General features: G+C 47.5%; 18 protein-coding genes across 49 annotated transcripts; 8 read left to right on the top strand and 10 right to left on the bottom strand.

Moving 5' to 3' along the window:
- The first annotated feature begins 6,613 nt into the window (after positions 1–6,613).
- On the top strand, positions 6,614–17,850 carry LOC308227704 (general transcription factor 3C polypeptide 5-like). 7 transcript variants are annotated; one of them, XR_013958119.1, is made up of 4 exons: positions 6,614–7,121; positions 13,763–13,835; positions 14,609–14,804; positions 15,801–17,850. XR_013958119.1 is itself a non-coding variant. In XM_080630507.1 (3 exons), the coding sequence occupies exons 1-3, from the start codon at positions 6,964–6,966 to the stop codon at positions 15,825–15,827; spliced, it is 381 nt and encodes a 126-aa protein (XP_080486633.1). In that variant the 5' UTR covers positions 6,614–6,963; the 3' UTR covers positions 15,828–17,850. The 7 variants fall into 7 exon arrangements, 2 of the variants coding, with proteins under 2 accessions (XP_080486633.1, XP_080486632.1); XR_013958121.1 differs by having other exon boundaries at positions 13,766–13,835; XR_013958118.1 differs by having other exon boundaries at positions 13,763–14,804.
- Positions 17,851–20,330: 2,480 nt separating this feature from the next.
- Positions 20,331–37,050, top strand: CEL (carboxyl ester lipase). 7 transcript variants are annotated; one of them, XM_080630910.1, is made up of 14 exons: positions 20,331–20,860; positions 27,557–28,598; positions 29,595–30,265; positions 30,770–31,045; positions 31,558–31,708; positions 32,138–32,260; positions 32,529–32,726; positions 32,823–32,953; positions 33,390–33,497; positions 33,725–33,842; positions 34,763–34,949; positions 35,461–35,664; positions 36,151–36,348; positions 36,850–37,050. In XM_080630910.1, the coding sequence occupies exons 4-14, from the start codon at positions 30,980–30,982 to the stop codon at positions 37,034–37,036; spliced, it is 1,671 nt and encodes a 556-aa protein (XP_080487036.1). In that variant the 5' UTR covers positions 20,331–20,860; positions 27,557–28,598; positions 29,595–30,265; positions 30,770–30,979; the 3' UTR covers positions 37,037–37,050. The 7 variants fall into 7 exon arrangements, with proteins under 7 accessions (XP_080487036.1, XP_080487037.1, XP_080487035.1 ...); XM_080630911.1 differs by having other exon boundaries at positions 29,595–30,261; XM_080630909.1 differs by having other exon boundaries at positions 27,557–27,629; positions 28,403–28,598; positions 29,595–31,045.
- Positions 37,051–37,752: 702 nt separating this feature from the next.
- Positions 37,753–46,503, top strand: GTF3C5 (general transcription factor IIIC subunit 5). Of its 2 annotated transcripts, XM_080630915.1 has the most exons (11): positions 37,753–37,903; positions 38,310–38,532; positions 38,768–38,966; positions 40,061–40,256; positions 40,614–40,718; positions 41,270–41,384; positions 42,035–42,115; positions 42,673–42,770; positions 43,439–43,521; positions 44,545–44,687; positions 45,192–46,483. In XM_080630915.1, the coding sequence occupies exons 1-11, from the start codon at positions 37,754–37,756 to the stop codon at positions 45,344–45,346; spliced, it is 1,548 nt and encodes a 515-aa protein (XP_080487041.1). In that variant the 5' UTR covers position 37,753; the 3' UTR covers positions 45,347–46,483. The 2 variants fall into 2 exon arrangements, with proteins under 2 accessions (XP_080487041.1, XP_080487042.1); XM_080630916.1 differs by lacking the exons at positions 37,753–37,903; positions 38,310–38,532; positions 38,768–38,966 and adding an exon at positions 39,313–39,507 and having other exon boundaries at positions 45,192–46,503.
- A 1,846-nt stretch (positions 46,504–48,349) lies between these two features.
- Positions 48,350–103,031, bottom strand: RALGDS (ral guanine nucleotide dissociation stimulator). Of its 4 annotated transcripts, none has more exons than XM_080630905.1 (18): positions 102,869–103,031; positions 55,852–55,962; positions 55,141–55,334; positions 54,685–54,759; positions 54,289–54,482; positions 53,758–53,879; positions 53,387–53,602; positions 53,166–53,269; positions 52,760–52,844; positions 51,983–52,060; positions 51,799–51,885; positions 51,482–51,514; positions 51,120–51,241; positions 50,861–50,956; positions 50,496–50,697; positions 49,917–50,276; positions 49,658–49,772; positions 48,350–49,475 (listed from the first exon to the last, which is right to left on the bottom strand). In XM_080630905.1, the coding sequence occupies exons 1-18, from the start codon at positions 102,884–102,886 to the stop codon at positions 49,300–49,302; spliced, it is 2,388 nt and encodes a 795-aa protein (XP_080487031.1). In that variant the 5' UTR covers positions 102,887–103,031; the 3' UTR covers positions 48,350–49,299. The 4 variants fall into 4 exon arrangements, with proteins under 4 accessions (XP_080487031.1, XP_080487029.1, XP_080487030.1 ...); XM_080630903.1 differs by lacking the exon at positions 102,869–103,031 and adding an exon at positions 91,244–91,375; XM_080630904.1 differs by lacking the exons at positions 51,799–51,885; positions 102,869–103,031 and adding an exon at positions 91,244–91,375.
- Positions 103,032–106,980: 3,949 nt separating this feature from the next.
- Positions 106,981–108,490, bottom strand: LOC308227959 (globoside alpha-1,3-N-acetylgalactosaminyltransferase 1-like). The gene is given in 2 exon segments (XM_080630973.1): positions 106,981–108,247; positions 108,251–108,490. Coding segments are annotated over 2 exon segments (474 nt in total). The 5' UTR covers positions 108,431–108,490; the 3' UTR covers positions 106,981–107,953.
- A 130-nt stretch (positions 108,491–108,620) lies between these two features.
- Positions 108,621–141,711, bottom strand: CCDC180 (coiled-coil domain containing 180). Of its 3 annotated transcripts, XM_080630965.1 has the most exons (33): positions 141,698–141,711; positions 140,103–140,212; positions 139,872–140,000; positions 139,603–139,713; positions 138,519–138,614; positions 138,095–138,258; positions 137,878–137,997; positions 137,143–137,222; positions 136,390–136,478; positions 135,707–135,829; positions 134,912–135,085; positions 133,089–133,128; positions 132,761–132,990; positions 131,953–132,170; positions 131,299–131,474; positions 130,032–130,212; positions 129,347–129,493; positions 128,930–129,074; positions 128,605–128,721; positions 127,631–127,744; positions 126,777–126,976; positions 125,984–126,045; positions 125,352–125,484; positions 124,191–124,265; positions 123,207–123,273; positions 122,718–122,868; positions 122,136–122,296; positions 121,234–121,371; positions 120,098–120,209; positions 119,750–119,855; positions 113,824–114,835; positions 111,159–111,235; positions 108,621–109,212 (listed from the first exon to the last, which is right to left on the bottom strand). In XM_080630965.1, the coding sequence occupies exons 2-31, from the start codon at positions 140,199–140,201 to the stop codon at positions 114,550–114,552; spliced, it is 4,044 nt and encodes a 1,347-aa protein (XP_080487091.1). In that variant the 5' UTR covers positions 140,202–140,212; positions 141,698–141,711; the 3' UTR covers positions 108,621–109,212; positions 111,159–111,235; positions 113,824–114,549. The 3 variants fall into 3 exon arrangements, with proteins under 3 accessions (XP_080487091.1, XP_080487092.1, XP_080487093.1); XM_080630966.1 differs by lacking the exons at positions 137,878–137,997; positions 138,095–138,258; positions 139,872–140,000; positions 140,103–140,212; positions 141,698–141,711 and having other exon boundaries at positions 139,603–139,635; XM_080630967.1 differs by lacking the exons at positions 137,878–137,997; positions 138,095–138,258; positions 139,603–139,713; ... (1 more) ...; positions 140,103–140,212; positions 141,698–141,711 and having other exon boundaries at positions 138,519–138,829.
- On the bottom strand, positions 140,793–146,306 carry SURF6 (surfeit 6). 4 transcript variants are annotated; one of them, XM_080630971.1, is made up of 5 exons: positions 146,176–146,306; positions 144,306–144,521; positions 143,642–143,733; positions 141,651–143,200; positions 140,793–140,858 (listed from the first exon to the last, which is right to left on the bottom strand). In XM_080630971.1, the coding sequence occupies exons 2-4, from the start codon at positions 144,481–144,483 to the stop codon at positions 142,532–142,534; spliced, it is 939 nt and encodes a 312-aa protein (XP_080487097.1). In that variant the 5' UTR covers positions 144,484–144,521; positions 146,176–146,306; the 3' UTR covers positions 140,793–140,858; positions 141,651–142,531. The 4 variants fall into 4 exon arrangements, with proteins under 4 accessions (XP_080487097.1, XP_080487096.1, XP_080487094.1 ...); XM_080630970.1 differs by lacking the exon at positions 146,176–146,306 and adding an exon at positions 144,943–145,195; XM_080630968.1 differs by lacking the exon at positions 146,176–146,306 and adding an exon at positions 144,844–145,195.
- MED22 (mediator complex subunit 22) lies at positions 145,321–151,507 on the bottom strand. Its single transcript, XM_080630972.1, has 4 exons — positions 151,356–151,507; positions 151,026–151,106; positions 150,515–150,723; positions 145,321–146,495 (listed from the first exon to the last, which is right to left on the bottom strand). The coding sequence occupies exons 1-4, from the start codon at positions 151,476–151,478 to the stop codon at positions 146,297–146,299; spliced, it is 612 nt and encodes a 203-aa protein (XP_080487098.1). The 5' UTR covers positions 151,479–151,507; the 3' UTR covers positions 145,321–146,296.
- Positions 151,508–151,559: 52 nt separating this feature from the next.
- Positions 151,560–155,855, top strand: RPL7A (ribosomal protein L7a). Of its 2 annotated transcripts, none has more exons than XM_080630721.1 (8): positions 151,560–151,604; positions 152,142–152,262; positions 152,707–152,856; positions 153,691–153,831; positions 154,140–154,219; positions 154,564–154,694; positions 155,119–155,188; positions 155,692–155,855. In XM_080630721.1, the coding sequence occupies exons 1-8, from the start codon at positions 151,602–151,604 to the stop codon at positions 155,794–155,796; spliced, it is 801 nt and encodes a 266-aa protein (XP_080486847.1). In that variant the 5' UTR covers positions 151,560–151,601; the 3' UTR covers positions 155,797–155,855. The 2 variants fall into 2 exon arrangements, with proteins under 2 accessions (XP_080486847.1, XP_080486846.1); XM_080630720.1 differs by having other exon boundaries at positions 151,598–151,625.
- Positions 155,856–156,567: 712 nt separating this feature from the next.
- SURF1 (SURF1 cytochrome c oxidase assembly factor) lies at positions 156,568–161,916 on the bottom strand. Of its 2 annotated transcripts, XM_080630756.1 has the most exons (9): positions 161,617–161,916; positions 160,683–160,764; positions 160,441–160,568; positions 160,000–160,082; positions 159,050–159,241; positions 158,686–158,758; positions 158,136–158,298; positions 157,296–157,377; positions 156,568–157,053 (listed from the first exon to the last, which is right to left on the bottom strand). In XM_080630756.1, the coding sequence occupies exons 1-9, from the start codon at positions 161,884–161,886 to the stop codon at positions 156,987–156,989; spliced, it is 1,140 nt and encodes a 379-aa protein (XP_080486882.1). In that variant the 5' UTR covers positions 161,887–161,916; the 3' UTR covers positions 156,568–156,986. The 2 variants fall into 2 exon arrangements, with proteins under 2 accessions (XP_080486882.1, XP_080486883.1); XM_080630757.1 differs by lacking the exon at positions 160,683–160,764 and having other exon boundaries at positions 161,617–161,872.
- On the top strand, positions 161,915–164,779 carry SURF2 (surfeit 2). Its single transcript, XM_080630758.1, has 6 exons — positions 161,915–162,032; positions 162,162–162,316; positions 162,538–162,641; positions 163,056–163,247; positions 163,826–163,986; positions 164,679–164,779. The coding sequence occupies exons 2-6, from the start codon at positions 162,189–162,191 to the stop codon at positions 164,760–164,762; spliced, it is 669 nt and encodes a 222-aa protein (XP_080486884.1). The 5' UTR covers positions 161,915–162,032; positions 162,162–162,188; the 3' UTR covers positions 164,763–164,779.
- A 316-nt stretch (positions 164,780–165,095) lies between these two features.
- SURF4 (surfeit 4) lies at positions 165,096–178,320 on the bottom strand. Of its 5 annotated transcripts, none has more exons than XM_080630492.1 (6): positions 178,171–178,320; positions 171,099–171,285; positions 169,886–169,962; positions 169,250–169,293; positions 168,102–168,288; positions 165,096–167,853 (listed from the first exon to the last, which is right to left on the bottom strand). In XM_080630492.1, the coding sequence occupies exons 1-6, from the start codon at positions 178,216–178,218 to the stop codon at positions 167,587–167,589; spliced, it is 810 nt and encodes a 269-aa protein (XP_080486618.1). In that variant the 5' UTR covers positions 178,219–178,320; the 3' UTR covers positions 165,096–167,586. The 5 variants fall into 5 exon arrangements, with proteins under 5 accessions (XP_080486618.1, XP_080486620.1, XP_080486619.1 ...); XM_080630494.1 differs by having other exon boundaries at positions 171,099–171,473; positions 178,171–178,296; XM_080630493.1 differs by having other exon boundaries at positions 171,099–171,407; positions 178,171–178,278.
- Positions 178,321–178,461: 141 nt separating this feature from the next.
- Positions 178,462–192,058, top strand: STKLD1 (serine/threonine kinase like domain containing 1). Its single transcript, XM_080630386.1, has 19 exons — positions 178,462–178,621; positions 178,952–179,047; positions 179,519–179,563; positions 180,854–180,928; positions 181,616–181,720; positions 181,923–181,993; positions 182,237–182,352; positions 182,821–182,933; positions 183,031–183,191; positions 183,706–183,836; positions 184,471–184,554; positions 185,726–185,842; positions 186,388–186,522; positions 187,458–187,586; positions 189,269–189,397; positions 190,299–190,427; positions 190,957–191,094; positions 191,416–191,495; positions 191,909–192,058. Exons 1-19 carry the CDS (start codon positions 178,607–178,609, stop codon positions 192,053–192,055), a joined length of 2,016 nt encoding a protein of 671 aa, XP_080486512.1. The 5' UTR covers positions 178,462–178,606; the 3' UTR covers positions 192,056–192,058.
- A 6-nt stretch (positions 192,059–192,064) lies between these two features.
- On the bottom strand, positions 192,065–197,866 carry REXO4 (REX4 homolog, 3'-5' exonuclease; the record flags this gene model as incomplete). Of its 4 annotated transcripts, XR_013958100.1 has the most annotated exons (9): positions 192,065–192,867; positions 193,302–193,534; positions 194,079–194,153; positions 194,872–194,952; positions 195,546–195,634; positions 196,217–196,410; positions 196,603–196,758; positions 197,047–197,405; positions 197,687–197,866. XR_013958100.1 is itself a non-coding variant. In XM_080630383.1 (8 exons), the coding sequence occupies 8 exons, from the start codon at positions 197,864–197,866 to the stop codon at positions 193,433–193,435; spliced, it is 1,236 nt and encodes a 411-aa protein (XP_080486509.1). In that variant the 3' UTR covers positions 192,065–193,432. The 4 variants fall into 4 exon arrangements, 1 of the variants encoding a protein (XP_080486509.1); XM_080630383.1 differs by having other exon boundaries at positions 192,065–193,534; XR_013958101.1 differs by lacking the exon at positions 192,065–192,867 and having other exon boundaries at positions 193,460–193,534; positions 194,079–195,102.
- Positions 197,867–198,012: 146 nt separating this feature from the next.
- Positions 198,013–217,669, top strand: ADAMTS13 (ADAM metallopeptidase with thrombospondin type 1 motif 13). The gene is made up of 29 exons (XM_080630382.1): positions 198,013–198,399; positions 198,700–198,766; positions 199,602–199,885; positions 200,081–200,222; positions 200,581–200,720; positions 201,486–201,569; positions 201,649–201,773; positions 202,308–202,454; positions 202,781–202,915; positions 203,462–203,612; positions 204,250–204,354; positions 204,800–204,951; positions 205,064–205,127; positions 205,661–205,787; positions 206,000–206,148; positions 207,426–207,546; positions 208,182–208,262; positions 208,534–208,715; positions 209,146–209,281; positions 210,915–211,044; positions 211,701–211,890; positions 212,596–212,713; positions 213,045–213,174; positions 214,550–214,754; positions 215,225–215,525; positions 215,876–216,022; positions 216,483–216,659; positions 216,995–217,179; positions 217,463–217,669. Exons 1-29 carry the CDS (start codon positions 198,325–198,327, stop codon positions 217,619–217,621), a joined length of 4,209 nt encoding a protein of 1,402 aa, XP_080486508.1. The 5' UTR covers positions 198,013–198,324; the 3' UTR covers positions 217,622–217,669.
- Positions 217,670–219,865: 2,196 nt separating this feature from the next.
- CACFD1 (calcium channel flower domain containing 1) lies at positions 219,866–230,098 on the top strand. 2 transcript variants are annotated; one of them, XM_080630385.1, is made up of 5 exons: positions 219,866–220,042; positions 223,943–224,015; positions 224,333–224,458; positions 224,602–224,709; positions 225,156–230,098. In XM_080630385.1, the coding sequence occupies exons 1-5, from the start codon at positions 219,919–219,921 to the stop codon at positions 225,247–225,249; spliced, it is 525 nt and encodes a 174-aa protein (XP_080486511.1). In that variant the 5' UTR covers positions 219,866–219,918; the 3' UTR covers positions 225,250–230,098. The 2 variants fall into 2 exon arrangements, with proteins under 2 accessions (XP_080486511.1, XP_080486510.1); XM_080630384.1 differs by lacking the exon at positions 224,333–224,458.
- A 277-nt stretch (positions 230,099–230,375) lies between these two features.
- SLC2A6 (solute carrier family 2 member 6) lies at positions 230,376–236,024 on the bottom strand. Its single transcript, XM_080630388.1, has 10 exons — positions 235,044–236,024; positions 234,292–234,454; positions 233,999–234,205; positions 233,331–233,442; positions 232,577–232,791; positions 232,276–232,428; positions 231,834–231,942; positions 231,415–231,588; positions 230,965–231,110; positions 230,376–230,882 (listed from the first exon to the last, which is right to left on the bottom strand). Exons 1-10 carry the CDS (start codon positions 235,142–235,144, stop codon positions 230,727–230,729), a joined length of 1,536 nt encoding a protein of 511 aa, XP_080486514.1. The 5' UTR covers positions 235,145–236,024; the 3' UTR covers positions 230,376–230,726.
- A 21,446-nt stretch (positions 236,025–257,470) lies between these two features.
- On the bottom strand, positions 257,471–265,139 carry MYMK (myomaker, myoblast fusion factor; the record flags this gene model as incomplete). The annotated part of the gene is made up of 5 exons (XM_080630759.1): positions 257,471–257,614; positions 258,622–258,738; positions 259,631–259,779; positions 262,189–262,303; positions 265,005–265,139. The coding sequence occupies 5 exons, from the start codon at positions 265,137–265,139 to the stop codon at positions 257,471–257,473; spliced, it is 660 nt and encodes a 219-aa protein (XP_080486885.1).
- Positions 265,140–270,977: the final 5,838 nt, after the last annotated feature.

Here is a 270,977-nt window from a genome sequence, read left to right on the forward strand (position 1 = left end):
GCTGTTTTGGTCTATCAGGCAAGATTCATCATTAGTCAGTAGTAAAGTCACTTCTGAGTTATTTACACAAAACCGCACAGCTGTATTTGACTGCAGAGACTGCCTAGAAGGGTTGAACGATTTTAACTGCAAGAGACCTTTTCTAAATAAAGTTTTCCTTACAGATGTGCTAGAAGGACATGAGGTGTGAACTGTGACAGCGGCGACTGCACCGCCTTGCTCACCACATGGCTGCTGCCCGAAGCAGAGGAGGACCTGGCCGATGGGTTTTTTCCTGCTGTTAAATAAAAAGTGTCGGTGTTTTTTTCCCCAACACACTGGAAGCTCTGCAGATTCACCGAGCAATACTGAAGGCAATTCCGTACCATTTCCAACACACATCTTAGCAGATTTAAAGCCTTAGCAGATTGGCAGAATAGGGCTATTAGGTCTACTCTGGCTAGGCTTATCAGGTCTACTTTATCTAGGTTACCCCCCATTGCCCCCCATTACTGCCTATTAACCCCCATTCCCCCACCATTGCCCCCCTTTCCCCTCTATTAACTTCCTATAAACCCCCCATTGCCTCCCATTACCCCCCGATCCCCCCAAGGCCACCCCATTGCCCCAAGTGCCCTCCCAGGGCAGAAGCTGCTGGGGGGCAGTGGCTCCGAGCGCTCCCAAAGGTGCTGGCAGGGAAAGTAGTGGCAGTGACAGCAGCCACCAATGTGTGAGTGTCCCATAGAGACCCATAGATACTCCATAGCGACTCCTAGACAACCCATAGAGACCTCAGAAGGACCCATAGAGACCCATATGGACCCACAGGCATCTGTAGAGACCCATACGGACCCATACAGCCCCATAGGGACCCACAGAGCACCACAGGGAACCCATAAGGAACCATATGAACCCATAGAAACCTATAGACACTCGTAGCGCCCCATAGCCCCCATAGGCCCACCATCGAGACACACAGAGCCCCCATTTCCAACCCTATAATACTCCTATCACCCCATATCCTCCATAGATGCCACATAGCCACCCATAACTTTCCCGTAGACACCCCATATACCCCCATGACACCCCACAGCCTCCAATAGCCCCCCATAGAGCCTCATATCTTCCATTGACACCCCAGAGACACACCAATTCCATGCCTATAACCCCATAGCCCCCAAAGATACCTCATAGAGCCCCCCCATAGACCAGAGGGGAGGTGCAGTTGGCTGACCCTGTGGCACTATACTGCCCCCTCCTGGACACACAGCAACCCGCTGCCACTACCCCCAATTTTACTCATTTCTAATGCATTTCAAGCCATTTTTGACCTTTTTTAACACATTTTCCCGATTTCTAACACATTTAAAGCCTTCTCTTTTTTTTTTACTTTTAACCCAGTTTTGCCCACTTCAAACCCATTTTAAGACATTTTTGCCAGTTCCTAGCCATTTTTGCCTATTTCTAACATCATTGCAGCCATTTTGGACTTTTCTAACCAATTTTTCCCCATTTCTAAGCTAACCCTAATCCGTAACCCTAACCCTAATAGATGTAATGGAGCAACAGGGGTTACTAGATGTAATAGATGTAATGGAGCCCTAACCTTAACCCTAACCATAATAGTTGGATTGGAGCAACAGGGGTTAATAGATGTCATAGATGTAATGGAGCCCTAACCCTAATCACTAACCCTAACAGTTGCAATGGAGCAACAGGGGTTAATAGACGTCATAGATGTAACGGAGCCCTAACCCTAATCCCTAACCCTAACAGATGTAATGGAGCCCTAATCCTAAACCCTAACGCTAACAGTTGTAATGGAGCAACAGGGGTTAATAGACGTCATAGATGTAATGGAGCCCTAACCCTAATCCCTAACCCTAATAGATGTAATGGAGCCCTAACCCTAATAGATGTAATGGAGCCCTAACCCTAACCGTAAACCCTAATAGTTGTAATGGAGCAACAGGTGTTAATACATGTCATAGATGTAATGGAGCCCTAATGCTAATCCCTAACCCTAACAGATGTAATGGAGCCCTAACCTTAACCCTATCCCCCTTTACACTAACCCTAACCCATGAGTGTACCCAGCAGGACTCGAACCAGTGGCCTTACCTTTACTGGTATAGTGCTTTATCTATGTGAACTATACGGCCAGTGCTGCTCCATGGAACTCTTTCGGTGATCTTGAACCTAATCTCTGCCCTTCCAAATTTGGGTGGGATTTGCAGCTAAACCACATCCCCAAGCAAGGACCCCTCCCCCTCATGCTAACACCACCCCCTAGCCCTAACTCCACTCCCTAGTCCTGGCCCTGCCCCCAACTCTAACCCCACCCACTAGCCTAACTCCCAGCCTTAACCCTAGCCATGCCCCCAAACCTGGCCACGCCCCCCCCGGGTTACTCAGGCCCCCTAGCTTGACTCCACCCCATAGGACTGGCCACGCCCCCAAGCCTAACTTTACCCCTCCGAGGGTTAGTCACGCCCCCTGGCTTGACTCCGACCTCTAGGGTTACCCACGCCCCCAAGACTGACTCCACCCCTCCCGGGGTTGGACACGCCCCCAAGCTTGACTGATCCCCCTAGGGTTAGCCACGCTCTTTAGGCTGACTCCGCCCCCTATTGTTAGACACATCTCTAGGGTTGGACATACCCTAGGGTTGGACATGCCCCTAGGTTTGTCTCCACACTGTAGGGTTGGACAGGCCCTCAACACCAACTCTGCCCATTAATCCTAAACATGCCCCCCCGAAATTATCTGTGCCCCCCTAACCCTTACCCTATGCCCAAACCTTAATCCCAAATCCTAATCCAAATCCCAAATCAAAATCCAAATCCCAATCCCATTCCTAATCCCAATCTCAATCCTAATCCAAATCTTAATCCTAATCGTAATCTCGATCCCAATCTCAATCCCAATCCTAATCCTAATCCCAATCCTAATCCTAATCCCATTCCTAATCCCAAAACTGACACAATCATTCTACAATCAATCCAATTCACATTGACCTTGCATTTAGTTTAGAAATTACTCACATTCTACCCTTCAGTTATACATAATTACATACATAAATGACATTTGGCACAATGGACAATTCATCTTTATAAATCCCACAACTCTTTATGGCTCACACAAAACGCCGTACACCTACCGTGTTTGGTCACGTATGAATCGTCACACGTGCCTTGTCCAGCATCAAAACCCTGGCTTGGTTTTTTTTTTTTCTTCTTTTTTTTCTTTTTTTGTCTAAATATCTGAAAAGGAAAAAAAGTTTTAGTCTACAACACATAATGCACTAAGCTTACACACTGTCGTGGTTTAAGCCCCGGCTGTAAATTAGAACCACGCAGTCAGCTCTTCCCAGGCCAAAAGTCAAAAACACAGTGCTGCAACAGCTACTAAGAAGGAGAAAAACTGACTGCTACTGCTGAACCCAGGACACACACATTCACACACGCATCCCAAAAGCATCCCCTTGCCGTCTACAGTGCAGGCCAAATTTATTCGCAAATCATCTGTGCCTATAGTGAGCCCTCGCTTGCTCTGAGAAACTCCTCGGGAACAACGGTCCCGGGATCATTGAAAATGCCCTGCTGGAGAAAAACCCGTCCCTGCGCCCAAACTTAGATGATGAACGTCGCCTCACGGGCCTGCTGGGACCAGCGGAAAAAAAAAAAAGTGGGGAGAGAAAAAATTTTGTACTCACCCTGATGAGAGCTGAACCCCAAATGAGCTCCCTGAGGAAAGGCTGGGCCTCATATACCACAGGCCCCACCCACAACCCCTCCCTCGATGGGCTGGGGCAGGGGAGGCCCAAACCACCAGCTGGGATTAAAACACCCTGATAAACCACAGCTGGGACTTTGTATTACCTGGCTCTGCCTCTATGGCTGCTCCCTGCCTGCTCAGTGAGTGCCTTGGCTGTTCCATATTTGCTCGCTGTTTGCTCTGTGGGTGCTCCATGGGTTTAATTTTCTGCTTCACTTTCTCTGGCTCAGATGGGTGAGAGTCTGAGATTCACACTTTGGGACTCAGACTGCAGCTGTGGCTCAGACTCCATGTCTAAGGCTCCAGGGTTCACACTCTGAGCTGAGGCTGTGGTTGATACTCTGCAGCTGAGACTCTGGTGCTGAGGCTCAATGGCTAAGACTCTGGGATTCAGACTTTGGGGCTGAGACTCTGTGGCCCAGACTCTGGGCCTCAGACTTTGTAACTCAGACTTGGAGACCAAGACTGCAATAAAGAACACCTGATTGCCAACTGGAAACCCTTGCTGGCAAGTTTGTTCCTGGAGTTTTCTCCGAGTCACCAGAGACCCCCGGATGTCCCCTAATCCCCCCATAGACCCCCACAGACCCCATTATGGGTCTCCAGACCCCCAAATCCCCCTATAAGCCCCCCATATTCCCCTGTGAACACCTGATATCCACCCCGTAGACCTCATAGAATCCCATTTAGGGACTATAGACATCCATATCCCCACATAGACACCCTATCTACCCCCATATCCCCCTATAGAACGCCAGGTAGGCATGCTGGTCCCCCATATCCCCCCCTTAATCTCCCATATTTCCCTCTAGAACCCCTTGTCATGGACTCCAGACCCTCATATCCCCCCACAGAACCCCATAATTGGACTGCAGAACTCCATATACCCATAAACCCCCATAAAACCCCATATCCCACCCCATGTTCCCCCGTAGAACCCCATGTAGGGACTCCAGATCCCCATATCTCCCAATATTCCCCCATAGACCCCCTAATGGGAATCCAGACCCCCAAATCCCCCCATATGCCCCCCATATCCTCCCATATTCCCCCATGGAACCCCATGAACGGTCTCCAGACCGCTATAGACCCCCATGTAGGGACTCCAGATGCCCGTATCCCCCTTAATCCCCCTACAGACATCCCATAGACCCCCATAAAGAGTCTCCAGACCACCACAGAACCCCATGTAGGGACTCCAGACCGCCATATGCCCCATAATCCCACCCACAGAACCCCATGTAGGGACTCCAGACCCCCATATGCCCCCTAATCCCACCCATAGACCCCCAGATAGAGACTCCAGACCACCATATGACCCCTAATCCCACTCATAGAACCCCAGGTAGGGACTCCAGACCCCCATATACCCCCTAATCCCACCCATAGACCCACATGTAGGGACTCCAGACCACCATATGCCCCCTAATCCCACCCATAGACCCCCGTAATGGGACTCCAGACCCCCAAATCTCCCCACAGAATCCCCTGTAGGGCAATGGGGGTGGGCCTTAGAGGGGACCGGGGATAATGGGGGATAATAGGGAGTTAATAGAGGGTAATGGGGGGCAATGGTGGGGGAATGGGGGGGTGACGGGAGTTAATAGGGGGGAATGGGGGGGTAACGGGAGGCATCGGCTCCTCTCGGACCCTGTCGAAGCCCCTCCGGTCCCTTCGGGCGGCTCCGCCCTCTTGGGGTGGCTTCGGCTGCGCTCGGCTCCCTTGGGCTGCGCTCGGGTTTCGTCGGTTGGCTCCGCCCCCTTCGGGAGGCTCGGGCTGCGCTCGGCTCCCTTCGGTCGGCTCCATGCCCTTTGGGCGCTCGGCTCCCTTCGGGCAAAAGGCGGTGTTCCCACACTTTTGCCTTAGAAAGCACTGAGAAAGAGGGAATTCCATCACGTTTACCTCACGAAGCAATGGAAAAGAAGGAATTGCATCACTTTGACCTCATAAAGCAATAGAAAAGAGGGAGTCACATCACTTTTACCGCATAAAGCAGTGGGACCGGGGGGGGGAGGGCGACACACACGACACGAGGGCGGCGCCATCTTGGGCTCTTCCTCCTCCCGCCCTCCCGCCCCGCAGGACTGGCGCTTCCAGCCTCGCACGTCCTGCCGCCCTAGGGCTTCCATGGAGGAGGCGAAGAGGGAGGTGCGGGTGAAGGAGATGTGAGGGGAGGTGGCGGGAGGCGTCTTGGTGGGAGTACCCCATGGGCCGCGCCATCTGGAGTGTGGCTCTCCGCCGCCATGTTGAGTGGGAGAAAGGGGGCGTCCATCTTGGTGGCGCCACTGGATAGGCGCCATCTTCTGTACGGAACCTGCGGGCGGCCATATTGGTGAGGCGCCATCTTGTGTACGGCACCCGGGGGCGGCCATATTGTCTTGGCGCCATTTTGTGTACGGCAACTGGGGGCGGCCATATTGCTGAGGCGCCATCTTGAGTACGGCACCCGGCGGCGGCCAAATTAGTTGGGCGCCATCTTGTGTACGGCACCCGGGGGCGGCCATATTGTCGTGGCGCCATTTTGTGTACGGCAACTGGGGGCGGCCATATTGCTGAGGCGCCATCTTGAGTACGGCGCCCGGCGGCGGCCAAATTAGTTGGGCGCCATCTTGTGTACGGCACCCGGGGGCGGCCATATTGTCGTGGCGCCATTTTGTGTACGGCAACTGGGGGCGGCCATATTGCTGAGGCGCCATCTTGAGTACGGCGCCCGGCGGCGGCCAAATTAGTTGGGCGCCATCTTGTGTACGGCACCCGGGGGCGGCCATATTGTCGTGGCGCCATTTTGTGTACGGCAACTGGGGGCGGCCATATTGCTGAGGCGCCATCTTGAGTACGGCGCCCGGCAGCGGCCAAATTAGTTGGGTGCCATCTTGTGTACGGCACCCGGGGGCGGCCATATTGTCGTGGCGCCATTTTGTGTACGGCAACTGGGGGCGGTCATATTGCTGAGGCGCCATCTTGAGTACGGCACCCGGCGGCGGCCAAATTAGTTAGGCGCCATCTTGTGTACGGCACCTGCGGGCGGCCCTATTGGTGAGGTGCCATCGGCGCCATTGTGTACCCGCCATTCCTCCATATGGAGACCAGCCCCTCCCTCTTGGCGGCCGCGTTGCCGTGGTAACGGCCGCACTGCGCCTGCGCCGCCGCCATTTTTCGTTCCAAGATGGCGCTGGCGAGGTTGGTGTGGGCGGAGGCTCCGCTCCCATGCCATTCCCTCCTCCCGAGGCCCGCAGCGGCCCGGAATCCGGCCGGTCCCCCCCCACTCCCCCCAGCATCGCCGCCCCCTCCTCCGGGAGCTCCCACCGCTACTGCCCGAGCCCGGCATCCACCTCCTGCATGGCACCACCACCCTGGCCTTCGAGGTACGGACACGGGGGGGAAAGAGAGGCACATAGGGACCCATAGAGAGACGCTGGGGGTGCTGGGACCCATAGAGACCCCATAGAAACTCCATAGGGACACACTGGGTTGGGGGGGTTATGCACGCAGAGGCGCATAGGGACCCATAGAGAAATGCTGAGGGTCCTGGGACCCATAGAGACCCCATAGAAACTCCATAGGGACACACTGGAGGGGGGCGTTACGCACGTAGAGGCACATAAGGACCCATAGAGAGACGCTGGGGGTGCTGGGACCCATAGAGACTCCATGGAAACTCGATAGGGATGATACGTGGTTTGACTCCACAACTCGTTGAAGTTGTAAAGTAGGTATGCTTTTATTCAGCGCTGAGGTGCATGGGGATAGCTCCTCCAAAGTAGGCACACCTCAGTGTCGTTTCCCGCTACATTTATCCTCTAAAGTTACACGCCTATACGTATTCATGATCTATCCCTGCTTCGTATTATAATGAGCTAAAAGGTCCTGTGCACATGCGCAGTGCCTCCCCGTGGTCATGGGTGAGGGTCTCAGGATGAAGGAAATGAGTCTTCCTCTTGTGAGTAGGGGTCTTAAAGATGAAGTAAACGAGTCTTCCTCTTCTTAAACTTCTCACCTTTGGCACAGTTGGACGCCCCAGTGATTACACAATTAGCTGAAACTAGCCATATCTGTAATTCTTCTGTTAACTAGCAAAGATTTAGAACAGATGTTTGGGAGGCTCTGTCTTTGGATTAACTGATAAGTAGGATGGGCAGGCAAGGAGTCTTTGAACTAACTGATAAGTAGAAGAATGGTGTGTAGAAGGCTAGTGTGAAATAATTAACTCATGTTTAGTGGGGCCCCTAAATTCCACAGACTTATATCATAGTTTTCTTTCTACAACTTAAGTTAAGCAAAAAGTACTTTATATTTTCCAGGCACTAGCGTTTCTTATATCAAGCCCCCTGTATCAGGAACACACTGGGGGGGGGGGGGGCGTTATGCACGCAGAGGCACATAGGGACCTATAGAGAGATGCTGGGGGTGCTGAGACCCATAGAGATCCCATAGAAACTCCATAGGAACACACTGGGGGGGGGGTGGTATGCACGTAAAGGCACATAGGGACCCATAGAGAGATGCTGGGGGTGCTGGGACCCATAGAGATCCCATGGAAACTCCATAGGGACATACTGGGGGGGTGTCATCTTAGGACATTTCTAACCCAGTTTTACCCACTTCTAACCAATTTTAAGCCATCTTAGGACATTTCTAATACAATTTTGCATGCTTCTAACCCATTTTAAGCCATTTTGGCCTATTTCTAACACATTTTAAGCCATTTTGGCCCATTCCTATGCATTTTTGCCCATTTCTAACCCATTTTTCTGATTTCTAATGCATTTTAAGCCATCTTAGTGTTAGAGGAGGGTGAAATTTTCTGTAACCATTCTAGCAGTGATTATATTTGAAAAGTTTGCAAATCAATAGAAAGCCTTTGTACATATGTTAAAATTTTGTAACTTTGCTGTTCTGTATTTTAGATACTGTTCCAGTAGGTGATTGTGTTTAGAAATCATAAATCAATAGAGAAGCTTCATACACTGAATGCTGCAATTGTGTTGGTTTGTATCTTAGCTACTTTATAACTAAATGCTACAATGGTGACTTTAGGAATAGAAACAAATATAACCTTGTATAGTAAAGGGAATGTAGATAAGAATGTACTGTGAAACTCCAACTTAGCAGAACCAAAAATTAAGTAAGCCAGAACCACATACCAAGGGCAACTAAGTGAAGATAAGAGAATGCTGTATCCACATAGTGGTTGGGATTTGTCCAAAGAACAGAAAGGTGAAAAAAGGAGAGGGTGAGGAAGACTCCTTACTTCATCAGGACGACCACCAGAGGGGGCTGCGCAAGCGCAGAAGAGGCTGATGTAAAGGACTTATGAAGCAATCCCTGATACCTATTGCGAAACTTCTAATGTATAAATTGTGAACGCGATGTGACAGGGTTAGAACCAGATTTGGGTGTGTACCCCTGGTTCTCGGCGCCTTAATAAAGCACCTCATATAACCATTCCAATGGTTATGTGTTTGTCCTGACGCTAACATTAGGACATTTCCAACTCAATTTTGCCCATTTCTAACCCATTTTAAGCCATTTTTGTCCATTTCTAGCCTTGTTTTAGCCATTTCTAACCTATTTCAAGCCATTTTGGCCATTTCTAGACCATTTTTGGCCATTTCTAAAACATTTTGCTCACTTCTAAACCATTCTAAGCCATCTTAGGACATTTCTAACCTGATTTTGCCCACTTCTAACCCATGCTAAGCCATTTTTGCTTATTTCTGACTCATTTTATGCTATTTTCCTCAATTCTAACCTGTTTCAAGCCATTTTTCTCAAATTCTGGCCCTGTTTTTGCCATTTCTAACCTGTTTTAAGCCTTTTTAGCTTTTCTAAACCATTTCTGGCCATTTCTAACCCTTTTTAAGCCATTTTGGCCATTTCTAACCCAATGTTTCCCACTTCTAACTATTTTAAGCCAATTTTGGCCATTTCTAGCCCATTTTAAGCCATTTTGGCCCATTCCTAACTGGTTTGCCCATTTCTAACCCAATTTGCCCATTTCTAACATGTTTAAAGCCATTTTTTTCCACTTCTAACCTGGTTTTGCCCAGTTCTAGCCCATTTTAAGCCATTTTTCCCATTTCTAGCCCAATTCAATAAGTTTCGATCCATTTCTAACCCTTTTTTTCCCATTTTAACACATTTTAAGCCATCTTAGGACATTTCTAATTCTATTTTGCCCACTTCTAAACCATTTTAAGTCATCTTAGGACATTTCTAACCCAATTTTGCCCACTTCTAACACATTTTAAGCAATTTTTGACCATTTCTAATGCAATTTAAGCCATTTTGGCCCATTCCTAACCTTTTTTGTCCATTTCTAACCCGTTCTTCCTATTTCTAACATATTTTAAGCCATCTTAGGACATTTTTAACCCAATTTTGCCCACTTCTAACCCGTTTTAAGCCATTTTTGCTTAATTCTAAAACATTTTATGCCTTTTTCCCCAAATTCTAACCTATTTCAAGCCATTTTTCTCAATTCCTAACCCTGTTTTTGCCATTTCCAACCTGTTTTAAGCCCTTTTGGCTTTTCTAAACCGTTTCTGGCCATTTTAATCGCATTTTAAGCCATTTTGGTTGTTTCTAACCAATTTTAAGCCATTTTGGCCATTTCTAACCCATTTTAAGCCATCTTAGGACATTTCTAACCCAATTTTTCCCACTTCTTACCATTTTAAGCCGATTTTGCCCATTTCTAGCCAAATTCAATCCATTTCGGTCCATTTCTAACCCATTTTAACACATTTTATGCCATCTTAGGACATTTCTAACCCAATTTTGCATACTTCTAACCCATTTTAAGCCATTTTAGCCATTTCTAACCCATTTTTCAAATTTCTAAAACATATTAAGCCATCTTAGGACATTTCTAACAATTTTGCACACTTCTAACCAATTTTAAGCCATTTTGGCTTATTTCTAACACGTTTTATGCCTTCTTTTCCCAATTCTAACCCATCTTCAGCCATTTTTGGCCATTTCAAACCCATTTTTCCCATTTCTAACATATTTTAAGCCATCTTAGGACATTTCTAACCCAATTTTGCCCACTTCTAACACATTTTAAGCAAATTTTGGCCATTTCTAAAGCAATTTAAGCCATTTTAGCCCATTCCTAACAATTTTTGCCCATTTCTAACCCATTCTTCTAATTTCTAACATATTATAAGCCATCTTAGGACATTTCTTACCCGATTTTGCACACTTCTAACATATTTTAAGCCATTTTGACTTATTTCTAACACATTTTATGCCTTTTTTCCCCAATTCTAACCTGTTTCAAGCCTGTTTTCTCTGTTTCTAGCCCTGTTTTTGCAATTTAGTAACCTGTTTTAAGCCATTTTGTCATTTCTAACACATTTTAAGCCATCTTAGGACATTTCTGACCCAATTTTGCCCACTTCTTACACATTTTAAGCCATTTTGGCCATTTCTAACCCATTTTTTCCCATTTCTAACACAGTTTAAGCCATCTTAGGACATTTCTAACCCAATTTTTCCCACTTCTATCCCAGTTTAAGCCAATTTTTCCCATTTCCAACCCATTTTAAGTCTTTTTTACCCATTTCTAACACATTTAAAGCCATTTTGGCCATTTCTAAACCCATTTTGACCTTTTCAAACCCATTTTTTCCCATTTCTAACCTATTTTAAACTATCTTAGGTCATTTCTGACCCAATTTTGTAAACTTCTATCCCAATTTAAGACATTTTTGCTTATTTCTAGTCATGTTTTGGCCATTTCTAACCTGTTTTAAGCTGGTTTGGCCATTTCTAAGCCATTCTTGGCCATTTCTAACCCATTTTTCCCATTTCTAGCACATATTAAGCCATCTTAGGACATTTCTAACCCAATTTTTCATACTTCTAACCCATTTTAAGCAATTTTGGCCCATTCCTAACCATTTTTGCCCATTTCTAATCTATTTTTCATATTTCTAACACATTTAAAGCAATTTTTATATCTAAACCTGTTCTGGCCATTTCTGTCCTGTTTTAAGCCCTTTTTTGCTTATTTCTATCATGTTTCATGCCTTCTTTTCCAATTTCTAACACATTTTAAGCCATTTTTTGGCCATTTCTATGCCATTTTTCCAGTTTCGGACTAAACTGGCCTGAACAGGAATAAACCAGTTTAAACCGGCCTAAACCGGATTAAGATGGCCTGAACCAGCCTAAACCGGATTAAACCAGCCTGAACCAGATTAAACTGGCCTAAACCGGATTAAACCGGCCTGAACAGGATTAAACCGTCCTAAACCGGATTCAACAGGCCTAAACCGGAGTAAACCGGCCTGAACTGGCCTAAACCGGATTAAACCAGCCTGAACAGGCCTAAACCGGATTAAACCGGCCTGAACCAGCCTAAACCGGCCTGAACCCACCCCTCAGTGTGTCTCTGTGGAGTTTCTATGAGCTCTCCATGGGTAGCAGCCACCCCCCCAATGTGTCTCTATGGGTCCCTATGTGTCTCTCATGTGGCCACAACCCCCCATAGCCCCGCCCCCAATGCAGACCCCGCCCTGGCCACACCCCCAGTCCCACACTAGCCACACCCACATGTTTTGCCCAGAAGACGCCAGTAAGCGTGGCTGTGCCCTCTTGGGGCCATGCACCCATCCTGGACACACCCATGGTCCTTTAGTAACCCCGCCCAGAGCCCTGACCCTATCCAAGCCACACCCCCTGTCACACCCTGCACCCCAGGACAACCTGGAGCCTTCGCCTGGCTGAGACCACACACCCCTCAGTTAGTAACCCCACCCACAGCCCTGGACACGCCCCCAGCCCTAGCTGCAGCCTACACCCTGTGCACAGCACAGTCACCGCCCATCCCGGCCTCATGATCACATTAGGCCTGCCCCTTGCCTAGACCACACCTTCAGCCCTCACTAGCCCTGCCCTCAGACCGGACCACGCCCCATCTGCGCACTGGCCCCACCCACAGCCTAGATCACACCCTCGCCCGAGTCTACACCCCCTGTCCGTCACTGCATCACCAAGCAGGATTTTTTTTCTACCCTGAAGTTGAGTGGGTATCCCCTCCCCTTCCTCCTTCCAGACCCAGAATCGGAGGGATTGGAATATTTTTGTGCCATGGCAGCAGCTCCACAGGCATGGCCTGCCATGGAAAGTCCTTGGTTAGGGGAATTGTCCATTAATCAGCATGGGAAAAAGGAGGAAAGGATAAGGGAGAAAGGGGCAGCTTCTCAAGGTAGTTTTACAGTTTCACCAGTTAGAGAATGAGGGTGAGTTTTTAAGTCTATAAATAGGGTTTCTTTGCATTTAAAAAACCTTATATGGCATAGATGTTTACACATCTATATATTTAGGGTATATATATTTTTTATATATTATCTATTTACACTTATAAATTTTCAGTCATTCTTGGGCTGTTACCAGGCCTTTCTTCAGAGGACCCCCCCCATCCTCTACTCACCTGCTCCTCCACAAAATCATTACCACATCCCAGAAATACTGGGGCACCCCAAATGACACCATAACTGCTCAGATTCTTCCCCTGCCTTTTTAATCAAAAAAAAAAAAAGGGGGCAAAAAATGAGCAAAACTGCCCCAAACAGCAGCTCATTACTTTAATAATTGCCATTTACAACCTTAAAAAAAGGGGGGCTTGGCTAGAAATAGAAAGGCGGGACAGCACTGCAAACAGTTATAGCACCCGCAGCCCTTATCCCTTAACAGACGCTCCCATTAATGATTTTTATTGGTCAGATATACAACACTGGTTAGTGCCTTTTCTCACAATGTAGCATATAGCTGTGTTGGTTCTAGAATGGACAGGTAGTGAAATGATTTGCTGGTTTGATATATACTTCTACTTGAGGTATAGCCACTTGAAGATGCCTCCAATCCATTCTGACTTCACTGTTACTATAGGATCTCTGCTCTCAAAGCATCAGAGCAGAACTAAATACATAATTCATGTATTTCTCCTGTTTAAGCTGATGCCTTAATCTGTTTTACCCCTCTTGATTTGGCACAGCAGAAGGAGGCACTCTTCAGAAACTGCCTGGACAGCAGAAACCCCAGCAAAAGTCCATTTGAGGACTTGCCAGGTGAGGGGAGCTGGTGATCTGGGGAAGATGACGGCCTCCCCCAGCATGCTCCTGGAAGTACGGCATGCAGTGAGCCCGGCTTTTTGCCTGCTTCCAGCGTGCTGGAGCCAAGGGGGAGTGTGCAGGAGTCAATGCCATGTGTTCCTGTGACCGTGCTCACTGGACCTGTTCCCTCTTGGTCACCAGTTGGTTTTGCCAGAAGAACAATCTGTGAGCTCTCCCACAAGAAACATCTTTTGGTTTCTCACCGGGGTCCTTCACTGGCACTTAAAAAAAAAAAAAAAAATATGTATCTTAACTGTGTTTCCATTTTGCCTGGTCTATGTACCTACCAAGCTGCAGTAGCTACAGAGGAGCAAATGCAGAGTTGTTGCCTTTTCTTCAGAGTTGAAGCCTTTTGTGCTGCCAGTGCATTTCATACAGAGCAGTGGGGTAACTCCCCAAGAGTATTCTGCCAGGTAGTGCAGAGACCTCTGTCATTGTGCAAGTATATGTAGTTTTCATGTTGTTTTGCAGGTTTTTTCTTTCCTTCTCTTTTTTTTTTTTTTTTTAATTTAAGCTTTCCTCAGTGGTGTCACAAGATTCTTTTATGGCACCAGTATGTGATAGGGAGGTGGGGTGAAAGACAAACTGACCCATTGCTCACTCAACTGAGTCCCTTCTCTTCCAAAATCTTGAGCACAAGCTTCCATTTTCGCATGTTTGCTGTGAAGGCCCTAGGTCTGTGTGTGCCGCAGGCAAAAAGCAGACCTGATCCTTTCCCTGTTTCTTAGGGAAGGATACAACAATCCCCAGGTGTCTGGTGAGAACCTGATTGGCCTCAGCAGGGCCCGTCGCCCACACAGTGCTATCTTTGTGAACTTTGATGACAAAGAGGTCCCCGCTAAACCACTGGATGCTGCTGTACAGACCTGGAAGAAAGTGTGCACAAATCCTGTAGATAAAAAGGTGGAGGAAGAGCTGAGAAAGGTACGTACGTGCCTTACTCCTGGGCTGAGTACTGTACTGCAGCATGCAGACCTCACTGAAAATTCTTGTGGTTGTAATTACTGCTGCTTCTTTGAAGGTTTTGTTTTGTGCTTGTTTAGCCTTGTTATTGAGTGAGATATGAGCCTGTGTAATTAGGCCAGGGATCCAAATACAGGCTTTTGGGTTCCACTCCTGTTCGATATCAGTTGTCCTTTGTGCCCTAAGCTAAATACACATTTATTTTTTCTGTAATCTGTCAAATGAGGAGGGCTGTACTGGCATATTCTGTCACAGATACGGGAATATTTGGTGTCCTGAACAGCTGCAGCTCCACTTGAAATGATGGATGAGATAATAATTTGTCAAGGCAATGACAATGTCACATCAGGAATATGAGTGAGTGGCATGTGTTTGAAATGTTGGCCAGGGCTCTGAAATAGTATTCCTTAGACTTGGCCATATGCGGAAAATGAATTTTGCAATGTGCTTTCTGTACAGCTCTCCAGCCCTTTTGAAGAGTAGACTGGCTGCTGGATGGACATTGTCTGTTTATCTGGGGATAAAAATGGCCAAATCCATAGTCTGACTGATATAAAAAGTCTCATTATATGCCACCAAGACTGCTGTGTTCAGTTCCACAGTTATACCTGTATTATTTTGGATCTTTGAAATCTGTCCTGTCTGGTCTTGGAATGCAATAAAAGCCAGTATCAGTGTCCTACCCAGACAAGCCTAAACTTCTTTCACTGCATTTGGCCTATTACATGGTAAATCCATACATCTGCCCTTCTGCCTATCTGAAACTGCTAGAAGGCAGAGCAAGGGAGCAACAGCTGGGTGTTGGTGGTCCTCCTATCCCCACCTTCCTAAAATCACAGTAGCCCAAGGATCACCCTGCCTTTCGCACACCAGCCCACCACTTCTGTTACTGAGCTAGGGATAATATGCAGCGTGCTTACCCTCTGTTCATTATTGGCTTTCTCTTTTCGCCTCTAGGTTATGCCCCTACTGACATGCCCGTGAAAGCAAAACGCAATTCATGTAACTACAGTCTGCCCATCACAGTCAAGAAGCCTGATATGTTGTGCCTACAGAAGGGCTTCCTTTGGTTAAACAGCACTGAAGATGGTGAAGAGCAGCTAGCGTATGAGTGCAGAGTGAGGATGACGAAAAGGAGGAGGAAGAGGACTTCAAGCCTTCTGATAGGAGTGAAAATGAAATGGAGATAGAAATTCTGGACATGTGAACTCAGTGAGCAGTCTGGCTGCTGCTGGACTAACATTGTCTCTGCTGTTGGTCCCTGAGAGCTGAGGGTTCAGCAACCATGCCCAGGATGTGGGAAAGCAGAACTTGTACTAAGAGGATGATGAGCTCTCTGCACTAACTGCGGTGCTTGCTGATGGCTGTCATTCATTCTTGATGTGAGGGAGCATTACCTGTATTTTCATAACTGATGGCTAATAAGTCCTCAAGTAAAGCTCAACAAACTCCTAAGACAGAGGCCAGAATCCAAACCAGCTGGTAATATACCGGAAGAGAGGAGAAGTCGCATACCTAAATGTTTCCACGTGTAGGAAGTGCACTTTAACTGGCTTGGTGTCCACGTGGAAAACAGGAAACGTACACGAGGAAGGAGCACTCTGGTCTTACTGGAGTCCCCAAGGCAGGTACTGCCCTTCTGCTTGTCTAAGGGGAATGAAAATCCTGGGCCATGACTTGAGCATCAGACCTCACTGGTAATCTTGGAAATAAAGCCAGCAGGAAAGAACACTTTCCGGCAGTAACTCCTTTGTACAATATGTAGTGTATATTGTCCTCACAAGCCAGCGTGCTTCTAAAGCCAGTTTTGACTTCTCCAGTAGTTAGCAGAGACAGAAGGAAGCAGGCAATGGAGCAGAGCTTCAGGTCCACGGAGGCTGGCCACTTGTTAGTCTGCCACTGCCAGCTGGATTGGTACCACCCTATCACAGAAATTAAGGATCTGCTGGCATTTTTGGAGTCTTGTGTGTTACGAGCACAAGGTTTCTCATTAGTTGCCAATAACACACTCTACTGCATGTTCAGTGTGTTTTGAGACTCTTGTGCTTGTGTGAGGCTTCTCAACGCTGCAGCTTTTTTATGTGCTCTGGAGTTTTGTTGGACTGAGCTATTTCCTTATGTTTGGCTTCCAGCCCACAAAAGCAACATCTGCAGGGCTCTCACACTGTGACGCCAGTTTACCTCATCCATGGTTTGGCTTCAGCCTACTGAAGGACAAGTGTGTAGAGGCTTCTCTGGTTTAATTTAGAGCCAAGACTGGGTCATGGCATTGACACACAGTGGCACTGCTAGATATATATGAGTCTCCACTTGGGAACTGGCTCGGGATCATTGAAAATGCCCTGCTGGAGAAAAACCCGTCCCTGCGCCCAAACTTAGATGATGAACGTCGCCTCACGGGCCTGCTGGGACCAGCGGAAAAAAAAAAAAGTGGGGAGAGAAAAAATTTTGTACTCACCCTGATGAGAGCTGAACCCCAAATGAGCTCCCTGAGGAAAGGCTGGGCCTCATATACCACAGGCCCCACCCACAACCCCTCCCTCGATGGGCTGGGGCAGGGGAGGCCCAAACCACCAGCTGGGATTAAAACACCCTGATAAACCACAGCTGGGACTTTGTATTACCTGGCTCTGCCTCTATGGCTGCTCCCTGCCTGCTCAGTGAGTGCCTTGGCTGTTCCATATTTGCTCGCTGTTTGCTCTGTGGGTGCTCCATGGGTTTAATTTTCTGCTTCACTTTCTCTGGCTCAGATGGGTGAGAGTCTGAGATTCACACTTTGGGACTCAGACTGCAGCTGTGGCTCAGACTCCATGTCTAAGGCTCCAGGGTTCACACTCTGAGCTGAGGCTGTGGTTGATACTCTGCAGCTGAGACTCTGGTGCTGAGGCTCAATGGCTAAGACTCTGGGATTCAGACTTTGGGGCTGAGACTCTGTGGCCCAGACTCTGGGCCTCAGACTTTGTAACTCAGACTTGGAGACCAAGACTGCAATAAAGAACACCTGATTGCCAACTGGAAACCCTTGCTGGCAAGTTTGTTCCTGGAGTTTTCTCCGAGTCACCAGAGACCCCCGGATGTCCCCTAATCCCCCCATAGACCCCCACAGACCCCATTATGGGTCTCCAGACCCCCAAATCCCCCTATAAGCCCCCCATATTCCCCTGTGAACACCTGATATCCACCCCGTAGACCTCATAGAATCCCATTTAGGGACTATAGACATCCATATCCCCACATAGACACCCTATCTACCCCCATATCCCCCTATAGAACGCCAGGTAGGCACGCTGGTCCCCCATATCCCCCCCTTAATCTCCCATATTTCCCTCTAGAACCCCTTGTCATGGACTCCAGACCCTCATATCCCCCCACAGAACCCCATAATTGGACTGCAGAACTCCATATACCCATAAACCCCCATAAAACCCCATATCCCACCCCATGTTCCCCCGTAGAACCCCATGTAGGGACTCCAGATCCCCATATCTCCCAATATTCCCCCATAGACCCCCTAATGGGAATCCAGACCCCCAAATCCCCCCATATGCCCCCCATATCCTCCCATATTCCCCCATGGAACCCCATGAACGGTCTCCAGACCGCTATAGACCCCCATGTAGGGACTCCAGATGCCCGTATCCCCCTTAATCCCCCTACAGACATCCCATAGACCCCCATAAAGAGTCTCCAGACCACCACAGAACCCCATGTAGGGACTCCAGACCGCCATATGCCCCATAATCCCACCCACAGAACCCCATGTAGGGACTCCAGACCCCCATATGCCCCCTAATCCCACCCATAGACCCCCAGATAGAGACTCCAGACCACCATATGACCCCTAATCCCACTCATAGAACCCCAGGTAGGGACTCCAGACCCCCATATACCCCCTAATCCCACCCATAGACCCACATGTAGGGACTCCAGACCACCATATGCCCCCTAATCCCACCCATAGACCCCCGTAATGGGACTCCAGACCCCCAAATCTCCCCACAGAATCCCCTGTAGGGCAATGGGGGTGGGCCTTAGAGGGGACCGGGGATAATGGGGGATAATAGGGAGTTAATAGAGGGTAATGGGGGGCAATGGTGGGGGAATGGGGGGGTGACGGGAGTTAATAGGGGGGAATGGGGGGGTAACGGGAGGCATCGGCTCCTCTCGGACCCTGTCGAAGCCCCTCCGGTCCCTTCGGGCGGCTCCGCCCTCTTGGGGTGGCTTCGGCTGCGCTCGGCTCCCTTGGGCTGCGCTCGGGTTTCGTCGGTTGGCTCCGCCCCCTTCGGGAGGCTCGGGCTGCGCTCGGCTCCCTTCGGTCGGCTCCATGCCCTTTGGGCGCTCGGCTCCCTTCGGGCAAAAGGCGGTGTTCCCACACTTTTGCCTTAGAAAGCACTGAGAAAGAGGGAATTCCATCACGTTTACCTCACGAAGCAATGGAAAAGAAGGAATTGCATCACTTTGACCTCATAAAGCAATAGAAAAGAGGGAGTCACATCACTTTTACCGCATAAAGCAGTGGGACCGGGGGGGGGAGGGCGACACACACGACACGAGGGCGGCGCCATCTTGGGCTCTTCCTCCTCCCGCCCTCCCGCCCCGCAGGACTGGCGCTTCCAGCCTCGCACGTCCCGCCGCCCTAGGGCTTCCATGGAGGAGGCGAAGAGGGAGGTGCGGGTGAAGGAGATGTGAGGGGAGGTGGCGGGAGGCGTCTTGGTGGGAGTACCCCATGGGCCGCGCCATCTGGAGTGTGGCTCTCCGCCGCCATGTTGAGTGGGAGAAAGGGGGCGTCCATCTTGGTGGCGCCACTGGATAGGCGCCATCTTCTGTACGGAACCTGCGGGCGGCCATATTGGTGAGGCGCCATCTTGTGTACGGCACCCGGGGGCGGCCATATTGTCTTGGCGCCATTTTGTGTACGGCAACTGGGGGCGGCCATATTGCTGAGGCGCCATCTTGAGTACGGCACCCGGCGGCGGCCAAATTAGTTGGGCGCCATCTTGTGTACGGCAACTGGGGGCGGCCATATTGTCGTGGCGCCATTTTGTGTACGGCAACTGGGGGCGGCCATATTGCTGAGGCGCCATCTTGAGTACGGCGCCCGGCGGCGGCCAAATTAGTTGGGCGCCATCTTGTGTACGGCACCCGGGGGCGGCCATATTGTCGTGGCGCCATTTTGTGTACGGCAACTGGGGGCGGCCATATTGCTAAGGCGCCATCTTGAGTACGGCGCCCGGCGGCGGCCAAATTAGTTAGGCGCCATCTTGTGTACGGCAACTGGGGGCGGCCATATTGTCGTGGCGCCATTTTGTGTACGGCAACTGGGGGCGGCCATATTGCTGAGGCGCCATCTTGAGTACGGCGCCCGGCGGCGGCCAAATTAGTTGGGCGCCATCTTGTGTACGGCACCCGGGGGCGGCCATATTGTCGTGGCGCCATTTTGTGTACGGCAACTGGGGGCGGCCATATTGCTGAGGCGCCATCTTGAGTACGGCGCCCGGCAGCGGCCAAATTAGTTGGGTGCCATCTTGTGTACGGCACCCGGGGGCGGCCATATTGTCGTGGCGCCATTTTGTGTACGGCAACTGGGGGCGGTCATATTGCTGAGGCGCCATCTTGAGTACGGCACCCGGCGGCGGCCAAATTAGTTAGGCGCCATCTTGTGTACGGCACCTGCGGGCGGCCCTATTGGTGAGGTGCCATCGGCGCCATTGTGTACCCGCCATTCCTCCATATGGAGACCAGCCCCTCCCTCTTGGCGGCCGCGTTGCCGTGGTAACGGCCGCACTGCGCCTGCGCCGCCGCCATTTTTCGTTCCAAGATGGCGCTGGCGAGGTTGGTGTGGGCGGAGGCTCCGCTCCCATGCCATTCCCTCCTCCCGAGGCCCGCAGCGGCCCGGAATCCGGCCGGTCCCCCCCCACTCCCCCCAGCATCGCCGCCCCCTCCTCCGGGAGCTCCCACCGCTACTGCCCGAGCCCGGCATCCACCTCCTGCATGGCACCACCACCCTGGCCTTCGAGGTACGGACACGGGGGGGAAAGAGAGGCACATAGGGACCCATAGAGAGACGCTGGGGGTGCTGGGACCCATAGAGACCCCATAGAAACTCCATAGGGACACACTGGGTTGGGGGGGTTATGCACGCAGAGGCGCATAGGGACCCATAGAGAAATGCTGAGGGTCCTGGGACCCATAGAGACCCCATAGAAACTCCATAGGGACACACTGGAGGGGGGCGTTACGCACGTAGAGGCACATAAGGACCCATAGAGAGACGCTGGGGGTGCTGGGACCCATAGAGACTCCATGGAAACTCGATAGGGATGATACGTGGTTTGACTCCACAACTCGTTGAAGTTGTAAAGTAGGTATGCTTTTATTCAGCGCTGAGGTGCATGGGGATAGCTCCTCCAAAGTAGGCACACCTCAGTGTCGTTTCCCGCTACATTTATCCTCTAAAGTTACACGCCTATACGTATTCATGATCTATCCCTGCTTCGTATTATAATGAGCTAAAAGGTCCTGTGCACATGCGCAGTGCCTCCCCGTGGTCATGGGTGAGGGTCTCAGGATGAAGGAAATGAGTCTTCCTCTTGTGAGTAGGGGTCTTAAAGATGAAGTAAACGAGTCTTCCTCTTCTTAAACTTCTCACCTTTGGCACAGTTGGACGCCCCAGTGATTACACAATTAGCTGAAACTAGCCATATCTGTAATTCTTCTGTTAACTAGCAAAGATTTAGAACAGATGTTTGGGAGGCTCTGTCTTTGGATTAACTGATAAGTAGGATGGGCAGGCAAGGAGTCTTTGAACTAACTGATAAGTAGAAGAATGGTGTGTAGAAGGCTAGTGTGAAATAATTAACTCATGTTTAGTGGGGCCCCTAAATTCCACAGACTTATATCATAGTTTTCTTTCTACAACTTAAGTTAAGCAAAAAGTACTTTATATTTTCCAGGCACTAGCGTTTCTTATATCAAGCCCCCTGTATCAGGAACACACTGGGGGGGGGGGGGGCGTTATGCACGCAGAGGCACATAGGGACCTATAGAGAGATGCTGGGGGTGCTGAGACCCATAGAGATCCCATAGAAACTCCATAGGAACACACTGGGGGGGGGGTGGTATGCACGTAAAGGCACATAGGGACCCATAGAGAGATGCTGGGGGTGCTGGGACCCATAGAGATCCCATGGAAACTCCATAGGGACATACTGGGGGGGTGTCATCTTAGGACATTTCTAACCCAGTTTTACCCACTTCTAACCAATTTTAAGCCATCTTAGGACATTTCTAATACAATTTTGCATGCTTCTAACCCATTTTAAGCCATTTTGGCCTATTTCTAACACATTTTAAGCCATTTTGGCCCATTCCTATGCATTTTTGCCCATTTCTAACCCATTTTTCTGATTTCTAATGCATTTTAAGCCATCTTAGTGTTAGAGGAGGGTGAAATTTTCTGTAACCATTCTAGCAGTGATTATATTTGAAAAGTTTGCAAATCAATAGAAAGCCTTTGTACATATGTTAAAATTTTGTAACTTTGCTGTTCTGTATTTTAGATACTGTTCCAGTAGGTGATTGTGTTTAGAAATCATAAATCAATAGAGAAGCTTCATACACTGAATGCTGCAATTGTGTTGGTTTGTATCTTAGCTACTTTATAACTAAATGCTACAATGGTGACTTTAGGAATAGAAACAAATATAACCTTGTATAGTAAAGGGAATGTAGATAAGAATGTACTGTGAAACTCCAACTTAGCAGAACCAAAAATTAAGTAAGCCAGAACCACATACCAAGGGCAACTAAGTGAAGATAAGAGAATGCTGTATCCACATAGTGGTTGGGATTTGTCCAAAGAACAGAAAGGTGAAAAAAGGAGAGGGTGAGGAAGACTCCTTACTTCATCAGGACGACCACCAGAGGGGGCTGCGCAAGCGCAGAAGAGGCTGATGTAAAGGACTTATGAAGCAATCCCTGATACCTATTGCGAAACTTCTAATGTATAAATTGTGAACGCGATGTGACAGGGTTAGAACCAGATTTGGGTGTGTACCCCTGGTTCTCGGCGCCTTAATAAAGCACCTCATATAACCATTCCAATGGTTATGTGTTTGTCCTGACGCTAACATTAGGACATTTCCAACTCAATTTTGCCCATTTCTAACCCATTTTAAGCCATTTTTGTCCATTTCTAGCCTTGTTTTAGCCATTTCTAACCTATTTCAAGCCATTTTGGCCATTTCTAGACCATTTTTGGCCATTTCTAAAACATTTTGCTCACTTCTAAACCATTCTAAGCCATCTTAGGACATTTCTAACCTGATTTTGCCCACTTCTAACCCATGCTAAGCCATTTTTGCTTATTTCTGACTCATTTTATGCTATTTTCCTCAATTCTAACCTGTTTCAAGCCATTTTTCTCAAATTCTGGCCCTGTTTTTGCCATTTCTAACCTGTTTTAAGCCTTTTTAGCTTTTCTAAACCATTTCTGGCCATTTCTAACCCTTTTTAAGCCATTTTGGCCATTTCTAACCCATTTATTCCCATTTCTAACATGTTTTAAGCCATCTTAGGACATTTCTAACCCAATGTTTCCCACTTCTAACTATTTTAAGCCAATTTTGGCCATTTCTAGCCCATTTTAAGCCATTTTGGCCCATTCCTAACTGGTTTGCCCATTTCTAACCCAATTTGCCCATTTCTAACATGTTTAAAGCCATTTTTTTCCACTTCTAACCTGGTTTTGCCCAGTTCTAGCCCATTTTAAGCCATTTTTCCCATTTCTAGCCCAATTCAATAAGTTTCGATCCATTTCTAACCCTTTTTTTCCCATTTTAACACATTTTAAGCCATCTTAGGACATTTCTAATTCTATTTTGCCCACTTCTAAACCATTTTAAGTCATCTTAGGACATTTCTAACCCAATTTTGCCCACTTCTAACACATTTTAAGCAATTTTTGACCATTTCTAATGCAATTTAAGCCATTTTGGCCCATTCCTAACCTTTTTTGTCCATTTCTAACCCGTTCTTCCTATTTCTAACATATTTTAAGCCATCTTAGGACATTTTTAACCCAATTTTGCCCACTTCTAACCCGTTTTAAGCCATTTTTGCTTAATTCTAAAACATTTTATGCCTTTTTCCCCAAATTCTAACCTATTTCAAGCCATTTTTCTCAATTCCTAACCCTGTTTTTGCCATTTCCAACCTGTTTTAAGCCCTTTTGGCTTTTCTAAACCGTTTCTGGCCATTTTAATCGCATTTTAAGCCATTTTGGTTGTTTCTAACCAATTTTAAGCCATTTTGGCCATTTCTAACCCATTTTAAGCCATCTTAGGACATTTCTAACCCAATTTTTCCCACTTCTTACCATTTTAAGCCGATTTTGCCCATTTCTAGCCAAATTCAATCCATTTCGGTCCATTTCTAACCCATTTTAACACATTTTATGCCATCTTAGGACATTTCTAACCCAATTTTGCATACTTCTAACCCATTTTAAGCCATTTTAGCCATTTCTAACCCATTTTTCAAATTTCTAAAACATATTAAGCCATCTTAGGACATTTCTAACAATTTTGCACACTTCTAACCAATTTTAAGCCATTTTGGCTTATTTCTAACACGTTTTATGCCTTCTTTTCCCAATTCTAACCCATCTTCAGCCATTTTTGGCCATTTCAAACCCATTTTTCCCATTTCTAACATATTTTAAGCCATCTTAGGATATTTCTAACCCAATTTTGCCCACTTCTAACACATTTTAAGCAAATTTTGGCCATTTCTAAAGCAATTTAAGCCATTTTAGCCCATTCCTAACAATTTTTGCCCATTTCTAACCCATTCTTCTAATTTCTAACATATTATAAGCCATCTTAGGACATTTCTTACCCGATTTTGCACACTTCTAACATATTTTAAGCCATTTTGACTTATTTCTAACACATTTTATGCCTTTTTTCCCCAATTCTAACCTGTTTCAAGCCTGTTTTCTCTGTTTCTAGCCCTGTTTTTGCAATTTAGTAACCTGTTTTAAGCCATTTTGTCATTTCTAACACATTTTAAGCCATCTTAGGACATTTCTGACCCAATTTTGCCCACTTCTTACACATTTTAAGCCATTTTGGCCATTTCTAACCCATTTTTTCCCATTTCTAACACAGTTTAAGCCATCTTAGGACATTTCTAACCCAATTTTTCCCACTTCTATCCCAGTTTAAGCCAATTTTTCCCATTTCCAACCCATTTTAAGTCTTTTTTACCCATTTCTAACACATTTAAAGCCATTTTGGCCATTTCTAAACCCATTTTGACCTTTTCAAACCCATTTTTTCCCATTTCTAACCTATTTTAAACTATCTTAGGTCATTTCTGACCCAATTTTGTAAACTTCTATCCCAATTTAAGACATTTTTGCTTATTTCTAGTCATGTTTTGGCCATTTCTAACCTGTTTTAAGCTGGTTTGGCCATTTCTAAGCCATTCTTGGCCATTTCTAACCCATTTTTCCCATTTCTAGCACATATTAAGCCATCTTAGGACATTTCTAACCCAATTTTTCATACTTCTAACCCATTTTAAGCAATTTTGGCCCATTCCTAACCATTTTTGCCCATTTCTAATCTATTTTTCATATTTCTAACACATTTAAAGCAATTTTTATATCTAAACCTGTTCTGGCCATTTCTGTCCTGTTTTAAGCCCTTTTTTGCTTATTTCTATCATGTTTCATGCCTTCTTTTCCAATTTCTAACACATTTTAAGCCATTTTTTGGCCATTTCTATGCCATTTTTCCAGTTTCGGACTAAACTGGCCTGAACAGGAATAAACCAGTTTAAACCGGCCTAAACCGGATTAAGATGGCCTGAACCAGCCTAAACCGGATTAAACCAGCCTGAACCAGATTAAACTGGCCTAAACCGGATTAAACCGGCCTGAACAGGATTAAACCGTCCTAAACCGGATTCAACAGGCCTAAACCGGAGTAAACCGGCCTGAACTGGCCTAAACCGGATTAAACCAGCCTGAACAGGCCTAAACCGGATTAAACCGGCCTGAACCAGCCTAAACCGGCCTGAACCCACCCCTCAGTGTGTGTGTGTGGAGTTTCTATGAGCTCTCCATGGGTAGCAGCCACCCCCCCAATGTGTCTCTATGGGTCCCTATGTGTCTCTCATGTGGCCACAACCCCCCATAGCCCCGCCCCCAATGCAGACCCCGCCCTGGCCACACCCCCAGTCCCACACTAGCCACACCCACATGTTTTGCCCAGAAGACGCCAGTAAGCGTGGCTGTGCCCTCTTGGGGCCATGCACCCATCCTGGACACACCCATGGTCCTTTAGTAACCCCGCCCAGAGCCCTGACCCTATCCAAGCCACACCCCCTGTCACACCCTGCACCCCAGGACAACCTGGAGCCTTCGCCTGGCTGAGACCACACACCCCTCAGTTAGTAACCCCACCCACAGCCCTGGACACGCCCCCAGCCCTAGCTGCAGCCTACACCCTGTGCACAGCACAGTCACCGCCCATCCCGGCCTCATGATCACATTAGGCCTGCCCCTTGCCTAGACCACACCTTCAGCCCTCACTAGCCCTGCCCTCAGACCGGACCACGCCCCATCTGCGCACTGGCCCCACCCACAGCCTAGATCACACCCTCGCCCGAGTCTACACCCCCTGTCCGTCACTGCATCACCAAGCAGGATTTTTTTTCTACCCTGAAGTTGAGTGGGTATCCCCTCCCCTTCCTCCTTCCAGACCCAGAATCGGAGGGATTGGAATATTTTTGTGCCATGGCAGCAGCTCCACAGGCATGGCCTGCCATGGAAAGTCCTTGGTTAGGGGAATTGTCCATTAATCAGCATGGGAAAAAGGAGGAAAGGATAAGGGAGAAAGGGGCAGCTTCTCAAGGTAGTTTTACAGTTTCACCAGTTAGAGAATGAGGGTGAGTTTTTAAGTCTATAAATAGGGTTTCTTTGCATTTAAAAAACCTTATATGGCATAGATGTTTACACATCTATATATTTAGGGTATATATATTTTATATATATTATCTATTTACACTTATAAATTTTCAGTCATTCTTGGGCTGTTACCAGGCCTTTCTTCAGAGGACCCCCCCCATCCTCTACTCACCTGCTCCTCCACAAAATCATTACCACATCCCAGAAATACTGGGGCACCCCAAATGACACCATAACTGCTCAGATTCTTCCCCTGCCTTTTTAATCAAAAAAAAAAAAAAAAGGGGGCAAAAAATGAGCAAAACTGCCCCAAACAGCAGCTCATTACTTTAATAATTGCCATTTACAACCTTAAAAAAAGGGGGGCTTGGCTAGAAAAAGAAAGGCGGGACAGCACTGCAAACAGTTATAGCACCCGCAGCCCTTATCCCTTAACAGACGCTCCCATTAATGATTTTTATTGGTCAGATATACAACACTGGTTAGTGCCTTTTCTCACAATGTAGCATATAGCTGTGTTGGTTCTAGAATGGACAGGTAGTGAAATGATTTGCTGGTTTGATATATACTTCTACTTGAGGTATAGCCACTTGAAGATGCCTCCAATCCATTCTGACTTCACTGTTACTATAGGATCTCTGCTCTCAAAGCATCAGAGCAGAACTAAATACATAATTCATGTATTTCTCCTGTTTAAGCTGATGCCTTAATCTGTTTTACCCCTCTTGATTTGGCACAGCAGAAGGAGGCACTCTTCAGAAACTGCCTGGACAGCAGAAACCCCAGCAAAAGTCCATTTGAGGACTTGCCAGGTGAGGGGAGCTGGTGATCTGGGGAAGATGACGGCCTCCCCCAGCATGCTCCTGGAAGTACGGCATGCAGTGAGCCCGGCTTTTTGCCTGCTTCCAGCGTGCTGGAGCCAAGGGGGAGTGTGCAGGAGTCAATGCCATGTGTTCCTGTGACCGTGCTCACTGGACCTGCTCCCTCTTGGTCACCAGTTGGTTTTGCCAGAAGAACAATCTGTGAGCTCTCCCACAAGAAACATCTTTTGGTTTCTCACCGGGGTCCTTCACTGGCACTTAAAAAAAAAAAAAAAAATATGTATCTTAACTGTGTTTCCATTTTGCCTGGTCTATGTACCTACCAAGCTGCAGTAGCTACAGAGGAGCAAATGCAGAGTTGTTGCCTTTTCTTCAGAGTTGAAGCCTTTTGTGCTGCCAGTGCATTTCATATAGAGCAGTGGGGTAACTCCCCAAGAGTATTCTGCCAGGTAGTGCAGAGACCTCTGTCATTGTGCAAGTATATGTAGTTTTCATGTTGTTTTGCAGGTTTTTTCTTTCCTTCTCTTTTTTTTTTTTTTTTTAATTTAAGCTTTCCTCAGTGGTGTCACAAGATTCTTTTATGGCACCAGTATGTGATAGGGAGGTGGGGTGAAAGACAAACTGACCCATTGCTCACTCAACTGAGTCCCTTCTCTTCCAAAATCTTGAGCACAAGCTTCCATTTTCGCATGTTTGCTGTGAAGGCCCTAGGTCTGTGTGTGCCGCAGGCAAAAAGCAGACCTGATCCTTTCCGTGTTTCTTAGGGAAGGGTACAACAATCCCCAGGTGTCTGGTGAGAACCTGATTGGCCTCAGCAGGGCCCGTCGCCCACACAGTGCTATCTTTGTGAACTTTGATGACAAAGAGGTCCCCGCTAAACCACTGGATGCTGCTGTACAGACCTGGAAGAAAGTGTGCACAAATCCTGTAGATAAAAAGGTGGAGGAAGAGCTGAGAAAGGTACGTACGTGCCTTACTCCTGGGCTGAGTACTGTACTGCAGCATGCAGACCTCACTGAAAATTCTTGTGGTTGTAATTACTGCTGCTTCTTTGAAGGTTTTGTTTTGTGCTTGTTTAGCCTTGTTATTGAGTGAGATATGAGCCTGTGTAATTAGGCCAGGGATCCAAATACAGGCTTTTGGGTTCCACTCCTGTTCGATATCAGTTGTCCTTTGTGCCCTAAGCTAAATACACATTTATTTTTTCTGTAATCTGTCAAATGAGGAGGGCTGTACTGGCATATTCTGTCACAGATACGGGAATATTTGGTGTCCTGAACAGCTGCAGCTCCACTTGAAATGATGGATGAGATAATAATTTGTCAAGGCAATGACAATGTCACATCAGGAATATGAGTGAGTGGCATGTGTTTGAAATGTTGGCCAGGGCTCTGAAATAGTATTCCTTAGACTTGGCCATATGCGGAAAATGAATTTTGCAATGTGCTTTCTGTACAGCTCTCCAGCCCTTTTGAAGAGTAGACTGGCTGCTGGATGGACATTGTCTGTTTATCTGGGGATAAAAATGGCCAAATCCATAGTCTGACTGATATAAAAAGTCTCATTATATGCCACCAAGACTGCTGTGTTCAGTTCCACAGTTATACCTGTATTATTTTGGATCTTTGAAATCTGTCCTGTCTGGTCTTGGAATGCAATAAAAGCCAGTATCAGTGTCCTACCCAGACAAGCCTAAACTTCTTTCACTGCATTTGGCCTATTACATGGTAAATCCATACATCTGCCCTTCTGCCTATCTGAAACTGCTAGAAGGCAGAGCAAGGGAGCAACAGCTGGGTGTTGGTGGTCCTCCTATCCCCACCTTCCTAAAATCACAGTAGCCCAAGGATCACCCTGCCTTTCGCACACCAGCCCACCACTTCTGTTACTGAGCTAGGGATAATATGCAGCGTGCTTACCCTCTGTTCATTATTGGCTTTCTCTTTTCGCCTCTAGGTTATGCCCCTACTGACATGCCCGTGAAAGCAAAACGCAATTCATGTAACTACAGTCTGCCCATCACAGTCAAGAAGCCTGATATGTTGTGCCTACAGAAGGGCTTCCTTTGGTTAAACAGCACTGAAGATGGTGAAGAGCAGCTAGCGTATGAGTGCAGAGTGAGGATGACGAAAAGGAGGAGGAAGAGGACTTCAAGCCTTCTGATAGGAGTGAAAATGAAATGGAGATAGAAATTCTGGACATGTGAACTCAGTGAGCAGTCTGGCTGCTGCTGGACTAACATTGTCTCTGCTGTTGGTCCCTGAGAGCTGAGGGTTCAGCAACCATGCCCAGGATGTGGGAAAGCAGAACTTGTACTAAGAGGATGATGAGCTCTCTGCACTAACTGCGGTGCTTGCTGATGGCTGTCATTCATTCTTGATGTGAGGGAGCATTACCTGTATTTTCATAACTGATGGCTAATAAGTCCTCAAGTAAAGCTCAACAAACTCCTAAGACAGAGGCCAGAATCCAAACCAGCTGGTAATATACCGGAAGAGAGGAGAAGTCGCATACCTAAATGTTTCCACGTGTAGGAAGTGCACTTTAACTGGCTTGGTGTCCACGTGGAAAACAGGAAACGTACACGAGGAAGGAGCACTCTGGTCTTACTGGAGTCCCCAAGGCAGGTACTGCCCTTCTGCTTGTCTAAGGGGAATGAAAATCCTGGGCCATGACTTGAGCATCAGACCTCACTGGTAATCTTGGAAATAAAGCCAGCAGGAAAGAACACTTTCCGGCAGTAACTCCTTTGTACAATATGTAGTGTATATTGTCCTCACAAGCCAGCGTGCTTCTAAAGCCAGTTTTGACTTCTCCAGTAGTTAGCAGAGACAGAAGGAAGCAGGCAATGGAGCAGAGCTTCAGGTCCACGGAGGCTGGCCACTTGTTAGTCTGCCACTGCCAGCTGGATTGGTACCACCCTATCACAGAAATTAAGGATCTGCTGGCATTTTTGGAGTCTTGTGTGTTACGAGCACAAGGTTTCTCATTAGTTGCCAATAACACACTCTACTGCATGTTCAGTGTGTTTTGAGACTCTTGTGCTTGTGTGAGGCTTCTCAACGCTGCAGCTTTTTTATGTGCTCTGGAGTTTTGTTGGACTGAGCTATTTCCTTATGTTTGGCTTCCAGCCCACAAAAGCAACATCTGCAGGGCTCTCACACTGTGACGCCAGTTTACCTCATCCATGGTTTGGCTTCAGCCTACTGAAGGACAAGTGTGTAGAGGCTTCTCTGGTTTAATTTAGAGCCAAGACTGGGTCATGGCATTGACACACAGTGGCACTGCTAGATATATATGAGTCTCCACTTGGGAACTGGCTCCTTGGGTGTGTGCTCACCATGGCTCGCTGGGAGATCCTGTGCTTCGCCTTGTGCACCTTCCTTGTGGTAGCACAAGCTGCAACTGTAAGTACGAAAGCACCTTTTACGGCTTTGCAAGACAATTTGCCTGTTCCTGCCTGAATGAGTAAACTCCTTCTACACCTGGTCTGGAGCCCATGAAAGAGAGCCTGCAGACTGTGTCAGCCAAAGCAGAGTATTTTCCTGCCCTAAAAATTGCAAGGCTCTCAACAACATTTTCCCAGAAGTTCCTGCACAGTTCTGTGTCAGGTCTGGCCTGGTTTACACCTTCACCCTGAAGGTCCTCAGATTCTGCTATTCTCTTTGGGAGAGCAGGTGAATTGCTGCTTCCTGTCTGCTCCAAAGGGCATCCTGTAGGACATCTGCATGGGCATGTCTCCAGTGGCAGCTACTTGTCATTTCCCCAAGGTTCCAAGGGGACAGCTGGGGAAGGCAGGCTGTGAGAGGGTCTGCCTGGGGGACTGGCCAGGGCAAGGTGTGGGTACTGGCAACATGGGAAGCCAGAGGCATGAAGAACTGTGCAATGGATTTTCTCTTCTCCATGGTACCACATGTAGCTGGGTGTGGTGCTCACCGAGGGAGGTTTTGTGGAAGGCGAGAATAAAAGACTGGGACTCTTTGGGGACTACGTTGACATCTTCAGAGGGATCCCCTTTGCTGCCCCACCAAAGACTCTGGAAGACCCCAAACCTCATCCTGGCTGGGATGGTGAGATCCAGATTTTGAATGCCTTTGGTTTGGGGTTTTATTTTTGCTTCTCTCTCTTTAGTCTGTTTTGACAAGGCAAAGATACTGTCGCTTGCTTCCATCTACTAAGCACTGCTAAGGAAAAACTCTTAGTCTCATGTTGGGTCTGAAAGTCTGTGTCTTAAGTGTTCCCAAGCAACTGAAGTAACCACATGACAAGACTGAAGCATGGAACCTCCATCTCCCCCTCCATGCCTTGGCTGTCCAGAGCTAGTTAACATGGGAAAGGGTCCCACTTTGTCATTCTCACAGACTGATCACAATGGCTGAGGAGGTTTTGCTGCCTCTGCCCTGGACTCACAGAGGAGAGCATGGATGGATGGAAGCTTGGAACCAAAAGATGGAGTTGATGCCTCTGACTAGGACCTGCTGTCTTCCCTCTCTTCTCAGGAACACTGCAGACAAAAAAATTCAAAAATCGCTGCATGCAGGTGACACTTACACAAACTGATGTCCGTGGGAGTGAGGACTGTCTCTATCTGAACATCTGGATCCCTCAGGGAAAGAGACAGGGTATGTGTTTGGCGGAGACCTGGGGAGGAGATTCTCAGTTGACTTTTGTGAACAAATTGCTCTGGAGCATCTGTCAGCAGCTACTTTCCCATAGTGGGCATCTGCAGGAGCACTAATTTTCAGGGGGAAAGGTGGGAACCATGTCAACCAATGTCCCTCAGCTGCAGCCTGTTGGGAGTTTCAGCCTCTTTAGAGAATGTGGGCTTTCTTGGCCACATTCTGTAAAGACATGTTGCAGCTCACACTGCTTTTCTTCCTCATCTCCCAGTCTCTACCAACATGCCAGTGATGATCTGGATCTATGGCGGCGCCTTCCTTCTAGGAGGAAGCCAGGGAGCCAACTTCCTCAATAACTACCTTTATGATGGTGAGGAGATAGCTGTGCGGGGCAACGTGATCGTGGTGACCATCAACTATCGCTTGGGGCCCCTGGGCTTCCTGAGCACTGGAGATGCAAACTTGCCAGGTATGCTTGCTGCTCCCTCTTCAGGGGACTGTCATGGGTCCCCAGCTTATCAGCTTTGCTTTGTCCTTACTCAGTGGCGGGTGCTCTCTTGCTCAGGAAACTACGGGCTGAAAGACCAGCACATGGCTATTGCCTGGGTGAAGAGGAATATCAAGGCTTTTGGGGGTGACCCAGAAAACATCACCATCTTTGGGGAATCAGCTGGTGCTGTCAGTGTCTCCCTGCAGGTGTGTTGTCCTTATCAGAATCCTCTGGAGCCACTTCTTTTCTTTGCAGAGAAGAGAAATGATCCCCTTGGCATTCTGCTGCTTTCCTCCACACGCACCACCCGATTAACATCCTCTCCTGCTGGGGGTCAGCAATGCTCAACCTCTTTGCTTTGTGGCTTCTCCTCCCTCTTCAGTTTAATCTATCCCACTGCTGCAGGGATGTGTACTTGCTTTTGGGACCTCTGGTAAAATAGCATTTATTTGCCATAAGGCCCAATCTGCTCTTCTTGTCACCATATCACCTTTTAACTGTTGAGACTGTTAAATAGGATGAGATCTGGGAGCTTTCCAGTGCCTGGTGCACAAGCTGTGAAGGGATCAGCCGAGTCTGCAGGATGATGATCTCTTCAGCAGTTTGCACCTGAAACCCTCCTGTTTCTATTTTGTACCACAGATGTTGACCCCAAAGAACAAGGGCCTGTTCAGGAGAGCCATCAGCCAGAGCGGTGTTGGTCTCTGCAGCTGGGCCATTCAGAAGAACCCACTCACCTGGGCTAAGAAGGTAACATGGAAGTCTTGCCTGTGGGAATGGAATAAAACAGAAAACTGATTCTCCAGAGAAGGGCATAACTAGCCAGGGATTCAGCAGGAGCCATGGTGCCAAACTGAGCTTTGGAAACATGCTGGTTTGAGATTAAAACCAATCATTCCTCTGCCTCTGTGAAGCTGGTAATGAAACGTTGCTTCAGAAGGTAGTGCTAGGAGGTTTCTCTCTCTCCCCTGCTGCAGCTTGGACAAAGTGTGGGATGCCCCATAGACAACACCACCGCCTTAGCCAACTGCCTGCGCATATCCAACCCCAAATCTTTGACGCTGGCCTACCATATGCAGCTGATCAACCTGTCCTGTAAGTCCTCCAGCCCATGCTATGGTGACTTCTCCACTCATAGAGACCCAGGTCTCTCTATGCTTTTGGTGCGACATGGACAATTGCCAGAAGTGTTGAAGCAGTGCTTGTGTCCTATAGAAGGAGACAATAATGACAGATCTTGCAGTGACCTTCCACAGGCAGGTGCCCATTGGGCTGTATGAACACTGTCATCATGCAATGGCAGCAGAGGCAGAGGCATTATTAAAGGGCCATGTCTTAGCTCCAGAGCAACCATATGGGCTTCCTGTTCTGTCAAAGCAGCAAGAGCAATTCCAGAACGCAGCTTACAAAGAAAAAAAAAAATAATTGACCACAATCCTGCATTTCTGAGTCACTGGGTGGAGTGTAGGACTCTTACACCAAGTAGGGAATGCTTCTGGTTTTGTGCCTGTGGGGATTTCTTTCCCAAGAACACTGTCCTTCTCTTGCTCTCCTCATGCTCTTAGCAAATAGCTCCAGTGTTTAGGCTTGCTTGAGTCAGAGAACGGCCAAACAGTAGCATAGTGCAGCCACACTGGCTGGAATCAGCTGTCCTTGGCAATGAGTGAGCACAGCCAGGTGAGATGAGGAGGAGAAATTCTGCTCTTTCCTGCCTTTGGCTGGGCTTTTTGGGAAGTGACTGCATGGAAGAGAGAAATTTTTGATGTTACCTGCTGGTACTTGGCTGGCAGATCTCTTGCTCCTCCTCCCCACCTACAGGCATGAAGTTTACTGAATGCAGTCCTGTGGTCACCCTGCTTCTGGGTGACATCCTGCCCATGCTGAAGTCAGTGCCCAAGCTGTCATTCACCTCAGCCTATTCCTTCTATAGTTCTTTGAGTCATGGGATATGCCATGACTCACACATCTGTCTTTTCTCAGCTCCTAATTGACTCTCTTTTTGTCTTGTGCTGCAGCTCCTGTGGTTCACACACTTGCCCTCACTCCTGTCATCGATGGAGACTTCCTCCCAGACATGCCAGAGAACCTTTTTGCCAATGCTGCTGACATTGACTATATCGCTGGAGTTAATAACATGGATGGACACATGTTTGCTGGCATTGATTTACCTGTTATCAATCGCCCACTTGTGAAAATCACTGTGTAAGTGAAGGATGCACTACCTTCAAAACAGGATGTCACTCCAGGTTAGGGTACCTAGGGCATATGGTGCCAAGTCCAGAGCCTTCAAAAGCAAGGGTCAGTTAGTGGAGAAGCTTCTCTGTATACCTTTAAGGTCCCCCTGAACTCAGCACCAGTGACAGGCTTAGCAGCCCTGATGCTCTCTGTCCAAAGCAGATACATGCCAGACATGCTAGCTGCTCACCCCATAAGACTCCTCTTTGGGGATGAAAGGAACCTGTGGCCAATTTGGCCTCAGGCTGTGCTGCTAAGAAAGCTTGAAGCACATGCCCTCCATCTAAGACCTGGAATGAAATAACTGGCTTTTATTCCACCAAACCATCACTAACTGCAGGATTGGATCTGAATGTCAGTGGGGGCTGGGATCCATTTCCATGAGCCCTGCCCCACTTGAAGCTGCTGGTCTGTAAGAAGCTGTTGGTCTGCAAGAAGCTGCTGGTCTGCAATTAATTGATGCTACTTGTCTTTTCAGGGGTGAGATCTATAATTTGGTCAAAGGACTTACTGTGGACAGGGGTGAGCGTGGAGCCAATGAGACCTACAGTGTCTACACGCAAGCATGGGGCGAAAACCCAGAGCAGGAGGTCATGAAGAAGACAGTGGTGGACCTGATTACTGACTACATCTTCCTGATTCCCACACAGTGGGCACTGAATCTGCATCTGCAGAATGCCCGGTGAGCAGCTCAGCCCTGGCAGGAGCCCAAAGCCCACCTGGGAGCCAAAACACTGAGCTCCCAGCATAGGTTAAGAGCACTGAACTTGTAGGAGGCAGGCTTTTTGGTACTGAGTACACACTCACACATAGCTCGTATAAACACTATTTCTCTAATGCTGCAAGGCAGTCATGCTAGAAATTTGTTTAAAATTCCAATTAAAACAAGTTTTTGCATCCTAAAAACTTCACAATTCATCCTAGCAATGTTTAATGCTATGAGACTTGGCAGTTGGATGATATGAGGGTTAGGGTGAGAATCAGAAATGGAAGCTAAAACTTACCAGATAGAGGGATGTTTTCTCCTGAGACCACCTCTTAGATGCATGTGAGCATCTTCCAAGGCTATATCTCTGGCTCTGCTGGTATTTGGCGCATGGTTATGAATCTGCACAGCTTTCTCTGCTCCCTACTTGCAGCTGCTTAGCAAGTCCATTTATTTCCCCAGGAGTGCCAAGACATACAGCTACTTGTTCTCCCAGCCATCCCGAATGCCCATCTACCCAAGCTGGGTAGGTGCAGACCATGCTGATGACCTGCAGTATGTGTTTGGGAAACCCTTTGCCACACCTCTGGGCTACCTGCCCAAGCACAGGACTGTCTCAAAGGCCATGATTGCTTACTGGACCAATTTTGCCAGGACAGGGTGAGTTATTCTGGTTCCACATTTGCTGCAGCACTTCAACCTGCTCCCTTTGCCTATTAACTTCTTAGGAGCAATTCCCGAAAGCTAGTTGTCCTCTGTAATTCCGACGTGAGCCTGGCTCTGTTTTGCGGTGGTGGAGTTTGCTCTGGGTCCTCCTGACCCAAAGAACACCTGGGGACAGCAGAAGCATTTTCAGGATTTGTGAATTCTACTTCAGACTTAATGATGAGGATTGTTTCCAAGTCCTGGTGTTCAGACAGGAGTTAAGCCCCTGCATGCTGCCACGGATGATGCTAGTGGGGACCAAGGGAGCAGACTGCAGGTCACCAGGTTGCTCCTAGCAGGCAGAATTGTTATTGCTTGTCCCAGTGTCCAACATGTTCTTTGCACTTACTTAAAGCCTCACTTGAGCAGATAGTGTCCCTGCCAAACAACTCACACCTTGCTGTATCCACAAGCTGCCCTAATATAAACGAATTTCTATGTCTCCTTTTCCCCCAGTGATCCTAACAAAGGGAATTCAAAGGTGCCCATTACCTGGCCACCCTACGCCAGCGAGGGCAGTTACTACCTGGAAATCAACAACAAGATGAACCAAAACTCCGTGAAGCAGAATCTGAAATCCCAGTATGTGAACTTCTGGAACTCTGTCTATCAGAATCTGCCACTGGCTGCAACATCACCCTGACTGAGGAACTGCTCAGGAACTAAGAAAAAAAAACAAACAAAACCAACTTTTTAAAGAGAGACCCCATTCATTAAAAGCCTGCCTTTAACTGAGCAATTCTGTTTTCTCCATGTCTTTGCTGTGACAGGATTTTCTCCCCAGTGTTAAGGCAAGTGACATCCAGCCTTTGGGCAACGCACGTTCCCCTGACGCCGTTATACTGCAATGTGCCAGGGAAGCTGCTGACACAAGAGCCATGGCTACCTCTGGACCACGCAAGCACTTGACAGGGTTTGCTTTACTTCGTCACCTGTGTGACTGCTGGCTAGACAGGATTAATCCAGTCCTGTCCTCTCAATATCCCTAAGTCACCATCAACATCCATGCTAATTACAAACAGCTCTTAGATAATTACAGTGGTAATATATATGAACGCAAACCAATTGGTGAACTATCACCATACGTGCACACCAATCAGCTCAGAAGCCCAAAGGGGGCTAAAAAAAAGCCAACGCAGGATGTTGTGACGCAGAGGTTTATGGGCAGAGGCCAGACTGGGGAACTCCGGCTCTGAGCGCGAGCAGAGGAGGAGCCTGAATCCGGCAGCGTTCGCTCCCGCACCAACCACTCCCGTCGGGACCGCCCCGGCCCCGCGCCGCCGCTGTAGGAACCGTCCTGCGGCGGAACTTTTGTTCTGGGGTCAGGAACGACTGCCGGGAGCAACTCGGGCGGGGAACGATGGCGGAGTGGGGATGGTTGGGAGAGTCGGGCTCGCCCGTGCTGGAGCTGCCCCGCACGCCGCGGCTGGTGTGCGTGGAATACCCGGGGCTGGTGCGGGACGTCGGCGCCATGCTGCGGACGCTGGGAGGAGAGCAGGGGGTGTCGCGGGTGAGGGGACCCCGGGGAGGGTGGAGGTGATCCGGGTGGACGGTCTGTGGGGTAGGGAGGCCAGCCCGGGGCTGGGGAGGGGCTGGGAGTGGGGGACGGCAGGGAGCCGCCCCTTGCTGGATCGCTCTGTCCGACTGTCCGGGCGCTGCATATGCCCGCGCAGGCTTCACGCGTGGCTCTGGGGTGACGCCGCTCGTCTGCACGGCTGCTGCCCGCGAGAGAGGAGGCGGGAGGTGCCAGCCAGCGCAGGAGCGGCTGCGCGTCCACCCGGAGCGCTGCCGGTCCTAGTGTGGCGGCGATTCCTGCCCCTGAGGCGGTGTGAGGGGCGGGGCTGGTGCCAGAGGCCCGAGGAGATGGGCTGTGCAGGTGCGATGCTGACAGAGAGTGTGCCTGGCCTTGCTGACAGATCTATGCGGACCCCGCCAAAAGGCTGGAGCTGTATTTCCGCCCCAAGGACCCCTACTGCCATCCCGTATGTGCCAATCGCTTCCCCACCTCCACCCTGCTGCTGAAGGTGAAGAGGAGGACCAAGAAGAAGCAGCAGTTGGATACCAAAGAACAAATCCAGCCTGAAGTCCAGTTTGAAATGGAAATTCTTGGGACTGTTGTGACTGTTTACAAATTTCAAGGTAGTACTAGGGTTTGTGTCCACGTGGCTTAAAGTATGTCTGATGGGAAAGAGAAGTATTTCCCTTTAAACAATTCAGGACTGAAAGGAAAATCAAGTGTCCTGTTGTTATAGCCTACTTGCTGTGTAAACCTTTGCATAAACTTATGAGACTCCTGCTTATGTAAGTTGAGTGTTGTGAGAAATACTGTCATTCACAATTAACTTTACAATGTTTTAACTTCTGTTTCTCACAGGAATGTCTGATTTCCAGTACCTGGCAATGCACTCTGACTCTAATGGAAAACAAACTTCCATGTACAACAAAGTCCTAATGCTCAAACCAGAGAAGGAAGAATTTTTCAATAGAGAGTTACCACTCTACATCCCACCACCAATTTTCTCACGTCTGGACACTCCCATTGACTATTTTTATCGGCCAGATATACAACACCGGTTAGTGCCTTTTCTCACAATGTAGCATATAGCTGTGTTGGTTCTAGAATGGACAGGTAGTGAAATGATTTGCTGGTTTGATATATACTTCTACTTGAGGTATAGCCACTTGAAGATGCCTCCAATCCATTCTGACTTCACTGTTACTATAGGATCTCTGCTCTCAAAGCATCAGAGCAGAACTAAATACATAATTCATGTATTTCTCCTGTTTAAGCTGATGCCTTAATCTGTTTTACCCCTCTTGATTTGGCACAGCAGAAGGAGGCACTCTTCAGAAACTGCCTGGACAGCAGAAACCCCAGCAAAAGTCCATTTGAGGACTTGCCAGGTGAGGGGAGCTGGTGATCTGGGGAAGATGACGGCCTCCCCCAGCATGCTCCTGGAAGTACAGCATGCAGTGAGCCCGGCTTTTTGCCTGCTTCCAGCGTGCTGGAGCCAAGGGGGAGTGTGCAGGAGTCAATGCCATGTGTTCCTGTGACCGTGCTCACTGGACCTGTTCCCTCTTGGTCACCAGTTGGTTTTGCCAGAAGAACAATCTGTGAGCTCTCCCACAAGAAACGTCTTTTGGTTTCTCACCGGGGTCCTTCACTGGCACTTAAAAAAAAAAAAAAATATATATATATATATCTCTTAACTGCGTTTCCATTTTGCCTGGTCTATGTACCTACCAAGCTGCAGTAGCTACAGAGGAGCAAATGCAGAGTGTGAAGCCTTTTGTGCTGCCAGTGCATTTCATACAGAGCAGTGGGGTAACTCCCCAAGAGTATTCTGCCAGGTAGTGCAGAGACCTCTGTCATTGTGCAAGTATATGTAGTTTTCGTGTTGTTTTGCAGGTGTTTTCTTTCCTTCTCTTTTTTTTTTTTTTTTTTAATTTAAGCTTTCCTCAGTGGTGTCACAAGATTCTTTTATGGCACCAGTATGTGATAGGGAGGTGGGGTGAAAGACAAACTGACCCATTGCTCACTCAACTGAGTCCCTTCTCTTCCAAAATCTTGAGCACAAGCTTCCATTTTCGCATGTTTGCTGTGAGGGCCCTAGGTCTGTGTGTGCCGCAGGCAAAAAGCAGACCTGATCCTTTCCCTGTTTCTTAGGGAAGGATACAACAATCCCCAGGTGTCTGGTGAGAACCTGATTGGCCTCAGCAGGGCCCGTCGCCCACACAATGCTATCTTTGTGAACTTTGATGACAAAGAGGTCCCCGCTAAACCACTGGATGCTGCTGTACAGACCTGGAAGAAAGTGTGCACAAATCCTGTAGATAAAAAGGTGGAGGAAGAGCTGAGAAAGGTACGTACTTGCCTTACTCCTGGGCTGAGCGCTGTACTGCAGCATACTGTGAAGGAAGAAACTGCATGCAGCCATTTTTTCTGACTTCCCTAAAAATTCTTGGTGATTGTAACTGACTGATACAGCAAGTTTCAGTAGACACCACTGATACTGCTGTGTTCAGTTCAGTTGTGCAGGTCAAGATTTAAATATGTTTTTTCAGCCAGCTCACATGAAGTTCCCTTTCTTGCCACTAGTTCTTGCATTACGATTTTGGTAGCCAAAGACCCCAGCACAGAAAAAAGTCCACTTGGAAAGCTGAACTGCCATTGGTAACTCACTTCCCACTGTTCCATGATTGTTTTTGTATTATTTTAGCTCTTTGAAGTCCGCCCTGTCTGGTCTCGGAATGCAGTGAAAGCCAATATCAGTGTCCACCCAGACAAGCTGAAACTTCTTTTGCCATATTTGGCCTATTACATGGTAAGTCTGTATATTTGCCCTTGTGCCTGTCTGAGGCTGCTAGGAGGCAGAGCAGGGAAGCATCAGCTGGGTGTTCCTGGCTCTTTAGCATTTTTTGAGGCCCTACCACCAAAGTACCTGTGCTTAATCTTATGTGAAGAGAATGCTGGAAGGAAAGCCTAGCTTCTGAACAGAAGTTAAAGCCATGGAGGATTCAGAAACTGTTCGCGCTATTGGTTCTAATCAGCTCTGCAGTTCAGTCAGGCACTCAAATCGACTTCATCTGGCATAGATAGCAGATTTTTTCCAAGCGAACACTTTATTGTGACCTTGCAAGTCAGTTTATAAAAGCACACAAATATTTGTGCTTCGATGCATTGATTGACTGAGTTTCAGTAGATAAATATATATTGTTGTGGCAAGTGAGGAAAGATCTGGTAAAAGAAATAACCTTTGGAAAATGAGGGGAAATACCAAAATTTTTTAAGATCCTCTGCAACACTATACTGAAGAAATTATGCAACACTGTCCTGGTTTTTTGTAACCATCTTCCCCTATGTGTGTTTATGCAGTTAACAGGTCCTTGGAGAAGCCTATGGGTTAGGTTTGGGTATGACCCCAGAAAACACCCTGAAGCAAAGATTTATCAAGTACTGGACTTCCGAATTCGCTGTGGAATGAAATACGGTAAAAAGTCCCAACCCACAGAGATGCTCTCTCTGCTTTCTGATTAATCCTGATAGTACTTTTCTTTTTACTTGTTTTTCACACTCTTTTGCCATATTTCTGCTCTGGTGAAGGTGATTCCTTTTAAGCTTATTGCTCACTGTAGTGATTCCATATATTCTTTAATACATTTATTTTATAGTCGGCAATAGTCTTTCCTCATTTGACACATTCCAAACTCAGTGGACTGACTGTATAGTCAGCTGGCTGACTTTCCTCCTCCATGTACTCAAATCCCAAGTGGATGTAGCAGACCATCTTCCCTCTCACTCAGGGGAGGCACTGAGCAATACGTTCTGTTACTTACCTAGTAGCTTTTCCTCGAGGAACTCAGGAAGGACCTCATCTTGTGTGGGATGCTCAGTCTCAGACCTTTCTGAGGTCAGTCCATGGCAGAGCTAGCATTCAGTCATTGCCATCACATCACATCTCCCAATCTAAATGGTTTTATAGATGTGATGGCTCTCCTATCCCCACCTTCCTAAAATCACGGTAGCCCAAGGACCACCCTGCCTTTCGCACACCAGCCCACCACTTCTGTTACTGAGCTAGGGATATTCTGCAGCGTGCTTACCGTCTGTTCATTATTGGCTTTCTCTTTTCTCTTCTAGGTTATGCCTCTAATGACATGCCTGTGAAAGCAAAACGCAGTACATATAACTACAATTTGCCCATCACAGTCAAGAAGCCTGGTATGCTGTGCCTGCAGAAGGGCTTTCTGACTGTTTTGTTTGTTTAGTCCATCCTAGTGCCAGGTGGTGAAGGGTCTTGCTGTGTTCTACCTGAGCCAAAACTGGAGCTTTATTTCTGGTTATAATGTGGTGTTGCTGTTAAGCCAGTAGAAGAATCTCCTTCTGGGAAGTGTTGTGAGAGTCTTGGGTGCATGTCTGGCTGAGCCACAGTATCTGGTAGCAGACAAGGGAGTTCTGCCAGCAATACTGAGGGAATTCAGCATTCACTTCTGTTCAGTGATAGTGCAGAGTGAGGGGAGAGGTTTCTGTTTTCTTTGTCAAGGAACAGTAGAAGAGGTTAAAATTCTGAACAAGTGTGCTATGGAAAAAGCCATCAAACTTGCCGCCTTTCCTGCACCTGTCTAGAAATGTCTTTGAAGACTGAGTAACACGTGCTCAGTTGCTGCCTTGGTCTGGTTTTTGCTGACCAGCAAAGTTGAGTCAGCATAGAGAAATGATAATACAATGTCACAGGATGAAGATGTCCCTAATTAGGACTCTCTTTTTTCGTCTTTCAGTAAGTCACACAGTCAGTGTACATGATCTGAAACAGGGGCTTGGTGCATCCAGTGCCCCTGGTGCAAAAAAGACTGCCACCAGCAGGTATAAACTGAAGGCAAGTATTACTCTCTTTAACAAGAATCTTGCAATAACTTAGTGAAAAAGTGTTGTTTACCATTTTGTCAGTCAGTGAGGGAATAGTTGTGGGTGAATTGATGTCCTCAGATTTCCTGGGGAGCTGCTAGTTATACACATCACTACAGAATTTCACCTGCTGTGCACTGAATGTATTTCTGCAAGATGGCATTGGTACTCTCAGCCCTAGTCTTAGATGATGCCATGAGCATTTTGTTTCAATTGATAAAACTGGTACTTTGTGAGCAGCGAAATGCAAAAAATGGCCATGTATTTATCAGGTTGTCCTACAAAATACAGAACTGCAAAATAAATATTTAACCAGTAGTCTTTTATTCTTTGCTTTTTGTTAGAGTGAAACCTGTGACCCACTGTTAAACAGTAACAGGCTGCATAGCTGCAGTTTGAGATGAAATGTGTTCTCTGCAGAACTGTGCTGTTGTGACTATTGCTGCAGTGAAATTTTGTTGCATTCCTCATTCAGCTTTATCTTTTCTCATATGCAGCCCTGTGCCTTGGAACTGATTTGCATTGGAAGTGCCTTGTTCTTGATTAAGCCCACTGGAAGTACTGATCAGTTATGCCAAAGTTGTCCTGTTGCACCATAAAAATGCACATTAATCTTTTCTCCTTCTTTCCTTCTCTTAGGAATCCATTTATATTTTCCAAGAAGGAGCCTTACCCCCTTATCGGCAGATGTTCTACCAGCTCTGTGATTTGAATGTGGAAAGGTATTGTACACTGGCAGCTGAGTCTTCTGTTAGAGCTGGATTTCAAAGCCAGCATACAATCATAAAAGGGTGTGGACTGGAAAGGACCTTAAGATCTAGTTCCTCTAGCTCCAGCCTCCCTGTCATGGGAAGGGACACCTCCCACTAGACCAGGTTGTCCAAGCCCTATCCAACCTGGCCTTAAACACTGCCAGGGATGGAGCATTCACAACCACCTTGGGCAGCCTGTGTCAGCACCTCAGCACTCGCAGTAGAGAAGTTCGTCCTTATATCTAACCTGAACTTCCCCTTTTCAGTTTAAAACCCATCACCCCTTGTCCTATCACTACAGTCCCTGATAGAGAGTCCCTCCCCACCATCCTTGTAGCCCTCTCCGGGTACTGGAAGCTGCTCTGAGGTCTCCACACAGCTGCTCTTCTCCAGGCTGAACAGCCCCGATTTTGTCAACCTGTCTTTAAACAGGAGGTGCTCCAGCCCCTGATCATCCCTGTGGCCTCCTCTGGACTTGCTCCAACAGCTCCATGTCTTTCTTATGGGAGGACACCAGAACTGCACCCAGTGCTGCAAGTGGGGTCTTACGAGAGCAGAGCAGAGGGGGCAGGATCACCTCCTCCACCCTGCTGGTCACACTCCTTTTGATGCTGATCAGGACACGGGTAGTGCTCAAGTGCACACTGAAGCGACTCATGTTCACTTTCTCATAAACCAGCATACCCAAGTCCTTCTCCTCAGCCTGCTCTGAATCACTTCTCCACCCAGCCTGTAGCTGTGCCTGGGATTGTCCCTATTGTTCATAGCCAGTCCATTCCCTTCTCTCAACCATCGACTTGAGAGGTGTTTAGCTTCATTAAAATAGAACAGACTTTTCACACATGAGCTTCCTGTCTCATGTGACAATTACCCGAGTAAATATGCTATTCCAGCTCAATGAAATAAAAGGAAAGTAAGCCATAACCTGCCTCATTTGAAGCCTGTATCTGAAAGTAGAAGGCTAACATTTCCTTCTCTTTTGCTGCTTTTTAGGCTACAGAAAATCATCCATCGTAATGATGGCACAGAGTCAGAATGCACAGAGCGGGATGGGTGGTGCATTCCAAAGACTAGCGATGAGCTGCGAGATACCATGTCTCTGATGATAAAGCAGATAATCAGATCCACACGACCTGGTAGGGATGCTTCTGAAAATCAAAGTGTATTACTATCTTACTGCCTACTACTACTACTGGGAATAGCTGGAAGTAAAGGTCTGTTTCATCTTCCCAGTGTCACAGCCTTCAGGTTTTAAATGTCTTTGCACAGTGAAAATCAAGATCCTATGCTTAATGATGTATCTGCTGGTGGCATTTTACTTTTTATTGATGTTATTAATCAAACAACAAGCAAGGAAATTATTTTTGCATGCTGAGCCAAAGCAGTATCCCAGTGAGAGAGATCAGAATCAGCTGGGAGAAGAGGCACAGCACGGCAGATCTGCCGGTGTTCTGCTAGCATTTCTGGAGTATGGAAACAGATTGCTTTGGGCTTAATCAAACTCAATTAAGATGTGAAATAGTAGCTGTGCCCCTCCAGGCTCTGCCTTCCTCTCACGTTTTAAGAACTCTACTGCAGATGCCCGCAAGTTTCGCTCAGAGAGGCATCACGGTGTCTTTCTTCCTTTCTTCCCAATTAAGCTCTTTTCTCAAATAAAAGAAGCAGTGGAGATAGTGAAGAGCAGCTTGCGTATGAGTCTGCAGAGGATGAGGATGATGAAGAGGAGGAAGAGGACTTCAAGCCTTCTGATGGGAGTGAAAATGAAATGGAGACTGAAATTCTGGACTATGTGTGAATTCAGTGAGCAGTCTGGCTGCTGTTGGCCCCTGAGAGCTGAGGGTTCAGCAACCATGCCCAGGATGTGGGAAAGCAGAACTTGTACTAAGAGGATGATGAGCTCTCTGCACTAACTGCAGTGCTTGCTGATGGCTGTCATTCATTCTTGATGTGAGGGAGCATTACCTGTATTTTCATAACTGATGGCTAATAAGTCCTCAAGTAAAGCTCAACAAACTCCTAAGACAGAGGCCAGAATCCAAACCAGCTGGTAATATACCGGAAGAGAGGAGAAGTCGCATACCTAAATGTTTCCACGTGTAGGAAGTGCACTTTAACTGGCTTGGTGTCCACGTGGAAAACAGGAAACATACACGAGGAAGGAGCACTCTGGTCTTACTGGAGTCCCCAAGGCAGGTACTGCCCTTCTGCTTGTCTAAGGGGAATGAAAATCCTGGGCCATGACTTGAGCATCAGACCTCACTGGTAATCTTGGAAATAAAGCCAGCAGGAAAGAACACTTTCCGGCAGTAAGTAACTCCTTTGTACAATATGTAGTGTATGTTGTCCTCACAAGCCAGCGTGCTTCTAAAGCCAGTTTTGACTTCTCCAGTAGTTAGCAGAGACAGAAGGAAGCAGGCAATGGAGCAGAGCTTCAGGTCCACGGAGGCTGGCCACTTGTTAGTGTGCCACTGCCAGCTGGATTGGTACCACCCTATCACAGAAATTAAGGATCTGCTGGCATTTTTGGAGTCTTGTGTGTTACGAGCACAAGGTTTCTCATTAGTTGCCAATAACACACTCTACTGCATGTTCAGTGTGTTTTGAGACTCTTGTGCTTGTGTGAGGCTTCTCAACGCTGCAGCTTTTTTATGTGCTCTGGAGTTTTGTTGGACTGAGCTATTTCCTTATGTTTGGCTTCCAGCCCCCAAAAGCAACATCTGCAGGGCTTTCACACTTAGCTGTGCTGCTGGGTATCCAGCATATGTATTTATGTATGCGTCTGTCCCCATAGAAGCTCCATTTGAGGACTCAGGTGTGTGCTCACCATGGCTCGCTGGGAGATCCTGTGTTTTGCTTTGTGCTTCTACCTCAGGGTAGCACAGGCTGCAGGTGTAGGTACAAAGGCATTGTTATGGCTTTAAGACTTTGGGGGGGGGGGCCTGCACATCTGTTTTTCTGTCTAGGGGTGCCTCCAGCCAAGGTAAGGTGTAGATCCTGCCAATGTGGGAATTCTGAGGCACAAGTAGCTGTGCAATGGACTTACGCTTGTCGGTGCAGTGCATCACAGCACTAAGAAGAAAAGGAGAGATGCAGTGGACGTAGTGCTGCCATGTAAGAATATGTGCTCAGATATTAGCAAGCACCACGAGTAAACATTCTTGGAAACGCTAAGAAAAACACAGGCTTCCTATGAACAGGAGGCCCAAAGCCAAAGGAGCCAGCAGTCACTTGTGCCAGAGTTCATTTAGTTTCCTGACATTTTCAAAATTACCCTGTATTGGAAGGCTGTAGCAGTTTGGATGTTTAATTCTGCCTGAGCAGCTAACAGCATTACCAGCCCTGAATGTACAATACAATCCTTTCATTTCCAAAAGCTTAGGCCTTAAATGGATCTACATAGCCACAGGCACAGCAAAATTCTTGATCATGCTGCTGCATCCTTAATATCCATGCTCTGAATCAACACACTATCCAAGTAATATCCACTGCTGTTTGTGCAGTTATACAAGATAAACATGCTGGCCATGCTAGGAAATGAGCCCTTTGAAATGAGCTCATTGCCTCAAACCAAGGCAGACCACTGTATCTAAACCATAAGGACCAACTGCTGCATTTGCTCTTAAAGGTATTGCTTATATTGAAAGGACATCCAGTAAATTGGACGCAACCAGAAAATGGAAAAGTCCCAACAACTCACAGGTTCAAATGAATAGGTTTCATTTGAAAATCAGGTATTGGTCCCTCAAAAAGCCTGTATCTTACTTCAAAATAAAGCTCAGCTCAGCTGAGTTAATGTAAGGTAGTAACCACCTTCCCCCCAGTTAGGCCTACTCTTCTTTCTCCAGGAACATGCCAGCAATTTAGGGAAGGAAGACAGGACAAGCTCTGCCCTGGGACAGAGATGTTCAAACATCAGTATTTTACTGCAAAGATTAATTACATTGCTGTGTACAAGTCACACTGGGGAGTGTGCTCCTTCACTGAAGTGGTACAAAATACATAAGGTACAGCCAGTCCCTCCAATCACACTGGGCTGCTGGGGGACACTAGTGGTAGGGGGACCAGCATGGCCCCAGGGTGGGCAGGAGCTGGCAGCATAGAGCAGAGGGAGGACCCTGGGTGCTGGTGCCCAAGGGCTGGGTTTTGAGCAGGGTGGGAGGCAGGAGGCTGTCCCTGTGTCAGGGACCCATGGGCTCCCATCATGTGCAGAGATGTGCAATGCCACCCAAGGGGATAGAGGGCTGGGAGAACTCACTGCCAGCAGCCCTGGCCCCTGGAGTGTGGCCATGCAGCCTTGCTGCATCCCCAGGCACTGCCCAGGCCCCTCTCCTACAGAAGAGGTGCTGCAACCCCCAGGAGCATGGACAGAGGGAAATGGGAACAATACACTGGAAGGAAGCACGCTGAAAGGAAAAAAATTAAAAAGACATGGAGGCAGGAGTAAAAAATGGTCCCCTTTTGGTTAGTGTTTCTACAGCGATTAAAACAAGCATCTCTGCTCCTGCTTGGATGGCAGAAAAACAAGGGAGGGGGTGGCCAACAGTGTCTGCACCCCGTGAGCATGATAGAGCGACTCTGCTGCTATCACTGTCCCTCCAGGCATCCCTAAATACCAGGGTGTGGAGAGGGAGTGGACTGCAGGGCAGGGGGAGGCTGGATTAGTAAAATGTACAAGTTTGACTCTTCTATTTACAACCAATAAATATTGGGGGGGGGGAATCAGTAAACTATTCTGTTTTATACAAAAGAAGTCTCAGTGCTGCTTCTCCCATGGTCAGTGTTTGAAAAAGTCTGGTTGGAGCCCAAGGCGAGTGGCACTTTCTGTGGGCAGCAGCCAGGGCACCAGGAGCTCTGGCTCCTCACCTGCCCATCCAGACCCGAGGTCCCTATTTACACAAGTTCAAACAGAATTTTGCTCTCCTCCTTGTGGGCTGGCAGCACTTGGGGCACAGCCCAAAGCTTCCCCCGATGGCAGAAGAGACACTGGCGTTTGATCTTTGGTGCAAGTTTGAACATGGTCTGTGAAAGTCCAGCTGAGGACATGCTGGACTGGGGAGAGAAGAGAGACCATGCAGGCTTTCAGTTGTTGAGAGTATGAGGCACCCAATCCATCATGGCATGGACACAGCCCCCATCCACAGGGCTCCAAGCATCGGTGCATCCTTTCCAGCTCACTTCCCAGACCAGGGCATCCACAGCTTCTCCCAAAGGAATGACAGGCAGAGAAGTGTGGCAATAGTGATGCCAGTTATCCCGGGGAGGAAGGACATGGAGGTAAAACGACGCCAGGAAAGTTGGGAAAAAGAGCACCCCACCATGTGCTTGTGCTCTGCTCCTTGCAAATGGCCCCTCTTGTGAGTCACTACTCCCTGGCTTGCTCGGACACAAGGCACCTATGGCAGAGGCAGCTCCAGCTAAGGGCTGCCCAGTGGCTGGGCTGGACTAGTGTCACACCAGACAGGAGGGGAAGAAAAACAGAGTGAGGGAGAGAGGGAGAGAGAGAGAAAGAGAGAGAAGTCCCCACCCTGCTGTCTTCCTGTGCAGAAACAAGGACCCAACTGAAATGGGCCGAGGTCAACACCGGCTGCCAAAGTGCCCGGCTCTTGGTGCAGGAGGGCGATGCAGCGGGACCCATGGGAAAGGGTCACTGCTCTTGCTGTGCTAGGCAGCACAAGGACCGGCTGCAGCCAAGGCCGGATCAGCATGCCCCCAAGGCCCTGCTGGTGATGGGTGACAGTGGGGCTGAGGCTAGAAGATGCCTTTGGCGATCTTCAGGCCTTTCTGCTTCATCCTGGGCAGGGTGGAGCTGGAGCCATGCTTGATCTTCACTCCCTTGGAGAAGCCCCTCTTCTTGAGCACAAAGTCATAGTTGGCAGCAGAGTTCATGGCATAGAAGACATTGGCATTGTCAGGGATCTTCAGCTCTGGAAATGACCAAGGATGGGGGTCAGTTGGGTACCCTTTCCCTGAAGAGGGAGCAGAGTAGGGCTGAGAGCTGTCCCCGGGTACTGACACTTCCAAGTCCAGCTTCCAAGCCAGGCTGCAGGGCTGCATGGCTGGCTGGGGATACAGACCCCAGGAAAGCGCCCACACCCCAGCAACACACCTCTCTCCTCTGAGATGATCTGGACGAGCTCATAGTCTTCTGGCCGGTCCCCATCCAAGTTGTGTTTCGCCATGGCCTTGCGAATAACAACTGGGGTCTTATCCTGGCTCGTCACCTGTGAGCAGAGAACATTATTAACCTAAGGGTGCAAAACACTGCAAAGCCTGTCACTATGGCCTACCCCCAAAATGGGCCCTGCCCACAACCAAGTGGAGTGAGCCACCCCTTCCTGGCATCACCACACATGCCCCGCACTAACCAGGATGCTCTTGTACATGTTGCCGTTGTCCACAGCCAGGCTGACACGGATGATGCAACAGTCATCGACCTGCTGGTTGTAGAGGGGCAGCGAGAGGGAGGAATAGCTGGAGATGCCAGAGACTGAGCGCTTGTGGGTACGGGAGGCTGTCACTGGCGTGGAGGAGACCGAAGAGGATGAGGCACTGCTGGAGCCTGAGCCAATGCCTGATGTGTCCAGGGAGGAGAGGGACGTGGATTCCCAGAACTGGAGGGCAGGGAGGAGAGGGGATGCGGAGGACACAGCGGGTTTAACTTCTCCATTGGCCACAGACAGGGCGTACCAGCGCTGGGGGAGGGAGGCCAGAGGAATCTCACTGACCTGTGACAATAGGGGACTGACATGACTACAGCCACCAGAGGTGCGAGAGCCTTGCCATTCCACTGGATCAGCAAAGGGGAGGGGCCTCCCTCACCCTAGCAGGTCAGAAACAACCCCTGGGAACCCCCCAGACCCAGTGCCAGCACCAGTGCTGGGGCAGTTCCCACACAATGGCCACACCTGCCTCCAGAGGCCCGGACCCCATGAGCTGCCCCGTACCTTCTTCTCCTGGCAGTCGGGGGACTCGGGGATGAAGCTGATGTTGATCTCCTCCACATCGGAGCTGCTGGAGCCAGCGGAGGTGACGCTCACTGAGTCAGTGGCATCCCCGCTGCACAGGTACTGTCCACACTTGAGCTGATCGAAGGATTTTGAGTGGGAGCTGCTGCTGCCGCAGGGCTCAGTGCTTGGTGGCTGCCGGCTGCCAGGAGAGATGCAAGGCAGGTGAGAATGGGGCAGAGCAGGTGTGCATTTGGCTGGCAGGACAGCAGCCACCCCAGCCTGGCTCCCTGCAATGCTCAGCCAGAGATGCCCCACACTGGCCCGTCTCCACTCTGCATCCTGCTGGGGACAAGCAGACTCACTCGCTCCATCGCTTGATGATGCCTGTGTTTTTCTTTGCTTTCAACGTGTTGCTGGCTGACTCTGACAGTGGCTCAATCTCACATGACAGCCCGTAGCTAGGAGGGGAAAGATGAGGGTTTGAGGTCTCCATGCTGCCATGGCTGTGGAGAGGCAGCGCAGACACTGGAGCATGGGGCAGCTGCTGCTCATTAGCTGGAGGAGACCAGTGGTGGGACCTCCCCATGCACCAGCATGGCCTTAGTCCCCTATCACACTCACCTCTCAGCCTCACTGAGCCGCTCCAAGCTGTGGAACCAGTCCACGAACTGGTCCTCCTGCGTGAAGCTGTAGTTGTTGCAGGCTGACTGAAGCAGCTTGATCTGAGCAATGACTTCGAACTCCTGCAGTAAATAGAGGCCATGAGATCAGATCTGTTTGCCAGCCACAGTCTTCTCCAAAACAGGCCAGCCCCATGTACGGAGGCAGATGTAAAGGACCAGAATCCTTCTCCCCAGAAATGAAGCCATGACAGCAAAACAGGAGAGGGATCGACCCTGAAGAAGACTGGCATAGCCTGGGCTAGCACCAAGTCAGCCTCCTCCTTCCACCCTGCTGTGCTGCAGATCAGGAAAAGCTCTCACCTTCCTTCTCTTCTCAAAGTTGATCAGCCCACCCTGGAAAAGAGTGAGCCAAATGTCAGCGTGCAGCAGGCAGAAAAATACTGCTCTCATCCCTCCCTGCCACTACAGTGCCTGTGTCCCTGCCGAGGGGCAGTGTGAGACTGGCCCATTTCCATGTGCTGACAGAGGTGGATGTGCAGTGTTGAATACAGGATGTGCAGGGTGCAGTGTCAGATGTAGGATGCATAGGGAACAAGCCCTCCTTTCATCAGCCAAGCCTCTGAGGTGGCTGTGTGGAGAAAGGAGAGGAAGGGGAGAACAGAGATGGAGGGACATACATCCAGGAAATCCTTCATGGCAGTGTCAAGCATCACCAGGTCCGTGAGGAAGGTGCCAAGGTAGGGAATGGTGCCCTGCATCACACCCTGTGGGGACAGAAGGGACAGCAAGGTCAGCAGAGAGCTGGGACCAGCCTGAGCAGCCACCAGGGAGGGGGTACAGGGGCACCTGTGTCAGACTCACCATTTCTCTCTGCTGCTGCTGCCGCTTCTGAGCCCTCTTTGGGTTGATCTCCAAGGTGGCAAATTTGGATGTGCCCTCCTGGATGGTGGGGAGAGGTGGGGATCAACACGGGTGGGAAATTGCACTAATAGATGAGCTAAAATTCACACCTGCTTTTATTTGTACAACCTTCCTTGTAGAGGAAAAGAGGGATGAAGGGAAGGGGAAGAAATCAAACCTGAGATTTTTCATGGCTCACAGAGAGGAGCAGCTTAGTGAACAGGAACTGTTGCTCCCATTTCCAGCTCTGTATAAACCTTCTCAATGGAATGGTTTGTTCCTTTTCGCATTTTGTGTCCTCTCAGCCCCCAAACTGTGAAGCTGCAGAGAGGCTCCAATGGGAAGAAGGACAGTTTTGCTGCATCCTTCCACAGACCCTACAACCCCACTGGACATCAAGAGGATTTCACACTGTGCTGTTAAAATGCAGCTGCTTCCAGGGAGAAGCTGTCACCTGATGCACTGGATCCTATCCCACTGCTTATCTCTGCTTGCTGGATATTTCTCTGCAAGCTGCAGACAATGTTGACTTTTTGGTGGAGAAGCAGAAAGCCCAGCCTAGTCCAAAACTCCTGCCTGCTCCCCAGACCCAGCACACCCTGCCTGTACTCCCGCCTGACACCCCAGCAGCGCTGACAAGGCTTTATCCTACTGACTGGAACACTGCAGAAACTTGTGCTGGCACCAGCCTGAGCTCCATGCCAAAGACAGACAGATGTGGATGCCACTTCCCCATACCTTAATGAGAAGCTCCCGGCTCAGCGAGTGGTTGTTCTCATCGGAGAAGATCTCTGAGAGCTCATGGAAAGTGCGGAAGCTCTCCCTGCTCAGGGGAAAAGTCAGCAGTGCTGTCACAATCGGTCTCCTCCTCTGCTCACCCAAATGACCCCAGCTCTGCTCATAGCTCTAGAAGGGCTTTGCTGTTTGTGGGCTACTGCAAGGTGTTTCACATGGAAAGGAGGTCATAACACTTTTATCTCCTCCCTGACCCCTTACACTGGTCCCTGTGTTTTGGGCACACTACAAGAAGCAATGCTGGAGCTGAGATGATCCCATCTACATATTCAAGGACCACAGCAGACACAGCATAACCTGCCCCCTGAAACCTCCCAGCGGCCACATGAACCCAGCAGGTGCTCCTTACCGTAGGACCTCATCCCAGGTCTTCTTCAGCCGGTGAACAGCGTTGCACTGCAGAGCCGAGAGAATGGCTCGGAGGGAGGAGAAGTTCTTCAGGATGCGGCACTCCTGGGGCGGACAAGGAGATGACAGGACTCAGCATTAAAGAAAGCTCAGAGATCTGCTGGGATTCATGCACTGCAAAACCTCAGCCCTTGGGCCGAGAGAGACAGTAAGCTGTCCTACCCGAGCCACTTCGATCCACCGCTCCACCACTTTAGCCCTCTGCTGTGGCTTCAGGGACCGGTCTCCAAGACATGTGGCAATGACACAGTTGGCCACACTATTAAACTGCGAGACCGTGGCACGGATGGTGGGTGCCAGGTGTTCTTTGCCCTTCTTGTCTCGTTGGGACCAGATGCAGCCCAGACAGTGGTAAGGCACCACTTTCTTAAACAGCTCCTGGAAGATAAAGGCATGGAGATGGGTGTCTGCTTTTCCTGGGAAAAGAACAAGCCAGGAGGAAGAGATGGCTGGAAGGAGACAGGCCTGTGCCCAGAGTTGCAGGTATCAGGCAGGCAAAGCACCATTGACCTAGCTGTTGGATGAATACTCACAGCATCCATCAGTGTGAACTGTTCTGCTACCATCTCTGGGGAGAAGGAGAAGAAATCCGGCTTCCCGTCCCTGACCCCGTTCTCTTCCACCAGCTGAAAGGTGCAGCCACTGTGGTCCACAGCTGTGAGAGATGGTGTGAAGCTGAGCACCACAGTGCTGACAGGAGCTGGGGCCCATGCTGAACCACCTCAGCCCCCTGTGGACACCCATATCCCACCACCTGGGCTCTTAATTCCCATCTGGCTTCACACCACGATAAACGAGGCTCAGATAAAAGCATAGTCATTTTAAGCCTGGACACAAGTATCTGCAGAGGCTTAAGGGCAGATAAGCTAATCCATTTAGAAATCCCACTTCTGGTGCAGTTGGATTAGCTTCCCGGTGTACCTTCATGTCAACACAGGCAGGGTTTACGGGGGTTCAGCCATGTGGCAAGACCCGAGGTTTTGGAGACCCTTAATGCCAACCAGTAGCACTATCTCCACCTGCAGCCCCAAACAGCCCCCTGCAAGCAGGAGAAGGACCCCCACCTTCTGCCTCGGACTCGCTCTGCTCTTGCTGCTGGAACTGGGCCAGCAGGATGCAGGCTCGGCGCTCCAGGTCTGAGCCAGGGATGTTGTGGCGCACATAAGAGATGAGCTGCTTGAGGCAGGCAAAGTCCGGAGGCTTGCGGAAGTCCTCCGAGTACTGGTCCAGCCAGGCACCCAGGATGGAGGAGATGGTGCTGCAGGGAGTGGGGGGGAAACACAGGCAAGCCTGTGTGAGAATCAGGTGCCAGGAGACAACCATGTGCACTCCTGTGAGCACCCCCATGAGCCTCAGGAGCACGTCTGGGACAAGAGGAATAACACATGCCTTTGAGCGAGAATCAAAGAGCTGTCACCAGAACTACCCATCTTGTTCACCCACAGTGCAGTCAGACTTACTTCTTCAGCTCCATCCTCTCATCCACAGCATGCCTGGCATGGTCCCCATTCACCTGCGCATGGAGTTTGCCGTACCTGGTGGGGCACAGCGTGGAAGTAGTGAGCATCCTTGAATCAGGTGCCTCTCAGTGCTGCCTCTTCTCCCTCCACATCACCCCCCCAGCTCTGCCAGGGGGTCAGGATGAACTTCCCAGGCACTGTCCTTGTTCCCCCCCTCTCTGCCACAGCCCCCATATTATGGGAATAGGGAAGCAGCCGGCACTGGCCACCTCACAGCAGGGTACCAGTTGGAAGGGCTCCCCCTTTCTGAGAGGTTGTGTTCTCCCTGCCCAGCCCCAAAACCTTCATGTTGATGGAACTGGGAGAAGCCCATCAGCCCTCTGAGGCGTGGCAGCAAAAGAAGCTGGGGCTCTCCTTGTTGAGGGGGCTGTGTTTTGGGGCTCAGGGCAGCCTCACCTGTTAAGCAGCAGATCCAGCACTTGCTTGGTGGTAGCAAAGGCCCGGTAAGTGCACAGGAAGATGGTGACATAGGTGGAGTCATTTCCCTTGAAGGCTGAGACCAGGTATTCTACCAGCTTCTCCAAGGTCCCGGCTTTTATTGTTCGTACCTTGCACGTCTCGTAGAGGTTTAAGGCTGACTCATTCTCAAACTGTGGGGACAGGATCAGAAGCCAGTAGACTGGGTGAAGACAGACACTTTCAGCTTCAAAAGACACTGTTCAGGTCTAGGCAGGGCCCAAGGACACCCTACACAGGGCCTGAGGCTCTCATGATTGGCCTGAGAAAGGGAAACCGAGTCTCTTCAGACACCAAATACCAGCAACACAGCTGAGAAAACTCGAGCATTTGGGAAATGCCAGGAAAGGCCTCAAGGTTGCCAAAATCTAGATGCAAATCAGAGTTGCCCTTTTTGCAAAATGGGCTTTAGATTGTTTCTCCCATGCCCCTTCCTGTAGGGCAGAGGCCAGCAGATGCTCCCATGCTACTGCTCCCAAGTAATTACATGATTCCCAGATAAGGCTTGGAAGGACCCCCCCAAGACAGGAGTGTTTGGGGGAGCAAGAAGAGGGCAAGACGTGTTGGTATCAACCCTGCAAAGCCCTGACTCTGGCAGGAAACATCTTTAAAACACCCTCTGGCAGGAGGCTGGTGAAGCCCCTAGCTTACCCCCAGCCATCGCTGCCCTTTGTTGGCTGTGTGATGGAGCTGCACTTTCCGAAGCGATATGCTGTAGATCACACCATCCTCCAGCTCTTCTCCAATCTCCTGTGTGGAGCTCTGCATGAAAGGATACGATACACCATGAAATAAGGAGAATAAAGTGTGGCAGAAATGCTCTTGCAGGCTCATATGAGGCATCCCAGCAAGCCAAAGGCAACGGCTGGCAGGCAGTGAGAGTCTCCCTCGCTACTCAGAAATGCAAACCAGGTGACAACTTTCTAGCCAGAATAAGCCTGGCCCACCTGAGCCTGCACACAGGCAGAGCCAGGACTTTGGGAAGCTGCTCCATGTCCCCTGATTCAGTGTCTCAACCCTCCCTAACTGCACTAGTGCCAATTACTGGCAGAACAAGGACCTCTCGCCAGGCAGTGAGGGAGCAGGTGGCAGCACATCCCTGCACCCAGCCCCAGCTGTTTCTCCCTCCCCAGGCCTTTGCCTTTCTCATAACATGACATTGCTGCTGGTCTGACCATATTCTCAGTAATCTGCCTTTGTGGAAACTGAGCACCTCAGCACACTTTGGTAATAATAACTGTCAAAGCAAGCTGCCCACAAGCTCTGGCAGTGCTGGCCAAGCATAGAAGGCAAGAAATCCAAAGGGGAACCTCAAAGCTGAGGGGAAACCCCAGGGAACCACATTGAGACGGGCTTGGGCACAGCAGAGACACGTCCCTGTACCTTTGGGGACAGGCACTTCTGGCCCACAGCCCGACCCAGCCACGAGGCTCACAGTTCTGCTCTGTGGAATGGAGAACATCTAAAATTTGGTGAGGAAAGAGGGGATGCTTCTTTGGGCAGGTGTCCAGGCATGCATGTTCCCTAGCCCCACATGTCAGCATGGGGCTTCATGGCAGCTCCAGCCCCACAAGGACTATCTGTTTCCCTCCTTCTCTCTAACCACGCTCTGATGAGTCAATGCCTCTGTTAAGAAGGATTTATCCAGATCCTTTTAAACACTGTGGGATCTCCCCTGCCCTCCATCCCCCATGTCAAATGGTGGGACACAGTGTAACATGCAGCAAAACCCCACTGCTCAAGCAATGCCTGGAAGCAGTAAGAGGTTAGCAGGGGGATGTGACCACATGCTGAGGTGCAGGGGCTCAGGAGCTCAGAGACAAGCCCTCCTGCATATCACAATGCAGCCAAAGGCTAGAGCCAGCCCACAGCTTTCCTTGAAATCTGCCTCTCAGGAGCACAAAAACCTCTGAGCAATGCAACCACACAAGGCTTTCCAGGGGAGATGCTCCCATGGAGCGACCCAGGACAGAGTCTCAAGAGCAGTGCTGTTCCCTGCAAAATATTATTCTCCCAGACTGTTCCCTGTGAACATGGGAACAGCTATACCCAAGGCCCCGGCTTCAGATGGCACTGCCCATCTCAAGAAACACTAAGCAGAAAGCACTGAACATGACTCCGAGCTGATGTATCAAACACGCACCTAACATGCTTTTCAACCACCATCTTATATCACTGCCATTGCAGCAGCGGTCACTGTGCTATTTTCACACCCTGCTCAAATCAAGTGCTTGTTATGAGCAAGGAATCAAGGCAGGGAACCACTGCCAGCTCAAAGACTAAGGGGAAAACTTTAAAAAGCTTGTTCATGGTTCTAATGAATGAGGACAGAGCCCTGGGCAGGGTTACTGGACTTCTCACTTTCTGCTGAACCTGCTCTTCTCATTTCACGCCAGACTATGGAGAGGTTTTGTCTGTTGAAGCTCAAGGGTTTGTAAAGCTCCTAACTCCACCTGTACTGCCATCATCAAATGTCTTTCCCTGGACTCACTGGCTTCCAGACCAACCCTGATAGCACCCGCACAAGGCAGCGGACACAGACGTCCTTGCAGACACCTGCGTTAGTCTCGTTCTATGCTCTGGGATAAATTATGGCATAAGTTTATGTTCAAGTATGAACAGGTCTGAATCTCAAGAATGGAAAAGGCACCCAGCAGCACACATGCCCTGCGCCCTCCTAGACAGCATGACATGAAAATACATCCCCCTCCTGCCTCCATAAATCTTCCAAAGTGATGATGCTGGCTGCTGGGGGTAGTGCAGCTCTAAGTCCAACCTTCCCCCAGCTTAGCTGGCCCAGGCCCAGGCAGGCTGGCAGCCCTGAGCCCCAGTGGCTGGCACCACACAGCCTGGACACCAATAGGGCCATGAACAAGCCCCTGAGCCCACCCTGACTCCCTGCTCCTCTGCAGCCCCATGTCACACCTGCGCTGGGAGCTCCACCAGAGCAGCCATCCAGGACATTGGCCCCAGTGTGGGAAGATGAAGCTGTTTAAAACACATCAGCAAGGGGAAGGTGACCTTGGTACACAGCTAAAGGCACTGGCAGCCAAGAGCACTGGGCTTCTCCTCCATCACCTCTCTTCTCCACCAAAAGCTCACAGGAACAAGGTGCTTCTATACCAGGTGAGTCCTCCTCCAACCCCATAAGGTACCTTAGCTGGGAACTGGAGGGACTGATGAGAAAGCTGCCAGCAATGCTAAAGCCTTGCACCCATTCTAAATCAATGCCCTACAGTGAAGGTACCTAACTTGAGCCCAAGTCAGCCAATTTGTCTTTCTTCCATCTATAGATGCTGTTTCCAGCAAAACTAAAGAAAAGCTGTGGAAACTCTTCCCAGTTTGCCCACAGAGACCACCAGATCCTGGTGTTCACAGCTATGTGCTGTCCTCCGTAAGTAACAGCAGTAGATGCCTCTTGAGCACACAAGCCCATTGCCCATGGGGCAGTGATAGAGAAGAGGGATCACTACCAACGATGCTTTACATCAGCTCTCCTGGGGTCTCTCCCAGGTTTTATCACCCAGCCTGCAGATCAGCCCTACTCTGTGTGTCTTTCAGTTATGCTGACTTCGGTCTGAAGGAAAGCTCTGGGTCCAGCAGGACCAGCAGTCTCTCAGAAAAGAGATTTGGCTGGGCAGTTATAAACTCCAGACACAAACATCCAAGAAAAATCAGATGCTTTAGGGATGCAATTAAATTAATAAAGAAATTAAATCATATAGGAAGATAAAATGTCCTTGGATCAATCCATGAATCACTGGCAGCTGCTACGCAACTACAGTGGAAAGTATTGCCACAACTGCACAGGGGTTTTCACTGTGTTTCATGTCATATGCAGAGGATACACCCAATTTTTACACGTGTAGAAGCAAAATTCATTTCCTTCCCATATTCAAGATTGTCAAATTCATTCATTTTTTGTCTTGCTGACTTACGTGATATCCTTCAAAGTTCCCCCTTTGCAAACCACACATGAAGTACTGCAGTTTCGCAACGGTCTCTAGCCAGGCTTATGCCAAGAGCCAGGCAAGCTGCTACACTGGCAAATTTTAAAATTTGGCTATTTATATCCTATGTGAGCTTCCTTTTTCCTACGGCCGCTTCTCCAAGATGCTGATTGTGCATTCTGCACATGTTGGTTAAAAACCAAGGAAGCAAAAGCCAGCAGCAGGGTGGAGCCAGTGAAGTCCTGCTTAGCACCTGCACTGAATATGCATGCTTCTCCCTTCGGAGATGAGGAGACACTGGGTGGGAGCAGGGCTGGGAGGGAAAAAAAACCTTGACCTGTGTCTTATGTGCATGCCAGCCACCAAGAACACTGCAATCCTAAGTATGGCACTCACACCAGGATTTCCAGCAAGTTAAACAAAGATGAACATCTTCAAAACAGTCTTTAAAGAGCTCTGACAGACAAATGCTGGTAAATATTACTGCAACAGCTGCTGCTCCCCATTGCCTGCTCTACACATCTGCTGGAGTTTTCTGCTCCTCACCAAAGAAGGGAACGTGAGTCAGGGCTCAGCCAGCACAACCACAGCCCAGCATACAGTGGTTCAACTTGAATAACTAAGCACCACACCATAGCAGAGGTCCCTTCTGCTTACTGCATCACGTTGGTAGAAGAGAGACATCCAACAGGCCCAGAGAGCTCTTGGCTCAGCTACAATGAGATTCAGCAAAGCTTTTCTGTGAAAGCACTAGCTTTGAGCACGTTGATGGTTATGGCTGTTGCAGAAGTGACTCAGCACCCCAGAAAGTGTGATCCAATGCATTTCAAGATGGGCACCAAAAAAGGGAAGACATAGGTAATGAACATTTGAGCATGATTTCTCTAGTTCAGTGTGCAATCCTGCTCCTCTCCATAGAGCAGGAAGAAGGCCTCTTAATGGAGGGGCACAAGAAAAAAATGCATGTTTAACACAGGATCAGACACCCAATTCTGCAGAGTGGAAGCTTTTGCAGAAGCAGCTGTAAGTGAACTCTGCAAGAGTTCATCCCTTGAAACATGAAACAGGAGGTCAGCACCTGATGGCTTGCCTGGTTTTAGGCTGCCTCTTCCAACTGCAGATAGCCCTGGGCTGCATGAGCAGCCTCACACAGTTCAAAACCTTTGTGACTACACCAGGGAGGAATTCCTACTCTCTACACTCTGGTGAATGCTCTAGTACATGGTGTGGTATCAAACCATATCTTCATGCTGAGGTTTAATAATGAGCTCTAAGACGTAGACAAGGTTCATGAGCCTGGATAAAGGGCTATGGTGTGAGGGATCCTCGCAGAGGCCAGGCAGAGAGCAGCAGGGAATCTGCCTTTGTCTCTTCTTGCTAGCTGAAGAAAGGGGAAAAATGCAAAAGCCGAACAGCAAAGCAAAATATTGGCTAGGGATCTACATTTTGGAAAGTGCTTTAGGTCAGTCACAAAGATGGCTTTAGTAAGACAGGAACAAAGTACAGGATTAAGCACGAGCATGACAACACCCCTGTGTGTTACACACAGACAATTATCCAACAATTACCAGGTCTTCAGATCTCTGATCTATGTCTTGGGTTAGCACGCTAGCCTTCAAAGACACAAACCAATGAACTGTTATTGGAAAGAGGTATTAATTTCAGCACACACGGAAGAGGGAAAACTGCTTAAAGTGCTTTTACTAATGCTCCCTGGATGACAGCTGGTTTAAAGATCAAGATATTCATGTTACTCTGTTCCCTTTCAGCCGGGCTACACAAAATGCCTCTTCTATAGTCAGGTATAACACAGCACACAGAGTATCTCTGCACTGTGATTTCAAAGAGCCACTATCAGCCACAGAGAGAAGCAGATGCTAACCCTGTCCATGGGAAGCTGGGGACCTGCACTTCCTGGGAATTGACATTGTCGCTGGCTAACAAGACAAGGCAGAGCTGAACCTGGGAGACATCACCAGGAGCTTCTCATTGAAGCTCCGCATTTGCACAAGTTTGAAAGGACTTGAAGAAAGCTGGGAAAGCCGGAAACAGAAAGCGGGGAGTTAGTCTTTACAGCCCTCAGACCCTTCTCATAATAAGCCCTTTCCACTGGCAAGGGGAAAAAAACCACCTCCACCAAGGACCACGCCCTCCATGGCTGACACAAGCCCAAGGTAACTTTCATTACACTCTTGGGAGCAAAATTCGGAACCCAAGCATCACATAGCAGTGACTTTGGGGCCTCTTACATAAACTGTAGCACACAACATTATGTAAAAGGAAATAGGAAAAATATCACCCCCGTCTAGTGAAAGGAAAACAGCTGCAGTTCCGTGAACCAAAGATAAAGACTGCAAAAGCAGAAGTACCCTCCGTCCTACACATCCCAAAATAAGCACACACAGCACAAGATTTCCTCACAGGGACTTTCAGGCAAAAAGCCCCGCGGTGGACGTTCCCCTACAGCTCCACCAGTGGGGATCGTTCATCTGTGCCTCACCCTTGTCAGCAGTTTCCTTCCCCTAGCCACACTCAGAAAAGCTACAGACACTACCCAAAGCTGGCACGGAAACTGCAAAATATCCCCTGTGTTCAGGAAGAAGAAAGGTGCCCCATGCTGGTGCCTGCTTACCCCAGCACTCTTGCTATTCCAAACACCATCCCAGCAATGACCATAGCGACACTGGGGTGCAGTGGTTTTCTCTAGCCAACACTGGCCTCAGGCAAGTTGATCTCCCATTGCCTCCTTTCTCCTTGAGCCATGTTCCCATTGCCGCTGATGGAACTCAAGTTTTCTGCCACAGCTCAGCTGCACCCAGCCCCTCCTGGGCACTGCTCCCTTCACAGAGACGCCAGGCAGATAGACATGGTTCCTTTGGGTTTTCAACACTCTGCCATCCTGCCTGCCTGCTCAGAGCTGCCTCAAACCAGAACTAATTCCAACAGCGCATTAAAACATAGTGACAATGGTGGAAACACAAAAAGAATAGAAAAAGGGCCAGAAGCTAAACTGAAACCCACTGTGAAAAGGGGGTGGTTTTGCTGAGACACCAGGACAGTAGTAATAGCCAAGAGCCTGATCTCACCCCATCAGCTGCTGGGCTCTGCAGCTGGGCTTTCCTGACACCCTGAGCACTCGCTCTCTGCTTCAGCTGTTTCAGCAGGGAAAGCTGCACCTGCGGAGAACAGCCCTGGAACTGAGCATCACCCAGCATCACACACTCACAGGGAGCAGGATGGGACACAGGAATGGAACACATCATCCTGTATCTGCCTGTTGTGGGGATTTTACAGCTTCTCCCTGGGGTCTGGGGCTGCCCCAGAACAACAGCAAGTTCTAACCCAGAGGGGTAAGAAACAATGTTCAAAGGCAGCCTCCTCCATCCTTGTAGCTTGAAGAAGAGAAAACAGCAGTTGGTTACAAAGGCATCTTGTCACCTGCATGCAGTGAGTCAGTGGCTGGAGTGAGGATTAGGAGCTCAGTGACCAGGTCCAGAGACAAGACAGAGGAGATACATAGGATTCCTCACCCATTTGCTTTTCTTTTGCTTTTAAAGAAAACTAAGAGCCTTCCCATATGCAGAAACATTTTTTTCTCTTTTTATGGTCAAGAGTCAAAGATCTGCAAAGATGCTCTGTCCCACTCTGGCCTTCAAGGGGCCTGATCTTGCCCCTTATGCATGAGGTGATGTAGGTGCTAGAGGATTAGCCTTGCTAGGGGGATGCCCCAGAGAAAAGCAAACTTCATCTGTAACTGGCAGTGCCAGAGATAACGGCTTAACTCCAAACCCTGTGCTTCCTACACCCAGGAGTATAGAAGACCACCAACACCTCTACCTAGATGTTTTTTCCCTATGTGAAAACACTACCAAAGCAGGACTTCTCTCACGTTTCCTACCAGGCAACCTGCTGGGATGGGCCCCCCTCAGATGAAAACCGAGTGCAGCAGGTTTTGCTTCCCCTCTAAGTTGATGGAAATAAGATCCTTCTGACACAGCAGTTCTAGCTCTTGCTCCACAGTCCTTAGCTTTGTGTTCGTGATCACCCTGGTGTGTGTTTTGGTGTCATCCATGCTCAGTGCCAACGCCTACAGAGTCAGGCTTGCATACAAGGGACACAGCTAACCTTCGCTTACAGAGCAACAGCCCCACTAAACTTGCCCAGAGCCTGGAGAGTAATTGCTGGAAGTGAAACCAGAATGACATGCCTGATGAAAACCAGTGCATAAAAAAATATAATACATATTGCTCTGTAAGGTTAAATAAAGATTGAGTGTCTCATAGTAAGTCATTTCTGCTCAGAACAAAGGTCCATATTTCACCAAAACAGAACAGAAATATCTGAAAAAACCCACAACAGAAACAAGTACAAAAATGGATTATTTGTGTGTGTGTACAGTAGCACCTATAAGTTACATGCAACATGACAGCTATATAGTGCCTTGCTCAAACACGAAGAAAAGCAGGGTGTGTGTCCCAAAGAGGACGTAGTTCAAGTGTACCTGGTCTAAAGTTACTCTATGGATTCCACTGCTGAAACAGGGCACTTCTGCACCATCTGTGTTATTTCTGCAGCAAAAACTGCCATATGTATTTGGAAAGGGAAGGCAATCAGGTTGGCATTCAGAGCCGATGTACCCTTAAACCGATCGGAATGGTCACTCCTGAGATGTCAGTTACATCTCAACACATTAACCACAATAGAGATTTGCTCCTTTTTGCAACTTCAGGGCAGTGCTTGTCCCGCGCATGTCTTGGCACCTGCAAGCTAGCAAGTTCATCTAGCTCAAAAGTCAACCTCAAACACCTAAAGCCTTGAGTAAATATTCTCCTGCTCTCAGCTCGTAGCCCAGGTGCCAGTCCAGAGAGCCAAAAAAAATTAATTTGAAGAAGTTTCAGCTGCTCTAAACCAGCTTTTTTTGTAAAGCCTTCTCTTTGCCTCAGCACATACATGACCTGCATGACTGAAGCGCACAGTGGCGGCGCAAGAAAGGCTCACAGGATATGCAGAACGGGCAAAGCAGCAAGCATGGCGCCAGCAACTGCCAGGCCCAGCCCCAGCCCCAGGAGGCAGCTTGCAGCCCCCATGCCATGCTGAAGCACCCCAGCGGCCCCACGCTGACATTCCCAGGGAGTTCCACCACACACTGCTCCCAAGCAGCCTGGGTAAGCTGTAAATGGTTGCCTATGCAGTAACTCACCTGCTGCAGCTCCCAGAGGGAAAAAGAAAACAATGTCCTGTCTGCCTGTAATTTTGAAGGTGTGCAGGTTGCAGTGGACAAACTGGAGCCCGTCCAAAAGCCACAGCCCTGCCTTGCTGCAGTCTGCCTTACAGTAACTGTGCCATCACTGTCTGTTTCAATTTGAACAAGGTTAATTTCAATTTAGCTCAGACACATAGATAAACTGAACCAAAATAAGCACTGGTGAAACTTACGTGTCCACCCATGTGTTTACATTACCTTATGTCAACTTAAATTTCCTCCATTAAAGCTGCTGTGACTGAAGCATGGGCAAAGACTTCTTGGGCCTCCCCTCCTTAAAACCCCATCACCCCTGCCTGTCCAGAAGAGGATGCCCAGGGAGTCACGGATGCCCCTGACCCAGAGCAGGGCAGGCTCAGGCATCTCCCAGCCTGTCTCAATGGCACCACTGGAGAGGGGCTCACGGAGCTGGTGGCAGAGGAACAGCCTCGTTGGAAGGCTCGCTCTTTGTGTGCATGTCTGCATCAGGGTGACCCAGTAAACAGCTGAAGCAGAGAAAATGCAGAAACAATCCAGTGCTGGGAGGCAGCAAGGGGTTGTGATGAAAGGAAGGAAGGAATAAATGAGAGCCTTTGTTCTCTGGTCATGCCCCTCATGCCTGACTCCCACCCCAGCCAGGATGACGTAGGACGCCTCCATTTGCTGCCAGCATGCTTCATGGAAGTCTGGGCAGAGCCTGTCTCATCTCAGCCTCCTCTTGACACCTGCAGCCCCAGCATGTCCCACCACATCCCAGTTGCAGGTCTTAGCCCATCCCCTTCGCTCTGGGAAGGGCTGGGAGAGATCCTTCTCCTCCACCATTTGTTTCTCTCCCTGGGGCTGCTGTCAGAAGCTGGAAGTGGGAACAGCAAAGCTTCTTTTGCTTTGCAATCAAGAAAATCCCACCTTCTGAGCATTACTTAAATAGGTGTCAACGAGGCAGGAGGTGCTATACAGGAAGGTACAGGGGCAAGAGTCAATAAACTGACACCTGGGGCACCTGCACTCAGCATGCTCAGTCAACTAAGTCTGATTTCCACAGCTGAAGCAACTGAGAGCTTAAGTTTAATTGGCACCTTTAGGGAGAACAATTGCAAAAAAACAAAACCAAAACCACTCCAGCTGTTGTCAAGTGCCTGAACGCACACCTGAAGAGCCCAAGCAGTGAGGTTTGGGGCTGGGCCTTGCCCTGAGCACTGGGTGTGCCAGATCCTGCATATGGCGAGGGCTGAGAGCGCCTGCAGTATGAGGAACACGGTTGTCCAGGCAGGGTGGTGGGATAAATTTCCTACCTGGACCTTCTGCCTTGTACTTGTAGGTGCGGGTCCTGCCATGGACCATGTCTGAGCATCAGCCAGAGCAAGACCTGCAGGCAGCCAATCTTCCATCAGGTATTAGCCAAACACTGGAGGGTGGCAGGGAGACAGGAGGCAGCTTCCCGCATGGTTGGTCCACTTTCCCACTTACCCTGACTCAGCACAGACTTTGGGGATTGTTTTCTCCCAGCCAGTGATGGCTGATGACAAGGGTGTAGCAGAGCCTGCAGCATACCTGCATCTGTGCAGGGACACCGGGATTCAACCTGGCGCTGCTCACTATAGGCACTTGCAGGCAAGCATACTCTCATGTTAATAGAGTTGTTCCATGGCAGGTAAAACACCACACAAGTAAGCCTATTCCTCGTAGCCATGTCACTTTGGCAAGCCAGTACAGGCACGCTCCAGCCCTGATTCATCTGTTCCTGACGCATTCATCCCCTGGCATTACAAGCCACAGGTGAGCATTCCTGCAGCTTGTACTCCTATTTAAAATTATTTGTGGGGGGACAAACCCTGGGATACCCGAAAAGCTGATGTGCAGAATGACCATGGGGCAGCATCAGTGTGAAGACAGCAGAGGTGCCTACTGTCCTTCCATGGCTCCTTTCCATTTCCATTGCCATTGCCTGGCCTAAGACAGGTCAAGCCTCAAACAGCTCCATACTCCCAGAGCTGAGTTTTGCTGAAATCCACAGGAATGAGCACTGGGACAGATGGAGTTTGCAGGATACCCCCCTCCTCAAGAACTGCCTCAAGGATTGTTTGTTATGACACTGGCATGAGGCATAGCTATGTTCTGAGTCAGCCCAGCATGCTGCAAGAGAGGGACCAGCCAGCCCATCTTAATGCCAGTTCTCACTGTTGCAACTCAGACTGAATCTAGTAAACCACTAGGTTTGTTGGATAGAAACCCAGTAATCATAGTGATGGTCACTGCTGCCACATTGCTCAGCACTGGGATCTGGCCAAAGGGTCCTGACCAGCAGAAGTGCAGCTGGGACCCCTCCGTGTGCTGGGCTGCATGCCCAGAGCATGAGTAGCAGCTCAGGGAGGGGATTCTCCCCCTCTGCTGTGCTCTGGGGAGCCCCCCCCTGCAGTCCTGGTCCAACTCTGGGGCAACAGCACAAGACGGACATGGAGCTGCTGGAGCGAGTCCAGAGGCGGCCACGGAGATGCTGCAAGGGCTGGAGCAGCTCTGCTCTGAAGCCAGGCTGACAGAGCTGGGCTGGTTTAGCCTGGAGAAGAGAAGGCTCCTTAAGGGGAGACCTTAGAGCAGCTCCAGTGCCTAAAGGGGCTACAGGAAACGTGGAGAGGGGCTTTGGATAAGGGCCTGCAGGGACAGGACAAGGGAAATGGCTTTAACCTGCCAGAGGGGAGATTGAGATTCTTAGGCAGAAGCTCTTCCCTGTGAGGGTGCTGAGGCGCTGGCACAGGGTGCCCAGAGAAGCTGTAGCTGCCCCATCCCTGGCAGTGTTCAAGGCCAGGTTGGACACAGGGGCTTGGAGCAACCTGCTCTAGTGGAAGGTGTCCCTGTCCGTGGCAGGGGGTTGGAACTGGCTGAGCTTTAAGGTCCCTTCCAACCCAAACCAGTCTGAGATTCTATGAAAAAGCAATGTTTGTAAAAAAGCTGGGCTGCTTGAAGATGATACACCAAATGGAGCATTTGCCTTACCTTGAAAAATCTGCAGTGATTGTTTGGGTCACAGCATGGGAGGAATGGGGGTGACACCATCAGCCCCACTTCACACCTCCCACACTTCCCAGTTCCCACAGCTCACCAGCTTTGCTGCTGCTCTGATGCACAGAGCCTTTCAGGCAAGTATCTTTGAACAAAAACCCTAGGGTTTTTGCCTAAACTGGAAGGTGAGGTCCCAAGCCCCCCAACCATGTGAAGGTGTGCACTTCATAATCCTTGTTCGCTTCTCACTGCTAAGTTTTCACCCTGCCAGTCTCAGGCAACATGCTTTGCTTTACCCAGCTTGGCTAAATGATGGTTTCCTGAAGTGAGTTCCAACTCTAAGAGGTAAACCCAAACTAAACAAATCATTTCACAAACGAAAACACCAGCTGAAGCAGGAGCCTAGGGCAGGTTCTCAGCTTGCAAGTCTCCATGGAGACCTAACCACTGCAAAGAGCAGGAAAAGGTTGCATGGGTTTACTCCAGCACATGAAAAGAAGTTCTGGTAAGACAGGTAGCAAACCCTTTGAAAAGCAGGTTTCCACACAGGCCCTCAGCTCAGCTGCTGTTTGTTAAAGTGTGGTTAGCTGCAGGAAAAGCTGTTCTAAAAATAATGTTTCAGCATTCCAGATGAAGTCGCCTTCAATGAGTTTCCTCCCCAATTAGCTCTGTTTGCAAGTTAAAAGAACTTTCTCCTCTCCTGTCAGCTACAAGGACTCAGCTGGTGCCTAGCAGCCGGAGCCATCTCTGTCCTGCCTCCACCGAACCCAGGGCTTGCCAGGTAGCTTGGCCCCGCTGCACGGCCACCCAGTACCCCACATGCACAGTGGGAAGACGCCTTCCCCGCTGCAGTGCTTCTGACAGCAGGGCTCATCAAAATATCAACTGTGTTTGGAAACAAACACACTCCTGTCCAGCTGTGCACGCAGACATGGACATGCATGTGCCTCTGCATGTGCTTAATCTCCACTGGCATTTAACTGTCATGTAACTACTGACCCTCAGGTATGTTAGAGAAATTCTCAGCAGTTACCTAATGTAAAAGCTCTGCCCTATAAGAACCTGTACCAACAGGGCTCCAGGAATGTAACCAAAAACCATAGAAATTATTTTACATAACATCATAAAAAACAAAACAAATTCAGGTGGCGAGAGAGAGAAGTTTTAGTTTAGGCAGACCCTCCATTTCACTGCACTGAAGGAGACGGGTGTTTGCTCACTGCAGCCCACATGAGGGTCCATGCAGAGATTTAGGAAAGGACTTTCCTGTCACCTCTGGAAGAGCTGTTCCCAGGTGTTAAGAGAACAAAAGGCCCATCCACAAAAGCCCTTCTGCAAACACCAGTTTACATGTGAGCAAAGCTACCCCTGTGCTAAGCTGAAGCGCCTGCTCAGGAGTGGGCTCACGGTGCAGCACTCTCACACCTCTGTCCTTGCTCCAAACCCCTTCTTGTGTTTCTACTCAGATGGCCAACTCATAAGGCAGAGCCCCCGGGAACAGCTGGGATTACTCCATGCCAGACCTCAGCACCTCCCTAACGACTCAGGAGCAAAGTCCAAATACACCTTTATTGGAGCTCCATTAAGCCAGGTGGGCTGGGGCTGCTGTGGTGTGCGGTGAGTCCCTGCACAGGGACAGGAATGAGACAAACCAAAGACTGAAGTAGCCAAACAGCTCAATCCTTCCCCGCTGCCAGTTTCCTAAGCTCCAGCTATGGACTGTGATGTATTTTCAGTGTGATGGTGAATAAGTCTCCCTGGGCATCATGTCTTTCCTTGCAGAAGCCCCCATGCCAGCCTCACCTCCAGATGCTGCTGCAGAATGAAGGTCCAACAGATCCCTGCAGCAAATGCCACACATTTTGGGGAGGCCACTGTGTCCAACCCACCACCACACCATGGGATGAACAAATTAATCTATGGAGGGTACGAGTCCTACAACTCAACTCTTTCTCCCCAGTGCCCGAGTAACGCTTCAATGCTCACCCAGACCCCACAGATGCCATCCCACAAAGCAATGCACAAACTCTGACCCGCCATGAGCTGTGCTGGAGCCTCCTGTGCCCCCTGCCAGCAGCTTAGCCAGCTTTGTATCCAAATCCTGCTTCTTAGCAACAACATTTCCTCCCCCTCCTTGCTGAGTCCACAGGAAATGGAAGAAATATTTGAGAACTGAAACAGCTCTGCTGCATGTATATATTTAAATAAAAGGCACTCATCTGCTTGAAAGCCAGTCACCAGGCAGCTCTGGAGATAATGGCATTAGAGAAAGTACAAGCAGGGGATATCCAGACATTAAATGTGGTCTAGAGTGACCTAAATAAGTTCATTGCTCCTTCAGTTACACATCCCTTGGGGGCAGAGTGTTTGACAATTAGAAAGCCAGAAACGGTGATGAAGGAACTGCTAGTGGTGAGCCCTTCCTATGGCTGGATGAGCTCAGGTGGCCCCAAAACTAGGCTTGTGCTATGGCCCTAACAGGGGGGTGGTGACAGCCAACCCCTCAGCTCCAGAACAGGGGTGACAGCTCAGCCAGAGCTGTCCTCACAGGCACAGCCAGCCTGATGCCCTTTTTGTAGCCCAAACCCAGGCACAGGGATGTGTGGAAATTCTCCAAGACTATGGAATCATGGCACAGCAGCCTCCAAGTAACACGATTCTTACATAGACATTTAGAAGCCTCTCTCCAACTTCTCTCTAATCATATCAAATAGTAATAAAAAAAAATCCCTCCCACTCCTGTTACTCCCACCCTGCAGCAGCCACCAACAATCAGCATCTCAGCCTGCTCCCAGCCTCATCACCAACTCCAAACCTTTCTGGAAGGCAGCCAGAAGGTAGGTCCCCATCCAAGAGATACCAACAGATGATGTTCATCTGCCAAATAGCAAGGAACATATCAGGTTATGCCTGGGGGAGGAGAACAGACTGGGAGAAAATCTTCTTCCAAAGGCACTACAGGAAGGTAAAAGAAAATGGCTTTTAAGAAATATCTTTGCCACTCCCTCACCTCCTTCCCAGCTGCAAAGAACAAGCAATGACCTCCAAGGCATCAGGGCTGAGCAATTCCAGGTTTTGAGGATGTGTTTGGCAACTAAAAATCTCCTAATTGTTCAGAAGACAAATAAAGCCAGAATACAAGGACACAAGGTTTTTTGAATGAGTCAGCCCAGCCACTTGTCTCAAGGTTCAGCCTCATCAAAAATTTGGTCTCTGTCTTCTGCAGTGATGTTTATGGCATGCTTGTCCAGCAAGGATGAGGACAGCCACCAAATTCCCTTTGTGGCTGCTGCTGGAAAGGAAGGATTAACACTGCTGATTTGGGATGGAGTGAAACTGGAAAGGTCAAAGCAGAAGGTCTGCAAAGCTGCTGTCGATCCTTTGCTTAAGATGGTTTAAATTTTCCACTCCCCATGGTCAAAATCATGGCAAGAACACTTGGAAGCACGCAGCCACTAGACCTTGAGTAGGACCCCAAAGCGATGCCAGGGTTATCAATACTGTTGCTGTGGGACACAGGTAAAGGTCTGCCTGCTGATATTTGCAAGGCTCAGCCACGGAATAGAAAATGAGATCCACATTCCCTGCAAATTGCCCAGCAGCTTTCCAGAGATCCTCTGTTCTCTGTGAGACCAGACTAGCCATCCCACAAGCTGGCACAGCTCTGCCAAAAACAGTTCAGTCCTAGTGCAGGGGCCCTTCCAAGCCTGGGAAGTAGAGCTTTCTCTGGTGGAGGCAGCAGCCGCAGGCTCCCATGGAGCACCCAGCAGTGCTGAGGGGCACCCAGTCGGACTCACCCAAACACTGAGGATCTCAGGAGATTTTCTTATTCAAATAATCTGCCTTCTCCTCCCACCAAGCATCTTGCAGTCTCTCTACCTAAGGATTATAACCACACCAGGCTGCTGCCACGATAGTTGTCACAACACTGACACCTTTTTTCCCCTTCCACAGTCATGCCCTGCAATGCTAACCAGCCCAATGTGCCCAGCGGGGATTAGTGAGCAACATGTAGGCCCTCACATGGGAACACGCTCAAGGAGAGCAGCTCTTCGAGCACCTCAAAGCCGCCCAGGAGGCAGCGGGTCACCATACACCACTCTGGGATACACCTTTTCTTGCCATCACTTGCAAATGGATGGTACAGAGAAGGGAGGAATTTGTCTGCAAGTTGTTCAAGGCTGGGAAGAAAGCCCAAGCGATTAGATGCTGTGCCTCTGCTCCGACCATTACAAGGCACAGACTCATGTACAGCCCAGGACAGGAATCAGGGCAAAGACAACTTCAGAGGAGGTCTGCTGGGCAATCATCTCTCTCTCCTGTGCTCAGAAGAGCAGGAGCTTGCTCAGTACCAGTTGGGACCATGCAAAGCCTCCTTCAGCCTCCATCACCCCAGATGCTGCCAACCCTTCTCCTGAGCTCCAGAGCATCCTTTGGCCAGAGTGCATGGGCGGCTCACATATGCCAGGTACCTCTGGGGTGAGAGGAGCAGCAAGCTGCATCACCCCATCAGCTCCTCCCCACTTCTCTTGCTCTCCTTGCCAAAATTGCGGCCCCTCAGCCTCATGGAGGGCTGTGGGCCAGAGAGGCTGGACTTCCTGCCAGGCATAACACAAACCAGATGATGTACTCTAAACCATGTCAATACACCCCAGGAGAGAGGAGGAGGGAAGGGAAAGGAGGGAAAGGAAGCTGGCTGGAGGTTTGATGAACTCTCAGCAGAGCTGATGAGCCCCTTCCACCCAGCCAGAGGTGAATGATACAGCCAGAGCCTGAGATAATCCCTTCCCATCTATGGCTGACAAGCTTTTCAAGCTTAGGTTATGGGGTAGAGTATTTAGTGCTGGGAGAAGAAGCCGTCACCTCCTGAAATGCTGGCTGCTCTGTGTGGGTATCTACACAGTAACCCAAAAGGTTTTAGTGCAGATCCCCCCCTTCACCGCCCCACTCCAGCAGGAAGTATCCAGAGCAGAGAAGCACATCTGCAGCTGGCTCTAAATCCCAGCAAAGCCAGATTTGCTGACCCTTGCTGATATTAACCCCCGCACCACCAGCAAGCTATGCAGGGCTCAGACTGCGTGAAAGCACCACCTCAAATGCCAAAACCTTTCTCCAGCTGAGTGTCTCTTAACACACCCTTTGCTCACAATCAATGACATTCATGGCATGCCAAAGATGATCATCGATTACTAAGAAAAAAAGCACAGCTCTGACTCAGATTATTTCAGGTCCCTTCACACACACCTGCCGCCAACAAACCGCCCAGGCTGAGACCCCCCAGGGACAGGCTGACTCTGAACCGCTGCAGGTTGAAGCCAACGAAGCACGAATATTTTGCATCCTCCAGCAAAGTTGCTCCAATACCCATAACCTTCCAGAGGACACTTTTGTGTTCTGGACAAGCCTAAGCCTTTCCAAGCAGCTCACACCTGAGCAGTCTCAAATAAAATATTAAAAGCCCCCAGTTTTAGCAATCTGACCCCTTCTCTGCTGTCTTGAGAGAAAGCATCTCAAGCATCTCTTAAGTGAAAGCAGAAAGCCTGGCAGCCTGCCCGCCAGTCAATGGCACAGGGACGCACAGCAAAAAAGAGCCAAGCAGGGGCACCCATTTGTTACACGAAATGAAACAGCGCTATGCGTGCCCACAACCACTGATCAGACTCGGTGCCAGCTTTGCCCATGCTGCCAGTGAGGTGGAGAAAAACAAACTAGAGCGGGCTGTGTGCCGGGTCCTGCTCCGTGTGCTCCCCCTGCTCCCCACACCAACCACCCCACTCTCCACGCTCACCTCTAGCGGCGGCAAGTCGGGGTCGAGCTGGGTAAAGCTGTGCAGCACCACGGGACTGCTCTCGCCGGCCACCTCCAGCTTCACGCCGCCCCAGAGGCTCCGCACTCGCCGGCAGCCTTCGAACATCCTCTCGGGAACAGGCGCCGCGGCATGGTGCGGCGGGGCGCGGCGGCGGCGGCGGCTCACCATGGGCCCCGCCGCATCCCCGGCGCCGCGCTCCGCCGCCGGCCCCGCCAGCGCCCGCGGGCTGCCCGAGGCCACCGGGCAGGGAGAGCTGCAGCGGGCAGTTCGGCGGGGCAGGGGGACAATGGGAGCGCCCGCAGCCGGCCCAAAGCAGCTGTATGTTACCACGAGGCCGGGACGGAGCCGACCAGGCTGCAAACCCAAGCGCTGGATTTCCTCCCGCAGCCTCCGCCCGCCCGGGGGCCGGCCCGACTCGGACCGGCCCCCGCGGGGTGGGGGGAAGGGGGACGGGGGAGGACGGATACGGGGCGGGGGAAGGGGCGCGGGAGGCTAGGGAAAATACCGAGCTCACGAAAACGCGGGCAGCGCCGACGCGCTGCTGCCCGGAGGAGCGAAGCTTGGGGGCGTGCGCGCCTGGGGTTAACTAGGGTGGTAAGGAGCAAACCTATACTGGTGGCAGCGGCTTTGGGAGAGGATCCTGGCATCACCAGATGCTGGTACAGCACCTAGGTCTGGAGTTCACACACACCACCCAAAGAAAAAGTATTAAATTCAAGTGCATGAATATTCATAATGTAGTTTTGTCTGAACAGACAAGCTTTAACTCACCACCTGAGCTGAGCCGCCACGAACAGTGCTGCATGTGTTCAGAGCCCTGCCCAGTCCTTCTCTGTCCACAGCTGCGCTTTATGTGTGCCGCAGTCATTGCCCCACAGGCAGCGTCCCCAGGGAGATGAAGGGATGTGACCAAGGCCCCTGCAGCCCATGCTTGGCCCCAGCGTGTGAAAACGGACCACTGCAGGACCTGGGCCTCTGCACTCAGCCCAGCAGGGACTTGGGAAAAAAGAAATGGGCCCAGGGGACAGCATGACTTCAGATCCCACTGATTTAATGAGGCCCTGAGCCTCCAAAATGATGCTGAAACCCTGCAACATGAATTTGTTTTCAGAGGCAAAGAGAAATGGGCAAAACTATTTGTCATTAATTAGCCCCCTGTGCTGAGTGCAGCACACTCCCATCCTCCCCAGGCTGTTCACCTTCTCTCCTCATATGCTGCTGATAAAATGTGTCACAGGGTCCAGGGCAGTTGCTGCTGACAACACCAAAACCCAAACTTCTGCTCCTTGGCTCTCTGCGCAGCTGAAATAACATCAGCCTCCCAGGACCTTCCTGCCCCTGGCTTTATTTCCAGTGAGAACATGAAGCTGAGGTTTGCCCATCGAGCTCTGCTGAGAGCACCAACAGCTCCTGCTGTGGGTGGAAAGGATTAACAAAGCTGCCAGGGATGCAATACCTTCAAACTCAAAAGTTTACCAGGCAGGATGATGAGTAAAGACAAGGCGAGTTATTGTCCTGCTTATCAGGAGCTGCAGCAGGCAAGAGGACCTTCTGAGACATCCTGGGAAAGGGCATCCAGCCCCGCACCATGGCCTTGCACTGGCCCAGGCAGCCCGGCACTTTCCGGATGCTCTCTTGGGAGCACTGTGGATTTTTAACGCTGCCTGGGCACAGGGATGCAGCCCTAATCCCTGCCCAGGATCACCTGGCCAGGTCACCTCACACAGCCAGTCAGGTCCCCAGAGCTCTCTCTGCTGCAAAAAGGATGTGAGAATGCTCTGCACAGGTGTCCTTCAGCCCACTGGCACATCATGCAGAAACTGCATGACACTGCAAGATGTGCTATGAAATGAGACCAGTGGTGTGCATCATTTCATCCGGTACATGCAGAACCTGGAGGTAGCGCCCGGTTCCCTCACAGAAATCAGTGTTTGTAGGATCTTTGGGAGGGAGACTGTACTTTTCTTCAGTGTTGATCTCTTAGGGCAGTGTAATCATGGCCCACCACTGGAACTGCTTGGCACTGCTCGAGTACACGTAATAAACAACAGTACTACTCATTTTCAGTTGGCAAAACCCTTAAAAAACCTCCAGTTTTATCTGACCTCTATGGAAAAATGCATCTCTGATAGGCAATTTTCACTGGTCCCCTGGTTGACCACTAAAGACGGTTGCAGGGGAGAAACACTTCTGATAATGGATAATAAATAATATAAAGCAGGAAGGCAACTGCAAGTGTTTAAAAATAGCCCACCAGTTTCCTTTCTTCTCTCCTGGGAACCTTCTGGGTCTGAAAAGCAAAACACTCAAAGCAGGGTCAGGAGCCCAAGTTCAGGATGTTTGCTCAGCATAGCTAACCCCAAACTCTCAGCTGTCAGGGGCTAGACTCTTGAAAAGAGTGAGATTCAAAGCAAGTAACTTTTCAGGGCTTCTGATTTGCCTCTAAGCATAGAGCCGAAAGAGACCACACAGGATCACACCCTCAGAACTCTCCCCTACACTCCTGAAGATGTAGAAATTGTTGAAAAATGCAAGTATTTTATAAGCACGTGACTCCAGGAGCAAGGGACCTAAGGAAATGATCAATGATTGAGTGACTCATTAAAGAAAATATCATCATTGATTTATACTTGGCAAACTCAGCAAAACCATTCACAACACACTGAGCTTTTTGCATTGACATCAGCTGTGTATGTCCCATTGACTTCAGCAGGCCCAGGAACTGGGTGCTTCAGGAAACCCCCTACTTTGTTTCTTTCTGCCACTGTAAAATCAGCACTTGGCTGAGTAAATGCAAACCTACACAGCCAACACCGGAGCATCTACAGGCCACTAATCTGTGCTCCTCTGCCACAGTTTTGTGGAGTGGGTAACACAGAGAGGCTTTTGCAAACACAAAGCCAGCCTCCTGGTTTAGCTCAATGCATTTGGATCAGGACCCGCAGATTCAGACCTTTTGTTTCTTAATAACCAGGCTCAATGACCTGGAGTCAATTCTCCCCAGCACATACAAGCTCATACATGTGGCCTGTGAGCATCCCCCTCAGTTCTGCTCTACACCCCTCCCAGCAACTGCTCTCCTTTACCTTAATCTCACTGCTCCACTTCCAGGAAGGGCTTTCCAATGTATTTCCTACAGGACAAAATTGTTACCCAGTTCCCGTGCTCGGTATTGCTGGTTTGGTGTGTCTGATTTTGGTTTTTCTTTTTCCATGAAGTCACAGGCTGAGTGAGCAATACTGCCAGGCCCAAAGCATTGCTCTGAAACACTTTCACAGAGGTTGCTGCCTCCCATATGGCATCAGGCTGCCTGCAAACACCCCCAAAGCCTTGCCACTGTCCCAAGAGAACGCACTGCCACCGCCTTGCAAAACCTGTGTTTCCTTTGAGCCTCAGTGAGCCTACAGCAGGACAGATGTCAGAGGAGAGAACTGAAGAAAGCTTATCTTGGCCCCAACCACAGAAGGCAAGAATCCACCCCAGCCACCCCTAGCAGAGGCCTGCACAAGCATCACGTACCACCAGCTTCTGCTGTGAACCGGGACCCAAACCAGCAGCCTCCAATGGGAGCCAGACTGTTTTATGTGGGAGTTGTGACATCATCCAGTTTCTGTCCCAAGCTCAGGCACCAACTGACAAGCTGTGTCGAGTAAATCCCTGCAGTGGTCTATGTCAGGCCGCTTGCTATGAAGTGGAGACAATAACAGTTCCTTCTACTGTAGGGGCTGGGGAAGCCCTTTCCATGGCTGTTTGTAAAGCACTTTGGAGGAAAAGCGCTACCAATGGAAAAGAATTTTTAACTAAAAGTCAGGCTGTTTGTTTCACTTGCATCGAGTCTTAAATCAAAACCTTTAGACATTCAGATTTTAATTTGGAAAACTTTCATTTCCACTGGACAGGCTCAACTGGAAGATTATTTAATAATAAGTAATAATAAACTAGTACTATCTCTTCTACTTCTGGACAAGGGAAAAGCCTCCAAGCTTGTGCAAGAAGGGAAAACAATGTCTCTGCTTCTTTCAGTACAATCTGCATACAGATGTCAGGTTAGAGCAGTTGCTTCCAAAATCTGTGGAATAACACATCATAGCCAGTCCTCAGTCCCTCGCACACCCAATTCTCACTTGCAAACACAATCAATGCCCCTATTTAACCAGATTTTAGGGTGAGTCACACATATATCACTTGCCCAGGCTTACAGCATCATGGATTTTAGGACATTCTCTGCTCAGTAGTTTGGATCCAGGGCAGTTGGATCATTTGCTCTGCCCGCAGGCTGTGGGTATTTCTCAGGGCCATTTCCCTAACAGATCAGGACTATGAACTCTCTCTGCTGGCAAAGAGGAAGGCTGAGGCTGACTCAGGCTCTCCTGCACTGCTTGTCCCTTTTGCCAGTGACACCGCTTCCTCCCCACAGCCCCCATGGGCAGCTACAGATTAAGCACCAGGTTAATTCAGGAACACAGCTTGCCCCCAGCCTCTCCGAGCACACCAAACGTCTAAAGTTCCTTTAGCAAGCTCCTAAATATTGCCAGTTCCTAGCAGAGGAAGCACACCACATCCCTGGGCAATTAGGATCCAAACCTCTCCATCCAGCTAGTCTGTGTTTCATTTCCTGCAGCCCCTGCAGGACTCCTGAAGTTCTGCAGTGGCAATACAATTATGCCAAAAGCCTTGGAGACTTGAGAGCTTGCAGGAACATTTCTCCTCAATCCTACTTCTTATTCCATCCACTTGGCTGTAAGTATTTGAGCATCTTCCATTAGGGCAGCAAGTGACAACATGAACCTGTTTTTCAAGCTTGCTGACCTCTAATAACTTAGCAGAACAAAGCTAACACAGGGAGGAGAGGGGAACCAAGCCATTTTCTAAGAAACAACTGACTACAGCACACTTTGTGTGGGCATTTCTGGTGAGAAGAGCCTTGATTCCTTTGCAGCGAAGTGCTACACAGCCATTTACAGATAAAAGAAAATAACCAGAAAAATAAGAGACAAAATATGACTACTAAGATTCAAATATGCCCAGGATGCCAAAGACAATACGGTCCATCGCATGAAAAGCACCAAGACACACGAGTATTTTGCAGGGCAGCCATGGCAGGGAGATGCAGGAAAAGAGGCACAAAAGGTTTCTCACAGCTCGCTGTTTCAAAGAGGATCACAAGGTACCCCGGGAGTTTTACTACACGTTGAGAGCGAGCTGGGTCACAGCATTTTCCTTTTCCACATGCTTGTCCGCTGCCAGCCGCAGCACTCCCCCGAGGGCGGGGTTCAGCAGGCATTAAGCTGCTGAAGCCTGACACACTGCAGACACACCAGAGCTCCTCTGGTAAAGAACTATTATTTCGTGGGCTGTTTGTCTTTAGAGGCAGCTTTTATCTCCCTATCACCTTTCTGCCAGAATGCTTCAGTCAGCTTTTTTAACAAATACCACCTCAGGTGCTTGTAACCAAAAGAAAAACATTTTTCTGTGTTGCTTAGGGATCAGCATTTGACAAGTTGAGGTCTCCCAGGTGCTCAGAGTTATTGTAATTTCCATCCTTGCTTGCATGGGCCCTCTGTATAACAGTTGGGTAAGGAAAAATCCCTGGTAGAAAAAGAGGAGAAGGGTTACGAAGCCACAGAAATTGGCAGGGAAAGATGGGAATGTGTGCAGCCCCTGAAAATAGGGAAAACTCATTCCTGAAAACAAACCAGCCCTGACACAGTGAGATTTCATGATCTATTTGAAACACAAGTGATTGCTAGTGTTGGGCAACGTCCAATGGTAGCAGTTTCTTTAGCAAAGCACCCCAAGCCTTGTAGGGTCCCCCAAGAGCTGGAGTCACACTCCCACAGACAGCCCCTCCCTTCCTGAAGGGCACCACAAGTGCTGCCAGTCTCTGTTCTGCTCAGACAAATGGCAGCCATGGGCCACACAGTGGCACAAAGCAAAGTGAATTTGCCTTCCAGCTGCAGCGCTTCCCAGGAGAAATTCAACCTAAACTTATTCCCCTCACTGAACCTTTGGCAAGGGAGGTTATAGTATCACAGAATCATTTAGGTTGAAAAAGACCTTTAAGATCATGAAGTCCAGCTGTTATGTGCTGGATTTTCTGTGCAGGTGATTGTTCCTCCCTCCAGCACATTTGTACCGTGCTACTGTGGCCAGACTGGGAGCAATAGCTCTGTTCAAAACACTGCTCTGTCCAATATAGAATCATAGAATCATAGAATAGTTAGGGTTGGAAAGGACCTTAAGATCATCCAGTTCCAACCCCCTTGCCATGGGCAGGGACACCTCACACTAAACCATGCCACCCAAGGCCTCATCCAACCTGGCCTTGAACACCGCCAAGGATGGAGCATTCACAACCTCCCTGGGCAACCCATTCCAGTGTCTCACCACCCTCTCAGTAAAGAATTTCTTCCTTATATCCAGTCTAAACTTCCCCTGTTTAAGTTTGAGTATATCCAAAATATGTACTGCAACAACCACTGCCTATGAAACTGGGAGCAGCATCACATGCTGCTACAGCTTTGGGATGCTCATGTCTTTGCTTGCATAGGGCTGAGGGGCCCCCTCTCTCCCATCCCAGCTCCCCACCCCACCCCCCCAATCACCGGGATAGCAGCAAGTGCTCCCCATGACCAGGCTCCTGAGCTCAGGTGGAAAAGAAACAGAACAAAGCTCTGGCTCTGCTCACCTTTCAAAAATACATTTAAGAGCAGGCAGTAAATTTTTCCACCACGACTACCAACTAGCCAAAACAACACGTTCACCTGAATTGTGTAAAAGGAGGCTCTCAGAAAGAAGCGGCTCTGGCAACTGATCAACAGAGAAATCCCAGCAGGTAACAAAGCAGCATTATTTGGCAGAGCATCTCTCCTCTGATTCGGAGAAAACTCCAAGAACAAACTCCTTTGTTTCACCTCATCATCAGCTCCTATCCCAGCATATTCTCCAGCCCTGCTCTCACTCACGCCTTCCCTGGTCAACACAGGGGCTGCTGCATCCATGAAGACGACATGAACATTGCTGTGCCAGGCAGACAGACGTGGAACTCAGACTGGCCTTTGGATCCCACTCCCAACCAGGGGAGAGGGAGGGCAGCTTCATTCTGCCATCCTGCTGGCTCTCCTCCTGGTCTAGAGAATGCGGTGAGGAGGTCACCCCCTGTCCTCTGCCTGGGTGACAGCTCCTGCCAGCACATATACATCATCACTGAGTGCCTGCACTTGCATTACATCTGAGGATGTGTTCTGACTGACATTGCTGGTTCTCACTGGGGACAGGGATGCAGGTTTGCATCTGTGTGACTTCCCCAGCATGCTCAGATGCAGTTCCCTGAACCTGATCAACACCAAGCATTCCCCATGTCGCTGGAATGATGCGTCCAAACACACACAGCGGATGGAATGGTGCCACAAAGATGCTAAGAAGTCCGAAGGAAAAGTTGATGCCACAGCACAATCATAGGAAAGAAGCACACAGAGTTGATATGTTGCATGAGGCTAAATTTTGTCCAAAGACCAGCTTAAACATGGGAGCCAAACAGGCTGCAAGATGCTGAGCTGCAGTGCTGAGCTCATGTGAAGAGCTACAGGTAGCAAAATGAAACAGATTTACATGTAGCCTAGGTTTAGTACAGAAAGTTAGCCCAGCATAGGAATAAGGTGGAACAGATTTAAATGTCAGATTCTCAAATAAGTGAAGCAACAGGAAGGTGTACCACACACATAACATTAATACCAAGTATATAACCAAGGTTACTTAAGAAAAATCAGTTGAACAGGAACAAAGCCCCTTAGCAGGGGATATGGAAAAGGATGTTTAAACAATGGTCCTTTATCTCTTTTGGCTGCACAAACGTCAAGGAAAGCATACATCAAAACCCAGACATGTTGGAAAGCTGCTGTGAAAGCGGCAGGAAAGCTGATTTGAGCTGAAGTGAGAAGTGAAACCTGGAGCCAGGCTTCAGCGGAGTGAAACACTGATGTGACTGAAAGTGAGCAGCTGAGAGAAGAGCCACAGGGCCTGGAGCAGCTGTAAGGGATGAGGGAGAGGAGCTGCAGGAGCCCAGCAGGAGACATCCAGCAGCTGAGCAGCAGCCAGAGCACCCAGGAGCTTGCTGACATCATGTGGCCCCTGCCCAGCAGCTTTGGCCAAATTCACCTTAGTCTGTCCCTGGGACACAGTGAGTGGACGTGAAAATATTCTGCTAACAGCCTGAATACACACTTACTGGTGTCAGCCACACAAGAATCAGGAAGAGGCTGGCAAGAGCTGGAAAGTTTCATTGCCCAGGCCTGAACCAGGTACGGCAGAAATGAAACAGTGACATGGCTGAAAAGTCAACTAAGAATTGTAAGAGCCTGTCAGTATTCCCATGTACTGTCAGACCCTCAGACAAAGGAGGTTGTTGTTTGTTTTTTTCTTTTTAAATATATATATTTTTTTCACTTTGGCAATGGCTGCTTTAGAAGGTTTCTGTTCTGCATTGTTCTAGTGGGGGAAGTTATTCCACTGCCTCTTTCAATGGCCAGCAAAACTCTTTTTGTTGTGGGTTCTTGGCATGGAGGAGCAGTGTTCTTCCAAACAATACTGCACGCTGCTGGCCAAGGGCCAAAGTCATCTCCCGGTTACAGTGGCACAAATATCAACAAACTGGGTGAGTGCCACAGAGTCACACCACAATGCTGAATCTGGCCACAGTGCTGCCAACCCTACCCACTTTCTACCTTCAGGTCTATGATTTATGCTGGTTTTCCCTCAAATCTTGGCTCTGAGAATCACACTGAGTGATGAAGAATTTCAGTTTTCATTAAAAAAGGTCATCCATGAGCACTGAAACTGCTTGTGTTGTTTCCTGTAGTTCTGTGTATCAAGACTGTCTTTGGTGCCTAAAAATGTATGAACTGAGAATAAAAATGTTTTTGTGGTTAAAGTGTTTGGAAGCATCTCCCACGTGGATTTTCTGATGTTTAATAATACATGAACTCATGCTACAGATGTTTTGGGGCATTTACAAGATTCTTTTCCTCCTCTCAACCATCTTGTTTCGTCATTTTTGCACAGACTTAATTATCTGCCAGCCCTCAGCCCAATCTGCAAGAAGCAGGGAAAACAGCTAGAAAACACAACCTGAGCTTTTGCAGAAGGGGCAGGGGCCAGAGGGCAAGGCAAACAAGCTGCTCCCTAAGGGTCTCATCCAGCTTCAGCGAGAGTTTCTGTGGCAGCAAGGCAGCATCCTGCCCCCGATGAGCTTCTCCCATCTTTGCCTCTCACGGCACAGAAGGCACGGGCTGATGAATCCATTCCTGAGCAGCCAGCACCATTGCAAGTGAAATTTTTTTACATTGTAGCAGTATATATTAGATACACATCAACAGTTAATTACCCCATTGCTATTTGCACTGTGCTGGTGAAGAGCAGTGTCAGCATTTCCATCACACGTGGCATGCAGGAGCAATGCTAGCTGTGTGCCAAGTCACCTTTCTGCAAAAGCCAAGCCACAGAAGAGTTCCCTTTCCCTTCTTCCTTGCCCCAGGCTCTGGCACAGATTCACCACCTCTTGCAAAGCTCTTTTCCAGAGTGGGCTCACAGGAAGATGGCCAGGGGTCGTGGGTACGTTTAGCAATTGAGGTTTGTTGTAGGTCTGGGAAGGAGACTTGGTGTTATGCTGTGACTGACTGGGGTGTGAGCACCAGCCACTTCTCTGACACTTGGAGAGTTGTGCCTTGTGCTGACCCCAAAATATCTGGGGAGGGATGTGCAGCGCCACTTCTCCCAGGGGCAAGGGCTGGGGGTGTGGAAGCATCGAACCCTGTGCAGTAGGAAAAGGTGGAGCTGCATCCCTGTGGCTCATCCACCTCCTCCCCTGTGTTTCCCCCATCCCTGTGCCAAATAGAAAGGGAAATCCGGGATTTTCAGCTGCTTTTGATCCGCTCTTGCTCTGCACCCAGCAGGGCAGGAAAGGATTAGTCTCCATTTCCTGGCTCCAGCAGCACACAGGGCTGCCCAGGTGGGACCCCCTACACCTCCAATTAGGGGCTCCCCAGCTCGCAACTGCCACAGTGCTGGACCCCAAACCGCTGCAACAGCCATCTCCATCCCACCTCCCCCTATCTTCACACATCTCCCCAGGGCCCCTAGACGTGCCTCCCAGCTGCTCTGCTCAGTCAGCCCAGGGTTTGGCACTGCAAACAAACCACACTTTCCTTCATCACTTGATTGCAGTTTCTAACTTGTACATAGTTTCCAACATGGGAAGCAGGATACTATAATGAAAGAAATCCCTACAGACTCTGATGGCAATACACACAGGAGCCCCTAAAGGGAGAAGAAAAGGGTGATTAGAAATAGGTTATTTTGAAGGTAGTTTTTTTGGGTGCTATTTCCTGGCAGGCAGGAGAGCAAGCCCTCCTGGATCTCAGACCACCAGCATTACCAGGGACGTTGCTCTGCATTCGCTTCACCTGTTACCTGTTACATCACAGCCAGACAAAACCAAGACTGTCAAACAGCTCATCCCAAACTGCTCCTCAATACCTCAAAGTCAAGGGCTTGATCCTGACGGCTATCCTCTGGAACACACAGTGCCTAAACTAAAAAGGCAATGGCCCCTGTCAGTGGTATGGGATCTGAATTCCCCACTCCCAGGCTGCCCAGGGGGAATAAAGACCATGGTGTGCAGCTGCCAAGCGCTGCCACAGCCCCAGAGCACCCGGGGACAACCCAAGCACAAACCCAGAGAAGCCAGGGAAAGCAGAAGGACACAGGGCAGAGGAGATGCCTGCCAGCATCTGTGCAAGGATGACACAAGAAAGCCAAAAAATCAGCCTTTGGATGTAAACAGCCCTTGGGGTTCACAAAATCAAGACTTCACATTAAGACAGAGGAAATTTCTTACCATAGAGGCACAGAGGAAAATGAGCACCTGAGATGCTGCCCACGACCAGCATTTGAATGGAGGTAATGCTTGAAAGCCTCTGCTCCGGACCACAATAGCAGGGTATACACTACTGCGCCAGCACCACACTCCCCTCTCCAGATACTGTGCACGATGCCCCACGCACATGACTCCAGGAGCCAGGATTTAAAAATACCAAGCATCACAAGTTCCACTCAAACCCAACCACCAGCCAGCCTGGCCCATTACATTACAGCATTGTCATATGACAGAGCAAACAGCTCCATCGCTGGGCAGGAGGATCTGGTGAGAGCCATCTCTTCATGGCAAGATGGAGCCAATCCTTTCAGCAATGTAAATACTAAAGCAATGCAATTGAAGCACTCCAGGTTCACAACAGAGCCAGCACAGAGCTGAATCTGGCTGTCCTCTGTTACTTGTGCTGTAGTGTCTTACCACCTTGCAAGTACATCGCTTTTTGCAGCAAAATGGTACTTGATTGATAGCCAGCACAGTCGCCAAACCAAGCTGTTTCAGGACAGGGCTCCTGGCAGCGTAGTGCCTTAGCATTATGTGAATCTCATACGGCTGAATTCAGCCCTATGTGAATGCCACAGCACTGCCCTTCTGTGCTTGATGATGCTTAAACAAAAAAGAAAAAAATACTGTCCTATGCATGGGGACACTGGAGCAGAACGAGGGTCAGCGCATCCACCAAAGCCATGTGTTGGCTTTGGACAGGTGTTGAGAGCTCCAAGGCACGTAGGTACTGGCCAAGGAGCAGCTGCACAGCAACTGCATGCTGATGTGAGGACATTTCAGCAACACCATGGGCTGCAACAGTGGAACGTACGTGAGCAAGCAGTCACCACATCTCATGGCAGGCAGGTCCAGCTCAAGGCATTTAATTGTGTGTCAGGCACATGCAGAGCACACCTCATCCTCAGTATTGCCACTCTCTGCTGTCTCAGCTACCCTGGGGCTTGCTGATTGCTGCCAAAATATGGGGGTAAATAAATACGGCCAGCTCTGATGGAGTCTCTGGATGAGAGATGCCCAGGGCTAAATCCATGCTATGCTGTCACATTTGTGGGTCTGAATGGGGTGAAACTCCTGTTTCCACTGTGTTTCCAGCTGGCATACTCCAAATCAAGCAGCTCTATCAATGATAGCCTCATCCCCAGGCCAGCCCCGCTCTAGGATGCAGCATGGGAATCCACACAGAAGAGCAATAGGGCCACACTGGCAGGCAGTTTTCTCATCTCTGCAGGATAGCCAGGGCTAAAGTACCCCTGTGCTCTTGCAAAGACCCCAAGTGGGCACCAAGCAACCCACCTCTGACTGGTGGGATCAGTCCTCTGACTGGCAGATCAAGCTAAGCACGGGCCAAGCACAGATGCTTGGTGAGAACCACACATGTCAAAATCTGTAAATAGAACACCCCAGAGGCGATCATGTTTGGGCTGCAATGACAAACCCTTGGGCAGAATGAACCCCCAAGGCAGGCTGTGCCCCAGGGAGCTCCACCAGACACTAGGTAAGATTCCAGAGGTCTGCATTCTCATTTCACTTTGGCAACCTTTGGCAACAGTCCTACTAACTGCTTATTTAAAGTAACCTTGATATTCCTGGCCCAGCAGTCCCGTGGCTGCACTTCACCTCTTTATTCAGTCAACACACACACACACAAGTGGTAGTGAAGGCTTCAGACACTTTAGTACCAGTGAACCAAACATAGCATCAATTGGTGACCCTTCTCCCAACCCCTTAAGCCATTGTAAATACTCAGCTACCACACCAACCCTTCCCCTCTCTGAAGCCTCACCAAGGGCTGGAAACAGAATGATGCCACCCCAAAAGCCTGCCAAGGGCTCATGGCCAATCCTGTCCATGTCTGCAGCCCATGGGGGTTTAGCTGGCTTGCAGGACAGTGGTTAAATACCCTGCCACAGGGCTGATGAAACCAGCCCAGAGGTACGGATGTGGCAGGAGGTTACACATGCTGCCCAGGGGTGCTGCAGCGGCACCTTGCAGCACTTATGCAAGAGCCATGGCCAGGCTTGAAGCTGTCCTATCCATGCACACAAGGCGTTGCATTGGCTCAGACCTTAGCCTGGCCAGGGCAATTTCCAGAAATCCAAGACTTTACAGCATGCTCCTAAATTTTTGCCCTTGCAGATGAGAATTCAACCTGGGAGACTTTTTCCATAGTTTCCAGTTTGCTCCAATAAAATGGGTGACGATTCACCCAAGAGAAACACAGAGCTTGGCCAAGAGCAGAGACCAAGGGATTTGTTAGTTTTACTGTGATGTGGTCAGGAAACAGTCCTAGCACTCAGTTTCAGCTCCTCCCTCTTGATAACATCTACCATATGCAGGCAGTGGAAAAGAAACAGCCTTTGATATAAACATGATAGTGTGATTCATTGCAAGGCTGTTTGCAGCTATCACTTCACCCCAGAGCTTCGTGCATGGCTTCAGTCTGTGACAAATGGAAGCACTAGCCCCACTGGCTCTTGGTTAAAGCCTTTCTGCCCGCAACAGCCACAGGCTGGCAGAGCCACACCAAAAGAGCAGAGGGATGCTGCTGGGGTTGCAGGAGATGTCAAGTGTCTTGGCAGGGCTTGGTTGCCAGCAAGCATTCATCAGCAGGACAAGAGGCTTTCACACTGTGCAATCCACACCCTCACCAACTCACCCCATGGCCCAAAGGCACCCGCTGTGTCTGTGCCCCACATGCAGCCCCTGGGAGGGAGCTGAGCCCCATTGACCCAACATCTACCTCCAGCCTTGGGGATTCAGTGTTCTAAGCTTTGTGAGGAAGGTGTGTTTCCAGCTCCTCTACAGTGCTATGAGGACAGCCATCACTGCCACTGTGGGACTCAACCCTTGAGTGCCAGCCTGAATCCGGGGGCTGGCCTTGGTGCCCATAGATCAAGTAGATACTTTCACCCATTAGTGCACACGAAGTAACATCTTTCCCACCCACTCCTGCAAGGATTAATTAGGTGTCATTTATGCGGCACTCCAAGGTGACACCAGTGCTGCAGACAGGAACAACCAAACTGGAAATAGTAGTTCATCACTGCTGATCTGAAAGCTTTTCTTCTATGTGCCAAAGGACAACATTTCACCTGGGTTGCAGTCAGCTAAAACACTTAAAGCTCAACTGAACAAGATCTCAAATGCATCAGGGAATAAGCCTGTGCTACGGTAAACTTGGGAACTAATCATTTGTTCCCATCTTCAAGTCTTCAGAGCGTGACCCTAAGGTCAAACCAAGCTTTTACCTTCTCCTGTATTCCAGTACCTGGGAAAAAATAATATTACAGGAATAAATTAGCATGTGAAATTTATCTAATTAGCCCACTGGAGTGGAAAATACTTGCTAACTACTTTGAAGTTGAACCTACTGTACTTATTAGGACATCACAGAGGGGAAAGCAAGGAAGTGAAGATGGGAAGACCACCAGGACAGGTTCCAGAGGATGCAACTGCCTGAGCAGCACAGAGTTTCACCTGGTCATGTCTCTTTTCTTCTCACTCTGCAGAGCTGCATTAAGTGTCCAACTCAGACATAGTTGTGCTGGAAGAGACCAAAGGCTGTGCTGTATTCCTCTCTAACTTGCCATTTACTGGACACTGCAAGAAGGGAATATTTCCCAGTGATTTTCACTGTGACAAAGGGCTAAGCATTAGCCTGGCATGCACAACCATGAGTGGGCCAACTGACCAGGAAGGAGGGAGGCATTGAGACTGCACATGGCCTGGGCAGCAGCACCCACCTCTGCATGACATCAGCCCACTGTTCTCTCCCAGCCCTGCGGGCTCCAGCGCACAGGGAGCGAGTATTGCTGACAAAAGAACTGCCCGTAAAGCTCCATCGTGTTAGGCAACTGCCTGAGATGCCACAAAAAGCACTTGCAACAGTCCGTTCATTGATTTCCCCATTTCCCAGATATAGAAACTTTTGTTCTTTTATTAGCAAAGCTTTGGAAATCCCTACCCATAATAGCAAGAGAGGAACCCTGGGAAATTTTGCAACTGCTGTGGCTGAATTATGAAAGGGAAGGAATGATGGCCCCACCGAAAGCTAGCAAGAGAGACAGAAACAAAAGACACCTCTGCCTGACACGCACCTCACGTTCCCCGTTCAGCTGACCACCCACTAAACATGAGCACAAGCAGCCCATGTCCCTCCATCCCCTCCAGTGGTCGACTGCCTGCTGTTGAAATGCTCCCCAAAGGAGCCCCACTCCATGCTGGGACAGAGCAGTTTCCCTGAAAAACAGGAGTACGAGATGTTGCTCACCACAGAGGCTGCAAGGCACTTCAGAAAGAGGGGAGCTTGCTGATGGGGCATGATACTCCTTTGGTGAAGTGCAGGGAGGGTTGTAAAGTGCCAACTCAACTTCAGCGATGCACCCACCACCCCAGAATTTCCTTTGCAAAGGACAGCAGGGCTAGGAGCTGGTGAGTGATGGAGCTGAGACCAGCAGTGCTGGGAAAACCTCCAGCTCCCTTCCTTTGAAGCTGATTTGTTTTCCTCTGTCCCACCCCTGCCTCCTTCACACTTGCAACAGGCCAGGAAGGCAGCGCTGGGCCAGCCTGCTGCAAAGAAGGCTTGTTAGGACCACTTGTTAGGACATTCCCTGGATAATCCAGTTTCTGGACCCCCATCTCTTAAGTAAAACTTCCTCTGGGTTCAAGCACCTAAAGGTCCCCATGAAATACAGCTCCTAAACTTTTTCTCAACCTGCTTGTTCCATCTCCAAGAAGAAAGGCCATTAGTGAGTCTGAAAGTCCTGAAATAGAGGGGGAAATGCTAACACAGCTCTCTCCAGGTGCCCATGCAAACTGGCAGAAGTGACGGCAGAGAGATGAGCAGGTACTCGCATGCAGTGTGAGCATGAGACACCAAACCCTGGCTGGCTGGGGGGAATCTTCCAGCTGTGAAAGAAGTCTTCCCATCACTCCACAGACAGAAACACCGCTTAGGACTTCCCCACTGGCTTTTCCCCACTGGCCCAATGCTTTGCAGCAGAGGGAGGTGCCAGCTCCATGGTGCACAGGAGCTGCTATGCCCCGACTTTCCAGGAATGGAATACAGGGCAAGCATCCTCAGCGCTGAAGCAGCAGCACGCAAGCACAAAGAGGCAGAGCAATCCCTAATCCACCTCCCGCTCACAGGTGCTGCCAGCCAATGCTCATCCCCGAGGATCCCATCCTGCTCTGCTAAAGCACGAGAGAGCAAGGGATGAAAGCACCAGTGGAGCCCTGTGCTGGGACAGGTGATCACAGGTGGGAAACACACACAGTGCACATCCAGAGCCTCAATTTAAATGGAAACAAGGATGCTGGAGACCATGCTCCCAGCCTAACCTCATGGCAGTTTCTACAAGCAAAACACTAACCCTTTCAGTCTTGCACAATGGAGCCGACATGCCAGTAATGACCCGAGGGTTGGGGATGCCCCGATGTGCCAGATTACTGACCAGTCCCCACTGTGACACAAACAAAAATCCCACCAATCTTTAAAGCAGCGCACAACCACCTTAAAAATATGTTTCTTTTCTGCAGTAAGCCCAGGAATGTGATCAGCAGCAGAGATCACTTCCAAGCAACCCAGCGTTCAGTCCCAGCCACTGCCCACGTCTCCAGCTTAGGTTTCTTGCTCTGCCGGGAGGGAAGCGAAGCCTCCACCCTTGTCAGGCAAACCCTGAGGATCCCCTGTGCTGCATCACAGGCCACAGAGAAATCCAGCACCAGATCGCACGACTGAGCAGGAATGGGTCTTGCATAGCATAAGCCTTAAGAAAACTGCTGCTTAAAAAATGAAGGTATTATGAGAAGCACGCACCGAGCCGCGGGCTCCCCGGCACCCGCCGCGCGGCCGCGCTCCCGCCCGGCTCCTCACACCGGCTGCTGGAGGCACCCGGCTCCCAGGGCGTGTTTCACGGCACACCCGTCCAGCTCGCAGTGGCTATCGCAGGATCCTCAGCAGAGCAGCAGCACAGGAGGTCCTGGCAAGCCCGTAGGGGGGGGGGAGGAGGCTGTTCTAAATGTAGGAGGCTTCTTGCAAGTGCCCTGATCCTGCAGAGACTGCTGCGCACGGGCTTCCTGCCCCTGCCAAGATGGAACACACTGCCCTGCAAGAAAGTCCTCCGTGCTCCCAGGGAAGCAAGCTCCTTTCTGTACTGTCATTTCACCTCTTCAAACACAGAGATGATGTTGAAGAGAAGGTGACATATCAACCATGATATCAACCGTGACATATCAATTGTTTCCCATCAAGAAAATCCAGATTTAAGGCTGCTGCAGTGACAGTACAAATACTGAACACACAGAGCAAGAACATGGCTTTTCCCTGCTCCAAAATCAAAGGAAGCTCTGCCTTGAATTTTAACAGCACCTCAATCACATCCAAAATCCTTACACAGGACACCAACTACTTACCACCTACCCCTCTGGAAAACAAGGCCCCTATTTTGGGTTCTCCAGTAGCTTTGTCACAGATTGCCTTCTTGTACGTCAGATTTGTGGCGTATTTCTGTGAGGGGCAGAGTTAAGATGGCAAGAGGAGCCCTCAGCAGGAATCCCCTGACCCGAGGCACATCAGGAAACCTCTATCTCACTGCTGCAACCAGCACCATTTTTTGCCTCATGGACCAAGCCCTACTCTACAATGGCTGCACCTGCAGCACAGCAGCAGAGCAAGAGGGCAGGATCGATGCCCACACAGACGGGAGATGAGGCAAGACAAGGCACCAAGGTGTGCCTCCCAGGTTTCACACACATCAGCTACTCCAAGGCAGCAGAGCCAGGACATACATGGCAAACACTCCCTTTTGCACTGAGCTGCAACACAAGGCTTCTTCCATGTAGGAAGACTTCCCCTCCCTCCCAAACTCCTCCTTTCAATTTGGTGCCTTGGATGTGGCAAGTGCAAGACATGGTCAGTCTCAAAATACACTACTTCATAGAGGAAACAGACACATCTGGAGGCAGTGCCAGCTCTTGGCATCTTTAACTTTGCCAGAAGTTCATCACACCTGGATAGCGCTGGGGTAGGGTCACAGCACCTCTCCTTGCACACCCACCCCATCCCTGCAGCTTAAAATGGGCTGGCAGCTCACTTGCCTTCTACTTACATCATCATCCTGCACGCTCAGGGGGATATCCAACATGCACATCTGCACAGGCTGCACCAGAGCCTTCTGCACGTTGAACAAAGGTTTTGCCTCCATCTTCCCAGGGATGGAGGGGCTGCTCATCCTTCTCTCTCTCCTCTGCCACTTCTCTTCCAGGAGCAGGTCCAGCCCAGGCAGCAAAACAGATCTGAGATTTCTCCCTGCTTGATTTTGTCAGCACATCTTGTCAACAGCTGCTGCTTCTGCTGCTCTAAGAGGTCTTATTTCCTTCCTTGCAAATCAAAGAGCAGTGAGGAGCTGCACCAAGAGGCTGTGTGTGCGCGTGTGTGAGCAAGTGCGCCTGTGTGTGTGCGTGTGCATGTAGCCAGCAATGTTCCCGACGCTGGTGAAGCAGCCCCTTTCAAGCATGCCACGGCACACTGCCTTATTCCAGCCTCTCCTTTCTTTCAGGGCAAGCTTAGTGCTGGCTCCATCTGCTGCTTTGCACTGGCGTGAGGTTTTCAGCCTCATCTACATGCACGGCACTTGCAAACCCCATGCATTGTCCCAGAGACACAACAGGTCCTGCCTGCTGTTGATTTCAGATTATGCTCAAACAGTGTCTGCAGCAGCTAAAGCATTTCACTCTGGCTTTTGTGGCAGGCAGACAAGCAGAGCCGGAAGGATGAGAGGCTGTGAGAAAGACAGCATGACCAATGGGAGCTATAGCCTCCCTTTTTCATTCTTTCTCTCTTCCATCCCTGCTTTCCATTGTCCAAGGCAGTTTCAGCTCAACGCCCTCCTGTACTCCAAGGACCACAGTGAGGCTTAAATAATTCACATCCAGAGAGTGCTTGGGAACCTTATGGCAGTGCAGCGTGGCACTAAAAGACAGTGAATATTGATGTGCAGGTCAATCCTGCATGGAAAGTTTTGCCCAGGTGAGTATGGCACTGGCTGACTTTTCCATCGGAGAGAGACAGCAACGCTGAAACAGTTTTGCTAAAAAGAGTATGGCACAAAATGGGGTGGTTTTGCTACAAAGGGCATCTTCCTACAGAATGCACACCAACAGGAGCAGTAGGATGAGAGAGTAGACATGGAGCAATGTGTATCTCACAGGTGTTACAACTCTCACAACAGAGTAAACCTGCGGCCAAGTCTGTGAGCCATTTTCTCACCCTCATCAGCTGCAGAGACCAGGCGTAGTAACAGGGGAAGACATCCCTCGGGCGAAGATAGCAGTAGACAGAAGCAGTTTGGTGGATTCATCCAGCCACACCCAGCAAGGGAACTCACTGGGACCAGTTAAGCACCAACACAGGGGCTGCAAAATGCCAGGGCAAGTCAATACAAAGTTCTCATTGCCCTCAAACAAACAGGAGTTTACGTCCTTCGAGCTGCCCTTCTTGCTAGGCCCAGGAGGGATGATAAGTAGGGTGAACAGACCCTTCTTCAGCAGGCATTTTTAGGTAGTTTCCCATGACTGCAGACAGCAGCGGGTCCCACTCTGGGGCTGCCCTTTGCCAGGCAAAGGTCTGGGACAGGGCAGCTCTGTCACGGCTTTCCCAAAACCAGCTGCTGCCTTGAGGCCACAAGTGCAGTGTGTGGCATGCCCGGGTCTCAGAGTAGAGCGAGGAGCTCTGCTGAGCCTGGCATTCCTGCGGTGTTAGGTAAGCTGGGCTGGGCCAGCCCTGCTCAGCACCCAGCCAGAGCGGGGCTGAGTCATTACCCCAGGAGCCAGAGCTGGCTGAGATGCCAGGGTTCGACAGGTCTCACACACACCTGCAGAGCTGGGCACCTTCCCAGCGCACTGGTGCGGAGTGTGGGACTGCAGCAGGGTCCAGCCCATCGTTCCTGGGAGAAACGCAAGGGTGAAAAAGCCAGTGTTTACATCCTGAGGGAATGGGAATTCATGTACAAGCCTGAAACAAGACCTGATGGGATTAAACCCACCATAAAATATGTTTTAACTGGAAATTAGGCAGATTTTTCAATCACTGTATAGCTGAGATGAGCAGCAGCAATGACACGGAGGGCAGAGCTGCAGCAGCCCTGGGAATGGCTTCGCAGGAGAAGAGAGGGGACATCACAGCTCAGCACATGGACAAAGCAGTATTTCCAGGGCCATCTCCCAACTTCTAGCTGACAGCATTTTGGCAACTGTCTGGCTCTTTTCATTGCAGAGACTTAGTGCCGCAGCCCAAGAAACACCCTGGCATGGCCAGTCAGTATCCCTCTACATGGATGGTGTCTTGGTGACTCAATACAACATGCACTCCCAAGGAGAACAGTCCCACATTTCACAATGCTATCATAAGCAACAAAATCTGTCCCCAGCACGGACAGAACCCATAGCTCTGATTCCAGCAAACATGATTCAAACCTTTGCCTCAGCCCAAGCTCAGGTTACGCGCCTCCCCAGAACAGCAGGTAGGCAGAACATGGCTTTCCAATAACAATCTTCCAGTAACAAGCTGGGCTTGGCCAGATGGGATTTCACATTCCAAAGGGCCTAAGTGACTGCATCAACATCCTCAGAAGGACACAGATTTCACAGTCCGGTGTCAGAGTCTCCAAGGGGTACCATCCCCAGTAACCCACTTATCCCCCTGTTCAGCAGCTATTCTTTACCATGGGAACAGGAGTCTCTGCAAAGGTGCTGTGGAGGTGTAGCAGTCCCATCATCTGCGGCTGCCCGGGTCTGCGGGGGCTCCCCTGGACTTCATGGTAACAGCAAGGGATAGACAGCAGAGTTTGCTGCCCCAGAGCACAGACTTCTGGCAGTAGCTCAGTCTGCTCTGCTGGTCCCCAGAACACAGCACCGTTCCAGCAGGCAGCTGTAGACACCAAAGGGCTGTCCTGAACCTTCTGGAAAAGTCACAAGCCATGCAAGCAGATTGCGAAGGAAAGCAAAACTACAAGTGCAGAGTCTCAGGAGAGACGCCAGGCAGCACTGCAGTGGCTGAACAAATGAACAGCCACACTGGAGAACCACCTCCAGCTAACAGGAACGGGACACAGCAGACAGGGGCTGATGGAACATGAGAGCTGCTGTGTATGGAAAGCTTCAGCCAAAGGTAACCAGTCAGACGTGGGTATTCACACAGTCCCAGAGACAGCACAAAACCTTCTCCTCATGCCAACTCGTACACATCCACCCACCGGTCTCCCCAGACACCTGCATAAGTCACTGGGGAACATAACATTCCTTCAACAGAAACAGGCAAAGTGGTTTTGAATGATTTTGCATCAAGAGTTTTTCTGCAGAATTACAAAGCAAAGATTTCCCCAGCATCAAACCAACCCAGACAGGATGATCCTATGCAGGTTTCTGAATGACAGCCTCATCCTACTGCTCCTCCAGTCTGCCTGGCATGAGTGCTACAATCTCAGATCCTCCAGCAACAGCAGCAGAGTAGCTTAAACACACCACTGCACTGACAGCAGAAGAGCCATTCTTACAGACAAGATGCACCCACTGCTGGAGCCCAGCAGCAGCACATTCAAGCCCAAGGAGTAGGGAAGCCCTGCAAAGGGTGCAGGAGAAATCTGCCCCTGGTATCACCTTGGCACAGTGGCCACTTCTGGCAGGCAGGGAAGCCCTAGCACAGCCACTGATGCTTCCCCATTTCATTTTGCACTAGAGCTCTATTGTTTCCTGGAGATCCAGCTGAGCAGTTAAAGCACATCATGAAACCTAACTGCTTAGCAACCATTACTGGAAAAACACTGTTTTCCAGCAAGTTTTGGCAGGGCAAATAAACTGTGATCCCTATGCTGTATGCATCCTGCTCCCTACTGCTTTACTGCCCCAGGGAGAAATGGACTGCTGCACTGGGAAGTGCACCCATTCCTTAAGGTATGCACAGCCTCTACCACCCTGCAAGCACATCACTTTGGGCACACAGTGATGGACCAGGACTGAATCTTTGCATAGGTGGATACACGTTTCAGTGACAAACTCATGCATAGGAGGATCTTAGTACCCAGCATAGCTGCAATAGCATAAACATCCAGAATGATCCAAGAACCAGTGACCAGCCTCTCCCACCACATTGGTTGTTCCTTACACCAAGTGATTCACGAGGACAAAGGCCCACCTAAGAAGGGCTGACTCCAATGCTTGATGCAGTCAAGCAAAGACTTACACAAAATTAAAGAAATTCCACAGAAATAACAATGGCAAGCTTGTTTTTCAAAGGAAATTGCAATTCCACGTGTTGTCTGCAAGTCCAAATGTCATGGCATCCTACACATGCACCATTTGGTTTTGAAACAACACAAGCCAACTGATTTATTTTCACTGTGCAAGGCGGATAGAAAGGCAAAGAGGAAACAAAGCAGCATGATGGGTGAAAGGCAAATGGAAAATCCCAACAGTTCTTCCTCTTTAGTAGTTCTCGGTAATAGAAAGGGGAAACCTGCTTTCAAAACACAGATATCCCAACCTGAAGCATCCCCCGAAGAAATCTGGCATTTACAGAAAGCCTGTGCATAGATTTAGAGGCAGATACAGGAATCAGACAAGAAGACGGATGCCTGGTGGGACTTGGAGGAGACCAGGAGCCAGTAGGATACCCATTTCTTAGTGAAAATCAAATGCATCTTGATACATAAGTTCATGGGTGCTTCTGTATATCCCATTTGAAATCCATCTGCTTTGTCCCAAATGAGTCGTGAGAAGAAATCCCATTGCAAATCCCACTGCACCCTTGTTCTGATGTATTTATTTGAAAAAGCCACCCTTGTTCCTTCGAAGTTATTCCCAACAGTGGCTGCAGCTCATGCTGCAACTCAGGCCTCTGGAAAGCCCATCTGCCATTCAGCATCCTGAGGCGGATAAATTCCCATGCTCCCCAGAAGAGATACATATGCAAAATTAATTTACAATCAAGCCCGTGCGAAGCATGGGGCGGCCTTTTAATCGTTGCAGAGTAGCAACTATCCATGCCAAGTGAAGCCAACAAGCATTAGAGGGGGAGTGGGGGAAACCAATTAGTTTTCTTGGGATTCCTCCACACAATTGCCACTTGGGGGATTTCAATTTTCACACCCTCCTGAGGGCGGAGAGTGCACCCTGGGAGCCATCATGTCCCAGAGGGGAGGGACAGGGACATTTCCCAGTGGCCACCCCTTACGGTCCTGTGATGCAGCTGTGCTGGACCAGTCTCCATGGAGACTGTCACTGCAGCAACAGAGACCAGAGGTGTAGCTCATGGCACTGCAAGAAGATGCAAACGAGGCCAAAGACCACCTCTCTCCCATAGAAGAGGGACCATCAGGTACCCATGTGGCTCATTTCTGCTTCTGAGACAATTTCCCTGCATTGGCAGGATAAAAGGGCTCTGCTGCTTGTGATCCAGCTGCCTCATCCCATGCTGAAAGCACTTTATCCTGTTGAAATCAGTCCCACAGGAGCTGATAATATTGAGCTGTCACAGTGGGTAGAGCATCAGGAGGGAGCCATGCTCAAAGCTGTCATGGCAACAGTTTATAGAGTTTCCATAACCATCCTCTCTCCAGGTGGGGACAGATCCCAGGCTGGGGACACTGATGCAGTGTCCTCTGCCTTTACAGCAGGCCTCACCAGAGCAGCACACAGCCCAGGAGGTGGAATGTCCTCCCTCCAGCACCATACTGGTCTCTTGCCACATACACAGAACAGCCATCAACTGCCTGTGCTGTAAATAGGATGAAACTCAGCCCTGGAGGCCCACCATTGATTTTCACTGCCTAACAACAGGAAGGCTTTACAATCCTATTAACTAAACGCCCTTTCAAGCAGCACTGGGAAGTGCAGAGGAGAGCTGTGCAGTTAGATCCACTCCATGCAGCGCCCGGCTCCAAGAGGTGCTGGTAAATTCCCCAAAAGCTGGGCTGCGACTCCTGCAGTGGCTGGTGCCATGTCAGTGGTGGCTCCCGCAGAGGCAGGTTGAATCACACCAAGAAACACAAAGTGTTGGCTCTAGGTCACTGGCCAGAGTGCAAAGGAGATAGCAGGCCTTGCCCAGGAAAATGGTGCCCACACGTGAAAACTTGGCAGGACTTGAGCCCTGAAATATTGACAAATATCACCGCATTTCAATCTCTTCCTAATTACCACCTGGTCATATTTGTAGGCATTTCCTTGCAAAAGATAGACTGCTTTGGCAAAATATATAAACAGCAGCCAATCTGACCAGGAAGCTCTCACCTGCCCTGGACCTTGCTGTGCCACCCCAGCTGCCACTGTTGCTTTTCGTGTCAGTGGCATCTCCTCCCCAGGGAGGCGAGGGAAGAGCCATGACCGTATGGGACACGGTGCCGAGAGGGACGGGCAGGAAACACACTGTGGGAAACCTGCTGTGAGATGGAGGCAGCAGGGCCAAAAGAACAGGGCAGGGTGGCTGCCAAAGATTTCAGAGGGACCTACAGGCTGCTCTGTGAAATGACCCCAGTCTCCCCATCTCACACCAATGGCCCGCACAGAGCCAGGCAGGCTCCTCCAGCACTGAACATGGCCTTTGCAGTGTTTGCTTCCTGCCTTCAGGCCAGGCAGGGCGTTTATAGCAAGGAAGTGGGAAACAGATTGGGACCACATGGAGGAGGAAAGATAAAAAGCAACAGCGGATGTCCTGAGAAACCAGCAAGGGCGTAAGCCAGGCACAGTTTGCAGGGTAATATCTGCCAGCATGAGCCTTCAGGGAGGAGGCTCACATGGCCACATTGTGGATCCTGGACAAAGCATTACCTCTAGGCTGTGCCAGCAACCTGAACCCCAGCTGCACATTCCCTCCTCTGATAACGCCAGGACTGCTTCTCCCACCACACAAGTAATCCCTCCAAACAGCAATGGTTAGCCTACAGCAGTCAGGATCTACACACGTGACTCATTTATTCTCCCATTTCTTTGTTTTCGAGGTCCTACAGGGAAGTGTGGAGCCTTATCTGGGATGCCTTTTCATCCCAGGGCTCTCGCACCACATCTAAAGTCTCTCTGATTTTCTTCAGATCCTACACAGAAACATGACAGACCAAGGGTCAGCTTCTCCACCCTCTCAGAGCTGCAGCAGGCGAGTGACCTATCAGGGCACAGCTGAACCTCTTCCCCACCAGACCCATTGCCCTGCCTCTTTTCTTCCTTCCCCCCGTCTTTGACACCTCTCTCCAGGCAGGGTGGTGAAGGACACTGTATTGCAGCTACACCCTCTCAAGGGAACACACGAGGGCAGGAGACCCTGGGGCCATCCCAGAGTTCAGCGAACCCGGGAGGACCGAGGGGCTGTAACTCTGCAGAGGATGAACTCCCACTGCACTCCTGGGCCTCAAGGGAGAGGGAAGTCTGTGATCCCCCAGCACCACCACCAAGCTGCCTTTGACGTCAGCACATGTCTACAAACATTGCCTTTGACCAGCAGCCAAAACTTGCAGTGCAGGCAAATATCAGTGCAGAAAGCAAGTATGAGCAGAGAGCCTTCTCCAAGATCACTGGCTGGTGGTAACAGAGGTGAACACACAGGGGTTCATCCAGGTGACTTGGGAGCCAAAAGGTCCCCAAGAAATCAAATAATTTAAAATTAAAATCCCCAAGGAGAACAGATGGATGAACCCTCACTGCAGGTCACACAGGCTGGGCTTGGACAGTCCCAGCAGGAAAACGTCCTAACGTCTGCAGGCTCTGCCAGTGCCACTGGATCCCACAGCAGCTGGGGCCAGCCTCAGGCACAGCAAACCGCAGCACTGCTCCAGCCACAGGGGCAGCAACACAGCACGTCCACCCACACTGCCCCATTCATGGATTTAAATAAAGCTCTACCAACCCTGACAGCACAGCTAGGGCAGCCTGAAAAGCAGCAAAGGCACCTCTCCCAGTCACTGCTGATGGAAAGGTCATGTATTTGCCTCTTGTCTACCAAGTGCTAGAGAGAGCTGGGGGATGGGTTGACTGGTGGCAGTGGGAACAAGCACAAAAGGGAGCTGTAGATCAGGGCTGGTTTTTTTATAGGAGGGACACAGTGACTGATCTGGCTGAGGTGTCACAGCAGGCCCATGGTGGCTTTGGGATTGGACCTTAGGTCTCCAAGGATGGAGCTGGCTCACATTACTCATCACCAAGAAGCCAAACACAGCTCCTCCTTCGTGAGCAAGACAAGACACAAGCACCAAGCTCCTCTGAGCAGATCTGCTCCCTGCAGCAGAGCTCAGGTCGGTATGCTCGCCGCTTTCCAAGAGAGCCTCTGCCACGCTCCCACTCATTCTCAGCACTGATGAAGGCATACAGCGAGGCAGTGATTGATAGGGAGAACAACAGTGCCACCTGCCGCACAGCCCGCCCGGCCCCGCACCCGGGCCTGCCCCCCCAGCGCATTGCACCGGTCATCACGACCCGCAAAACGCATCCCCGGCCAGCAGCACGCCTCGGGAGCGGCAGCAGCGCTGCTGCAGCAGGAAGGAAGCCTGCGACAGCCCCTACGGGCACTGCCTGGAACTGCCTCTAGCTTGCACAGCAGAGCAAAGGACAACAGGATGGGGGAAAGCAGAGCAGAAAAAGAGCACCCCAGAGCCCATTTAGGGACCATAGTGTGTGAGGGAGATGGAGGAAGAAGCAGACAAGTTCCCTTGGCAAAAGCAGACAAGCAACCCCTCTTCTCCATCAGCACCCTGCAGGTGAAGCACATCTTCCAGCCTCTCTACAGGCAAGGGAATAGGAGAAGAGGCAAACAGTCCCTAACATTCACAAAGCCTTGGTAAGCTAGCTGACACGCTCCCAAGCATCTCCTTTGGAGAGAAATCCCAGATCCTGTCACTACATACCATGCACTCCCATATGTACCATGTCACCCTGTTATCCCAGGGAAACTCCAGGCAGTGGGACAACTGGTAGAGCAGTGTCAATCTGAGGGAGCCAGCTGCAGTTTCTCTGCACCTCCAGCCCCAGAGGCTGTGTGTAGTTGCCAGTTTGCCAGCCCTGCTCCACAAGTGACAGCACTTTGGTGGCAGGTGAAGCAGTTTCTCTGCATACACCACCTGGATAGCAGGCTGGCATCCTCCCCGAGACAGATCCATGGAATGGTTTGGGTTGGAAGGGACCTTAAAGCTCAGCCAGGTCCAACACCTTCCACTAGAGCAGGTTGCTCTGAGCCCCATCCAACCTGGCCGTGAACACTACCAGGGATGGGGCAGCCACAGCTTCCCTGGGCACCCTGTGCCAGCGCCTCAGCACCCTCACAGGGAAGAGCTTCTTCCTTATATCTAATCTAAATCTGCCCTGTTCTGAAAAGCCCCTTCTTTCTTCACATGCAGAGTCATCTCAAAGCAAACTGACCCCAAAGATAATAATAAACTGCACTGAGCTACTGGATAAAATCAATCACTACTGTATCCCAGAGATTTATTCTGGATCCTGCAGCAGTCACTGCATCCTCTGTTCACATCTGATCAGTACTATCTGCAGGCACACATGCATGAGTGGGAGCTCCAGATGGAGCAGCTGAACCACGCTGAGGAGGGACTTTTCATCTCTTTACCTGCTTCCTCACAGGCCTGCTGCCAGCTGGACCCTTGCTTGCTGTCACTTGTTGCCAGCTCACACCCTCCTACACGTGGCAGGGCACCACTGAGAGTTAACTCCTAGCCACTGGAGTCGCTTCAGACCCAGCTCCCTTCCCTGCCTCCGAGCAGATGACAGAGATCGCCTGCACTCGGGCACCCTGAGCCCTGCCCTCAGCCAGCCTCGAGCCTGCTTGTCTGCCATCTGCTCCCTTCTCCAGCCCCAACAGCCAGGAAGGAAGAGAGCTTGGTTTAGGATGGAAGCCACCTTCTGACCCAGCTCTCAGTCAGGCTTTGGTTTGAAAGGCTGAAATTTACCATTGCACACGAACCTTTGCTTTCAGATGTCATGACACCATGAACAACACACCTGCAGCAATTAGATCAGAGATGAAAAAAAGCTTGTTTGCTCCGCTTATTTACTTTGCAGCACTGAGTTTTCCCAGTTCTTTGTGTAGGTCTTTCCCTTAGCAACCAGGGAGAGCAACATTTGAGAGACATGAAAAACGTAGCTGTAGAGTGGTGAGGCAGGGTGCCTGTGGCAGGGTGCGGCTGTGGGTGCAGCTGGAAATTCCTTTTAACTGATAGTCACAAGTGACGTGACTTGGATGAACTGCATCCCTTAAAGCAAAGTGGCCACTCTCTTCAAGCAGGATTCAGGCTTCTAACCTGTGCTCTCCACCATAACACCTGCCATTAAAGATTCCAGCCTTGTAACAAAAACCTCTACATGCCTTAGCTTATCCAGATATAAAACAGGAGCGAGTATAAAAAGTGACGAGAAGGCTAAAGTGGAGACTTTAATACAAAGCTCCCCATAGGAATGCAACATGCATTCCCAACATGGAAGGGAGACTGAGCTCTGGACATTGTTTTTCTGGACACCTTTACACCTGTAGTTTTCTGGATCGCCTAGCAAAATTATTCTCCCAGTGAACAGCCATGCTGACAGAGCACTCTTATTCTTGACCTCTGGCAGGGTCAGGATCCAAACCCCAGTATTTTGGTTTCCAAAGGGACATGCCACAATCTAGCTCACATGCATGCTGGCTCCTGCCTCACACACTCCCAACAGAGCTAATTCAGCTTTTGTTTATAGGGCTGGATCAAGGCAAATGAGTTCCAGACCAAACAGACCCAATGGGTGCAGGAGGTGGCTCTGGTACGCATATTTTCCAGTCCAAAAAATGAATCTCTGCCCACTTTTCCACCACAACATCAGCCGTTCCCTTTACTCATTCTTGGGTTCCCAGGAGCCATCGCTGCCCACTTACCTTCTCACCACCCCCACAAGGGCAGCAGCACAGATTCCCCTTCCCTTCCCAGGGTTGGTGTTGTGAGGGGAACATGAGAAGAGGAATAGGAAGTATAAAGTCAGAAGAGCATCACGACCAAACAGAGCACCCCATTCTGATAAGACCCCATATTTTATACCTTTGCTTCAACCTGCCCCCAAAGCTCCAGTGGATTTGTGAGCATAGAGCTTTTGTCCACCTTAGCTAAGTTGAGCTTCATTTAGCCTCATAAACACACAGGCAGCGACAAGGGACCTTTAGGTGTCACTTGGCTTAGGTGCTGCCTGAAGAGCTGAGGCCCTGGCCTGATGGCATAACATGCAGCTTTGCAGCCTGCCAGCAGCCACACAGCTCAGCAACGGCTGCAGAATCGCACTGCCAGCCAGACCCTGTCCCAGACTGTCTTGCTTTCACTTCCAACCCTTCATCCCCGCTTCTACCGGCAGCACTTATCCACTGTGCAGCCGGAAAGTGAAAGGAGAAAAACCAAAACAAAACAAGAACAGATTCCCTCCTCCAAAAGATTCAGCCTCTCCCCGGCCAAAGCTCTCGCTGTACACCCGGGCCGGGACTGCTGCGCCTACGGTGTCCCCCTCTGCCGCAGCCGGCAGCAACAGACAGGCACCTGCGGCTACCCAGGAGCCCACCGCGCCAGAGCGCCGCACACGCAATTAAGCACCCACCGCGAGCCCCCCCTCGCTGGGCGCTGAAGGGGACCGAGCTCGGCCGCCCACGCCGCTGCGCACCGGAGCCGGGAGCTCGGGGACACCGCGAGAGAGCTCCGGGGGAACGGAGCCGCCGGGGGAAGCGCGCAACTCACCTGAGTGTCAATCATCATGATGCCCCGCGCATAGCCCCGCCGCGGGGGAGAGCCGCCGGGCCCCGCTCCGGGGTCCCGCGGGGCCAGGTCACCGGCTTCCCGCGCTGCTCGGCGATCGGAGCCGCACCGCGCCGGCCATGAAGCTCCACCGCCCCCGGGAGCCTCCACCCCCCGCGCCAGCGCCAGCGCCGAGCTCCCTCCGGAGCGGCGAGGGCAGGGCGGGGCGGGACGGCGAGGCCGGGGGCGGGGCCAGACTCGGGGCCCGCGGGAGCTGCGGGGGGGGGAACGCGTTCCAGTGCGCGAGAAAGGGGCGCGGGGGGATCCCGGGAAGAAGCTGCGGGGGGTTTCGGTGCGGGGTTGCCCTGGGAACAGCGGAGCTGCGAGCAGCGGTCCCGGACTTTCCGCTTTACGAGGTCGACGTTGCGCCGTTGCAGTGATGTCAGGAGAAGCAGGAGCCGAGAGGAGGCCGCGTCACTCTTCGTGGCCGAATGCACGCAGCCGGTGCGATGCTCCCGGTCCGGGGTACCACCCCCCGCGCCGGCACCCACGGGAGCGCCGTAGCATTGGACCTTGCCGAAGAGCAACATCGTGTAGTTATAATAACGGTATCAGTGCTGGACAGTGGGAAAATACATACTTCAAAAGGTCTCGCTGCAGTGAAAGAAAACCAAAACCAAACCAGCAAAACAAAAACCCAGAATGAAGCACTTTTAAAAAGCAATTTCTTATCAGACTTCCTTTAAATTAACTAAAGGTTCAGCAGGGGCAGGGGGGTGAGGAGGGCATGCAAGCAGCAGAGACTTCTGGTTAAATCTGTCTGGCTATTCCTATGACTTTATACTGGTCTTACATGAAACAGAGACATTGGGGGCTTCTGTATTTAATCTAAATCTAGAACAAGACAAGGCAAGTCAGTACAGCATTACTCTTATGCTTAGAGAAAGAAGGGAGATGGGTAGGTAGGCAGACATCTAAAAGTCACCCCTCCCATGTGTTTTGCTGGCAGTGCTTTCCTGGATGATTTGATTTTATGGACCTACATGTGGAGCAGAGCTGCAGGATGGGGGATTTGGTATGAGTAATGTGCAACTGCTCCTGTAAAATCCTTTTCCAGTTCCTGCTGTCCCTGGAAGTGCTGTCACTGTCATGGTCACTCTACCTGCACAGCAGCTGTTGCTCTCTGTGTGGTTCACCTCTGGGGATCCCACATACTTGCTGGGGTAGTGAGGCAAGGCACAGCAGGGGCAATTCAAGTGAGAAAATAGTAACCCAGGTGCTCAGAGCTGCCCTTTGAGATTAAAGCAAATCCCCACTGAGAAAGAAACTCATTCTGTGCATCTCATTCACTAGTGAGCAACCAAGACTAGTCCCTGTGCAGACAAAGAGAGACAGCTCCTTCCTCAGAAAGCCACAGGCTAAACAGGTTAAGACAAAGGGCAGGATAGTAAAACCAGCCATTCTGGCAGGGAGCTCACAGCCTTCCAGCTCCTTTCCACCACCATGGTGCTTTAGCTGTATTAACCCAGCCAGACACATATTCCCCATGCTGGTTTAATTCAGGGAATGTGTAACTGATGTTCTTATCCTTCCTCATCCATGTCTGCTCCAGGACAATCTCATCTCCATGATCCTGGCCACAGTTCTGCCACGGAGGTTTGACAAGGCCAATCCTCTCATAACTACCCTTTTATACCATATCAAAGTGGTTCAGAATAATATTTCTGATCAGTAATGTCAGGCAACACAACCTATTGGAGGGTTAAGGGAAATCTGAATAGGAGCAGAAAAGGGTGCTGGTCTGGCTTAGGGGGAATTATTCTTGTCCTGTCAGTGAGGAGAACAAGAGGATCATGGTCTGTCCTCATCTCAGATCATATTCAGTGCTGGAAGTTTCTGTTTCTGATCCCCTGAGAAGTTTTCCCTTCGGGGATGAATGCACTGTGCAAATCACCAGCCAGGACAAGGAAAGAAAAAGCTTGTCAGAGGGGTTCTTAAACAGACAATGAATGATGAGTCTGTTCCAGCCAAGCAGAAAAGGATGGATGGATGGATGGATGGATGGATGGATGGATGGATGGAACAAGGGGCCCTGGGGGAGGCAACAAGCTACTGATCTGAGGCTTGGATAAGGACAAACAGAGCTTGAGTTGGAAATGCCTTGAAAGCAGTATAAATCAGCCAGTGATATATTTACATGTGGTGACCCCCTTTTCGTGCAGTACTACATAGAATCATAGAATCATAGAACAGTTAGGGTTGGAAAGGACCTTAAGATCATCTAGTTCCAACCCCCCTGCCATGGGCAGGGATACCTCACACTAAACCATGCCACTCAAGGCCTCATCCAATCTGGCCTTGAACACCGCCAAGGATGGAGCATTCACAACCTCCCTGGGCAACCCATTCCAGTGCCTCACCACCCTCACAGTAAATAATTCCTTCTTTATATCCAATCTAAACTTCCCCTGTTTAAGTTTTAACCCGTTACCCCTTGTCCTGTCACTACAGTCCCTGATGACTAGTCCATGTGTGTTTCCAAGTCCAAATCCTTTTGGCACAAGGACATGTAAGACAAACATTGTCCCCTGTGGCAAATGGAGGAAAACCTCACATGCAAGAGTACTAGGCTGTTGCCTTACTACCACATGCCTCAGTTTCCCCACTGAGTTGGATGTCAATGGGGGATTCAGATCAGAAAGTAAGTCCTTGGGAAGCTCCCACCCTTGGGAAGGCTCACAAGCCTCAGGCTGCACAATGCAAATGAGAGAAGAAAAGCTTGCTGCTGGTGTTGGGGGAAGGGGATTAATCATCAGGAGTTGACAACAGAAGGCCAGGTTTTCATTAATTAGAGGAGGATATGAGCTGATTCAGGGAGCATCTCCCACACTGCACTGGGGAGCATGCTTCTGCAGTCACATTCTTCTGCTTCCTAGAGACAGAGAGAGTTTCTAGGTACTGCTTCAAAATGAAGCCCTGTTCGGCAGCACTGTGTCACCTAATATGTGACACAAGACCTTCCCCTGGGGAGAATGGCCCTGCACAAGTAAGGCCATTACCACAATGCCCACAGGGTCCTGGATTTGGCCAAAAGGTGGCTAGGAAACAGAGCTGCAGACCAAGCCTCTCACTAAAGGTTTTCATAGCAGGTACCCCAGAAACATAGACCACCCTCTATCACACATGATTTGTGCTGGAGAACTCCCTCTCATGGTGGATTTAATACAGGAGTTCAATATGACAGCATGAAGCCCAATGCCTGCAAACACAGACCAGTTTAGAGGAGAGTTAAGTCATAAGGGGAGCTAGGCATTGGCAGAGCTGGTCTACGGATGTGTGGCTGCTATATAATTTCATGGTTATACTGGATTTGAATGCTTTTGTAAGACATCTAGCACAGCACAGCCACGTCCATTCCAGCTAATGCAGGACTGAAATGGCTCGTTAAATCATCTGCAACCAGTGGTGGGGCCCTAAAGCTTTGAATACTTGATACACTGCCATATAGCATTTTGCTTATGTGAAGAGAAGCAAGTACAGTCAGGCAGCTCTTCCCCATTTTCTCTCTTTCTGCCGAATGAGCTCTTTTTCCCTTCTCTTTTCTCCATTTTAAAAACCTGTTCCCTTAGAAACAGTCAGCTTAGCCCTTTCACTCTTGCTTCTCCTCTCCATGCCATGCAGCGCTGCCACGCTGCTCCCTGTGGTGTCTCTCCCCACTCCCATTAAATGAGCACAGCACAGAATGTGCACAGCCCTTTGGTAGCACACCTCAGGAGGTAACAGAGATATTTATTGCCTACGGCAGACATGCTGTAGCAAGGGAGGTGGCACATGGACCTCCATGCTGTGACTGTAGCTGGCAGCTACACAGCCGCTGTTGCCCAGCTGTGGCTGTGCCACTGCTTGGACACCCCCAGCCTGTTCCCCTGAGTGAGTGTCAGGCTTTAAAGCCTGGTTTAGGTTCTCATCACATTCCCACAGAGCAAATGTTAAACCCAACCTAATTCCACCTCTATACTGAACTCACAGCTTCACTGGAGCACTTCATTATCAAATGAAATCACCTTGTTTGCTGGAAATGCATCACATAGGTTTTTACTGTAAGTTCCAGCAGCTTCTAGCCAATTTATTTCACAGAGCTTAGAAAAGTTGGAAAAGACTGGAGGAATGGATAGGAAAAGATTACATAGTCCACAGAGACATGTAAACCAGGGAAAGGGTTCAGAGCACATCTGTGATTGCAGTAATCTCAAAGAAGTTCAGTCTGGGTCTGAGCTGTACCAGGTCTGTCTAAACTCAGGTCTCCAAAAGACAGATTGGAAATTGGAATAAAACTGCTATATAAATTGACACTATTTGTCCTGTCAGACCAGGGTTCCTACTGCTGGCAATGGCTGGCACCAGCTCTCTATTGAGGTCCAAGAAATCCTGCTGCACTCGAATCAGGTATAACTTGCTCTGAGCCCAAGTTTCCTCCTGATCCTGACAAAGAGTGTGAGTTTCAATCCCAATGCATGAAACACAAAGCATGGAAATTTATTGCCCTGCAAAGTTGTTTGTTTGGGGTTTTGCGGGTTTTATTGTTTGGTTGGTTTTGGGTTGTTTTTTTTGGGTTGTTTGGGGTTTTTTTAAGTGAAAAGGCCTTTACTAAAACTTTAGGTCTTCTCCATGGGAATGTTAAATATTGTTTTGATTTTGCCAAGTTTCTGCTAGGCCTCAGGAAAACACTCAGGCAAAGGCATCTGCAGCCTTGCTATAAGGACAGTCTTGCATTTGGTAACTGGCCTTTTGGATGCTTTTTTGTGTGCTGCAGCCTTAAGTGGGAGGCTCGTATTGACAAAGATTAGGAACTTGGAAACATTTTCATTCTCACCTCCACTTCATCTGCTGCTTCTAAAATGCATTAAGGCTTCTGCTCTCCAGAGAAACTATGACATCTTTCTTTCTCAGTTTGTTCACACTGGGAATAAAAACTCATGGTGGGGCATGTTCTGTGGGAGCTAATATTTAGTCAGTTTGAGGAAGGAGTGTGTGTGGATGACATCTCTGCAGGGATCAGATGGTCAATCTCGTATCTCATTGTAGTTCTTATCCACTGGAAAAACATATGAGGTGAATTTCAGGGGGCTTTGGCTTCCTGGCATCACATGCGTACTCTGGAGAAAGCACCTTGGAGGGTTTGTGGAAGAGGAAGTGTCTGTTGAGATTACTTTCTTCCTGCCAGGCTGCCATGATCCCATTGGCTTTGTCCATCAGGATGGTCATGTGGCAAATCTTGGTGAACTCACAGACTTTCTTGATGAGCCCTCCAAACACAGCTCCTCCTCTGCAGAAGTCCCCTTCTTCATCAGGGGTGTAGGCTGTTGAAGAGCTCCTCCTCTCCTAAGGGGACTGGCTTCGAGGAACATTGAAATAGGCAGGGTGTATGGCTGCTATTGTATCACCCAGGGTCTCAGGCCCCCAGGCATTGTAGAACACCATGTCAATGTCCAGGCAGAAGAGGCAGTCCACCTCCCGATGGCTTGTCTCTGCAATGTGCTTGTTTATGGCCTCCATCCTGAGCATGGAGATCTCTTGCCAGCTGGGGTATTTCCTGACAGGAACAATGACAAACCTTCATCTAGGTTACAGCCAGACATTGGGAATTGTCTCAGGGTTGTCAGTGAAGATATAATAGTTCACCCAATAGCCTTTCATGAAATGTTTCTCTGCTGACTCCAAGAAGCGGCCAACAAACCTGGTGTACATGTGCAGACACCACTTGTGAATAGCACAGCAGACACCAGGGAATGCATGTTGGCTTACGGAGGGTACTTTAATGAATGGAAGAAGAAAGGGATGAAGAGTATTGTCCAGCTATTGCTGCAAGGATTCATGCACTATATATGCAATAGGTAAAGTATAGAGGAAGACAAGGAACAGGTATATTAACCCTGCTTTGACAAACCAGCCACCTCTCTACAGCTCTGATCACCATGGCACATTGGGCATTAGGAATACTTCAGGAATACTGAACATGCTCCAGAAGCAATAGGTGTTGAGTCTGTTGCGTGTAGGCTTCTATGCTTATGGACACCATATATGGGCATAAAAGTTCATGTCAGAGATTGCGACACATTTCAGTTCTGCTGAGGACAAGAAAAGCTGAAATAATCTTTCCACAGAGGAAGTGCACCAACCCAAGAACTGTGCCCACTGAGTAGCTCAGTTACTTTCCAATGGGAAAGGCAGTCACCCCTATGGTGAGATTCAGTGGCTTGTAGGCATTGTCTAGGATCTCAGAATTGAAGGTCTCTTCTCAGATGATGGGAGCCAGCCATGGTGTGACTGTCAGCACATCCTGATGCCTGAAGGAAAAGAAAGAGAATGTTAGTGAAATGTAGCTGCTCCATTTGGTTTCAAGTCCAGTAAATCGGAAAGAAGCACTAAAAAAGGCAGCTAGGAGAAAAGTGTATGTAGCAGCACTATCTCACTATGGATGGTATTATCTCCAGAGATTTTTTTTCCCCCCTCTTATTTACAATTACTGAGCGCAGACATTTCAGTTACTGAGATGAAGCTAAGCATTGTTGAATGAATTAGCAAAAACCTGAAGATGTACTAAAAGGTCATTTAAGCTCATGGGACTTTTCTGATGTGGAGAGCTTAATGACCACTGAACTCACAGAATGAGAACCTATGCATATTTGTTATCAGTCTGATGTAGATTGCTACACACAGATTAAAACACAAGTGAGAATATGGAATTACTATAAAAATATACCCCATTGCTGTGTTATTAAAATACAGCTTGTGGCATGACAGTTTATTTTTCCAGTATTTATATATAGCTTTATCACATTTAGATATAATTTAGAATTCTGTTACACATTTGAATGCTGGCTCTTGTACAAAGTTACAGAAAATCCTTCATCTCCAGTGTGAGTAGTGGAAATACTGAATATACTATGTCCTGTTACAGCTACGCAATGCCATTTCAACTTTGTTCTCAGGGTTTCTTTCTCACCTTTTTGATTTTAAAATAAGATGTCATTTGTGGTGTGTATTTCACCCTGGCCTGCTCACATCCACCCCAGACCATGATCTGTAGCCCTCTGCTAATGAAATTTGTCATGCACAGCACAGTGCATGACAGTGGGAGGCTGAAGCAGTCTCTCATCTGACACGCTCCCTGAACACAATAATACCACAAGAGCCAAACTAAGGGACCTGTGGGGAGCAGTTTGACAGCTGAAGGAGCACTACACTTTCAACCCAGACCTCATACTTTCAGTCTGCATGGATAAGATAATAACAATTGCTCTCCTTCCTATAGTAATGCATATGATTAAAAGATTAAATTATATAGGAAGAAGAATTTGGTTTGTAGGAGATGTACTAACTCAGCTGTTCGCTTTCTGGGTTAATTATCTGAGAGAGAAAAAGAAAGCCTGCAGGTTGGCTTCTCTAAGCAGGGCTTTTTTAATTTCATTTGAAAGGGCTGCACTGGCTTTCCTGATGACTCATTTCCATGGTATGCATCCTCAGTGCATGCTAGTGAACCCCCTTCAGAAGACACTACACTGAAAGCTACAAGCTTCTCTCCTCATTTAGTCCAGAGTATATGAGTTGATTTCACACATTAATTTATTCCAATATGGAGGAGAGAAATATTCAGGCCTCATGTCCTGTTAAAATAGTGGGGGAAGGTAGGGGAAGGTAAGTACCAACAGGGTATATGCTTACCATGTACCTCAACAGGGTACATGTTTATTAACATGAAAAAGAATGGTGGCTGTTGAAGGTGAACTGCTAGAGATAAGAGTCAGGTTACAGGAGCTGGACCAAAGGAGAGTACTAACAAACACGAGCTGACAAAGGAGTGTTTGTTTGCCTAAGTCACTTCTTAGCTGCTGCTGCCTGAAACCTTCCATGGCTGTATAAACTCATGGGCTTGTCTGCTTCCCATAGAGACTTGTCCACGTGAGTGCCTGCAATTTGTCCCAGAGTAAGATCCAGCAGGTTAGCTGAAACCATTGCTGAAGGTCATACAAGGCACCTGCTTGATTTTGCCCTGAAATAGATTCAAAGCTCTCCCATAGCTGCTTACAGCTACAACAGTTCCAGAAGCTATTTCTTACTGTCTTCCAGCTATTATTTATCTGCCATCTCAATAAGAGCTCCTCTATAGCAGCAACTCTGTGGACAGGCTGAGTGTGTGTGCTAATGTATTCGGGAATTTTTAGTATGTATGTTAACAAGTATACAGGGACTAAACTCAATCTTATAGCAGCACAGACAGCCATAGACATACCATACTGTCAGTCTTCCCATGGAACAAGGTGCTGTTCAGTCTGTACCAGGACTTTGAAACTGACTGCCACAGAGCCCCTGAACCAAAGTCAGACAGAAACACATGTCAAAGCTCAAAGAAACTTACTTTGGAGCCAGCACTCTTGGCTGCTGATAAAATAATCTGTAAAAATGAAGAATTATCCACTGAATAATACATGAATATACCTGGAAGAGAGGAATAGCAGTTTAAAGGTCAGGAAATAAGAAGTCAGTACTTACTGGGGGAAAAGCTGGATTAGCTTCTCTTCTATGTATTGGAGTTTCATAGAGCTGCACGATGGGGTGCGAAAGGAAAGGGATTGTAATGCTTTGCCTAGATTATGAACCAGGTTCAGCTTCAGGACTTGCTGCTGTACTGACTGTCCAACAGCTGTCCAGCTCCTTGCTCCAGTTGCTGTGCACACTGCTTTGTCCCTAGTACAGAGATAGACATTCCCTGTACACACTTTTCAAGGGCTGTCAGACGAGTAGCAGTTTTGAGACAGAGCACAAAACAGGGACAGAGAGATTCTGGCAGCTCTCTGAGTCTGGGTAAATCAGAGTTTATGGGTAAAAATCCAGGGAAGCACATGCTGCTTAGCATCTTGTCAGTACTGCTCATGTATGTGCTCCATTCCCTACCTAATTAGATTACCTTGAGGGCTGAACTACCTGACACACATCACACTTTAAACAGCATTCAGAGAAATAGGCATCTTACTAGACACAATGTTTTTTAATGGCTTGAAATAATCAGAAATGCCTATATAAGAGATCATCTTTTCTATTTGCTTTTTTGTTTTGTTTTGTTTTTATAAGATCAGTAGGTCACGATAAAGGATGGGAAAAGCTGTGGCTTGTCATGACTTGTCATGTCACAGCTATGGTCCAATATGACAGTGAAGTCACTTAGGCCATGTACTGCATGTGAAGCTGACCCCTAAAACTGTAAGCAGCTACCCTTTCATTTGTTCAGAGCAGGTTTCTGGTCCACAACTCATGTACTGCCATCACACAGAGACTTTCATAAAGTAAGGGGAAAGCACAGATCATCATAGGGTGAAAAAGAGGAACATGATTAGGAGACTGAGTGGTTATTCCTTAACTCTGACAGAACTCCTTGTGCGATTGCTTGTTTCATCTTGCTGACATAATTATGTTTCTCCATCTAGCAAGCTGGGATACTTAATCCCTGTCTCAAGGCAGAGCAAGACCTGTGTGTACATGTCCATATGTGCAATTACACCCTGATAGTAAAGCCAATGTTAACCTGTTTGTCGTGGTCTCTGTGACCCACAACAAACAAGGCCTCACTTATGCTGTACAAACAGAGAGCTGTCCTGAAGGGCAAGCAGACTAAAGCAGGAAAGGCTGCATTATTACCATTTTAAGGGAGTGACTAATTATAGATTCATATAATAACTGTTATTGTTGTTATAACTGTTAACTGTTATTGTTAATAACTACTCATGCTGCCAGTGAAGAACACCCCTGTAACAATGATCTGTGTTACTCATTACATATAAAAGAGGATACTTTTAGGGCAAGGAAGGTAGTATGGAAGGCAATGTACTTTTTCATTCCTAGCTGTAATCCTGTGATAGCAAAGAACATTTTAAGAGGTAATGCTGAAAGGGATCTTCCTAGGATTTTCCAAAGATCTTCTGAGAAGTTGGCATGTATTTTGAGAAGTAACTCAAGCTGACTGCATGTCTGCTTTACCAGTGTGTTTATGTTTTAATGTCGTACACTTCTGCTAAGGCATAAATGGAAAGCTCAGGAAAAAATGAGCCCAGAAGCATCCAAGTTGTAACATCAGGTCTAAGTATTAGTATTTACATTGAGTGGTCTGCAAAACATAGGCCTCCACATTTCTGAAAAGTGTACACAAATAAGGACACACAAGGCAATGCCCAAAATGCTCAAATATCATCATGGGTGTGACATAGTGACACCTCGTGGAACTTTAAATACTCTGTGTTTAAATACTCTGGTTGCATAGCAGACCAACAGGCTGCACAGACACCTTTCAGTTTTTATCACAATCTATACACATTTTTATATACAATCACTTGGCTACCAGTGAAATGCAACTACCCACAATGTGACATAAAAGCAAACTGCAATATTAGAAATACAATAGCATTAATAATAATTTACCAGTTAATAGAAATGGCTGATCTCAGATTCCTCTCAAACAATGTTTGAGTTTGCTCAAGAGAATCTGTAAGGCATACTCGTTGGTATACTTGAAGCTACGAACATTCTCAATGTTTGATAGCTACAAAGCTACCCCTAGTTACACTGGAGCAAGTTTGGGCTGTTTGAAGAGACAGATAATCATATCCTTTAAGGCCAGAACTGAAATATGACTGGAATATTTTGTATTTGAACATTTGTTTGTGAGTCAGATATGCTGTTAGAAGCCCAATTTAGACACAATTGGTCTTTTTTTCTCTCCCTTCAGAGGCTTCTCCCTCTACTAGTGCTACTTTATTATATGAATTAATGTTCTTTCTTACAGCTTTAACAGTGACTTTCCATGAAAAGCACTGCCTATATTTTTCTGCTACTATGCTTTTTACCACAGTATAAATATAGACAGGATGGTTTTAATATGGCCAATCTTGACAGCAAATTCTTACCAGATAAATGTGGTAACAACAAACAGACAGGCAAGAGATCCTACACTCTCCTGGAAATCATGTCTTCTAGAGTAGAAGGAAGGGCAACTTCTTACTCCAACACCTTTCAATTCGCAAGAACAAAAAAAAGCAAGGTGAAATGTCTATAAATATCTCACTATGAGACAAATTGATTATTTTATCATAGCACCATGTGGCTCACCAAGCAGTTCCATTTTAATTCAGTCTTTCTGAAATCAGAAACACAGAACGAATGACATCGTAAGAGTCAGGCCCCTTGGTCACCAGGGCAGTTCCTGTAAACCATTTGAAAACCCTCTCAATTTCAGTGAGCTCCAATCATAGTTATAAATGTATGGGGAGCCTTTCTGATTTTATTCTACTTTCTGTAGATTCCATTTATGCACCTAAAGCACGCACCCTTTGCAATTTTATAAACTCACCAAAACCAATCCTGCCAGGTCATCTGTAAAGCTAATACAGTCATCACTTCAGCTGATAAACTCCATCTTTCACAGAAGAGTAACTGCCACAGACAGCTCCCTCCAAAGGTGCATATAGGAAAACAGTAAACTGAGGTCCAACACAAGCAAAGAAACATTACACAACAATAATAATGCATATTGGGTAACGATATTTCTCTGTAAATCAAAGAAATTACTCATGTTTCAGCAGGCATAAAAATCAGCTCCACCTAGCTTAGCTGACTTACCTTGAAAGCTCAAATTAATCCCTTTTCTGTTCACAGGGAAGTAAAGGTTCCCACAGTGTGAAACACAGGCCCTGTGGAAAAAAAACCCACAAAGCCTTTGCAATTGGCCTCCAAAGGGGCTTGTTACAAGCACATTCATTTTTACAGGCTACATTCATTAGTACCTTCAGGGAATACAGAACTACAACACTGCTGAGAAGTTTCCCGTGTGTGCAAGCTCGCTTCTGCCTCCTCACCATCCTCTGTATGTATATAAAGCGTTGCTCTGCAGAGCAGCTTTCCAGGCTGCTGCTGTGGAGACTATAATGCAGCTTCCAGTTAGAGCAAAGCACTTTCTAGCATGTGACTAGAGCCTGGGTAAAAAGAATAAAAGAGCTGTTTGTCAAACTCCTATTTATAGACAGTCAGTAGCATTGATGTTAGTAGGAGGAACCGGTACAGGCTGCTACTCTGGGGAGCCCTCCGCAAGGCAGGCAACAGTGCCAATGGAGCTGAAATGTTAGCGGCCATTTTCCCACTTCAATTTCTTTCCTTTCCCCATAAAAAGATAGGTAGCAAAAAGTTCTTTAATTTGCTTTATGATGCCATACAGAAACCCCCCTTGGTGCTTCTTCCACACTCTCCTGTCAACAAATCTAATCAGTTTTCACCAAGAAGCATCACAAAATCCAACTTAGAAAATAATATTTTCTATATATATAAATATAATGGATTTTCATGGGTTCATGCTGAGCGGTTTGAGATTCTTGCCTAAAAATGCTGCAGATCCACAAACATAGACGGATTTGCAACCAGCCTTGCCCCTCTAGTTGTCATTCTGTCCTTTAGCCAGTTTTAGCTAATTGCCCAGCTCATTCTGTAATGAGAGCTGCTACTGATGCCAGGATTTTGCAGTGCCACATACCTGACCTTGTGCTTGATGCCTCCAGTGCATGCGAAAGGGAAAAGTGTGCAGAGGGGGATTCAACAGGCTCAACCATTCTTTGCGAGCTGGCTAGACATGGGGTGGGCAGCCAATCAGTGCTAGTGACTGCCCTCCTCATCAGGAGGCTTCCTAATTTCCAACCAGACTCTTGCTTGCAGCAGTTCAGGTCTGTATCTTTTTATGACAGTGATCGTGCACCTGGAGCCTCCCTTTACATATTCAAAAGATAAAACTTTTCCTTCCCTCTTCTATCCTATGAGCTCAACCACCACAACTTCTTCAGTCTTTCTTTGTAGATTGTTAACTTCAAGACCCATGATTATTGCCATTTCAATTTTGTTTGGACTGTCTCTAATCAGTCCATTCTCATGAAACCTGGTGCTAGACCAAACCAAATACTCCTGCTGACCCTTCACCAGTATTAAGTTAAGCAGGATTACCCCACAGAACTGAAATACTGTGCAGTTCATCTATTCCAATGTATGCTTTGCCTGCTTTGCAAGAAGACAGTACCGGTGATGACATTCAGCCTGTGGCCAGACCTAACCCACACATTTTCTCTCCTAGCCAGATCTATTGCATATAAAACCTTGTACTTGACTTCATGGAATTCTACTCAATTTTCAGGCTATTTATTTTTCTAAAACATCAAGCCTCAATTTGATGCTGTCTCTGCGGTGCTTGCAGCCCCTCCCAGATTTCCAATTTCATAAACATTCTCTCAGAATTTTCCCCCAAAGCATAAGTGAAAACATAAGACAGAACCACTCTGCAGATGCTCTGCTGGGAAGTCTCATTTTCTGCACCGGCCCATCCTTATGCACTTACCATCATCATGTACAGAGACTGACAGCACAGAACTTGGGTGATGGGGAAGAACAGCGGATAATGAACAGATAGAAGAAAGGAGAATAAAAGTTATCCTCAAATTCAATAGTAAAATTAACACAATTAAAAAAAAATACATTGGCATTCTGGTTATTTTAATGTAGTTTCAGCTATTTTAATAAGCATAGTTTACTTCCAGGTGTCGGTACAGAGTAAATATCTAATCCCTCAGGAAATATAATAGACACATTTTGAAATACTGCATCATTAGGAGCACAGCTGATGCATTCCGCCTTTGCTTCATTTTCTGTGTTACAATCTGAAAGATTTGTAAGGAGCCAGATGTGTTCAGAATGTCTCCTTGCATCTACAACCATCTCACTGACATTTACCATATTTGTCCTCAACTGATTTACAACTCCGAGGTTCACAACAAATGCAAACATACACGAAAGAGATGTGGTTGCAGTTAATGACCAAGTCTCAATAAACTAAATGCTAAGGCATTTTTAATAGTTACTCAAGTTCCTCGAATTTGTTCAGAGAGTTTTCTAAAAGTGATATGGTTGAAGGTAGCTTTGTTACTCCTAAGTAAACTTGCTTTACCTCCTAGAACAAAGCTGTGCTTTATCTTCAAGCCCCACTTTGGAAAGCATTCCAGATTGCAGGTAAATACCTCACTTGTAGACCATTGTATGGAAAATATTCTTCAACTATTTAAAATTTCTAAACCTGTATTTCAGATTTCTAAAACTCAAGCAGTGAGCTGTGTCATTAAGAAGGTGAAGAAAGAGAGGATACTCATGGGAAAGGCTTCACCTGTGCTGAAGAAAATGTTTTCTTGCTGGATTCCATTATTAAAGAGGCTGCCTTTGACTATTATAACCTCAGGCTCCTCCCAACACAGACAGATTCAATCATGCCTGACACTTGAATATGAACTTCAATATAAATCCACTGCTTGGGCTTCTAGCTTTTTAGATTCTCAAATTACAGCTAGCCCCACAATGAGGTAACTTTACTCTGGTTGAGATATGACTGGGAAGAGGTGCAGAGTCTACATTTCATTTACAACACATTTGTCAGATTTCTTTCTTTCAAGAGGCAAGATATAGCTCCTTTCACCACTGTACTGGTTCAGTGCAACAGGAAAACAGATTCTGGTGGACTAAACCTATAACATCATGGACATTAGTACAAACTTGTCAGTTTACAACCAACAATGACCAGAAGGACATCAGTAAGATTTGACTGATCTCATCTATAGAGTTGCTTTATCTTGTGGATGGATTGTTTCCACCAGTCTTCCCAGTGCTGAACTGCCCGGAGCTGAGCTGTACTTTCTTCCTTGATCTGGGCAAACTGCTGCTCAAGTTTACATTTGTATTTCTGTATGAACAACAACAAAGGACAAAATTGTCCTTATGGTGAAGAAATATAATTTTATTTTACCTAAATCTATGTCCTGATTCACTGTGTCAGAAGACTGCATGAAGGCCACTTATTTTCTGCCTTTGGCAGTAGAACTATATGAACAATGAATTATTCACTGCTTTCCTTCTGTGTCCCTTTTAAAGACTTCTGAAACTAAATTAGCAGCAATATCAGCAATTATCAGGAATATTTAAATTGCTGATATCTTCAATCAAGATCAGCAATTTAAACATTCATATATGCAAGATCCTCACCTCACTTCCGTTATCCCCTAGGATTAAAAAGCAGCCTTCTCTAGAGAACGGAGAGCAAAGCATGCATCTCAAACAAAGAACATGCTCTGGCTCTTGCCCAAACTTCCTAAGTCACAGTCCCTTCCCACAGACCAACCTTATATACAGCATCTCTTGCTTCTACTGCTGCTACATGGCCCAGTGTAGTCTTAGCTGTTGTAACTGATGCAGTTTCCCTGCAAAGAACATAATCTGCATTGTCTGCAAGAGTAGTCATGGGTATTCCTGGCCAAGTCCTTTAAAAACCAAAAGAAGCAAACACTGTATGAGACAGAACAAGTTAGAAAAGAGAGCAGATTATACTAATTCATGTTACTTGTATTTAAAGTGCGAAAGATTAATTATTTTTTAATCTCCACAAAAGGTTTATCCTAAAAACTACCTTATTTAGTACAAGCACCTTTTCTTTTAGAACTCCAGGGTCTCTGCAAAGTAAATACAATTCATCTCTTCTGAGTGCAAATACACGGTATGTTCATAGATCTGAAAGTGCTGAATTGATAAATAGTGGCTAGCAGAGGGGTCGGGTTTGGGACCAGTCCTGTTCAACATCTTTGTCAGTGACATGAACAGTGTGATTGAGGTGTCTTCAGCAAGTTTGCTGAGAACACCAAGCTGTGTGTTTCAGTGGATATACTGGAGGGAAGGGACAGGATCCAGAGGGACCTGGACACATTTGAGGCATAGCCCATGCCAACCTCATGAAGTTCAACAAAGCGAAGTGCCAGGTCCTATACCTGGGTGAGGGCAATCCCAGGCACAGCTACAGGTTGGGCAGAGAAGTGATTCAGAGCAGTCTGAGGAGAAGTACTTGGAGGTGTTGGTTGATGAGAAACTGAACATGAACTGCTTCAGTATACGCTTGAGCCCAGAAAAGACCTGTGTGCTGAACTGCATCAAGAGGAGTGTGACCAGCAGGTCGAAGGAGGTGATCCTGCCCCTCTACTCTGCTCTCGTAAGACCTCACTTGCAGCACTGTATGCAGCTCTGGTGTCCTCAACATAAGAAGGACATGGAGCTGTCGGAGCAAGTCCAGAGGAGGCCACTAGGATAATCAAGGGCTGCAGCACCTCCCGTATGAAGACAGGCTGAGGACCTTGGGGCTGTTCAGCCTGGAGAAGAGAAGCTGCGTGGAGACCTCAGAGCAGCTTCCAGTATCTGAAACGGTCTACAAGGGTGCTGAGGAGGGACTCTTTATCAAGGACTGTAGTGATAGGACAAGCAGTGATGGGTTCAAACTGAAAAAGGGCAGATTTAGGTTAGATATAAGGAAGAAATTCTTTACTGTGAGAGTGGTGAGGCACTGGCACAGGGTGCGCAAGATGGTTGTGAATGCTCCATCTCAGGCAGTGTTCAAGGCCAGGTTGGACAGCACTTGGAGCAACCTGGTCTAGTGGGAGGTATCCCAGCCTGTGGCAGGGAATTGGAACTGGATGAGCTTTAAGATCCCTTCCAAACCAAAACATTCTATGATTCTATGATAGTAATAATATTGAAATTGTATTGCTTTACAATACAATACATAATTCACTTTTATTTGGATCCATTGCTATTCCTTCTTTCAAATCACTGCCTACCTAAATTGACCTTAACTAGTTAAATGACATAACCAGTTATGAGCATAGTATTCAGCAGTTTCAACAAGTGCAGAAAAAAAACTATGAGGAGAGTGCCTGATATGAGTTTAGAGAAGAGAAATTACATAGAACAGCATTTAGCAGCTTCAGATGATACCTGCTCCCACGTTCAGTTATCTGTTTAACTTCACAGATTTCTAGAGGAAATCCTTCTTGCTTACGGTGCATTAGAGTGGATGTTTTCTCTCTTGATGCTTCAGTTTCTGGGAGATGACAGGAGATATACTCAGCAGCAACAAAACAACAGCAGTAATACCATTGTTTTGAAGTCAATATATGCAGCTAGTTCTCTTCACTTTCAAGAAATAGCTTTGCATGTTTCATCATGCAAATCTACCCATTCAAAGTACTATAGCACATAAAAGCCTCCTCTTCCCAGGGACAGTCTGTTGCAATCTTTGAGAAGGAGGCAGAAGCCTGATCAAGAAATCTCTTCTTTACTTACTTGGTACTTGTATATCATCAGCAGTGACACTTTCATCTAATTCCAAAAGCAGCTTTTCAGTGAAGGCAGCTAGTGCAGAAACAAAGTTCTGAGCACACTCAGCAGCACAGTCCTGTTGTGACATTGGAGAAAAGTGAGAGGAATTCCTCTGATAATTTGATCTCCTCCTAGTTTATCTCCAAAGGAACTACACAAGCATCCAACCTTAATGTTTTGCAGCAGCTGCAGATTACACACAGAAGGCTCTAAGCTGCACATAAGAGTCTAAAAGTGCCTCGCTGCAGTGTTCTTAACACTACCTGATTACCTAAAGTATAAAAACCTACACAGTTCTGTGTTAGGTGCCCATTAGTTGTATATTTGGGTTGAGAACCTAAACCTGCTAGAACCAGCTGTTTGTAAATGCCCAAAGCAAAGGCCATGCTGGAATTTGGGTACTTTGGGTGCAAATGTTCTGCCAAGGTATTATTCTAAAACAGGGAATGTGTGGTTTTGTGTGTGTTTGCAGAGCTAAGAGGAGAAGGAGACATTACTTCAGAATTAAATATATATATACTCTGCAGACACTATAGTGTTTTAAGTCAGTGGCCTAAACTAAAAGCATTAATGCCAAGGAACTGATATTCAGTAATGCTAGAGTATGGAGCAGGAAAAGTGTTTTGATTCCCAAAACTCTCCTGTAAATATCTTCTTATTCCAGTTCTTACACTTGTGTAGAAAAAAGTCAATTATTTGCACTAATGAAATGCATACAGAAGAAAACCTTCCAGACATATGTTGTCTGCAAGTAATATAACTAACCAGAGGACGTCACTCTTGCTACCAATTTAGACATATATCTTTATTCTTACCATTTAGATCTAAGTCATCTCTTCCTCACTATGTTCAGTGAATGATACAAAAGACCAGTTAGTTCCACAATAAAACATGTGTACATGTGCATATGCATTTATGTATATATTGATCTAATGCTTATAATGCATAACTTTTAAGTTACAAGATATATGAATTGGATTGCCTAAAATTGAAAACATTTTCCAGTTTACTTTTGATGGGAAGGAAAAATGTATTCAAGGTATACTCTCCTTTCCAAATGCAACATCTAAGTTCATGCTGAGCAATGGCTGTACAATTACCTGCAGCATCTGCATGTTGAGGTGAATACCATCAGCTTGCTCTTTTTGCCTTTCTAGTTCCTCTTGACACAAAGTGTCCAGCTGCAGCAAGTTGCCTGGGTGTCCTAGGGAGGGACGTAACTGATTCTTGTGTGCAGCCTTTAAGTAAATACATAAAAAATGCCTTCAGTAAAGAAAGCACAATTGAGTCATAATAACAAAGAAGTAAACCCACACACTCTATATAAAGGTATTCAGAAAGACAAAGAAAATGTAATGTGTTTTGTGGCTGTCTAATGCAGTGTATACCAAATTGCCTGTCTGCTGGAGAACAGCACGCCTTTGATCTCACATTGGGTTTGTTTTCAACTAATAATAATCTCTCCTATCAAGTGGTAAACAGGATAGGTTTATATTTTTATATTTGTATTTTTTTCTGAATTTAAATCTCAGGATGCAGCTCTGTAACATTTCCTGTGTGATCTTCATTATGATTCTATTATCAGCTCTGATATTACTGGACAAATATACGTCTCTTTTGAAAACTTGTAATCAATGATATTTTATTACCCATCTGTACGCCATAGTACTTACACACAAATGCACCCATGCAGTATGAGCTGTGTAGCCATACCACAATCTCACAGCCCTTAAAGAGTTTACAATCTAAGTGTCAAATGATAGGCAGAGCTGCACAAGATTCTAAAGAGCCAGTCCTGCGCTGGAAGCAGTGAGAAAAAGGGAAATCCAAAGCTTCCAGTAGGACTACACAGACTAACTGCAAACACAGAAACCAGATGTGTGGCCAGCTCAGCAGTGAGTCATTAAACAAACAGTGAGATTAATAAAACAGTATTTTCATAATTATGATGCACTTAGCATTGCTTCCACTGGAAGCATTACAGGATGTCCATGACACATACCTTCAGGTTCTCCCAGTCTTCCAGCTGTTTATTGAAGAGGAGACGAACCTGACCAGTAGAATAGCTTAGCTTCCGCTCATGTTCTTTGAAAAGGCTATTAACCGCCAACAGGGAGACGTAAGAGAGCTCCTTCTCAAACAACTTCAGCTGATCCTGAAATTCTTTTTGTAAAAGACAAGATATTTATGTGACACAGAAGTCTTAATTGAAAGGAGAAAAACCACTCAGCCAAGTTCCATGTATGCTGCAAGGGCCAAGCAACCTGGAATTTTCTCTGACAGAGATTCTGTCCCTGCCATTCCTTTTTCTAGGTCCAGTATTTTGAGAAACATGCACTTGTTAAAAGATGTGACCTTATACACATCTTCTAACTCAGTCAAGTGCCCTTCTGGCACACCTTTTGTAGCTAATGGCATAGAAAAGAGAATATCGGCCCAATTTCCAGTAAAATCAACTGGACTTTTTCCACTGAGTGTGATGGATTAAGAAAGCTACGTAAATCTCAACCCCTGCAATTTGCAGTTTTCGTAACTGAAAAATTACATACACAAGAGACTAAAAGTCTTTATTGAATGAATTTACCTATAAGACAGGAACTGTAGTAATCATCTGTCTGACTTTGGTATGACAAAAGATTCTGTCTGAGCACTTCTGCACAATGTTCAAATGTCTCTGGCAGGTCTTTGGGCATTGTGATTTTTGTGACTTGAGGCTTCCCTTTTTGGTAAAATTCCTTCAGGAGGTAAAGATAAACCAGCAAAGTTGTTGATAACACATTCAAACAAGTCACATCTAGGCATATAATAGAAACAGGGATACATAAGGCTATCAACCACCCTCTTATTTGAGACCAGTTTTCTTCCTCTGATTCTGAAATGCTTAGTTAACGCTTATGAAGAAGACTGTGTTTAGAAATACACTGTGCCAAATACTATTTAAAAAATAAATGCACTGAAAGAAGAAGTGCTGGATAGCCATCCAGACATTGCAAAGAGCCAAATGATTCAGCTGACATCTTAGGGAGAAGACCTATGAAAGCACAAGTGATTGAACACCACTGGGTTTTCTTACCTCAGCAAGGCAGAGCAAGCTGTTGTTACCTGTCCAGAGAATATTCATAATAATCCCCTTATAAGTACTGAAAACAAATGAAATAAACAATAATAAATAAATAAATAGATAAACCCAACCAAACATAAAAGACAACCACTCTGTAAAGTGACCACATAGGCAATATTGACTGGTTTTCTAATACATTGTTTTGGTTTATTTTAATACATTTTTCAGAGCATACACAAACAAATGTTCAGAATGCCCCAGAACCTTCACCCCGTCAGTGCAGAATCTCTGTAGAAGCACCAGAGCTGAAGAGCTATTGGAAACACCAGAGAAAACTCCATGTAACAAAGCAGCCATGGGAGCATCCTGTGCTGAAACCTCACCTTCGGAGCTTAGCCATTTGAGATAAACCACAAACATCTGAAGGTGGGTCTAGCTGTTTACTGGCAGTATTTTGAAGCACAATGTGGAATAAAATTCCCAAGCACTTAAACACCTTAGGCATCAATTTTAATAGTTTTGTGTAGTGCATATGAAATATCTCAATTCTATGTATTAAAAAATTAAAATTTTCTTAGAGGAGAATAGAACCATTTAAAAATCACCTTCTAAAAGGTTTGTTCCTTGATAATCCATATAAATGTAATATTGAGCGCAAGAATGTAGTGCATGATATTTATTAATCATCTTAGAGGTGAAAATAACTGAAAGACAGACTGTTCTACATTTTCCAGCCCATTCTTTGTAAATGTACAAAATGAGCTCCAATGAGGCTATCCATTCCAGACACTAAACAGAATAAAATGGATGACTATGGATTCACTATTATTATGTTCCAAAAAGGAACTGTTCTGTAAACACTTCAATCCATAAATATCAAGGTTAAATACCCCAAAATTCAGTGGTGAACTCTACAGTTCACAATTATAAATAAATACATAGGTAGGGGGTTTTTTTGCAGATCAACTTCTATTTCTGAAAATATACATAACTTACTCAGATTCTGGAGGCTTCTCTTCAAATATCTGAAATTCCTTATCACTGAGAACTGGTCTGGTGTACTTTTGTATTCTAGGGAGGCAAAACATTAATTTGAAGCTATCCACAAGTATTTTCCTTCTCTGGCTGGTTATTTGAGCAGGTCAGTCATACAAAGGACATGAAACTGAAGAAAACTTCAGGAAAATGTAACCCTAAAACTAGTGTTATGTGAAAATAAGTTTTTAATGGGAAAAAAGGATTTTCTCTTCAGTGGCTCTTCAGACTCTTCTGTTGCTCCATTTCAACATAAAAAGGACATGGAACTGTTCGAATGATTCCAAAGGAGGCCATGAGGATGATCAGGGGCTGGAGCACCTCCTGTATGAAGACAGGCTGAGAAAGCTGGGACTATTCAGCCTGGAGAAGAGAAGCTGCGTGGAGACCTCAGAGCAGCTTTCAGTATCTGAAGGGGGTCTACAAGGGTGCTGAGGGTGGACTCTGCATTAGGGGCTGTAGTGAAGGGACAAGGAGTAATGGGTTCAAACTTAAAGAGGGGAAGTTTAGGTTAGATATAAGGAAGAAGCTCTTTACTGTGAGAGTGGTGAGGCACTGGAATGGGTTGCGCAAGGAAGTTGTGAATGCTTCATCTCTGGCAGTGTTCAAGGCCAGGTTAAATGGAGTCTTGGGTGACATGGTTTAGTGTGAGATGTCCCTGCCCATGATATTGGGGTTGGAACTAGGTGATCTTAAGGTCCTTTCCAGCCCTAAATATTCTCTGATTCTGTGGTTCTATTCTATTCTATTACAGTAGCTCATTTTATTTACCTATGGACTAAGCTGAAGACATACTATTTAGACACCAGACCTGAAAATTAAGCCATATTGATTTAAGGGGGGAGTTAGTCTGTATTTCAACAACTTCAGAAAAAAACAAAACAGCAGCAGATGCAGGAGAAAAAGAAGAATGTTTTTCCAGCCAAAACCTGAAAAAAAGAATGCAGAGCTGATCATGAGGACATAAACAGGGAAGAGATGCCAAATGATGAGCACAGATGGAAAGAAGGCAAATACAAATAAGCATTAACAATTTTTCAAAGAATAGGCAGCGGACAAAGTTTAGGTGAATTTCTGCATACCAATATTATAAGTGGAATTCCTCCTTTCAGGTGATCTTACCTTCCTGTTCGTATCGGTTTTCTAAGAGACGTCTTCCTGGTAGCCAGAGCTGCAGAGCTGCAAGAGGCAGATTTCCGAGGATCTTCATCAGATACATTAAAGCAAGAACTCTTCTTTGATGTGGGAAGAATTGCTTTATATTTAACAAGGAAAGATTAAGAACATTGCATAAATGCCAGTTGAAGATTGTTTTGTTTTGTTTTATGGTTGTATAGTTTGCGTTCTCATTTCTGTACTGTTTTGTTACAACATTAAGGGGACAGTTATAGGAACAATAATTTCTGGCAGACAGAACTGAAGTAGCCCAGCAGTGGCAACAGCAATAAAGGTTGTGTACTGGGGAGTGGGAACATCATAGAGAATATGTGGTAGATGAGAGGAGGCTTAAAACAGCATTAAGGTAGGGAATAAGGAAAATGAGAGGGCTACGTTCATAGTCTTGGCTGTGATGGGAACTTAGGAATGTGGAAGAGAGTGAGTGTATCTATGGAAGCGGCTGGAGAAATCAAGCTCAAGAGAGGAGAGATGAGGAAATGGAAAACTTCGGTAGGGGAAAGTCGGCATTACCTCAGTGACATGCTAGGAACCCCAATTTAGATTAATGTAATATAGTAAAAGAAATTCTGACACACCTGCTCCTGATGAAAGTGCGTGATCCTGATTTAGGCCCGAAGATCTTCTGTATGGCTGAATTCTGAAACAAAAAAAGAGCTAATGAGCTATTGAATACTGTATTTTATGTTATATACTAAATTATACATCATATAGAGAGCTATGGAAGTTCTCTATCCCCACCATGTGCTAAGTGCAATTAAATTTCTGAGACAATATTTAGCAGATAGGATTACTTTTACAGCTGACAGTGTAAATATAAGTACTTTCATGGGACCAACTAACCGTTGAGCTGGAATTTCATAATTTCTGCAAGCAAAAATGCATTAAAATATTTATTTGCAAATCACACACTTGTCATACTGTTCATTTCACACTTTGTATGTTCTTTCAAGTATGTAGCATGGAATTATTTCTTAATTAAAAATAAGGCTCTGGAATACAAAAATTTAATACCTAAAATTTATCACAGTGCTATAAACTAGATGTTTACTAGATCATTACTCACAATGGGGTATTTTTGGCTATTAGAAATCTTGCTCTTACAAAGAAAGCAGTCTCAGCTACCAGGAAGTATGTAGTAGTATTAACTAAGAATAATATATTCAATAGTTCTTTATATATAAAGGTAAACTACAAAATATGAATTCAGGAAAGCCTTTATATGCTTCTGGAATATGATTTTTAGAAATACTGTAGGGAAACCCCTTGTAGTGTTATGGTGAGCCTCATGAAGATAGGAGGTGTATGCAGCAAAGGAAATATAAATAAAGACAGGCACAGAAAAACACCTTTAAGCAAACAAGTACTTACTCAAGTAAATTTTTGATAACGCTTATTGCTAAATCATCAACTGCAGACTTTCCCATTCTGCTTGGATTTAACAAAGGAAATTTGACAGGATCCAGCCCCATCACCATCACTTTGTTCTCATCTCCGAGATACTCTGTTCGAGTGGCAACAGCAATTGGATCTTGTAATGTAACATCTGTTGCAAGAGGGGTAAAGTCTTCCTGAAATATGAGGAAAAATGAAACCCTGTTGACTGTACCAGGCAGTGAAAGCATTACATGTAGTTACTGATCACTAAAGCAGATCTTCCAAACACATTGTTTTGCTTCACAGGCTGAAAGAAAGATTTTTATAGTTCCAGTAGTAAAGTTATTAGAGCTATGCAACTCTGAGACACTTATAAGTAGTTAAGAGCAGATTCTCACAATTATCATAAGCAGTATTTAAGTATACATCCTTAGAACAATGATCCTTTGTGGACTACAAATTACATACTTTCCAGACAAGGAAGTTAAAACCTAACCAAAGCAAAAAAAAACCCACTTCGTAAAAAAGATCTCTTCAGGACAGATTTTATTTTTATTTTTTTATTTATTTAAAGAAACCCATGAAATACATATCTATGAATAGTGCTACTTTTGAAAATAATTGTGAAGAACTGTACATCTTTAACATTTAGTGAACTCAGTGGCAACTGATTTACTCATCCTCTTAAAGAAGCTGATCTAATGTTACAAAGTCTTGGACAGCTTGCCATAATGCAGCATCTTTCCTCATTTGAAAATTCAAAGCACGGATTCTGAAAAACCTGTGAAACATTCAGATAAAAATTCACTCAATATTAAGTAAAATATAGAACTTAAATTCTATCTTACATTCTCATGCAGGCTCATTGCTTTTACTAGCAAGCAGTCGAGATACTGGCTCCTCTTTTTCAGTTCTTTCAACACTACTTTGGCAAAATCATACAACTCTTCTGAAGTCAAGGCCTGAAAGAGATGATATTACAGATGGTAGTTGCTAAGCTAGCTGTTTCAGACTTTCCAAATATGCTGACTCTTGCATATAAAATCATATGATTTTGTCACCATTTCATTTACACATATATGGAAGCTATGAGGTTGTATAGAGGCCGAGATTTATGTTTGGCAAACAGGAAAACAGGTACAGGACCTTCCTGAGCAAAAATTCAGTGGTAAAGTACACTTTTTGCCCACCCCAAAACGTGTGTAAACATAAGCTTACCTCAAAAATATTAGTTTATAGATTATACAAACATGCACAGTGAATCAAATTAAAACCAAGTCAAATTAAATACTACTTCATGCCGATAAGAACTGACTTCAGTATCTGCAGTAGGATGGGCACAAGCATCTATCTTCTGACGGAGCTTCTCCAGGGAAGAGTTTAATGTCACTGCCTGCAAATTGGAATTTGCTACCTAAAACAGAAGCAGATATTAGTGAAGCAAAATCCCATTCAAGGGATTTTCGAGGCTCCACTTTGAGACTAACTGGTAAAAACACTCAAGCACTGGTACTCAGAGGAGAAGCTGAAAACAATTAGGGAAAGCAACACTTCATGTTCTTTACTGCACCACACAAAAATGCTAGTCTATTCAGATGTACATATTCAACATGCTGCAAGATCACATAGTGTTCCAGTATAGCTACAGCAGCAGTAAAAACATAGTTTTAAGGTTATCATGACCTAGAAAACAGGTTTTGAATTAATATAAAAAGTCACTTAAAGTTTGTCCACTCTCAATTCAGACAAAAATATCTTCAATGTAATATGAGGGAAATTATTGTAATTCATTTAAACCAAGTTCTGACTTTTCTGTTTATACCTCTGACTTGATTTGCACTCGTAGATTCGTCAAAAATTGTTGGATCTTCTCCATAAAGACTCGACTCATAAAGAGATAACGAAATTTCATTTCAGACTGGTTGATAAGTTCGGTAGCCTTTAAGAATGTCAGAAACAAGAGACAGGAGTAATTAATTTTCACTTTTTAAAACTTTGATAACAGAACTCAGCATTTCTATTTATTTTTTCCATCACGTAATTGCCATGCATAACAGTCTTACAGTTCTAATCTAGGGGTGGGATGATTATAAATCACATCAAATATGCCAATCTAATGTATCATTTGAAGGAAGGAAACTGCACACCTGCTCCAGGCAGCTTGATTCCATTTTCTCCATATCTGTTTTGATTAAACCTTCAAAAGCATCAATATGCTCACTCTCCTCCTGAAGACGCTTGCTGAAGGACTTCACCTCCTCAGGAGAAAAGTTACCTCCCTCCAAAAATAATCTGAAAAAAAACAGCAAAGAAAAAAAAATTGGCCAGGAGTCTTCCTTTTCTCAAAGACTGTTCCAGCTAAGTAGCCCTAAAACATAGATATCAATACAAATGTAATGAAAACAGTATGATAATAGTGGCTTACCAAAATACATTTGCTTTTTTAAATAGCAAATTAGACAAATAACAAAATAAACTTGAATCTTGCTGTTCTGCCTATGCAACAAACACAGATGCCTAGAAACAGTAACTATTTATAAACAACAGTAATGAAATCTCTATACCTGCAAGTTTTAAGAAAATCCACATTTGAATTTCTTAATTTTCCAAAAGCTTCATCTAAATAGTTCCGGTAACTCCTCAGGGAAACCTGGATCATTTCCAGATGATTATGTAGCTCTGAGTGCAGATTGTTGCTGAAAGAAACTAACCTAATAGCAAACAATACAAGACAGGGAAAACACATAGAACAAGGAACACACATTATGATTCAGAGGCTGCTGGCTATACAGACATGAACAAATCTCAGAACTCGAGTGTTTTAGTATTCTGAAAGCAACCCACTGAATTGTGACTGTCTGGATGGACATGTCAAAGAGATCAGTAAGCACTTGATGCTGTCGAAAAGTATCCTTCAAAACCAATTAGTTAATTCATATAACCTTGTAGGTTCAATAAACCAGATAAAATGTAAACAGATGAAACATCTTTTCTACTTTAAGACTGCCAGGACTTTGAAAATGCATGAGAATAGTTGCCATCCATTCAGTTCTGGGTTTAATTTCTTCAGGGAGAGAGAAAGGAAAGAAAAATTTTCCTTTTTTTTTTTTTGTATCTCATAAAGCAATCTTCACTGAAGAGTAATAACATGTAAAACAGCCTCAGAGCACAAACCAGGAATGGTGCAGACAGCAATGAGGAGTATTTAACTATGGAAATTCACACCAGCAACACCTGTGGCACACTTACTTCTCAGTCATAGGAGCACTGAGGAAGACAGACTCCATATCACAGAGATGTGATTCGAAGTTTTTGCAGATGTTATCTTGCTGCTCACAAAATCTGAGAAATTCAGCTCTCTCCTTTTCCAGAGCATCCCCCACCCCTGTGCAGTGGCATTCCAGACGCTCTTTGTGAAGCAACAGTTCCACTGACAAGAAAAGAAATGTTACAATACGGTCATTATTCCATGTTTACTGTGACCATCACAACCATCAGCCAACCTATTAGCAGAAGCAGCTGTGAATAGACTGAGACAGATCTCAGAGTGGCTAAAATGTACAAATAAAATACACCCAATTCTGTTTCCTCGATTTTACTCATGGCTTTGACATGTATCCCTGGCAGCTCATAATCCATTCAAATCACAAATGTCTTTTATTTGCTCTAAGCCCTCTTTTTTCTTTTCGTTTTGGTCACTCCTTACATTCCATTATCTCTGTTCTCAGTCTTGTAACCAAAGTAAAGGATTTTCTTTTTAACGAAAAATATACCTCTCTCTATTTTTGTGGGAAAAAAAAACCCAAAAACCAAAAACTTTTTTGGTCTCCATTGTGGACTGATGGGCAGGTAAATCAAATCCAATCACCCTCAAGAAAACTGCCAGAAAGGCACCTATCCTCTTTGCAGGAAAAAGTGGCATTGACAAACTATTTGCTTGTTCTCCTGAAAAAGAAGTTTCCAGTTTAGATGTTCAGGGCCACCAAATCAGTCTTAAATCATTTTTTTCCCCAATAAAAACTTGACACTTCTCATACAGAAAAGAGCTGCGGTTAGTGGCCAGTCTGAAGCTTCTTGAAGCTGTTCACAGAGCTGAGCCGGGCCCTGGCATTTCAGCTCTCTCAACATTTGCCAATTCTTTTTCTGCAATACTCTGAAAATTATTTTTTGCACATTGCAAACTCTTGTTAAATAACTTCCAGGAGAACAAGGCCTCACAGATATTGACAATAGAAACTGAATGTTCATTTCTTACATCTTTTACAATCATGCTATTGATCAAGACACTGCTGGCTGTTTTCCAAGCGCAATACAGCAGCCGAGCCAGCATGAGCTATAGGACAGAAACGACTTTTTTAAAATATGAGTAACATATTATACTAGGAATTAGTAGGCACTGAACTGCTTCCTACTGTCCTCTACTACTGAGTCAACTGATGCCGAAACACATCTTGGTCCACTTATGTTCCTCTCTAAATAAAGACATGGAATGCTCAGAGTAAAAACAAGTGGATACCAGCTCTAACATTGTAGATGTTTGTCTCTATGTTCTCCTGCTTCTGCTGGTGCAAGTGAAGACGCAGCTGAAGTTCTGAATTCAGCTCCTCTTTCTTGGCAGCCACAAAGACACAGGAGTTGGACAAGGACTCTGCAAACCATTTCTCCAAGTGTTCAAAAAAGCAGAGGCGAATACTGTGATTGAAAAAGAAATATTACAGTGAGAAACAGTAAGTAGTAAATAAGAATTTATTAAATATATTAATTCTAAGAATTTAAATTCTGACTATAGGGAGATGTGTTTTCAATACCATTTGCACAATACTGGTAGAGTTTTTAAGCTAGCTGTATGCTACTGAGTACCAAGCATTTTATCTCCATGGCTCTGCAGGGAATTTGGGCAAACTACTTGCTTTTCTGTAGCAAGTCTTCTCACTAAATAATATTCTGTAAAATATGAATGGTCTGTAAAAGGTAAATGCTGATGTGGTACTTTGAGAGTCATGGATGAAAAGCAATACACAAATTTTCTCTTATTTTTATCAATTTAAGAGGAATAACATCAAAATCATTAGATTATTTTTGCATCTTTAATCTAATGTCTCTTCCAAACAGGTGAAATTTGTCTATTACCTAAAGGTAAAGAACAAACAGAAAACTGTTTTCTACTAACCGTTTTTTCAGCTGTACAAACACTGTTTCTTCGACAAGTATGTATTTCAGGTACACAGGAAGTGATCCTTTTTGTTCATATTTTGTAAAATAAGTCTCTGGGATGCCAGTCTTTCCTGCCTCTTCAACTCTAAGAACCGTGTAAGAATTGCCACTAGAAGTGGAAAAAATCTCAGTGGCAATTTCAGAGCTATCTGCCTTGCTGCTGTTGAACATCACCTAGGAAACAACTGGAAATCATAATCTGTTACATTTAAAGGCATAGAATCAACAGTGCACAAGCTAATGTAAGAATTCTAAGGATATTAAGAATAACATTCTCAATTTGGACAACCTTTGTACAGAGAACAGATGTTTGCAAGTGTCTTAGGTAGAGTCACCAAAGTTTTAAAATTATTTTGTTATGGTGATAAATTCACATAACTAAACACCTGAAAAACTAATACTTAGGTACAAATACAGCCTAAATCAGTTTCCCTGGGTTAAGAATACTAAGATGAAAGAAAGAAAGAAAGATATTTCAAAAAAAAAATTCTATGCAAAAGTTTTTTTACAAGGGTAAAAGCAGTGCAAAAGTGCATTGTAAACTGTTTTATACATTCCATTTGCCCATAAAAAGGATCTAAAGCCCTAATACTCCAGAAAGAAATTAAAACAATAAACTAAATCTAATCTACTTTAAGGAATTTAGACTTACACCATTAAAGTAATAATAATAATAAAAAAGACTTCTTATTCATCACTATTTTGTGCAAGATGCATTTCATCTTCAATTTATTCTCTTGTTCATTTAGCCGTGTAAAACTTACCCTCTGCTCTGCATGCTCAGTTTCTTCACTTTCATGAGGAATACTCTCCTCATCTTCATTTTTCCCTTTGTTTTCAGTTTCCTGGGCAAAAATCTCCTCATTCTCAGCTGTGTGTGTTTCTTCATTTTCCTGTTGACAACTGTTAATCTTTTCCTCTCCTTCATTTTCTTGCACACTGCTCTCAGCTTGCTGCTCCACCAGGAATTCAACTTCTGAAGCCTTACCTAGTTCTTTCCAGTTAAAGCAGAGTTTTACTGGTCACAATCCAAAGAAATACAGATTGAAAACAAGCAAGCAAAATTACCTGTTTGCACCATTGAGGTATTACCTTGATCTTGAAGTGTGGAGTCCGTCTTTCCTTGCAAGTTCTAAAAGCAAAACAACAACAAAAACCCACACACAATTTAAAAAAAAACAGTTGCTTAACCCAAACCCACTTCAGTCCTACGGCCAAAAAACGCTTCGGTTTCTATAATCTAAATTTTAAAGTTCAAGTAAATTTTCCCCAAAGTGAAAAATTCATACATCAATAAGACTTTAAACCAGAAGAAGTTTGTTTTCTTTATACCTGTTTGAAGATTTCTTTCACATTAAAATATTGGCTGATGGATATACTGTAAGAAATCAATTCCTGAAAAATAGCTTCTGGGTAAGCCATTACTTTATCCATTAGAACTTGGTTGAAGGTCTCATACCTGCCAAATTTAAGGTCACCGTTTAATAGACTTGAGTATGTATAGAAATAAAATGAAATACGGCTACAATGTCTAACTTTCCGACCAATCTCATAAAACCTTTAGGCTAAACATTGTACTCTATCATTATTTTCACTCACCTAAAAAGGTACGTTACCTTGGGGTTGTAAAATTTTTCCAAAGAATACAAAGAGCATTGAAATAACAACTCTAAACACAGGTGCAGGGGAGGTGTGTGCATGTGAGAGTATCTGCCTCGCAGGTGCACATCACCCTTCTAATATGTCTCTGAACTAACAGATACAAAAGACCTTCTGGGTGTGAAAACATAACTGCTTCCTCTCTGGTTATTTAATCCTCAAACCTTAGGCTAAGATCTTCAGCAAGGAGAGAGGCATGTGCTGTTTTGATGTGATTTTTAAAGTGACTTCTAGTCCTTGTGATTTTGAAAGCGTTCAAATCTGTGAGCACGGGTGAGGGCACTGACTTCCTTTTAATGCATGTGATGCAAGAACGTGAAGCACTACTTTCGTCTTCTGAATAAACCATCATTCCTCTGGCATGGATGACATGGTACCACATAATAATACTGGCCCAGTATATCTTAAAACTTCTATCAGTCTCACTTCTAACATGGGGATATATTTTGCCTTAACTTCATTCAATATAGAAATTATTTTATTTTACATTCTTAGATGAAGTACCAAGCATTGCCTTTCACACTTTCACACTACAGCATAAATAAGACCTAAGTAATACAAGCAACATTTAAACGTGCTTTACTTTTTAAGTTTGCACCTACAAAACTCATACCTAGCTCTAATGTCATCTAAAGAAGAAAATGCATTCTCCAAATATTTTTTCAGATTTTCTTCGGAGCTTTCTCTTCTCATTTTATCCAAAATTATATCCAGATTAGCTTCCAGCATCTAGGGCCACATAAGAAGAAGCCAGTAAAAATGATCTGTAATTACTAAAATGCGTCATCACTATTTAGGATTCAAATAATTTAATTAGGTACATATATTCTACACCAAGAGGGGAAGCTACCTTAGAAAAACTCATATCCTCTGAAGATCTTTCATAGATAATGAACATCTCTGACACTGCCACCCCAAGTTGCATGTTATACCCATAATTCGAGAATTTGACACACAAACAAGACCCCACAACTGTACAAGATCTTATGAGTAATAGAAACTTGTAGCCACTCAATACATAAAATATAATCTTCATCACCTTTGCCATGTCAAGAATAAAATATGACCATACATTAAATGTGAATCAAGCAGCAAAAAATTTACCTGACTCAATTAAACTACTCTGTAGAAATTCCAGTATTATGTCAAAGATAATGTTGTAAATTTTATAGCAGGTATTTTGAATTCCAGAGGGTTCTCTGCATTAAGAAGTCCTCTCTTTACATTATACTGCATCCTTGGGTTTATGTTTATACCTGAGTTAAGTTATCATGTTTCCATCTGCATTCATCTAATTTCTTCTGAAGTTCATCTTCCCGCTGGGACAGTTTGAGCTGATGAACATTCCAGAGACCCATGGCCTCCTGAAAATAGCTGTACAAGTCTTCACAATTCTGCTCATGCTGTTTAGCCAGCTCCTCAAAGTCTCTCTAAAGAAAGACATTAAAGTGAACCAGTTACTACTAAACTGTTTGCTGGAAGGTGAAATGAATGAGTAAGGGGACATATGACATGTTAGAAGGCTGTCTGGCAGTGTGGTATCAATATTCAACATGGTCTCTTCTATTTGGAAAGGAAAAAATAGTCCAAGTAAACCAAGGAAGAATGTGGACTTTTGTTCTAGAAGCTGAGATACTAAAACTCCTATTTATTATTCTGGTACTGTAAAGCATGGAATCACCAAGTTCAGCACATGACCTGAAGTATCTGGCTATCTATCATTTTAGGAACAACTGCCCAGCCATTTTCACGTATGGAATCATAAAAGATAGGATTGAAAGAAATTTGGGATGTCACTTATATCTATTCCCTGAGTCCAGGCAGGATGTGCTATACCTAATTAATCTGTGATAACCTATTATAAATATAAACCAAACAATTAGGAACTCTTCTCTTGAATCATACCAAACTGTTTTTATTTGTGGGGCAGGTGTTGAGTCACATTCTAGACCTCTGTCTGATGTGACAGCAGCAGCCTAAGATGCATGTAGCATTTCAGGCAGTAGCGCAGGGAGAACAGAGAGTAAGAAAACCAAATGTAATAAACATACATGCATATGCTCCAGCTCTTCTTCAAAGTGATTTTCTAGTTTCTCAGTCAACTGAAGAAAGTCAGAATTCACAGTTTCTTCAGCCTCTTCTTTTGTGCAAATGTTTAGATTCAACAAGTTATTCTAAAGAAAAAGAATGCTAAGTTATTGACATATACATAATATAACAAATACTGTGTGGCTTTTCGAGAGCATGGCTAAACTTGGTGTTTCTTCTTTTCTTGTGAATAGATAGAAGAAGATTCAGCACACCCCATTCCACACACCACACACACACACCCCCACCCCCCACCCCGAATCTCATATTCTGCTAGTAAACAGTACAATTCCATTTGGACCCAAAGGTAGAAACTAAGGCAGAGAGGTGGAATTTCTTTCCCAAGAAAAGAGAGGTTCAGCACAATGACTGAGGGTTGTGACCTTGGGTCCTCCACCTAAAAGTGGCTCAGTACTCCTTTCACTACTGGCATTTTTTACTGCTTTTACACATTTAAAGTATAAATACCATATGATACTGTGAAATAAAATGGACAGTAACTTTTCTAACATAAGACAGGTTAGAAAGTAATTTCACTTGTTATCTCATGTTTGGTGGATACTCAAACATATTAATGTAACAACCTGTTGCACACTGTTACTAGCAATCCTTCCTCCTTCCGAGAACTTGCAAAGCTGATACTAACCTTGTGTAGCTGCACTGCTGCCAAACACGTCTGCTGGACTCTCTCGTACTGGATGCGTATTTTCCTCATACACTGCATGTTGTAGGTATCTTAAGGACATGGAAGAACAGGGAAGAAAAGTGTAAAGATTTCTGTATTTCACAATGCAGTGTGAAATGAGGGCCTCTGCTGAGTCTCAGCACAGGTAATATATCCCAGTAGTGTCTTCACACTTATGTGAAGTATCAATCTATTGGTATCAACCAATAAGGTGTTTTAATACAAATATTTTAATTATTATGTTTAAAGGCAGTGAGTTATTTACAATCATTAGCAACTTATTTGCTGCTATAGAGGCTACAAACATTAAGACAGGATGTGTTCAGGAGAAGGTAGACACACAGAAGGAGGGCACACTATAGGACTCAGAGGAAGGAAGCATTCCAAATACTTCCCCTCTCAATCTCCAAGAGGAGTATTTTTGTATTATTGAGAACTGATCTGCATTAAGATTAACCTTCTATTTCCCCCAGATTAATTCTAACCAAGTCAGTTCCTGCTGGATCTCACCATGAAAAAATGTTTGTGCTAGCAAAAGCAACGCGAGGCAATGGACAGTTTATTTGGGTACTATTGCCAGCTCAAAGCAACTTAGAAGATACATGGAAACCCATGGAATAAACATAGCAAACAAATACTTCAAAGCAACTGTCTGACTCAGTATTGACTGGAATTGCTTGAATTCCAGACTGTTTTTATGATTTCCCAACTTACCTATACTTTTGTTTAAATTCACCAAAGATCTGTACCACTCACTTATCTCAGCCTTAGTGTGTGTTGGAGGCAACAAATCACTATTGAAATATGAAACAAGAGTCAGATATCTTCAAATAGAATCTGGTTGGCTCTTAAGGGATACAATTATGGGATTATATGGCATATTTTAAGGGACACAATGAAAATAAAATCACTGCTGTTCACCAAGACCACTGTTCACCAACAAGGAACTAACTGTAATCTATCTTGCTGCTACATACATTGCAAAAGAAAAACTGTAAAATACTGTAATGCATTGCACTCAAACCATCTTCTGGTCAGGATGGACATGCAAATGTAGCAGTGTTAGATTTCCATAAAGACTTCTTTCTTAATTTATTATGCAAATTAAACTCCCCCCAGCAATAATGCCTTGACAAGATCACCAGTTTATACAATCCATCCATACTTGTCTGCCCCTTTCTAACATGTTTCAACGGTTAGGAATATTTACTTTCATGTTCCTGCATTTCTAGCCTTTGATCCCCCCCGTTTAGTGTAACTGGTCCACTCAAAACCAAGAGTGCTTTTTTTTCCATTAAACATAGCTTTACAAATGAATTCCTGGCCCTGCCTTACTGCTACATTGTACAATCACACACTGAAAGAGAGCAAACTGCATTTTGTTATCAAAACCTTCATTAATTCTAGAAAAATTATATTTTCCTTTGTCCCTGTTCTCTTTTGTCATACCCCAGGTGCTGCAAGAACTCCAGTCTCCTTTCACTAAGTAAAATCTGATCTGTTATCATATTTTCCATTTCTACTTTCACAGATGGGGGATTCTGTATTTCTTCATTTGCCATAAATTCTCTGTAGGATTGAAGAATACACTGAAGTAAGTATCTGTTTGGGAAACTTGTCACTGTGTCTTATTCATATGTCAAAACATAACTGTAAAATATCTGACCTGAAACTGTGAACTATACAGTTCTTTTGGATGAGCTTCCAGTCCTTGACTCTGTCTTGCCATTTCAATCGAAGGAATAATTCCTTCTTCAGCTCTGATTTCATTAGATTAAAGAACAGCTTGGCAATTGCCCTCTGGTTAGCCAATAGCGCTCTGTTAATGAGCTGTGCAGTAAAAATTCAAAACAGGAATAAAAGCAGCATAAAATATTAAAAAAAAAAAAAAGAAGAGAATGTCCTGTGTAAAATGAGTGGGAAATATAAATGACACAAATCATAAAGAATATCCTGAAAAATAAAAAGCTTTCCTACAGGCAGGGATTGGTAAGTAGAAATAATGAATTTCAGTTGGAAAAGAAGACACTCTGGGAATACTGATTGCTACTTCTCACAAGTAAACCAGCCTCTCAGGATGAAAGATTTACCATGGCCTCATTGTTTATCAGCCTGTAAACATCAGCTGACAAGAAGAAGGAAATGTTTTCCAGTATCACAGTATACTTCCTCAGTACAGCTGTTATCTGTGCAATAAAAAAATAAAGAACAACAACAAAAAAATCTATGTAACTCCAACGTCACTTTCCAAAGTTAAGCAATGCTATAAACAAAACATTTTTTTCCATTACAATAAAATCAGACAGATTGAGAAGAGAATCTTAAAATACTTAAAATCTTAAATACTGATTTTTTTAAATCACTCATATAAATAGTAACTAAAACATTCCATTTTGTTACTACTCAACCAATTTCTCTTTAATAGCTGTGATGAGTGAGTGCTCTGCAGACAGACTGCAATTTGAATTAAAAAATCAAACCAACTTCCTTTCAAATACCTGCAGTGAATCCACCAGTGCTTGGTGGATTTAAGCAAACATGGTCATCTCTGGTATTTTTTATAACTAATCAAATAGAAAAATTATTGGACCTATTCACAGTGTCTTCATTACAAAGAGAGGACAAACTGACATGGGTATAACAGATAGCTTTTGTTTGCCTGCAAGGACAAAGCAGCAAGGACTTCCTTATGGACTATTTGTTTGTTTATTTATCCTAACATTTCCTGTGATCTCAAATGACTTACAGGTCAGGCTGAAGCCTGCAGAAGCATAGCACATCTATTACTGATACCCCACCTGCCCAAACTCCAACCAGCTCGGGCAGTTCCCAGCAGCGCTGAAGTAGGTACTTCCCAACAAAATAACCTCAGACCTGCCACAGTTTGACCTAAATAACTCTGCAGAAAAATAAAAGCAGCTCACATGTCCCTTGCATCTTTAATACAGGTAATTGTGAATGAAACAAACACTTTGTAACTGCTAAAGAAGTATTTTCTGATTATGTGAGTACGAGAGAATCTACTGGTGAAAAGACAGTAAGTGCCTACGCAACAGAGCCCCTGGCAGATGTCTTTGGCTCCTGTGGAAACAAACTACTGTCTGCACTACACCCAGCACCAGGAGCAAAAAAACATCTTATGCTGAATTAACAGCTATGAAGACCACAGCTCACTTGATCAGCTCGACTTCTTTCAACCTTTTTCAGGGATTCATCCATTTCCTTAATCCACTTCCTTCTGGTTAAGGATTCCTGGTGGATAATACTCCACAGGTCTTCCAAACCCTGCAAGAAGGATTTATTTTCAATCTCACTGAAAATGAAATATCAGAAAAAAAAAAAAAAAGGCATTTATATCTTAAAACTACAGCAAGACATAAGAAGCTGTTACGCAGACAAGGTACAAAGAACTGAGGAGGAGACAATGGCATAAGCTGCCTTACTTCAATTGAGAAACCTCCCAGAGTAGTGGCAAACTCAATCTTTTTAAAGAGATGTTCAATTTTTCTATCGGATTCCATCAGCTTTGTCAGAAGGAATTTTCCAGGCTCCAAAACAAAGGGCTCCATCTCCTAAAAAGGTAAGTAAGTCAGTGCAATCTTTCCAACATTAGGCCTTGACTTTAGCATACCTTATAGACTTAAGACTATCTGAATTACAAAATCCAGTCTTACCCTGGCAATGCAGGCAAGCTCATGATACATTGAGGTTAGTGCTTCATCATGACGGCCTCGCCGGTGTTCTGACAGGCGTTCCAAGATATTACTCCTCATTTCCTCAGGAACTGCCAAGAAGAAATGAGGATGATGTAGCTTGGAACTGTTGCTGCAGAAAACGCAATGCATGCACAATGAATCCCTAAATTCACGCTCTGAGCTCTGTAGTTTCAGCAGCTGTCACAGTGCATGACAGCTTTCCACTAGAAGGAAATCTATGCAAATGTAGGTTAAAAATAGCAAAGGATATATTAAAAATGCCTTTTATTTTATTAATTTGTAATTTTCAGAAGGATAAAAGCGTGGAAACTATGAACTAAGTTCAGGTATTATTGATCAACTGCACCATCGCAGGAGACCTTCAAGGTCAGGCTAGATGTGGCTCTAGGCAACCCTGATCCACATGAAGATGTCAGGTCATTTCCAAGTTCGATTTTATACCTTGTTCAGCTGAAATGATTATATGTAGGGCAGTTCCCAATGAAGGCCAATTAAAATATCTGACATTTTCCTCAGTGACATGGCTTAGTGGTGGTTTTGGCAGTCCTGGGGTAAAGGATTTGATGATCTTAAAGGTCTTTTCCAACTTGGATGATTCTATGATTCTATGATTAAAGGAAATATATTTTACCAATAAAATGAGGAAGGGATCTGACTTCCTCAGCTGCATTTAGACTGACACTTCTCCAAGCCTTTTGAAATATTGTAGCTTCTCTGAAACAGAAAGAGAATAAAGCTTTGATTTGTACTAAATGTAATAAGAGGAGGGACTTGCAGTGGTATAATATTCAATTTAGTTGGCAAAATGTAACATTTAAGTGAACATGAGCATAATTCTAATTTCAAAAAATATGATTCAAAGAGTCAAAGTTCCTTCTTTTGAGATGAGTTGAACTGAGGAATTAGCCTATGTTGCTCAAAAGCTCCAAACTGCTGTGATGGCATAAAAGCAATAAATGCTAGATTTTAAACATGCAAACTACAAGGACATACATACTATCTCTAAAAGGTATAAAAATCTGTGAACTGTTTAGTAAGAAGTAGTGAGAAATGCGGAAGTAGCCTTTATCTGCCCACTGCTCTTCCCATCAGCTGGGGTATTGTGTTTCTCCTCAGAGGAAGTGAGGATAAAGGTGTCATTATTCAGCAGAAGGATTAGGGTGAAAAGGATGGACACACTGATCTATTTTTTTGCTTATTACATAATTATTAATTCATCATCATGTAAACCATTAACATAGTCTAAACCAGAGTTCAAAAATACGTATCAGACCAGGCGTGTTTTAGATTCCTTTGAATAAAAAAGACATACAATTTATTTTTTAAAGAAAAGCCATACAACATGTGTGCCATTGCAAAATTAGCATGTTAATGAGCACTTCAACAGGCAGCAGCTCACTATACTCCATTTACATCTGGCAAGGAGACAGTCCATTAGAAGTTGTTAGTGCTGTGACCAAGAATTCAGGCATGTCTAAGTCCCAGTGCAAATCTTAGTCTCCATACCTGTAATCATCAACATATAATTGGGGTTTTACGCTTCTGTTCTCTACCTGTACAATGGTGGCTCTTGTGTGGAGGCATTGTAGGCTGTTCTTTCAGTACTCTGCTGCTGGTAACGCTGTAGCAACTTGGCATCAGTAGGAATTTCTGAATCCATACCCAAGTGAGCCTTCCTCTCTTCATAGGAAACCTATTCTCGTTGCTTACTTCATCCAAAGAGCATATTAAGTAACTTCCCTGCCTGGAACGCGGCGCACACCTCCCACCGTTGGCACGCAGCCCGCGCAGCCAACTTCCAGGGCTGTTTCCAGAAGAAATGCCGTTTAGAAGCTGCGGGACAAAGGGTTTAAAGGCTCTACTCAGGCCGAAACTACATGGCAACTACGTCGCTTCCACTGAAACTGCCGCAGCGAAGCGTTCCGATGATTCAAAGGTATGCGATGACTCCCGGTGTCCGAGGGCCCTGGACTGAAGGGCAAGACCTCTTGTGCGGCCAGGGGGCACGGTCGCCGCCGCGCCTCAGCACAACAGCCGCGCCGCGCGGCGCCACGGCAACGCGACGGGGCAGTGGCGGCATCCTCGTCGCCATAGCAGCGCGGAGCGCGGAGCCTCGGACGTCCCGCCCCCTCAAGGGCACTAGGGCTCCACGCCCCCTCCAGCAGCCCCCCTGCGCCGGAGCGGCACCACCCGTTGGGACAATGATGATGATAAACCAACCAGAAGGGGACAGGAAATTTAAAGGCCAAGGACACAACGGGCTGGCTTATTACAAAGTTTATTACAAAACCACCGGGGGTTTCCTCGGGCACTACCTGCTTGGGCCGAAGCTGTAGGTAGACAGACAGACTATGTCCCGTCACTCCCCACCTGGCAGAGCCCCGCGCTCAATTCAAGCCAGCTTTTTTCAAGTCCTCTGGCAGAACTCGGCCTTTCTTCCGGGCCCTGGCTTTCTTCTTCTCTATCCTGTCTTTCTTCTTCTTCTGAATGTTCTTGCGACGCTTTTCCTGCTGCTGCTGCATCTTTTCCACCACTTTTTCTGTACGCTTCTCCCACTGCCTCTGGTGCTGCGCCTTACGCTTCTCCTTACGTTTCAGGGCTTCTTTCAGGCGCTCTTCGTTGTCACGAATCTTCACACCCTCTGCCTTGTAGAGAACATTTGTCCATTTCATCTTGTTCTCTAGCTCCTGAGCTTTCTTCTGGTCCTTATCCTTGAGTTTCTCCAGCTTATTCTTCCTGGTCTCCAGCCTGCTCAGCAGCTGCTTGTAGTTTTTGCCTGTCAGAGGAGTGATTTTGCCTTTCACTGCTTTCCTCTTCTCTTTCTTTTTCTGGATTTTGCTCAGCTCATTCTCTTCATGGACTTCAACCCTGTTGAAGACGATTTCAGCATTGCTCTCCTTTTTGCTTTCTGGCTCTGCTGGTACCTCCTCAGTTTCTTTCTTCTCCGTTTTTGCCTTCATCATCAGCTCCTTTCTTCGTCGCTTCTTTCTCTCTCTCTCATATTTCCTTCGCTGCCTCTTCTCCAAGACTGCAGGGGGCAATTCTTTGGCATCATCCTAAGAAGGAGGATGGACATGAATCAGGAGCCTTACAGGGATAAATCAGAATTTAAAGTGGGATGTCCTCAACTTCCCATTTTCAAATCTCTCACAAGAAATGTGTGACTTATGACAAGGAGTCTTGGGCTCAGTGTTTAGAGACACTAAACACAGTAAAGGTGTTTCAAACCTCTTTCTCTCTCAACACCCTATAGCTATGCTCTCTTTCAGGTTCTTAGTGTTCTTACTACGGATCACTGGGGGCAGTGTCCCCTTGGCCAGGCTCTGGGTCTTCTCACACCACAGAACACATGATGGTCTCCCAGCAACACCACCTGGTACTTCCTATGGGATGGACAGAGCCCAAACCCTGAGTTTTGTCCCCACACCCCTGGGAGGCCAGGGAGAATGCCTATTGCATTAACACACGTATGGATACATGTTAAAGAATTCTCATACTTGTCCAGAAGCTTTTTTAATCTTCTCATGTAGTCTCTGACGCAAGAGATTTATTGCAGAAAAGGAAGGGGAATCCAAGTCACTTTTGTTCCCTGAAAACAAGAGGAAGAAAACAGGAATACTTAAAAGACAGCACTAACTAAGCAGAACTTTCTGTGGCTATGGAAAAAGCTCTGAGAACTCTGCAGATGCTGTGAACAGAATGGAAAATCCAAACAAGCCAAAAGTTTCTATTTCATTGGTTTCTTTAGAATTAATTCCCCCTTTTCTACCCATATTGTTGTTTGGACACAGCCTGGCATGCCCTGTGGCTGTCAGAAGACAAGTACCTGGCTGGTGGAAGCTAAGACACTGACGATACATTTTCTTGATGACCAGGCTTTTTAGGCTGTCAATGGAAAGCTGAGCTGGCACAGCAGAGACTGCAGCAGAGATTTACCAGATACACTAAAAGTGCAGCTCAGGTTAAACGCATTTTCCCAAGAGCCACCCTATTTCTGTATGTACACAACAGCTTTGAGGGCACATGGAATAAGCAAAGATGTTTTCAATTCAGATGAACTTTTTAAAGGCTTTCTGAACTACATGTGTGTGAAGCAACTGAAAAGCAGCCACCTCAGCTCAGGACACTTTAACCTGACGATAGCAATGCTGGCTTTCTCACCCGTGACCAAGCTCTCACTTCTGCTCTGTGCAGCACTGTCTGGAGATGCTTTGTTCACCTGAGGGGCTGCCCTCTGTCCTGGAGCAGGTTTGCTTGTATTAGAGACCGTCTGTTTGACTGAAGGCGTGTTCACCTTCTCAGCTTGCTTCCTGGGTTTCTTTCTCTTCTTTTTCGTCATCTGCCTGCCAGCATCCTCAGACTGCCCTGGCTGAGGCACTAGAAGGCAAAACCAAATCACGCAAACCAGCACAACATTCCCACTTCACAACGTCAAGATATTACTGAACACTAAAGTTCCAGTATTTCAATGGCATATCTACACCTTTAAAAATTACATATTATAGGGTTTTTATTTAAATAGCTCAATAACATGCTTGTACGCTTCAATAAAGTCCTAGTTCCCCCTATCCAATCACCACGTGTATAAAGTGAGCAGAGACCACTGCTTCCCCTGGGTAACACCCCAGAGTGCTCAGGAGCCCCGTGTTGCAGCACAAACTATGGGGTCTGTCCCTTACAAACCGGCACAACAGCCTACCCTGAGCCAAGCACCCGCGGAGAGAGGAGAGGCTGTCATGAGCCAGGCCCCAAGCACCGGCCCGGAGCGGCAGGGGATGAACCGCTGCGGTTCCGTTACCGAATTTCCTCTTCCGCGACTCCGGAGCCAGCTGCGCGCGGACCCTCCCGGCCAGGCCCTGCAAGTACGAGTCCTGCGCGGCCATGCTCGGCACCGCGGCCAGGCTGCGCATCGCGGCGCCAGGGCTCCTCGGCACCCCCACCTGCCGCGCCGCCGCCAGGACGTGACCTCAGCCCGCACCGGGCAGGAAGTGACGACAGCGAGCTGGCGGCGGGCCCGAATTGGCCGTGTCTGGGCCGGGGGACAGCGCGCGCAGTCTGCGCGGAGTTGGCGGACAGGGCGGGAGCAGCGCTTCCCGCCGCCCCCGGGAGCCGCGTCCCGGCGCCCGCTCAGCACCGCCGTGTTTTCAGGACGCCGGTTAAAACACACGCCATGGCAGAGGATACAAAAGAGCTTTATTGAGTAATCTAATTACAAAAATAAATGGAATGAAGGAAAACCAAAATGCACATTCTCAGGAACGCGGCCCCGGGCAGAGCGCTGCAGGCGCAAGAAGCTAGGCTCCACACGGCATGGGGGGAGGCTGCCGAGATGGGAGGAAACCACGAGACAAACAGCAGAACCACCCTGCTCTGCACACCCCACTGCCCAGTTAAGACACAACACCGGCAACACAAACACCAGCGTCCGGGTAGCTCACACAGCGCTAATAGAAACTTTCTGTGTTAACACTGAGAAAGGAACCAGAGCAACCAGAGCCTGCCATTGCTTCTGCCAGTGGCCTCGACAGGTGGCATCACCAGAACCCGCCCCATTCCTATGTGCCCTTTGCTCTTCAAAGGGAGTACACTGGTCCTTGGTAAGGGCCTCCTGACAGCCTCTTCCCAAATGGCTGTGAGCAAGTTGGACACTGAAGCCTGCTGTGTAAGAAATACTGCAAGGTCCTTACTGTCCTGTGCAGCAGAACAGAGGTTGATGGATGCCATCCTGAGAGTTTTAAAGCAGCAGGATGTCCATAACCTTGTGAAACGGTGAATACTCCAAAACATTCATTGCCTCCTGGTTTGGCTCAGGTTTATCCCCAAAAAATTCAACTCCCAACGCTCCAGTGTTTACTTGCTGAGATCCACACAGACACAAATGGCATATCAAATGAACACAACACGTAACAACACGTAAAGTAATCATGTAAAAGCAAACCTGACTCTAACTTGTTAGAACAATCTCTTACGAGAGAGGAACACTCTTGGCGCTGGAGAAGGCACCGTGGCTGTCCAGGGAGCAGAAACCTACCTGCAAACACAGCTCCAGTGCCTTCTCCCGGCCATGGGCGGCGCTCCTCAGTTCAGCAGATGGAAGACTTCCAGCAGCACAGCGCCGCTGGAGGAACGCGCTCAGCGGCAGAGGATGCTCCTCAGGAGTGCTCGGCGGGGCCTGCGCCGTGCCCGTGGCCGGAGGGGGGCGCTGGGGCGGAGCTCTGCGCGGCGGCCGCGCTCTGCTCTGCTACAGCGGCCGATAGAGGCATGGAGAGGCTTTCAGGAGACAACGTGGCAAAGTCTTGTCTCCAGTAGGCTTCGCACAGCGGCAGGTCGTTGCTGTCACACAGACTGTAGCTTTACAGAACAAACAACCCAGTAAGGAGAGACAGCAGTGCAGTGGGGGGTGGGGGGGGTGGTGCGGGGCACGGGAGAGCAGGACAGAAGGGAAGCATTAAGAAAATTACAAAACATGGCTCCTAGATGCTAGGCCCATGCTCAGGAATATCATCACAGGCCTTGTGACACCTGCCTTCCCTAGGACTGCTCAGGGCTGGTCTTGAACCTGATGGGTCTGGTGAGATCAGGAGAACTTCAGAGTTTCTACATCATTTCTACAAACTGAAACAGACCTCAACTCCAGTCCAGATGCTCCAAGTCCCTGAAAACATACGGACTGAAGTTCTGGCACCCCATAGGAATCCTGCTACTGATCTGAGTGAGGCAAGGACCTCACCATCATTATTTTACTTGGAATTAGATCACAACCTAAGTAGAGGGAAAAAAATACAAATCTTGCTCTAAATTTCAGTACAGAAAACACCCCTAGCACCATTGGCTTAGGGTCTGTCCCTGTCATGACACAGAAGGAACTGATGCACACCTCTCCAGAAAAACTCTGCAGCAGCTCTGGGTCTTCTCTTGAAGCCCAGCCCACAAGGTACCGAAGGCTCCTATTCAGCAGAACCTGAGCCAACAGCACTGCTAAAAGCAGCTGCTGGGTTTGCCCACTGCAGACTGTGGAGCTGGGTGAGCCAGCACTGTGGGATGTTTTGTACAGAACTGGCTAACTCTGGTCTGTGCTCTAAGAAAAAGACAAGGTGGAAAGGCTAAAACTATGAAGGAAAATTACGGAAAAAATGGCAACAAAACCAAAACAAATTCCTGAGAGGAAGGAGCTGCACACATAGGAGACACCCAAGACAAAATGAGTGCTAGAGCAGAAAGCAGCTTGTGTTCAGAGTAAAACAAACCCAGTGGGTCAAGTGATTTTGTTGTTGCAGCTTTATTTACATTTTTAATGTATGGACTTGAATAGATGCTTCAGAAAATACTTTAAGTGTAGAAATAGGAGACACTTCAAATTGCACAAGCATGAAATATACTGAGATCTAACCCCACACTCAAGATGGATACCATGGTCCCAGAGACGGGAGCAATGGAACATAAATGCAGGTTTGGGGTTGAGGATGAGAGAAGGCAAGCTGGGCTTGGAGCTACCGCTTTGGGGAATAAGCACACAAAGCATGAGTTGCAAGCATTTAACTCAGCTCTTTTCTGGTAGCATCACCCACCAGGTTTGCAGTAGAAGTGAGAAGGCAGTGGATGCAGGTTTTGTATCTGGAGCCTTTGTAAAATCCCTTAGAAGATCACCTTTCCCTACAGCCAACACACAGTGCAGCTGCGTTCAACTAGCAAAGACCTTCAGGACCCAACCAGAACTACAACTCCTCTTCTGTCAGTCTTAGACCTCAGGCCAGGCTTTCCAAGGAGAACCTGGTCACAGCATCCACCCCATATGGGCAGGGGAGTTACTAACATTTTAGCTCTGTCAGAAGCATAACCACTTCTGCTACTTGAGATAGAACAGTTCCAAAAGTCTGAGCTTCACCTCTCACCTTATGCTCCTCAAAAGTTAGGGTCAACAAGCAGCTACTGCTCACTGTAGCCCACTGCTACTCCGTCCTTTGACTGAGGGTTTCTCAGGGCATGGAAGGGACTTCACTACTCCCCTCGAGGCATGCAGCCAGGTCTATGTGCAGGGAAACTGCTGAGAAGCATCTTTAGGAAACTGCCTGAGCACAGGAACTGAAAGCAAAGATTCCTTCAGAACAATCTTTAAGTTTCAAAGACCTGCTTTCAGGTCTCCTCATCAAAACCCTCATGTACGCAATAAAAGCCTAGCAGTGAAACCTGGCTGTACAACTGCAACACATCCTGTTAGTTGCTCACTATGGCAAGGGCCTGCCTCCTAAGCCCCTTTAGAACAATGACAGTGACAGACCTGGACAGGAGACACTCCCACAGGCTTGTCACAGTGGTCAGGAAAAGAGCAGAGAACAAAGCTGTGCAGCCTGGGGCAGCTCTTGGAGGTGTGTGGCTGCAGGGAGCTCGCTTTGCTGCAGCCTCCCCTGGAGGAACAATTTAAAATAAACCAGTGACCTTCAGCAGCACTGGCGCATGGGAGAAAGGCTGGCAGGATACCTGTGTGGAACCCATGGCTGGGCCTCATGGGACTGCATGCCTCTTAAGGCAATCCTGTGGACTCAGGATCCATGAGGAAGTAACAGAAGGTGCAAAGAGGCAATCGCAGCTGGGCTCCCAGGACCGCACAGAATGCGTGTCTGTGGGCAAACCAGCTACTACAGCCATTTGAACATGATTATCACTCTACAACTACGTGACATAACAGAAACCCTTTTTCTCCACATTAGACATTAAAGTTTCATTAAAAATATCTTAATACCCCAATTATAAAAGGACTTTAAATAAATTACTATTTCTACATTTCCACACAATTTCTTTGGTGCAGAAAAAGACAGGAAAGAGCACAGGAAAGGAATAAGTGCTAAAAGCAAATGACTAAGTGCTATATGGTAACAGGTTTCAGATCACAGCTCTGCAGAGCTGCCGAGTTCCCTCACCTCCTGACCACTCTTACAAGAAAGAACACAAAGGCAAATCCATTTGGTGTATGCCAACACTTGTTCTTAGACGACAGTTCTGTTATGAAGGGTCGCTTTACATGGCACCTGGTGCCAGACAGGTGAACAGACCATGGCAGCATGGCCACAACCCCCTAGGCCAAAAGTCAAAGCTACTGACACACAGCAGTGGCAGTCTGGTGACAGCATGGTGACATCTGGCACACGTGAGGCACTATCAGCCACAGCACGTCACACTGTTGTGTGGATGCAGTCTGTGTAGGGGATGCATCCCTGATCCATCAGAGCCTGGGCTGGTGTGTGGGTTTGTGACTGTCACTCTTCATTGCTGTGCTGTTTCCAGGATCTCTTGCTGCCCCTCCACCCAAGAATGACCAAAGTTTGAAAAACAACTGTAAACATCTACCTCTAGTTCTCTTCCAATGTCATAGCAGTTCCTAAGCTATGTCATATCAACATCTTTTTACTCTTAAAATACATACATTACTCAAAACCAATGGCCTAACTTCCAAAAATATTGAGCAATGAAGGTTTAGTTGCCTTAGCTGGGGTTACAGGCATTCAGCATTTTTAGAAAGAAAAGCAAAAACAGAAATCCTGGGCATTAAAATTTTAAGTAAGGTTTTTAAAAGCTAAGTCTTTGTTTAGAAGTCATAGCATTATTGCACTGACTTCGCTTAGCTCAGACAGTACAGCCGAACTAATCAGGTTCTCAGTTGTTTTCTCCCACTTTTCATTTACTGCATCATCAACTAGAAGTGCTGGAGTGCATGACAAAAGATAAAATAAAAAGATAGCGTGTCTAAATCCTCTAAAGCCTGTTTTCTAAGTAAGAGTATTTTTAAAATATTTAAAATCCCACAAATCAGTAACAATTTGTTATTCCACAGAAAATCCTATCACAATGCTTCATTATTCAATGAAACCGAGCAAGTCTCTAATGTTCATTTCAAGCGCTCACCCCCAGAAGGACTCCAGGAGGCCAGGGACTATAGCAGAAAAGGCACACTGTGTGACCAGGTCACTTGTGAAAGCACTCATCATGAGGACATGGTGATCTCATCTAACATTGGGACCCAGCTCAGCAACTCCTCCAGGGATATACCCAGACAGAAGTCTATACTCCCAAGGAAACTCATCTCCTTTTACAATGATTACAAATGAAGCCTAAGCAGATTATCTGTCAAATCTAGCCAAATAAAGCAGGGACCTAGAGTTGGACACTGTGAACTCCTCTATGACATTCATACCATTTAGGGTATCCACAAGGAAAAGGCAGTTTAGTTGCAGAAAAAGAGTTTGACCTAATTAAAAACAAGAGTAAAGTTTTGCTGGGAACATTCTCAAGACCTGTACTTTAAGGACTACTTGTTTGTCTGGACTAACCACTCCATGGAGTCATGAGGCAGAAGTCCACTGCCCTATTTGTACCTGGAAGAGTAATATTCTTCTTCTAGTTCATACAGGTCAATGGAGATCTCATCCCGCAGTGCAATCAATTTCTTGTCACATTCCTCCTGCAAGCTTCTCAGCTGCTGGTTGCGCTGGTTGATAGCTTCATTCACAGAGGGGAAATCATTGAGGATCAAAAATTGCTTCAGGTCAGACACAAGTTTCATCAGGGACTCACCAGCTCGGACCTTGTAGCAGAAAGAAAAAACACAGAGTATCAAAACAGTGCTTTGCTCCAATTCTAAAACAAGATCTCCTAAGCTGCTCGTTCAGCCCAAGCTTCGAATAAAGTAAAAAATCCCACATTACATGAGAATTCTGACAGAAGGTTGCAGCTGACAAGCCAGGCTACCCAGCCTTCCCCAGCCACCCCAACGACCAGGATACTTTGCTAGCAGCAGTCCTTGTGAGCGTTGTAAAAGCTGCCCTAGGTGCAACAATGCACGCAACAGCACCTGTCCACTGCTTTGAACAGCAGAGGGCTACTCACAATGTTGGCAGCTCTGACGTGCATCTCGTAGTTATCTTGTTCACCCTGGGTTGCTCGAGAGACTTGAGTTTCATCTTCAATCTAAAGAAAAACGCGTACATAGCCGCCTTTACATACGAAAAACCTGGAAGATGATCACTGGGTTCCGCTCAATCCCTGGGGCGGCCTCTGCACCTACCGCACTCGCGTGCCTTCACCACCCCCTCTTCTGCGGCTCTTCCCCGCTCGGCAGCGCGGCTCGGCTCTCCTCTAGCAATGCAAGAGGCCCGCAGCAGCCGGGGCCAGCGACCCCGCCTCCCTCGCGGCCACCCCAGCTGAGCCCAGGCGCACCTTGGCCGTCTTGATGATCTCGGTGAAGTTGTCCATGATGGACTTGACGTCATCGCGGAGCCGTTTGTTGTACGACTGCAGCAGCGTCTCCTTGCTCTGCGGCAGCGCGCGCGCCTGCGACATGGCGGAGTGCGCGCCGCGCCAGACCCCGCCCCGCCCCGCGTTCCGCCATCCTCTCGCGAGACGTCGCGCCCCGTAGATATTTCCCGGCAGGCTGTGCTCGTCCTTTCTGCCTCGTAGCCCAAGATGGTGAGGGGCCGCGGGGATAGGGTAGGGTAGGGCTCTTCCGCCGCCATCCGCCGCCATCCGCCGCCATCCCTGCGCCGGGGGCCGGCGGGGAGGACCGCGGGGGTGTTCGGTAGCCTGGCGAGGGGGGTGGAGCGGTGCTCGTGCCCGGCTTGCGGTAAGCGGGGTGGTCCGGGGAAGGCCCAGTCTGGGCCTCCTCGCTCGCAGCGGAGCGCAGGGACTCGGGACTTCTCCCAGCTCGGGCCGCATCGTTTCTCCCCTTGTGTGGCTGATCCCGGGCTCTCTGGCGGGGGCCTTTTTGGGGAGCGCAGGACTGCGGAACGCCAGTGGCTGCCCGACCGAGGGGATCAGCACGCGGGTTTAAACGGTGGCTCTCGCAGGGAACCTCGTAAACCTTCTGAAGCCAAAGGGAGGGGTTTGCGCTCTCTGGAAGAGTAGGGCTGGGCTGGAGGCTGCCAGGCTGGAGTCCGGGGGACTGAAAGCTTTTGAGTACACAAGTATTGGAAGCAAAAGAAGAAAGGGTGTGTTCGTTTCTTGCAGCCGAAAGGAAAGAAGGCAAAGGGCAAGAAGGTGGCACCAGCCCCTGCTGTAGTCAAGAAGCAGGAGGCCAAGAAAGTTGTCAATCCCCTCTTTGAGAAGAGGCCCAAGAACTTTGGCATTGGTGAGTGAATGTTCGGGCAACTCACTCAACCGGGGGTTTTGTTAATAGATGTCGAAATTGTAAACAGGCATGTATTGTAATTAAGCTGTGGAGTGGAGACAATGATAAAGGCACTTACTTTGCTGCTTGCAGTTAAGTGCTGGCCTTCATTGGGGCAGTTATGTGATGGGTAGTTATGGCCAATGTGCTGTTTCCTGTACTGCCTGGATTCATTCCATGGTTCTGTTGGGATTAATCTTTCGTTTTTCCATGTGGTATGGTAACTCAGTTCAAGCTTCGGTAGTGCCATCTTTGTACGGTGTGCAGATGATGTGAAAGAATATTTGCTATCTGAATGATAGTGCTGACATATCACCACCAAGATCTCTGATGCACTCGTGCCTGTCCCATGCTGTTGCTCTATGGCTGTAGAACAGCTGTGCATTAAAGGGTCTGTGTTTCCAGGACAGGATATCCAGCCAAAGCGGGACCTCACGCGTTTTGTGAAATGGCCGCGCTACATCAGGCTGCAGCGCCAGAGGTCCATCCTTTACAAGCGCTTGAAGGTGCCTCCTGCCATTAATCAGTTCACTCAGGCTTTGGACCGCCAGACAGGTAAGGATGTGCCACGTGCAGTTGTCTTGACCTGGGTCGTTGATGGGATTGCTTCAGAGGAGGAAAGAAACTGAAATAAGACGTAACTAAGGTAAGCTGGGGAGAATCTTTGGAAGCATTTTAGGGAGGCTTTAATAGTGACAGGGGTGATGTCCTGGCAAGCTGCTGTCTGAATTCGTTGGCTTAAGTCTTGATGGCTGCTGTGTACCTTGAAAAAGGATATAGAAAATACCAAAGCTCCCACTTAAGGATGCAAACCCAGGCTTATCTCAACTGCATGTTTCCATTGGAGGCCGTTCTTCTAGCTTGCTGCAGAACCACCTGCGGGTCTTCATCTGAATAAACATGTATTTTGAGCCATGTATGGGTGTACAGGCCTTGGGGGAATACAGGCATCCTGCAGGCCAACACTGAAACAGGGCTTCAGTGTCTTGTGTGAGCTACTTAATTCTGAAGTAAATAGTTTTTTCCAGGTGCTAGTGTCTATGCAAGAAATTTTTGACCTATGTAGAGCAATTTCTTCGTAGGTGTAATAGAAGTTGCTTGCTTTAAAGGAGAAAGTGCACCACATTTAACTGTAATTGCTGAGGGGGTGCACAGGCATTTCCTTATCCAAAGGGTGAAGGAAGGAGCTCATTGCCAGCAGAGGTGCATGCAGAGGTAAATAGGTGCTCTGGAGGTGCTCCACTCTTGCACTGTGCAGATGATGCTGACCTTTTGCTGTCTAAATACACTTGATGACAACTACCAAGATCATTGATGCACTTTAGTATTTTAAAAAGTAATGCTTAGCTTTTCGGGCTGTGCAGCTGACCAGTGGATGTTCTCTTCCAGCTACGCAGCTTCTGAAGCTGGCACACAAATACAGGCCAGAAAACAAGCAAGAGAAGAAGCAGAGGCTGCTGGCTCGTGCTGAGCAGAAAGCTGCAGGAAAGGGCGATGCTCCGACTAAGCGGCCACCAGTTCTCCGAGCAGGTAACTTTGTACATGGACTTGAGACTCTGAAAAGAGTCTCTGCTTCAGCCAGGCAGGACTGGACAAGCTATTGCAATGATGTATGAATTTCTTCACCTGATCTCAAAGTGAAGAGCAAAATAGACGAGCTTTTTAACCCTGAGCTTTAGCAGATTGTCCAGGGAATATCTTCTGAGTGGATGTGGAAAGTTTTCATAACTTTCGTAATGCATCTGCTATGGAGTTTGAGCTGGTTCTATGAGGCTGACATGAAAGCTCTGAAAAATGGACTGAGTGAAATCAAAGCTTACCTGTTCCTTGTTTTTCAGGTATTAACAGTGTCACAACTCTGGTGGAGAACAAGAAGGCTCAGCTTGTAGTTATTGCCCATGATGTAGACCCCATTGAGGTATGTGTACTTAGCTAGTATGTCTTACAGGCTACCCATGTAACCCAGGCTGAGGTCAGAACTGGACTTGGGGTGAAAATGCATTTTAGAACAAAATTATTGTGTGGAAAGGGAGTGCATAAAAAATACATTTACCAGCACTAGAATGCGTATGCATGTTTGTAGTTGTCTTGATATTACAATGAGGCTTGGCCCTTGCAGTGATGTGTGAATTTCTTCACCTGAATTAATAGTGAAGAGCAAAACGAGCTTTTTAACCCTGAGCAATTGCCACACCCCAGGCTGATCCAAGGGACAGACAGATGTTCTCCCTCTGTTCTACAGCATGCTCCTTTTCCTTTTAGCTGGTGGTCTTCTTGCCAGCCCTGTGCCGCAAGATGGGAGTGCCATACTGCATCATCAAGGGCAAAGCCAGACTGGGGCGACTGGTCCACAGGAAGACGTGTACCTCTATTGCTTTCACCCAAGTTAACCCGTAAGTGTTCTGTGATCTGAAGTGATTCTCTGTGGTTGAAAGCAGACTGTGGGTAGGCACAGGCTGTAGCGCAAGTGGATAGCAAACCTGTGTCCGTCTAGTATAAAATAGTAAACCTAAGCTGTTACCTCTGTAATGCCTGATACATATGTCCTGTCATCTGAAGAACATTGGACCTTGAAAATACAGATTATTTTGGTTTACCAAAATGAATGGTTACTCTGAAAATGCATAGATGGAACTACTAACCTTAACCTGAGCAGTGCAGATTCCTGAAGTATTGCTACGTGGAGTGGTTAAGCCTTTGCAAATGATGCTTAACTTGAAAAACCACATTGTTATTATGAGCCTTAAATGCTGAGGCAAATGATTTATGGAAAATGCTAAATTGAGGCTCTAAAGGAACTAAAATTGTCACCAACAGGGAGGATAAGGGAGCCCTTGCAAAGCTGGTGGAGGCTGTCAAGACCAATTACAATGACAGATATGATGAGGTAAGATTCTCTGTGCCGCTAGCCTTCTCTTTCATCTTACACTGTTAACATCCCAAAAGCTTTCTAGTGAAATGCAGATTATTTCAGACATAGTGACGTCAACTTAAAGCCTGTTTGGTGTGTTGTACCAAGATTTGCTTATGATGTATGCAGATTCTTTGCCTCAGAGCAGGGTAAACATGAATACTGTCACCAAGTTAGAAGTCAACAGAGCTATCACAGGTCTAGGATTGTAGTAAGGGCAGCAGCTTCTGCTGGGCTTGACTCCATCCCAAATCCGGAAGTTACATGGTGGCTGAATCCAGCACCATTCTTGGGAAAGACTTTTGAACTCTAGTATCTCTGTGCTGCCCAGAAATTTAGTTCACTGCGTGAAATGTGTAAGACTTCCTAGTTGAGGGAGCTCTTCCGTTTGTGCAAAAAGGAGTGGAATTGAGCAGGTTGGTTGAATGGTGCAGTAAGAGGTGGTACAAGGTATCTGACTTGTTCTTGCTTCTTTGCAGATCCGGCGTCACTGGGGTGGTAACGTCTTGGGTCCAAAATCAGTGGCTCGCATTGCTAAGCTTGAAAAAGCAAAGGCTAAAGAACTGGCTACTAAGCTGGGTTAAAGATGTACTGGATGGCTACATGTTTTCTGTACATGAAAAGAATAAACACTCGGATTCAGTTTTGGTGGCCTCTGTTAATGGCAGTGTTCCAGGCAGTGGGTAATAGCACAGTGGCTTTGCCTTACCTCTGTTTGCCTTCATCAAATGATTGAATAGGGCCACAGAAACAGCAGTATGGAGCAGGTATGTGGAACAACTACTCTTAACCACTAGTCCTCTGTAATGATTTGCGTTCTTTAACACACAGTTCATCTACAGCAGCTCAGCTGCATGTACTGTGTGACCATACAGCTGAATGTGCTGGGCTGCTTTTGGCTTTAAGCCTAGCTTGCATATGCAAGTGTGTCTCAATTGAAAATTGCTCCAGTGCATCTCATTATACTTATGACTGGGTTACACTATGGGTGATAAAGGGTGACACTTCATTTTAGCAGACTAACTAGATAGACACCTCATATGGGGAGGTGTCTCATGCCTCTGCCAGGGCAGGAATGGCCAGGGAAGGCAGGTTGAAAGCAAGGGGAAATCTAGACCATCTTGTGTTCTTTCCTTGCTGCTGACTTGATCTCTTGGTATTGTGGGAGGCTGCCATGTTTTACAAGGCTATAGCTGTGGGAGCTGCTGCTTGTTTTCAGTAGCCCTCAGCATGCTTTTGCAAAGCCCCAGGCTGCCTGACTTAACATGAGCATCTGCAATAGCTGTTCTTTTGGTCCCTGTTTGCATGCAAGATGCACAATGGAAATCACAAGGCAAGCACATGAAATCCATCTTTGTTTATTCTGATGCAACTGCTATGAACCACTCCTGACTTCAGGAATGACTACTCAGTGTGAAGAAACCTTTCCATCTTTTGGAAGGTACAGCTGTGGAGAAGTTAAAATGTTGTAGCTTACCACCAGCCACAAAAGAAACACGTATCCTTAAGATGAATGCTGAAGCCAGCTTCCCTGGAAGTCTCAACTGACATGTAAAATTTCAAGTTCAGTGCTTCCAAGCTGCAGCTGAATAATGCTGGTAGGACCTTAGAGTCTGCATCTGTTACTTCAAATGTATTTGCAGCTTGATAGCTGTGCACCTTTACTGCACATGTAGCCCTAAAACTGTGTGCTGCAGTTCTCAGGACTGATTGGCTGCTATCTTCCAGAAAAGTCTGCTCTTGACTGCAGTACAGAAGAGACTTGCTCTTCCCTTCATAGAGGTATCTTCTGTACAAATTTTCTGTACCACAGGAATGCAGTTGCAGCACATAAGCCGTACCTATGAAAGAAAACTGCATTTACACCTTTTCCAGATGAGCTGGACCTTCCTAAGTCTGCTGCAGTGCAAAACCCATAATTATTTCAAATCACCTTGAGGATGTTACTTGGGTTAAACCTTCAGACTATTACAGCTTAAGAGCTCATGCGGTTGCACTGATGCAGGAGCAAGAATGCCAGGCAGAGCTTTACATGCAAGAGAAACTTGTGGAAGGTCAGCCCCATGCTGCCTGGGTAACTTACCAGGTAATGATGTACTGCATGTGCTCATTTCTCAGGCTCACTCGTGTCTGGCCTCCAATGGGCCCTCCGGGAACTGTGCTTCCTGCAAGTACAACAGGAGTTAAACCTATATCTGCACCATGCAGAGCTGTCCTTGCTGTGGGATTGTGAAAGCATTAAGTTAGATTGGATGTGAGTTAGAGGAGCAGTGTCTGCTCCTCTTCCTCAGGTTATGGTATTCCCAAATCAGCAGCAAAGCCAGAGATGTAGGGCAGGCTGCAAGGGGCTAGTTGTGCTGCTCAAGGCATCCACCACCACCAGCACGCTGCTGAGTACGCTGCCATTCACCAGCGCTGGCTGCCCAGCATAGAATGGTTTATGTTGGAAAGGACCTTAAAGCTCATACAGTTCCAACTCCCTGCCATGGACAGGGACACCTTCCATTAGAGCAGTTTGTTCCAAGCCCTGTCCAACCTGGCCTTGAACACTGCCACGGATGAGGCAGCCACAGCTGCTCTGGGCACCCTGTGCCAGAGCCTCAGCACCCTCAAAGGGAAGAGCTTCTGCCTAAGAGCTCATCTCAGTCTCCCCTCTGGCCTTTCCCCTTGTTCTGTCACTACCTGCCCTTGTAAAAAATCTCAAAGTTCCTTGTAGGTCTCTATAATCTTGAAAATAGCAGACCTAGCAGAGTACACGGACAAAAACGCAGTACCTTGCTGGGCTTGATTTTAAAGGTCTTTTCTAACCTAAATCATTCCATGAGTCCACCTTTCCAAGTGCTCAGGGGAAATAACTAACTGAGCAGAAAGGGAGTGAGATTGATGGAAACTGGATGTGTGGTGGGGTTTCTCTGTGACTTACTGAAGTCGGCATCGAGAAAGATGGGCTCAGCACCTGTCACCTCTGCCATAGCCTGCAGGTCCCGGTAGTGCCAGCGGTTTTTCTCAATGTTGTTTTCAGGCACAAAAGGTTTTCGGGTTTCTGATAATCTCACCACCCCAGTGAGATCAATTTCATCTTCAATCTGAAATGCGAAATGCAGGGAAGAAAAAAAAAAAAAAGGAATCTTGCAAGATGTATTTCATTTTCTGGCATACCAAGTCCTGGTAGAAAAAATTCAGCACTCGGGTCTGGTTATAAAGTAGTTGTGCCCTGCAGTGGGGCAGTGCTGTAACACAGCAGAGAAAAAAAGCAGATCAAGCTCCTTTTGTTTGTAAAAATGTTTGTAAAACACATTTACATAACACAAAGGTGGGAAGAAGAGGTCTGCCTTCTTTGAAAAGCACAATGACTACCATAAGTAAACCCCCATGACACTGAACAAGGCTGCTGCCTTTCTTGATTTTTCTGTAGTGCCTCTGTGTAACCAGGGGGCAGAGAGTAACAGGCCTGGTCCCTGTGTCCCTCTTACCTGTCCCTTCAGCCTGGTCTCCGGTTTCAATTTCTTTTTGGGCACAAATCCTCGGTTGACTAAAATTGTGACTCTAGAATTACATAAAGAAATACAGCTTGTGAGTGGAAGGAAATTCATTGCTGCTGCCTAGAACAAAGTATGAAAGAAAGAAGGAACCCATATGTTTAGTGCCACGTTTTTGTCATCTGAGTGCACATTATAGGGGAATTTAAATACAATTTCAAATCAAGCCTCAGTGACCAAACAGACTGAGATGCCTTTTAAGGGAGAAGGAGCCATTTCTATAAACCCAACCACTATGATTCAGCTTTTCACAACAGAAGCTGTTTGCTCACATGAACCAAGACTTTCACTAACTTACCCCAGATCTGTGCAGTAGAAAGGAGTAATGACATTTGCGCCATTCTCCGGGTGGGACACGAGCCGCATGGCTGCTCTGGCTTCTCGCTCAGGTTCCACAAGTGACCGTGGCAAAATATAGAGCTCCTTGGAATGGTCAAAATGGCCCCGGACCTTTACGGGTCTGTACTCCAACTCCTTCAATTCCATAGGGCTGCGTGGAAAAAGATGAAAATAAAATCATGGCTGCGACAGGCAAATCAAATTAGGGGATTTTACTGTGGGATTCTCCTTTTCCCAAATGGTTCACTCTAGATACAGCTGACAAACAGAAACAAAAGATAAACACCTCATGGAATAACCATCTGACTTAACATTTATTACTGTCCCAGTGAATCAAATTGAGATGCTTATGAGCAGGCAGAATGCAGTCCTTTTCCATGGTACCTGTAATCCACATGCAACTGATCAGCAGGTGGATACACTGCACATATGTCCAGCCAACAGGGAGCATTGCTGTCCTATCTGAGATCATGACACAGAACAACTCAACTCTTTCAAAGTTGTGCCATATGCCCAAATGATCTTAAAAATTTCTCTCATATCTGACACAACTGCCCCCTGCAGACTCCCTGGGGCAGGAATAATTCCCTTGGGACATCACAGACACCAACTACCAAGGCCTCCTTCTCCAGGCAGATTACATACGGTATGAAATACATACCATGTTCTCCTGAACAGACATTCATGCGTTTTACTTGCATTTGCAGTATCCCACAGGGAAGCATTCACTTATTCTTTTACTATAAATAAGTAACAGGATATCTTTCTAATTTGCTCACACATCCTGATTCCCATCAGATTCCTTCATTTTAATGCAGTTTAATTTAGAATAAGCTCATTAGTGCAGGGACCACTTCTACTATCCCCAGCACACTGTCAGTGCTCTGCAGAGAGTGACAGCTTCCATACTCTAATGTCAGAGGGATGGGCTCTGATGTAATTCTTGATGCCAGTTGTGCAATCAAATCTAATTTCCACTTCCGTCGCTGAACCTGAAAGTACACAAACAGAAAAGTAACTCCTCAGGGTGGAACAGAAAAATGCAGTAACCCCAGTCTGCCTGAAAACCTTTGCCACAAATTTCTTGTCAGACCTTGCCTAAAGCAGGGGAATTGGAGATATGAAAATAGAGGCTATTGACTTGAATTTGAGGAAATATTTACACTGAAATAAAAGTGTAAAAAATAATAATCTCTCCTTTAAAGACTTTCAAATGAACACTTGGAAAACAGAAATTTAAGTTAACAGCAGATCTTTCCCCTAAGAGATTTGAACTAAACTGCCAGAGATGGAACAAGCTGACAGTCCTCAAGTGCTTATCTCTTGAAAAAACTGAATATTTATTTGTACCTGCCATGTGCCGAGACAGAATGTGGTCAGAGGGACAAGGAGAAGACCCCATTTGAGTAAGGTATCTTCTCCAGGTGCATCAGCAGCTGTTGTAGAACTTTGTGGTCTGCAGAACCTCAAAAAAACACCTGAGGAAAACAGAATGAGGATCAGGATTTGTATAAAAGAAGAGATGCGAAATTTCTGCAAGAAATGTCACCTCTTGGTGTGATGCTGAAACAGAACAGAAACCCATACCTTACCTTTAGTCTGCTGGACCAGACCAGAACCTGCTTTAGTTAGGGGATAGCCAAAAAAAGTTCTTCTGATCAAGCAGTGTGATATCTACATGAAATATGAAAGACAAGAAAGATCCTTTGTTGTGTCTCTGCTTTGTAGAATTTGTATCTAGATGATATCATTTGCTCAATGGGGCATGAAATTTTGTTTACCCGTGGATTGAAGTTTCATCTGAGCAACTGCCTGCCTGTGAAACACTATTGGTGAGATTATAATAAAATATGCTTATTATTATATTTATATATTATTATATTTATATATTATAATATTATATTATTATATAAATCAAATCGCAGTGATAGAGCCGACCATAGCACAACACATGAGCTTTCCCTTCCCATCCACGCTGTCGGCACACATCTGCACCAGCCTAACTTGGTTTTGCAATAACTGTCAGAGGGGTACCTGCCTTCCGACCCCGCTGGAGCGGCACAGGAACACATTTACAGCCTGTCTGCCGCCGGTTCCGCGCACTTGCAGGACCGCTTCGTCCCACGCAGTGAAACCGGTGCCCTCACCCGCCGAGGGCGGACACCACCCTACCGCAGCCAGACCTCGGAACCCGGCAACCTGAAGGGCAGCAGCTGGGAGAGCTCGGCCGTGCGCTTCCGTAGCGCCGAGCACCGCGGGGGACGCGGCACGGACGAGATGCGGGCGTTATTCGGATCAGCCCGGCCCCGCTCCCCTCACCTGGCCCCGCTCCCCTCGGCCCTCGCCAGGTCCAGCTCCGCTTCGCCCAGCCAGGACCCGCTCCCCCCGGCTCGGCCCCACTTCCCCCAGCCCCACTCCCCCCGGTCCCGCTCTCCCCGCCCCAGCGCCACTCCCTCCGGCCCTGGTCCCGCTCCCCTCGGCCCAGGCCCGGGCCCGGGCCCAGGCCCCGCTCCCCTCTGCTCTCACCCGGCCTCGGCGCTGCCGCAGCACATGCGGCCCCGCGCGCAACAGCAGCCTCCCCGTCGCCATGGCAACACCGCCACCGTTCCTCACGACGCTCACGAGCCTCCGGTCCCGAAGGTCCTGGCGTGGGCGGGCTCCTCTCTGGCTGCTCCACTCTATGGTTCCGGCACCGGAAGTCGGGCCTTCTGCTCTGCCATGGCGGAGCGCGCGGCGGGGCCTGCGGGCGGTGGGGCTGAGGTGCCCGAGGCGGAGCGGCTCTTCCTGCGGCAGCATCCGCTGCTCAGCCTCGTGCAGCCGGGCCGGGTGGGGCTGGAGCCTTGTGGGGGACTGCGGCTGCCTCTCGGAGGGGTTTGCAAGGGGAGGCCGGGGCCGCTTCCCTTGACGGGGCTGAGGGAACCGCGGCACATGGGCTCAACCCAGTGAGCTCCGGGCCCAGAGGCTTTTGTCTCAGTTGGGGGCGCGCCGGGAGAGGGGAGCTGGTGGGGGCTCGGGGTGTGCCCCAGCTCTGGGTAACCCCCTGCGCTTCCTTGACCATGTGTTTCCTTCAGGTGCGGTGCAGGCTGACGGGACACGAGATGCTGTGTCGGCTGTCGGACCTGCAGACTTACACTAATGGCAAGAAGTATCAGCGGCTGATAAAGACAGCCAGAGAGTTTGACTACAGCATGTTTGAGCCCCACATAGTGCCCAGCACAAAGAACCTGTACGTATTCTTCCCCCTGTGTGATATGCTTACGCTTTGTTCAATCTCAGACATACAGCGGTAGAGTTTTACAAAGGTTCCTGAGTCTGTGGGGTTTGGGAGACTGGAAAAGTCTTTGTAAAATATTTATCAACTTTGAGCACAGTCCTTGTTAGTGAAAAGTTACTACACAATAGCAAACTTAAACTCTGTTGCTGGCTCTTTGTTTCTGCCTTTGTCAGACACCAGCTGTTTTGCAAGCTGACTCTCAGGCACATCAACAAGTACCCAGAGCAAGTGCTGTCTCATGTCCAGGGGAGGCGCTATCAGAAGGCCCTAAAAACATGTAAGTAGCTTTTCTGAAGATAACAAGCAGAGGAGGTTTTTTCTCTGAACTTTTGAGATTCCACTAGATCTACATGAAGGGAATCGATCAGTTTTCTTTAGATTGACAGTACAGTGCTGCTGTTGCTGTGTGTGCTCCTCAGCTAGGGAGGAAGATCCCAGGTGTAGGGAGCAATTGGCCTCTAGCAAATACCTTGGAACATCCTTACTGGAGAGGGCAGTTCACTCCTCCAGCACAGGCTCAGTGTAAACGTCTTTCCCCTCTTTTACGGTCTATAGCGTCACTGTAGATTACATGAGTGTATATTAGAGTTGGAGGTTGACTTGCTTTTGAGTTGCATTTAGCACAAGCTAGGAGCTGGGAATGAAAAGGCCTCAGGTGGTAGGGTGGCCTTCCTAAGAGCTGCTCTCTTAGATGAGGAGTGCCAGAAGGAAGGAGTGGAGTACATCCCGGCGTGCCTGCGACGGAAGCAGTGGTGGATGCAGCACCCTGATGACCAAATGAACAGTAGCAGGCAGCCTTACAGAAAAGAGGAATTTTGGGAGCCACAGTCCAGCGATGAGGATGGAGAGGAGACAGACGATAGCATGAGTGACCTGTACCCATGTGAGTGAGAACATCACTATCATCTGTGTCCTGAAGGGAGTTTTTTGAAGGGATTTTCTCCCATTTTTTCTATACTGTTCTTTGTTGCTCACATGCCAAAGGCATGGAGTTCTTGGGTTTCAGTAAAGCTTACCACAACCAGATAAGAAATTACAGTTATCACTAAGTAATAACCAGAGCTGGATCACATAAGGTGTTAGGGGTGGGATCCAGAAACCACTGGGATTTACTGCTTTAGGTATCTCTGCTTTCCTCATTTCCTAGCAAATCCTTGAATCTCACAGAAGCTGGTCAGGCCATGCTGCTTACACCTGAGAGTGTTGCCTGGCTATGGGAGGGACAGGGATGACACCCCAGAACGGCCTGTGCTGAGCAGTCCCCAGAGTGGGGTGAGTGAGAGCACCAGCACACTCCTCATAAACCAGCATGTTTATTTCCCAAGTATTCCAGTAGTGACACATATGAGCTCAGCAACTGGAAGCAGCTTTGACAATTGCTTTTAAGATGTCCTCAGAGTAAAGTCGGGGGGAAGCCTGTGTCACAGAGGGCTGATGCTGAGCTAAGTATTTGTATTTTAGCTGCACTCTTCCCAAGAAAAAGCCCAGCGGCTCCACAAACCACAAAGGGCAATGATGACTTTGCAACAGACAGCGAGGATGATGGGACCAAGCAGAACATGAACAGAGAGGATGGTGGAAGAACAGATGTCAGCAGAGCCAGTGGCAACAAACGGGGAAAGGTGAGAGTCACGCTGCATGCAGCAGCAGGGGAGCCTTAAGCTGGGATCCCATCCTGTATGTGTTTGATCTGTTCCTGTCTGAGAACCAGCAGAAGGTGCAGAGCTACTCAGAATGGCTTTTCCCCATGTGCCAGCCCCTGGTTGTGTCCTGAGTTGTGAACTGCCACCAGCAATTCACCTTGTCTGCAGTCACTAGGATTGTTCCTGCCTGCATAAAGAGGCCATTGACAGGATCCTGCTGCACACTGGCCTAAGAAGAAGACTGAAGCGTGTTTCCCCCCACCAAAGACAAACCCTTTGAAGGCACAGGGTCCTTCTAAGCCCTTTTTCTGCCTCTTGAGGAGCTGGCTAGGTCTTGCCTTGCGAGAGTATTCTTTCTCAGATTGGGAAGGAGACAGATGTTCCCTACATAAAGGTGGACAAACCTTTAACTCTCCAAGGCAGACTCCGAGGAAGGGGCTAGATCCTTTATATCAAACCAGAGAGTTGAGGGTGGGTGCAATTTGGGTTCATCGCTACACAGTGTATCTAATGAAACCAGAGTCCTGTCAGAGAAAGGGATGCAAACTTGCAAGGTAGGGACAGGGAAAGATCTCCTGCTCTGTCAGTTGGTGAAGGAAAGCACACTCAGTTTCTCTTTAAGATGTCTTGAGGGTTTGGAAATCAGCTGATTAACTTATTTTCCTCTACAGAAACAGTCAGGCCCTTTAAAGAAGAAATTCAGGAGTCATCATCAAAAACCCAAGAACTTGAAGAAAGCAGCAAATGGCAAATAAACTTTGTGATAACTACAGTGGTCTGAAGCCTGTTGTGTAACAATTCTAGTGGGTGCTGTTACCTGCTAGAGCTGAGGAGGGGAGCAGTGGGGTAGAATCAAGTTGTATTTAAGAGCCTCAAGCTGCCCCCCAGAAGCACTGCCACATACAGGCAGCCCAGAACTGGGGACTCTTCCTCATGAAGAGGATTATCAGTGTGTGGCACAGAAGCAGTAACCAGCAGCCTGCCTGGGGAGTGTCACCACTCACACACGCCAGGTGGATACAAAGATGCCGTTGTTTTATTTTGATTGTTTCCAAAAATCAAAACATTTTCAAACACAACTAAGGTACAAAATACAGCATAAAAATGAGAATTTATACTTTTTTTTTTTTTCCCCACATAGAAAGCAAAAATATATTCAGAATGAATTCCAGAACACTTTGCAGAGCCAATTGACAGCTGATATCCTGCTTGTGAGAGCTTCTCAGCCACGGGGAGAGGTCATGGGATTTTTGGGAGATGCACAAATACAGCAGCATAGGTAGGAAACCAGAATCTTCTGCATCAGGACTCGCAGTAAGTCTGCATATTGTGCTGCCTGGAAATACCTTTAATGCCCTCCTCCTGACCATGCCCCTTTAGTACCGAAATATTTCTGCTGTAAAGGACAGTATCAGTTCCTTTTCTGGGGTCTTCTGCTGGAAAAGGGACTTGATTTTCACAGAGGAAACTGGTCAGTCAGCATTTCAGACTAGGTTGTCATCCAGCTCCTTAGACAGGACACAAGTTGAGAAAGCCAACTTAAGGGCTACTTACAGGAGTAGTTTCTATCATTCCATTTATAAATACTATGAACACCACCAGCAGTTAAAGTATCTGAGATCGGCTACCATTACAAGACCTGCAGTGAAACTGAGCAAAAGCACCTGTACTGCTTATCTGTAACTGGAAAGACTAATTTTGCTATGAAGAGATGGGCACAGTGAACACTTGAGGTAAAAAAACTTCTCTTGCAAAACCTTTTAAAAAGAAAACTTTCTATATGACCCAACAGTAACTGCTGGCTTCCCCTCCCACCTACCCCCCAACTGATTCCTTCAGCAGCAGCACATCTTGCTATTACACTGGCCATTTTCCCTTCAAGATGATGAAATCATTGGTTTAACATTCATCAGTGCTCTTCTATTTGGCATCAGTTCTTTCAGATTAGTTTTCTCCCCTAAAAAGCAACCATTAAGCTCAACTGTCCCGGTTAGTGTCCTTACCAGGAGACCCTGATAAATAGCTCCTGCTGGAGACATTCAGCTGAATTACTCCTTGAACAAACAGTTGAGCAGCTTTCTCAAGGGAGACAACAGTGCAAGGTATCAATGTGATATTAGCAAGTTGGTAGGGCTCATGCTTTCTAGAACTTCCATGATCTAGTGAAACAGGCCTACCCTAGCTGACTGGCAGAAGACAAAATGCCTCCTCTGAGCAGCACTAAGCATGTTCATGGCACAGTGATGGTGGCACTGAAAGGTGGAAATGGGGTCTTCCCCCTCCCATTATACTGAGGAGTTCCTCCCTCTGAACACACAAGTTACGTCCCCAGCTGCTTCTTCGCTGCATGGGCTTGAATTTGCATTCTTCAGCTATAACGGTTGGATTCAGAGCCGAGAACTGGGGCTCTGGCAGCACAGAGCTGACGTGGGGTGTCCTCCCTGCACATCCTGGGATGAGCCACCATGGGGCAGAGAAAGGGCTGCCCTCGACCGGCCCCTTGCGGTCACAGGGACTTTAGCAGCCGGGACCGACAGAAGCGAACCAGAGAAGCAAACCCTACAGATGAGAAGATTGACTGCTCCCATCTCACCTGTACTGAGTGCAGGGAAAGGGGGGAGTTCTGCAGTTTTCAAGACACTTTTACCAATAACCTACAATTCAGATAGAAATTTGGGGCATACATGGATGCAAGCTGGTTAATAGCAGAAAGGAGCTTCTGTTATGGAACCTGCAGCACAACTTGGCTCCCTTCTTGGGAATTCAGGAGGAAACTCTGGGGAAAGAATGCTGAATACAGAGTTCTTTTGGCACAGAATTTTCACAGAATCTGACATGCTGTCTCTTCAGGAGTATCGCCCCCTCTACTTGAAATGTGATTAGCAAAACAGGACTCCTGATTAGCAATAAAAGATTATTCCCTTGTTCCACTTGAGAGGGGAACTGGGACATGTTAGAAGACCCCCTTCCTTTTCTTACCTAGAGGGGGTTCAACTACTTTCAGGGTTTTTCTTTTTACCTTCCATCTGGGGGTAGGAAATACTTCCCCTGTTAAACAAAATGGAATTACAGGCCTCTAAGCAGTAGAATAACAGTGTTTTTTCTTGATGCTGCTTTCAATGTTGATAAGAAATGCTATGATCAGCAAGGGAACTCCTTGTGCACAACACTGTTTTAATGAGGGTGAGAAATGGGAGCCACTTTTTTAGTTATAGCTAGAACCCAACAGTACACAATGATACAGCTGTATCTGCTCACAGTACTTCAAATTTCAAAACACTGCTGACATTAAAGACAGCAAACTACTGTTCTAATGCAACTCACTGAAGCATCAGCAAAATGCAGGTTCCTTGGGTTAGTTCCAAATCTAGGAAGTTAGAATAAGCCTAGGCAACTTTTCTTGAAGAAACAGATTTTGTCTATTACATTACTGGTGCCACTGTAAATAAAATTCAGAATATCTGTGCCTTTAATAGGAAGAGGGCATGTACGTGTAAAATGCTGGCAGTTTTTGTTGAATCCATAAAGAATCAGTTCTGGACTTAATATATTATGTCCCAAGAAGTGTTGCTATTCCTGTTACCACTCTTTTTTCTTTTCATCCATGGAGACTCCACCAGGACCCAGTGCAACCACAAGGAGGAGGCCTCCAATGACAGACATGGTTTGGAAGAAATCGTATTTGAGGAAGTCGTGCATAGGCTTGTAGGCTGGGACGGTCCAGAAGGCATTGAAGTAGATATTGATGCCAAACAGCCAGATGACTAGAGTCAAGGCAGCCAGCTTAGTCTTGAAGCCAACTGCCACCAAGATAATCAGGGCTGTGCCCACAATGTTCTGCAGAATCTGCAAATAAAAAAACCCCACAAGCTTACATATGGCTCTTAAATAGATAGACAAGCATCAGAACAGAGAACAGACAAGTTCAACAGAAAAGGTTGTCGTGGCACAGATGATCTAGTAACTTTCTCTACATATTAATTCTACTAAAAAATAGACTTGAATGGTAAGCACTGAGCATGTGCTGCAGCTGATCAGGGAGTTGGTACTATATTCTAGTTCCTTAACTCATACTTTTATACTCAGATACTTACAGAAAAGAAGTTCATATCAAAATGTAGCAGTGTCATGAACATGAGGACCAGCAGCACACGGCCCCCCAGCTGCATGTACTGCTTTGGGGAGCTTTCTCGCATGGTGGGGACACCAGCAAACATGCTTTTCCCCTCTGAGCGTGACTCGGCCAAAAGCAGCAGCAAACCTCCCCCAAGGGCCAGGTTCCTACAGGAAGACAGGGGAAAAAAAACCCAAAGGCAGTTTACACTTTGCACTACTCTAGTGATTTAATGTTTTATCTGACAATTTAAACTCAGTAAAAATCTGCATGGAGTAGGTCACTCCTCCCCATGCAGTGTGCCTGCATTAGGCTTCACAGCTGACACAGCAGCATTGTGCTCAAGGATTTCCCCAAGCCTGTGCAGACACGTAAAGCCTACCAGGGAAGTCCAGCACCCTCAGCTCAGGCACAGTTGCTTAGCATCTGTCATAGCATGACTTTAATTGCATTGAAGTTATTCTGTACCTCAGGTTTAACCACATATGCCAAAGTAGTTCAGAGGTTGCTTTCAGAAAACAGAACAGCAGTCCTGCTAAAAATTACACAGGTATACAGCTTATGGGGTTGTAGTAAGCCCAGAGTATAGTTCTTGTGCTGCCTCCTACCCCCCTTCTCAAAGGAGAGGGGTCAAAAGGCAACAGGCAGCCATTATTCAGGATTGGCAAGAAAGCTCATGTTTAAAAGCCATGTCTTGTACTTCAAGAAGGTGTTAGAGATTTAAAATCCCAGAAACCATTCTAGTATCTGTATGCTTTAGCTATCCCAGAAAATGGCTTCAGTCATGCATAAGCACAGTTACTAATTTAGCCATTTAGGAAATAACAGCAGTGCACTGATCCAGTCTAGACAGTTGCTTGTGAGTGCTCAGCAAGAAGGTTAGTAGCAGAAGCACTTAGATCCTAGAAGGCTAGGATTAGTCTTTTGCCTTCTACAATACTGGTCTACCGCTTAACACAGACTCTACTGATTTTTTAAGTGCTGACATTTCTTGTTTAATGTAAATGCATAATTTGCAAATACTTCTAGTACATTTCTAGTAAATACTATGTACAGAGATCATTTCCTCTGTCACTGACAGACGACAGTTTTGGTTCTGTTCTGATAAACTCTAAGAAGTAGGCATACCTCATCAAGAACTTCAGGTCCCATAGAATGCTGTATGCAATAGTCTAGGCAAAGGGAAAAAAAGCCAGGTTGAAACATGATATAAACTGCACTGACATTATGAATTTATGTTACAGTCTCAAGCCTGTGCTATCCATAGCAGAAGTCAGTTACAAGTATCTTATACTGAAGGAAACAAGGTAGGTTACATCAGTGTGGTCCAGTCAGCCAGTATAAAACAAGGAACAGAAGCCAGGATTGACTTGTGCTGTAGCCACCCCACCCCCCCATTCATTGGTTTTGAATAGGAAGGATGCTACTAGGTAGGATCTTTTATAACAGCTGTGTGCTGAAGGCCAAAGCAACTGCAAGTTCCACATTTGGCACTTTACTGACATACAGTTAAAGTGCAAGTTATTTCTGCTAAATTGGTCAAGTATTGAATCAATGTCTCCAGCCAACTGAATTACAGCTCAGGATCTATTCGGCACATCAGAAGCAGCAAAATAGTTCAGTGCCATTGAGGACTGGCACTAAGCCAGGGTGGAGAAGAATTCCAGGGCTGCGAGTTGTATTTAACTAGGGTGGTAGTACTGGGGCTAAGTGAGAAGATTTGAAAGATACAATTTATAAGGGCTGAAGACTCAAGCCTCCTACCTGTAATGCTATAATTCCAAACAGTCCAAAGCAGGCATATTGCACAAAGTTCCTACTCAGCACCAGGATGCAGCCACCTGAGTTGGGGAAATTGAGCACAGTTACACTTCTGGCTTGCATAGGAAAAGATGCTGCAGGAATACTAACTTGTTCTGAACTGAGCAGACACTGGTTGCTTTCCACTGAGCCACAAAGAACATCAGGCAGGAAATTTTACTGACACAAATCAGTTTGAGAACCTAGAAGTCTTAGTGCATTTTAAAATGTATTCTAATTCCAGAAACATCTTTTATTTTACAAAAGGTAAGCACATGCTGAATGCAGCCCCCAACACAGCACTGTACAGCAGCCACTGGTGTTGAAGCATTACAAGAAATTAAAAAGGAACTCAACTAACTATGGATTTATTTTATTTTTTGGTGAAAGAGGTGTTAGGGCAAACATGCTGTACTCCTTTTCCTTTAAAGCTTTTGGTTTATAGCCTTCCTCAAGTCTTTATCACAAAGCACTGACAACCTTTGCTACTTTGACATGAGGACTGGTAACTGCATTCATTTAAGCTGATTTGTTACACAGAAATATGAGGTTAAAATAAACTAATTTAAACCCAAACACAAGACAAGAAATTGGCAGAGCAATCAAGGGATACAACACGAACAGCAAAGGATCTGACTTCTCTCCGTTCCTCTAGGCCCCCCCCCCAGCACACTCAGAGGAGCTCTGCTTCTGGGCTTATTTTTAATCCTGGTCTTTGAAAAATCTCCAGCACAAGCCCCCCTCAGGCTTAAGCACACCACCTGCAGGACAAGACTGCCATTGAGATTAATACCTCTTCAATCAGGACACAGGGAAAGTCTTAACACTGCCCTGTTTAAGAAATAAGAGTATTTCATTTAGAAAATTCAGGGGGTGTATGTGTTTAGAGAGGCATGTACAGAATTGAAAACAGATTGTCCTAATGGATTCTTGGCATCTGACTCAGAGGTAGTGTCAGAAGAAATTCTCCAAGATCACTTCCAGGAAAGACTGAAGCAGGTCAATTGAGGTTTTTTCATTCAGCCCATGTGGTACTATCAGTCCTAAGCTTTCAGTGGCTATTAAGAAGTCAGTGAGGCATCCCGTGCTTACATGATTCACAGTGGTTACACAAGCCAGGGTGGCAGACACACTGGAGTGCTCTGACATCCACCTTAACAGCCTTAGAGCCACTTACTTAGCTGTCCAAAGAGATTTATGAACACAAAGATGGAGGCCAGGAAATAGCCACAGTTCCATGTGCCATCAATGTAATCCCTCTGTTCGCTCCACTGGAACCACATGCGGATGCCATCCTCCAGGAAGGTGCTGATCAAGCACAGGCGGGCCACATGAGGCAGGTATTGCTTCGTCACCCTCAGGAACTGCATGGGCAGACAGCATCATTAGCAGGGAACCAAGGCAAGGTGATACTCAAGCCATAACAGATCCATCCACTCTGCAGACTCTGAGGTCGGCGGTTCTCATGCACATAAATCATCAACATCTGGAAAGAAACATATACTTGGGACTCGACTTAATGAAATTCTTCTCCACTTCGGTTTGAGAACAGCTGCGAGCAGCAGGGGGAAACCTGTTGTCACATGCCACCCCAAGAGCATTTGGGACAAGGACCTGGAAAAAAACAGAATCCAGCAACACCTTCCTACATACGTGGAACTGTGTTTGATGAAGCTCTTACTAGCTGAAGGCTGACCCTAGTTTTAGCTTCTGTCTCAGGGTTTCCTGTTACAGCCCAGCTATCTGCCAGCCAGGAGCTGAAAGGACAGTCCTACATGCTCAGGCACTCAACATCCGGTAAAAAACCAACTTGGGGAGTCAGGCTGACAGGAGGCTCATTCTGTACAAATTTAAAAACATTAATAAGCTTTCTGCCAAGCCAGTTCTTCCTAAAGCTCAGAAAAGCAATGGTGCAAAGCACATGCACTTGTGTGCCAGCAGCAGATCAGTGTGGCCTTTCCATGAAACTGCACCCTCTGTCCTCGAAGTATACACAGTTTCTACTTCCATTAAGAAATAGCACTGGGATTTGCATAGTCACTTGGTGCAAGCCAGCACCTGGCTGGCCTCTTCCATGCACAGGTTCAGCTTAGCCACATCTCTCGGAGGATGTATCTGGAGCCAGCATATGCTCCTGTCTGAGCAAATGCAATCTAGTAAGAAACAAATGTGAATTTAATCTAAAACTAGCTACAAGATTAAACAACAGGTTTTTGCCTCCAGATGACAGAAGCAGTTTGAGCAGATTAATACTCGTGAAAGTAAATGCCCATGCCAGGAGGCTTCATGCAGAACTAACTGCCAGGCTCCACAGGGATCCCCACAATAGAACTAGGAGGAACTGCTGTTTAACAAAACCCCATTACCCCACATGAAGTTCCATGTGTTGTAAAGCACATTGAGTCATGTTGTTTATACAATATTGGAATACTTCAAGCGTGAAAAGGGGTGAGGGAACCCATGTGTGTATAGGCATCTTCTAGACAGCATTGAACTGTGCTATGAAAAATGGACTGAGAAGGCACACAAGCCTTTTCTTTTGTAATTCAGTATCTCCATTGACCTCAAGTTAGACAAGAGGGCTGACTGGTTTCTTCCTGGGCAAAATCTTTACATCTCTGGCAGCACTGCATGCTTTCAGTATATATGGGAGCATGGAGCAAGGAGACTAAAGCCATTGCTGAAAGTTTATCCTTGCCAAAGTAACTAGTAATTACTAAAGGCTGCTCTAAAGCTTATGCAAATGTCAAGCTTTGCTTGCTGTTTAACTGAAAATTATCACAAGAAAAAAACCCAGCAATCACACTTAATTAAACAGTGACTATGGGAACAAACTACAGAAGTTGTACTGCATGCAGCCAGAGTCTAAGGGTCAAGAGTCAAGTCAATGGAGTACATTTTAAGTGCAGCTGTACTCTGATTCAGGGCTGCCACTTCAGGCTTTTTTAAGCCATGTCAACAGTTGGATGAATGAGTCAGAAGAAAATTTGTGATCTTTGTCACTGCATGAGATGCACAGCTTGGTTTACAGCTTTCTTCTCTCCTGGATTTCACTGTGCATTTGGGGAAACTTGCTATGGAATACTAAGGACAAAGTTATTTTGGAACTAGTACAAACCCAGAAGTGGTTTGTGCAGTAATTCTGCTGTGTTGAGATCCAGAACAAGCAACTTTGGTATAGGAAAAAAAAAATAAAATGAAAGTGGAAGGCATCTGTAAGGAAAAGGAAGAGACCTGCTGTGGAGAGGCAGAACAAAGCAGAAACCTTAGAGAGGATATCTGCCTCCAGGCTTCATCTTTGTTCTTTTGAAATGGGTCATGTAAGCTGATCTCATCTTCCCCTTTCGTGAAAGGGTAACTGCCAACAGTCCAGGTGAAGGAAGCAAGAAGGCATTTAACATTTACCTGTTCTCTAGGCCTAAAGGAGCAACCTTATCATTGCTGGACACCCATAACCCATGTTGCTGCATTTACTTAGCTACACACAAGTTGATGGCCCCTGTACACAGCAAGCCTGAAGTGAATCAGCTTCAGAAACAGACCGCATGAACAAAAATCAAGGCCAAAAGAACAACTAGCCACGGAGATCCAGAGAGAAAGCAAGAGAACAGTTATGTGATGACTAAAGGAAGAGAACACAACAAACAGCAAGTGATTCTGCAATTAGAGGTTTTGGGTATAAATCACCCAAGTAGTTAACTAAGGACAGGATAACTTCTAAGAAACAGGAGATCTCCAGAAGTGGGACTGAACTAATAGTACCAGACACCCTGTTCTTCTGCTCTGCACATCAATGTGGCTCAAATGCTGTGACCTTAGAACACTTCCTACTTCCTTTAAAATTCACACAGATAAAAGCAGCACGTATGGGAAATGTGATAACTGCCGTTGGTAAACATATCCAGCTAAGATGTGGGACCTGAAACATGCATGCCACTAAGCACAATACCTGTAAACCAAAGAAAAACTGTTGAGATTGATGGAGGTTGCAGCGTTAAACTCATGACATCAAGTAATAGGATAGCTTATTCCACTGCGGGTTTTGCATCACCTGTTCTTAGCACACACTGCCTCCTTCCAAGAGGCAATACACCTTGAGAAGGGAAAACAACATGCTGAAATAGAACTATTTAAGACCAGCTCATTCTATATTGGCAGCCAAGTCACTAGCATACACTAGAGGGGCTCTGCGTTGCCACTTTCACCTCTAACAGCATCAGAGGGGCAGAAAGATAGTTCAACATTCCTCTCAACAAGCAGAGATGCACAAGAGGATCCACGATTTTTCAAAAGGAGGCTTAAAATACTCAAACTTGGACAAGGCCCTGTCCAAACAGAGGTAATAAAATCATTCTGTTTTGACTCTTTATGATGCTTTCTAAACTACATTCTACCTCCAGCAGTATCAAATTTGTTAAAACTCTAGTCTATGCCGTTCAAAGTGCATATACCATAGCATAACTACAGGCACTTTAAGACCAGTACATAGCCAGGAGGTGTGTGTTCTTGCACCAGGGAAGTGCTGATCATGGTGATGAGCAGAGCAGCCTGCTGATGTACCCAGAAAGCCCTCGTGTGCTGCACAGCATTATTAGCTTACAGCTTCCCATAAAGGCATATTGCAAATGTCTAAATGACATTCATTTAAGGGTTTCCTTTGTTCCAGGAGGACAGATACCTCCAGCAGCCTGTGATCTTTCATGGAATAGGATGCTCAATCCTCTGGCAGAGAAAAAAGAACAAATAACTTCTTTCATCAACCTGTATATATCCACTGAAAGAACTCCCATCCAAACACCACAAGGACAACAGCACCCATCACACTGAGTTGATCAATGTATGCGAGTTCCTTGGGAAAGCTGGGAACAGAGGCTTTCCTACTTACTTCAAAAGGCAGGAATGGAGCTGTGACACACTAGAACATTGCCAGCAATCTTGAATTTTTAATTGCAGGAAGATTTCTTGTAATAATGCTTTTCACTCCTAAAAATGTGCCTTATACCAATTCCATTTTTCAAAAAGCTATTTAGTAATCAAATCTTAAAATGGGATTTTTCTGTATGTTGGAATTTGTTACCATTCTTTGTAGGGAGATTATTTTCTAGCCTAACCAGAACAGGGTATGTGGCTTATAATGCTAAAGGATTGATGTACTGACATCACGGAGAACATTTCCAAATTAATTTTTTAATATAAAACACAGAAAAGTTCAAACTAACAATTAAATGTTTTATTCTCCCTTCCATATTCTGCAAAATAGGATACAGAGATGTTGGCATTAGCTGAACAACATGCATCAGCATTTATTTTGGAAAATTAAATGAAACCCCCAGAGTCTGGGTGTCCCTTGCAGCCCTTTCACTGCAGCACAGTGACTCAACAGTCTCCTTGCACTTCTGTCCTAATTTTTTTAGAACAGCAGAAATACCAGGCACCCACATTCCTAAAGATTAGCACAGACACTAGAAAAGTCCATGAGATCTGCTCCCTCTTACGAGGATTACAGAGGAGAGACAACCAGCTCTCAAACCCTAAAGAATCAGCACAGGGCCCAGATACAGATATTTTTCAGTACAATAATGTCAGCAGTATATGGCAACTGCAGTGAAGTGCTTAGCATGCAATATTTTAAACAGGAATCACTAAAAAAGGATTTATTAATAATTTAAATACTCAGAAATTAAGACTGGGATGGTGCTGTAGTGCTTAAAAAAAAATCAGCCCAAGAAGCCTGTAGTTGGGCGTCATTTTGAACCAAGATTGTGATTTCCTTGCACTGTGGATTACCCAGATTTTAAGAGCCTTTAATAGCTTTTCCCACCCTCCCCAGTATCTAACAAGTTGCCTTCCCTGAATTCAACAGGCCCAGTCCCAAGCAAGGCCTCTGCTGCAGGCCTTGGAAACCACCAACAGCTCAGAGCACGGCTCACCAGCCATACTGTGCACCTGCGGGCTATGAACTCATGCTATAGCCAAGCTAAACTCACAGCTAGTTCTCATCACAAGTGATCCCACCACAAGCACTGGTGCTCACTTGACCTAAACAATGATATAATCGAACCAACAGAAAAAATGATCTCTTTTTTTCCCCTGCCAGTTCAGCTCTCCAGTTCAGTGACAGAAAAGTGCTGGTGTGAGAGAGAAGGGGCCCACAGCCACGGGAAAAGCAGGACAGCGCCTTTCCCTGACAGCTAGCTGTCAGAAAAGCTTAGCTGCCTTGTAAGACTGTCTTCAACTGCACTAGCTCACCTTTGGATTACTTGTTACTACTGAATATCTTGGCATCTAGGGCATAATTTGCTAATTCAGATAGAAAATACAGTACCTAAGTTAAGCTTTAGCGTTTCAACTTAAGGAATGGATTATTATTGCACTTGTAAGAGACATTCAGGATGTGCTGATAAACCACGGAAGTAGCTGTAACATTTTACCACAGGGCTTTTATGTTACAGAAATTTAAGACTCATTATTCTTGAACACTAGTACAGGCAATGGAGAAATCCAGGATACACTGAGAATGCACTGAGCTCCCAGAATAGACACTGTCCAGCTCGACTACCTCCGCTTTCATCAAGAGGAGCTTCAACACAATTTCAGTCCAAATGTTCACAGTATTTTTTTTTTTATCTAATATGAACTAACAGTTTCCATAAGCCAAGTGTTAACTTTGCAATATATACCAAAGGTTATCACTTAGTAAATCACTCCTACGCTGGTGGGATACTGAGTTCTAGCAGCATACACATACAGAAAGCGCACGATTAAGCTACTAGGCAGCTATCTGAAAGCAGAATTATCAAAGGAGCTAGTTACTTGGAAAGCATAAAAATTGTTTTATAATTTGATGGGTATATGTAGGCAAACATTCCAAATTCTGCGGCTAAAGACTCATCTTTATATAGGATGTGGCCAAGCACAAATAATGTTGTGCCATTTAAAACTCATTTCAGGAGGAAACAAACAGCATTTTAGCTGGATAAAAAAAGCTTTCATTAGTATGAATAAAGGGGTGTTAAGGACATCTAGAAATAGTCACACAGGAATAAATAGAGAAGTTTTATGAAAAGGTCAGGACAAGTGTCATAAGTTTTGGCAAGCAGTCTGAACACTATAGTGACAGTTTACTTTCTCCTCTAAAGGGAGTGAGAGGAGAAGGTAAACAGGATGACCAAGATGATCCAGACACCCTTTAAAATGGATCCTCCATGCACCATAAGAAGCTCTGTCTCTGAAACTTCCATCTGGGGGTGGGGAGGAAGCATGGAACAGGTTTTCCCAGTGAAACTCAAAGACACAGAGGCAGCATAGCCCCCTCAGAGCTGTGACATGTTATCTTGCACCACACAACTTCAATAGTCAGAATTGTAGAACCAGGCAGAATCAGGTTTTCCAGAGAACCTGTTAAATATGATAAGATGCTGCCTCTTGTTTTCAATTAGATGAATCACAATGCCAGAGAAGAGCTTTCTAAAAGCATCACCAGCAGATCAACTACTTATGCTCAAAATGTTTCTACTCTTACATATAATAGATTAGAAAATTCTATTTAACAGAGAAATCTGTAAGAACCTTCACTGAAATAAATGTAAAGAGAATTACCAGACAGCATCAACTGGCTTGCTCTCGTTTTATCCCTTTTACTCCTTTTATCCAAGCACAGCACCGTAGTGCTGGCAAACATGTTCCAGTTTGGGTTTTCAGGTATCGGTCGCGGCTTAGATTTTCACCTTCCTGTCCCCATCACCTCGCCCCCACTTCCCACACCCCTTCAAGCCCCATTTGCCAGCCTGGACGGCTTGCAGGAAAACAAGAGCAGCTCAGACTCTGCTCTCCTTCCACTCACAGGAAGAAGCCCAGTTCCAAAGGAGAACTTGTCTGCTTCGTTGTACGCAGGCTGAGGAGCAATCGCAAGGCTCGCATGAGGACAGGGGGCCGCCACTCCCACAGGGACCCAGCCGCCAGGCCTGCGCCGACCACTCCCTCTCCAGCGGGAAGCCGGGCCCTAGCCTTCCCTTGGGGCGACACGACCGAGGGAGCTCGCAGGCCCGCCGGAGAAGCAGGCCCCAAGGTGGCGATCCCGCTCCGGGACGCCGCCGTTCCGGCTGCTCTACCGCGGCCCAACTGAGCCCCCAGGCCGGCGCCCTCGCCTCCCCTGCCCTCCCCCCCCCCAGCCAGCCCCAGCGCTCGAGGAAGCGGCCCAGCACACAAAGGCCTCCCGGCCAGAGAAGCAAAGGCAGGCGGGCACGTACCTGGTCCGCGAAATCCTCTGCGGTGCTCATAATGTCGTTCTGGCCCATGGCGGCAGGGGTGCTACGGCTCTGTGCGCCTGGGCCCGGCTCTCAGAGACAGCAGCAGGCGGAGCGTGCCAAAGGAGCGCCGGGCCGCGCACCGATCGCTGTGCTGCCACGTAGGCCAGCCCTTAAAGGAGCCGCGCGGGAGGCAGCGCCGGCGCACGCGGGGAGGAGCGTGGCCCGGGGAGGGTGGGGCGGCCCCGCCCCTCCGCGCAGCGCCTTAAAGGGGCAGCCGCGGGCTGCGGCCAGCGCCGTTGGGCAGCTGAGCGACGCTCGCGGGTGCCTGTGGTGACGCTTTGTCGGCCTGACGGTTTTGTTGCGGGAAGTGAGCGGCACGCCCAGCCCCGGGGGTCCCTCCACACCAGCAGCCTGCTCTGCCTTCCCCTGTCCCGCCATGGAAAAGTATGAGGTGCTGCCTGCAGGACCCGGCCTCGTCCGTCAGGAAGGGGGCGATTGCAGTCTTACTGGGGATGACGCGGGGCCCTGGGGGAGGAGGTGGCCCTGGAGAGCGGCCTGTGGCCTGGGGGCAGGGGTGGGGGTACGCTGGGCTGTTCTGCCCTGCAGAGGGGAAAGGGAAGCTTGTGTGCCTCCCGAGGATGGGATGGGGATGTGGGAGCCTGTCATCCTGCCATGGTGATGCGTGGAGGGTGTCTGCATAGAAAGTGGCTTGAAGGGACTTTTTGCTTTGGTTGTTCTACTGCTTGTAACTAAGTGTATGAGTGTTTCATGTGCTCCGCAGGTGCTAGAGCAGCTCCAGCCTGGGGCACTGGGCGCGATGCTGGTAGCTGAATTGAAAATAGAAAAGGGTGTAGAGAAGAAATATATAATAAAGCAGGTGAGAAGGTGGTTGCTGGGAAAACAAGAGTCCATTGGCACATTTGCTATCCCTGTGGCCCCTTTGATAGTAAGACACACAGGTTGCTTGGCCCCTGGGTAAGAGTCGGCTTACATCTTATTGTGCTGCTGTTTTGGAAATTGACTGATTCAGATCAGTTTACTAGAATATTGAGTTAGAAGTGGGAAAGGGGATCAGGCTATTTAGGTCCATCTGGTGGGTTTTCACATTAGCTTGTTTCTACTTCGGCAGTACAAGAAAGGACTAGGTTAAACTGTTGCGTGCTTATTTGAAACTGTTTCTGGCCATCTCCCAAAGAGGCTGCCCTAAACATTAGAGACTGGAACTATCACTGAAAATTTATGCCAATTCATAAGAAACTTGCAGTTCTAGTATTCTTGACAAGATTGCTCAGGCTTAAAGCGTGCCTGTCTCTGTTATAATCTCATCCTTGTCTTTTGTTTGTTGCAGGTGCAGTGCATTAAAGAAAAGCAAGCAAATGAGGCCTTGAAGGAGGTATCAGTACAATTTTTTTTAGTACTTTATTAGAATGACCGAAGTCTTTAACAGAACAAAGTCTTTTATCCGTAAGGATTAACTAAGTAAATAATCAAGATGTAAATCATGTAGGACTACCTGAGGGGTGTTCTCCCTGCTCTCTGCTTGGGCTTAAGGTCAGTATTTTGTATTAATTGCTCTTCTGTTTGAATATGTAGATTCAAATAGACAGCTGTTCTCAGAGGATAGTCCTTTTTCAAGGTTTGTGTTTGTTTTGTGCTGAAGACAAAGAGCAAAGCTCATTGTTTCGGCCTTTAAGTTTAAGAAGAATCTTGGTCTGTTTATAGTTTTACTAATAACTCAGTTTCTAGTTAATATGCTTCATGACGTGTTCTTTTCTGAGAGCTGGACATTTTTTGATGTGAATGATTTAACTGGTTTTCTTCTTTTGTTATACCTTTTTTTTTTTTATACTTGTTTCAATGTCTTGAGTAAGAAGCAACACTAGAAATACTGTTATTGAAACAAATTTTGGTATTTTAAAACATGTGCAGTAGCAGATGATGAATTAGTCTCAAAATGTCCAGCATACATGACATCTGCAGTTATAAATGAGGGAGAATACAAATCTGTACAGATGATTCATCCTGCTGAAGAGGTGATATCTTTATGTACCAAGGCATTACTGATAGTTTGGTCCAATTTTTCTGCTAATGTATTGAAATAAATGCAGCTATGCCAGCTGGGAGCATGGCTCTTAGAGTTCTTCTGTTGTGTCTGCACAGCCACAAACACAACTTTAGCAGAGTAAGGTGAATTTTTACCTTTCACATTGTCAGCAAACTTGCTGAAATAATTGCTAATTGTTAGAGTCCTTGCAGTGGAAACAGCTTCAAGGAGGTAGATAAGCATCTCACCAGTGTCAATCTTGCGTAGGGGTTACTGGAAATAATGTCTATGCTAGAAAAAGATTCTTGACTTTCATATTCTAATATGTGTTTTCAGGTTTAGGAATTGAAGAAGGGGCGGTGGTTCACATATCATCTCTCTAAGGATCAGTTTATATCCTTGAATCTCACAAGGCTGTTGCAGCATTATATTGAGTAGAATCTTAGTGAAATATTTTCCTTAACTTGGCACTGGCAGATGCAAATAGATAACAGAGCTTGCACACTGAAGGAATTTGAGCAGGCATGTGACACAAACAAGTCAGGAACTGGCTTAGGATACTGTTTAAGGTCCTGTTAATGGGAAGGACTGTGTAGCTATTGAAAGCTCTCTCTGTAATTTTTTTTTTATTCTGTGCAGGCAATGGATTTGCTGAAACTTCATCACTCAAACATCTGTACTTACAAGGAATCGTTTGTGACTTGGGATAATAAGGTGAGAATGAAGAAGGATTGGTTACACTGGAACACAGGGTTAACATTGTAGTCATATATCAGCATTTTTGCAGGTTTAAATCTAGGGTTGTTGGTGCGAGATGCTAAAAAAAAAAAAAAGGAGGTTATTTGTTCTGAAATGAGCCTGCTTTAACTCTTGAACAGACATGCTGAAAAGCTGTGCAGATATGCGGATTGGAGTCGCTCACATGCAGTGCTGCATGCTGACTCAGTTCCTGATATGAACCAGTGTGGAGTACTGATTTTCATGCCTGCATGAAGACCCTTTTATAAGAGACTATGGGAAGCTGAAAGCCCTGACTCATTTACTTGCAGAATTGATTGAGTGCTTGGGCAAACTTTGTATTGATTTTATGGATGTGTATTTGACTTGAATTATCCCACATGGCTTCGGATAAGATGCTTGATGATTTTTTTTTTTCTATTAAAAAGCTAATAAACAAAAACCAAAACACCCCCAAAATCTCCCAAAACAACACACATGGTATATTTTTAATAAAAGAGTAAATATTGTCTCCTCTGCGAGAGATTACTCATCTCAGAACACCCCCTGGTATTGGTGAGCAGCATACCCACCAGTTTGGCCAAGTGCTTGGTTTTATCTTTCTTACTGGATATGGGATTTCATGCAAACAATGGGACAAAATTGGTGTGGTGTTTTTTACAGGTGTCATGTCTGTTCCTTTGTCTGGTAATGCAGCACTCTGGCCAAGGAGATCTTTCATCTGTCATCAAGGAAAAAAGGCAGAAGTCAGAAAAAATAACAGACATGGTAAAAAGTACAGAAAAAGCATCTGGTTGAACTGACAGAGTTTCATTGCTTTTATATTTCTCCCTTTCTATTCCCTCTTTCTCAAAGTCCTCCCTAAAACCTTCAAAGCACTTTTGCTGAAGAGTGCTCTAGAAGCTGTCTTCCAAAAGGTATCTGTAAGTTATTCTATTTGTTATGCTTTCATGTATATTCCCCTCAATAGGTGATTCTGGAGTTCCTGGGACAGATGGTGGATGCTTTGTTTTATATACACAAACAAAATATTTTCCACAGGTGAGTAGAAATCTTGTTCTCTGTGTCTGATAGGTCTCTGCTCTTTGCAGTGACTGTTGGTTCAGCACAGCTGCTCAGAGGCAGTGATTTTGACTATTCTGAAAGGGGGAGTAGAAGCTAGAAATTCTGGTCTTCATATCCAGATGTGTAAAGATACAGGGAACATGTAGTTGTGTATCATTAGACTCCAGTTTCACAGGTTGACAGTAAATCTTTGTGTGACAGTAAATCTTTGTGTTGCAGAAATCTCAAGCCATCAAACATACTTGTGACTGGTGAAGCATCCTTCATGCTTAGCGACTTCAGTACAGAAACACTTATGACAGATGAGATGAAATGGAAAATAAGAGTGGAAGAAAGTAGTTATTTGTTTTATTCTTTTTTTACTTTAAAAGATTTGGTTAGGGTGGATATTCATTAGCCCTCAGAAAAATCAGCCAAAGAAGAAGAACTAATCTTCCCTCCTCCTTTTCTACATTACACTATTTGTCTTCTAAAGTGTGAATAGGATACTCATAGGCAGTTGCCTGCAGTTGCCTGTTCACAACTGAAAGCTATAGGTATGTCTGAGTCTCAGACCTCTGCAACGCATGGTTTGAGTCCTTTTTAGCTTGATACATATGCAGTAACATATTAGAAAATTGCTCAGTAGTTACAGTGTTTTAATCTCTTGTGATGTATCACCAGTAGAAAGTCTCTAATCTCTGCAGAATATACCTGAATTATTTTTTGACATAAAACAATTGTGTGCAGTTCATGCATGTGCAAACAGAAACTGTATGTAGTACAATGTTAGCAACATTACTGTATGACTTGTGTTTCAACAGATAGCAAGTCTTGGATGGCTCCAGAAACATTTGATTTTATTTTTACTGAGAAATCTGACATCTGGTCTCTAGGTTGTATTCTACTTGACATGATGACTTGCTTTATTCTGAATGTATGTAACAATGCTTCATTATAGATTAAAACATGGGCCTACTAGGATACCTGTAAGCAAGTGTGGGAAAGTCTTCTGATAACCACACCTTTCACAGGGAGAAGAGATAACTTTGTTACTGCAGGATATTAGACAGGATACAAGCCGTCTTGAAGGAGTTCAGACAGTAATGCAGAATGGAGATAACAGCTCTTTGACTTTATTTCCAGTTTTATTTATGATGCTACAGATCCAGCCCAGCATGAGACCCACAGCAGAGTGAGTTCTTGATTCTTGCTGTTCATTTTTTTGGTGTGTGTGGGGTTTTTTTTTTTTTTTTTTTTTTTTTTTTTTTGTTTGGTTGGTTTATTTTATTTTGTTTTGTTTTGTTTTGGTCTTAAGCCTCACCTACCTTCACAAAGGTGAGAATGTTAACTGCTGTTTGAAAGAACTCGGGTCAAGGGTGCTGATCATACTGCCATGACAAATTGAGTTATTAGAAAAGTCAATGGCTTGGTGATTGTTCAGAAGTGGGCATTCTGATAGAATTACTTCATAAAATCATGTTGTACACAGTTTTACAAGCCATTAACTGGAAGCCTAAGCGTGGCTTGCTTAGTGTAAATGCTTTCTTTAGCTGTTTTGTAGTAAACTGTTTAAGTTCTGTCAAAAATAATCTAGTCTTGAGAGAAATATTAGGTTTTTATATCAAAATGAAACAAAGCCTACGGCTTTTCTTTGTAACTTACCATTTCTAACTTACTGGTTCCGCTTTTGCCTCTTCTAATTCTAGAGATCTGATTGATGTTCCATTTATTAGGGACTACCTGATTGTTGCTGGTGCACCTTCAGTAAAACTGAAAACGTCTTTGCCTCCCAAAATAGTAGATGTGCTCCTTGAGGGAGGAATTGAAAATGTCCTAGGTAATAAGGAAAATGAAATTAATAGTGATTTTCATAGGACTTAAACCTGTGTGGTTTCCAGTTAGCATGTGTTTTATTTGAAAATTAATTATTGGACATTAATTTTACTTGAAATAAAGCGAAATGCTATTTGGAGGAAGGATTTTACACAGCCTTTATATAACCTTGTAAGATTACCAGCCACACCTACTGCACCAGTAAATGGGGTCAGATCATTCCTCAGAAAACTGGTGAGGCCCACTCTACTTTGTCTGCATTCTAACAATGTTTGCCAAATTATGCCAACAAAGGATCTGCTCCATTAATTCCTTCTAAATAAGGAAGTTATTTTCTTAATCTGAAGAAGCTATTGGAGTAATGCATTTAGATCCCTTATTCCTGCTCTGATTTAATATTCTAAAAGGTCCCCAAAGTATATAATGCCAAATTCACAGATTATGCGGGTGGATCATAACATTTTGCAGTATTTAAATGTTTGATGAATTAGGGGGAAAGCTTTTCTTTTTTTCAACAGTAACAAATTACATTTTTTTCATTTATATGAATTCACATCTTGCACAAAATAGAGAAAATTTGGGTGCTTTCTCTAAGTGTTTGTATCTAATGGTTAAAGGAATTTTCTTGGTTTATGTAGAAATCATGCAGGCTTTCTGGCATATAGAATTAGTACAGGTGAAAGCCATTCAGCACCTCGACAGCTTCATAAGAGATAAAAGTGGTAAGTCACTATTTTATTAATAAACTTGTTTTGTAACTGCTTTTATTGCACAGGAGAGGTCCTTCACCTTGTGAGAAAAACTGGCACTGAAAAAACCTTAGTGATATTTTAATTGGCAACTCACTGGATTGGCAAACTGACATTTAAGGAAGAGAATTCATATCAGTGCTGGGCAACTTGAGGGTAATGCCTAGGGCTAAACGAGTGATAGAGCAAAAGAAAGCTACACATGTCTAATTCCTGTGTGTCTAATAAAGCAGTGTGAGTGAAGACTATACTTTCTTCTGGCATCTGTACATTTTTCAGATTACTCTTTCAGGTCAAGGTTAGTATTTTCAAAGCACCATGTTACCTCAGTTATTGAATGTGCTGTCATTTGATAGCATTTCAATGCTAGCATTAGCTTATCAGGTTTAAACAGAGGTGTTCATATCTAATCGGTAACGAAAAAGTCATTTACTTTTTTTAGTTACCCATGTCTTCAATTCTGTTACTGAAGAAATCTTTACTCAGTAGTACAGCAGGGTTTGGTTATAAATAATCAAACAAATGGATCTTTGTGATTCTCATTCAATCCTATTAACAGCAATACAAGGCTGTGCACACATCTGATTGGCTTGTTTGTCACTTCTGCTCTGTGACTTACCATGACTGCTCACATCTTTGAAGGTGCTCAAAATGTAGTCCAGTTTTAATTCAACACTTTATCATGTATTTGTCGATAGACTGAATAGTTGTATTAGCTATTCCAAAAATTCAGTGTCTTCCTAGAACTAGGAAACCTGGTGAAATACTTTTAGCCACAGATTCTGGAAAGCATGGGTTTGGGCTCATGCACAGTGTTCTACCTCACAACTTGCTACGTGATCGGTGAACCATGCCAGTGTGACTTACCAGCAACGCGCTGGCTGCACGTAGTTTACATAGCCTTGTGGCTGTCTCTGTTAAAAAAACATTTCCCATGGAGACTGCAAAATTCACTCTGTATTCCACCTGTACTAACATTTTGTTCTCTCTGATTTAAAATATTCTTCTGCCATATTACATTGCCTTCGTGTAGAAAAAGGTACCTAAATTTACTTGAAACTGGAACTCTTGTGTTTTGGAATATAAATACCCGCTTAGTGTTTGAAGCTCTGAAGCTGAATGTTGTCTCAACTCTTCTCCACAGCCTTTCCCTATCTGCTACTGGTCACAGAATTGATCACTTTTGCCATGAAGACTCATGTCAATTCTCTCAAGTTACAAGTAGACGGTTGCAGTTTATTGCTTGAAATTCTTAATCCAGGTACAGTTATAAGACTTCCAACTTATGCTGAGTAATACAGCCTATATCTTGTAAGTTAGATGTAGCATATAAGGTTTTAAATGGGTTCAGTAATGATTTTAGAGGATAAATTAAAAGTAATAGAGAAATTAGCTGTAAGACTGGATTCTCATGGACTTGATTCAGGACTAGCATACATGATTTCTGGGTAAATGTTAATTTTAAATACAGGTTACTGATCTTCGGCTACCAAGTTTCTTTTCATGTTATGTAGAGTGTTACTACAGCGTGTAAATAAGAGACTCTCAGTGTCCTCATATTTGAATTTCAAGCCATAAAACTGTGGTTTGGTCTCTTGTGTGGTTCCTGCTATCACTTTCTTGGCAATTTACCTGAATAACACCTGATAATGAAACCAGCTTGAAAACAGTAAGAATTGTGTTTCAGAAAAAGAAAAGTTTAACTTTGGGATATGTTATGTTAGGAAATGCGTTAACTGAATGTTTTACTTGCACTGACAGCAGGGGGCTCAGGCTTTGTTCTGTTCAAATGTTTACTTCTGACAGCGCTAGAACTGGATGTGATGATGGCCCTGGATGAGAAGTTGATCAGCTCTCTGTTAGACACAGTGAGAAAATACTCTGAAAGTGAAGAGTTACTTTCATTGGTCTACACATTATTGATGATGCTTTCAGCCAGTGGTGCGTGACCTGGTTCATTTTTGGGGAATATTTTTGTGTTTCTGCTTTTGTAATCTAAGATATAATACAGAACTTGTGACTTCACTGAGAGGTGTGTGTGTCTGTAGGTATTGGTTTGATAGTGGTAATATTGGTAAGATAACACTCTAGAAAGTATAAAATACACTGCTGAGGCTTCAGGTACTTACAGGACCACTCTAATACATGCAATTCTGTATTTCATCTTGTTTTGGAAACAAGTACAGACTGTGCATATAGTAGTGCTTGGGAGAATGGGGCCATAGAACCTGGATTCTATTTTTGACAGTGCCATGGTGAATTGAAACCTTTCTACCTAATTGTTCCTTGTTTTTCTCCTGAGATTTTAGTTGCTAAATACTTACAGTATTTTTTACCTGTCTTGAGTGTCAGTTCAACAGTCATCAGAAGACTGCTTTTCTAAATGCTTACGGAAGAATTTAGCAGCAAGAGATTAATCTTATTTAAAAAAACAAAAACAAAAACGTAAAAAGTGTCATGTACAAGTAAACTTATCTAAGACCAAACTACTTCTAGAGTGTTCCCTAATTCTAAAGCTGAGGTAACGTGAATTGCTAAATTGCAAACACTTGAAAAATAGCAATTTATACCCTCTGAGTCCTTTTCTGCTCTGTAAATTTCAGATCTGCAAGAAAAAAATGGCCAAACATCCATTTGAAAGGGTCACTTGTGCTGAGCACTGTGCTTAAGTGCATCTTGTTAAAGACCTTTGGTCTGTTCTCTTGCTTTTGTCTGGTTGATGGTATCATGTTGTTGGTTTGTTATCACTGTTTAAATACAGTGAGTATCCTCTGTTGTGAGGACAGTGAGTGGGACAAAAATAACCAGATTCTATAGAAGTTATTTTCCTGGTTTTTTTTTTCTTATTTGTATTTTATTTTTTTTTTTTTCTCCAGAAGTCATTGCAGAGAATCTGTGGGAACTTGGAGTAATTCCAGACCTTCTGTCAATTTTAAGAAATTTTATTCATAATGAAAATATCTGCCTCCCTTGCTGTGGGGTTCTCTGGAGCTTGGCTGTGAGTGGTGAGTAGAACACATCAAGTGTTGTGCCTAGATTGATGAAAGGCAGTAGGTATTGTATCTGAATTCAGACATTCCTGTTGCTGGAATTGGATTTTATTCCTTTCTCCCATTCTAGAGAGATGTCTCCTCAGCAGTACTAGAATAACTTCAAGTGATCCACAGTTAAATGAGAGAAAATTAAATATTAACTCAGACTTTTTAGCAAGCTTTTTTATGATAAGGTGTCAAAGTAAAATTTTTACTGTTTGGGCCAAGATACTGATACGCGGAGAGACTCCACAACTCGTAAAAGTTGTAAAGTAGGTATGCTTTTATTCAGCGCTGAGGTGCATCGGGATCTCTCCTCCAAAGTATGCACACCTCAGTGTCGTTTCCCGCTACATTTATTCTCCAAAGTTACACGCCTATACATAATTCATGATCTATCCCCGCTTCGTATTATAATGAGCTAAAAAGTCCTTTGCACATGCGCAGTGCCTCCCCGTGGTCATGGGTGAGGGTCTCAGGATGAAGTAAATGAGTCTTCCTCTTGTGGGTAGGGGTATTCAAGATGAAGTAAATGAGTCTTCTTCTTAAACTTTTCACCTTTGTCACATCTGGATGCCCCAGTGATTACACAAGTAGCTGAAACCAGCCCTATCTGCCTGTCTTTGGATTAACTGATAAGTAGAGAAGAATGAGAAGGAATGGTAGAATGGGCCAACTGATATGTAGATGTGGTAAGGAGAAGGAGAAGAATGGTAAGGAGGATGGGTCAACTGATAAGGAGGATGGGCAGAAGAATGGTATGTAGAAGGCAATTTATGTTTAGTGGGGCCCCTAAATTCCGCAGCCTTCCAGGCGCTAGTATTTCTTATATCAAGCCCCCTGTATCAATACAGTTTATGAACAGGCTGTCAGAAATGAAAGGGTACACACAGTTTTGCTCTGTGCAGTGCAAACAGCATATCAGGTTAGCTATCAGAATAGCTAGCTATCAGAATAGCTAATAACATCTTACTGCTTTGCATCACACTTATCTTGGCAGCACTGGGCTAAATCTTGAGTTGGACATCTACAGACTTGCTTTTCCAAAAGAAATGTGCTTAGCAAGGTGGCAAGTGTACTCTTCCCATTGCCTCAGAACTAAACCAGCATCACCCCACAGAGTTGAAGAGCCACAAGTCATTGCTTGAACTGACTCCTTCTTATGAGAGCACACTGGGAGTTTTTTTTTAGGGGATTTGTTTCTGTGACATATATTTTTTTATAGGTGTGTGGTGTTCTACTCATCCAGGAAGGCTGAAAGCACAGGATTTCCTCAGTGCAGCAAACCACCCATTTGATTTATGTGACTAGCCAAATATCCATCCTGCAGACCATGTGCTGTCAGAAAGATGGCTATTTTTGGAGGTTTCTTGCTGTGATCCCTGTGTAGAATTTCAATGGCAAAGAAAACTAGTTGCTGGAGAAGTTCAGCTTTCTGCAATAAACATTACTATTTATTAGTCCTCTAAAATTTGATTTGTTTTTTATACACCTTTATATGCCTTCCCTCTGCTGTTGTCCATCCTAAGGTAATGTCTTATTACTCCAATACCATCATGCATTAAGATTTTACTGATATAGTTGGATACAATGTGTGTATGAGATTAGTTGATTAAATAATGCTGATGCTTTTCTTTTTTGTTCTGGTAATTCAGAGACTAACATAGACCGAGCATTGCTGGCAAGTGCTGTCCCTGTTGTCTTTGAGGTCCTTCAAGAGCACATCCAGAATGGAGCCGTTTCAGAGTCTGCTTGCTCGGCTCTATGGGCATTGTCACTCCAAGGTGTGTTTTCCCAGCCTCTTTGTCCCTAGAAAAGGCTGGTGTGCCAATCAAGCCTGTTTGTCGGTGGTGACCTTTGAAATACAGGCTGCTTGACCTCAGCAGGTTCTGCAGGTGGCAGCAGAGTTAGGAACTTGCATCCTCTCTTAACCAGTCTTCTCTGCCCTCACTCTCTGACACTCCCTGATGAAGTTATTTTTGATGAGCTGTAGCAATTGTATAACTGATGCTGCGAATGGTTACTGTAGTGATGGGCAGCTACAACAACCTATATTGTGCCAAGTGCTCTCTGGCCTATCTCTTAAGACCAAGGATCCCATTTGTGTTATGCCTTTGATGACAGCATTAGTGTTGTGCAGCATGGGCTGGGAGGCTTCTTTTTGTGCCATTTGCTTTGTAAATTTGGAATAATGTTTCAGATTAAAAAAAAATGAAATGCATCTTTCATGATCATGTGCACTAAGGAATGCATCCTTCAGTACTACTGTCTTATTTCTTCCTCATGCAGAATATTGCCTTATGTTTACCTACTGCCCTGTGCTTATGCCATTTTTCCATGAGGAAGAGCCAAGTAAAACACCCTAAGTGATCTTTTTTCTGGTACCCACCAGGAGAACAGGTTGACTGTTCAGGACTCTCCATTCCTTTTGGCTTGGATAATGAAAGGGAATCATGACATAGATGGTGTATCAGAAGTTTCTCCTACAACCCTGGATCAACTCATGGAAAGACCACATTTGGCCTTTTTTTTACTGCAATACAGACTATCACATGCTTTTTTTGTAACTTTTATTGCATATTAAAAAAATCACTTCAGAAACAGGAAGCAGAAGTTGAAATGCTGATCAGTGTAAAGGCTTTTGATCCTATTTTGGGGATTTGTGTGTTTGTCTTTGTTCCTCAGGTTGCTTAACTGAAAATGAGTATGAGCCCACAACAGCACTTCTGCTGGATGCGCTCAGGATGAACCCAGGAAGACCAGTGCTGGTGAAGAATGCCTGCCTGGCACTAGCAAGCCTTCTAAGGCTATCTGGTACTGTTCAGCAATTCTTTTATTAATTGCACATTAGCTCAAAGTGGATGTTTCAATATAGATCAAGAGTTCATGGTGGGACTGGAACTGACAGCTGCTCTCCTGAGTTAAACTTTTCTTGCAGGGCTGGAAGAGGAAATAGTGAAACTGGAGGTGGGATTTTTTTTCTTCTCATGGACCCAGCATGCATGCATGAGAAGTATTGGATCAGCACAAGCTGGTCTATTAGTAACTTGAGAGTGTTTTGTTATTTATGATGAAAGTGCTTCAACTGTATAAAAGGGTAGAACTGAATGAATATGAAAACTGTAAATGCTAAAATACCACTTTGCCATTACATGATGGTGTCAGCTGCCTACGTGGTCTGCTGCTTGTTCCCAAATACGCTTCAGAACAGCTTTTAGGAAGACTGAAAATAAAGGGCATGACTTTCTGGAAAAATATCACATATGTGGAACATGGGGACTGGAAAGCAGGCAATGCAGCCTGCAGCTACCGAGTAGCCCAGCGGTGTTTGTCTCCCTTTCAGAAACAGCAGCGTTGAGATTTATAATGGATTCAAAAGGCAGTGGAATAAACCTGATCAAAGATGCCTACTGCCTTCACTTCGATGATCAAGAAGCAGTGGAAAATATCTGTATACTGATTAATGAGATGATTCAGTATGGTGAGATGGGGTGGTGTTTGTCATGTCTCTTCCTGTCCCCTGCCCCCAACAGGTAGTAAAAAAACCCGGAGCAGCAGCTGCTGAAGGACATCTTTGTTGCTCATGGGAAAGACTCGCTCTGTATCGAAGAGACAGGATGAATTCCAACTGGGAGTTCATCCCCCTTGTTCTTGAATAATAGATGCCACTCTGCTGTAATGTTGCAACTTCTCTCACCTTCTCTGTGTAGATCTGTCCTCTCTCGGCTGTTCTTTAGTTCCTGCTGAAACTATTGGCAGCTGTGCTAGCAACCATAAATGACCCTGTTCATCTACATTACAGAGGATATTGTGCTGGATATGCTGTCCCAGAAAATGGAAGAATTACTGTTTGAAATAAAATGCCAGTTTCCATCTAGTATGGTATGTAGAAGTCATGGAGATAGAGTAGATGTTTAGTATGTTATTTCTGGTTATGGATTTTATAATTTTAAAGTAGCTGGAATTGCATAGTGCAGAATTTTAGAGTTAGGTGTAATGGGGCAAAGGGTACATGTTTACTGAAAACAAGTAGTTGGAGGTTTTCTTTATGCTATACTGCATTGATTTACTACCTTCTTCATACTAAATCAGGAAAGTTTACAGGAATAAAGTGTAAGTATATTACAGCCAATTGCTTTTGTTTCGCAAGTAGCATTCTTAAAAACAAACCAACCCCCAAAATACAGAACCAAGCCCTTGTGACCATTTGCCTGAAGATTTAACTTACTTTTTTCAGTATGACTACTTGAAATTTAGTGTAACTGTTGAAACTGCATGTTGTGGTTTAACCACAGCCCACAGCTAAGTACCACACAACTGCTGCCCCCTGGATGGGATGGGAGATGGTGTGGTATGGAATACCCCTTTGGCTAGTTCAGGTTGGGTGTCCTGTCTCTGCTCCCTCCCGGCTTCTTGTGCCCCTCCTCACCGGCAGAGCATGAGACTGAAAAGTCCCTGATCAGGGTAAGTGCTACTGAGCAACAACTAACCCATTGGTGTGTTATCAGCATCATTCTCAGACTAACATAGCACTGCACCAGATACTAGGAAGAACATTAACTCTACCTCAGCTGAAAGCTGAATACACCAGAAGCAGCAAAGTTATTCAAGCTATTTAACGTTACACTGACACTTCCCTTGCTATGGCTTGCTGCCAGGAAAGCAGTAATTGGAAGTTTGTTCATTGAGCCAGTGAAACTGGCTACTCTTACAACTTTGCTCTTTTTGGTTATGCATTTAGCCTGCTTACATGATTTGCCAGTTACACACAAACTGGTTCTCTACTGTCTTCTGCAGGCATTGTCTGCACCACTTTAATGAACACTGCAGCTGTTAGTGTAGGGGGAAAAAAGTCACAGAAGCAAGCAGGCTCCCTCTTCTGCTGTTAACCTCACTTGTCGTTCCTCACGTCCCCTGGTAACAGCAAAGACAGACAAGGCCAGAACACTCTTATTCTGGCAGTACAGTGTGTGAGATGCAACTGCTAAATCTCTGAAGCCCATTCCTTGTTACCTTCCTGTATCCATTTAGAAAATTTAAAGCATAGCATTAGTCTTCACTCTGGTAATTACAGTTGCTTTGGATTTTGTAGAGTTGGACCCCACATGTTTAAAACAGCAGCCACTTACAAGACCTATGTTAGACACTGTTTTTATTAATGAGTATAAAAATAAGTAAAGCAACAAGATAATCTTAGACAACTCTCATTCCTCTCCAGGAGATAATGACCCTTGTGGATGCAACGCTTTTGAGACTGCAGAAGTGAAAGAAAATTTTGCATAAGAACAAGACTTGTACTTCTTCAGCAGAGACGAAAGCTCCCTAGAGCTTTTTAAAGACTTTTCTCACCAGAAGGCTTAATATAAGGCTATTAATAATACATAAACAGTTATAGATCTTGTTGATTTAGGTACCACAGCTATGAGACTAGCAGCAATAATTAAGAATTCAGCCTACTTTGTAGACTGTGAGGTATTTTAAATAAAGACTTTAGTCTTGGGACTTTCAGCAAAGCAATGACAGTTTCTTCTTTCATCTGCTGTAATTTAAAATACTTCAACTTATTCAGAAATTTAACTCATGAAGTACTTTGCAAATGCAGGTATTGGTTACAGCTATTGTTGAAACACAGCGGTAGGCATCAGAAGGGGGTGCCAGCAGTAGTCTTGGGTGGCAGCATTAACATACCAGGTTAGGAAGTACTGTCTCTTGATGTTTTTGAAGTTGCTGCTGTCAGTTCCCAGTTATTTCTAAATTTGCCCTGGAAAGTGACACGAAACCAGCAAATGCTGTAGATAAAAACACAGGGGTAGAATCATTCAAGTTTTACATTTTTTGTTGTTAGACTTGTTCTTAACAGCAGCTTCCCATTTCTTTTTCTCTAGGGTATACAGTCTCATTGCTGCTTGTGCATCCTGAACCTAAAAAGGGACAGAACAAACAGGAGGCTTAATAAAACATAGCTGATATGGGTTAAGAACATTATTATTAATAAGCAGCTAACTCTTTCATAATTTTAATGACAAAACTCCTGTTTCAGTCTATTCTTCTCTTATGCCCTCCTGCCCACTGAAAGAAAAGATGTAATGGCTGCGCTATTTTATCCAAGCTGCCACAGTACGACTGTGCAGAATTCTGCTTTTAAGGGAAGCAAGTCAATACTTGGGAATTGCTTTTTTCCCCTGGGGATCTTAAAATAACAAGAATTTATAACATTTACACAAAATACGGTTGACTTGTGCAAAGGCCGTTTATGAAGATACTAATCCAAGTGGCATGAGACATGTAATGGTAAACAAGCTACATGACAGTCCTGCTGCATGCTGGTGTCTAAGCAGAGCTTGTTAACTTTGACTGAGAGGCTAGAATGAACCCACAGTATTCTGTACTGAACCCAGATCCTAGAGCTAATGTGTAGTACCTTCTTGATCTACCCAAAAATGTATGTTAAGAGGAGTTACGTACCGAGCAGTGCTCTGATGTCTGCACTTGAACATTTAGCAGTTTCTCACAGAGCAGCTTCAGTGATGGCCTTCCATTCTGGAGACAGAAAAGACAGAATCATGTCCTGCACTACTTAAAATGCATATAGAGATGTGTGTGTGTATGTATATAAAAATACTCATTTGCGTAAGCCTCAAAATATGGCACATCTCAGTTTCTACTGGTGATCTGTCAAGAATAATGAATTGAGATTTATGTGTATGCTACTGAGAGGATGTTGTGCACTGCTGTAACCCTCGGATCTATGTTTGGGGCGCTTGGTTGTGAAAAAGGAAACCCGAGCATGTAGTTGTGAAAGTTGAAATATTTCTCCATAACCTGACACTTTACTCCTACAGTTGAAACAGAAACTTGAAGCCTTTTTTTTGTTTTTAATATCCCTATGGAAATGGTACCATTAAGAAGATGGCATAAGCCTTACTTTAAGTAGAACTCTACCATTTTATTTTGCTATCCAGAAAAGCATTATGAAGACCATGCAAGGGCTAAAGAATGGGAAAGTCACTGAGTTTTATGCACAGGTATTACTAGTAATGTTTGTACTGAACCAAAGTTACTTATTGATGTATTGCAAACACTAAGAAAGGATACAACTAGATTAGTATTTCAATTGACAAAAAGCCATCTCTGTTTCAGGTAGGAAAGAAGAAATACGGTCAGGTAGAGGCAAGTGCAGGGGTGAGCTAGCACTGGAAGACAGCAGCTCAGGAGGCAGTTAACTGAGTTGAGGGGAATCTTCCTGTCAGTCTCTTACCTTGATTCCGACTCTCTGTCTGAAACGTTTGTATCTTTGTGTGTCGCGTATCTTCTTCTGAGGATGATCAAGAAATAGGACCTAGAAGAAGTTACATTTACAGTCCAAAGTGTGCTGCTGCATGAAACTTTAATAGAGCTGAACGTACAGCCCCCAGCTGCTTCATTCCATCCGTTATACGAGAGGGTTCAAAACCGTGAATGGACAAGACCCAGATCATCCAGACCCTGGCTGGATTCAAAGAACCACAGTTCTACTTAGTATGAGAAACAGAAATCGATCTGAAGGCACCACCTGTAGAGACGACCTCTGCAGTGCTGGTACAGCATGATGTAAGGTACCTGTCTCTGGTGACCCCAACCAGACTGCTAAGTTTTGCGTACTAAGCAAAGCATGCAGATTTTTCATCATTCTGTTTCTTTCCTGCCTCCTTAGTAGGCAGGGGAGTGCTAGCAGCACCATCAAGCAGTTTGAAAGCTGAAGAACCCTAATGGGCAGGTGACTAAGGCTGTAACTGTTGCAGTATGAAATGGCAAGAAACCAAGATAGCAGTAACAAAGCTGTAGTTTCTAGAAGTTCAGGTGTGTTCATCTGATCCAGAACGTTCTACTAGAAAATTAATCTAAAAATTATTGCAGCCTTTTCCTAAAAATACAAGATGTGCAGCCATGTACCTTTAGATCATTCCGCAAAGCATGGCCAACTAAAATCCTTCCGTTCAAGATGTCAGCGACCTCCTTCTGAACTGTTTTAAAATCTTCACCTAAAAATAGCACAAAAGGAAACACTTTCTATTAGATGCAGGAGACAGATGAGCAAGTTATAAAACTAAAAAGCTGTTTCTTTTCTGTGAAAGCAATTGCATCCTTGGGACTGCAGTTACACAAATTGGCACAGCACACTAAGTCCTCTCCTTGTTAGAACAGCACAGAGAATTCCATAAAGAGCATAGCACTGGAAGTAAATAAACTTCCTATTATTCCCATATCATTATCCACACGTACATTTCTGCCACGGCATTAGTGACCACTCCGTAAAAAGTACTTTTCCCCACATTTTTTCTTGGCATTCAGGCTATATTTTGTATTCCATTTCTCAACATAAGTCTAAAACTTTTCCAAGCTCAATCACCAATGCTTCTGTGATAGCCTGTTAAATTTTCACAGAATCACAGAATCCCAAGGGTTGGAAGGGACCTCAAAAGATCATCTAGTCCAAGCCCCCTGCAAGAGCAGGGTAACCTAGAGTACATCACACAGGAACTTGTCCAGCCGGGCCTTGAATATCTCCAACGTAGGAGACTCCACAACCCCCCTGGGCTTTTCTGGGGAAAATAATATCCTACCTGTATTTATATTCTCTGGGCGGATGCCACTGACAGCAGTTCTGTAATCGGTCACCTCTTCTGTAGGCTTGACATACTTGTCATAAACACACTTTCCAAACTGGTTGACGATGGACACGCGAGCCACGATACTGTCCTCTCCCTTGGGTCCCGCTCCCACCATCTCGCAGTCCATGGCCACAGCTCGCGTCAGCCTAGAAGACAAACGGCAGCTCAGTGATGCCTGTGTCACGGGGCCCACAGAGTGGCGTTCCTGAGGCTCCTGTGTGGACAGGAACATGAAACTCAGCAGTCTGTCAGCTTATGCTGTGCACCCGATAATCAAGCTTATGAGAAGATGCTCTCAATGGCTCTGCTGCTATCCTTCCCTCTGTAATGCCACTCACCCTTCAAATGCATCTTCCTTAACCAGCACTTGCTTCACAGACTGACTGGATTGACCTGTTTCAAGTCCCAAATTTCTTCGTGCAATTTTTGCTGCTTCACATCCTATTGCTGCTTCGATATCTTTTGGATCGACGTCGTCAAACCAGATTTCAGCCCTGGTAAGTACAGATTTAATTGCATTTGGCGGTTTTAAAGCACTCTTGCATCTTTATAGCGTAGAAAAAGCATTTATTTTAAAATCAAGAAATCGGCTCTGTGACAATTAGTTAAGTACTGTCACCTATGCACGTTTCTTGCTATACTTGCAGGGTAAGGAGAAATAAGAGGCATGCTGCCACAAAGCTTAGTCTTTGTGTGCAGCTGGTTTGAGTGTACTCCTCTGCTCCTTATGTACACCTCCAAAATAAATGTTCACGTAAATGTACGATGCCTGAAGTACTCACTCTTTGAGTTGCTGCTCCACATGTTCTTCAGCTTTCCTCCTCTTATATTTTATATCATCTTTCTCCTTTAAAACATCACCATTTTTCGTTTTATCTTTGCAGTCTTTTCGATTGCTTCTGGTTCCATTCATATCCTTAACCATTGCAACCCCCTTGGGTTTTGCCTTAGCCAAAGGAGGCCTGTATTTACCAGAACCACTGTCCATTTTGTTTGTGGATTTGACCTTTACCACATTCCTGTTCCCATTGGTAACCGGGACTTCTTGGCTATTTCCTGCTTTGAGTGGCTGTGTCTTTTTGGTGTATGTCTGACGTGTAGTGAGGGACTTGTTGGAGCTATTTGCCTTTTGCCTCAGTAGCTAAAACAACAAAACAAAACAAAATAAACCCCCAAACAAAAGTATTATCTCCCCCCGTTTCCGACCCCACCATCGTTCCTGGGGGCTCACAGAATTCCAGGCTGGAAGGAACCTCAAGGATCATCTGGTCCAACCTTAGATGGCTCCTGGCATTCCACTTTATTTATTGGCCTCAAGCTCATGCTTTTCTTCACCACCAGGCACGTGGCGGAACTGCGCTCAGGCCCCGGCAGCGTGGCCCAGCCCGCCCCGGGCCTTTCCCCATCCCCGCTGCCCCTCACCTCCTGCAGCGCCTTCCAGTTGGAAGAGAACTCCCGGGGGCCGCGGGGGGGACCCGCCGCCGCCACGTCGGTGCCTTTCGGCGCGTTCGCTTCCCCGCGGCCCCGCCAGGTCTTCCTCCTCCCGCTCCTCCTGCACTTCCTGCGGGCCGCCTCGGGCTCCGCGGGGCTCCGGTTCGCCATGTGGGGCAGGCGGTGCGGCCCCACGGCGCCAGAGCTACCGCACCCCGCCACTACGGCACCGGGGCCGCGCAGTGTCGCACCGGCCCCGCCGGGAACGCGGACCCGCGCTTCGGTTCCGGGCTGCGAGGCCTGCCCTGCGCGTGAGACCGGTGCCTGCAGCCGGTGCGGGCCGGCGCCGCGGAGCTAGCGCGGAGCGGTCGGGCACAGGCCCGGCAGCGCAGGGCCCGTCGCCCGCGGGCGCCCCTTGCGCTCGGTCGCGGCCCCGGACGGAGCTCGGCCCTGGCTCTGGCCGCCGTGAGGTTGCGAACGTTGCGCAAACCGCCCTGAGCTGCCCCCCCACCCCTCGAGGGGACCGTGTTTGCTTGAACCCTGCGCTCTGCCCTCCCACTCCACGTGATGCCTCGGGCACGAGATCAACTCCTCCGCCCCGGGCCGGCGCAGTCCGCGGCTCCTCCAGCATGAGCGGCGGCTTGGCGCTGCGGGTGCTCTTGGTGCTCTCCTGGGGGCTCTGTTGGCCCGTGCCGGTCCGAGAGGTGAGTCCGACCTCCAGAAAACGCCGTTTCCAGGAACGCTTTTGTATTTCTAGGAAAAAACAAAGAGACAACGCGACGTGTTCTGAGCCAGAAGCCATCAGACTCGGTAATGGAGCAGACAGAGCTGCTTCCTCTGCGTGGCTGTTCTGCAGCCCATGCTTAGTGTGAAATAAAGCCACAAGAGCTTGGCATCAGTGCTTGTTGAGTTGCTCACTGTGTGCTTTCCAGGTTGGGTTCAGTTAACGGCAGTCTTGTATCCAGTTGTTTTTTTTAAAAAACGGTAAATTGTTGTTCTTACAGAAATTCCTCGGTGCTTTGGATGCAGAAGATGTTTTCTCGTATTTTGGAGCCAGCTCGGTGTCCAGTGGTATGCGGGGCTACTTCCTTCTTGATTTTAGAACACATCTGTTGGTTCATTTCTAATCCTCTATGTTTGATAATGCTAAGAACACTTATTAAGGAACTGTGATCCCACAAGCATTTGGCGCTTCTGAGCCTTGTTACTCAGGCAATTCCTGTTTCAGTGTGAAGGCGGTTGAAGAGCTGGGTCAGTATTTAAAGTCTACTGGAGGAAATACAGTAAAACTTTGTGCATGTTTCTGCTGCAGTCCTCATTCTCTCTGTTGGTATTTTTCTATGAGATGAACAGATCCAGGTCTTCTGAATGGGAAGACTAAAAATAGCTTTAAATGCACTTGTTTGTTTTAAAAAACCCAACCAACTAGCACAGGGAGAAACTAGTATTCTGGCTTTGGATTTATGATAGTTCAGAATAAAGATACATTTTGAACTCTCAAATCCTTAAAGGAAAGGGGATTGTCTACTTGTGAGTTCACCCAATGCTCATCTCACAGTGTCTCTGTCTGAACTATGATAATTCTCACTCACTGATACTTAACATGTGAGGACGTAAAAGCATCTCAGCCTTTGTTAAATGAGCTGCTCTCCTTATTGAGAGAGCAAGAGCACTGATAAATCAGGAGCCAGTTCCAGAGCTCTTGTCTGTTCCCAATCAGATTAACTTTACTTTTGAATACATGAAAGAGTAGAAGTTCTTTGGCTATTGACACGATGAGCACGAAAGGCCACGGTTGTCATTTCGGGAGTATTTTTTTCTGAAGGAGATAGATCATTACATTTGTTTTGTATTGTTGTTTCTCATAACCTTTCCCTTTGTTCCGGTCTTGTTTCATTTCTTTCAGTACCTGAGTTTGTTGTTGCTGAGCCAACTTGCCCTTGTAAAGAAGAGCAGATTGGGCTGAAGTCCTGCTGCATTCAGCATTGCTCCATTGAGGCCTGGGGAGAGCTCTATGTCTTTGAATTTCTGGAGGACCATGCCCTCCTTTCCTCTTCCTTTGTGAGCAATCAGGTGGTGAACTCTTCCTTTAGCTTACTGAAGCGATTCCCAGGCAACTGCTTTGCAGGTGGAAATCTACTGCAACCCCCTGGGATGAAGTGTAGAGTCACTTACTGTGAAGGGCAGCTGGTAAGTATGCACTGAACTTACTCTTGCAAGCTTTTACAGCCTTTGTAGCTTTGCAGCTTGATGTACCAAACGTCTGAACCATCCATTTAATAAATCTAAGCATTACGAAGGAGAAACAGGAAGGATATGGCACATGATTCTCCACTGATAGTAAATGGCTTTGGAATAACTCAGATGGAATTTCATCTCCTTTAGCAAGGAGTTGTCATTGCAGATGAAGAAAAGATTCATATCAGACCTGTCAGAAGCAAAGATGTGGCCCTGCTGAAGGACCTTGGGTTCTCCAAACCTCACATTGTCTTCAGAAGTGCTGCAAGAGAGGCAAATACAGCAAGAGGTAATGCACAAGGAAAGGAAGCCTTGCTTGTTCTGCTTGGAAAAGCTGTCTCGTAGTAGTGGGGTTGCTTGCAATGAGTTCTGAGGAAAAATTGGTGTCTACAAACAGTATACTTGAATATGTTTCTTACCTCACAGAGGTGTAACTGGTGTGTTTTCATTTAGGTATTTGTTATTCTGATAGTAGAAGGTTGCTAGCAGGTGAAAGAAATCAACAGAAGTGGGAAACCTGAGCAAGCAACTGGAGGAGTGGTCTCCCGGCTCGGTTATTTTAGTTTTTCAGGAAAAGGGAATGGATCTGCAGCACCTTTTATGTTGTCTTGCATTTTAAACTCCCTGTGTCCCTTTGTGTTCTTCAGAACGGTGGTTTCCCTCTCGCCTGCAGAAGAGGGCTGAGGGAACTGTCAAACATCTGGAGCTGATGGTCATAGCAGGTCCAGATGTTTACTTGTACCACAAAGAGGACACGGAGCGGTATATTCTTGCCAACCTGAACATTGTGAGTAGATTTCTGTTTGGATTGCTGTCCCAGTGTGAGAGCTCACAGGGTCACGGACTGTGTCACAAGCAGGCAGACCTCTTTGAGTGCGCTTTCAAAGGTATTGGTGATTATGTGCTCCTAGTACAGAGCACTCCTCAGGTGCAGGGAGTTCCTCTCTGCTCCCCTTGGCACTGCATGGCAAACTTTCCCTTGTACAAGGAGCTGCATGAGTAAAAGTGGATGTTAGAAGCATCGGGGTTGTAGCCTTGAAACCCACATAGAAAACGTAGTTCTTGATTTCATTACTAATATTGTTTTAAGTCAGATAAAACAGCAAGTTTTATCACCAGAGCCTTGATACAGTCCCTGGTGCTTTCACTGAAATTGAACCAGATCCACTGAATTAATCTTGTATTTCACATTTCAGCGTTTTATTTCTATTACAGAATTTCTCTAAATGTCTTTATCATTTATGCATTTTCTTCGTGTGTATTGCAAAAAAGTCGTTAGCATTCACTCTCCTACCCTATGAAACTCTTGTCCATGGAGATTCTTCTCTCTGCTTCAGAGTATCTGACAAATCTAACAACAGTTCCCATCTGTTAACAGATTTATTTACATTTATAGTGCATATTTGAATGCTGTACTTCCTGGTGATTTTATAGTTGCCCCTTATAGTTACCAAGTATGTTACCTTTGTAATGAATGCAGCCTGTCAGTGGGAACAGGTAGTGGGAGTCACCGAGTTGCCCCCTTTATTGAATCCTTTCTGTCTCTTATCAGGGGGCAGAGCTGCTGAGAGATGCCTCACTGGGTGCTCATTTCAGGGTTCATCTTATGCAAATGCTTGTTTTGAGAGAGCCAGAGGTAAGTGGAGAAGACTGTGCTCAAGTGGTTGCTAAAAGCTGCACATAATGAAATGTACAAACATGTGCCTTCACTCTAGGCAGAGGTAAACATCACAACAAATATCACCTCCTCGCTGATCAGCGTTTGTGAGTGGAGCAAGAAGGTCAACCCCCAGAATGACTCTGACCCCCAGCATGCTGACCTCGTCCTCTACGTCACCAGGTAACAAAGCTCTCCTGCCCTGGGAGGGCACTGGAAACAGGGCTGGTGGCATCCAGCCCTTAGCAAGTGACAGTGATTTGCACTGGCTCTTCCAGCAGCTGGGCATCACAGAACCTTTGGAAATGTCCTGTTTGGGATTGATTCTCCCACCCTTAGTGTAATGCAGTTAGTCAGAGATGCTGCTTCTTCAGTTTCTGAAGGAACTGGAATATTCCCCAAGCGCTGACCAGCCAGACTTGAGCAGCAGAGCCAAACCCACTGCAGCTTTTTGAGTGCAGAAAAGTCGAACAGTGACTGGAAGTTTATTTTTTTAATGTAGAATCACCACAAACGTGAACAGTGTGCACTTGTGAGACCATCTGGCACACTGCTACCAGTTTGCCACAGGGAGCTCCATGCATCGAAAGAAATGTTAGCTGGCTGCCAAAGTTAGATCAGGAAAGTCCAAATAAATTCGGCTGAGTGTCTAGACCTGACTTCAGTAGCTGCAGCGGTTCTTTGCTCTTTCCTTTGTATCTGTCTTCCTTACTTTAGGTTTGACTTGGAGTTACCTGATGGGAACAAGATGCTGCGTGGAGTGACTCAGTTAGGTGGAGTCTGCTCCTTCTCCTGGAGTTGTGTTATTACCCAGGACACTGGCTTTGACCTTGGAGTCACTATAGCCCATGAGATTGGGCACAGGTCAGTAGGAAAGCCCCAGAGCAGTGCAGTGTGTTTTATTCAAGTAAAAACATTCCCCAATTTAAGGGATTCTGAAGAAGGAAGAAGATCTCTTGGTGTTACAGGAGACTTCCCATAGAGTATTCAAAACTTCTGGAAAGAATTCCTTGCATTTCTTGCATTCCTGCATGCTCTGTGACAATTGAAAGCTGCAGAGGAGAAAAAACCTTTGTGATGACAGTAGAAGGAAAGGCTGCAGAGGGAGCTCAGCCCTTGCTTAGAGAAGAGAGGCTCTCAGGGAACTCAGCCCTTGGGCTTCTCAGAGCACTGTACTGCTTCTGTTACAGTCTTGGAATCCCCCACGATGGTGAGGGGAATCGGTGCAGCAGCAGCGGTTACATCATGGGTTCAGCAGGAAACCACAACAGCATCGACCTCACCTGGTCTCAGTGCAGTCGAGAAGAGTTCCTGGCCCTTGTCAGGTAAGGGAATGGTGGAGTTCTGTGTGCTTATGTGGGAGCGGTTCCTGGTGCTGGGATCTTGGGAGAGAGCAGGGAGAGTCAAGGGACAAAATAAAACTCTTGGAAAATGAAGAATGTTGAAAAGCTGGGGGTTTGTTTGTTTCTTAGCACTTGTGTCTGTGAGGTTCAACCCGGTTTCTGCTTCAAGTAGATGGAAATTACTTTGGTTAGTCACTAACGTGCCTGGGCTGTGTTGGACTTAGACACTAGCTCAGCCTGGAAGTTTCATTTCAAATGTCAGAGGATCTAGGTTGAAAGAAGCATTGTGGGCTGCTGGCTGGCTGCGTGAAGGGTAGGAATGGGTTTCTGTTATAACTTCAGCAGCAGGGAACTGTGAGCATCTCCAGGCAGCTGCTGCAACTAAATCCATCACAGCCCACAGGAAGCATGTGTTGTCTGGCAAAGCAACAGCCAACTCCCAGAATGAAGCTCAGCACAAGTTTGCAAACATGTCATTGTCCTTACTGCCCACAGCTGGGAAAGTGACATTTTTTATATTTCTATCAGCACAGGCCAAACAAACTGCTTAAATGACCTGCCGGACACGGACGGCAGCATCCCTGGATGGAAGCCTGGCTTGTACTATGGAGCAGATGAGCAATGTAAAATAGCCTTTGGGACTGTTGCCACAGCATGCACCTTTGCTGACAGCAATGTTGTAGGTAGAAAGTTTGTCTGTGTTGCTAGGGGCAGCAGGAAAGTGATCTGGAGCCAAGATTTGGGAAAAGGGAGCTGGGGACAGTTTTGTTATAAAGGATGGAAGGTGCTTTCCTGCCACAGATTTCTTGGCAAAGGACAAACCTTCAAAGGCTTTTTAAATGCTTCCCTTCTCTCCATCACCTCCTTTGTCCACATAAGTCTCCTTTAAAGTTTGCACGGTACCCAGAGCCTTCTGTCCAAAAAGGCGCCTGGTGGTGCTGGTGATCGGTGCACCTACCCAGGGCCCTGTCTTAGGGAGCTCGTGTGTGTTGGATTTCCCCAGCTTCCTTCCTTTGCTCAAGTCTCCATGTCTGGGAGATGCAGCATGGCTATAGCTGCCATCTGGACATGTCTTATTAATGAGGAAGCACTAAGGTGGGTGAAAGTTTGATTGGTTTAACATTACAGCTGGCAGTGATGGTCTTGTCATGCCTGCAACTTTTGCCTAACAGCAGGAGAAATGAGGGAACTTGCTTGCATTGCTGGGTAGCTGTGGGGAAAGCAAACATCCAGGACATGCAGCATTTAAATGAAGCAGCTTTTGGAACTGTTGTGTTGATGTCTTCCTGAACTTGCTGATTTTCTTGTCACATCAGGACATATGTGAAGTTCTGTCATGCCATATCCAACCAGCAGACAAATCCAGCTGTACTCGGCTTCTTGTGCCTCTCTTGGATGGTACGGAGTGCGGAATCAATAAGGTAAGGAGGCTGATGATCAGAAGCGGCTGTGGATGCTATGGAGCTCACTAGACATTGTTGGTGGCTGGAAGGTGCATGGCACTCACTGCCCTTTGGGCAGGGAGCTAAGGCCAGACATGCCAGTCGTAAACTGGTACTGGCTGATGGTGGTGTTTCCATCTGGTAGCTCTGGAGTTGTTTTACAGTTCTATAGCCTGGTAACTGAATTGTCCTCCAAGGCTTTGCTTTCTACTTGAAATGACCTATCAGCTCTTTGTTTTAGCCCCAACCTCATGTTAGACCATAATTAGGAATGGGATTCTTCTAGTGTCTTGTGAGAAGGTGCCTCTTTCATTTTGGGATTCTCTTTTAGTCTGGCTTGCCAGAAGATGTGCCACCCTTGGGATCCCAGCCCTTCTGGGTTTGCTATGGTGCTGCTGCCAGTTTTGTGTATTCTTGGTCTTAGTGGTGCTCCAAGGGACAGTGCAGCTCGCTGGAAGAACTGAACCCTACGGCTGTAGTCCATGGGCAGTGGTCTGGCTGGAGTCCCTTCTCTTCCTGCTCCCGTAGCTGTGGAGGTGGAGTTGTGATAAGGCAACGGTTCTGTAACAACCCGAGGTCAGAGATGGGGAGTTTGCAGTGCCTTTTGGCTAATTCAGGACCCTGGGATCTGAGACTTGTTTTCGCTTGGGACAAACCTGCCTCTGTTGAGGAGTTCTATTATTTCCAGGCCTGCTTTTGGAGGGCAGGAATGCCGTGGTGCCAGCATCCAAGTGGAGATGTGCAATACTCAGGTAATGGAGCTCATCACATCTTCCGAGTGTTTTTCTTAATTCTGTTTAACTGTTTGAGAGCTGCATGGTTTGGGACTACTTCTCACCGCTGGCTGCTCTGGGAAGAGGACTAAAGGTCTGTCATACAGCCATACAGTCTGACAACAGAAGAGGTATTTGTTCCACTGTGTCTGAAGATAGTATTATTTAATAGTGTTGTTCATGTGTAATGAAACATTTTCTCTGTACCCTCATAGCAGGACAGACACTCAGAAAATAGTGACACACGTGACAGTTTTCTTCAGAGGGACATTCTTACATTGTTCCTGTCTTTCTTACCTTTGCTATTTATGAAAAATAAATAGATGCCAGCTTCCAAAGACAGTTCTCTGCATATCCCACGCCCTCCCTTTAAAGCAGTTTTCTTTATTTGCAGTTGTTCTGGTGTTTTACTTACACTTCTTTCCACCTTTAGCGAGTGGGTAAAATGCTGCTTGGGATTCTGTGCTCAGTAACTTTCTCCTGTGACTGGTACCATTCTCTCTGGGATGTAGGCCTGTTTGATGACCCAGCAAGGCTTTATGGCTGAACAGTGTGCGGCAACAAATTTAAAGCCACTGTATCTCGCTGTAGAAGCACCATCCTTTTATACCTGGACTTCTGCTGTTGGCTTTGCCAAAGGTAAGGAAAGACATAAATATGGCTCCTTTGTGAAGAGGAGTGCTCGTGAACCTGTGTGTACTTTGAAGTCAGAAGGCCATTTCACCGATTTAGTTTTCACATGAAAACTGGGTACTCTTCCTGTCAGATGGTTTTGTCTTCTTCCCGTTGCTTGATGGTCAGCCATGTGCCTTTCTGAAAGAGAAACTCCTTCTTCTGTCTGCCTCCTCCAGGGGACATGTTATGCAAACACATGTGCAGGGCTGTTGAAAACGAATTCATGGTAAGCCGTGGAGACAGTTTCATAGATGGAACCAGATGTGAGCAGAATGACTCCAAGGACCACTGGGCTTTCAATCTGTGTGTAATGGGAAGCTGCAGAGTAAGTGCCTGGGGAATCCAGGTGAACCTCTGGCATGTAATCTGCACCAAAGGAGACAGTTTACTAGGAGAATGGGAAAAAACTGTCCCCCAGACAACAAAGAGTTTTGTTCTAAGCTTACTGGATGGAGTCCAGCAAATCATAGAAGAGTTAGGGTTGGAAATCTACTGCTCTGTCTATGCATCCAATGCCAATGACCTCCAGATAAGACATTCTTCTAATTATGCAGTAACTACATAAGGCTGTTCATCCCTAAGCCAAGAGCCAATTGGTTTATGCACTGGTTGGGGAGACAGAATTAGCTGTTCAGTCTGTGTGGTATAAATATCCTTATAAAATGTTGACTCTGTTGGAGGGAAGTTTCATGATTTGAACATACTGTGTCAGAGCCAAAGTGAGGAGTAAAACCTGGGAATCACAAGTTGACAAAGTGATTGTTGCAGTATCACTAATCAAAACTGAAGTAAAGCTTCTTTCTGGATTTGCTGTGAGGAAAGGCATTCTTTTATGATAAACTTGAATATGACTCCCCTGTGCTGGCTGCAGTTTAGTAACTGCTCAGTGCTGACCCAATTACATTTTTTTTGGCATTTGTTTACATTCCCAGAGTACACTTTGAAACTCCTAGGTTTTTCTCATGATCCTTGTGCTCCCAATGTTTTGCAATGCATTTCCACCTAGTGAACAGCAGAGGGTGTAGGCATTACCTGGTCTGATTTCTGCTGTTCTATTTGTGATGGTGCTAAATGCATATGTTATGGCAGCATCCAAAGCCTGTGCCTCTAGCATAAATTCAGCAGCTGCATATATTTTGCTGCTAAGCCTGCTGAGATCTTTCTGTAGGTTTGTGTAAATCAGGCTTGTTCATTGGAATGGGGATAGAATATCTTTTCTGAGCTCCATGGGATTGAAGGCCAGGCTGAAGGATGTGAGCTAGATTTGGATTTGGGTTTCGGGGAGCTAAAGAAGAGAGAGGGAGTGCAGAGTCTTTGTTCTGGGTCACAGGAGAAATCTTTCTGAGCTGCTTCTTATGGGAAAGAAAATGACACACAATTATGAGACTCGATATGCTGTCAGCTAAGACTTTCCAGTCCCTGGCTTTGTGTACTGCTGTCCAGTGATAGATCTAGGTACAAATGCATCTTTCTCTATGTTGTCATCTTAAATTTGAATTACAAATAAAAAAGGCAGTTTCAGGAGTTCAGGCAACGTTGCTTTAATTCACTTGTTTTCTCCTCAGAATAGGCAAGTCTTGACAGACTGTCCTCTTTGCTCAGGCATTCGGGTGTGATGGCCAGATGGACTCTGGAAAGACAATGGACTCTTGCAAGGTCTGTGGGGGTGATAATACCACTTGCACCGAAGTGAGTGGATCTTACACAGAAGGAAAAGCTAAAGGTGTGTAGTCCTCAGGCTCAGCATTATGGTGCTGTTTATATGCTGCATATTTGCATGCATATTCAGTGTGCATAATCTTCTTTGTGACTTCTTGTTCCTGCTTCTGCTTGATGTTATTTTGTGGAGTATATGACGGTGGAGTTTGGGTAGTCAACAGAGAAGGCAGCTAAGATCTGTAGCAGGGAGCTGTTGTGTAGGCAGAGTGACTTTTTCTGGACATGGATCAGAACTGTATCCATTTGGGAAGTCCAGCAAATTACTGGAAGCTGGGGGCTGTGTCAGATGCTTCCTGAGGTGTTAAACTTTCATTTGGGAACTGATCTGGCTCTTGCAATGTGACATATAGATATCAGCAGAGAACATAAAAAGAACAAAATAAAGATGAGAACAGGACACAGAATTTGCTGGATTTGCCATCTTTGTGTTCAAGCCCAGCTGGCAGCACTGTGAGGTCACTGTGAATTTAGCTGCATAACCCCTGTCCGCAATTCAGCTTTGTTGCTGCCTGTAAGGCTTGTTCTCCAATGGATAATGTGCCAGTAAGGTGAAAAGGGGTTGATCTGTAATCCCCAGCCTTGTTAACAGAGGTACAGTAATGGAAGGTGACTGTATCTTCTTTCTCTCCATCCTTCCAGAGTATGTTACATTTCTGTCTCTGCCGTATAATACCACCTTGGTCCATGTTACCAATCGGAGACCACTCTTCACACATTTGGGTGAGTTGAATGAAAAAGAAAAGAGGATCTTCAGGCAGGACTAAAACAAGCTTGAAAACCAAGAAAATTGAATTTGGGAGGAAAGTTCTTGATGATGGAGTTTGTTTGTGGGATGTTCTCCAGTGGGAAATGGTCGAAGCCCTGCTCTTTGGAATGCCCCACTTGCATCCAGCTGGTCTCTAACAAATGGGCAGTCTGTAGCTGCCAGCACGTGAGGATCCTGGTGATCATATCATATCTCTTAACTTCACTGCTGCTTTTGCTATTCTAGCTGTGAAGGTTAAAGGAGAGTATGTGGTTGCTGGAAAAGGCAAAATCTCACTGAATGTCACCTATCCATCAGTTCTGGAGGATAACCAGATCAAATACAAAGTTTTTCTCACTAAGGACAACCTGCCAAGTCTGGAGGAAATCCATGTGGATGGGCCAACGCAGGAAGATATTGAAATACAGGTAAGTTAAAATTGCAGTGTTGGAAAGGGGGCAGTTGGAACTGGGTGGGGTTTCGTAGCTCTGCTGCAGTGTAGAATCCAGATTTAGTAGGTTCCAGGTGTCTTATGGCCAGAGGAGATGCTGTTCACTAGGAGTGATGGTGTTGCTCTTGGGAAAAGTTGAGGGTTGTCTGCCTACTGGCTTTCTGCAGGTCTCAGGGATGGAGGTGTGAGGAAAAGCACACTGAGTTAAACGTCTTGCTTTGTCTAGTCTATGCCCTGTGCAGAGAAATCACAGGGTGAGGCTCTGACTGCATCTGACAAGAATTGAGAGTCATAGCATGGAGGCTCAGGGTTGGATGGAAAAAAGGGGGACTAGCTTCTGTTATCTCCATCTGAAGAAATGAGTCTGAGTTGATTTGTGCATTGACCACGACTTTTTTCTTCACCAGGTCTATCGAAGGTATGGAAAGGAATATGGCAATGCCACCAACCCAGACATCACCTTCAGCTACTTTGTCCCCAGAGAGAATCTGGTGTATATATGGATTCCTCAGCAGGGTCCATGTTCAGTAACCTGTGGGGAAGGTGAGGCAGCAGTACTCTATTTTGTACGGAGATGTAGGCAGGCTGCTTGTTGGGTGCCTACCAGCAAGCCAAGACCTTTACTCCATGGGCTTTGCTGGGCTCTGAAAGAAATGTGTGGCATCAGCAATAGATACTTGGTTAGAACTTATTAAACAACTGAACTGAATTTAAAAGCAAATTGTTGAAAGTGGGCTGTGGTTGCCAGAGTTAAACTGAACCAAAGAAGAGTGGAGCAGCTTTTAAATTGAATTAGCAAATCAGCAAATGAGCTGAATCATCAAAATGATAGTGCAAATGTTTGATCAGGATGAAGAGTTTTAAATAGGTGTTGACCAAACTTTTTGTTTAGAGACTAAATAATTTTCTCAGATTTTTCAAAGCTGTTGAAGACTGTAGTTTGAAGTTGGCTGAACATCAAAAGCTTGAGACCAGAGTGGCATCTAGTGTCTACCTAAAGCCTCAGAGCTAATTATGAAACTTCCTTCTTAGAATTCTGTTCCTGTGCCATGGCTAATCCGTTCTGTCCCCCTGAAGAAATCGTAATGCAGATTGTAACAGATCACTCTGGTAGACGGTCTGACATCTTGTTTATCAGCTAATACGTGTGACACTGGCAAGCCTCTCAGGACTTTTATGATGAGTATTAAGAAAATGTAGTAATGAATACTTCTGGAAGTCAACCTATAGGACTAGTTATATCTGGAGAGCTTTTCTGCAGCACATTTCCCAGTTGAACTGATTGCTGAAACCTTGAAGTAAAGAACTCAAAATGCTTTAGGGCCCCCAAGCTAATGCAGTCACAAACAAAAAAATGAGAAAGCTGGGACTTAAAATAACACAAAGTTGAGAATTCAAGCTGAAATTGCATCCTAGGAGCTGAAAGTGACATTACTTGAAAATGAGGGTAGTGAAAAGATACTGCTGATTGATTTTTGGCATTGCATCTTAGGGTCATGCTTTCTGAGATTCAGGAATGCCTGTCTCTGAGCAGTTAGCTCATTCACTGTAAAGCAGACTCTTTCCAGCTCTGCTTGTAATTTGAATTTGGATTTTCACTTGCTTTACCTGTTGGCTTCAATTTTGTTAGAAATCTTGTCTATACTTGTAGCTTATGAATATTGTTTCTTGCATGCCACAGGCACTGCAAGTTGGCAGCTTTTCTTGCAGTACTTCTAGTCTAGGTTTGGCTATTGATTATTGAAGACATTGGCACAGCTCTGATGATATTACATGATTAGTTCTACAGAATGTCATTTACAGATGGCTGACTGCTAGAGCTTATTGTCAGCAAGCTGCCCCTCATCAGTCAGACTTCAAGATCATTGGGAGTTATTCGGACGAAATTAGGATTGATATTCTTGTACTTGCAAATGGCCAGTTTAGAGCAACATTTACATTTTGGCAGTGGATTATCCATCAAACTTCTCATCTTTTGCGTGTTCATTTTGGAAAGTCTTGCGAAAAAGTTCTATCAGAAAGCAGGGGTTTGTGTGTTTATGGAAAACGTATTCCCAAATACACCATTTTCGTACAGATGATGTGAGTAAAGTGAAATTACTGCATCTCCCTAGCATAAGGAGGTAAACTGTTCAATTTGTTTATAACTTCCTTTCCTTTTCCTTTTGTGTCCGAGGGATGCAACCTGTGGATCATGTGTGCTTTGACCAGACAAAGAATGAAATAACAGAGGAGCAGTGGTGTCTGGAGCTCCTTCGGCCCCTTCCAGAGCACAAGCCCTGTGCCATGGAGCCATGCCTGTACAGGTTGGTGTACTGGAAGTTTAGCTTAATTCCTCCTTAGCTTGTCCTTTCAGTGCCCACTAACACAGTCCCTGCAGTCTCATTTGCATTCTGCAAGGTGTTTAAAAAAAAAAAAAGAAAAGAGAAGTATGAAGTAATTTCTTCCCAGTTATAATGGTGTAGCAGATCCCAAACCATTTTCTGTCTTTCCTGGTCCCATGAGGTAATGGAGATGTCAGCTGAATCAATGGGAGATTTTCCTTCCAATATTTTACAGTAGTCTGCTAATGAAAATGCTGTGATGTCTGCTCAGATCCTTTCCAAGTTCCTGCCAACAAAGATTTGATCTTATCCTGCAGGTGACTTTTGTGTTCTTTAGACTAGAAAGAGGACCGAGAGCCATACCTGCCCAGACACTAATCTCGTACATTTTAGTTTTTAACAAAAAGCGATTACACTGTGAACTCCAGCTCTTCAACTTTTAGGTGCTTTTAGTCCTAGAGAGCTGTTAGTGCAAGGACTTAAATTTCCAGCAGTTGTCTTCTCAGTCACATCTGGACAAGGCTGTTGAAATACAGAAGCTCAATACTCTGTATGGGCCTCTTCTGTAATCAGCGGCGAGAGTAATAAACCTTCATGATCAGAAGAGAAATCAGGTGATACAATTACTTCCCATTTAGGTGGAAGACGTCTCAGATAGATGGATGCTCTGCTGCCTGTGGAACTGGAGTTGCCCAGCAGAATCTGACCTGTGTCCAGTTCCGTGGTGGATTGGAAACTGTTGTGGATGACAGCTTGTGCCCAGCAGAAGAAAAACCCCTCTCCATTGTGCCGTGTATGGTTAATGTCTGCGCTTTAGGCTGGGACAAAGTGAGTTTACTGGCTTGGCTTATTTCAGGAGTCTCACTGGTAGCTTTGCACTTGTGATCCACAGGAGACTGCCATTTAAGAGCCACCACCTTACTACTGGAGTCTGGGAGGGTGGTTTACACGAAGGTTGCTCTGCCTAGTTAAAGGTTCATTCTGTCACTCTAGACAAACCTGTCCCTCTTAATTTATGCTGCTGGATTCATCAGTTCATACTGGTGGTTTGTTTAAGTCAGCTGTTCCTTCTTCATTTTTCCTGTCAGAGTCCAGCAAAACCAGAAACAGAAATAACCCCTGGTCAACTAGGAAATACCTCATTGGCAAACAGGTTCTGACATGGTAGGGAGGATTGCTAGCAGGGAAGAGGTCTTCTCACCATAGGATCACTGGTCCAAATCCATACTGGGGAGCCACTGCCAGGTTTGCATTTACAGATGGGGAAGATATTGCTTTAGGCATCTCCAGTCTCAGGTGTCTCTCTTCAAGTAGTGTGCGTTAGGAGGGGTCATGGCTGCTGGATGTCCTCACCTATTGCTGATCCTTATATGTTCTGCAGAAACTGAGAAAGTGCTTAAATGTTCCTCTTTCTTCAGTGATAGGAAATACATTGTAGGCTTGATCTGGAGGTATCTTCCAGCATCATTAGATCAGGACTGGTGTGGAAAGCAGGTGCCAGTGTCAGTCTGGGTCCTTTTGCTTTGTTTTGAGGAGGAAGATGCACACGTACTGCAGACTTTGGAGTCACTTGGGCATATCCAACTGGAAAATCAGACTGTGTATGTCTGGAGCCCTCGAGCTGGAGAGTGTTCTGTCTCCTGTGGTAGAGGTGAGATCTTTCAGTGCTGCAGGGAAATGTTAGTTACCTGTAGTCCTGAGCTCAGTGCCTAGGAACCTCAGGGACCTGGTCTTTTCTCCTCTACAGTTTTAAGAGCATGTGTAGCTTACAGTTTGTTTTTTTTTTCAGTCTGGAAGAGGCAAGGGGGCCTGGCTCAAACAGGGAATAGTTTGAGGGGGCTGGCTGGCTGGTGCTGTGCCTCAAAGTTGGGGGGGATGAGTGCAGTAAGTGTGCCTAGAGCTTGGGCAGAGTGTGCTTGTTTTGTACACGCAGATGCAACCCTTGCATGCACGCCATGCAGTAAGGTCACTTCCCGTTCTAGGTAAGACTCGGCTACAGTATGTGTGTGTAGTTTTTGACACCAAAGAAGAAACCAAAGAAGAAAACTGTCATCCAGTGCCAAAGCCAGAAAGCAGGATGGAAGTCTGTGATCTCAGTCCCTGCCCACCCAGGTAAAACAGTTACCAGGGGATAACAGACCAGTGAGAGGACATTCTTTCCTCTCTCTATCTCCAGATACACAGTAAAGGAAGGGTTAAACTACTCTGAGGATGTTATCTTCCTCTCCCCCTGCTTTGAAAGCACAGCCAGCCGCAGAAACATAACACTGAACCAAACTCAGCAACTGATAGTCTTTCGTGGGCTGGTACATTCTCAGGCAGAACCAAGTGAAGTCTTTGGAGTTTGAGTCTGGGTTAAAACTGAAAACCTCTTGATCCCTTGTTACCCTAGGGAAGTAGGAACTAATTCATAACTGCAAAAGGTGGTGGTGTGACACATTTGCCAACTGTACAGTTTCCATGTAGCATCAAGGAAAATAGCTAGGATCAGATGTTTGAAGAATCTGGAATAGCTGCTCTGAGAACCAAAGGAAATTGTTTGCACTTTCCTCAGGATGTGTGGTATTGCAGACTGCAGTCAGTGGGGTGACTGCTGATCTCTCAGACATGAGCCAGTGTGTATGTGTGTGTTAACAGAGTTCCAGTTGTACTTCCATAAGCTAGCTGGATTTTAAAACCAGTGAAGATGGGTGGCAGTTGGAGACCTCACTGATGGCTGTGTTATTCCCAGATGGCGTTACAAAATGGGCTTATACTGTGTAAGATCTGATGCACTAAGTCCTCTACCATGCAAGAGAGACTGGGGAGAAGGCAGAAGAGATTTTGGTAGACACCCAGGGTGATGGTTTGCCTTGCCCAGGGGAGCAGGGGCCATGTAGTTTGGAGCTGTGTCCTCCAGAGTCAAAATGGCCACATGAGCCACAGGGGCATAAAACGGAGAGAAGTGGTTGTCTCTGAATATGTATGTTGTGATCTAGGCTATGACTCAGGGTTGATAAATGGGGCAGAGCTTGCTCAGCCCCTCTGCTGTGGAACTGGAAAGCCACTGGCATCTGAGCTTATTTTTATGTGCAATACAGGATGCCACTCCCAGGGTGAAATACCCTGACTGCTGATCTGACTGCTCAGTGGTGTGTGTTTTGGACAGAGATAAGATTGTTTTTGCAGTTAAGCCTGTGTATGTCACCCTGGGGAAGACTGTAATGGACAGAGAATAAGACTCAATGTGTATTTTGAGTCCATGGGCTTCTTGCAAAATGTGAGTGCCCTCCATCTGGGTCCAGCTCCAAACCTGCTCTGGGCTGCCCAGCCATGTTTCAGAGGCTGCCTTCATAGACAGCAAAGTGTCTGGGATGGAGGGATGAAGAAAGCTCCTGAGGAGCAAAAGAGGGGAGGAGGGGGGAGTTGCAGTGCGTTTTCTACAGTGAGAGAGAGTAGAGGATGGGGAATTCATCACTAACTCACCCTCCTCCATGTCTTCTGTCAGATGGAAGGTAACCCCAGCTGGGCCCTGTTCCTCCAGCTGTGGGCTCGGCTTAGCTGTTCAGCTGGTCACCTGTGTGCAGATTCACCAGAACAAGGAGGTTTTGCTGGAGGAGCGTTTGTGTCCCATGGCAGAGAAGCCTCTTGCCAGCGTCCCCTGTGTCATCCGAATGTGCTCGTATGAATGGAGCTTCAGTGAGTGGTCAAAGGTATGGGCTCCTGTTCAGTTCGCTTCCCTAAAGCGTGCAGGGGATAAATACCACTTCTGCCTTGTATATTTACTTCCCAAACAAATGCTAAACTATTTCTAGGGATGTTTTCCATCCTTTCCACTGCCCCATGTTTAGCAGTTGTAGGGTCTGCTTCCCAGCTTTCTCAGATCAGGTTTTGGCTGCAGTTTGAAAACGGTCCTTGGTGTTTTCTTCTGGAACACAGGTATTTTCTGACTTTTTAGGAAGTGGTTCTGCAATTCAAAGATCTAGTTTGGAAAATCCCTTGGGAGGTGGACCGTCTTATAGCTGATGAAACTAGAGCACTGAAAGAGCAAGAGACAAAACAGCATCAGTGATCAGCTTCCTCCTCCACTTCCCCCCCGTTGTGCCTGAGCCAATAAATGAATTCATGTATAAATACCAACTGAAACATATTTATAAAGGCCTGTGGGCTTCTTCCTTTGCAGTGTTCAACTTCATGTGGGAATGGCGTTCAGACACGGCAGGATTTCTGCCTCAACCTGCTAACCCGTAAGCACGTGAAGCCCATCTTCTGCAGGCACTTCCCCAAGGCCATTGTGGTACGTGGCTGTTCCACAGGGCCGTGTCCTGAACCAGTGGTGGAGACTGGGTCCCATGGAGCACACCTACAGGCAGTGACACCAGCCACACATCTGACCACAGCTGTGGCTGCCAAGGAGGCAAGATACGAGGACATGGACTTTCTTCCATCTGCTGTGCCACAGGAACAAACTAAGATTCGTGGAGGTGAGGAGGTAGAGATAGGTGCTTGCTGTGTGCAGCTGGGTTGTGGCGACCCTACTGCTGTACAGGGACAGGAGAGCGGGAGGGAATTCTACTTAGAAGGAACAACATGCTGTTCCTTCCAGCACGGCATAAGCTGTCTGTGTTATCTGGGCTAGGAGCAATGACTTCCTCCCATGGGCTTTCCAAAACTCTTCTGACATAGGACTCCTTGGGGCAGCAGCTGACTCTTCCTGTGCTTTAGCCAGAAGGTGTGCACTTGTCTGTTCATTGCTGCTTGAAGGGAATGATGGCTGTTTTTCAGCAGCTATAGTTTCTTCTGGATGTGTTTCTCATCTGTTTCTGCTGTATAGGTGTCTGTGGAAAGCTCTTTCTTAATGCCAGCGGGATCATCAACATGACGGGTGTAGAGAGCAATGACTGCACTGTGGCCATTGGACGTCCTCTCAGGGAGGAGATAACAGTGCACATCTTGGAGAGCTCCCTCAACTGCAGTGCAGGTACTGCCTGGGCGTGCTGGGGCCTAGCCTGGTCCTTTGGGAAACCTGCACCTCTTCTGCTTATGTGCTTTTTGCTGCCTTGGAGCCTGTGTAATCTCTGAAACCATTTTACAAGTTTTTCTGTCCCACGAAGTCATTGGCAAATGGGACTAAGTGAAGATGTTGCCTGTCCTCCCCATATGTACTGGTTTCTTGTCTGTCGTCTTGATAGATATGAGATGAAAGGAGTTTATGGGGTTAAAGAAGCTACTTGCTTTTGGCCTGTTATAAACTCTCTCTGCAATATACCCTCTTGCTGGAATCAGTACAGTTAACTAATTAACTGGACTGTTTTAATGACAAGTGTTGATAAGATAGGGACAAGATGCAGAAAGTCCTTGGTTCCAGACCTATATAAGACAGGTTGTGACCTTTTTCTTAAAGAAAAAGCATTTATAGTCCCTGTGCTCATCCATTTCAGGTGAGGTAGTGCTGTTCTCTGGGCGAATGATGTGGCGGACGGGCTGCAGGAAGCTTACTTTGTCACTGATAAATTCCAGAACGAATACACTGATCGTGAAACAGCGTGTTTTGCTGCCAGGAAATGGGGTCATTCTTCAGTACAACAGCAGAACTGCAACTAAAAAATATTATCAAGGTACCTTACTGAAAGCTTTGCTATTGCTAAGGCACCCACAACAAAGCCCATAGGGTTCCACAGATCATGGTTGCCTATGGAAATATGTGGAACCCTTGCTTCATTTTTAGCAGCTAATAAGCCTCTTCTTAAGGAGTGTTGGAATTAGTATTACTTGTGGACTACCCCTCCATTTTAAAAGCAAGCTCCCTGCAGGTGTTTGCTGGTGCTTGGAGGTTCCCCGATTAAAATCCATAGAGAAGCTTTTCTGCTTATGTTTAATTTAAATTATTTCTTTCTTGGAGATGCTGGTCACTCCTCTAAATTTTATTCTCTGCTCCCTTTCCCTCTGTCAGACTGTGATAAGCAACTCTTTGGTCCCCACGGTGAAATAGTGAATCCTGTGCAATTGCCTGATCAAAGGCAAGAAGTCGTGTGTCGGACCTTCATTAATATGGCTCCCCGGCATCGCATAGCTATCCGCACCCTATACGTTGACCTGGGCAATGAGAGCAACCAGACACATTTTAATTACATCTTGGTGAGTCAGAAAACTAAAGGGGATGATGTGATGGGAACAGATCCATATCCTCAATAGAGATTTCCATCCAGATGCGAAGTTCAATCATAAATCCTAAAGTGTCAGACTTATCTCTTACACAAACATAGACATGAATGAGTGTTACTGATGTCTGCAGTATTTCTTCTAACCTTTATTTAGGGCAGCTTTTCCTCCTGAGTGACCAATTTGCAAGCTCTCCAGTATTTTTTTGGTACTTCACTTGTAGGCTGTTGCTATAGTGGTTTGGTCTTCATTTATGCAGGTTCGTGATGTTAGCACCATGAAGACGATGGTGTTCCATGGGAAACAACAGTTCTTCTGGCAATCAACAGGAAGCCAAGCTGAAATTGAATTTCATGAAAATGTTAAGGATCATCAAACCAATTTCTGGGCTGAATATTATGCTATTGAGCCAAAATAAAAGGGTCCAGGGCCACTGCACTGAGAAAGGCCATGGTCCAGTTACTCACTGCTGCCTGTTCACTGTTTGAGGTCACATGAATCTTTTCATCTTTTTGCAACTGTTTTCCCATTTATTAAGAACAATAATACCTTCTGACTTCTTTGGGATCTCAGTTAATAATTATAAAGCTTATGCAAAGGACATGTAACTACAAAATATTTAGCAACCAGTCCTCATACGGATTTTCTGTCCATATTTGTTGGTATTAATGCAGTTTACATGTCTGCGGTCAGTGACTTGGACACTGATGTCCTGGGGTGCTGCTTCTGTAACATGCTGTGACCTTTTAGGATAGTAATTTAATTTCATGGTGGCTTAGTGTCCCATTACAAACCTTTATACAAGTAGCTGTGATTATAGTTTAGTCATTAAGTTCACTCTCCTGCAATTTAAATGCCCCTTAAAACTGAGACCTCTTGAAATTCTGGAATGTTATAAAGGCAGAGATGTGCATGAGGATGAACTGCTAGCACAAGAAGACTAGAGCCATGTGAGGGCAAGAGAGTTTCTTTGCCCAGGAGGGGGGAGCACAGCACTAGGACAGGTCACTCTGAAAGCTGAAATGTTTTCAGGAGTTGGCAAGACCTGGTCAGACACTGCTGACCTGGTCAGGCCCTGCTGACAGTTGGCTTTATATGAGAGGACAAAATGACAATCAGAGATCCCTCCCTAGCCACCACTTCTGTGGTTCTACTGCTATATATCTGATAGTGATACCAGTACTTTTCAATGGGAAAATAAAAGAATTCTGTCTCTTAATGATGGGTTTAGTGCCAAAACATTACTCGGGTAAGGACAGTAGCTGCGCTACTGTATACTATACATACAGTATCCAGTATAATATATATATACTATAATCTGCTTGTATTTTCATCTCACAGGAACTGTGCAATGAGAGATGGTTGAGACTGTGTGATACAAGTTGTATCAGGAAGAAATATTTTAGAGTAGTGACAAATACTCATTTGATTTAAATACATTTTTAGGTTGATCTTATCTGATGTTCTTGAACAGTGGACCATGCTTTGGTCCAAATCTCTCACCCTCCTCAAAACCACAGTATACAGCTTAAGGGGTATTTTTTGCACCTCAGGCCTGATGGACACTTCTGCCCTTGTTCTTTGTGCTGGATGCAGTAAATGATTCTGCTTGGGCAGTTCTAACCCTGCTTCTGCTTGCTTTCAGTTGAATTCTCTGACATCTTTTTACAACCGCAAAATCTTTCTTCTATCTTGTTAATAGTTGTATTTTTGCTGGTTACGCCTGGAGTTTTTTGCTTACCAGCCTCCAGATTTTACATTCTGTTCCTGGAACAGCTAGAAAGTAGATTCTTGAAGCGAGATCCTTGAGGAGCTGGATGTATCAGCTATTCTGCTGCTGTGCGTGGGTGATGCAGGCACTGGGCCTTCATTTCCTGCCTAACAGGAGATGTTAATGAAAAGACATCTTTTTCTTAATCCTTTTTTGTAACCTTTTAGCAGATGGGATCTGTCTTCCATCTCTGCTCAGGATCCCAAGTCTCATTGCTATTTATTGTTCCAGATCAGCTCTGCAGAATCCCTGCTCTGCAGAGGTGGGCTCTGGTTACTGGCTGTATGTCCAACATTCATTTGCAAAAAATGCAGCTGTTTTTATAATTTAAGAGAATTCAGGCTGTTTTCGTGTACTATGTTGTTTGGATACCAACAGGTTGCCTACTGGGACATCTCTTTCTTGCAAAGTACTACTTCTACTCCCATTTCCTAGGGAGAAAATCCGACTCCGTTCAGATTAAGGGGAATGTTAACCTGTTGTCTTCAGGGCGGAATGTTTCCCTTCCTCCTGAGCATGTGCTGCCTGCCTGGGTAACAACATCCAGTTGGTACCCCGGAGAAGTGGGGCCCAGGCCCTGCTGTGGCTCCGTGGCGGCGGATGAACACGCACACAACGGGCTCTGCCCCGCGGCCGTTATAATGAAGTGACATCAGGGCCCTGCCTGCTGGAAGGGGGGACCCACAATGCAACACGCGGCAGACGTGGAGGCAGCTCCCCGGCCGCTGGCATCGCTGCTGCAGGGAGAGACCCTCCATTGTCAGCCCTGGGGGGGCGGCGGGGCCAGGCCCTGCATGGGGGTGTGGGAAGAGGCTCAGCGGTGGCGGGGCTGGCGCTAGGGTCTGGCTGGAGGGGGCCCGGGGGGGGGGGTGTCACGGGGGTGGTGTCCTGCGCTGCGGGAGCTCGGGGAGGGCTTCCCCTGACCCGCCGGAAGCAGGGGTGCGATGAGCGCTCAGGAGGAGCAGTTCCAGGCAGCAGCCCCTGAGCCAGGGGCTCCCTGCGCCGATGACGGCATGACCTGGTGGTACAGGTGGCTCTGCAGGATGGCCGGGGTCGCCGGGGGCCTGTGTAAGTATACCCGTCCCCTGGGCCAGACGTGCCCGCGGCCCCGTGCGCGCGTGCGGCCCAGTGCAAGGGTCACGCTTGAGCCATGAGGCGGCCTTTTGGGATCACGGGTTTGTGTCTGCTCCAGACGGGACTTTGCTGTGTTTGGGGCAGAAGAAAGAGCCCTAGGGTGGGTTTCTCCGGCAGCCAGGGGTGTGCTGTGTGCGTGCCAAACCTGCTGAACCTGGGCTCCAGGAGAAGGGACATCCCGGGGGACCTGTGACCCCGCGAGTTTCTGTGTGACACGGCCCTCGGCGGGAGCAGCAGCCGAGCCCTGGTGCTCTGGGCAGATGAACCTGACCAGGCACAGCAGGGGCAGGGCTTGAAGAGGGGCCACTGAATTCGGTTCATCCTATTTGGTTGTTGGGTGTTTGTATGTTACTGCAGCTTTCTTCCCTGTCGTGATTGTCAGAGCATGTTTCTTGCTACTCCTGCTGTAGATTGCTGATGGCTTGTCTGTGTTTGCTTTTCTGAAGGTGAATAATGGACTCGGTTTGTGTTGTGTGTTTTTAAGGGGTTTAATGTTGGACACAGAGAAGAAGGGATACAGCAGTGAAGTGAGTTGGCTGCACTTGGAATTACCTGCTGAAAAAAACTTTCCCAGGGAAAGAGTCTTTGCAACTTTGCCAGAGATCAGCCTGTCCTGTAGTGCTGTTTTGCTACATTCTGTGGAGAGATTAATGGCTCTTAAAAGCAGGAGGGACTGTTATGACCACTTAGTCTGATCTCCTGCAGAGCACAGGACAGAGAATTTCTTCTGCTTCAGGTCTACGACTTTGAGAATGTTTCCCAGCCAGTACAGTCAGCCCTGATCTGTTCCCTTGGCCATAGAGTTTTGCCTGATCCCCCTTTTTCCCTGCCCCTGTCTCTTGCCTCAGGACTTGACTACACAAGCCCCAGGCATTTTTGCAGTGGACCTTGTAGCCTGTGGTGGCGTTGGGCAGGTTTATTCCAGCTCTTGCCGCGAGGCTGGGGAAGGACATGCTGCTCTCGCTGTTTCATGTCTGAGGTGCTGAAATCTCGGAGGTGTGAAAGGATTTGGTAGGGCTGCTCTTGCGGGGTGGAACGTACCGGCCCTGCCATGCCCTGCCTGAGGCCCGCACTCCCGGCCCTGGCTGGTGGCCAAGAGCCCAGCTGGGACATGTCTGGAGTGCAGGGCCCAGGGCAGGTTTAGTGCAAAGGCGTTTTCCCACGGCCTGGGGCTGCAGACACGGCCTCTGTGCTTTCTTGTGTGTCTCTGGTCCATGTAGAGCTCAGGGAACACGTGTGGATGGAGGATGCTGTTGGGTCGCGTTGGTGGTGTTGCCTGCCTTGTGCGAGAGCAGCACACAAGTGGCTTACAAGTGTCTTTGAAGACTTTTTTTTTTTTCTCGGTCTGCATGTTTCAAAGCAGCTGAATTATACTTGAATTATTTTCCCAACCTTTTGTTCACATCTCTGAGAACTCATGACTTGCTTTTAAAGGGAAGCTAAGAGTTCTGCATGGTTAGGTGTCCTGGGTTCAGCTTTAGCAAGACATTGGTAGAGTCAAAGAAGAGCCAGGCTCTCAACAGGATTACTGATGATCTGGGCAGACAGACAGTTTGCACTTTAGCCCTGACAGTCTCCCTTCATGAGGTTTGTCAAGCACAGAACAAGGCAGCATTATTTCCTCTACAAGCAGGTAAATGGGGGACTTTGGAAAGAGGCAACCCTCCAATCCCCTGTGCTAGTAATGGCTCTCTTCAAAACTCTCCTTGTTCAGCCTCACCTCGTTGAAGGTGGACAGTTTGGAAAAAAGGGTGACTAATAAAACAGCAAGGCTGGAGTTTGCTGCTGTTTTCAGAGCTTGTTGTGAAAGAACAGAACCCATTTAGAAGGGTTTTGAGCAACTGGATCATGGTCCTGCTCCAGGGCTGGATTATTTATTACTGAAGGAAAAATTCCCTATAGAAAAGAAGAGAAACTTTGTTAGCAGAGTTGAGGCTGGGAGATGTCTACCAAATGCAAACACCTGCAGCACACAACTTGCTTAAGCCAGAAGGGTCCAAGGGCCAGAGCAGGAGCAAGACAAACAAGGTTCAGGATCTGTTCTTGGCTCTTGCACAGGCTAGCTTGGAGACCTCGGCCAAGTCCCTTGTGTTCCTGTTTGTAATAGGACAAGGAGAGTCTGTGGCTTTTGTGAAATGCTCTAGGAGCAAAAATAGGATTGTGATGAGGACAGTGGCCAGCTGCTTGAAATGAATAGACCCTTTGTGTGTGTGGGGGGTTGCATTCTTCTTTCTCCATTTTAACTTCCAGTTATCTGTGCTTCCTCAGGGATTTGAGATGGGTCAGCAGTTGAACAAATGGCAGAACTGTCTGTCTCCTGTAGCTTATGTGCCATTGAGTGTTATCTGGATTTTAAATACATTGCGAGGGTTTATCTCTGGCTTGGCAGCTCCATCCCCTTTTGGCTACTGAGGCAGGAGCCAGCCCCATCCTGGTGGGACAAGGATGTGCAAGGCTGCTGCGGGACTCACTGCTCTGCAGAAAAGCCCAAAGGTCACCAGACTTAACCAGTGGCTGTTGGCCGCTGTTTAAAAATACCTTTGGTTGCTTCCTAAAACCAGGAGGTCACTTACCTGTGGGGTGACCCTAGATTGCTCCTGTCACAGCCCTGCTGTTCTGTTTTCCAGTTTGATAAATAAGGAATTTATGTTAAGGGAACTTTGAGGATTCAGCAGTGACTGTTAAAAAGAAACCTTGCAAATGTGTGCCAGGCTTTTGAGGAGCAGGACTGCCCGCAGCAGCTCTGCCTGTAGCAGTTCTGCTCAGGGATCCCCTTAGCAAAACAGGAGCAGCTGTCTGAAATACCCAAACCCAGGCTGGTCTCATTCTTTAGATGGCCTCTGCTGCTCTTCATTGTGCTGCTGATGGTCTGCAAGCAGCGTTTAAGGGTTATGGAATGTAGCTGGAGTTGTGCAGGGTGGTCACAGTGGCACCAGCCATGCGCTGCTGCCTCCTGCCCAGACTGGGTTCCCGGTGAGCAGCCGGACCTGCTGTTGTCAGAGCAGGGAACAGGCGTATCGAGTGCTGAGGATGCTCTGCAAGTTTCATGAGGCAGGAAGGAACAAGCAGCCTTGGCACAGGCCCTGCTGCCTCGCTCTTCAACTTACATGACAGAGCTGGGATTGTGGGGGATACTTTGGGCTCTGCTTTATCTGCCTCTATTTACATTAATGGACACAAACTTGGCTCTTTTCTGCCCATCTCTAGTGGAGTTGTGCAGCACTGGCAGCGTGTGGCAGAGGCTGGGTTCACCTCTGCTTTATTTATTGTCTTTGTGCCTTGGTGCTGCAAGTCATGTTTTTGCTGCACTTCCCCTGTGCTGCTTGGAGATGGGTGCCTGCTGGGACCTCTTTTGTTCTTCCCAGGACAAAGCAGTAATTCCTCAGCAAATAAAAACCAGGGTGCCGCATATGTGACTCCATGCAAAAGCAAATGCTCTGTTCTCCACAAGTGAAAAAGTTGTGCAAGTGTCATGCTAAGAGATCCAGCACTTGAAGCAAAAGGATGCCTGGCTGGAGGAGCCAGGATGAAAACCTCTCTGCTGCATCCTGGGGATCCCCTGCATTCAGGCCATCAGACTTTTCCACCCAGCCTTCTGTGCTGGTCTGTACAGTGCCTGGAGGTGCCAGCCAAGGCAAGGGCTCTTCTGAGCAGTGCTTGCTTTGCAAAACATGCTCAGATACAAGAGAACAGCATCATGCTGGTGTGGTTGCAAGATCTGGTGTAGGCAGAACTGGGAGGAGCAGCCAGCGCTGTCTGCTGGGTCTGGCCTCGCTGCCACCATGGGCACACAGGGTTGGTCTTCACAGTTACTGTAACCTCTTTACTTTCCAGCCTGTGCCTTCGCTGGTCTTTGGAACTGTGTCACCATCAACCCCCTGAACATCGCGGCTGGCGTGTGGATGATGTGAGCAGAGTTGCTTTTTTCTTTTCCACCGGGAGGGAGGTTGGTTCGTTAAAGTGGCAGAGCTGTCTGCTGGGGCAGTGGACATGAGTTCTTTTGTTCTTTCTTTACCCCTTTTTAGGTAAACACTGAGATACCCTTATCCAAAGTACGCCTGGGGCTCAAGGGTTTGGGAATTATCAAAGTGTGGGGATAGCACAGAGCAGTCCAGCCCTGCCATTCCTTTCTGCTGGCGGTGGCTGGTCTCCGGGGGTGGGGGCACTGCTGACCCTCCTCTGGGCTATGTGGGCAGGATTAACTCTGCTTTGCTCTGTCTGGAGGCTCAACGCCTTCATCCTGTTCCTGTGTGAAGCCCCCTTCTGCTGCCAGTTTATCGAGTTTGCAAACGCCATCTCTGCAAGGGCAGACAAGCTGCAGCCCTGGCAGAAAGCTGCTTTCTACTGCGGGTGAGGATGCTCCTTGGGTGCGTTGTGGTGCTGAAGTCATCCCAGGAACCGCGTTGGGATGCATATGGGATGCCAGAATGCATGAGCATCCCTACATCCTGGGGGGCGTGGAGCCTGGCTTTGAGGGCTGCTCTGTCTTGCAGGATGGCTGTGTTCCCTGTCATGCTCAGCCTGACGCTCACCACGCTCTTTGGAAATGCCATTGCGTTTGCCACTGGGGTGCTTTATGGCCTGTCGGCGCTCGGCAAAAAGTAAGGGAGAACTGTCTGCTTGTGGAGGGGAAGGTGGACCTCCAGCCCTCACCCCATCTGCCTTGCTAAGGCTATGCTTTCCTCTTGTACTAAGCATGCTTTCAGGTGTAAATGGCACCAAAGAACATTTCCCTGCCATCATCTCCAAGGCCTGGGGAGGAAGGTCCTAGGGTTTGCTGAAACTCTGAGCTTTTCCTTGGAAGCTCAGTCTGGGTTGCCCTGTGGGTCCCAGCTGTCTTTGTGCAGCAGTTGAATGGATGGGCCCAGCTCTGGGGGCAGCGACCCGCTTTGGTGTGGTTGGAGAGGGCCAGCAAGTCTCATTCTACTCCCAGCATCCCTCAGCACAGAGAGATCCAGGCCCCAGTTGTGAGACCTGTCTGCTGGGTGCTGTACTCACCATGGTGGGCACCTGGGGCGTGGAGACCCACTGTTCCTTCTCTTTGCAGGGGAGATGCTATTTCCTACGCTCGGATCCACCAGCAGCAGAAGCAGATGGATGAAGAGAAGCTCACGGGGACCCTGGAGGGACAGGGTCTCTGAAGCATGCGAGCTCAGGATAACCTCTCCTGGACACTGAGATGGTGAAGCTGTGGAAATCCACTGCCCTTCCCTCTGCCCACTTCCCTCTCTGCTACACAACGATTTTCCTGGACACTGCAGCGACTGGAAATCTGAGGGGCTGGGGCGGGCTGTGCCCTCTTCTCACACCAGCATCCAAACCTCAGTGTGTTGGCCCGTTTCTCCTCCTCAGCCAGATATCTCACAGTTCCCAATTCTTTAGGTTTTTGTGGTTTGTCTTTTGGGGTGGTGGTGGAGGTGTTTCTTTTTTTCTGCAGAGGTGTTGGCTCTTGAGTGCTGTTACCAGCCTGAACAGGTAGCCTTTATTTGGAGTGATGCCTACAAGCAAGTGGAATATGCAGAGCTCCTTTTGGAACTGCTCTCTGCATGGGATGAGGAGGGACAGAGCTGACATACCAACTCCTTGCCTGCACTGGTCTCATGGGAGTCAGGGAGCTGCTGGCCTCACGCTGGGGGTGACCTGCCATTGCACGTTACATGTTTATAGTAGCACTCCCTGGTGTGGCCCTTCCCAGGTATAACACATGAACCCAGGGTTTGGCAATGCACAATGATGCTTAAGCTTGGTCTTACATTGAGTGTGTTTTAATCTGGGTCCAGTCAGGGTGGGCATGGGAAAGGGCTTTCAGCACAAAACCATGCAAAGACCAGAACCATCTCTGCAGAGGAGCTGCCAGAGTTGCTGGGGCAGATCCTGGTACCTACAAAGCACAGTCCCTGCTTCCTCTGCGTAGAGCTGCAGGCACTTACTGCAATTTACTTGAATTACAGCAATGAATTACTTTGTCTTAATAAGGGTGCTTTTCTTAAGCTTCACTCTTTTCCTGTGGAAGAAGTAAATAAGGTTTGCTTTACCTCAGCTGGGAAAGGGTATGATTGCTTGAGCCAAGAGGGATTTATTGTTGGTGTTAAGGAGCATCCTTCTCTTGTGAGCCTGGGACTCTGCTCCATTATCTCTCACTCTCTGCTCCCCATCCTTCCCCACTGCTTTTTGCTTCTGTTTGGTATTGTCTTTGCTTTGGGCTCATGTTCTTTCTATATCAATCATGTGCTGGTTTTCTTTGAGAAGGTAGCATACCCTTCCTTTGCAAACACAAAGTCTGCACCGTTTCAGTTTAGATACCTGGGATGTCTTGCTTCTTTATTCCAGGCTCCATCAGTACTTTTCACATCCTGTTTTCTGTTTGCTTTGTAACATGCAGAATGAAACTGCTCACAAAGCTTAGATCCCCCTGTTCTTGTTATGGTTTCTTCTGTGGAGGTTAATTTTTTTTTCCACATGATTGCTTTTTGTTGTCATTAGGAAAAGGGGGAATAATTTAGTTCTGTTTAAGTATTTTGCTGAGGGTCATTTTCTTTGGACATGAGAGTAAGGAGTGCTCTGTTTCCTGTCCTTCAAAGGACTGTCTCATCCTGCTGGGGTGGGTGTCTCTGAACCCTCTGAGCCCTGGCTGCTGTGGCTGGGACCCTGTAACTGTATAATCCTATTTCAGCCTTCAGAGCATTTCTCAGATTTCTGAAAAGTGTGTTGTCTTTTGACCCCTTTGTCTTCTTCTGGGCCACTAGCTTGACAAAGTTTGGTTTTCCCCTCTCCTGGGAGAGAGAAGGGAGGAACACTGGGCTGTAACTGCTGGGCTGGAGGTTTGTACTCACTTGGCAGCCATGGCAGGTAGCAGCTATGGTGAGCAGTGGCGGTGGGGATTGCAGCCTGTTCTTCATCCTCTGCCCTGGGAGCAGAGCTCCCGCTGCCACCAACACTCTGTGGTCCCATTTGACTCCCTGGGGTACCAGCGGTGTTGTGCTGTGATCAGGGAAATGCTATTGGAGGCTGACTGCTGTCTGTCAGATGGGTCTGTCCACCAACCACTCTGCAGCTTCAGAGCAGTGTTGTGTTGAAAAGTATCCATATTACATGTCCTTTCTCTAGGTATGGTGTGTGTTCACATCAGGGGAACACCAGCACATCCCTGGCAGGGCCTGGAGAGGTGGCTGGGTATACAAGTAGCCTGAGCGTTGCAGCGGAAGCAAAGTGGTTCCTGGAGATCGCCGGGCTAAGCTGCCAGCTAATGATAGCTCTTGTTTCTTCCTTGGAGTTCAGGGAGGTGTGAGGATTTACACCAGTCAGGAGCACAGCCCGAGTTTATTTACACACATGGGCTCCTGCAGCTGGATGCTGGGTAACCACTTTGTGCTAAGCCCCTTTCCCCCTGGCTTCTGAACCATAGTCGCTCTGGCACCAGCTTGTCTGCGATGCAGAGCAGGCACCGCTAGCCCAGATGCAGCTTGTTTCAGTGAAGGCTGTGCCATTTCAGAGCCCCATTTCAGTTCTGGGCTGATCGCTGCTGCTGCACTCAGTACATGGGCCACTGTCAGGGAATACAGCCTCCTGCGTGGGTCCTGCTGCCTGCAGCAGTGGGGTGCTGCAGGGGGAATACACGGCAGCCCGTGGAGTACCTTAGTGGTAACAGCCTCTCTGCTCTTGGAGCCAGAGGTGTCCCTGTGCAGAACCTTTACCGGCTGGTTTGAGTGCTGAGTCCTGCCTAGCAAACAAGACATCTGCTGTTATTTCAGGGGGGTCTGGGAACTTAAGTAGTGCTTAGTAGAGGAATGTTGCATACTGACGCACGTAGCTACGAGCATGTCTTTGGTAGTGACTGCTTTGCTCTGTGAGTAGTTCCATAGTAGCTTTAGTGACAGGAGGTGAAAAGCAAAGCAGAGGTGATAAAGAAACATTTGCAGCCTGGTCTCCATCTGTGGTGATGAACAACACAGCTTGTAGGACCCTTGCTGGCTTCATCTGATTGTCCTCATGCTGCAGACCAGCAGCAGTCCGTGTTGCAGGCAGGTGCTGCTCCAGGTCACTTGGAGGGCTCGTGAGCACAGAAGAGTTGTTGTGACAGTGGATGGTCTGACCTCTGTGTGGAGAAGACATTTTTTGTGGAGATAGAAAGGACCTTTAGTAGCATCACAGTAGTTATATGCCTGTTCACAGTGCGTGGTGATTATTAATTTTGTTTAGAGGCACCATTGGGGTGCTTGGAGCTGTGTTAAGGATAAATGAAGTTAAAAGCCTGCTCTAGAGATAGATTTTACAGGCTCAACCCAATCCCTGCTGATGGCATCCATGCTAATGGATGGCTAGTCCCCAGGGTCTCTATGGTCTCTATGCTTGCCAGGTCTTGGAAAGGCCTCTGGGGTACAATGGGGCAGAAGTTTTGTTACTTGAGAACTCAAGAGCGGGTGATGCATTGACTATAGTGAGCTATTGATACCACGCGTGGAAAGACACTGGCAGCACATGTGCACTTGGCAATGGACTGTTACACCATTCACCATGAGCTGTGCACTTCTTACCCAGGTGCATTTATACAGCTGCAACTCTTCCATGTCCCATTCAGTCATGAAGTTGACAGCACTCGTGCATGTTAACTCCACTGTTCCCTGGGGCTGTGTGTTGGGCCTGAAGAGAAGAGTAGAAGCTCACCTTCTGCTGCTTACCAGGACCTCACTGCTCTGGGCAGGAGCTGATATTGTAATACCAATTAATTCTCTGTGTGTGCAGTGAATAAAAAGACCATTCTACCTCTGGAAAGAGCCACTGTGATTTCTCAGACTCTAAAAATTGTAGCAAAACTGCTCAGACTTTCTATATTGAAGAAAGGAGTCACTCAGAAAATACTTCTCCAATGAGGTTCTCACAGAACATGAAGAGTCCAACCTCATTTCATATTTGGGCACTTCCTCCTTAGGCCAAGCCCTGGGAAGCTCAATTAATCTTTGTCATTTTTTTAACTTAGGAAAAAGAAACATCCACTGTCTTCAGGGAAGGGTTTCATTGAAGTGAAGATATCAAGACCTGGTCCATAGCCATGTGAGCAAGAGAACACTTTAGCACAGGGCTGCCAGAGATCCTGATCTTCAGAAGGTCAGTGAAAAGCAGGGGCTCTTCAGACCTCTCATAATCAGGCCATGCTTAGAAACATCATATTCCAGCCAGGACTGAACTTTCTGGAAATGGGTCTCAGCAGCAAAGGTTGGGTCTAATGCTGAATTTTCTTTGTGGGTTTGATTTTGGCCCCTCTCTTCCTCTTTCCTAGGCTGCTTTAAATCAATGCTCTGATAAAGCATATCTTCAGGGATTTCTCTCATCTCCTGCTGTAGGGCTTCTAAATAGTAGCTAGCATATCTTGAGATCTGGGTCAAATACACTGTTACCCTGTGCTTCCTTGTCACAGTGGACTGAATGTTCTGTTAGTGGGAGGATGCAAGCATCTCCACCAGCTCTCAGGGTGCCAAGTGCATTTCAGGAGGTTGGACAAATGCTTGGGCAAATCATCTCCCACAGCTTTTGTTGTTCTGCCCTTTTGGGAGAAGTTGTATGTGATACTCAGCAAGGCCATTTGTTCCTTCCATAACCACCTCCTGCAGCTGTCTTTTACCTGGGGTTAGGCTCTAAATAAATTATAATGTCCTTAGTCCTGCAGGACACACAGGAAAAAGGGATAAGACAATTTGCTACTAAGTATGCAGTTGAAATCTTAAAGTGATAGAGGTGGAGGCTTCACACACAACTGTGATGGAGACACATCCACCTTTCTTTATGGATGAGTAAAATCCTGTGGTGGGAAGCACCCACCCCAGTACAAAGTATTGTCAGAACCCACCATGTCTTTCCTACAGTGAATCACTTGCACTACAGCTGAATGTGTGTCTGTTCCTGTTCTTTGTTTTGTCTTGAATCTTTTTTGTGAACTGTATTCGGTCTTGTTTATTAGGCTTCTAGTGTAATGCGTGTTTTTAGAGCAATAAAATGTGGCAGCTTTTAATACAATATATCTGGCTCTGCCTCTTTCAAAGTCCTTAAGTACAAGAGACTCATCTGGGAAGCTGCAGGCTGTTGTGGTTCACTTGTCACAGTCCTCATCTGCCTCTCCCATCCCACCTGCCTGCAGCTCCCTTCTTTGCAAGTCAAGGCAACATCTCGCAGTTGGAGGCAAAACCGTTTTATTCTTGCAACTACATGATGAACTTTTGCCAGAACAGCTACAGCTGCTAACTGTGTTCCAGCCAAACCCTTGAGCTCTCAGACTGCTTTGGTGGCTGCTGCATGAAGCACTTCTGTGTTTTTTTGTCCGCAGCACACGTTTGATTTTTCAGGACACCTTTATCTCTAGCCTGGTGCTGGTTACCTGGTCCCATACCTTGGGTCGACCTGTTGCCCTGAGTGCAACAGGTAGTGTTGAATAATAGGAAGAGAAGGTAAAGTTCCAGCTGGCAACTTCTACATCCAAAGCGAGATGATCATTGCTGCCCATTCCTCTCCTATTGCCTTCACAGAGAGCTTCAGCCTCTACCTCCATCAGTGTAAAAGTTTTCTCTCTTGTCCTTGAGCATGTGGACTGGACTGGTAGCCTGGCTAAGTTGGCACATGGCAGCTCCTACCTCATGAACGACCTGCGGCCAGTCCTGAAGAAGGCCTCGATCTGTTCAAGGGACCTGCCTTTGGTTTCTGGAACGCAGCAGCCTGTGAATAAGATGTTCCCAGCACAGATGACAGCGAAGAACAGGAATGGCACCTCGAGGCCAAAGGTGTTCTAGAAAGTGGGACAGAAGATGTGAGCTGGTGCATAAGGTGTCAGGAGGGGCTGCAGAACCCCCTCTCAGGGCAATACCCACCACGGCCAGGAGGAAGGACTGGGTCAGGGCAAAGGCTGTCAACCAGCTCACGACGACACAGAGGCCCGAGGCCACCCCACGGGCTTTCAGAGGGAGGATCTCTGACATGAGCAGCCAAGTAATGGGGCCCCAGCCCATCGCATAACCTGCAGGGAGGAGGGGTAAAGGGAGGCTGTTGAAGATGTGAAGCCTGCTGAGAAGTGCAGAAGAGCCTTGTGCAATCCTGCCCTGGGCCCCATCAATCTTTATTCCTGCCCATTCATGCTCTGTCAGCCCTCAGAGTGACTTCAGATGCTGTCTGTCTTGGTCTTCCAGGGATAACTGTCTCCCTTCCACCTCCAAGCCCAATCTCTTTGCTCCATATCACCCTGCCTGGGTAAGAAGAGTCCCCCCAGCCTGGCACTCAGCCCTGTGCTGTGGGTCCTAGGCTCTCTCACTCTCTGTACCTACCCATTATGAAGAACATGGTTGCCAGAAGGGGGATGAGGGTGATGTAGTTTGTCGGCTCAGCAAAAGGGTTGGCAGAGCTCACCAGGGTCTTGTTGGCAATGGTGCCATTCTGAGAAGCTGGCACAAAGTGGATGTAGATCCCCATGGTCAGGTTTGAGACCAACATAACACCAGCTGTGGAGAGATGCAACAGCACAGTGGGACTGATGGGTGAGCGATCCTCTCTATGCCAATGACTGATCTGCTGGGAATGCCTCTGCTTAGGAGCTGAGTCACCACCGAAGGAAAGAGACCTCTCCACTCCCCGCCCCAGTTCTGTATGGCTGAGCATAGGAGGAGTTTCCACTCCAGCATGTTTGCAGAGCTCCTGCAAGTCCTTCAATAAGAGCTTCTCTTGCACAACAGTGTATGAGACATACCTGATACAAAAAGAAGAATCTTCCTCCCAGCTTTATCCATTGACACAGCAGCGATCGCCACCGAGAACAGACGTACCAAGCCAACAAGAGCTGCATCATACTCTGGTTTCTGCAATAGCAAAAGCAGTGGGGAAGCTGAGGTGGGGGAGCTGGGGACAGAGCAGGTTCCTAGACATGTTGCCTTGACTCTGGCTGATGACTTTGTCAAAGCTGTTTTCCTGTAGTAAGAGACCAGAAAATCTGAAGCTCAGAGAAGAGTGGGGAAACAGTGGGGCCAGTCCTGCTCCCCAGCCTCACGCCTCCTCACTGGCTATTGCTGCTAACCAAGTGCTTTAAAAAATGCTCCAAAGTTGAGGTTGTGGGGCTGCAGGGGACTTGGAGCATTGAGCAGCTGTCGCTGAAGTCAAGGCAATGGGAGCACGAGCCCAACCCCAGGGCTCACCAGAATGACAGAAGTTTTCTTGAATATTGGTTGCAGGTACACAAGGATGCAAGTGACACCCGAGAGCTGCTGCAGGAACCTCATCCCCCCCGCAATGAGGATGGGCTTGTAAAGGAAGGGGTCCTTGATCTCAGCACAGGAAACACGCCGGCTCTGGAAGGGACAAAGCCAGGAAACCGAAGTGTGACTCCCTCTGGGCACCACCGTGGCTCCCAGAAGATGGCTCAGGACTTGCTTAAAGGAGGTTGGATTGTGTGGCTTCCAGGTAACATCCCCCCATGCTGGAGGTGAACATCCTCACCTGCTTCCTCACGCTGTCCTTGATTTGCTCATACTCCCGTGTGTAGTCTGTGTCCTTGCCCCGCAGCCAGCACAGTGACCCCAACGCCTCATCCTCCTTCCCCTGGGAGAGTAGGAACCGGGGCGAGTTGGGCATGAAGCAGAGCAGGATGCTCATCGCAAGCACGGGCACCTCCCCAGCGACAGCCAGCCAGCGCCAGTCCAGCACCAGCCCTGCTGGAGCAGCACAGTCAGGAGCAGAAGGCACATGGGGAAGGGTGTCCTGGTGCCTCCACTTAGGCAGTCCCACAATTTAAATTTAGTAAATCCAGCAGGGGAAAAAATTGAGTTATTGCACTTATTTTTCTCCTAGAAAAGAAGCATTTTCAGCTGACAATACAAGGAAATTCCAGCAAGCTCCCCAAATCTTAGAGTATCCAGCAAGATCCTGCAGCAACCAAGGCACATGCTTACAGGAGGTGCACATACAGTTCATTGCGTGCTGCTTTTCAGCCCTGGCAAAACTTTGGCAGGACCTGGGTCTGTAGGTGTGGTAATGGCCATGGGTCCATGCAGGTTTTGAGTTCGTCCCTCTGGGTACACACACACACGCACACACACACACGCAAGTCACACAGTGGTGATCCTGTCCAGGCCCCCTTTGCACACCTGGATTGGTGGCTGTGAGGGAAAGGAATTAATCAACTTGCTGACAAAGTTTAAAATAAACTCCCCTTCCCCAAGGTCCCACGGAGGGTTTCCTACTCTCTGAACACTGAGATACTTGCCCAGCGCATACAGGACGAGGGAGCCCAGCACTGCCATCATCTGAGGACAAGCGCCCAGTGTGCCTCTGACCCTGGGATGGGAGATCTCCGAGATGTACACCTGGAGCGGGACAACACCCGCTTAACAGAGCTCCATAACATGGCTGTTGCCACCAAAACTTGAACTCTGTCACCTCACAGTGATCCACTGTGGCCAAGGGAAACCCAAATTGCTGGGAAACTGTCCTCTAGGGGTGGGAACCTGACCGGTCCAGCACCAGGAGCCTTGCAGCCACCACCAGTTTCCTCCCTCTCCCAGCACGGGAGAAGTGCTCCAGCAGCACGCTCAGACTCCCATTACTGGAAGGTCGCTCCACAGGGTTGCTCAATGCTCGCCTTCCTCTCTGCATAGGACATGAGCTCAACGTCTGGTAAATGCTGAGGGAACCACTGCTGGGAGGAACAGGGCAGGGCTGAGCACTTGTCTTCCCTTTTCTGCAGGCAAGAAAGTCCAGCACCATGGGACTTTCCAGCGCATCTTCCCCAGCCCCAGTCACCAGCCACAACGCTGGAGCTCTGCTCATGCCTGCAGAAAGCAACGGGATGTCCCAGGCGCAACTACAGCCCCATCTCCTGCCGTTCAACCCCCCGGCAAGCTCCCTCCAGTGGCACGTTACCGGGATGGAGGCAGACGTTACGCCGCCAGCATAGCCTGTGAGCACGCGGCCCAGCAGCAGCATCCCGGTTCCCTGGGCACCGGCCATCAGCGCGTATCCGACGGCGGAGGGCAGTGCCGAGAACATGATGCTCAGTTTGCGGCCCAGGCGGTCGTTGAGGAGCATGGTGCTGAGCCCCCCTGCCGCCGCCCCCAGCATGAACACTGACTGCGGGGGACACAGAGAGGAACCCGGTGGGTCTGAGCTCCCCCAGCTCTGCCTCCCTCCCCAGCAGGGACAACCTCTCTCCTTACCCCAAACCAGGATGCTGTGTTCTGGTCCAGCCTCAGCACGGGGCTGGGGTGAGCTTCCAGGGCAGGGATGACGGGTGAGGGGTAAACCAGGGCAAAGCCGAAGCTGAAGTTCCCCAAAACAGCGGCAAACACAGCCAGGTAGAGACGCTTGTTGTGGAGGCTCCTGAGGGAGGGACAGAGCAGGAAGGAAAGGTGCCCTTATTGCACCCAGCAGAAAGTTTAACTCTGTCTTGCAGCTTCCCCAGCCTTGGCCGAGACTCTCTTGACACCCATGTGGTTTCCCGGGAAATGGTCCTGCACAGCACCAGGCTGGGGGTTTCTCCGAGAGGAGCAGCAGCTGCTGCTGCTGTGTGGTGGGGAGCAAGAGCCCATACCCTGGGCACTGCCAATGTTCTCCTCTGCACCAGGCAGCTTTCAGAGGGTTCAACAGACCGAGAAAAGCAGAAGCTGGAACCAGGCAGCACCCTGCTCGTCCCAGTGCAGCAGGGAGGGGGTTCTTTTCAAGACCCCCATCAAGAACATGAATCCCCATGAGAGTCACATGGCTCAAAAGCACGCACAACCGCAGCTCTCCCAGGCAGGCTCATCCATCACTGCACACCCTAGGCTGGATGAGACCCCCCACCTCGAGGCAACTCATCAATAACAGCAGCACGAAGCAGCTTTTCCACCAGCTCCCCCAGCTCAGTGCTCTCGGGACGGGGGGCACAGCCCACCCCGCAGGCAGCCCCACAGCCCAGCCTGGCCCTTACTGCAGGTATTCCCTGTCGATTCTCTTGCCAGCGTTCTCGGGAAAGGTCCAGTATGAGGAGCTTGTCCTTCGGATGAGGGGCTCGCGTGCGCTCGGCTCCATGGCAGTGCCGTGTCCAGTGCCTGTCACCGTGTGGCTGCTCTGGGCTGCGGGTAGGGAGGAAGAAGCAGCAGGAAGCACCAAGGCAGAGGCGGCGTTGCCTAATCACAGAAATCTGTGCCTCGTGGGCTTGCACCCGGCTGCCTGCGGGGGAGGAAAGCGGGGGGGCCGGAACACCACTCGGCAATGAGCCATGGGAGAAGGATGGTGCCCTGCAGCCTGCACCTTGCTCCCAGCCAGCGTCTGCTCCTCCCAGCTCACATCAACACAAATGCCCATTGCTGCAGTGGCACTTACAGGGACAATCCTCGCAGGACCATTTCCTTTGCTGAGGCCACTTCTCTCCCTTGGGAGAATTATTAGCAATTAGACTCGCCAAACACTGCTTCTTTTTACAAGGGTAAATTGCATCTGTCTGAGCCTGGAGAAAGGTTTTCAACACAGACCAGAGATGAGGAAAAGGAAGGAGAGGAAATGAGAGAGAGGTAAACATGGAGGGGGCAGGTGACACGGATGAGGAGTGTTGATGAGGATGGAAAAGGGGAGGGTGGCACCTCTGCTGGGAGCCCTGGGCTACCCACCCTCACCCTAATGCCCCCAACCCCATAGGGCTCTGCAGACAGCTTTGTGCTGGGGCATCTGCAGGTCCCAGGGGGCTGCAAGGTCCAAACTCACCCTATAGGAAAGGGAATGCGCCTACTGGAGTTGCACTTAAATTAGCAAAAGATGTCTTTCCCTAAACTACTGCTCCTCTTATTTCCATCATTCATTTTAGCCCCTGGTGCTTTTGGGACCACGTGGAGGGTTTCTGCACCCCCAAGCCTGCATGGGAGTCCCAGTGATGCTTTGGTGTCAGTCAGGATCTCTTCCCTCAAGTAATCTGGTTCCCCTTCTGCAACCACCAAGTGCTACTTTTAGTGTCTGATCGATGGTGGGGATTTACTGCTGACTCAGGCGCTTGGGGCTGTGATTTCACTGCAAGGAGCCCAAAGGCAGAGTGGTGCAGCAGGGGGTGTGGGGGCTGGAGGGCTGCAGGACAAAGCTGCTGGGGCTGCTCTCTTGATAAAAGGCTGCAGGTGCTGAGCATGATGGTGCTTACTGGGGAATGTGGTTTCTGGAGCTGTGGCTGCTGCAAGGTAAGGGTTGCTCTCCTTTTCCTTTCTGACCCTTCTTTTTGCTGTAAGTATCTCTAGCAAGGAGGAAGTTCTGGGCTTGCTGTTTTGTTATCTCTGGCCTTTTCCATTGTGGAGCTGCTTGGCTGCTGCTTTCTGGGACTCTGGTGGGGCTGAGGGTGCTGCCCCATGCAGGGTCAGGCCAGCTCTGTGCTCCTGCTTCTTGCAGAGGTTTGTGAGTCTGTGCTGGGGCCAAATTGCTTAGAGCAAAGGTGTGAAGCCTGAATTGCTGGTCTGATGTGCTTCGGGCTAAGTTGAAGAAAGACTCCTGGGCGTGTTGTTCTGTTGTCTGTGTATCCTATGGATGTTCACCTCTCTCAAAGATAAGGGCTGGGAGCTTCCTGTTTGCAGAGGCAAAAGCTGCAGCAGGGAGCAATGATGTGTCCTGATGGGGGGGGAGGGATCGGCGGCGCAGGGTGCTGACCTGACTGTGCAGGCTGGGGACGTGGAGAGGGAGAAGACAGCTCAGAGCAGATGACTTTGAAATGGCTATCTGCATGCAACAACAGGGTTGGAGCCCTGAGTGCTGCCTCCTGCCCCAGAGGGGCTATTGCCTGCGTCTGATTTAATTCTCATGCTTCAAAGCAGCTATTTACTGAAGAGTCAAGCCTGTAAATGTGCGTTGGGTGGTTTTGCTGTGTCTACATGATAGTTTAATCACCAAGGTTTTTCCCTACGTAGCCCTGTTTGTGGGAGGCTTTCGGGAGAGAGCAGGCAGATATCACTAAGGATGCCTGTGGCTGCTGTGTTCCCTTCTTGCTGACCTCATGGAAGGGTGTGCACCTGTCCCAAACCTGAAGTCCCTTGGACATGAGGCAGAGATGAGCACTCAACCCAAACTCCCCCCCGTTATATCTGGGGGAAAAAGTGTGTTGGAGAGAAGAGCTGAGCTGGATCTCCCTGAGTCATGGAAGTTATCCGGTTTCTGTGTAGATTTGTTAATTACTTGAAGCAGGAGATTACTTCATGTCTTGATAAGCCTTCAAGCACCTGTGATGTGGGAAGCATGGAGAAGCCAGCCCTGTGGCTGAGCTCCTGGGCAGGCCCTTCCCTGTGTGCAGGGGACAGTGTCTCCGGAGGGAAGGGGTGGCCCTCAGGAGTGGGGTCCCTCAGGTCACCCAGTGTTCCAGCACTCGCTTTTGGTGTGCACATCCTCTCTGCCCTCTGTGGTTTCTTTCTAGTGCAGTCTCAGTAAGGAATAAAGCATCCACCAACCTGTCCCTGCTCCTTATCTCCCTGGGACCTCTCCTTACTTGCTGTAGGTCCTACCAAAACACACAAAGGCTGGGTAAGGTGAAAGAAGACTCCACATCAGCAGAGTCTTTGGTGGGCTGTGCTTGGCCACAGGCACAGGGAAGAGGCTCCTGCCCCATTCCCCACCTCTACAGCAAGTGGCAGGGCTCTAGGCTCTTGAGAGGGAACCGGAAGGAATGCGATGCCCACTTTGGGAAAGCAACAAACCAACCTGTGGCCAATTATAGGGCAGTCTGGTTTTGCTGAGAGCTGTTGGCTGCCTCAGCCAGAGTGATGCATTGCTCCAGCTCAATAGGACCTTCCTCCCTCTCTGACAGCTGTGCAATAGATCATGAACATATGCAAAGAAATAAACTGCATCAAAGCCGCTTGGCAACTTAACTAACTAAATTCATAAATAAATCTTTATTCCTCTTGTAAGCGAGAAATCAGTCATTCCTCAAGGCTATTTGTCTCTTGCTCATCTGGCCACATCCTTTCATACATCTTCCCTGGAAGTCTAAACTGGTGATTGCTGGGTCAAGATGCAATGATGTTCAAGGCCTGCGCTGGGCTCAGGGCAGCCCTGCAGCTGGTTTGCCCTCGGCTGGGGCAGTTGCATCACCCATGTCCTGCCTCTCTGCAGCAGAGTGGGTGTTTTCGTGGGTGCTGGCCTATGGGTGGCTTTGGGGAGCGCGTGGTCCTCGCAGGGAGCACTGGGGCCGTGCAGAGGTGCGGTGGGGAACCATCCCCATGCAGAACATGGGTGAACAGCATGTGCTGGGTTTCCAGAGCTGTGTGTGGGGAGGCTGGTGGCTGCAGGGTCCTGGGGGCACGTGCAGGGAGGGTGGGTGCTTGGTGCAGCTGGTACCAGGGTGGGGGCACCTGCACAGCTCTGTGAAATGGACCCTCGCATCCTGGCCCCAGGTGGGCAGCGGCACCCCCAGTCCAGCTCAGCTTCCCCAGCCAGGCAGAAGTCGGCTGTTCCCTGCTGTATCCCTTGCCTCGCTCCCCCCTCACAGAAGAACATCACCACCTTTTCAGGCTGCCATCTGTTTATTTTGTTGGACTTGGGACTTGCTGAAATGTCTTTCAATGGATGAAGGAACACAGAGTAGAAGAACAGAGCCTGGCAGGCTGCATGGTGAGTGGAAAATAGTTTTTTGGACTTTCTGGAGTTTCAAGGCCTGATGATGGATGTGCATGCAAGAGATGGTAATGGCTTTGTAAGTACCAAAACACAGAGCAAAAGAATAACTCTGCCTAATAGACTGAGAAATGTATGTCAGACAGGATCCGCTCTGACCCAGGCGGGAGGGGGGCACTGAATGATGAAGTGCTGTGGGGCTTACGAGCAGAGGCTTGTCTTGGTTTCATGTATTGGAAAAAACGGTAAAAGTGGTTTTAAAAAAATACCTGATACTCGCTATGAATGTGTTGTGAAAGATTGCACCTTCCCTCGAAATGAGTCCCGTGGAGCCCCGCCGTGTTTGCAGCCATCTTTGAGGGGCTCGCAGATGCCTGTGGCTCTGACCTGTCAGGCAGGGCTGCCTGCCCCTGTGCCTCCTGGCTCCCCTTTGCTGCCTTCCCCCTCTGCTTCTGGTGTCCAGACCTACCGACAAAAGTGATGGGCTTATGTGGAAATTCTGTGGGGATAAATATTTGCCTGTCAGCAACACTAGATCAGAGCATGATTTGTCATGTACCATTTGGAAATGACATTGCAAGCAAAATTAGAATTTCCCATTGAGGGAACTTTTTGTTGCTTTTAAGTTGGAAAGGAGTTGAACTTGGGGGGTTTCCTGTTTGCCATGCAAATGAAAGACTTGTTCATCCCCCCATGCTTAGAGCGAGGGGTTTTGGTGTTCCGTTTCTGATCTGGCTAACCCAGAAACCGGGATGTGCTGGAAGATGTGTGTGTGATCTTCAGCTTCGGATTTACCACAAGAGGGGTGGATTTTCCTCTTTTTTTTGGGTCACATGAAATCTTGCAGCTGGCAACTTCCAGTGCCCACAGGTACAAGTGAAACCGAGGCGGTGGATGCAAAGGGCAGGTTGCAGGTTTCCAGCCCTTCCTGTGCAATGTGGTGGTTTTGTCCCTTGCTGCCTTTGCTGTTGCAGCTTTTGGATGGTTGCTGGCCTGGGCCGGCATATGAGCAGTGCCAGGGCAGTGCAGGGCCATGCTCTTCTGGAGCCTCGATTTCCCCAAGGCTGTGGTGGCTCCTGAGAGAGGGAGGGATGCAGCCCGTGGAGCCCCTAGCTGGTCCACTGTAGTCCTTCTACCCCATGGATCTGTGTCATGCCTTGCTCAGTGATGCGATTGAACTTCGTGCCGAGTCACCTGTGCAGTGATGCAGCATGAGAACAGGGGCTGAGCATGCCCATGGATGCTGTGCTTTTGGACAGGCTGGCCATGGTTTTCCACAAAATCCAGTAGGATGAGCTGGGATGTGGCTGCCTCCATTGTGGACAAGCCCTGGTGGCTCTCAGTGCTGAGCTGGGAAGGGGTCAGGTGCCGTGGAGCCGTGGCACTGGTTGCATGTGGGATGGGTGAGCAGACAACTGAGCCCAGCCTGGCCACGGGAGCTCCCTGGGCTTGACTTTGCCCCTCTTAGGGATGACTTGGGTGCTCTGCAGCCTTGGGAGTCCGGTGCTGCCGTCGCCTCCAGGATGAAGACAGGGGTTGAAAGGAATTTAAAGAGCAAGCAGAGGAAAGTTTCCTGTCTGAAGCGTTCTCTATGTCCAGCGATGTGTTAAGGCACTGTCCCAGGAGAGGCACCAACAAGGTTTTTGCCGCCCTGTGTTGGCTGAGAAGTGGCAAGATAAATAAATGAACTTTCAGTAACAATTTTTTGAAGATTCTTTTTTGTTTGTGTGTCCGTGAGTGCAGGGATGGGCTTGGAGGCAGCGTTTGTTGTGGTGCCACAATTTGGGATTTTTTGAATCCCCCTTCCCTTGCCCATGGGTGTTTCTGCTGGGTATTTTGAAGTGAAGCTGCTTTTTCTTTGGTGGCAAGGACTGGATTTCTTTATGTGTGGGACATGGATTCCTGAGAGCTGCTCCTGCTCCTTCCTGGGCTCTGTGAGGTTTTTTTCCTCACAGAGGAAAAAATTTTTTTAATTAATCCTTTTTTTAATATTTTTTTTTTTTAAAGAGCAAAACAAAACATATAATTTCCTTGATTTAATGTGAGCCAATTATGGCTTGCAGGCTGTTAACTTCATCACCACTTCTTCCATGAAAGACCTTGGTAAAGCAAGGCATTGTGCCGGCCGAGCAGAGCGGCGCTGGCTGCCTTGCCGGTACACTGTGAGAGACCAGCAGAGCCTTGGCCCAAGCTGCGGCATTTATCCCCCCCCGGGCTGGCTCTGTCCCACACACATGCCCGCTCACATATCCCACCGCTTGTTTTACATCTACTGACGGACACCAACTGGAAAGGAGATTAGGGCTCAGACTCGCTCGCTGGGCTGTCTGCCCTCCTAATGAGGACCAGATTGGAGCTGCTCGAGCGCAGCACGTTGCCTCCTGCGCCTGCAAATGGCAAAATCAGGAGGGCTCGGGCGGCCAGCGGGTAGCAGGGTGCAGGCCAGCCTTATGGACTGTGCTGGAGCTATAGACAGAGCCGGGGCTGCAGTTTGGGTGGGTGCTGTGAGGGGCGCTGCGGGTCCTGCAGGGGGGTGTTGGAGTCTGCAATGAGCCTGTGGGACCCCAGGAGTTGCGGGGCAACTGAGTTGATGCTTGTTTGTAGTAAGGGCTGGCACAGGGTACAGGTGTGTGCTCTGGGGAATGGTGTGCTCCCCACATCGCAGTGACTCCCACATCTGGAGGCAGGATTTGACCTCTCCAATCTGGGCACTGCTGGCATGGGGACCCGGGGCTGGATGGCACCCAGCCACAGTGAAACCCCACGTAGTATGGTCACCCTATCAGCAAGTTTGCTGATGACACTAAGCTGGGAGGAGTGGCTGACACGCCAGAAGGCTGTGCTGCCATCCAGCGGGACCTGGACAGGCTGGAGAGTTGGGCAGGGAGTAACTTGATGAAATATAACAAGGGAAAGTGTAGAGTCCTGCATCTGGGCAGGAACAACCCCAGGTTCCAATATAGGTTGGGGAACAACCTGTTAGAGAGCAGTGTAGAGGAGAGGGACCTGGGGGTCCTAGTGGACGGCAGGATGACCATGAGCCAACACTGTGCCCTTGTGGCCAAGAAGGCCAATGGCATCCTGGGGTGTATTAGAAGGGGGGTGGTCAGTAGGTCGAGAGAGGTCCTCCTTCCCCTCTACTCTGCCCTGGTGAGACCGCATCTGGAATATTGTGTCCAGTTCTGGGCCCCTCAGTTCAAGAAGGACAGGGAACTGCTGGAGAGAGTCCAGCGCAGGGCAACTAAGATGATTAAGGGAGTGGAGCATCTCCCTTATGAGGAAAGGCTGAGGGAGCTGGGTCTCTATAGTTTGGAGAAGAGGAGACTGAGGGGTGACCTTATTAGTGTATATAAATATATAAAGGGGGAGTGTCACGAGGATGGAGCCAGGCTCTTCTCAGTGGCAAACAATGATAGGACAAGGGGTAATGGGTATAAACTGGAACACAAGAGGTTCCACTTAAACTTGAGAAGAAACTTCTTCTCAGTGAGGGTGACGGAACACTGGAACAGGCTGCCCAGGGGGGTTGTGGAGTCTCCTTCTCTGGAGACATTCAAAACCCGCCTGGACACATTCCTGTGTAACCTTACCTAGGTATTCCTGCTCCGGCAGGGGGATTGGACTAGATGATCTTTTGAGGTCCCTTCCAATCTCTAACATACTGTGATACCCTCTGTCTGGTGTTTCTCAGCTGCTTTGCCTTGGGAAGAAAAATGCTCATTGCATTTGGAAGCACCTGGAGGTCTCTCACAGGAGCAGGGTGCGGGGCTCATGCTTTTCCCCGCAGCAGTTTCCCTGGGGTTGTGCTCTGCTGTGGCACTGGGACCCATGGACCATGCATGTGTTTGCCAGCACCTGCATTGCCATCTTCGGACTTGCCCTGTCCACAGGCCGGGAGCCAGTGCAGGAATGTTCCCATTTTTCTGTGGTTAATTCAGGCCGGTGCTGCCGCTTCCCTCCCCACCTCTGCTGCTTGTTTTATTTTGTGTTTCTTTTCTGGCTGGTTGAATTGAAAATCGAGATGTACTAATTCCAAATAAAAATGCCCGTGCATTCCCAGTGGGGCCCTTGGTTTAACCTCCAAGGTGGGCAGCACTGTGCTGGTCGTGCAGCCATGTGTGTGGGACTTGTTCCTATCCCCATCCTGAGAGGGCAGGATGCAAGGATGCATGGGGCATCCCATCCTGCGAGGGCAGAGGGAAACACTGCAGCTTCCCTTTGCCAAAGCATCTTCCACTGGTGGTGGGGTGGGGATTGCTCATGAATGTTTTTCCTTGCTGGGAGTTTGGAGACTGCAACCTTTGGGCTGCCTTTGCCGGGGAGGATGATGTTCTCTTGGGTTCCTTAGGACTTTCGTGCTGTGCATCATCTGCCACAAGCCAGCCATTGCTGGCTCCCTATGGGGTAAGGGATGGGGAAAAAGCTGTGTCTCAGCTGCAGCACCATGGGCAGGATGGTGTCCAGCTGCCAGCCGTCTCCAGCTGCTGGCAGAGAAGAGCAGGAGAGGCGCAGAATTACTGCAGTGGCCTATAAAAAGGCAAAGATAAGCTGAGATTCCCACATAAGGGGAATGGGAGGCAGCTGTGTCGTCAAAGCTGGAGAATGAGCTTTTTTAAGCCCATTTTTTTTGCAGGCACCTTTTAACCTGTTTATCTGCTGACAGAGGATCTCATGGATGAAATTTGGAGTGAAAGCAGAGACCTGAAAGCACATTCCTGCTCTGCTGGTGATGTGTAAATGGGATAATCTTGTAACAGCCACCTGTTAGTCCTGGAGTGAATCTTAAGTATTCCCAGGCAGATATGTTTGTCTTATTGGCATAACAGCCCTCTGCTCCCTGATCCCAGGGTGTCCCTCAACACCCCAGCCGTTGATTGCTTTCCCATTCAGGGTCACTGAAAAGGACACTAAGTACTTCCAATTGGTCTGTAGCAAAAGAAGCTTTGAGGTTTTTGAAGCTCAAGATGCACCAGATGGACCAGAATTTTATTCCTGGGCCTTTGGGCTGAGCAGTATGTGTGTTTAAAAAAACCTCTTCAGGCATCTCTACGGCCTTGAGTTTCTCTGGGTTTTGTGAAAATTGGTGACTGGACAGGAGAGAAAGAACCTGAATGGGTGTCTGGGGGAAGAGCTGGAGCCAGCCTCTGCCCACGCTGGGAACTGTCCAGCCACTGCCTCAGCTCCTTCCCTTTCTCTCAGCTTTACTGCAGCTCCTCTGGGGTTTCTGTTGCACTTTCAGGCCCCAGGAGCCATGTGTGCCCCACCCCGAGCAATCCCAACCCGTCAGGAGGATGGGTTGGGAAGATCTGGGAGTGAGACGGAGCAGGGTCCATTGGTGGGAGCTGCTGCCCCTGCTTGGCTCCTGTCTCCTCCCAGGGGCTACTTGCCTTTTGGGGAGCACTTGCCTGGGTGTCCTGAGCCCCGGGGCTCTGCCTGCGTCTGGAGGAGCTCATGTGAAACCCATTAAAAGCTTAAGGAAAGGGAGCATGACGGTTGGGAATCATTCTGTTGGGTTTCTCAAACGTGTGCATGAAAACACTGTGTGGTTTTCTGACAAATTTGAAACAGCGCTGCTCAATCCACTCCAGCGCTGCTACTGTTGATCTAGCAGACTGTAAAGCATTTATTGGAGTTGCTTGAGGCGAACTTAAGCATCTGTGGAATAACAAGTCCAGGAAGTAATTGCATCCTCAAGGAAAATATTTTCATGTATAATTCAGTGACCCATTTTACAAACATTGTGGTTCCACCTTGGACTTTTTTCTCTCCCTCCCCCCCCCCCCCACCTCTTTTCCTTTTTCCCCTCCCGGGTGTCTGAGGCCGATGACCTGCGCTGGGCACGGGGAGGCTCCGTGATGGGCCCTGAAGGTGGCACCAGCACTGGGCACTCCGGAGCACGGGCACCGCGTGGACTGCTCCTGCCAGGCCGGGTGAGCGCAGAGCAGTGGTTTCTGTGCGAGCGCTTTTCTGTCCTGCTCCACAAACCAGCTCCATGAGAAGCTGTGTCACATCCAGCTGTGACACACACAGGCTGGGCACAGGACTGGGGCCCAGCACTGCTGCTTCCACTGTTGGGGTTTTTGCCCTTTCTCTCCTCAGGAGCTCTGTTTGCCTTTGGGGCACAGTGCAGGTGGGAGCTGGCAGGAGCCATCTCACAAAGGCCTTTTGGAGGGGACAAGACGTCCTGAGCGCAGGCACAGCTGGTTTGGGGACAGGCTTTACATGTAGGTGTTTAGATGGGCCATGACTTGAAGAGCACAGATCTGCTATAACAAAGCAAAGTTATGAAAAGGTAGTGCTGCAAAACACTGTGTAAAAACTGCACCTGGTTTCTGTGTGGTTAACGTTGTGGGAGTTTTGTAGGTGTGCTGGTACCTCAGCTGGGGTAGAGCTGCCCGTACTGGGCCAGGGTGTGGGGCTGATGGCACAGATTTGTTGGCATCTTTATTCCTTGGGAATAAGCATCCAGTCTGAATGGCAAAAGGCCATTTTGTGGGTGCTGTGTCATGAGACAAGTGGGTGTCTCGTTGGGTCCCCTTCCTGCCTGGGGCACTGGGGGAAGCAATCGACCCCCGCCCCCCCAGTCCTGAGCTGCTGGGATGGACCCGCTGCCTCCCCGCAGGCAGTGGAAGCTGCCTCTGCCTGTGCTCAAAGCTGTGCTGAAAATCAGAGGGCAGACCTCAAATTCAAGTGCAGGCGAAGCTTCACGTGCTTTTCCCATTGCTTCCATTGCCCCCAGACAGCAGTGCCCTGCCTGTGGAGTGGTGATGCCGAGGGCAGTCACAGCCCTGGGGCCACGACCCCTCCAGGAGGGAGAAGAAAACTAATCAAAACAGGCCTGGGAGTAAATATTATCTGAATATAAAGGAACACAATGTTTCTTCATCTGGGTTTAGAATTTCTGCCTTTTAACAGCTAACCTTGACTCAGCCAATATCTACAACATGCAGCCCTGGCCAAAATATGCTGGGCCTTAAAGTACCACAACAGCTGTTTTTCTTGCTAAAATATGACATTAAATTTTTGGACAGCTGGATGCTTCCTTGATGAAAATGCAATAAGGGGCTATTTTTCCTCTCTCCCCTTCTCTCTCTCTCTCCCTCCTGCCTTTTCTCCTCCTGCCACACAAGGTGATAAAGCCCGAGAGGGCGCAGACATCCCTTGCAGGCAGCTGATTGTGTGCCTGCAGGGCTGAAGTCCAGCTGCAGCTCAGAAGAGGGGTTGCTGCTCGCTGACCCCCCCTTTGTTATTGCTGGATCCCTCCCACGCCCCGGCAGGATCGGTGCCAGCAGCAGTTACAGCCCTGACATCTTGTTTTGCTGACGGTGTGTAGTGTATCAGAAATGTTCTGCCCTTAAACCAAGTGTGCTGGCAGGGGACAGGGGTGGCAGGTTTCGCACTTCAGCCCCCCTGTCCTTGCAGCAGAGGCAGTCTGGGTCTTTCCAAGAGCTCCAGCTGCAGCCAGCGGTGGGGGCAGGAGCCTGGTGGCTGCATCTGGCCCCATGAGCGTGTGCTCATGGTCCCCATCCCTAAACCGAGCTGTGTTTGGAGAAACTGCTGGTGGTGTGAGCAGCACTGGCCAGGATTTGCCCCTCTTTACCCTGCAATGGCAGTGAGGTCTTGCGCACAGTTTGCAGCCAGCCACATGCCAGGGTGATGCAAACACTGCTGCAGTGATTTTTGCTTTGGTGGTGCCAGCAGGATGGTACCTGGTGTGACAGGTGCCCTTCCAGACAGCGTGTTTGTCCATGGGTGCTTTTGCAGGGTGAGCTGCATTTCCTAAGCTGCAGTGGGTACTAGGATAGGGATCTGCAGTGGAGTCACTGCCCTGGGTCTTAAAACACAGGCATGGCATGGAGGGAGCAGGACTGCATGATGGAATGTGCTAGTTAGAGCTGCAACCACCCACAAGCAGCGTCGCCCAGGGGTACCTGGGTGCAGATCTGGGCAGCTTGGGGCATGCTCGTGCATGATGGGTGATGTGGGCAGCATCGGATGGGATGTCCTCTGCCCTCATCCCCATCCCATCTCCACCTCTGGAATAGCTGTGGTTCCTTACATGGCTCTTTGTGCGCTATTGAGGACAAAGTCCCTTCCTTCCATCCCTTGTCCTCCCCTTCCTTTTCCTTTTTTTTAAAGATCAGCTTGATTTTTAATGAGAGACAGAAGAATTTTTTAAAAGAGGAGAGGTGGGAAGCAAGCCAGGATGCTGGTTTCATTGTCCAGAGCCTCCTCAGCTCACTGCTTTTGTCTGGGGGCTGAATTCTCAGAGGCTGATAACCCAGCGATGTGCAACGTGGGCAGCGGTGGCATTGCCACCACAGGATTGGGGTTGGGGGCTTCAGCCCCAGCTTGAGGTTGCCCATCACTCCTCTTTCCTTAATGGTTTTGCTGCAGTACCTTGTTTATAACTACCGCTGTGTCCACCAGCCACCAGACTCGCTGTGCATGTGTTCCAGTTATGGAGACCCATGAGGACTCATGGTGAGGGGGATGCTGGTGGCTGTATGCAGGGTACCCCTGTGTGTGTGTGTGTGTGTGTGTGTGTGTATAAGGTCCGTGTTCCCCTTCCTGGCCGGCGAGCATGTGGTTGGAATTAGCAGTGCGGCTGCAGGGGGAGCGGGCAGCTGGGTTTCTCCGGAGCGTTTCAGTGCTTAATCTCTGAAGAATGCAGAATGTCTGTCTGGATGCCCCAGCCAAGATCAACTCTGCGGCATGGGGAGGCCAATATAAATGTTCATGTTTTGTGTCACCGAGATTTCATTAGATGTTTTTTATGTAATTGCATAAGTTGAACTACCGTGATGAAAATGCTACAGCGAACAAACGAGATGAATAGTGAAACCTCTCCTTCGAGGAGACGCTGGCCTCCTCCGTACCACGGGGATCCAGCTCTGGTTTCTTCCAAGGCACTTGTGACCTTTTGGGATAAATGAGAGGCTGTTTGCCTATGTCCAACCTCCACCCCTCACCCTGACGTCAGGGTGAGCTCAGCCCTCAGCCGGGCCGCAGCTCTTCCAGTGCTTGGAGGCAGAGGGGATGAGTGGTCACATGCTCCGATGGGCTCCCAGCCCTCCTCCAAATTCTGGGGGGAGTCTGCGGAATGTGGGGAGAGGAAGAAAAATCTCTCCTCCATGACCAAGTGCTATGTGGCATCTGAATGATACCACTACCCGTTTGGTTTCATGCTTTAAGCCCCTGATGGAGGCAAGGAGAGTGAGCTGCAGGTCTCAGCTAGCATTTGCAGTGATGCTGCACCCCACCCCTACCCTCTGACCCCCTCTGCTAATGATGGTAACTTTGTCAATCTGTCACTTAAAGGCCTGGTGTGTTTCCCTGATGATACAGACTAATGACAGTTAATTAGGTTGTAATCGGTGCCTGCTTAGTTCAAACTCAGGCATGCTCCCTAATGCCCAGCAGCGTCATGGTGCTGAGCACCAGGACAGTGCACTGCTGCTCCTCCCCAGGATGTGAGGGCTCAGTGGGGAGGCATCCCAGCCCCTGCTCCATCCTGGTTCTTGGTGGATCATCAGCATGGGCACCCCTGCAGGGCAAGAGGCAGGGCACCTGGCACAAAGCCCCTGGGTTTTGCTCCCGGGTGCCGCATCCCTGCGGCAGCTTCTGTGAGACGGGCTGGAATGGTCGCCCTCACCGCAGACACATCTGCTGGGTGGGAGGGCCTGGAATCTGGGATATTGTTTTTCTGGCGGGGAGCGGTGGGTGCCAAAAGCCTGATAAATTAATCACCTCTGACATGGGTCAGTCCAGCTTCTGGCGTGTGCAGGCTGGGCCCCCTGAGCTGCCGAGACGGTGCTGCTGCAGTTGGTGAGGGAGTGAGGCTGGCCAGGGAGGAGCGGGTTGTGGCTGGGCTGGGAGGGTGCAGCCGTGGCTGCAGGGTTCCAGCTGGCTACAGGAGATGTGGTGGCACCACCCTCGCCATCTGGTGATCCCAAAGCCTGGCAGTACCCATCGCCTGTTTCAGAGTCGGGCCTGGCTGGGCTGCTGCTCACTGTGGCCCCTGGGAGATAAGAAAGTGCTTAGCATTTGTGCAGCTCCTGGCAGAGTCCTTGATCAGGGGCTACTAGAGTGCTCATGGGCATACAGAGCCCTGGAGAGGCCGGGGGAGATGAGCAGCATGCAGATGTGCAGGACATAGAAGGGGTGCAGCTGCTATAGGTGCATAGCAGTTCGCAGGCAGCTTATTGTAGTCACTCACCCTAGCCTCTGCAGGCTGGTATTTGCTGGTGGGGGCTCGGGGCTGGATGTCCCCCTCTCTGCATGCTGGTGACCCTGAGCTGGGCTAGTGGGGTGATGCTGACGTAGCCCTGTGCACGGTCCAAGGTGGGAACCACACTAGATATGGCATCGTGGACCTGCCGCGGTGGGGCTTTGCTTCGTGGAGATCCACAGAGCAGACAGTGACGGGCTTCGCTCACCCACTGCTGGGAAACAAAGAGCATTTTTCAGTTTCTAATGACTCTGCCTACTTTTTGCCTCCTCCCCATTTTATTTACTCCCCCTCTGCTGCTTCTCTTCCTGGTACCCGCCAGCACCTCTCCTCCTGCAGTAGCAGCATTTGCTTTACTTTACTTTTTACGCAGTCTTTCTTGGGACCATTTCTGCTCAGAAAAGGAGAAACTGGGAAGCAGAGTGGGTAGAGAAGCCTGGAGGAAAGGGTTCCGCTGCCGTCTTCCAGAGTGTTAGAGGCTGCGTTTGTGCCTCGTGCTCGGTGGTGTCTGCAGGACCGTGCTGCTCTGGGTGGCAGAAGCCGTTCAGGGCAGGAGGTGTTAAGACATGCAGCATGTGCTGCAATCTGCACTGGGATCTGAGCAGATCTTATCAGGACAAGGCAGAAGCCTCCCTCCATCCCTTCTGTCTTCCCGGCTTGTTCTCCTTATCCCCCTCACCCCCTTTTTTTTTGGTCCAGACTTAATTAATGTAAACCAAATGCTTTGTGCACAGCTGCTGGCATCCTGAAACTGTTTGTGTGTGGTCTTTCCTTTAGCCTGGACAGAGATGGAGCAAGACTGAGCACTATCCCAGATCTGCTTGGGTAGAGAACAGCATCTATTGCACAAGAGGCACCTTGAGTCTCTGCGTTCCCCTTGTGGGATGAGGTTATGCGATGGCTGGTCAAACTAGTTCAAATAAAACCATGGAGCTGCCCAAAAACTTCATCTCCCAAATCCAGCCAAATCCAAGCTCAACTTTTCTTGCTGGTTGGGAGAAAATTGCTTAGCTGAAACCCCAAATATCTGTCTCCTTTTTGTGGCTGTCTCTGTGTGTCTTCGTTCCCCAGGGGTTGGATGCTAATGTACCAAAGCTGCTGCAGGAAGGATGCAGCAGGACCTCATGCTGTGTCTGGCACCTTTGGAGCTGGTGAGCAGTGAAATCTTGTGATTTATTTCTTTTCCAGCCAAAGGGACAATTTCTGGTCACTGCTATCGCTTGGTATTGCCCCTGGATCTTTAGGGCATGAGGTGTGAGGGAAGGAAAGTATTTGGCCCTACCGGTTACGCTCCCACAAGCTCAAGCATCCTGAGCAGCTCGCAGCTGCCTGACACCCTGAGTATGCTGACAGAGCTGCAAAGGGAAGCATCAAAAGATCCCTTTGTTTTGCCAAACACCCTCATGGCAGTGGGCACGATCCTGCCATGGTGCTGAGGTGAGGGCAGCTGAGCGCCCAGGGGAACCAAGCCCTGCATGAGTCAGTGGCTGAGCATTTTGCAAACTAAATGGGAAGCATCTGAGAGCCTTGCCATGGACGTGCTTTGGATTCCAGGGTGATTAGGATGCTGCAGATGCCGGGGTGAGGTGGGCTGGGTAGTGGGTCTGGGGGTGACCACTATCATGTTTCTGTTCAAAACCTCTGCTGCTGTTGTGGCTGGGAGCTTGAATTCATCCTCCCCATGAACACTGAGCAACTGGGGCATCTCTTAAGGTGGCTCCTTCTGGGGTGGCTCTGAGCAAAGAGTTGAGCAGAAAACTGATGTGCAACAGAATAGGCACAGTTTTGGGGGCAATATTTGCAATTTACTTTTCCCTTTCTCAAAGGCACCGGTCTGGAGAGCATGTGCATGCATCCACACAGTATTTTGGTTGCAAAATTAAAGATAGATCTGACTTTCTGTGGAAGACTTTCAACTAGCCCATGGTATGGTGCCTGGAGAGGCTCAAGTATCCGGGAGGGGTGACTTCTGCTCTCAGTACTTGGTTGAGTGATGCTCACAGGAGAAGGGAAGGGTTCAGACTTGCAGGGAAATGCCTCTTCTGGTCCCCCATCCTCATTTCCAGCCCCAGCCCTGCTCCAGGGTGCTCCATGGCTGTGGGGCTGGCAAGTGGCAGTGCCCACAGCTCCCTGGTGACGATGGCTTTAAATGAGTGAGAGGCTGAAAAATGGCAAGTGAGATTTTTTAAAAGGTCACCTTGGCCTAAGAGGCAAAAATTCTCCCTTGCTCGAGTGAGATGCTTTAGGAGCTTCCTTAAAATTAATCCAAAACATGAACCCAGCTCCGAATGAGTGGGACTTGGCTGGACACCTCATCTTTAAATATAGGCAGGCATCCCAGAGGGTTTCTGGTGGTTTTCCTGGTCACTTCTTATTCCTCCGTCTCCCCCTCCGCTCCCCCCTCCTTGCATAGTTCTCTCTTTCCACATTTTGGGTAGTTGCTGTTTGCTGGTCTGAAGCCTCCCCAGACCAGGCGGGGTTGCGACACTGCAAGAGCTTTTGTGTTGGGATGTTTTGCTTGCGGCAGCACTTTCCTGGGAAGGCATTGCCCGGGTAGCAGCGGCCTCTGGCTGGGGTTGCGGCTCTTGGGGATGGCAGAGCATTTCCAAAGGTGCAGACGATCATGGGTTGGGGCCCTGATGGACCCCAGGCCGTGCAGAGTTGGGATGAGACTTCGTGTACTCTGACCCTCCGTGTGGTGACCTGAGCAGGTCCTCATGGCCAGTGCAACCTTCACAGACCCTGTGCCAGGGGCAGTGGTACCTGGTGTGTTGGCGGGCTTGTGGGGATGAGCTCTGAGGTGCTTTCTTGAGCTATTCAGCTCTTCCTAGCCTCTTCCCACCTAGCTGGGGCCATACAGAAGATGAAAGGGAATCAGTTTGGGTTAGGAAGGAGAAGCAAACCCCTTACCACCAAAGCAGGGAGGCTCAGGCTTTGAAGAGGGCTGCTGGACATACCAAGACACATCTGTCTTTAATCCTTCCCTCTGTAACTGAGACCAGGACCAGGCAGAGGCACGGCAAATGCTCACCACGTGCTGCAGGTATGTGTGTGTATGTGTTTAAGGAGCCTTGGCAATGTGGCAGCACTAGATGGGTTATAGCCACATGTTCTAGTGAATGCAGCTTCCTATTGACTTGTTAAACATTTGCTATTTATCAGATTTTACTTTTAAACTGTCTGTAACAGTCTAGGAGAACTTGTGTCAAAATCCCTTCCAGATGTGAAGGTGCTACCCGATACTTTGGTTATAACCTGCACCCTTGCTTCTGCTCCATTCAGATTAGCTCAACTACTGTGAAAACAAAAATGCAAATAAAGACATAGAGAAGAGAGAGGCATGTACAATTTCCCCAAAGTTTCCCTTTTACAGGCAAAGCAGATCCTGCCTTTATAAGGAGATTGTGAGTTTTATCAGAGAACATTTGCTTTGCTGGAAAACCACAGGTAGGCAGGGGAGAGCAGCCACCAGCTCTGTCTGCCCATGCGGGTGTTTTTTAAAGTATTATTTCTCCAGTGAAATAATGTTTCTTTGGGCTTCCCAGACACATCGGCTTGTTTTATGAGCATCAGGTGATGTGTGCAGTTGGAAACCTGAGCAGTTCCCTTGCACTCAGAGCACATGGATCAGGTAACAATGGTTCCTTAAATGCTCAGTGAAAGGCTGCTGCAAGGTTGGGAACTGGTTTTAACAGCACCCGCTCTGCAGACACACTGCCCTGTCCCACTCCAGAAGAAGCTCTGGGGCCACAAGATATTCCCAGATTACAACAGCTTCTCCCGCTCCATGGTATCTGTCAGATACACAGTCCAAGGCAGCTCCCACCGTAGCAAGGGAGAGTTTTTCCACTGACTTTAAGAGGTGCTGGACCGGGGCCATCCTCTGTGTAATGTGGATCCGGGAGTGTGCGTGATGCACTGCATGATGACAGAGTTTCTGGGAGATTGGCCTAAACCAACCCCCTTGGACCCGGCTCTCTGGGAAGGCTCCACCAGAGGAGGGGGGCGGCTGGAGACACGACCCTGGCCCTGGCGCGGGGCTGCAGCTGCAAGCGCGTCCCCGCTGGAGCCCAGCTGCTCAGCGCCAGCATCGAGTCCATCGCCCGTGGCTGTGGGGAGCGGACACCTGCAGGGGGCTCAGCCCGGTTGCACGCCTTGGGAACACCCGGGAAGGGATGGAGGCTCCGGTGGGAACCTTGCTGAAAGGCTGAGCAGGGGGAGGAGGAGAAGGGAAACCTTCGGGAGGCCACTGGGCATTGCTTTAAGCCAAACCCTGGAGCACCCGTGGTTTTTTATTCTTGTTGGTGCTGGGTTAGGCTGCTTTGCACCCACACAGGAGGAACCACTTTGACCACTTTGTTGCATCTGCTCTATCTCCATCCTGTGCTGCTGAGGAAGGTGGTTACTGCAGAACAGCACCAGCCATGGGAAATCCCTCCCTGCTCCTCCTGGGTGCCCTTCACCTTCTCTGAAATGCAGGATGCCTTCTCTGAAATGCAGGATACCTTCTTTGAGCATCAGAAAAAAACATGTATTGGGGCTGGGATAGCGAGGGCAAAGCTGAGAGATACGAAGTGGTCCCAGATAGGTGCTTCAGTTGCTCCATCTCCCCTTTTTTCCAGGCTGACAATGGGGCTGGTGTCTCATAGTGCATCTGTGCTATGTACCAATGTCTTTGGTCTGTTTAGGACATTGGTAGTGGTTCCCCTTTGCCCCTGCAGGCCTGTTTTATTCTTGTTACAGGGCACAGACACCTCCTGCACATCAGAAACAGAGGGTGATGGAGGATCCCAAGGCAAGGCCTCTCCCTGAGGCTCCCCGCATTGCTCTTGCTCGTCCCTGCACAAGAAATCACCACTCAGATTTCCAGAAGAATCAGGTTCCTTTCCGTGCCAGAGATGAGGCAGGACATCTCTGTTAGTGCTGTTGAATGCATCTTCTTAGGTTGTCCATCACGGCTCTCAATGACCTGCATGTGCCTCAGGATGGAGCAACAGGACTTTCTGAAGTGAAGCATCACTGTGGCCTAAAGGGCATAAAAATGATTAGAAGGAAAACCTTGGCCCCAGGGTCTGTGAGTTAACCTGGCTGGGCTGGCTCACAAGGTGAACATGCACAGAGGAATGGCGGTGTGAGGGTGAGGAGGGAAGAGCAGTGTCTGGAACAAAACCTGAAGCAGTCTTTCAAAATCACATGGTGATAAGACGTTTTCTGGAGTGCCTCGTAGAGCTGGCAGCAGAAACCAGGCTTTTATGTTTTGGTCTGGCTAGATTTTCACTTTCTGCAGCCAAGGGGATCTGGATAAAGTTTGCCTGGAAGATTAGCTGGCACCAAGCCTGACTAGACATCTCTGGAAGCCTCCCCTTGAGCAAGAGTAGGTCCTAATTCCCCTCTTGTCCTGGCCCTGCTGCAGGTGAGTGCGGGGTGACGTGTGTCCCTGGAGGGGACAGTTCCATCATAGCTGCAGTCCAGGGCCAGCCCCCACCCCTCCGCAGGCCGGATCCCCTCCCCCCCCCCCCCCCCCTCGCGGCTGGGATCTCTGGGGAGCGTGCGGAGGCGAGCAGGGTCCCGGGAAGCCCTGCGATGGAGTGGGATGGGGGCACAGAGTCTTGACACTGCCGCCCGGCTTCAGCCCTTGCCTTGGGACACGCGTCCTCCATGCGGTCTGTTCCGACACCGAGACTGACCAGGGAGATGGGGTGCTTGGAGTCCCCGGGCAGGACCGACCTCTCTGAGTGCCAGCTCCGGGACGGATGGGCCGCTGCCGCTGCACACCAGATTTGGCACTTGGCTGCCATGTTCGGCCACATCCGAGCTGCTGGCCCTGGGGCAGAGCTGCCAGGGGACAGAGGTGCGGGAAGAGAGGCCGAGCAGTGCCGTCCCCACGGGGACAACAGGCACCCCATGCTGGCCCGGGCACAGAGCAAATGGGGTTTCGTGCCTGAGGACGCATCGCAGAGCAGGGGGGATGCTGGCAGCTCCTGCCCGCCCTTGGCGCTGCTCTCTGCTGCTGCGCTGGCAGCAGATGCTGATGCCTCCGGAGCAGAAAGCCCAGTCCCTCCCCTCTCATTCCTTCTTTCCTTTTTGCTTTATTTTTTTCTTCCCCCCTTCGACTGATCTTAAAAAAACCCAGGCAGTTTGGGCTTCATGAAACCCAAATGCCTTTTGCAGCATCAAGCCCGGATCCCGTAAGTAATATCCCAGCATTTGAGAATAAGACAGTATATGAAGTAGACGGGGAGCTATAAAGGCACTTTAAAAGGGGCAATAAAAGTTTTGGGTTTCATATCATCTTACCAAAGAAGAGAATAACAGAGAAGCAGGAAATTTCAGTAGCAGACATGACAAAGGTCACAGCACTCAGACTGCACCTTAGACAAAAACACCTACTCTTATGAAAACAGCAAGAATTTTTGGCAGGGGCTCAAGAGCTCCTACAGGCAAAGCTCTCGGCATCGCTAAAAGGTTGTAAGACTGTTTTGTCTAAGCTGCTGAAAATGTTTAGAATATTTCCCTGCATTTGTATTGCAGGGGATATCCTGCCCGGGTGATAGCGAATTCCAGCTTTGCACCGCTGGGTGCTGGCACTGCCGCCGGCTGGGACCCTGCAGAGGTGCCTGGCTGCACTTTGGCCCCAGGAGTGGTGCTGGTCCTGCTGCACAGGGTGCAAAGAGATGGATGGTTTGCACAGTCAGAGCAGTGCCCTGGGGCAGCGGCAGCAGAGGGGAAAAGGAAACCTTGCATGTGATTTTGCTGTGTGCAATATACTCTTGGGGTGGTTTTTTTGGTATAACACCTGAATACACGGCAGGTGGGTGCAGGACCTTTCATTTACTCAGCTGGACCTTAGCTGACGTGTCCTTGATTGCATGGGGTTTGACAAACTATATTCCCTCCTGCTCGGCCGTGGTAAAGTGTTGCAGTTACCCAGTGCCCCTCCTCTCAGTGCTTCACCCGCACAAGGCTCTCCCAATGCCCACGCTGCCCATGGCTTGCTGCAGGGCTGTGCCTGTCCCCGCAGCCCGGGAGGGACCCAACAGTCACCAAATGAGCTGGGAGGTGAGGGTGCCCTTGCTCAGTGGCTGCAGCGAGTGACATGGCTATGCAGGGGGATGGAGGCTGTGGGCATGGCTGGTCTGGGTCCTGGGGAGGGTCAGCGCTGAGTGTTTGCACCCAAACACATGCTTGGGGTGCTCAGTGCGGCCCTGGCTGCAGGAAGCGGCTGCGTGCCCTTGGACCAGCTCCCACACATGCTGCCGAGGTACTGCTTGTGCTTGGCTCTGAATCAGGAGTTGGAGCACTTGAGACCATGTTTTGGGGACGCCCTGAGCTGTCCTCTCATGGGAAGGTTCTCCAGCTGTGTGCAAGCAGTGGGAAAGCACATTTTGCAAAACATCTCCAGGGCTGGATGCTGAAAAAGACCCCATGTGCTGTGTTGGTTTAGGTGTTGGTGAGCCCTTTGAAAACTGTTTGCTAGCACTGCCTCTGCATGCAGCTGCATCAGCTGTGCCACCGCCTGCCAGTGGTTCTTGGATGCTCAGGGTTCATAATTCATTTATATTTTTGTTGGAAGCCCATTTGATTTTGGTTGTTGCCCTGTTGCAGGAAGTTGCTCTGATGAATGACTGGGATAGATTTCTCTTCCAGAGGAACCCAGGCTTAATGTGGGCTTTCTGTGGACATCACTGTATATCAATACTGCTCTAATTGTCCATGACATACAGTCTTGGCATTTTTCCCAGACAGTCTAAATAAATCATACACTTCTGCTATAGTAAATAGTCTGTTAGAGATGTTATAGGCTCACAGCTCCCTCACCCTACCACCCCCCGTAGGAGCTTCTTTTCTCTGCCTCTATTTTCCATGCACTTCCCATGCTAAGGAGGCACCTGCAGCCGGGCCAGGCTGCAAGCACAGCTCACCCAGTGCCGCAGCGCCCGCTGGGCTGTGGGCAGCGGAGGGGGTGTGCATGCCAAGAGCTCTGCGCTGGGGCTGGCATCAGTCCCCAACTGTGCAGAGCAAAGCTGGGAAGTGTCTTATGCTGCTTAAGAAATGCTGGCATCACACACTTGCGAAGTCTTTGTTAGTTTGTATTATTTACATCAAGAGAACCCATAAATAAAACAGTAAACATCTCACAAAAATACAGGTTCTGTTAAGTGGGCATTGCAAATGAAGCCTTGAGCGCTTGGGGTGGGCAGGCCTGCACCAATGGGACAACTCGGGTCCTCCTGGGCCAGTGCAAGGGACAGCCTGGGCGGTGATGGCCTGGGAATGCCTGGGTCTCCTGGGACAGGGACAGGGTCACCAGTCCGGACAAGTGCTTCTCCAGGGAGAAGTATGGCTGTGTGGCCATCTGGAAGCCCAACATCTGCTAGGGCTGATTGTGGAAAGGTGAAGACCTTCCAGAGAAGGAAATCCCAGGGTGTGCACAGATCTGGTAGGAAAAGATGGCCATGTCCCAGAGGAAAATACAGTGGGCATTTGGCTGTGCCCCTCCATGGCTTCAGGAGCCGAAGAGCCAGTGCCCTGCTTGGCTGGGCACGTCAGACACAGCAGCAGAGTGTGGAGCAGTCGAGCCTGGCAGGGGTCCCACCGGTCCCGGCCTTGTTCTCCTTAGGCAGCAGCAGCACAAAGGCCATCGCCAAGGCGCAGTGGTAGAAGCTGTGCACGTAGGTGTAATCCCACTCCTACAATGGGGAGAGCGTTAGTGAGACCTGCCGGGGTGTTTGCGTTAGGTGCAAAACATCAGGATTCTATAAGTAGCCAAAAGGAAAGGAGTAAAAAGAAACTCCTGAGCCTTCTGCCTCTTTTTCTGTCAGAAAAGAAAGGATGTGCAGCCTTTAAAACAAAACAGCAAAGTAGATTTAGCACATTCTAATTTGCACGTTTCCCGGTTGTTGAATGAAGTGTTTCATTACCCCGCAAAGGCCGTGGCGGTGAGGCTGCGGCATGGGGGGAGGCCGCTTCTGCTAAGTGACGGTTTTATGTTGTGCTAGAACGTGCAATTACTGAATGCTTTGAAAAATGCCCCTGAGGATGCTGCGGGGCTGTGCACGGTGGCTTCTGACGCACAGCGCGGCCGCTGTGGTGGGGCTGGGCTCAGCGGGACCAGAGCCGTGTAGGGGGTTGTCACCGTCCCCACAGGATGGACAGACCCTTCCATGCTGCACGAGTGCCTGGCCCCCGGCAGGAGCAGGAGCTTGTAAACACGGACTGAGTGCCAATGGGAGCCCACGAATCGTTTTCTCTTTGGTGTGAGCCAGTTTTCGATCTGGCCATGCCTGGGCCATATCCAGCCCTGCCGTGGCTCTGCATGCCGTCCTTAAGTCACCCATGCCCAGTGTTTAAAAAACACCACTCGTGTTTGATAAAGCTGTTTTGAGGACCACATATGGCTAAAGAAAGCATGGTCCATGTCCGTGTGACTCACTTAACGGGGGGGAAGAGGGAGCCTCACCCTGCGTGTCAGTTGTTGCCATGTCTGTCCTTGCCCACACCGCAATTAATGGGCCAGGGGCTGGGATGGGGGCAAGCAGGGAGGGATCCTCATCCCTGCTGCTAACCCCGGAGACCCACACCTGAGCTGAGTTTTGTCCAAGGCTGGAGGCAGCCCCACATGCAAAGGGGGTAGGTCTCCTATCTTGGTAATGCCCTTTACACCTTGTAAAGTCAGTTCGAGTGTGCAAACAGGTACCTCAAAGAAGAACCTCAGCATCAGTGCTAATGCCCCAAAACAGAAGCCAGGGCCAATCTGCTGGGTGTAGACACTCTTGTCTGGATAGAGCCCTTTCTTCTCTTTCATCTTTTGTAGCTGGAAGGAAAGAGAGAGCTATTGACGTGGATTTGGCTGCTGCTCCACGTCTGAAAGATCCCATGAATGCTGAAATAAAACCAGGCAAGACCCACAGAGCAGCTCCTCTCGGCTGTGAGATCTGCCTGCACATGGGAAGCACCTATGCCTGTGATGTGCAGGAGGACCCATGTGCCGCAATGGGTCTTCCTGCCTCATTCATGATCATAATGTTCTTTTCTTAATATTCAGCCCCAAAACCGGCTCAGGGAGTGTATGCCCTCACAAACCTAGTCTCTGGGAGAGTGGGTTCCAGCTGGGGGATGCAGGGTGGTCCCCTGCCTTGGTCCCCTCCTTGCCCATCCCCTCCTCATCATGGGCACTTGCTTTTAGCTGCTGGCTGAGCAGTTGGACAGGGCTTAGTGACGGTAGATAGCTGAGACTTGCAGCACTGTAGTTCTGTGATGCTTGGCAGCATCTTCCTGCAGTTTTTATCCCATCACTGGATCCTTCTCCTTTCCCTCTCTTGCAAGTGGCTCCACCAGCGTGCTCCTGCCTGGATCTGCGGAATCTGCTGTGAGCAGGGCACAGGCTGCAGCACAGTGCCTGGCTATCCCAGCCTGGTGCAGGCAGGCTACAGGCAGATTACTTCCCACTTTATCATTGTGTTTTATGCACATCCTCCACTGGCTCCGGGGCACTTTACCAGAGCCCTCTGCCTCTGAGTAGCTGTAAAAACTCCCTAAATATGGTCCTCCTGATTAGAAATGCAGGGACAAGAGATGTGGTAGATTGCTCAGACTGATCGAATCTGGGTTTTATCAGCAGGGCTGCTTGCTGTCTGCCTACTTTCTGCTCAGTTTGAAGAAGTGCTGTTTAACCACTGTGATGGCCTGAGCCCTTCCCTACATACCCATTTCATGGTTATCACCAGCACTGCTGTCCCGATGGGTCCTGAGTAGACGCCGTAGCCCCAGCGGTCGTGGTAGATCCTCACGGCGATGGTGAGGACACCAAACATGACGAAGGTTGATCTCTTCGGTTCATCAAACTCTGCCAGGGCTGCATTGCACCGAGCACAGGGAGTATCAGCTCACCCACCCTCATCCTTGGCTGCTCCCCTAAAGCCTTACTGGGGTCTGTCCTGCCTGCCCTGGGGACACTCAGCATCCAGGTCTGGTTTGCCCTTCTTATGCCTCACTGATGGGGAAACCAAGGCACACGGGGGCAACGCAAACCACCCTGAGACATCTGAGTGGTGGGTCTAGGAGTTCATTTTAGGGGTCTTACATTCAGTGTTGTGTGTGGGAGCTAAAGGAGATTTCCTACCTTTCCCCTTCCCTGCCTTGAACCAGAAGTCGGAAGTGATTGCAAACACATTTGCACCCAGTGAGCTCTCCATCAGCTCTTGGATTCATCCTGCATCTCCAGCCCTCCTGAAGTTACTGGATCAGCCCTAAGCAGCCTCCACCACACTGCTGTTGTAGGACGGTGCTCACTGAGCGATGGGACTGGGCTGCCCGGCTCCGCCAGCACCTGCCTGAGGTTCCGAGCTGGAAGTCGCCAGTGCGAGTGAATTATTAGAGGCTTTTGTTTAGCACAGAATGGGGTAATAACTGATAAAAGTTATGGATCCCAGTGGGCTCCGTGCTTTTCCAGCTCGCACAGCTGTGTTATGGCTGTCCTGGATTTGCATTCCGGGAAGCGTGCCCAGGGGTCTGCATCCACACATGTGCAGTTGGGCTTTACAAGCCACAGCAAGAGGCTTCCCTGGGCTTCAGTCACCACACCTTCCATGTCCTTGGATCATGGTTTTATAGGGAGTTGGGCTAAGGGATAATGTCCGTATTTTAATCTCTGTTGTTTCCCTGCGGGTCAATATTTAAAACACTGGAGTGCAGGATTTGTATTTTTTGCAAGGTTTTTGAATGCAATAATGAAGCAATCAAATTGAATTTTGCTGCAAGGAGCCAAAGTGTCTGGATCAGCTCTGACCTACCCTGACACTGCTGTTATCTACTGAAAATGCCCTTCAGAGATGGTTTTCCTCATCGCCTTTTCTAGCTGAGCAGAGAGAGCATTGGAGTGCCATGGACGGTTTGGGAGCCCACCTTGGGACTTGCACCTGGGGGAACAGAGCCATTTCTAAGGTTAATATTTTCCCCACTCAGTTTTCCTTGCATGGAAGAGTTATCCTGTTGCATATCCTAGAAGGGGGCTAATGCTCTCTGCACTGCTCGGTGGTTAAGGGAGGAGAGATGGGTCTGTGACCAGTGGAGGGGATGCTGCCCCACGGCTCGTACTGGACTCAGGGGCTGCAGGAGCCCGCCATCATGGCTGGAGGTCCTGCACCATTCCTGGAGTCCTGAGGAGAAGAGGGGAGAGTCTTGTGGGTGTTTTGGGGCTGTACATCAGTGTGGTGACCCCAGTTCAGCGCTGGGAGGGCTGGGGACCCTGCTGGCTGGAGCATGGACTGGGTGTGCAGCTGCTGGAGAAGGTCTGGATCTGTTGAGCAAAATCTTTGTTGTTGAGTGACTGTCCCACATCTTTCCTCTTACCCTGCTCTTTTCTCCTGTCAGAAATACACACAACCTTCAAATAACTGGTTTGAATTTTTTATCCTTCTTTAGTAGTGCACTTTTTTTCTTTATTAAATTTGTTATACCTTGTCTCAGTGGCAAATGAGGGACAAAATGAGAAAAAAGAGGGAAGGGAATGTGGGAAAAGGAAAGCTGAGGAATAGGGCAAGGGTCAGGAATTTTAATAAAAAGGAAGTGAAATACATTTCTGTTTTTTCTAAGCAGATCTAGTATTTCCCATCAACCCAGACTAGGCTTTTGATAGACTATGAAGATATATTTGTTTTGACTAAACTACTTTGATTTGCATGTTACCAAGGGAAATGGTAGATTCTGCATGTCTTAATGTCACCCAAGTCAGGACAGGACAAGCTGATGGGCTCAACATGGGGAAAATGAGGAGAAATGGGAGATTCCCTGGTACATGAGGTTTCAGACTAAGTCATCACATAGTACTGTCCTGCTTTGAACTAAAGCACAAGGCTTCATGTGTGACTTGCCAATTTGAAATAAAGAATTCTACTGTTGTAAGGACATGCAGAAGAGCTGGAGAGGGTAGGGAGGGGAGCACCCGACTAACACAAATGCGGGTGCCACAGCTCTGTTTATCCAAGAGAGAAACTTCCCCAGCCACCATTCAGGAGAGTTTTTGTGTATGCCTGGACCGCACTGAGTGTAATAGCTTTCCAAGTCATTAGTGATATAAAAATGGATTAAACCATAGCATGGGCTGACTGCCATAAAAGACAATCTCAGAGCTAAGTCTTGCAGATGGGAGCTCAAAGGCATCAGGGTTTCTGGGGGCTGAACCCACTAACCATCCCACCAGTGATGCTGACAAATCCTGCCTGACCTGCAAACACTGGTGGAACAACGAGAGACCAGTGCTTACCCATGAGGGACACCCAGATGGACAGAGCTGTCCCATAGATGCTGAAGTACTCCAGGATATCGTAGCGCATGAAGCACAGCACTGATAAGCCGGGGCCATCGCATGCATGGTAAATCTAGGGAAAGGAAAAAGAAGAAGAAAGGGTTAGAAAATGAGTCATTTACCCACCGAGCAGTGAGGTAAAAGCTCTTACCAACTGGTGTGAAACAGCCTTTGCATGGCTCTTGAGAGGATGGCCAGCCACAACAATACAGTCTCAAATACACCAGAGTTACTGATACACAATAATGAATATATTTGAGAGATAATGTCACACATTTCCTGAGAATGAGAATTCTTCTCTCTTAGTCTAGATTATTTGTGGATGAGCTTTTGCTGGCCCCTAGATCTGTGCCAGAATTTGCAATGTGATGGCCTGGGGAGGTCCCAGCTGACTGGAAGTTAGCAAATGAGATGCCCATCTATAAAGAAGAGCTGGAAGGAGGATCTGGGCAATGACAGGCTGTCAGCTTGACTTGGTGGAGGGGCAGGTTATGGAGCAGATCATCTTGAGTGACTTGAAAGGTCTTTTCCAACCTAAAGGGTTCTGTGATTCTGTGATTCTGTGAGTTTATGGTTCTGTGATCAAGCTGCGTTGAGCCGAGACCCAGGCAGTGCAGGAACGTCCTCTCCAGCAGAAGGAGGACTCTGAGATTGGGTTCTAATTGCAAAAGGTTCTTGTGAAACAATTCAAAATGAGTGTCCTGATGAAACGTGTGTGGATGCCAGGTCACTGGCCAGCGAGATGGGGTTTACGTGGCCAGAGTCTGAATAGTGGGGAATTCACTCATTAGTGTAGTCTCTTAAGAGCCACTGGCTGCTGCCCATTAGCTCATTGATCAGTTTATTTGCAAAAAGTCCATTGTCATGCAACATAAATGCAAACTGAGCCAAGAGAAATTTTCCAGTGCAACCACAGGAATGCTCCCAGTGTTTGCCTGGTGCTCGCCTTTTCCTCTGAGCATTCAGCCCTGCAGATCTGCTAGTGGTAGCACCAGTGTGTTCTGCTGTTTCTGAAGAAGTCCCTTCACTGCTTGGCAGGACGCCCTTGGAACAATCCCCACTGCCATGGCCCAGCAGGGATGCTGATATTATTTATAATGGGAATAGCTGCAAATCCTTTGGCTCGCTGCAGCTTCTAGAAAAGATTGCACCACAGCCGTGATTCTTTTCTCTGTCTGAGATTGGGCTTGTGGAGCCTGGAAACTGGGTAGAAAGGGTAGAAGACAAAGAGTGTGTTTCTGGCTGGCGTCGCAGCACCTGTCTGTGATGGACATATGCTTTCATTGCTCTGATGAGGTCTCCTGGGGGAGGAGGAGTGGGATGCTACAAGAAAGGCAACTGTAGCAGCTGCTGCCCTTCCTACCCCCTCCCCCGACCATGCTGTCAGCTCCCTTCCCTTCCTGGCCTTCACCTCCCTTTCCCTCCTCTCCCTGCCCTTCCCGGCCTTCACCTCCCTTTCCCTCCTCTCCCTTCCCTTCCCTTCCCTATACTTCTTTCCCTTCCCCATACTTCTTTCCCTTCCCCACACTTCTTTCCCTTCCCCACACACAGATATTCTGCCTCTTCAGGCTCTTTGCTGAGGACCTATTCCACCTCCTGTTGAAACCCAGGCCAATTTTCCTATTGACTTCTTGGGGAGGTGAAGCAGACACAAAACCAGTGCAAATGAAATCGTAGATTTCTGGCTTCCCTGGGGAGCTGGGGGGGCTCAGATGGGATGGTTTTATTAAGTAGTCCTGCAGTTTTGATGGAACTGGAAGAATTTCCCCACCTGCATTGTGTTTTAATTGTAGGATTAAATGGTGGATCCTTAGGACTAAAAGACTAGCCTTGCTCAGAGCACTGCTAATATGGAAGAGTTTTTCACACCAGGAAGGTCCTTTATCTACTCCCTGCCTCAGTTTCTCTGTCCCTGTGCATCTCCCTCATGGAGATGCCTTGAGACAGGAGGCGAAAAGAGCTAAATGCGGTATTGGTTAGGTTGCTGGGCTATTTCCTTCGTATTCTTTAGCAGAGCATTGCCAGGGGGTTAAATAGGAGATTTTTCCTATTGGGATGCTGCTTTAGGTGCTCAGCCTGTGTGTGTGCAGAGGCACTTAGCAGGAATACAGAGTGCAGGGAAGCTTACTTCCAGGAGCAGGAATATGAATTACTTTGTATAAGTAAAGACAACTGACTTTCTCCACTCATTATTCCCAGGCGAGGAAGGAGGGTGATCCTGAGCCTGGTGAAACACATGGTTTCTAACTGCTCTGCCAGGATGGAGGGTTAATAATAATTTTTCTTGTTAGCTTAGCAAGTTTTAGTCTTTCCTTTCACAGTGCAGAAACTCCCCTGACTCCAGCATTGCTCCCACCACCAGTTAGCAATTGCAAAATCAATAATTTGACTACGTACTTTTGGCTAAACTGACAGAAGCATAGAAAGAGACTCTGGATACAATTTAAACCCCAAATTCAGCATGGCCACTTACCAGCTGTAAAACAAAGAGAGAAACCAGCCCCAAAACATCGCAAATCAATCAAGTCTCTTTGCACCCAGACACTCTCCCTAACCTCACAATCATAAACCACCATTAAATCTATGTAAGGCCACCACTTAGGACATCCTGAACTGAAGAATTAGTGTCAGCACTGCACATGGTGGGAAATAAGTGAAAATGGATATTCTGGGGGCCACACTGGGGTGAGATCCAGGTACCCCTCCCCATGGAGACCAGTGCTGGGGGCATCTGGGGGGATGCAACGCGCACGGAGGGTTTGGGTGCATCTTACCGCCACGAAGAACATGGTGAAGAAGTAGACCATGGCTTCCATGTGGAAGCGCCGCTTTGCTGCGATGCTGATGGTGGGGAGGAAAACCAAGGTGCTGATGGTGGGAAGAAGGAGCTTGGCCACCAGTGAGCCCATGGGTGCCTTGTGTGCTGCCAGCTCCCGGGACCTGATCTCTGCGCGCTGGACAGGGGCAGTGCAGGAAAGAGCCGTGTTGAGCATGCTTTAAAGTTTAAATGTCCTGGGTGCGGGAGGGCTCGGGCAGGGAGCAGCTGCCACCATGGCCGCCCCTCTGCTCCTGGCTCTCCCCAGCAGTGACATTCCTGGCACAGCCGGCAGCTCCTGCAGCAGATGCTCTGTGTCCCCAGTATTGTGTCGGTGTTCCTAAAGGAGCAGGGGGGATGTCGTCCTTGCATGCCTTGTGCTGAGCGTCAGAGCTGGTGCAGGGTGGATGAGGACTGAGGGTCTGCTTGCTCCCCATGGAGAGACCCCACATCTGCATCCTGCTGCCCCTGTGCCGAGCCTGGGTCAGTGCTGCTGGAGCAGCCCTGCAGAGAAAAACCATCCTCTGTGCCACACTGCCATAAAGTAGGGAAGAACTGGTACATGGCAGGTACCAGGCAATTCTAAAACAGTGGGATGAGTCCTGCTACCTCTGCCGTACCTGAGAAATGCACACCAAGCTCCATATCTGCCTTTTATTTCCTCACAAGGACATACCTGGAGCAGGTGGGACTGCTGTAGCAGAGCACAGGCACGGGGAGCTCATTTGATGCCGGGTCTATAACACCAGCTATGTGCCTATGTGCCCTCCTGTGCAGTTGGTGGAGTTAAGTGCAGTGAAGTTTCTCAGCCATGCCCTCAGGCTTTGCAGCGTGGCCACCTCCAGGAGCTCTGTCTGAAATTCAGGAGCTGAGCTTCTCTGGAATGGAGGTATTTAAGCATAAAAGCTGGAGGGAAGGAGACCAAAAGCCAACCAGTGCTGGGGCTGTTAATCCACTCAGTGGCTTCTCTCTTTTGTTATGATTTTTTATGATACCACTGCTGCTCCGCTGTTAATATCTTTTCCTTGGAGTCTCGCATGCATTCTCGGCATCTCTTCGGTACAGCTGTTCCCAGGACACAGGGACCAGGAATGCTGCACTTGAGCAACCGCCCTCATGGCTACGGATTTGGGGGGAGGGTGTGAGTTGTGGTATGAGCCACCATTCCTGAGGCCGACAGGATGGGCTCGCCTGTCCCCGGGAGGGGTCTGCTGCGAGAAAGGATGCACAGAGCAAAGAACTGCTCCAGGTTGGAAAGGACTCCGGGAGGGGGAGCAATGGGGTGTTGTGTGTGCAGTGAGAATGGCATGACAGTATTAAAACACTGACCTGGGAGGGCTGTGCTGAGAGCCTTGCTCGGGGCTCAGCAGAGATAAGCTGGGTATGGCTCCTATTTTTAGCTGATACTGCAGGAACCATCCACATTCCCTTTCTGGCTGCAGGCAGCATCCTTCTGTTGGATGCTGCCCACACCATGTCTCTGGCTGCCCTCTTGCATGGACAAGCGATAAACTTACCAGAAACTCCTGCAAAATTTCATCTCTCTACCAATAAATAGTGAAAAACTGGTGTCCCTGTTTACTGTGCAAATTAATCCCTGCAGGCCAGCACATGAATACCTGCTTCTCCCCAGACATCCAGCCCTAGGCGGAAATCAGAGCTGAGAGCCAGTGTGCCCCAAAGTACCTATTACTTTCCTGTGCCACATTCTCAGACATATCCTTTATTCCCTGTTATTCTTGCATGAGCTGCTTGGACCAAGGAAGGTGCTGGGGCCACCGCACAGCAGTGCTTGTCCTGGTGGGGTTGGCTGGTTGCACAAACTGCTCTGGGTTTCTGGCTAAGAAAAACACATCCACTTTTCTTCTGTGGCCCTGAGGCTGGTGTCAGAGAGGTGAGAACACAGCTCAGAACGTGTTGGTGAGGACAGACTTCCACAGCTGGGTGCAAAGGAGCCACCCACAGCCTTGTGGGACCATTTGCAAAGCTGTGCAGTAGTGCGACAAGCCACCTACCTGCAGGAGCTTGCAAGGCTGGTGATTGTGCCATAAGCCAAACAGCATCAGGTGAAAACACAATCACGCAGTTGTTAAATGCATTCCCCTTATCCCCATCCTGTGCCCAGAATCTAGCTGGAGCCCACTGGAAAGGAAACCCTGGCTGACTGCTGAATGCAGCAAGTGCCAACTATGGCGAGCACTCCCCTGACCAGGGAAGTGTTGGAGCTGTCAGGAGCAAGAAAACATTCCACAGGTTGTTGGGGATTTGTTTTTTCTCTCTTCTCCCCCAGCTGCACACTTGGAGCTGGTGTTTGGTTTGCAGCCAGTGCTGTAGGCACTGAGGGGAAAAAATCCCACCGGTTTGCACACGTGTTCCAGCCATTGTTAAAAAAGAGATCCCAAAGTGAAGTGGAAGGCAAGGGGTAGGCAGGTGGCAAGCTCCTGTTGGGAGCTGCTGCTTAAAAGGTCTTTGTTCAGGCTGCAAATGAGCTGCAGTGCGAGACGTGGGCTTTGCAGACCTTCCCAGGGAGGAGCCCAAGAACAAAGAGCCAGGACTTTGCTCCCACTCTCCTAAACAGGTAGGAAATGTAGAAAGAGCAAATTTTAGCTCGTGCATTTAAGTACTCCTGGAAAGCAAATCTTACATCTACATTCCACAGGGCTAATTTTGTGTGGACCAGAGTGCACGCAGCAACGGTGATACATATGGCTGAAAACTTGTTCCCAGATGCCAAAACCAGGTTCTGGTATGCTGTCCTGGATCCTTCCAGGGTAACATTAACCATGATTTTCTGTAAGCAGGCCTACCCTTTAAACTCAGACATTGCAGCAAAAGAGAGAGACATAGATAGCTTTGTTTTATTTTTAATATTAAGGTGATAGTTTAAAAGTAGTATATATTGGAACAGAGGATGAGGAGTCTGTGCCTATTGTGAGTATTAACAGCATATTCTTCTTGGGCTAAGTATAGGATGATCTTTCATTTGTGTGGGGTGTAGACTGCATCAGAATTGAAACCTGCTCCATTGTGTGCCCCCAGTTACCGACAGGTTTGAAATAATGGTGATAATGGCACTAAAATGCAGGATCAAGGCTGCAGCTTCTATACCAGCTGCGACTTGCAGTGCTGCAACGCAAGTTCAATGTGAGCAGGTATGCACGGATGGCTGCGCCAGCTCAGTGCTTACTGCAGAGCATTGTTTACCACTTCCATTACTTTGGAGTCCAACTTTTCATCTCCACAGCACTGTGACTTGTACAGTCTGGTCTTAGGAATGATGGTAAAAAGCTGGACAATGGCCTGGCCAGGATGATGCGCAAAAGCTGTGGCCCTGGAGCAGCACAGTCAGCCCCAAGGAGCCCCGAGCAATGTAATGACCGCCGCACCATCCAGCTGGCAAAGGTTCCTTGTCTTCTTGCTGCTCTGCCCTGGGAATTTGATCAGGAAACCTTCTGGTGTGAAAGGACCTGCTGCAAGTGTGAAGCAGCCCATGGGCACAATCCCTTCCCTGACCAGCTGGAAAAGGCATGGCTGCAGCATCTGGATAAAACACCTCTCACCACCCACTGCAGCCTGTGGCCAGAGCTGTTGCATAGGTCTCCGGTGTGGGTAGTGCTTTCTGGATAGCTGGGATCTGAACGCCAGGGAAAAAGAGCCCAGTAAAGGCAGAGCCACCAGCTGTGCCTGAGCCCCTTGCGTGGCAGATTCAGCTCTGATCTGCCACAGTGCTCCCCTGGTCCTGTTCACAGCCTGCCAAAGCACCTGCATCCTTCTTTTTTTTATTAGTGGAATAAATTGCCACTTAAAATATCCATGCTCCATAAGGCCTGGCCTCATTTTAGGCAGCTTTACTGAATATTTGCCCTTAAAATTTCCCTTTTTGCTGTTGAATAAATGTATTATGCATGTTCCTTGCAGGTATCCCTGCTTCTTTTTTCCTTAGGGCTTTTTTTGTTTTTCACTCTTCCCTTCTCCTCTACCCTGTCATGGCCCATAACAAGCATGTCACCACTGACAGTAATAACATTCATGGCCCATAACAAGCGTGTCACCACTGACAGTAACAACATGTCTTTTCTCATCACTGCTTCTACCCCTTGCTGTGTCCTGGGTGGCCTAATCCCAGGAGGCAGCACAGGGGTTTACTACCCATTTCATGGTGTTTAATGGGCTTTTTACAGTCATGACTCCTGGAGCCCAGGGATGATGTGAGTGTCTCGGGGCTCCCTCCCCAATATTCAAAAATGTCATTTTCTGAAGAGAAAAGGTTGAAGCTGTGATGCTTCCAGGCTCAAAATCCAGAAGGGAACAAAACAGGTCTTGATTTTTTGGGGAGTCTGACTCATGACTTTTGAATGCCTGTGGTTGGCAATGCCGCATAGCTGATGTCCCTCAGCACAGCTTCCCTGCAAGACTCATTCCATTAAAAGAAGAGGCTTTGTACTTTTTGGGTTTTTAATCTTTGTATAGCTAAAACTGTGAACCAAGCACGACTCATCTGAAGCTCCTCCAAGTTCTTGCAGGGAAGTTGACCCTTTGGGGATAGGTAAAATTCAAGTTTGTACAGAAAAAAAGGGGCTTTTATAGCCATTGAAACTCTACAGTCAGGACCATACGTGGGGATGCTGTGGTCACCTGGAGCTTTCAAACTGCCCAGAGATGTTTCTGGGCAGGAGTCTGGTGGCAAGAGCAGTTTGGGGGCTTCGGCTTTGTCAGTTTAGACTCAACATTTTGCAAGTCTCCGTGGAAGCAGCCCTCACGCTGACAGACATAAATCATCCCATCCACATTCCAGGAAGGCATGCAGAGATGAAGCGCTTGCCCAACATTGCGCCGCAGGTCACTCTGCAAGGGACTGGACAGTCTCTGCAGGACACTCTTTTTGGTCTCCTCTTGCCTGTTTTAGTTACACAGTGTTAGGCCACAACCACAACTCTTGAGAAGAAGGTAGGGCTGGCTGCCAGGGCCTTTTTTTCAGCTTTGCCACATTTCGACCCCCCTGGCAATGTTCTGGCCTCGCAGGGACCTCATCTGCTCCATGTGTGGCTTGAATTTGCCCAAGAAGCACCGGGCTCGCCTGGAAACAATGCCTGTGGCTGTGCAGAAGTGTTGAACAAACGGGTCGCTTCTGTCAGAAGTCTTCAAAAAGAAGAAAAGCGGTTAGTCGTCTGGCCCTGAGCAAAGACAAAGCTGCTGGGGGGTCCTGGGCCAACAGGCTCCAGACCACGCTCCTGCTCCAGCATGGCTCGCCTGGACTCGAATGGGTGTCTTGATGGGGCTGGCTACAGCAAAGCCATCCTCTCTGCCATGCCAGCACCAGGCCCAAGCCAGGAAAGGGCTGATTTTGCTGGGAAAGCAGTGCTGGAACACCCCAGCCCATGATTCACCGAGAGCAGGACCTGCTCCAGGCACATGCCTGGGGCTCGGTGGTGCTGGGCATCAGCTCTGGTGGGTCAGAGGGCTGGTGCTTGGGTCAGGATGGGGAAGGTGTCCCATGATGGGGAGCACAGTGAGACAGTCACCGTCTTGTTGGTCAGAGCTGAACATCACTCTCTCTTCCAGGTCAAGGATAGATGCCCCTCGACCACAGCAAAGGGGTCCCCCTGCCCCTCCTTAGAGGAGAGAGGGCCTGATCCTGCAGAGCACAGAGAGCAGCCCCAGCTCCTGCTGAGCGGCAACAGTGCCCAGCCCAGTCCTTTGCTGAACTCATGTCAGCCAAGGAAACTCCTTTCCTCTGCAGGCACTTCTCTGGCCAAACCAGCAGCCAGTTGCTGGCGACATTCCCCCGGCTGGAGTAGGTTATTTTGAGTGTCTGTCTCTCCTTTTATTTGCTCTCTGAATGGTGCACGGCACTGGTTTGGGGTGGAAAGCCTGGCAGCTGCCTGCTGGACGGCTGCTGTGTGTCCCTTGGGGCAGGAGCCCACCGGCCCCA

This window comes from Psittacula echo (genome assembly GCF_963264785.1).
Source record: "Psittacula echo genome assembly, chromosome: 16".
Classification (NCBI taxonomy): Eukaryota; Metazoa; Chordata; class Aves; order Psittaciformes; family Psittacidae; genus Psittacula; species Psittacula echo.

What these genes read in the sequence shown, in the direction of transcription:
- LOC308227704 (XM_080630506.1), top strand. Translation starts at nt 6,923, where the DNA reads ATGGCGCTGGCGAGGTTGGTGTGGGCGGAGGCTCCGCTCCCATGCCAT. An exon ending in CCACCACCCTGGCCTTCGAG is followed by an intron (nt 7,122 to 15,800) that starts GTACGGACACGG and finishes TTTCGCCTCTAG; the next exon opens with GTTATGCCCCTACTGACATG.
- CEL (XM_080630910.1), top strand. Translation starts at nt 30,980, where the DNA reads ATGGCTCGCTGGGAGATCCTGTGCTTCGCCTTGTGCACCTTCCTTGTG. An exon ending in CACTCACCTGGGCTAAGAAG is followed by an intron (nt 33,498 to 33,724) that starts GTAACATGGAAG and finishes CCCCTGCTGCAG; the next exon opens with CTTGGACAAAGTGTGGGATG. An exon ending in GCAGCTGATCAACCTGTCCT is followed by an intron (nt 33,843 to 34,762) that starts GTAAGTCCTCCA and finishes CTTGTGCTGCAG; the next exon opens with CTCCTGTGGTTCACACACTT.
- GTF3C5 (XM_080630915.1), top strand. Translation starts at nt 37,754, where the DNA reads ATGGCGGAGTGGGGATGGTTGGGAGAGTCGGGCTCGCCCGTGCTGGAG. An exon ending in GACTGTTTACAAATTTCAAG is followed by an intron (nt 38,533 to 38,767) that starts GTAGTACTAGGG and finishes TGTTTCTCACAG; the next exon opens with GAATGTCTGATTTCCAGTAC. An exon ending in TCGCTGTGGAATGAAATACG is followed by an intron (nt 41,385 to 42,034) that starts GTAAAAAGTCCC and finishes TTTCTCTTCTAG; the next exon opens with GTTATGCCTCTAATGACATG.
- RALGDS (XM_080630903.1), bottom strand. Translation starts at nt 91,366, where the DNA reads ATGAGCAGCCCCTCCATCCCTGGGAAGATGGAGGCAAAACCTTTGTTC. An exon ending in GAGCGAGTCCGAGGCAGAAG is followed by an intron (nt 53,880 to 54,288) that starts GTGGGGGTCCTT and finishes CATCTCTCACAG; the next exon opens with CTGTGGACCACAGTGGCTGC. An exon ending in ACATGTACAAGAGCATCCTG is followed by an intron (nt 49,773 to 49,916) that starts GTTAGTGCGGGG and finishes CTCTGCTCACAG; the next exon opens with GTGACGAGCCAGGATAAGAC.
- CCDC180 (XM_080630965.1), bottom strand. Translation starts at nt 140,201, where the DNA reads ATGAGGAGTAATATCTTGGAACGCCTGTCAGAACACCGGCGAGGCCGT. An exon ending in TGGGAGGTTTCTCAATTGAA is followed by an intron (nt 139,714 to 139,871) that starts GTAAGGCAGCTT and finishes TCCTTCTTGCAG; the next exon opens with GGTTTGGAAGACCTGTGGAG. An exon ending in CTGAGCATGCAGAGCAGAGG is followed by an intron (nt 132,171 to 132,760) that starts GTAAGTTTTACA and finishes GTTGTTTCCTAG; the next exon opens with GTGATGTTCAACAGCAGCAA.
- SURF6 (XM_080630968.1), bottom strand. Translation starts at nt 145,054, where the DNA reads ATGCGCAGCCTGGCCGCGGTGCCGAGCATGGCCGCGCAGGACTCGTAC. An exon ending in CCGCGGGTGCTTGGCTCAGG is followed by an intron (nt 144,522 to 144,843) that starts GTAGGCTGTTGT and finishes TTTGCCTTCTAG; the next exon opens with TGCCTCAGCCAGGGCAGTCT. An exon ending in AAGTGAGAGCTTGGTCACGG is followed by an intron (nt 143,734 to 144,305) that starts GTGAGAAAGCCA and finishes TCTTGTTTTCAG; the next exon opens with GGAACAAAAGTGACTTGGAT.
- MED22 (XM_080630972.1), bottom strand. Translation starts at nt 151,478, where the DNA reads ATGTCGCAGGCGCGCGCGCTGCCGCAGAGCAAGGAGACGCTGCTGCAG. An exon ending in AGATCATCAAGACGGCCAAG is followed by an intron (nt 151,107 to 151,355) that starts GTGCGCCTGGGC and finishes GTTTTTCTTTAG; the next exon opens with ATTGAAGATGAAACTCAAGT. An exon ending in GAAGAATATTACTCTTCCAG is followed by an intron (nt 146,496 to 150,514) that starts GTACAAATAGGG and finishes TGTTCTGTAAAG; the next exon opens with CTACAGTCTGTGTGACAGCA.
- RPL7A (XM_080630720.1), top strand. Translation starts at nt 151,602, where the DNA reads ATGGTGAGGGGCCGCGGGGATAGG. An exon ending in GCTTTCACCCAAGTTAACCC is followed by an intron (nt 154,695 to 155,118) that starts GTAAGTGTTCTG and finishes TGTCACCAACAG; the next exon opens with GGAGGATAAGGGAGCCCTTG. An exon ending in ACAATGACAGATATGATGAG is followed by an intron (nt 155,189 to 155,691) that starts GTAAGATTCTCT and finishes GCTTCTTTGCAG; the next exon opens with ATCCGGCGTCACTGGGGTGG.
- SURF1 (XM_080630756.1), bottom strand. Translation starts at nt 161,886, where the DNA reads ATGCTGCCGCAGGAAGAGCCGCTCCGCCTCGGGCACCTCAGCCCCACC. An exon ending in TCTGGTCCAGCAGACTAAAG is followed by an intron (nt 160,569 to 160,682) that starts GTAAGGTATGGG and finishes TGTTTTCCTCAG; the next exon opens with GTGTTTTTTTGAGGTTCTGC. An exon ending in ATGCAGTACATCATTACCTG is followed by an intron (nt 157,054 to 157,295) that starts GTAAGTTACCCA and finishes TTTCTTTCATAG; the next exon opens with GTACGGCTTATGTGCTGCAA.
- SURF2 (XM_080630758.1), top strand. Translation starts at nt 162,189, where the DNA reads ATGCTGTGTCGGCTGTCGGACCTGCAGACTTACACTAATGGCAAGAAG. An exon ending in TCAGAAGGCCCTAAAAACAT is followed by an intron (nt 162,642 to 163,055) that starts GTAAGTAGCTTT and finishes CTGCTCTCTTAG; the next exon opens with ATGAGGAGTGCCAGAAGGAA. An exon ending in CATGAGTGACCTGTACCCAT is followed by an intron (nt 163,248 to 163,825) that starts GTGAGTGAGAAC and finishes TTTGTATTTTAG; the next exon opens with CTGCACTCTTCCCAAGAAAA.
- SURF4 (XM_080630492.1), bottom strand. Translation starts at nt 178,218, where the DNA reads ATGGGCCAGAACGACATTATGAGCACCGCAGAGGATTTCGCGGACCAG. An exon ending in CAGAGGATTTCGCGGACCAG is followed by an intron (nt 171,286 to 178,170) that starts GTACGTGCCCGC and finishes CTGCCCATGCAG; the next exon opens with TTCCTGAGGGTGACGAAGCA. An exon ending in GACCTGAAGTTCTTGATGAG is followed by an intron (nt 168,289 to 169,249) that starts GTATGCCTACTT and finishes GTCTTCCTGTAG; the next exon opens with GAACCTGGCCCTTGGGGGAG.
- STKLD1 (XM_080630386.1), top strand. An exon ending in ATGGGCATTGTCACTCCAAG is followed by an intron (nt 189,398 to 190,298) that starts GTGTGTTTTCCC and finishes TTTGTTCCTCAG; the next exon opens with GTTGCTTAACTGAAAATGAG. An exon ending in TAATGAGATGATTCAGTATG is followed by an intron (nt 191,095 to 191,415) that starts GTGAGATGGGGT and finishes TCTACATTACAG; the next exon opens with AGGATATTGTGCTGGATATG.
- ADAMTS13 (XM_080630382.1), top strand. Translation starts at nt 198,325, where the DNA reads ATGAGCGGCGGCTTGGCGCTGCGGGTGCTCTTGGTGCTCTCCTGGGGG. An exon ending in CTTACTGTGAAGGGCAGCTG is followed by an intron (nt 199,886 to 200,080) that starts GTAAGTATGCAC and finishes CATCTCCTTTAG; the next exon opens with CAAGGAGTTGTCATTGCAGA. An exon ending in CTCCCTCAACTGCAGTGCAG is followed by an intron (nt 216,023 to 216,482) that starts GTACTGCCTGGG and finishes CATCCATTTCAG; the next exon opens with GTGAGGTAGTGCTGTTCTCT.
- CACFD1 (XM_080630385.1), top strand. Translation starts at nt 219,919, where the DNA reads ATGAGCGCTCAGGAGGAGCAGTTCCAGGCAGCAGCCCCTGAGCCAGGG. An exon ending in CGGGGTCGCCGGGGGCCTGT is followed by an intron (nt 220,043 to 223,942) that starts GTAAGTATACCC and finishes TTTACTTTCCAG; the next exon opens with CCTGTGCCTTCGCTGGTCTT. An exon ending in CTGTCGGCGCTCGGCAAAAA is followed by an intron (nt 224,710 to 225,155) that starts GTAAGGGAGAAC and finishes TTCTCTTTGCAG; the next exon opens with GGGAGATGCTATTTCCTACG.
- SLC2A6 (XM_080630388.1), bottom strand. Translation starts at nt 235,144, where the DNA reads ATGGAGCCGAGCGCACGCGAGCCCCTCATCCGAAGGACAAGCTCCTCA. An exon ending in ACACAGCATCCTGGTTTGGG is followed by an intron (nt 234,206 to 234,291) that starts GTAAGGAGAGAG and finishes TGTCCCCCGCAG; the next exon opens with TCAGTGTTCATGCTGGGGGC. An exon ending in AGTCCTTCCTCCTGGCCGTG is followed by an intron (nt 230,883 to 230,964) that starts GTGGGTATTGCC and finishes CCCACTTTCTAG; the next exon opens with AACACCTTTGGCCTCGAGGT.